Consider the following 277,337-nt stretch of genomic DNA (forward strand, 5'->3'; position numbering starts at 1 on the left):
AAGTACTAGTTCCCCTGTACTCAGCACTGGTTAGGCCTCATCTGGAGTTCTGTGTCCAGTTCTGGGCACCACACTTTAAGAAGGATGCAGACAAACTGGAGAGGGTTCAGAGGAGGGCAACCAAGATGATCAGGGGACTGGAAACAAAGCCCTATGAAGAGAGACTGAAAGAACTGGGCATGTTTAGCCTTGAGAAGAGAAGACTGAGGGGAGATATGATAGCACTCTTCAAGTACTTGAAAGGTTGTCACAGAGAAGAAGGCCAGGATCTCTTCTTGATCATCCCAGAGTGCAGGACACGGAATCATGGGCTCAAGTGACAGGAAGCCAGATTTCGGCTGAACATCAGGAAAAACGTCCTGACTGTTAGAGCAATACGACAACGGAACCAATGACCTAGGGAGGCGGTGGGCTCTCCCACCCTGGAGGCCTTTAAGACGAGGCTGGACAGCCATCTGTCAGGGATGCTCTGACTTGGATTCCTGCATTGAGCAGGGGGTTGGACTCGATGGCCTTGTAGGCCCCTTCCAACCCTACTATTCTATGATTCTATGATTCAGCAGGAGTTCCAAAGTGAACGGAAGAGGCGGGGTGGGAGCGGGGGAGGTTCTTCCAGCTGTACCAGCTGAGCCTCTGGCCCCCTTCAGTAGCATGGCAGGTCCAGGCCAGGATCACGCCTCTGGCCTGAAACCTGCATCAGACCAGGAACAAGACAACTCAAAGCAACCCCTAGCTTCTCTGCAGGCTGTCTCTTGGCCCCTTCCCAATGGAGCTCAGCCAGGGGCTTAGGCTCCCTCCGCTGGTCAAAGCTCCCCCTTGGCTTGTGCTGGCCAAGGGTTCCTTGCCTGCCTGCTGGCCTGCCTGTCTTCTGAAGTCTGCCTGGGTCAAGGGATGGGTGCTTGGGGTCAGCCAAGAGCTCCTGGGAGCTCGTGCATTGGAGGTCCAGGATCTCAGCCCTAATGAAATATGGCGGAAATGCGCCGCAAGAAGAGACCCGGCCGCTCGTGTGACCGGTACGAGGTGAAACACACAGGGAAAGCAAAGAAGGCCCATCACTGCAGACGCAGAAGGCCGGGAGCCAGATTTCTCTACCCGGCAAGGTGAAATGACCACGGAAGAGCATCTTTAGAAAGCAGCCTCAAGTGGCCTTGCTTTGGGATGTCTGTGACAACCTTTGGTTCGTCCCCGGCTTTACCTCTGCTGAAAGCAGGAGAAGAAGCCCCCCATCCTGCCCCCGAGGCCGGCCTTGCTTGGCTACCAAATGTGTCGATTCTGGCAGAATCCTCGCAGGTCTCCGGGGAACCAGGAGTGCAGGATTCCGTGGTCAGTTGTGAGGTCAGAGCCACGCAGGAGGCCCCCCTGGGGGGGGCTGCCCACATGCAGATGCAGGGCCGGCACCTGCAGCTGGCGACAGTGGGCTGCTGCCAGCTCACCTGATGCCTGCCCTGCGCCCCCCCCCTTCTTTTGGCCTGGCACTCCGAGCTGCTGAGACAGCTTGATCTAGTGACCCATTTACTTTCCCACAATGCCCCTGCCCAAAGTTATTCAGGGGCATTGTGGGAAGCTGAAAGGATGGCTAGAGACAGTTGCCCAGAGCCGCTTGGAGTGCTGTCACTGCGGCCACAGAAGCCCACTGGGGGCCACGGGCAGAAGAGGGGGCCACCAGAGAACATTTGCTCAGGGCCCCCTCGGACCTGGAGATGGTCATGTGTAAATGCACCACTGTGGCAGATGCACCTGTATCCCCTGTCTTGCACCAGTTCCCTTCATGCTTTCCAGGGCAATTGCTTGTCCAGACCTCGTCCTGACAACCCCAAGTGGTGAATCCCCTGTTTCCTTCTCCAGTTCCGTCTTCATGAACTGGAAGAACGGATAAAACAGAGGACTGTCGGGGGGGGGCACCCCGATTCTTCTAGCAGGCAGCTCTCGGCCCCTTTGCTTGGTTCCGGGCAATCTCCCTCAGGGGAGATCAGAGCTAGGCGGCAGAAATCCCACCGACTGCTGCCACCCCCGCCCCACCCCCCGCATGCTCCACCGCGTGGCTTTTCTTGTGCTGTCTGAGGTGGCTGCTTCTGTGCGGGCGCGCGGGCGGGGCGCTTTCCTGGAGAGGTGGTTGGCCTTGGGGCTTGTCGGTCACCACCTTTGGCCGTGCCACTTCTTTAAAGAAACCGACAAAGTGGTATTATTTAGGGGCCTCTGAGCACGTACAGAAAGGGTGTCTAACTTCTTTCAGCCGAGGGCCAAATTCCATTTCGGAGAAGCTCTGGGAGCAGCCCGATTCCACCGGCGTCAGGGCCAACATCCAGCACACTGTAGCTTAGGGGTCTTACTGCCGGGCGCCAGGCCGCAGGAGAGGCATGTCAGCCTTTTAGAGGGGGGGCCTGCAGTGGCCAGGAAACCCCCAAATGACTGGGGGCTGGGGGAAAGAGGGCCGGGCTTGGCCGTCTGGGGATCTCCGGGGCCGAGGGGGCCTCAGGCGCTGCGCCCCCGTTGTGCCCCGAGCCTGCCCTGCCCCACTCAGCACGGCCGCCCGGCCCGGCCCGGCGGAACCAGGCAGGAGGCGCCCGCCCGCCGCGCCACTGCGCCGCGCCGCCAGGCTCCGGCGCGGGCCGCCTTCCCGGCTGGGCGCCGGGCTCAGCCCCGTCCTCCGCGGCAGAGGCGGCGGGGAAAGCCCCGGGCAGGAGAGCCTGAGGGGCCGCGTGGGCGCCCGGGGCCGCGGGGCTGGGCCTGCCGGGCCACCGAGTCCGCCCCGGCTCGCGCGGGATGCGGGCCGAGCCGCCCCGGCGGGTGGCTGTCGGCCTCGTCTCGACGCCTGCAGCCTGGGGGCCCCGCCCGGGCACCTGGCCCTCGAGCCTCGGCTCCCCGCCGAAGGCCCAGCCCGCGGAGCCGGCGCGCAGGGCGGATGGGGCTGCAGTCCAACGCCTCCGGGGGGCCGGGAAGGCGGGGCGCGCCGGGCGCAGTCCGAGCAGGCCGCGCTGCTGCTGTCGCCGCGGCCAGGAGAAGCGCCCGCGATATCCCCGCTGGCGACGGGGAAGAGGCCCCCGCAGCAGCCCAGCGGGGACCCCGGGCGGGGCGGCGCGCGAACGGGACTAGCCGCGTCGCCGGGAGCTGCAGGAAAGCGGAGTGTGGCCGAACGTTAGGAGAAGCTTCCGAACGGTGCGGGCTGGTTGGCCGCGGAGGGCTGGTTCCCGTTCGCTGGAAGCACCCACGAGGCTGGGCGGCCGCCTGCCAGGGGTGCTGTGGCTGCGCTGAGCGGGGCGTGTGCCGCAGACCAGATAACTGCCAGAGCCCCTTCCAGCGTCATGATTCCCTGGCCCCTGGGGCTTTGCGGGGGCCGGGAAGCGCCCCGTCGCACGCCGAAGCATTTGCTCACCGGTGTACTCTGGAGCCTCTTCCGTACAAGATAGCACCACACACAAGAACCGGACATGCAGTGTAGTACTTTGGAATCAATTACAATGTTTTATTGCCTTGTGGAATAGGAAGCATCTATCAGGCACCCCCTCTTGCCCTCCCCCTCAGTGCAACCCTGACTGAAAGCCAATTCCAATAACAGCCTTCTCGAGGACCCAGCCTCAGAAGGCAGCTTTGGCTGCTCTGCAGCATGGATGTGTCCTTCACTCCTCTTCGCCAGTTCCTGTTCCTCTGCTACATCACACATTTTAATAGGACTGCAACACATAGCAAAAGAAGAGGGCTAGAAATTTCAGCCAGTGAGAGAAAGACAGAAATAAATATTTAAATATAGGTTGTTGTCGTTCAGTTGTGTCTGACTGTTCGTGACCCCATGGACTGTAGCACGCCAGGCCTTCCTGTCCTGCGCTCTCTCCCGGAGCGTGCTCAAGTCCATATTCATTGCATCGGTGATGCTATCTAGCCATCTCATCCTCTGCCGTCCCCTTCTCCTTTTGCCTTCAGTCTTTCCCAGCATCAGCGTCTTTTCCAGGGAGTTTTCTCTTCGCATTAGGTGGCCAAAATATCTGAGCTTCAGCTTCAGTATCTGTCCTTCCAATGAGCACTCAGGGTTGATTTCCTTTAGGATGGACTGATTTGACCTCCTTGCTGTCCAAAGGACTCATAAGAGTCTTCTCTAACACCACAGTTCGAAAGCATCAGTTCTTCAGTACCCAGCCTTCCTTATAGTCCAGCTCTCACAGCCATACGTTGCTACTGGGAAAACCATAGCTTTGATTATACGGACGTTTGTCGGCAAGGTGATGTCTCTGCTTCTTACTATGCTGTCTAGGTTTGCCAAAGCTTTCCTCCCAAGGAGCAAGCGTCTTTTAATTTCATGGCTACAGTCACCGTCTGCGGTGATCTTGGAGCCCAAGAAAATAAAATCTGTCACTGCTTCCATTTCTTCCCCTTCTATATGCCAGGAAGCGATGGGGCCAGATGCCATGATCTTCGTTTTTTTAATGTTGAGTTTCAAACCAGCTTTTGCACTCTCTACTTTCACCCTCAACAAGAGGCTCTTTAGAGCCCCTTTGCTTTCTGCCATTAGGGTGGTATCATCTGCGTGTCTGAGGTTGTAGATAATTCTCCTGGCAATCTTAATTCCGACCTGTGCTTCATCCAACCCGGGGTTTCTCATGATGTACTCTGCATATAAGTTAAATAAGCAGGGCAACAATATGCAGCCTTGTCATACTCCTTTCCCAATTTTGAACCAATCGGTTGTTCCATGTCTGGTTCTTATTGTTGCTTCTTGACCCTCGTACAGGTTTCTCAGGAGACAGGTAAGGTGGTCTGGTACTCCCATCTCTTTAAGAATTTGCCACAGTTTGTTGTGATCCAACAACAAAGGACAACAACAGAGGACTGGAAACAAAGCCCTATGAAGAGAGACTGAAAGAACTGGGCATGTTTAGCCTTGAGAAGAGAAGACTGAGGGGAGATATGATAGCGCTCTTCAAGTCCATGAAAGGTTGTCACAGAGAGGAAGGCCAGGATCTCTTCTCCATCACCCCAGAGTGCAGGACACGGAATCATGGGCTCAAGTTACAGGAAGCCAGATTCCAGCTGAACATCAGGAAAAACTTCCTGACTGTTAGAGCAATACGACAATGGAACCAATTACCTAGGGAAGTGGTGGGCTCTCCCACACTGGAGGCCTTCAAGACAAGGCTGGACAGCCATCTGTCAGGGATGCTCTGACTTGGCTTCCTGCATTGAGCAGGGGGTTGGACTCGATGGCCTTGTAGGCCCCTTCCAACCTTACTATTCTATGATCCACACAACCAAAGGCTTTAGCGTAGTCAATGAAGCAGAAATAGACTTTTTCTGGAATTCTCTTGCTTTCTCCATGATCCAGCGAATGTCGGTGATTTGATCTCTAGTTCCTCTGCCTCTTCGAAACCCAGCTTGTACTTCCGGTAGTTCTCGGTTCACATACTGCTGAAGCCTAGCTTGTAGGATTTTGAGCATAACCTTGCTGGCATGTGAAATGAGCGCAATTATACGGTAGTTTGAACACTCTCTGGCATTGCCCTTCTTTGGAATTGGAATGTAAACTGACCTTTTCCAGTCTTGTGGCCACTGTTGAGTGTTCCAAATTTGTTGGCATATTGAGTGCAGCACTTTAACAGCATCATCTTTTAGGATCTTAAATAGCTCAGCTGGAATACTGTCATCTCCGCTAGCTTTGTTGTTAGTAATGCTTCCTAAGGCCCACTTGACTTCACTCTCTAGGATGTCTGGCTCAAGTTCAGTGACCACACTATCATGGCTATCAGGGACATTAAGATCTTTCCTGTATAGTTCTTCTGTGTATTCTTTCCACCTGTCAGGGTGGACACTGAGCCCATAGAATCCCAGAGTAGTTCTGATTCTGAGGTGGAGCAGCCACTCCTGGGAGAGGAGTGCGCTCATCCTTCCCAGGGCCAACAGCTGGCAGAGATTCCTCCCACCGGCATTCCTGACATAGATAGCGGTCCCGGGAGTGAGTGAGCGCGGGAAGAGGGCTTGCTGGACGCGCAACGCCGACATAGGGAGCAGCGCCAAATGGAGGGCATGGAAAGGTGGTGTAGTGCCCGGTTGGCGCACAAGCAACAGTTGTGCCCAGAGGATCCAAGGGAAAAGGGGAGGGACTCTCCCTACCCCATAAGTTCAGTTCCAAAAGTTCAGTTTGATTCTCCTTCAAACGAGGACCAACTGTTCCAACTGAGGGCATAGGTATTCTGCTGCTCATAGCTAGTCGCTAATAGTAAAGTTGTTAAGTTGTAAAAAATGAATAAAGCTTTGAAAAGAATCCCTTTGTCTCTGTCTGGACTTGGCTACTGGATTAGACTGAAAGAGGCCGCCAAGGAGCCCTTGACACCACCTCTTCTTGATCTCATCTGCTTCTGTTAGGCCCCTGCCTTCTTTGACCTTTATCATGCCCGTCTTTGCACAAAATGTTCCCTTGATATCTCCAATTTTCTTGAAGAGATCTCTAGTCTTTCCCATTCTGTTGTTTTCCTCGATTTCTTTGCATTCTTCATTTGAAGAAGGCCTTCTTGTCTCTCCTTGCTATCCTCTGGAACTCTGCATTCAGTTGGGTATATCTTCCCCTTTCTCCCTTGCTTTTCGCTTCCCTTCTTTCCTCAGCTACTTGTAAAGCCTCCTCAGACAGTCACTATGCTTTCTTGCATTTCTTTTTCTTTGGGATGGATTGAGTTGTTCCCTCCTGAACAATGTTACGGACCTCCGTCCATAGTTCCTCAGGCACTCTGTCTATCAGGTCTAATCCCTGAAATCTATTCCTCACCTCCACTGTATATTCATAAGGGATATGATTGAGGTCATACCTGAATGGTTTAGTGGTTTTCCCTACGTTCTTCAATTTCAGCCGAAATTTTGCAATAAGAAGCTCATGATCTGAGCCACAGTCAGCTCCAGGTCTTGTTTTTACTGACTGTATAGAGCTTCTCCATCTTTGGCTGCAAAGGACATAATCAATCTGATTTCGATATTGACCATCTGGTGATGTCCATGTGCCTCTTGTGCTGTTGGAAAAGCGTGTTTGCTATGATCAGCGTGTTCTCTTGGCAAAACTCTATTAGCCTTTGTCTTGCTTCATTTTGTACACCAAGGCCATGCTTGCCTGTTATCCCGGTGATTTCTTGACTTCCTACTTTAGCATTCCAATCCCCTATGATGAAGAGGACATCTTTTTTGGGTGTTAGTTCTAGAAGGTGTTGTAGGTCTTCATAGAACCGATCAACCTCAGCTTCTTCAGCCTCAGTGGTTGGGGCATAGACTTGAATTACTGTGATGTTGAATGGTTTGCCTTGGATTCATACTGAGATCATTCTGTCGTTTTTGAGATTGTACCCCAGTACTGCTTTTCCCACCCTTTGGTTGACTATGAGTGCTACTCCATTTCTTCTAAGGGATTCTTGCCCACAGTAGTAGATATGATGGTCACCTGAATTAAATTCGCCCATGCTTGTCCATTTTAGTTCTCTGATTCCCAAGATGTCAATGTTCAATCTTGCCATCTCATGTTTGACCACCTCCAGCTTACCTTGATTCATTGATCTTACATTCCAGATTCCTAAACAATATTGTTCTTTGCAGCATCGGTTCACTTCTTTACAGTTCTTTTCACCACCAGACACATCCACAGCTGAGTGTCCTTTTGGCTTTGGCCCAGCCGCTTCACTCTTTCTGGCACTACTTGGAAATTCCCTCTGCTCTTCCCCAATAGTATATTGGACACCTTCCGACCTGAGGGTCTCATCTTCCGGCGTCATCTCTTTTAGCCTTGTGATACGTTCCATGGGGTTTTCTTGGCAGGAATACTGAAGTGGGTTGCCATTTCCTTCTCCAGTGGGCCACATTTTGTCAGAACTCTCCGCCATGACCTGTCCGTCTTGGGTGGCCCTATACGGCATAGCTTATGGTTTCACTGAGTTACGCAAGCCCCTTCGCCACAACAAGGCAGTGATCCATGAAGGGGTCAAATATAGTCCAAAACCATAGAAAGCGATTTTTACCTAAAAGTTATTTTTCTAGCAAGTTCAAATGTAAGACTCCTGTTCACACACAAAAGAAGCCCTGCCCCCTATTTTTAAAAAATATTTAAATATTCCAGAGAAACAGAAATCAAGAGTTTCTTGACATCATCATGAAGGATCCATATTCCCTCTCGCCAGGAGTGTTTGCAAGGTCCCGCCAATGTTACTCAGACAGCATAACAGTTTAAAAACTAAACCGCGGTCCTCAAACCATATCGTAGTAGCCACCTCCTCCCTCCTAAGCCTAGAAAATTAATTTTGGTCTCTCCAAGGGCAACTAAAACTCAAGACTGATGGGTCTTGCGGCCCCTTGTTTCTTGCAGACAATTGCAAAGCAGAAGCCCCACCCCCGCCAGTGCAGGATTGGCTGGCAGGAGGTGGGGGCGTGGCCTTCTGAGTTAAGGTGGGCGGGCAGCGGGAAGTGGAGCAGGGCAAGTTAGCGCTTCCCTTCCGGTGCGCAGCTCACGCTTGTAGCGCGCAGCTCAACTCAGTGTAGCTGTTTCCCCCAGTCTCCGCTTCAGCGGGGCCCCTCCACCCTGCACCGTCAGGGAAGCTAGCATGCAAGGGGGCGGCCGCCTGCCTGACCTCCGCAGCGCCACCGCCGTGGTAGGGGAGAGAGCTTTGCAGCCCTCAGCCCAGCAGGATCAGGTGATTGGAGTTGTCAGTATTGTTCTACCCGGTCCAGTTCCTCAGTCTGATCTAGCAACTGGCTGATCTAGCAGAAAGCCTGACCCAAAGCGGCTGGACACTAACCCGCCCCCCACCGCCCCTCGCCAACACCTGCCTGCCTTGCAGGAGGTGCCAAACTGACAGCCTGTTGAGCGAGGGCTGCATGGATCAGACTGGCCTGCTTGTTGTGCGACCATTGCTCATGTGTACTCACAGCGGCTGCCACAGGGGGCTACAGTTATCGGGGTCTTATGCCCGCGAGAGCTGCACTGGGGTGATTGTTTCCACAGCCTAGCCAGGGCCTCATGAAGGAACCCCATTTCATAAAAAGCCATGGGTTTGGCCGAGATTGACATTCCCTCGCCGCACAGAGATTTCAAATGTGTGCTTAGCAGAGAAGAAAACGGAGGGGTAGGTGAGGGAGCCCCAGGCGTTGGTCTGTTGTTGTCAGGAGATGGCACCTCCTTTATGGGAACCCGCACCCTACCCTGGGGGGCGTGTACTGAGATTGTGTCATTCATCCACTTAACTGGCCACTCACAAGTGCCACCGAACAATGATTTAATGGATTTAAAAGATCCATCAGCAAAGGCTTGTCTGCCAAGGGCCAGGAGATGCTTTTGGCACGGATGCTTTGGCAGGCAACAGCAACCCGCATCGAGAAGCAGTCCAATTCGAGGCGATCCGTGTTGGGGCCCCCTCCCACCCCCCAATCTCAGGACAGGAATGGAGCACGCCAACCCTGTGGGAGCGAAGGCGTGAGCAGGGGTATATTTAGAACGAGTGCTCAGCCAGGCACACATCCTGGCACCAAGGCTTCGGCTGACCTGGGGGGCCTCCTCCCACTTTTGCTTGCTGGCTTGAGAAGCTGCCTCCAAGCCTGCGTAGCTCAAGGGGCACTTCCCCCTAGAAGCGCTTGTGCTGACGTCCTCCTCGGGAGCCAAAACAGTTCACTCCAGCTCTGCATTCTTCAGTTCTACTACGTGCGACTGAGGGCCAGAGTCTCCGACTGACAGCAGTTAAAGAGGCTGACAGTGTCTGCCAGAGGATTCAGCACCCAGACTTGATAAAGGGCTACTCGCCACCGCCCGGCTGGGGCTCCACCAGCGTTTTGCATCGCCGACAACCAACTGACCCGCCAGGGGCTGGTGATTAGGGTCCATCCGGCAACTGGTGTGCGTGAGCCTGTGTGGGAAACGGGATCCATCACTGGAAAACGTGTGTGCAGCAGAGCAAGCACAGCTCTGTCCTGCAAAGCCTGCTCCAGGGCGGTTTCTGAGACAACAGCGCCACCCCGCGTGACGCCAGGGGCCTGCCACGCTCTCGCCAAGCTGTTGCACTGACAGGCTGCTCTGAGGGTGGCTGGTTCTGGAACATGCTCAAGGCCTTGGAACTGGAAGCTGGAACTGGGACCCCCGCCCCCAAGAGGTCCGGTTTTAAAAATGTTGGGTGGGGTGGGGGCAGGCAGAACAAAGAGGGCAGTGAAGTTCACGCATGATCCTCCCACAAACAGCAAAGCAAAGGAGGCCCCTAAGATATATAAGGCAGCCATCTGTGCACGCAGTTTGTTTTTACATTGACCCCCCCTGCATGCGCACCCCCCCCCAGTAATCCTGGGTAATGCAATTCTGTGACGAGGCAGAGGAGCTCCAAGAGAATCATCACAAAAGCACAATGCCCAGATTCCTTTCTTTTGGAGCATGGACGGAGGCTGTACAATTAGTTTGGAACCAATTTGTCAGGTAGATGCAGCTTCTGCTGTGTGGAGTGCCTTCTGAGCAGTCCACCAATGTTGGGGGGCAAGGAGGGGAGGGAGCACAGCCAGAGGGGCCTCTAGCTCTCATGTAATGGGGGAGACACTTTGGGCATCACAAATCTTTATATGAGCAGAAGACCCTTTTCTAAGTGCCTTCAAGTGGGCAGGAAAAAGCAGCAGGATTTCAGCACAGAACAGACAGTGGCAGCAAGCGATCGGAAACATTTTTTTAAAAAGGCATTCAACTGCTTTTATTTCAAAGGGGCTGATCAGCGCTCCCACCCCCCAGAAATTACTAACTCAAAGCACAGGGCCAGCAAAACGGCTGGCCAGGAGAGATGCGGGTTGGCCGGGCAGGACAATTTCCTTTTGCTTCTGTAGAAAGGTTGATCTTGACTCCCTTCCCCCTGAGCGGTGGAGACGGCAAGCCAAGGACGACAAAATCTGGTTCTTAGCACCCAGGGAAACCAGCAGGTCGGGATCGGGCCGAAAGAGCAGACTGGGTCGGCCAGCTACAGGCTAGGAGAGCAAGCAGAGGAAAAAGACAGCTGTCAGTGTCAGAAAGGAGGGCCCAGGCAGGCCGGCCCAGAGCAGTGGGCCAAAAGCTGCCCCTAGGCGGCAGCAGCTCGGGGCGGGGGGCATTCTTCAGACAGAATTCTCTGTGGCAGGGGAGCTGATTGTGTGGAGCTGGTTCAGTAGGAGGGGCCGAGATGGACAATTCGCACTCTGAGGATGGGACTCGGGTGTATACACAAATGCTGCCAGGTCTCCCAGCAGCCCTGAGCGCAGTGAGATGTACATCTGTGCTCATGTATCTGTTTCTGCACATAGTGCCACCAGCATGGATGACTGGACTCTCCCCTGCAGGGCTGCGATCCAGCCTAGAGGTCAGCCAGGGGAAGCAACGGAGGGAGGAGCAGGCACGGCTTGCCCTCACGCTGAGTTCGGCTTCCTCACAGTAGGGAACTGGGGGCCGGGCCAAGGGGTTGTGGCAAAGACTTGGCAGGCGAGGGGCTCTGTGGGGGGACTGGGAGGGAGGGGAGCATCTGGCTCACTGGCATGTCCCCTGCAACCAAGTGCCCCTAAAAGTGTCCCTGTTGAGTCAGATGGAGGATTGACCTCGCCCACTAGCCGCTCTACAGCAGGGCACGGATGGGGCGGCAGCTCCGCCCCACTGTTTGTCCTCCAGCAGAGTGCCTCTGAACAAGGAGCGCCGTCCAGCTAAACTGGCCGAGAGACATGGATACCGCCCCCCCCCCCCCATGTCTAATCCCCATGCAAAGCCATCGTGCCCTCTGGAGGCAGCAAATCCCGTCACTCTGTACGCTGTGAAGAACTCTGTTCTTCTGTGGCTCCAGAATCTCCTGCCCATCGAGTGGTATCATGACAGCAGAGCAGGGTAGGGGGCACGTAGCCTCTCTCCACGTCCTCTGTGCCAGGCGTTATTTTGGAACCCCCCCATGTCCCCCCCAGTCATCCTCTCACCCACCACCACTTTAGCCATCCCTTGTCAGGAAGGAGCCCCACCTGGCGGCTCTGTGGTGCACCTACCTCTCCTTGTGGTCTCTGCTCTCCTCCTCCTCCTCCTCCTCCTCTTCCTCCTCCTCCTCCTCCTCCTCGGTGGTGGCTTTCTCCTTCCCCTCATCCTCTGCTCCTGGCAAGGCCGAGGGATTGGTGCTGCTGCTGTTCTTCTCCTTGTCTCCTGCCTCTGGGAGGCTGATCTTCAGCTTCTCTGCCTCCTTGGGGGCATCTTCACATCCTGGCTTCTCCCCGGCATCCTCCTGATCCTCCATTTCCTTGATGCGTTTGGGGGAAGAGTCCTACAAGGAGAGAAATGCCTGGTCAGGATGTGCGCACGAACGCACACACAGTTTAGCCTTGGAAATACGGGAATGTGAGAGGAGGAGGTTGACAGAAATGGGGTAGATCCCAAGGAGATTAAGGCAGCCGGCAAGAGACAAGCACCCTTCACTCAAATTCATTTCCCCTTGGGGGCAGGTTTTCTGCAGCCCCCACAACCCTTCCAAAGAGCACTGATGGTGGAAGACACCATGTCAGCGAGATTTGCTAAATTTTCAACGTTTAAAGGCTCTGAAGATAGCTCTTTTTAGGCCAAACATTTGCACCTGGAAACACAACACAAAGAGCTCTGATATGCGCTGCAGAAGGTAACCTTGAGACTCCAAAATTTAAATATGAAATGCAAAATTTGGGCTTCAGCCTTTGATTGCCAAAGTTGAAGATCTGAAGTGCTTAAAAGAGGCCGGTGCCCGATTTTTAAAATCCTGCTCGCCCCAGATAGGCCATAGCTGAGGGCTGTGGGAATGAGCTGGTGGGGAAGGGCCCTGCTCCCTACCTCCAGGCCACCCTCTGCTTTCCTCTTGTTCCCAGCCTTCTCATTCTTCTCCTTGGACTGCTCGTCAATCACCAGGTTGCCTTCCTCATCGCTGCTTCCCTCTGGGCTGCCTTTCTTCTCACTTTCCGGCTCCCGTTCAGCTTTGGCATCCTCCGTGGAGCCCTTTTTCTGGGTGGGCTGGAGGAAGGAGAGATAGCTGAATGAGAAGGAGCAGACAGCTCAAAGAAGAACTGCCAGGTGTTCAGATGCATGAGGGAGTGGAGAACGGTGCGTACTGAGTCAGGCCAGGCTCGACCTCAGCCTCCCCACTGGGACTGGAATGAGAAGGGGCTAGGCTCTGCTTTGCCTGCCAAGGACTGAGGCCTCCCACCGCAGGGGGGGAGAGCGCTGCCCCCTCCACTGGTGCCCTGGAGACTGGGACGCCGCCCCCATAGAGCGGGAGGCTGAGATGGGGACGGGGGACGAGCCTCCCAAATGCCCCCCTGGATTCCGTGGCATCAACAGAATCCAGGCCCCATGCTGTGCTGCCTAGCTAGGCATCTGCACCACCATGTGCAGGCAGGGCAAGTGTCCCAGGCGAGAGGCCCTGGGCTCTTCTGGACACTGTCATGCTGGCCCCAAGGTGAGCAGGGCGGCTGGGGGCTCCCAGATTCAGAGCAGGACATCCTTCCTTGGGCCTACAACTCCCACCAGCCCCAGCCAGCATGGTCAATGGTTGGGGATTGTGGGCTCTGTAGTTATAAACATCTGGAGGGCACCATATGCTGCTCTACACGATGTCCATGCAGAATGGGGAGGGTTTTTTTTTAAACAATACAGAAACCACAGAAGCCTGGACAAGGACCCCCATGGGGTCCTCGTTTCAAACGTGAGCTGAGATGTGCTCTGTCTCGCACTCTGGCCTCATTCCCTCCCATAAAAGGAACATAGCTGTCACCGCCTCTTGCACAGAGAGGCAGAACAAGATCACAGCCAATCGGCCTGTTCAGCCCGGCTGATGCTCCAGCCCATAACAGGCGCACCTGGTATCCAGAGGCCTTGACGGTCGGGTTGTTCTCGATCTCCCAGAGGCCTTCACTGAAGCCTTTCCGCTTGTTGGCCTTGCCAAATTTCGCCTTGCACTCTTCATATGGAAAGAGATCTTTGGGGCCCAAGAATGCCCTGAGCAGAGAAAAAGGGAGGAGAAGGTGCAGGTCACAGAACAGAGCAGGCTAGAATCTGTAACGATGCTACAATGGGCAGCGCTCTCCTTCACAGGACTAACAAGCAGGGATGAGGAAAGAACGGGACTCCCTTTCATGTGCGCATTCTGAAGGGGAAAGCATTCCGTGTACACATGCGACAGCCCCGGTGAACACCTACATGTTGTAGCCAGTTCTGGATCCCAAGCCCAAAACATCCGGGAACAACCAACCCTCAAAGCTTGGCTGTGTGGAGAGGTTTGCTACTGCATTCTACTCATTCATAAATGATCTGGAGTTAGGGGTGAGCAGACCATGTTTGTGGATGACACCAAATTATTTAGGGTTGTCAAAACAAAAATTGATAGCAAAGAGCTCCAAATAGGTCTCTGTGTAGTGTGGGAATTGGCATCAAAATGGCAAGTGCAGCTCAGTATAAGAAAGTGTAAAATGATACATGTTGGGACAAAAAGTCCCAGCTTCACAGATCTGCTGCTGATGGGGGCCGAGCTGATGGTGCCTGACAGGAAAGGGCTCCTGGGGTTGTGGCTGAGGGCAGCTTGATGAAAATGCTGGCCGTGGGTGCAGCTGCTGCGAAAGGCAAATTCCATGTTGGGGAACATTAGGAAAGGAGCTGACAATCAAACTGCCAATATCATACTGCCCTTATACAAATTGATGGTACTAGGAATATTCTGTACAGTCCCGGTCACTGCAGCTCCAAAATGGCTAGAAAAGGTACAGAAAAGGGCAACCAAAACGATCATGGGGCTGGAGCAAATCCCCTGTGAGGGAAGGTTAAAACAGCTGGGATTGTTTAGCTTGGAAAAAAGACGAGTAATGGGAGACATGACAGAGGTATATAAAATTATGCATGGAGAACCCAATAGGGGCATCCTATGAAGCTGAACGGTGGGAGATTCAGGACAGAGTAAAGGAAGCCCTTCTTCACACAGCACATACATAAACTATGGAATTTGCTACCACAAGATGTAACGATGGCCACCAATTTGGATGGCTTTAAAAGGGGATTCAGCAAATTCACGGAAGAGGAGAAGGCTATCAACAGCTACTAGTCCTGATGGCTATATGCTACCTCCAGGATCAGAGGCAGTATGCCTATGTACACCAGTTGCTGGGGACATGGGTGGGAGGGTGCTGTTGCACTCACGTGGGTTTCTCATGGGCAGCTAGTTGGCCACTGTGTGATCAGAATGCTGGGCTAGATGGACCTTGGTCTGATCCAGCATGGCTCTTTTTGTTGTTCTTATGTACTCACGTTTCATGAGTCCCAAAGAAAAAGACTTGGTATCTGTTGGAGGCTGATTTCACGGCGGATTCCGGCATCTCGTCAATCTGTATGAAAAGAGCAAGTGTTTGCTAAATGCACTATGGTGCAGAACAATTTTCTTACTACTTCTGTTTTAAGTAAGATCTCCGTATGGGACTTCTACGCACGCACTACGTGTGCACCTTAAGTTACGGCTGCTCTCATCAGATTTGGGGGCACTCGTTTTTGCAGGAGTCGGGGTAGCGCAGGAAGATGACCTCCCAAAACTAGTTTAGCTGTTCAGCTGAAGGAGACTCGGGCTCCAGGGCTGTCGTTGGATTTTGGCCCATCACAGTCGTAAGCACATCATGCACCATTGTTGCCATGGAGCTGTGAAGGCCATGTCAGCCGAGAACTGCTGCATGCCTGTGACTCGCCGCCACCTCAGACTGTAGCCATTGAGGGAGGGGGCCTAGCTTCCAACAGAGAACGGCAAGGCCATAGGGCAAATCCGTAAGGCTAGAACTCTGAGCCATCCCCAGAAATGGACGGGCAACAGATTCAGGGCAGGCAAGGACGTCTTCATGAAATGAGGAATTAATGTATAAAAATTCCCTGCCATGAAATGTGGCAATGGCTGTAAAAAGGGTATTTGGCAAATTCATGAAGGAGGAGTAGTCATCTCTTGATGGACTTTAGCTACAGTCAGGGCCAGAAATATCGGAACAAGGATAACTGTTTTGGCAGTTGGCCTCTGTACACCACCACATTGAAGTTGAAAGGAAACACACCGAGATGGGAGCGAAGTCAGGACTTTCAGCTGTCATTCAAGGGGTTTGACAAAAGTGGGGCACTAACCATTCAGGAAGGACAGCCAGTGGCAGATACACACCCCCATCGTTGGTGGCTCATAAGTAATGGAACAAACCAACATCATTTCAAACTTAAGGATCGCCTTTAATACCTGGATGTATTAAATATATTAAAAAATTAAATTAAATATATTAAATATATTAAAAATAAAGGATATATTAAATATCCTTTGCAGTCAACAACTGCCTGACGCCTGGAACCCATGGACATGACCAAATGCTACGGCCAAAGGCTCCCAACCCCTGCTCATTGCCGCCTCCCATCTCTCCCCGAGGGCGATTCAACGAGAGCCGTGGCTGGGCCCTGGCAGCTCTCCTGGCCAACCGTAAGCTCCTGTCTAGACTGTGAGACACATTTGGCTCAGCAAATTTTGCAGCTGGGTGACGACAGGCTGGCCGGCTGGCCAGGGGAGAATAATGGAACCCACAAACGCCTGCAGATCAGGACAAGCAGAGAACAGCAGCCAGGAAAGCCAGCCCCACCTCCCCAAATTCCAGCTGGATTTGCTCCTCCACCCTTTAATCATTAACAAAGGTGTGCTGTTCTGCTCCCCCCCCCCGCCCCATGCAGCCACCTCATGGAGAGGGCGTCATTCCAAAGGGCAGCGGGCTGCTAAAGCTTGCAAGAGGAAATGGTGGCTCCTGCCCCCCCTTTGTCAGCCAAGGCAGAAAGGGGGTGGCACGTGGGTGTAGTCAAGCCACCAGGGTGGACAAATGGGGGAAGAGGGCGCCTTTCTTCCCAGTCGGCGTGAGAATGGCGATGGCTGCTGGGGCTTTACAAGGGGAGATGGAGGCGGAGATTGACAGCTCAGAGCTGGGGGCGAGTCGAGCCTCCGTTGCTCAGAGCCAGCCCTACAAGGAGTTAGGGGTGCAACAGGTGAATGTGTAGAAATGGCATGTTTCCGCAAGCCTTCAACCTGCCTGCCTAGGGGGCAAAAGGGCAATGGTTCCCCTTTGCTCCACCTCACGGCCCAGCTCCGCATGTAACGTCTTGCAAGGCTCTGCCCAGGCCTTGTGTCAAGCGTGCCAGCTGGGAGGTAGCCAAAAGATATGCTCCCGTCTCTGGCCAGGAAAGGCAGAAAGAAGCCCTTGCCTTTGGGCTCAGCAGTGGCCTTTGAGCAGGGACCCTCGGCAGAAGGGATTTCACAGGAGCCTGGCTCAAGACACCGCAGAGATGGGCTCACGCTCTCACCCACCTGCCGCTTTCTCACGGAAGACCCACTGACCAGCTGGTGTTGCTTAAAAACGCTCTGGAGACATGAGCACTTACTCCTCCCAGGTCTCCCGATGCTCTGAGACAGGCAGGTGCTGCCTCTCCTGGGAGGAAGATGTGAGGGTAACACAATATTCCCAAGACACAAGAAGGAACAAAGACACCCTCACAAAGAGGAGAGCTGGGAGGCACCATGTCCGCAAAGCCCCAGTGTTCCCTTTCCCCGAGCGGGAAGCAGAATCACTGGTCACCCGCCACCAGCTCAGCAGTGCTGCCCGGGATCCATGGCCACGAAGGGCAAAGGCCCTGCACAACCCTCAGCATGGGCGCACCCCAGGGGTATCGTGCGGAGCCCTCTTGCAACAGTGAACCAACCTGCGGAGTGCCTACAGATTTCATTTATTTACTTACGTTTTCACTCCACTTTTTGACTAATGTTTCCAACATGGAGTATGAAATACGAAACACTAACCAATAAAAGCAGTATTAAATACAAACTCAAAATGGGGAACAGGGACCAAACCCAATCCTGAGAGAGAGTCCTCATTTCCAGAAGCACAACAGAAGATCTCTCTCGCTGCTTCCTGAATATCCTAAAAGTGGGGGCTTAGTGAACTGCCCTAAGCAAAGGGCATTCCTGAGCTTCGCAAGTCTAGTTTGTGGTTGTTTATTTGTTCTCACTCTTTGGTCACAACCACAGTATGTGTGGATGGCCACTAACTGAGACTGGCTTTAAAAAAGAAGGATTCTGCAAATTCACATAGGATAAACAGACCTGCCCAAAACGATTAGCCATGTACAAAGGCACACCAGCTACCCGCAAGCCCAGAGGATGCCAAACAGAAATGGCAGTGGCTTGTGCCACAGCAATGGCCAGCGTCAAAGGGGCTTGGCCACTTGGACTTGCCCTGTAGAGCCTGAGCCCAGCCCCATGTTCGGGTAGCCGTCACATAGGAAAACCGGATCCGGTGACCCCCCGCCCCGGATGGGACAGAGGACTGCTCTGCCCGCGGCTCCTCCAGACTCAGAACAGCCGACAGCTGGCGCTGCTTTCGCTGAGTCATTGCCGCTGCCGGGTCGGAGGCCTCTCCCTTGCTCACGCTTGCTCGGGTTTCCTCTCGGAAGCGGCAGGCGCCCAGTGCCACACCAGCTGGCAGAGCCAGGGCGCGGCGCTTGCAGCATGCAGGCTGCCCATGTCAACAAACAAACAGCCATGCGGAGGGCACCAGGGGCTCGGCCCAGCTGCTGCAACGGACATGGATCCAGCAGACCGGCCAGGCCGGGCTGAGAATCATAGAATAGTAGGGTTGGAAGGGGCCTACAAGGCCATTGAGTCCAACCCCCTGCTCAATGAGGCTGGCTCCTTTCATTCATTGGGGGGGAGCACAAGAGAATTTTACCTCCCCCCCCCCCCCGCCGCGAGGAAATCATCTACTCCCTCTGCACGCCCAGAGCGGGACAAAGAGCAACAGGGAGGGTCAGGGGCATGTTAAACATTAGAAAGTGCCTCCTAACTGCTACGGCGCTGAGGCAGGCGGGCACGAAGGTGGCCATGTCGGTTAGGCCTTGTGGCTGAGGACCAGAGCCAGACCACCCAGTGGCTCTTCCCACTCTTGGCGCAGGCTGCCCCAGCAAACAGGAGCATGGAAGCCTGGGAGCAGAGGGCAACCATGGCCCCCGGAGGGGGAGACAGCAAAGAAGACCGGCTGCTCTCCCTCCCCCAGCTTGGCATCGTCCCTCTCGCCACATTAACACACGCATGCCAGGACCATTGCAACAGTGCTGGCTGGGAGGGTGGGTTTTGCAAGACGGAGGCCGCCGTAGCATCTTCCCTCCCAGGCCAGTGGAAACCCCTTCAGGCGCCTTGCAGAAGGGCAGATCTCCCCCAGACAGGCTGTTTCCCTCAGCTTGTGTAGGAGTCAGCTATGCTAATCTGCATTATCTGTGACTGTGTGACACAGAAGTCTGAGAGCATTTGCCTGATGCAATTATCTCTTACTTACTGGTTGGTTCCACACACCCCCCCCCCAGCACCATTTGGGTCTTTGGCCAAGGGGACACCCTGCTATGGGGGGAAGCTGGGCAAACTGGAAAATCTGGCTCATAAACAGGTTTCCTTGGCCCCGGGTGTGTGTGCGTGTTGTCCATTGACCCCTGGTGCGAGCTTTCTCAGCTACTGTTCATCCAATATCTGCTATGCATCAGCACGTTATGGAACTGTCTGAGGTGCCACAAGACTCTTGGCTGTTTTAGCTCCATGTCCCAGTTGCTCACAAGGACCAAATGTGACCCTAATCTTGGAGCTGCTCTGCCAAGTGTATCCGTTTGGCTGGCGCTGCACTCGCTGTCCCTCGCCTCTGTGTCTCGTCATGCAGGTAGATGCACAAAGAGGATGGATGTTGAGGGCAAGGTGGCACTCTTAGGGGACAACAGAAGGGTATAAAACCAGGACCCCTGTGCCCCTTTACCCTACGTGGGCCATACCACGGAAAACTCACAGAAAAGCAGGCTTCCTCACTTGCTACCCTCCAAAGAATGTACAAAGACACCCAGCATCCTCTCCACCACTCCAGTCCTCCTCACGTAATAGCACACCGGGAGAAGAGGCAGACTTTGAACAGGTGGGGCCAGGAAGCCACCCCTACTGCAGACGCCCTCTTGCTGGAGAAGGGCGTGGGGCAGCCTAGAAAGGTTTACACAAAGAGGTGGCCAGACTGTACTCCCCATTCATGTGTCTCAACTGAGGCTAGGAGTGGGTCAGACCAAATCCAGAACCACACACCATCTACATACAGGCACACACACACCCCACGCGCACGCGCACTCACGCAGAGCAAGTGCCACTCCTAAAGTAGGCAGCCTCTGGGCAAAGGGTGTGTTTAAAGATGTTTGCACTTGTAAAGGGGCAGGCACCAAAATGGCAAAGAACAGAGCTCAACCCTGCTTGCTAGTCAAGCTGGGAGCCAACCTGGACCCAGGCAAGGAAGAGCCTGTGGCAGCTTGACTTTGAAATGTGCACGCCATAAATCGTCACACCCCTTTTCTCACAGGTCAATAGCGCAGACCTGGGATCACCTTTTCAGGGAAACAAACAAGCCTGTTTTACAAGGAAGGGGAAAATCCATCCTTTTGCTAGCTCTTCACCATCATGACTGTGTGCAGGCACAGGCAGTATATTCCAGCTCATGGATGAGTGGAGGCCTGTCAGTCACAAGCACTGCCAGTTCCAGGCTCACAACATGAAGCGGAACAGGCCCCCGCCCTGCTCCCGGAAGACTGGCGCGGGGGGACGACGACGACTCCATGGCACCTCGGTAACAAGGGCAAAAACTGCCCAAAAGTTATCTTGAAGACTTGAGCATAAATTATCTTGAATTTGTAAGTCAAATAGGAAGGTTTGTATGTGCCTAATCCATGTTAAGGGGCCGCGGTGGCTTAGTGGTTAAGATGCTGAACTGCAGACTGGAAGGCCGGCAGGTCAGCAGTTCGAGACCCGAGTGCTGTGTGACAGAGTGAGCTCCTGTCTTCAGTCCCAGCTTCTGCCAACCTAGCAGTTCGAAAGCAAGAAACTGCAAGTAGATAAATAGGTTCCGCCTTGGCGGGAAAGGTAACAGCGTTCCGTGCACCTCGGTGTTGTCATGCCGGCCACATGACCACGGAAGCGTCTTCGGACAGCGCTGGCTCTTCGGCTTAGAAACGGGGATGAGCACCGCACCCTAGAGTCGGACACGACTGGTTGGGGACACCTTTACCTTTAATCCATGTTAAGGACCACCAAGTGGCACCAACTGTATCATGCTTTAAGTGCCAATTAAAGATACATTTCTTTACCTAGGCCTTCCCTGTGTGAATGTGCTGCCCAAAGCATCACAGAATAGTAGGGTTGGAAGGGGCCAATAAGACCCTCATGTCCAACCCCCTGCTCGGTGCAGGAATCCAAGTCAGAGCATCCCTGACAGAGAGATGGCTGTCCAGCCTCGTCTTGATGCCTCCAGCGTAGGAGAGCCCACCACCTCCCTGGGTAATTGGTTCCATTGTCGTGTTGCTCTAACAGTCAGGAAGTTTTTCCTGATGTTCAGCCGGAATCTGGCTTCCTGTCACTTGAGCCCATGATTCCGTGTCCTGCACTAGGGATGATCAAGAAGAGACCCTGGCCTTTCTCTCTGTGACAGCCTTTCAAGTACTTGAAGAGCGCTATCATGTCTCCCCTCCGTCTTCTCTTCTCGGGGCTAAACACGCCCAGTTCTTTCAGTCTCTCCTCAGAGGGCTTTGTTTCCAGTCCCCTGATTATTTTTGTTTTATTTATTTATTTTATTTCTATACCGCCCAATAGCCGAAGCTCTCTGGGTGGTTCACAAAAACTTTGTTGCCCTCCTCTGAACCCTCTCCAGTTTGTCTGCATCCTTCTTAAAGTGCGGCACCCAGAACTGGACGCAGTACTCTAGATGAAGCTTAACCAGTGCTGATTAGAGAGGAACTAGTACTTCACATGATTGGGAAGCTATACATGAATGCAGCCCCAAATAGCATTTGCCTTTTTTGCAGCCACATCACATTGTTGGCTCATATTCAGCTTGTGATCGACAACAATTCCAAGATCTTTCTCGCTTGTAGTGTGGTTGAGTCACGTATCCCCCATCTTGTAACTGTGCATTTGGTTTCTTTTTCCTACGTGCAGAACTTGGCATTTATCCCTATTAAATGTCATTCTGTTGTTTTCAGCCTAGTGCTCCAGTCTATCAGGTTCCCTTTTAATTTTCTTTCTGTCTTCCAGGGTATTAGCTATCCCACCCAATTTTGTGTCATCTGCAAATCTGATCAGCATTCCCTGCACCTCCTCAATCAAGTCATTAAAAAAATGTTGAAGAGCACTGGGCCCACCTGATTGTTGTTTCATCTAGCCCACTTTGAGCTAGTTTGCTCATCAGGATTTCATGGGGCACTTTGTCGAAAGCTTTGCTGAAGTCGAGGTATATGATGTCCACAGCATTCCCACAGTCCACAAGGGAGGTTACTTGATCCAGGAATGAGATCAGATTCGTCTGGCAGGATTTGTTCTTGACAAATCCATGTTGGCTTCAAGTCATCACTGCATTGTTGTCAAGGTGCTTCCAGATGGATTGCTTTATCATCTGCTCCAGAATTTTCCGAGGGATTGATGTCGGACTGACTGGTCTGTAGTTCCCAGGGTCCCCCTTTTTGAAGATAGGGACAATATTAGCCCTCCTCCAGTCATCTGGCACTTCCCTCGTCCTCCATGACTTCTCAAAGAGAATAGACAGCGGTTCTGAGAGTTCTTCTGCCAGTTCCTTTATTCCTCTAGGATGCAGTTCATCTGGTCCTGGAGATTTGAACTCATTCAAAGTAAGCAGGTATTCCTTGGCCATATGCCTATCAATCTCAAGCTGCAATCCTGCCCCTTCAGCCTGTACTTCACCTTTGCCAGGGGGTCATAGACCCTCTTTTGGGAGAAGACTGAGCTGAAGTTGGAATTGAGCACTCCTGCCTTTTCTTTGTCATCTGTTATCATTTTGCCATCCTTATTTAATAGTTGAACCGCCATTTCTTTCCTCTTTTACTATGCACGTATCTGAAGAAAGCCTTTCTATTGCTTTTAGCATCCCTCACTAACCTTAGCTCGCCCAGTCTGTTTGTAATTATGGTGTTTTAATTGTCTTTGTTTTTCTTAATGTTTTATATAAATGTTTTAGCAATATTAATTAATTAATTTATTAATTTATTGAGCGCCCATCTGGCTGGTCACCCAGCCACATTTATGTATTTAACTGTGTTTTAATGTATAATGTATTTTGCAAACCACAGAGACATTTTTAAATATGTTCAGCAGTATATAAATCTATTTAATAAAATAAAAGACAGGATGCAAGTTCACTCCTCACACTCTGTCATATGAACCTGCCTGATCTTTAAGATCAGGCCCAGTTCCACTTCCCACCCTGGTGTCACCTGCAATCCAAAGGGTATGTACAAGAAGCAGGGCCTTCCAAGTGGTGGCAGCAGCCCTCCCTGTGCAGATCCACCAGGCTCCTTCTTTTTCTTTTAAGGTATCTACTGAGATTTAATTTCAGCTACCTTCAAATGTTCAACTATGCTGTTTTTAAGGATTTTTATGGACTTTTAATTTTAGTTCTGCTATTTTAGCTATTTATGTCTACTTTTTAATTGTATTTCATTTGATTTCAACCGTTTGGTTAATTCCTTTCTAGGCAGAGCAATCTTATGGAGTGGGAGGGAGAACTGAAGGCAGAGGAACCACCTTTTCCTATGCCCTGGGTGGAAGGTGGCGGTGGTGGATTCAGCAGCATTACAACCCCCCCTCCTATGATTCCATTGGGAAGAAAATAAATGACACCTGCTCCAGAGCTGGTTTAGTTCTACCCCCCACCCCCAATATTCCAGGATAAGTGCATGTGCGCTCACGTGAGGGCTTTGGATCCTGCTAATTTAGAGCCTCTGCAAGCACACCTCCATTTCCTCCCTCTCCGAGGTCAGAGGAATCTTTCCGCAGCCTCATGGAAGACACTTTTGAGGACGTATTTCTGTCTTCACCCTTGGAGAGGGAGATCTGAAAAATTCAATGGCCCCTGCTACACCTTCCCATGGACCTGCTACACCCTCCCAGGTACTTTAGTCATCACCGCATGTCCATTCCTCACTACCTTTCCCCTCTGCCCCAGCTCTGCCATCTTCTCTATTGTCTGTTTTAGAGTGCATGCAGTTTAAGGGCAGGAGCCTGTCTAGTGCTGAGCTATGAAACTCTGTAAACCACCATGCAAGCTAACACACAAAAATAAAAATAACAGTAGTAGTTGCAGTGGCAATAACAACAACTACAACACAAATAATAAGCGTGATGTTATGTAATCCCCTGTAGTGTTTAGCTCTATAGTGTGCGCGTCTGTGTTGGGAATAACAGCAACCACAACGTAACGAACGGTGGAGGGACACATGCACAAAGCCATACAAATGAACAGGGCCTGGGCATTAAAAGTGCTGTTTGAGCCAGCCCCAGAAATGGCCAGGTGGCTGCAGCCCTGCGAGGAGGGGAGGCCAGGCCGGTTCTGTAGACCTCCATGGAAAGCGGGGGCGGGGGCGTCAGCAGCTCTGAGGGAGCTTTGATGTGCTGAAACAGGAGACATCCCTTGGAATAAAGGGGCCATCTGGTATCCCTAGACGGACGCCGCGCACCCATAATAATCTCAGCCCTGCGGCATAAGGGGGCCTCCTCCATGTAACTGAGATCCAGGCCCTTTTATGTTGTGGCAAAACCGCAAGGCTCAGGCTGGCCTGGCTCCTTTTTCTTCCTTCTTTTCTCTCTCTCCGTCTCTCCCCCAGGAGGGAGGCCTCCTTTTTTCCTCTCTCACTTCTCCCCGCCCCACCAACGGTTGAAGGAAGGAAGGAAGCCCGGTTTTAGGGAACGAGGGTGGCAGTGGCGGCAGTGAGAAAAGGCGGCTGCCGTCGCCAGGCTGGTCCCTCCGGTCTGTGGTGCAGGTCCACACACACGGCCGGCCGTTGTGGTACGAGGACACAGACAAAAGCGGCACCACAAGGAGGCAGGGAAGGAAGGAGGCAGCAGGCCCAGGCCTCGTGCCACGAGACAAAGAAACTTCTTTTGAAAGAGAGCGCTGAGCCGGTCCGGGCAGGAAAATGAATACTTCAAGGACATGTTAAACTCAGCTTGGAGATAATAAGAACCCCCCCGCCCCCCCATATGTGGGCTTCTCAGGAGGCGCCATTTGATTTTGTTCAGGGCTAATGCCTGCCCTTAAAGAGGACGGCAAGGGGGAAAGCCGGCTTTCAACGGCTCGGCTCGGCCTGGCCCTGTGTAGTAGTAGCCCAGATTAGCTTCCTCATAATCACAGGCCCAGGGGGTGATTAAACCCAAGTCTTGCTCCCCTGTCTCCAGCCACATCCGCTCTTTCCCTCTCTCACACACAGATTTCAGGTGCTTATAACAGGGATCTGCCAACTTATAAACCGATTTTTCTATCGACCGCTTCACATCCACCTGACCTCTGCCGCAGCAAATCAAGCAAGAACGCCGCGAGGGCCTATCTGCGCACGAACAGGCCGGACAGAGGCCCTCATCACGGGGCGCCTCATGGTTTCCTCATCAGTTTGCTTGCCATGTCGGTGGGGGCTCCCACCTGCTTGCAAGTGCCACGTGGGGTGTTTATGCTCATGGGCACCACGAGGGAAACCACTGCCTCATGTAACATCTGAATGCTGTGGGGAAACCAACGGATTATGAAATATGGGAGCAAGTGCCCCAGATGGGACTCGGGAGCAGAGGGCCTGCTACATTGGTCCAAGGTGGATAAACATAAGTGACATGCTTTTTAAAATAAAATCAGGATTTCTGAGACTTAAATTGTTTTGTAAGAAAATTACGTAATATAGACGGTGGGGGAGGGGTTCCTGCCAAAACTTTGCTCAACTTGGAAGTTTCCCAAACGAGCCTCCATGCAGGAGAAGAGCCCATATGTGTGATGCACACAAACCACGAAGAACTACTCAAAAATAAGTTATTTTGGCTTCAGTGGGGTTCACTCCCAGGTAAGTGGTTAAACCACCTGGTTTAAAATATCCGAATGTGAAGGAAACGGTCTGTTCTGCATTAATTTCATGTCTCTTTTCTGTATTTTTACCATGCATATTTATTCTTTATGTAATGCATACAAGGAAAACAAACGTAGGGGCAACACTCACAAGAGCTTTTATGATGAAATCCCACTGCTAGTCTTTTTTGTAAATACGTAACAGAACAAATTAGGGGCCAACATATGGCTCTTAGTCAAGGGTTATAAATATGACACAGCCGGTGATATTATATATATTCCTGTGCAAATTATTAATATAGTGTCCTGTCCATCAAACAGCATGGGCTGTCCCCCCCCCCCCAATATTTTCTGTATTGGGGAATAAAACACTCTTCTGCCCCCATCCCTTACTTCTGAAAAGTTCTGGGCACTTAGCCTTCAAGAAAGTGATCTTGCTTAGTGTCCATATGAACAAAACTTGGTAATTTCATGATGGGCTACATAACCTGAGAGGTTCTAGATCATGTTCCTGGTGAGTATTCAAACCTCTATTCAGTTGAGAAAAGATATGTTTCATTGTATGCAAGTTCAGAAAATATGTGAACTGGAGAACTAACACATTTTCCTTATGATTCTGTGAGTGCAAACATATGTTGCATGAGGTAAAATGGCAGCCAGGACAGAGGTGCCATCAGCCATTGCAAGCAGCAGAGGAGTGATCTAGGAACAGCAGGTCTGACCTTGCTCTCCTGATGCTACCTGAAGAACAGACCCTGAACACACCTCCCGGCCCCCATAAACATCCCTTCAACTCCAGCCTGTGGCGAGAGAGCCCCGTACTGCCATTTCATTGCTTGTTTTAAGAAGACTAAGTGGATCAATACACTAACCTACTATTATTAACATCCCATGTTTCTTTAAATGAGAGTATAAGCAGCTTACAAAACACTAACTCCCCTCCCATGGGAGCAACATACAATTCCTTAAAGCAGCCTTCCCTAGTCTGGTGCCCTCCAGATGTTTTGGACTTCAACTCCCATCAGCCCCAGATGTCATGGCCAAGAATGCGGAGTTGCAGTCTGAAGTATCTCGAGGCCACCAGGGCAGGGAAGACTAAGGCCAACCATGCTGGCCTCCATCCATACCTCCTCAGCGAAGACCACCTGACACGTGACCTTTCCAGACACCTCAGCACCATCTGTGCTGGTCGGTGGTCCTCAACACTTGTTACCACCCAAGGAAATGCACTGACGGGGTCATGTCATAAAGCTTTATGAATCATCAGAAAGAGCCCATCCCTCCCCAGAGTGGTTCATTTCACTTCTTACACTGGGTCTTCCCCCTACAAATGGGGCTTACCTGCAAATAAGTTACTAGCCAACACAAAATTCTAGCAGCCTGCCGGCCCACATATGTAAGTAATGTGTTGTTCAGGGGGGTCGGGGGGAGGGAAGAGAAGGCCACCTTTGGTTAAACTCTCCTGCCTGGAGAAAGGAGGGGCAAGTGACAACTTACACACCTGGAAGGAAAGTGAAGCACAGCCGACATGCCAGGTTCAGCTGCCGTCTCCTGTTGTGGCTACAGGGCCCCAGGACAGGCAAACTTTCAGGGAGTCCTCTTGGGACACTTGCCTCCAACAAACACCTGTTTATTTAAACCCTGAACAGAAAAGGCCAGGCCATGCCATCTCCATCAGGTCACCACCAGGTCCTTAGTACCCGAGCAATGATACCTTCTGCAGAATAAAATACAAGCTCTTATCTCCACCCAGGCAGAACAAGAAAACATCCTGTAGAAGGCCCCTCCCCCACGCCACCTGCCCACCTATTATCTTCCTATTTTCCCCCCATTTGCAGTCAGGATGCGGGGAACAGCGAGGCAATTTTCAAACCCTGCATTGTGGTGATTTGAAAGAACACAAAAAATCAAGCTGTGTGTTATAACGCTATTAGAGCTGGAAAGCTTTGCTCAATCGATTAAAAAGACGCCCCCAATTAAATCAGGCAGCAGCCTTCCTCACAGCTCGTATGTTTTCAGTGCCAGTAACAAGCACCATCCATGCTGGTGAGGCTCCCACGGAGACACGCATCCTCTAAAACAGCCGTCCCCAACCTGGCTGGGAATGATGGGCGTTACAGCCCAGCACATCTGGAGGGCAGCAGCTTGGGAAAGGCTGGTCTAAAAACACAGGAAATGCCCCTCCCCCCTTTACAGCTATTGGTTTTTATTCTTGGGGTTATTTTATGCTGCATTTTGTGTTATGCTGTGTTATGGTTAAGTGGTTAAAACCTTTTTGGTTGACCAATAAACTGAACTGACTTTTTATGCAAATGGACACAGATTTCACCACTCAAAGCAATTCAAACCCATGTGGATAGATGTCTCCTTCCAAAGGGTGACTGCCATGCAGCCCAGTCCTATGCATGTTTACTCAGAAGTAAACCCCACCCACTATGTTTGATGCAGCTTACTTCTAGGCAAACATGCATAGGGTTACAACCCCAGGATCTGTGCCCTTTTGCTGTGCTCATGGCAGTGGCCCTGCTGGCTGGAAATGATGGGAGTTCAAGTCCAACACCTCTTGAAGGCACCAGTTTGGGGAAGGGGATTCGAGAACTACAAATGAGTTAAAACAGAAGTAATTGGATTCAAGAACACTGCCCCCCTGGCCTGTTCATTTATTATTACATCCCACCATTTTTTTCCTCTTGCAAGAAACCCAAGGCTGCTCACATGGTCCTTCTCCTCTCCACTGTATCCTCATAACACCCCTGTGAGGCAGGGTAGGCTGAGAGTCAGTGACTGGTTCATGGTCGAGCGCGGACTAGAGCCTGGATCTCGAATCCCAGTCCAACACTCTAATCATTATACCACACTGGCTCTTTAAATCCAAGCACAGTGGTATCGGTTTAAAAGTCAGGCTGTCTTTGTGTCCTGTACAAACAACAAGATGGTCAAACCCATATTTATTTTTTGAGAGGGTTCTACCTTTAAAGGTGGCCTAAAAATCAGGTAAAATAAATACATTTTCTTTGGGGGCAGGGGGACACACACAAAAGTTTTTAGCACTCAGGGTTACAGAACCAAGCAAAAAAGTGGTGCAGGTAAAACAGGAAGATTCAAGTACTTCTACAGTCCTCTTCCTACATGCTTAAAGTATTTGGGCATACATATAATTAATCCTCACAACATTCCTGTAAGGTATATTATGCATATACCACAGACAGGGAGTGGGTGAGGCTGATAGACCAACAGCTTATCTGAGGGTCACCCCAACTGCATAGAGATCCTCACATGATATAGTGTGACGACTCTCCCCCTCCCCCTACTGTGAACACAGATCTGTGGACTGAGACACCCTTCGAAAGGTGAATACAGTGAGACACCCACTGAAAAGCTTTGTTGGAGTAAACCAGGTTGGGATGAGGGAGCAAGTGTAAACAACCCCACCAAAAAGAAAAGAAAACAGCACAGCCAAATTAATTTTCAAAAGCGAACCAAAGCAAAAAAAGTTTGTCAAGTGTTTTTGGAAAGCTTGCAGGTAGAGATTTCCAAAGCACCAAAGCCACTAGAGAAGGCTCTCCTCCTAGTTGAGGCCAATCCAGCCTCCCTACAGGATGGAGTTTGGAAGAGAGCCTCAGAAGATCTTCGATGTGGGGTGGGCACAACCACTCAGATGCCTTGGCGGGAGGAAGCATTCAGCTGCTCCAGGAGCTGCCTCATTTCTCCTCAATTTCCACCCCATCCCCAGCATAAGAACTGTACTCTTTTCACTTGTCCACCCAACCTGGACCACCCTAAATACGTATGTTAAGACTTCCAACTCTGCACAGTCAGGTTTAACCAGGACTGTAACTCGTTTGGTGGACCAACCCACCAATGTTGATGTCTCCACCAAGTAGAATTCAATTACTCAGTAACTTACTATGATCACAAGCAATAAAATAATAATTTTAATGACAAATAAAAAACCCACTCAAGCTCTGCATAGATCTGCGGTGGGCAATGCTGATGTCTCTTGACCAACAGAGAATGCAGGGCATTGGCTGATAGGCTGCAAGGTTTACAAACCATAACAAAAAGACATCAGTTCGTCTCCTCAGTCATCAGTTTCCTTTCTCATGTGTTCAAAGGCTCTCGGGCCTCATCTTACAAACACCTGCACATGTTGAGCTTTACAAGCAGGCAATACAGTTCCCACCAACTTTTGTGAGCAGATCTGGCGTTCACTGACTAAAGGTGAAAACCTATGCATGTCTAGAGAGAAAAAGTCCAGTTTGCACGCTGGCTGGCAGGAGGGATGCTGGGAACTGCAGCACTTTTTTCTGCCTAAACATGCATAGCATTGTGCCCTAAGGCTGTAGCTTACCCCATATAGCTGGGAATAAGCCCCACTGAATTTAATGGGGCTTACTTCTGAGTAAACATGGAAAGAATTGCACTGTAAATTGCCATTTATCAGAAATCAAATGGTGTAAATTTAGTCCTCATTTCCCAAGTGCAAAAGACCTGCTGGGTTGCACACATTTATGGAATTTGGCGCAAGTCGGTTGCAGTATGGGTTCGTGTGTACGAACACGTGTACACATCCACACATGCTGGAAGAGGGCTGCCTGCACATTTGCTCCCCCCATTTCGTTTCTAACCTGCCACTTCTGTACCACAGCGAACGCTCCAGGGGGCTCGCACAAGAGACACCCACGCGACAAGGCCGTGGAGATACAAATGCGCCGTGAAAGCCGCGGGGTCCGCTTCACCCTGCGCCCCGGGCCGAACGCAACCCGAGCTCGGGTGGGAGGCAAGGGGAGCCCGCCAAGCGGAGAGGGAGGAAGGCGAGAGGCCTCGCCGCCGCAGGCCGCGGCAGCCTGGGGCTTCCGCGGGGCCGGCTCGGGGCTCGGCAGGGGCCGCCCAGCCTTAAGCCACGGGGCGGGAGCGCCACGGGGCCGGCTGGCGGGCAAGCGAGGCCCGCCTGGCTCAGCCTCCGCCAGGTCGCTTCCTGCCCCGGGAGGCCCGAGCAGGCCCGGCGCAGCGCAGCGCGGCTCCCCTCCACGGAGGCTCCTCGCACTTGGCGCGCTCGCCCGCGCCGCGCAGAGTCGCCTCGGCGCCGCCCCCGCGCGCCTCGCCGCGCCGCCGCCGAGGGGCACCTGCGCCGCCGCCGCCGCCCGGCCGCCGTTCCGCGGGAGCCGGCGCAAGCCGCGCGCACGCTCAGCCCCGCGGGAGCGGGCCCGGCGCTCCCGGCGCGCCAGCCGCCGCCGCTTACCCGGGCGGGCCAGTGCGGGTAGCCCTTCATCTTGGCGAAGACCAGGTCGCCGCACTTGTACTCGCGCTGCCGGTTGGAGCGGGACATGGCGCGGCGGCAGAGGCGCCGGGCCTGGCGGGATGGCTGCCTGGCGCCGCGCCTCCTCCGCGCGAGAGCGAGCACGAGCGCCTCGCCGCCGCGCTCTCGGCCGCCGAGCAGCAGTGGGCAGGCGCGCCGGAGGCTCCGGGGGCGCCTGTTGTTTGAAAGGCGGCTGCGGCGGCTGCTCCTGCTGGGCCCTCCCCCGCGCGCCCTCCCCTCCCCCCGCCCCTCCCCCGCGCCGGCTCGCTGCTGCTCCCGCCTGGCGGCCGCCGACGCCTCCCGCCCCTGGCCGCAGCGCAGCGCAGGCTGGCGGCGCGGAGGCCGGCCGACGGCCGAGCGCGCGCCGGCGGGAAGGCCCGTCCCGGCGGGGCGGAGCGGGGCTTGGCCGCGGCCCGCCGCCCACGGTGACTGCTCGGCGCGCGGCCTCGGCCGGGCCTGGCTCCCGAGGAAGCGGCTCCGGACAGGCGGCGCAGAGCGCGGGCGCGCCGGCAGGCACCCCCGGCTGCGCGGGACCGGGCTGCGCGGAGGCGGCCCCGGCGGAGAGGGGCTCGAAGGGGCCCCGAGCACAGCGCGGGGGGGCAGGCGCGCAGCAGCAGCGCCGTGTGTTCGAGGTCGGCGCTGCCCGGACCTCGAACGGCTTAAGGCGCCTGCATGTTGCACGTAACACCCCTTGAGTTTTGTACTCCGCCTTCCGGTATGAAACACACCCCAGCGGGCTTCAAGGTGCTCCTCGGGAAAGGCTGCCTTAAAAGAGCGGCCCCCCGCCCCGCCCCGCCCTCTAGTTTCTTCGGGCCCTCTTCGCCGCCCTCTGCATGCTCCTCGGGGCGACTTTCAAGGCCGCCGCCAAGCCCCGCCCACTCGCACAGCCATTTTGCGGCCTTCGCTGATCCTCCGGCTGAGCACACGAGCCGAGCGCGCGAAACGGCCGATGGGAGTTGTGGCATTTCCTCCCTGGAGGTCGGAGGTGGTAGGGAAGGCGGGAGCCGCCTAAGACTCTGCTTCCCGGCAAGCATCGCGCAGTAGGATACCGGCGGGCCAATGGCGGCTTTCGGCGCAGCGGCTTCTGGGAGTTGTAGTTTTCTGTCCCTGCTTTTGCGCTGAGGAGGGCGGGAGAAGGAGGAGGGAGAAGTTTCCCTTCTCCTTCCACGGTGGCCGCCATTACCCGGAGCCGAGTGCGAGCGAGGGCGGGCGGGAGCGGCCTTGCGACGACGGGTGGCAGCGACAGCCCGTCCCGCTCCGGCCTCCCTTCCGGCGGACGGCGGCGTTGCCATGACGACCGCTGCGGCCTAGCGGGGTTCACGCTCAGCGGGCGTGGCCTACTGTGGCGGGCGCAGCCTCGGCCTTGCGTAGCACCAGCCGCCGGCGTCATGTCCTTGGTGGCCTACGCCAGCAGCGAGGAGGAGGAGGCGGCAGCAAGTGACGCAGCCGAGGAGGAAGATGAGGAGGAGGAAGACGAGCCGGACGAGGACGCCGGAGGGGAGCCGGGCAAGCGCGGGGGACTCTTCTCCGCCCTGCCTCCGCCCAAGGCCGGCCTCGGCTTCGCGCTGCCGCCGCCGCTCCAGGCGGGCTTTTCTTCCTCCCTTTCCCCGTCGCCGCCGCCCCCTCCCGGCGAGGCGTCTCGACTCGGGGCCCTCCCGCCGCCTCCCCTCCTGCCTCTTCCCCCTCCTGCCCACCGGCACCCCTCGGCCGCCTTCCCGCCGGTTCCTCCGCCCGTCTCCGGTTCGTCCGAGCCCGGCCTCCCCGCCAAGCCCAAGAAGAGGACGCAGCCTGTCCGGATCGCCGCACCTCAGCTGCACTCGGGGGACGTGAGTGGCGGGCGGGCGGGCGAGCGGGCGGGATGGGGGAGCCTGGCCCCGGGCGTGTCTTCAGGGCCGCTTCTCGGCCTGGCCTGCCTTCGCCTGCCTGCCTGGCTCCATCCCCACAGGCCGCGGCCTCGGCCGGAGGAGCAAAGAAAGGCCCTTCGGTGGGGGCGGAGGAGTCGGCGGGGGGGCTGCCCCCGAACGTGGCCGCGGCCTCGCCAGCCTTATTTGATTTTTCCTGTATTGATTAGGGCGCAGTCCTCTGCGTGTTTAGACAGACAAAAGCCCTACAGCTCCCTGCATCCCTCCAGCCAGCCATGCTGGGAATTGCAGGACTTTTCTCTCTCTAAACATGCTCTCTCTAAAGTTATTTCCCACCTTTCTGTCAAAATTGGCATCCAAAGCGGCTAACAAGACTAAAACTCAAATAAAAGCGAGAAATGCAGCTAACACATTTGATACCAATTAAAGACAAATTGACAAATTCATCAGTAAAGAAAAGCAGCAGCTGCACCTAACCAATCACTGCCCTTGGACAGCAACCCCTCCTATATGCTGAAGGCCTGGCTGAATAGAAATTTGCTAGTGATTTATGTTTACTTGGGAGCAAGCCAGACGGAGTTCCGGGCTCTCTTGTATCAGCCATAAGAAAACTGTGCAGAGGTACAAAATCAATGTAATAAAGGCAACAGCTGTGCAAATGCTTATTTTAAAAAACCTAGCAGGAAGTTGATGGTTATGTTGCATACACGATCTACGGGAGGAGCGTCCAGACTTTCCTGTGGCTTTTGGCTGTGGCTGGCACTGGAGTAATTGTGGCTGTATGTGGCTGGTGATTTTGCCCCTCTAGAAACAGAAGGTGCCGCCCATCAGGCCTCCTCAGATATCAAACCTCAAAACTTAGCATAGCCTTCACTGCTTGTTCTGCTTTGTCCAGTGATAAAATAGGATTGCCCTGTAAGTGACCAATCGGCCCCCGCTGCACTGTGAGCAGCTCTTCCATAGAGAGGGTTTCCTTTCCCCTGGGCAGAGAAGATGGGCTTGTACCAGAGCCCATGGCTGGCATCTTGAGGCTGTGCCACTTGACCCTCTAGCCAGCAAACTGCATGGAAATTGTTTGCCTGCATCACTTTCCCTTCCACTCAAGGTGAGGTGCTGCAGCTTCGTGAGCATAAAGGGAGGTGGACACTTTAGCCCTGGCAAAAGTTGGTGCATATGTGTGTGTCGTGGTGGCTGCTATTGTAAGATTCAAGTCTGCCCTGTGTCCAGAAGCACTTAAAATCCATCCAGTAGTTTGTAGAACTCAAACTGATACAGCGACACACAGCACAAGAGGTGTTAGCTTGAGGTTATTGCCTGGTGGTTTTCATAGCCAGTCGTGTTTTCCAGACTTTGGGTATTTTTATCCAGATGTAGTTGACTTGTGCAGCGTAGCTTCTTGATTGCGATCTCCCCAAACTCCTGGGTAGAGGAAGATGCCTGGATGCTTACATCAGCCCATGTATAAAACACTGCGAGGTGACCTGAAGGTCAGAGTGTGGAGTTAAAAAATAAGTTGCATAGAAAATGTTTTAGTATGTAGTTAACGTGCTGTTTGGTGCATGACGTGCATGAGTGGGCAGATGAAGTAAGACTGAAAAGCAAATGAAATTATACCCCCAACCACTGGAGTACCCTCTACCTTGCTATGCTTTCTGGGTCTTCTGTGGGAACTATCCACCCATATTTAGTTTTTCTGTTGCTTTTCTAGCAACTTGGAACTTGCTCTTCTTTTGGAAGTGAAACCCAACGTGCTCAGAACTTTGCTGCACTGGAGAGTGGAATTTTGCATTTTGTGGCCTGGTTCTGAAACCTTTGGGATTGCAGGAAGTTGTGAGTGGGGTTGTGCAGAGAAGGAAGATGGTTCCGGTTGGAGGTGGAGCACTTGGGCTCCTCAGCACTCTTGTCAAGCACAGCGCAGAGGCAGTTGCACAAAGAGAGACGGTTATGACTTGCTCTTATCATCGAGTTGCAGCAGGAGGGAGTGGAGGAGTTGCCAAATGCTTCTTGCATCAAAACTGCTGGCAAGGGGAGAGAGTGAGCAAAAACCATGTCAGTGACACAGTGCCTCATAGTTCTGCATAACATGCTTAATCTTGCTGCAGAATTTGGGGCTGTTTAGGGCCTTCCCCATCTCCAGGCAATCTTAACTCCTTTGGGTCGTTTCCCATCCTGTGGCTTTAGGTACATTTCCCTGCCTGGATGCACACAAGCACTTCAGGCCTGGGTAACCATGTGAGGCTTCTTGACTTGTTCTTTCTGAGCTGCCAAGACCACGGGAGTCAAACAGGTCCCAGAGCTTCTAGCTTCAGTGTCCAGCCTTGGAAGTCACTGAGCTGGACTTACAAATAAAATCCAACATCCACCTTGGCAGAGAGATGGCTTCTGTTTAGAGCTGCCAAGTGAAAAAATGCCCTTCTTTCCCCCTTGCACTCAGTTCCGTTTCTCTCTTTTTCAGTCAGATTCAGAGGAAGATGAGCCGGCAAAGAAACAGCTTGCCTTCCAGGTGAGGACTTGTCCATGTTGTGTCCCCGTAAGGGATGAAGGCTGCCTTGTTTTGAAGGAGGAGGGCTGCCCCTTTGGTCAGGCCTGTTTGAGCTAAAAGGGTGTACAGGAGAGACCAATATCCTGGTCCCCTGGGCAATTGTTCGGGTGGTTTAATTGGCTGCATTGGGTTCTTCATAAAACCCTACTAGTCCAACTCGATGATATTTCCACTCACCAGCCCAACTGGACCTGAAAAGAGGGGAAAGGGTGCCTTGTTCTTTCCTCCTTGGAGAAATATAGTCGCTTTGCTAGGCTGGTACTTTCCATTCCTTTGTAATCTTAGACTGCTGGCTGGGGCTGATGGGAGTTGGGCCAAAACATGGGGGGGGGGCTTTTTGCAGTGGTGCTCTCTCCCTGAGGTCTGCCAGCCCACCTTTAATGCTGTACATAGCAGCCAAGCTTCTTGCTTGTAGCAGTCACAGTTGTGTCAGCTGTAACAAGGACTTTGTTGTAATGTCTGGTGTAAAGAGGCAAGGGGAAAGCCTGATACTGTTCTGTGGGTTTAGCTCCCCTCTCCTCTGAGCAGGAGCTGTTGCTGCAGTCAGCCAGAGAGCTCCTTCATGTTTGTGGTGAAGGGTGCAGGGATCGTCACTTGGATGGATATTTTGCAGGCTGCAGCCCTTGGAGTGGGCTGGCCAAGCTGTCCGTTTGTCAGCAGGATGCGCTCCAGCCAGAGGGAAGGGGCTGGGTGAAGAAAGACCCCTCTCTTCTTACCTTGTCACTTTTCGTCTTCATCACAGGGCCACAGTGAGGGATCTGGGTTGTCTGCTCTTCTTCCTCAGCCCAAAAACTTGACAGTGAAAGAGACAAACAGGCTGCTCCTGCCGTATGCTTTCTCCAGGAAAGCTGCCGAGAACTCCCTGGGGGCCAAACCCGCCCAAGGCCTGGCAGCAGCAACGGCAGCAGCCTCCAAGCCAAAACCACCGCTCAAGGCTGCCTCTGCTGTGACAACAACTCCTTCCCCGTCTGCCATCAAGGCAGCCGCCAAGAGTGCTGCCCTGCAGGTGACCAAGCAGATCACCCAGGAAGAGAACGACAGCGATGAGGAGGTGGCCCCCGAGAACTATTTCTCATTGTCCAGCCGGAGCGAGCCGCCCCCCCCAAGCCCTGAGGGTTACATGTTCTCTGGCACAGTAGTGCCAGATGACCTGCCCCCTGGAACGGAGCCGGGGCCTGAGCCTGAAGGCCAGGATGCCACCACTGCCAATGCCCCGCTGGAGTTCAAGACAGCACCAGGTTCGAGCGCTGCTCCCCATGGCTGGGCACCAAAGCCTGGTGAAGACTACAGCACCCAGCCGTACCCTCTGTATCCTGGCTACAGCAATGCGGGTGGCACCAGTGCTTATTATCAGGTGAGAGGAGAGCCCTTGGTTGTGCGGCCAGGAGCTTTGCTTTGGAGATGACCTCTTGCTGGTGGCTTTGATTTTGGGAAGCCCCGTAAGCATCTGGGTAGGAGGAGCCTGCGCAGAGGGTAGCTGCTAGGGAGGAGAGAGGATTAAAGGGAGCCTGGTATTTTGGGGGTGGGGGGAGTGCTGTGAGAAAAAGTGGTGGTGGCGGTGGCAGGCGGTGAAGCTGGCCTTGGGGTCGATGTCTCTGCTACTGAGGGGATCCCTTTGCTTTTCTGTCCCTGCAGCAGGAGTACTACAGCAGTGGCTACTACCAGGAAAATGACCCGGCACTGGGGCCGCCCCAGGAGATGAGCAGCGATGCCGCCGCCTCCTTCATGGACGATGAAGCGGTGAGCAGCTGCTTGTGGGTGACGTGTTGCCAGAGACTGCAATCTCCTAGGGGCGCAGGGGCTGGCAGCAATGGTGGGCCTCGCCAGCATTTGGGGCAGGTCTTCTGCACGTGGCGGGGTTTGTATGGCTGCAGCCACGCAACAGACCCCAGAACGTGGCTTCCACGCTGGCCGGTGGATGAGCTCGAGCAGCCCCACGCAAGGTGTGTGATCTTTGCAAAATGTGGTGGACCTGTTGGCTTTTAGCTTACGAGAACTCAGAGTACCTGAACAGGACCTTCTCCATAGAGTCCGTGGGCAGGATGGGACCCTCAGCGGTGGAGCTTTCATTCTTGTCTCATTAAATAATCACCTCTTCCCTTCCCGGCTCCTCTGTTTATGGATAGAGTAGTAAACGGTGGTGGTATTATTGTTACTATTATTACTATTCACTACATTTCTGTACCACGCAATAGTCAAAGCTCCCTGGGCGGTTTACAAAAATTAAAAACATTACAAATACAGTATGCAGAGGTTAAAAGCCATTTACATAAAAAACACAGGAACAGACAACATACAGAGGAGAACATATATCTAAAACAACTTCAAGCAAGCAATCTCAAGCAATCAACCATAACCATAAGACAATCCAGGATTGATTAAAACTCATCACATGCTGCCAAATGCCTGGTTTCGACATTTCTGGGGGTCTATTTGGGGCTCCCCGGAAGATCTGTTTGCTGTGCTTCCAGTAGGCTGGGTGTTTGTGTGTGGTTGTGCCGGCCCGGTTCCTGGAGTGGTTTCTGGATGTTTCCCTCTGGCTCAACCTCAGTGAGCCTGGAATTAATGGAATTAGGGGGGACTCTGTGCCCTCCTGTTTGCCTTCCCTGACTTCTGCTGTGTCTGGAACTGGATTATTCACTGGATTGTTGCCTTCTGGTGGCAGAGAGGAAAAGGCAGGGCCTTTTCGGGATGCAGCCTCTGGCCACCAAGAGATGTAAGGCACATATGGCACGGCTTGCCTTGGAACATGACCAGGAGAATCTCCGAGGGAGTCTCTGCGTTCGTGGGGTGTGCAGCTTAAGCCTTCACTTTCGTCTTTCTGCAGGAGCTCGTCCCTAATATTTAAGACAAATATGGAGAACTGGAGTGAGAAATGTGGAATTGCTGAAATCTCCCCAGTGGCTCGTGGGGGGCGGCAGGGCACCCTGAGAAGCATCTTCTCTCGGTCATCCCCCTGTGGCCCCCCTGCAGTCACTACCAGCCCTTCTTGTTTTATGGGCAGACAGCTAAAGAAGGGGAGCCCAAGGTTCATTCTTGTTTGCCTTCGGGTTCCAAGCCTTCATGATGCCAGATTTCTCTGCAGCGGTGAGAGCAAGAGTCAGAATGGAAAGGGAGCCGTGAGCAGTTGCCCCTGGCTCTGTGTTGTGCAGGAGGAGTCTGTGCATGTGTGCCTTAATGCTGGCTTGCCTGCTTTGCTCATTTTTCTCAGGCTCCATTTTTCCCAGATCCTGCTGATCCCCGTGGTTGTGCTGCAAGGAGAAAGTGCAGCCTTGGCTGAGTCAGGGGCCTTCCTTGGGAGGGGGTGGTGCTGCTGCATGCTGTGCGTGGTGGCAGGCTGAGAGCCGCGAGGTTGGCCCTTTGGGAATCCTGGGGGCTCTTAAGGGTCCAAGGGATGCCCGCCCTGCCGCTGCAACCTGTTTCTCCTTCAATCCCTTGCTCAGTTCAAGCGGCTCCAGGGCAAGCGGAACCGAGGACGGGAGGAGATCAACTTTGTGGAGATCAAGGGGGACGACCAGCTGAGCGGCGCACAACAATGGCTGACCAAGTCCTTGACGGAGGAGCAGAACATGAAATCGTTCAGCAAGGTCAGTGATCTTGAGGCAGGGAGTCCACGCGATCCCTCCCTCTGGGTGGTGGGCAGCTCTCCTGCGCATGGCTTGAGCCCATCCCTGGTGCTGGAGAAAAGTTACAAACAACATGCTAGGAGGTGAGTTGTCCTGGGCGTGGGTTTGGGGTGAGGAGGCTGCCCTGTGTCCTCAGAGGGAAGTGTTTCCTTTCCCCTTCTGCACAGAGGGCACCCGAAAGGGTGACTGCTTCTGACACACTGTTTTACTCCAGAAAAAGGGGGAACAGCCCACGGGGCAGCAGCGGAGGAAGCACCAGATCACGTACCTGATTCACCAGGTGAGGAGGCTCCCCACTTGGCCACGCTCTGCAGCTCCCCCCGAGGCTCTCCTGGTCCAGCCTTGCTCAGCCTCTGTCCCCTGGTCGCAGTGGCTCACAAGAGGAGCATCCCTATGCACCCCTCTTCCCCGCTGCTGCAGATGCTGCCTGGCCGCCACCCCTCCCGTTCAGCAGTAGCCCCCTTGCCGGCTGGCGTTCCCGTCAACAGCTTCTGGCCTGCCATCTGAGCTGCCCCAAGTCTCTGGTGGGGGCTCAGCGATGCTGCCCTCTTCTGGCTGAACACAGACTCCCAAGAGCTGCGGCGGAGCCACTGACGCACAGCGGTGTCTCTGCTAGTGTGGATGGCAGAGCAAGTGCAGAGCTGCTGTGGCTGGACAAACCTGCGGGGTGTTCTGGAAATGGCTGGAGGCTGAATGCAAAGGTTGGGTGCCTGAGACGCCCGCTGAGGCTCTGTTGGGCCAGAGCAGCTGCGAGCCTCTTAGCGGCATGCAGGCCAGCCTCGGTCCAGGCTTCCTCTGTCCTGTCCCAGAGCTGTCTCGCCAGTTCATGCTCAGCCTTGCCCTGCAGTGAGTGCTGCATCCTCCAGGTCGAGGCATGTGTGGCTGCAGACATTCCTGGGAAGCAGGGAGGGGGCGTTCCTGGCCTTGCTGGGGGCACGCTGGGTTTTCCACAGCAGGGCTAGGGCTGAGGGAGGAGTGGCATCCGCTGAGTCCTATGGCTTGGGCGGGTCATTGTAAAAGGAATGACTCTGCCTCTAACCTGCCACCCATTTTTCTTTCTTTTTCTGGGGCAGGCAAAAGAACGAGAGCTGGAGCTGAAGAACACCTGGGCTGAAAATAAGCTCAGCAGGCGTCAGACGCAGGCCAAGTATGGATTTTAGGGCCTCTCCTTTTCCTCCTCCTGCCCCTGTGGCTGGCCAGCCTAGGAATCTGTTGGGCCCCCAGGCAATTTGCAAGGCCTGTGGCACGCAAGGAGAGGTGGCGGCGTTGGTGCTTGGCTCAGTGCTGTGTCAACGCTGCCGGTTTGGTGAGGGATATTTGGCAGGGCTCATCTGGAGGAGGCCAAGGGACCCATCCTGCTTGAGTCTTTGAACATTCGTCCTGTGGGTCCACAGGCGGCCTGGCTCTCCGATGTCTCTCCTTTCCAGGAGCTGCCAGATCCGGATGATGCCTGACCCAGGCTTGATGCCAGCATTGCTCCCTCCCCCCCGGAACTGTCTGTCTTGGCGGGGCAGGGGGGATGCTGCTTTGTAGCCCAGGTAGTCCCAGCTTTCCTGCTCATGGCACTTCTCCCTTGGGTGGGGGCAGGCGTTGCCCCGAGTGCTCTCGCTAGTTGCTCCCCAGCCCCAGTTCTTTTGAAGTATTTGTGTCCTTGTGTTCCACCCCGTGCCCTTCTTTTCCCCCCGTTGAGGAAAGTTCTTGTTTTTGTGGATTAGCAACAGCAGCAGCTCCATTCTTGTTAAAGTTTGAAAGCTGTTTGGACCGCATCCTTGGTCTCCATTCCTAAACGACAGTGTTCAGGATTTCGGTACAAAATGCTACTGGAAACTAACATACGTGTTCCGTAACCCCCCCCCCCCGCCATAAGGACGCAGAACTGTTAGCAAGACTTGGGTTAAGTGGTCACGGAATCCATGTACTTCCAGGAGTAGCAGGGTGTTGCAGTCTACAGCAAACGGAGCATGGCCCGAGTCCGACATCCCCTTCGCTCCACACCTCCAAGCAAAAGTTGCTTCGCCTGTTAAGCTGGCTTTCCTGGCCCAAACGCGAGTGTCTCTAAAAGTGGGGGGGGTCCCCCCCTTTTAACTGTGATGTGTTTTCTCTAGCCGCTCCCCATGCTGTATGAAAGCCCTCCACAGGGGAAGCACAGGCTGAAGTTCGCAGAGCCTCTTGTGCGCCCTCTGGGCTGTGGCGCTGCCGCTGCCTCCTGCTGTGGAGTGCTCAGACAGCCCCCACCGTCTGGTCTCACGTTCTCACGTTGTTGTTATCACCATGGTTCAGATTGCAGCCGTCTCCTTTTTGGAGGATGCCATCCTTGCTGCAAAGTTGCTGGGTGACTTGTGTCTGTATTTAGGGTTGTTGTTTTTTTTTTTTTTTTTAAAAATCTAGTTTATTTCCCTGGAAATTTTAGTACTTAAGAAAGCCTTTCTTTTTCTTTTTGGAATATTCCAAAATAAAGCTCTCATTCAGTAATTTATTCGCATTTTATGAAATTGTCTGGAAAGAGATTTTATAAAGGAATAAAACTTTTAAATGAACTTGTAACCACCCATCTCCTTCCCCTCTCTCTCAGAACATTTTAGTCCTGGGGTGGGGTGCAGGGAGGGGGGCAGAGATGGCTGAGGGCTCCCTGGCTTCTCTCCTAAGCCCCGTCTCTCCTTAGACAGCCTTCTGGCTGTCATGCCTACTGGAGGGGAGCGCATTCTTTGGGCTCTGAAGACTGGGGCTTTGGGGTCTGTCCTCAAAGACCTCCTGCCTTCTGAGGCCTTCCCTGCCGCCCACCAGAGAAATGAGGGTTGGGTGGGGGGAGCTGGGCATATTTTGGGGCCACGGTAGTTGTGATGGTTGAGACTTGAACACAACACAAAATGGACCATTGGCTTTCAATTGGGGTGGGTGGTATCACTTTAAAAACAGGAGGGAAATGGCTGTATGGAATTGATGTTGTAGATAAGGGAGAGAGGCAAGCTGGCGCCCTCCAGATGTTTGGGGCATCCCTCACCATTGGCCATGTTGGCTGAGGCTGATGGGAATTGTAGTCCAAAACATCTGGTGGCCACCAGGTTGCCTCCCCGTTACAGGCCACGGCTATAGTGTAGAGGGAACATTTCCTGTATGAAGGCAGCAGGGCCTAAATGGAAAAGGGCCTCCCTCTCTCACCAAGAAACACAGGCAGCAGCTCATTCTGCCCTCCAGCCCCGTAATGCTGGTGTGGTGGCTGCTGCCCCCTAGGTGGGAGAAGGGGGGCTGAAGAGAAACCCTGGAGGTCATGACTGTGGGCTGCAGGTGCCCTTGGGATTCAGCTCTTGGGAGGCGGCGTCTTGTTCATTTTTGGTGGGCCTCCTGCTCCAGAAAGTGGTGTTCCAGAGGTGGCAAGCCAGGAGGGCCTGGAGGTGGCCATCCAACAGCAGCAGGGATGAGGGTGCAGGTGGGATCCAGAATGGCTCGGGGCGTGTGCATGCGTGCGCTTGGTCGCCTCCAGAAATGCAGGTCCGCACCTCCTTTCGGCTGAATGCTCTCTGCGCAGAGGGCCTGTCCCTGGCAAGAAGCTTGAGCGGAAGGGCGCCTTCTTGCCCGCAGCCCGCGTGTGGCTCCAAGAGCGCCTCCCGCTCTTGGCACCAGCCCGCCCTCTCGCCTACGGACGTCCTGGGAGCTTCTGTCCTTCCGGCTGGCTCTGATAAGGAGCCGAGCCGGGGGTGCGGCGGGCCCACGGCTGGCCGCCTTAGAATAGCCCCTCCGGGCCCAGCGCCAAGGCCGCCCGCCAGGCGGCAGCTGCGGGGGGCTGCCCCGCGCCCCAGCGAGCCCTTTCCTCCCGCGCCTGCCGGAAGGGGAAGCCAGCCTGGCCCGGCGCGGCTGCGGCCCTCCAGAAGGGGCGCCGTGGGCAGGGGCTGCGCCCCGCTTCCGCGAGGAGAGCAACGGGGAGGCCTTCGCGGCGCCCTCCCGCCTCGACTGCCCCTGCTGGAGCGGAGGCGGGCGCCCCTCCTTCCGGCGGCGGGTCTGCGGGGCGGCCGCGAGATTGCCGGGCCCGGCGGGGGCTTTGAAGCGGCAGGCGCCCCGCGCCCCCGCCGGGAGTCCGGGCCCCTGGCCTGAGCGGGGCGCGGCGCTCTGGGCCGCTGGCAGCGCGGGCAGGCCGCCGCTCTCCCGCCTCCTCTGCCCGCCCCGCCGTCTGGCGGCGGGGGCCGCGCAGCTGCCGGACGGTCCGTGAGCGCGCCGGCCACGCAGCCGGCCTGCTGCGGCCTGCGGAAGCGGCCGGCGCGGCCCCGCCGGAAGGGCTGCGGGTCCTGGCGGGCCCGCCGGGCGGCGCAGCTCGCGCCCCGGAGGTCGCCGCGCCTCAGCTGCGGCTGGCGGGAGTCGCGGGCCAGAACAGGCGGAGGGCCGCCCGCCCCTGCGGCGCCGGCGCCGGCTGGCCGCGAGGCCGCCCAGCAGAGCGGCCGCCGCCTCGGGCCCGCCGGCGTCCGCCGCGGCCTCCGGCAGGCCGCGCCCCCGCCGCCTGCCCGCCGTGCTCCGCAGCGCTGTCGCCCACGCAGGAGCCGCGCTCCGCGCAGCGAGAGGCGGGCGCGTGCGGGGCCGGGCGGGCGGCGCCTCCGGGCGCTCGCGTGGGCGGCGCCGCGCCCCCACCGGGGCGCGCGGGCGGGTCTCGTTGAACGGGCGCCTGGAGGCGGCGGCTGCGCTGCGCCTTCTCGCGGGAGTCCCCGGGCGAGCCGCGGGGCGCCCCCTGCCGGGGCTCCGCCGCAGTTCGCGCCCAGGGCGGAGCGGCCGAGGCTGCGCCCGGCCGCGGAGCCGGCCCGAAGCTGCCCCGCAGCGGACGTGGCCGGCTGGCCCGCCGAGGAGCTGCAGGTATCCCGGACGGCGCCCTCGGCCCGCGCGCCTGACGGGGCTCCGGCCGCCGCGCCGGCCTCGCCTCGCCTCCCCTTCCGCAAGGCGGCTCGGCTTCGCATGGGCGGCGCACAGGGCTGGTGGCCTGGACGCAGCCCCCGCTGGCCGCCGCTTCCCGAGCGCGGCCGCCCGGGAGACCCCTCGCCGCTGCTCGCGGGCGTGCGCGGGGCGCGGCGGCCCCGATCCGGGCCGACTGGCGCGATGCGGGGTCGGGCAAGGGGGCGGCGGCCGGCCGGCCACAGGCCTCGAGAGCAGGGAAGGCCCCTTCTGCGACCCGTGGGCACCGCTGGCCGTTGAGGAGCCGTCCTGGGAGGCGCGGCCGAGGGCAGGTCGCCGGGCCCAGAGAACGGCTGAGTGCAAGGCCGCGGTGGGCCCGAGCCCCGCGCCGGAAACGCCCCCTTCGAGCCGCGGTTTTCGGCACCGACAGAATCGGCTTGTTACTTGAAAGGGAGCGGGAGGGGAGGGCGCCTTGCTGGGTGCCAAGAACGGTCTCGTGGGCGCCGCGCTGCCCACCGCTGCTCTCGTGGCCCGGCGAGAAGCCCCTCTCTTCCCCTGGGGGTCTAGGGGATAAGCGTTCAGGGGCTCATCTGGAGAGCCTCGCAATGTGCGGAGGACGAAGGAAGCCGCCCTCATTCAGGGGGTTGAAATGTGGCTCAGGTTGCACACATGGTGGCAGATTGTGTTTCCCCAGCCATCAGCAGCAGCCATGACGAGATGGTGGGCCGTGGTCTCTGGACCAGATCTCTGAGGCCGAATTCTCATGTCCGGGCTCAGAGAGACGGGGGCGTTTTCCTGGCATCCGCCAAGGCGATGGGAGCCCAGTGCTGAGTGCAGGCCCCTCCATCCTCCTCTTGGCCAAGAGGCCCACTGCTCAGCGATCTTCTTTGCATGGGAGCTGCCCCCCCATGTCCTGCCACAGCTCTCAGCCTCTGCCACGCCTGTTTGTGCCCAAACCCTCTTAATGAAGCTTCAGCCTGCGTGGAACTTGAACCATGCCAGGAATCCAGCAATTGCAACATATTTTCACAGCCGTTTAAGCATCATCTCCCTCTGCTTCCCACCCCCACCCCTTCTGGCTTTAATAAGGTATTTGTTCTTTGTGTTTAGGCCTTAAAAGTCCAACTGGGAAATAATAAATGAGCCCCCAGGGCCAGCCCCCGAAGCGAGCGAGCGATGCTTCAGTTTGGGAAGGAATTTGCCTGCTGAGGCCTGACTGAGTGAGGCCATGGCTTTGGCATGGTGATGAATGTGGCGCTCCCTCCTCTCCCCCATTTTGTGTGAGTGCGTGTTCTTAAAAGAGGCCCAAGTTTCCCTTCTCCAGCTGCAGTGCTGCACAAAGTGAATCCTTTTGAGTCTCTTTCATACTTTCAGAAGAACGCTTCACTTCAAAGATCACTTCAGGAGGCTTTGCTTATCACATGGGCTTTTTCCAGGGGAATGTGGAGCCGGGCGACTCTTCATGCCTGCAAAGCCTCGGTCTCTCTCGTTCTCTCCACCCTCCCATTTCTTGCACCTTGTTCTTTTCTCTCCTGGTCTCTGCCAGCTTGTTTCTGTTGCCGTGGAGATGGCTTTTCCCATCTGCTTGCCTGGCATTTCCCTACTCAAGTCGCCCTGGAGATGGACGGGTGCTCGTCCCGCTGCCAGGCCACCCTGCCACTCCTTGGCTGACTCTCTTTCCAGCCCCCCCCCCCCCCCCGGCCATGCTGACTGCAGCCCTGGACCAAGGCACACGCCTCGCTGGCTCTTCACTTGGTGGACCACACTGCCTGTGTGACGGTGTGCCTGGTGCTGCCCACCCCTTGCATGCTCAGGCTGCCCCCAAAGGCCCCAGGGATGGGATTTGGCTCTGCCCTCTTCCCAGAGCATGCAGGAACCCCAGCCGGCCTGGCCATGTTGGCTTCCAAACAGATATTCCTGTTCGTCTGTGGAGGCTGATTCACTTTTTAGGACAGCCCCCTCTTGATAAACAGGGAACCTTTGGGGTACATGACTCACCTGGCTGTGGCAACTGCTCTTCTCATTTGGCCATGGTAACGGCTTGTGTGTGGTGCATGGCTCACCAGCCCATCACAGTGACAAGTTTCAAGATCCCTCCCCCCCAGTTCTGAGTGAAAAGGTTGGGGTCTTGTGGGAGAGAGCGCCGTGTGGCAGAGGGCAAGAGAACGGAGGCATCAGGAGGCCCTTCTCTGAATTCCATCAGTGGGAGAGAGACATTACAAAGCCACAAAGAAGAGGGCCTTCTCAGTGGTGGCTCCTCAACCCTGGAATGCTCCTCCGAAGGAGATCTAATTGGTGCCAATGTTCTTTTCTTTTCAGTGCCAAGTTAAATCATTTCTTTTTGCCCAGGTATTTTAGCATTGGTTATTTTATAATTTTAATTAAAAAAATTAAATTAGATTTTAAATTATTTTAACTTGAATTGATTGTTTGGTTTGTTGGTTGAAGAGTTGTTGTTGTTTCATTTGCTTTTTACTGTGTTATTGTATGGTTTTTATATTGAATTTGTTTTGGATGTTGTGTACACACCTTGCGTCCTAAAGGGCAGTTTGCAAATTTACATCATCGTTAGAGGACAGGTTGATGAACTGTGAGAGCTAGATGGAGCCTGCATGGCTAGAGGCAGCATACCTCATTACACCAGTTGCAGGAGGGTGTGTGTGTGCTCTTCATGTAACCTGCTTGACCACGGTGGGGTGCTGGGGGACATGGACCCACCTGGACCTGACCCGGCCTCAAGGCTCTTCTTACGCTGACCTTGTGAGAGGTGAGGTGGAAGTGATGGATCTGGCAGGGCGGAACCAGTGCATGGACCCAGCAGCCCTGTGGCTGCAGCTGGCGGGGCTCTGCTGGCGGCTTCGCATCCGCCGCGCTGAAGGGCTCTCTCCGCCCCCCAGGGCCGTCCCAGTCATCTCACCGCTTGGCCTGCCGCGCGGGGCTGCCGGGCTGAAGAGGGAAGCGGTTCTGTGTGGGGCCGGCTGTGCAGGTTGGGGAACGGGAGGGAGGGCGCACAGCGCAGGCTTCACGCCGAAGCAAACGGCCAGGGAGCGAGCGGGCGGGCGGGGCGCGCTTTCGCCTGGAGCCGGGGGGGGCAGCGAGAGGAGGCGCCTCCTTGCCCGGCCTTCAGCCGCGGTGTCCGCGCGCCCTGGTCCGGGTGCGTGATTCTGGCTTCTCGCAGGGGGCGCAAAAGCTCCCCGGCCGGCCTTGCTTGGGGGCGTCGGCCCCGCCCTAACCACGCCGCCGCGGGGCGAGGAGGCGACTGCGGAGGGGGGGCGGGGGGCGTTGCGCGCGGGGGGGCTGGAGGGCAAGAGCCGCGTCGGGGCGGGGAGGCTGCAGCGGCCGGGCTGGCTTAGCCCGGGGAGGAGGAGCGTGAGGGGAGACGCGGGAGGCCGCGGAGGCGGGCCTGGGGTGGGGCGCGCGGGGAGGGGGAGGCTGTCCTCCCGCTCTCAAGACGCGGGACCCCGGGGCCTCCCCTGAAGCTGGCGGGGGCGCGGGCGGCCTTCGCGCAGCGCGGAGTGGCGCTGTGGAGCTCGCTGCCGCGGGAAGCAGCGGCGGCCACCAGTTTGGATGGCTTTCAAAGGGGTTGGGCACATCCCGGGAGGAAGAGGCTTGCCGCGGCTCCTGGCCCGGGCGGCTCTGCGCTGCCCCCGGGCCCAGAGGCAGGGAGCCGCGCACCCGTCGCCGGGGAACCCGGGCGGGAGGCCGCTGTCGCGCTCGCGCCCTGCTTGCGGGCGCCCCGCGGGCAGCCGGCTGGCCGGCCACCGTGCGCGCGGAGCGCTGGGCCCGGGCCTGATCCAGCCTCGGGGCTCCTCCGGTGCCCGGCAGGTGCCGAGGAGCCTGCGGCCGGGCCGCCGCGGCTGCTGTTCCGCTGGCCCCGCCAGGCTCTTCCTGCCGCTCGCAGCGGCCTCCTGTGCGCGCGCGCTCTGCGTCTGCCGGGGCGCCCCGCGCCTGACTCCCCTCCCAGGCCCTGGGGCACTCGGCCGCCGCGGCCAGCGGGAGCCCCTCGCCCCCGGGAAGAGGGTGAGGCGAGGGAGGGAGGCGGCTTCCTTCCCGGCGGCCCCCCCCGGTGCCCCTCTGCCGGGCGGGGAGCCCCGCTCTTCCCCGGGGCGGGGGCTCGCTCGCTCTGACGCCCCCGGCTGCCAGGGCGCGGAGGGGCAGAGAGCCGGGCGGGGGCGGCTCCGCCTCTGTGCCTGGCGACTCCCGGGGCGGGGGGCACGTTCCGTGAGCCCGGGCGGGCCGGCCGAGGCCCCAGAGGAGGGAGTCGCTTCCCTCTCCTGGTGGGCGGCCCGCGTGTGCCTGGGGCGGGGCCGGCCGGCCTGGGGGGGCACCAGCCGCCTGGGCAGGGGAGGCAGGGCCTGGGTCGAGAGAACCGGGTGGCGGGGCCAGCGTGCCGGTGAGGAGGCCTCGCCCGCTCTGCTCCTTCGCCTGCTCATGGATGGCGGGTTGGGGGGCAATGAGCCTCAATACACTTGTCAACGGGGGGGGGGGCGAAGGGGTCCTAGAGCTGAGGCACAAATGCCCCGATGGTGGCCTGCGCGCCACTCCGTGCCCAGCCCTGCTCTGTCTCCTCTCTGCAAAGGGTCGATCTGGCTGTGAAGCCCCCCCCCCCCCCGCGCTGCCTTTGGAAGGAAGGGGAGAGGTGCAGCCGGGCCTCTCCCAGGGGCCGCCCTGCGGCGGAGGTGAGGCTTGCCCTTCCTGCAGCTGATGGCCAAGGATGGCGGAGGAGCCGAGGGCCTCCCTGGCAGCCCGGCAGGGAGCCCGACGGGAGACGCCCAGGTGAGAGGGAGGGCGCTGGGCCCCGGCTGCCTCTCCCGCGCTTGCCTGAGGGAGCCCGGCTCCGGGGCAGGCCTTGGGTCCAGTCCCAAGCCACACCTCTAGCGCAAAGGAGGAGCAGGGTGTGGGAAAGACCCTCTGTGCCTGAGACCTTGGGGGCCCCCGTCATAACGGACCTTACCGGGCACCCACAAGCCAGGCACGCAGTCACAAAGCAGAAAGGTCCCGCTGGGGGGAGATCTTTAGCCTCCGCCTCCGCCCTCCCATCCTCCATAGGGGTCACAGTGCAGCCTGGATGATGATGACGAAGTTTTTGTGAGGACAGATGGCCAAGCGCCGAGCCCCAGCGCCGCCCCTGTGGCCGCGTTCCGCCATGGCAGTGTAGAGGAGCTGTATGAGCTGCTGGAGAAGCTGGGCAGGTGAGGACCCTGGGGCGGGGGGGGGGGGGGCTGGGGCAGGGAGAAGGCCGACGGCTTGTTCTCCACTGTCTGGCTGGGAACCCCTTCTGCATCTACCCTGGCTGCGGGAGATGTCCGTGTGGCTGGAGGAGGAGCCGTCCTTCCTGCTGTGTCTGGCGGGATGCCCACCTAGCCCAGCGGCACCCCGCGCTCCTCCAGGAAGCTGCCCAGCAGCAGCCGCCGGCCACAAAGGCAAGAGCCATCCCCTGCTGTGGTGCCCCGGCAGCCAAGTGCCAGGGGTGTTATACTGCCTCTGATCCTGGGGGGCCATGCGGGGGTGGCGCTGCTGCTGCTGCTGATGATAACAACGATAAACAGACAACAGTCATCATGGCCAGTGGACTCGATCTTCCATAGTGCAGGGTTCTGTGGAGAGGGGCTGTGGCTCGGTGGCAGAGGCCCTGTTTGGCTTGCAGGTGACGCCCCCGGTTCGATCCCCAGCAGCCTTTCCAGGCAGGGCAGGGCAGGGGTCCTGCCTGTCGCCCTCGGGAGAGAGCTGCGGAGCCCGCCAGTCATAGAATCACAGAAAGGAGGGCTGGGAGGGGCCTACGAGACCATCGCGCCCAGCCCCCTGCTCAGTGCAGGAACCCAAGTCAGAGCAGTCCATGCAGGGGGTCTGGGCTGGATGGCCCCAGGGGCCCTGGCTCAGGACCAGGCCGGTCCCTCCGCTCCATTCCTTTCCGAATCCTTCGTTGGCCTGGCCATTGCCCCCTCTTGGGGCAGCAGACCCTGTGTGTCTTCCGTTCCGTGCCCTTGTGTGGACGAGGGACGCCTGGGCCCCTCGCGAGTCCCCAGCCAGGCAGCCTCTCTGGAGAACACCCCACTCCTAGCACACCGGGAGAGGGAGGGAAGTCTCCTCTCTTCGCAGCAGGTACGAGCCTCTGCGGTAAGCTGGGCACGGGGGGGGGGGGGGCTTGCCTGGTGCTCTGGGGCTGCCTCCCCTCCTCCCCAGCCCCTTGGCTCTTGTTTGCCTTTCTCCTGTCCAGTGGACACTTTGGGGTGGTGAAACGGTGCCGGGAGCGGAGCACGGGCACCTTCTATGCTGCCAAGTCGGTGAAGGTGCGGAAGCGCAAGGGCAGCCGGCTGGGCCTGGACCGGGAGCAGGTGGAGCGGGAGGTCTGCATCCTGCAGCAGCTGCGCCACCCCAACATCATGTACCTGCACGACGTCTTCTCCAGCAGGGCCGAGACGGTGCTGATCCTGGAGCTGTGAGTGCTGGGGGCGGGGGGGGCTCCCCCCGGAACACGGTTTGGGAGCCACGTCAGCCGGTTGCAGCTAAGTTGGCACAACAGGGCCTTGTGGCACCTGCAGAGAACCCTCTGTGCCTCCGGTCCACGGAAGCTTTTGCCACGACAGATCTGTTGGTCCTTGTCACAAGACCCCTTGTTGTTGATCTGCTGGAGCAGATTCAGAGGAGGAGGATCAAGACGACATGGCTGGAGCAGGCTGAAGGCGACAGAGCCAGCTGAGCTTCAGGCAGGCTCCGCGGGGCCAGGGTGGATCTACGTTCCACGCTTAAAACCGTTTCCAAGGCTGAGGGAGGGAGGGAGCTTATTTTCATTGACTTATCAAAGCAATTTGTGGCCCTGTATTTCATTTCCAAAACAGCTTTCCAATGCCTAAAAAAAAAATCAGTTGGAAGCACTTGAAACACAAAGCGTAATAATTCACAGTTCAGATTCCAAGACAGGGAGCAAAGGGTCTTAAATGACAGTGTGCTTGCTTTAGGAGAAACAGGGTGTGTGTGTGTGTGTGTGTGTGTGTGTGTGTGCTGTCTTGCTGTAGAGGGAAGGGAGTGGGCTTAGGGGTCCCCGTGTCCTCTCCAGGTGTCCCCCATGTCCTCTCAGGGTGTCTGAGCCTTGTAGCACAAGCAGGGGAAACTGAGGCATCATGGGCTGTGCCAGGCAGCATGAAGTGTGATCTTGGGAGGGGCAGAAATCTAGCTTTGTATGAGTGCCCGGCCCCCAGAGTGCTTGTCATCTAGAAGGGGGGGCAGGGTCTTGGGGTGGGGGCGGCTTCCCAAGGGCCTTGTGTCCCTGGATGCTGTGCTGGCCAGGTGCCCCATGCCCCTCTCTCTGCCTCCCTGCAGCATCCATGGGGGCGAGCTCTTTGACTTCATTGCGGAGAAGGAGATGCTGACAGAGGCAGAGGCCATCGAGTTCTTGCAGCAGATCCTGCTGGGCGTGGCCTACATGCACTCCTGCCACATCTCTCACTTCGACCTCAAGGTACTGTCCCCAGGAGCGGGCGGCTTCTCGGGCCCTGGCTCAGCCTCGCCGGGGCGCGCGCCTGCCTGGGCTAGCAGCCCTTTTCCCCTGGCGCCTGTTTGGAGCGCTGGCACCTGTCTTCCTGCATGGGCCCCCCGGGAGAAGCTGCCCCACAACAAGGCCTCCCCCAGGGAGACAGGGGGGTCTGCCTTTCCTCTGCTAGTGGCGCAGAGGAGCTGCCTCGTGGGCGCCAGAGTGCCGGCGGAGCCTGAGCTGCGGCAGGCCTGTGTTGAGTGAGGAGCTGCCTCGTGGGGCAGTTTCAGCCTCCACCTCCCGCAGAAGGCCAGCCGTTGGGTCACCGAGGCGCGTACGGCTGGCCCTCTGGATGGCCTGGACCTTTCCGCGGCCTGGCTGTGAAGGCTGGGGGCAGAGGCAGGGAGCGCTGCTGGGGGGACGGATCACTGATGTGTTGCTGCAGGCAGGGAAAGGGCCATTCCACGGAGCCTCGTGCCCAGGCAGCCTGCCTCCGAGGACGGGTTGCGGGTGGTGGTAGGGGGTGGCTGCCGCCCTCAGGCCACGCCTGGTAGCTTCCCAGAGGGGCACCTGCTGGTCCGCTGAGGGAAGCGGGGCGTGCCAGATGAGATGGAGCCAGGGCCATCGTGCGGGGCGGAGCACTTGCTTTGCATACCGACTGTCCTGGGTTCCATCTGACATGGCTCTAGCCTCCTTTGCCCCACCTCCCCCATGCTGGCTGGGAATGAGGGGACTTGCAGTCCAACACATCTGGAGGGGGCACCAGGTTCTGGGAGGCTGCTCTAGGTGGTGCAGCCCAGATGTCCCAGGTGAATTGGGGCAATTCAACCTACATTGCCTCTCCCCTCCCCAGTAGGTCAACAGCAGGGCAGCATTGGGCCTGATCTCTGAATGTCTTGCACCAAATTTGTATTGCTGCAGCTGTATGATTGACTTCTCAGGACCCCCCAAACTGGATCTGTTTATGTTGGTCCACAGAATAAGCAAGGATGGATGCATCCTGCGCGTTCCAGGGTTTGGAGATCATAGAAGATCATAGAATGATAGGGTGGGAAGGGGCCTTCAAGACCACTGAGTCCAACTCCCTGCTCAGTGCAGGAAGCCTGATTCCCAGGCGGTCTCCCATCCAAGTACTAACCAGGGCTGACCCTGCTTAGCTTCCGCGATCAGATGAGATCAGGCGCATTCAGCTGCTGTATCCACCCTCTGTCCGTCCCCATGCTGCAGGCATGTGGACCCTCCTGCCTTGCAGTGTGGGGGTGAGGATGTCCCTGGGACACTGGCGTTCTCTTGGATGCTTCCCACGCTCCCAGCTGGGAAGCAGCTTCTTGAAATGCTGCATGCAAGCTTCTGAGTTGCACAGAAGTCTTCTTTAGGCCCAGAGTGTGTGCTGGTACCACCTGAGTCCTTGCTCTCTTCTGCAGCCAGAGAACATAATGCTGTTTCAGAAGGATGTCTCCAACCCCACGATCAAGATAATTGACTTTGGCCTGGCGCAAAAGCTGGAGGAAGGGGTGACCTTCAAAAGCCTGTGCGGGACTCCGCAGTACATTGGTGAGTGCCGCACAAGGGGGTCCTCTCCCATCCCATCAGCCAGGTTCTGGAATCACACCCCCACCCATGTCCCCCTGTAATTCAGCAACGTGGCTGACTGTGGTACGGCAGAGCTGCCAAGCGTGGGCTGGGGGGGCAGGGGCCGCGCTTCCGTGTGTGGCTCTGGCGGTGGATCTCTCCCGGCGTGTCGCCACAAGGCCCTCCTCTGCACGACCAGCCACCTGCCCCCGCCAGGTGGGAGCTGCTGAGGAAATACCCAAAGCAGGTTAGGTTGGGCCGTCGGAAGTTTATGGAAGCACATCACGGCTGTGGGAGAGACAGACGGAACCGTGTCTCACCCAAATGAAAGAAGCAGGGTGCGTTATTCACACTGAAAGCTGGAGAACAAAGAAAATACAAGACGCATGCTCAGAAACCAGCGCGTCCTCAGCAACAGTCTTATCAGCACAGCTGCATGATTGCTCTCGCTTCTTATCTCTAGGGATGAGTTACTTTGGTGGATAGGAACTTCCTGCTTATGAGCAAGATGCAATTACCTTCCGTGGTCAGACACACGTGCTCGCTCTCCGTCCCCTCGGGCACCTTGGTTGGTCGCTTGAACCAAAGTACTCAAGAGGCCTGGTCAGCCTGCCTTCGCAGAGCCACGCTGCACATTCAGGCTGCACCAGTTTGGCCTGAGGGAACCAGGGAGAGGAGCGCGTGTCCTCTCCCCACCCCCGTTGTTGGTTTTTGGTTTTAAATGCCCCTGTGTGCAGAAAAATAATACATTTGGGGAGAAGGCCAGGCTAAAACTATTTCCCCTGACAGTTCTGCACTCTAACACTGTGTTAGTCAGGTTGCACTGAGGACTGTGTCCAGTTCTGGGCGCCCCATTTTAAGGAGGACACTGACACGTTGGGGTGCGTCCAGAGGAGCAGCCAGGGTGGTGAGGGGTCTGGAAACCCAGTTCCGTGAGGAACGCTTGGAAGGGCTGGGTGCCTGCAGCCTGGAGAAGAGAACACAGAGCAGGGACAGGACAGCAGTCTTCAAAGAGCCGAAGGGCTCTCATGCAGGGGGTGGACCACAGTTGCTTCCCATTGCTCCAGAGGGCAGGACAGGAGATTTTGGTTGAATATTAGGAGAAACATCCCAGCCGTGAAAGCTGTTGGTGCACCAGGCTTCCTTGGAGGTGGTGGGCCCTCCTTCGCTGGAGGGGTTAAGCAGAGGCTGGGGGGCCGTCTGCTAGGGGTGCCGGAGCTGCGCCTTGCTGCAGTTTTGTTTTCCCACTTTGCCAAATTCAAAGAATTTAGGTTAATTTGTTGCCAGGGACTATTGGATGCTGTTTGGCCATCACGGACATGGGGTTGGGCTATTTCCCCTGGCCTCCTCATGGCCCCCGAAAGGAAAGCCATGCCGGCAGCAACAGCGGAGAGCAGGAGTGGGGAGAGGATTTAACGTTACGCAGGTCCCCCACCTGCTGGCCTGGTGTGTCTTAGCTGCCCCAACACTGGGAGGCGAGCTGGAGCCACCTCCTGCCTTGCACGGCGTTTCTTGCCTGCCCTGAGCCTGCAGCCGGCCGCCTTGGAGATCAGTTGCTCTGAAGGCAGCAGGGCAGCACCTTTGACAGTGGATGAAACGTGAGTCTGGGAGGAGATCGGACGGCACCAAGACCGTGAGCCTCCTGGGCCATTTTAGCAGATATCCGCTCTACTAGGCATCCAGCCATGTCTAGGGGGAGGAGGCGCCATTTTGCTTCGGTCAAGACCCCCTGGCGTGACCCCCCTCTCGTGTGTTCCCTTTCCGCAGCTCCCGAGGTGATCAACTACGAGGCTCTGAGCTCTGCAACGGACATGTGGTAAGAGGCAGGACTTGTGTGTGTCTCTCTGTCAACATCCTCCATGCCCTTGACGGAGTGCCTGGCCCTGGACGGGCGGAGCACCAGGCCCCCGGGACCACAGTGACCACAGCCAGGCGTGCTGCACGTGCTCTCTCTCTCGGCTGATTCTGCCCCGCAGCGCACCGCAGAAAAGAAAGCTGCCGAAGCTGTCCCTTTGTTGTGTTTGGGTTTATCTATAAAACACGAAGAGACCACCACCACCCCGGGGCCGGGAGCCCTTCTTCCCCTCCCCTTTCTCCCTTGGCATGATCCGTCCAGCAGCACTTCCTTAAGCAGATCTCATGCCAAGTCGAGGAAAGCACACTGTTGTTCACCCTCCTGTCGGTCCGTCCATTTCTGTGTGGGCTTGCCCGTCTTGCACTTGATGACATGGACTCCAGGCCACGAGAGCCTGGGCCAGAATAAATCCCATGTTCGCCTTCCGGGTGCCACAAGACCTTTCGTTGTCTGCCTCTCTTCCTCTCTTAGGAGCATCGGAGTGATCACATACATCTTGTGAGTACCCAGGGCCTTTCTGTGCTTGGAGATTTGGGGCAGGCACTGGGAAGGCCCCACACCAGGCATGCCCTGCTGCATTGTTGGTAACACTTTCAGTTCATGTTCTCCTCAAAGCTCTGGAGGGGAAACAAACCAGAAAGAAAGACAGTTCACTAGATACGAGGGAGGGTGGCTGCAAAAGGGCAAGCCCTTCCCCTTCCCCATGCTGCCTTCCTTCCGGACATTGCCAGCGTTGGCGGAAGGGCGGAGTGCAGGCGAGTGGGAGATCTGGAGCTAGGGAGCTGCCACCAAGGAGGCCCCGCTCCATTTGTCAGTATTGCCCACTTCTAGTGTATCCTTTATGGATAACATCAATGTGTAATTTGGAGGCATTTGTAAAACATAGGCAGGTTCCCTTCAGGGTTTGAAATGTCTGTAAATACCCCACTGGTTTGCTTTGGAACACAGTTGACTGATTTGCGCTGAAGAAATCCCTGTCCTCCCCTGCCCCCAGGCTGAGTGGCATGTCCCCCTTCCAGGGGGAGACAGATGCAGAGACCCTCTCCAATGTCGTCTCCGGCACCTACGAGTTTGAGGAGAAGTATTTTAGCCAGACCTCTGAGATGGCTAAGGACTTCATCCAGCAACTTCTGGTGAAGGATCCCAGGTAAGGTGCCACACACCCTTCCGGCACGACAGGGCGTCGCTAGCAGCAGCCGGGCCTGGGGCTGAATGGCCATTGTGGCCTCCTCAGCTTGCCTGCCTGTGAAATGGGCAAGCCTCTCCCTGTTCTCAAGGGCTAGCGAGAGGCGGCAGGGCTCGCCCTCCTCTGCCCGGAGGGGCCGGGAGACAGTGCAGCACCCAGTGCGTTTGGAGCATGCATGTGCAGGGAACATCGCTCCCTTTTTGCGGCTGGCAGGGTGTTTGGGGGGACGTGCCTGTGCCAGCGTGGATGCTTGGCTCGTGTCACCAGCCTGGCCCTTCTCCCCTCCGTTGCTGTGCAGGCAGCGGGAGACCTGTGCAGAGAGCCCGGCGTGATCTGCAAAGGCATCTCCCTGCAGGTGACTCTCTCCTGCCGCCCCTGGGTGGAGCAACAATGGCTCTACCCACAGAGGCGGGTTCAGAGGAACGGGGAAAACATCCTTCTGTGTTTCAGGAGCCGAATGACCGCAGCCAAATGCCTCATCCACCCGTGGATCAAGGTGAGAGCCTGGGGTCAGGTGTGAAGAGAAGTCTGGCCCCCTCCCGTGGCTGCGAGGGGAGCACGGGCAGCTGTTTATACCCATGGATGTGGCTGAGGTGCATGAAAGGGGATTTCTGCCCCGGAGAAGCAGCCGTTGCTGCAGAATTTGGGCCACCGACCTCAGTAGCCTTCAGGTTGCCACATGAAACTCCATGTGGACAGCCCATTGCCACAGGTGGGGTGGTGGCAGCAGCCACACCTGGTGCTTCTGAGCATTACTGGGATAGCCTCCAAAGCACCATTCCCCACCCTGGTGCCCTCCAGATGTTTTGGAGTAGAACTCTCATCACCCTCAGTCAGCATGGCCAATGGTAAGCAGTGATGGCAGCTGTAGTCCCAACCATCTGGAGGGCGCCAGTTTGGGGAAGGCGGCACACCTCCCTCTTCAAGCCCTCCCGCTTGGCTCCTCTGCTGCCCCCTGTCCTGGCATGAGCTGATGGTGGCGGGGAGGGCAGGCAGGCATGCTTGGGGCACGGCTGGAGTTGCAGGTGCCTCCGCTTTCTCCGTCCAGCCCCTGAACCGGAAGCAAGCTGTGAACCGGAGCCGGTCCTCCATCAACATGAAGAACTTCCGCAAGTTCAACGCTCGCCGGAAGTGGAAGGTGAACAGAGCAGGGGTCCCACGGCCTCGGCCTCCCCTAAGCCAGCCAGAAAGGCCCAGCCTGGGCGGCGAGGGAGGCGGGGCTGGTGTGCGGATTTCTCCCGGCCAGAAGCTGCGGGCTGTGCACGTGCATCCGCCTGTTGCAGCGCGTCTCTGCTTTCCCCTGCAGCTCTCGTACCACATGGTGTCAGCGTGCAACCGACTGTGCCGCATGCGCCTCTTGTGCCAGCAGAGGAGAGAGGAGGAGAGCCTGGTGGGTGCCGCTTCTGGGGTGATGTCAGGCACCTTCCCTGTGGGTGGGAGAAGCGGTCACTCAGCCCTGGACGTCCTCCCAGGGACCCTGTCCCTTGCTGTGCGGCAGCCGTCTTCCCACATGTGCCGACAGGCCTTGGCCCAGCCAGCTCCTGCCCCGCTCCGCCCCTCGCTGCCCCTTCACCTGGTTTTTCCCCCCAAACAGCGCGACTGCGAGAGCGACCAGGAAGATGCCGCCGGCAGCCCCGTGGTTCTGTTGCGCAGGCGAAGAAGCATCTGCTCCTGATCCTCAAAGGCTGAAGCTTTTGCTCATCTGAACAGCAAAGGGGAGGCATGAGCTGCTCTTGAGTCACAGAAGACGAGGTCAAGGACCCCCGTAAAATATTCCAGCCTTCCAGGACCAGCATGTGGTTGTTGCATGATGACCAGGAGGTGAAAGGTGCGTGAAAGGGACGCCAGCGCTAAATTTGTTCCCTGCCCCCACCGGGCCATCCTGTGCATTGGCTGTTCTAGAGCTCAGCAGGGCTCCTTTTGAGCCCCCCCACCCCCCCACACACCAGCATAGCATGCAATGTCTGTATCCAGCACTCCTTTACTCGTGCCTGAATGGGGGGGGGGGTACACAGCCACTTGTGCCTTTTTAATGCAGCTGGGGGGGTCGTGCAGACCCTTCCCAGCCATTTCTGCTCCACTTGGGAATACACGCCCTTTCTCTAGGGGTTCAGGACCAGAAAAGGCTCGAGAGGCTGACGGACTGATTTTAATGTTTTAATATATTTTCAAAGAAATAAAATATATATGACTTCCTATCACATTGTTCGTTTTGTGTTTCACTGAATTTCATTCGAGGTAAAGTACATCAGCCCTAGACGATGGTGTGGGGAAGAGGGCGCGAGGCAAAGGGGCCCTCGGAGTCGGCGGCCTCTTCCGTCTCGGGGCTGGGCTCTAGGCGAGGCCCTCCCCGGCCCCGCGCACGCCACCGGTCTGCAGGGCGGCCGGGCCTGCCTCGCAGAGCCGCTCCAGCAGCGCGGGGGGAGGGCGGCCGGGGGACTCCGTCGGCAGCAGGACGGGCGGCGTTGCGGCCAGGGCCGGCGGCGGCGTCCCCCTTCGCGGGCGCGTCCCGCGGCCGGCCCCCCGGGATGACGCCGCGGGGAGGGCAGCGCTACTCCGGGGCTGGGCGCGGGCGCAGCCCGCGGAAGACGCCAGCCTCCGTCGCGGGCGGGGCACCCATCCGCCCGGCCGGGCCGCTGAGCCGGGCGGGCCGCGGTGCCGCGACTGGCCACCGGGGGCGCCCGCGCCGCTCTCCCCGGGCTGCGGAGAGGCGCGGGGCGCAGCGCGCGAGCCGGGCCCCGGAGGGGCGCGTCCCGAGCGCGCGGGCGGGTCGGCGGGCGGCCTCCGGGCGCCCCGTCGGAAGCGTCTCCTCCGCGGGCGGCGGAGCGGCCGGCGCCCCCGCTTCGGAAGCCGCGGGGAGCTTTGCGCGCCGCGCGGAACGGCCTCGCGGCAGGGCTCGCTCCGGCGCCACCCACGCGCGGGCGCGTCCGGGCCGGCTGGCGCGCTCGGCCGCGGGGTGACGGGCCTTTCCAGGGCACGATGGCGCGTGCCGAGGCCGCGGCTTCAGGCGCCTCCGAGGGTCGCGGCTGCTCCGGCGCAAAGTGCCGCGAGGAGGCGCGGGGCGCGCTGACTCCGGGCAGGCGGGCGGCGAGCTGCGCGCCCGCTGCTCGCCGCCCCGCCCACAGCCCCCGGAGGGCCCGGCCCGGCCCGGCCTCGCGACCGGGTTTCTTTGCCAGCCGCGCTGTTGCGCTGGAGCCGCGGGCCCGGGGCGGCTGCGCCGCTCCAGGCAGCCGCGCTCGAGGGGCCCCTCCCGCGCGTGCTGCGCCCGAAAGAGGCGCCGGCCCTCCCTGGCCTGTGGCTTCCCCCGCAATGCTTGCGAGGCGAACCGCAGGTGGGCGGGCTGGAGGGGCAGAACGGGCCCCAGAGGGTGAAGGGCCGAGGAGGAGGCCTGGGGCGCCAGACCCCAAAGGGCTCCGTGCGACCCTTGGATCAGAGGACAGGCCTCCGAGCGGGAGGGGCCCCTGGTGCTGGTCGGCCACCCCCTCGGCGCCCTGGCAGGCACACGCCAGTGCCAGGGGCTGCAGGGCTGGAGCGCAGACGCAAGTGGGGGTGCGCGGAGGCTGTGCCCCCCGTGCCACGCCGCTGCCTGGGAACGGCACGCCGGGCGTTACTGCATGGGGGGGTGTCAGCCAGGCGCCTCTCCCGCAGACCCGCCCAAGGCTTGAGCTGCAGGGCCTGATCTTCATGATCTTGAGGGAGGGGCGTCTCAGGATCGGCCCTCCCCGCAGCAGGCGCAGGAGCCTGGGCCTGGGTCAGTCAAGGCTGCAGCCAGCCTCGCCGCTGGAGGCTCCCCGCCCCGTACATGGCAGGTGAGCCTTGCATGACTTAGAGGCGATGCACGCGCTGGGAAATATTTCTACGCCACCTGATCTCCAAGGCAGCTTGCAACAAGATCAATACGTTTACAACTGAAAACATCATTTCAGTTTAACATAAAACACAAAAGAGCAGCTGATAGCTCAATAGCAATTAAAATACTTCAAATACTTTAAAAGGTGAGAGACAGATTAAAAACAGCAATCTAAAGGGACATCCCAAATGCCTTCCTAAAACCGAAGGCCATCAAGGAGCAAGCCAGACGGGCCTCTCTTGGAAAGGTGTTGTAGAGCCTGGGCGCAGCCCCCCCCAGCCCCACTAGACCTACTCCAGAGGCTGCAGGGACATGCCAGGGGGCCTCCCAAGGTATTTTGGCAGGCAGGCCGCAAGCTGGCTCATATGGGAGAAGGCAGCCCTGATGGAGGATCCTGGGCCAACTGAACCCTTTCAGGGCTTTCAAGGCCCCTGCCAGCACTTTGTGCCCCGAAACCAGGGGGAGTCGGTGCGGCTGTTTCTACAGGGGTGCCACAGCCTCTGCACCCAGCCGGGCTGCTGCGTCGCAGGCCAGCTGGCGTTCCCGAAAGGCAGCCCTGCATGGAGCACATTGCAGTCACCCAGAGGGGATGTAGCGCGAGCATGTGTCCATCTGGCCCAGCCTGTGTTCTCCAGGAAGGCGCGCCAGCCTCAGCCGGGCAACAGCACTGCTGGCCAGAGTGGAGAGCTGAGTGTCCAAGGTCCAGGTCGGTCCCTCTGTTTGTCAGCCTGTGTCCGGTCCGTTACTGGCTCCAGGCAAAGTGTCAGGACCTTGGCAGCTTTACTGGAATGAGATGGGAGAGACAGAGGGAGAGCTGGGTGTCATCTGCATGTTGGTGACACTCAGAAAACCCTGAATGCCCCCCCCCCCGGCAGTTTCATGTAGATGTTAAATAGCATGGGGACAAAACAAGGACCTGAGGGACACAGTAGGGCTGGCAACATGGTGCCCATAGGCATGACAGGGACCCCAACCCCCCTGGCCCAACGGCTCTTTGCTTCAATTAATGTTTTGAAAAACATCTCTTGCCTTAGCAGCTGGAACGCAGAATATCGACTTCCCATTGCCTCGCCCTGGTTTCCTTCGCCCCCAGGGAGTGGAGGCCAGTGGGCAGCTGGGTGGCAGAGCTCTGCCTTCTCACGCCCCCCCTGCCCGCCCCCCTCAAGGCAATGGAAGGGGCCCTGCTGCTCCGCCGCCACAGCCACTGCTTCCAAGTAAGCTTGAAGGCTGGGGAATGGGGAAGCGCGGGTGTGGGGTATTTGTGTATTTTGGAGGAAAGCCTTCCTTCTGTGAAATGGGTATTCTGTTGGACTTTGTGGGGGCAAACATGATTTGGCATTTGGGGCTCAGACCCAGCCTATGCCTTGTGCTGTTTCAGGTGAAAGAAAAATAGAGGGTGCCATTAAGCATGCACAAAGTTGACTCCACTTCTGACTGAGCGAGCAGATCCAGGATCCGTGCCTGGTTGACCAGGCTTTGAGCCCCAGAACCTTCCATTTCAGAGAGAAACCACCCCTCCGATGCGCTCAAAATGTCATTTTATATTGGAGTTTTAGGAGATGCCTCTCGTCTCCGAGGCAGCCAGTTCCTTGCTTGTGCGATGACATTTCTTGTCTCTTACTCTGTTTCAGTGTGTGGCTTTCTATACTGGAAAGGCTTGAGTGGGTAGCAGCAATCAGCCATGAAAAGATGGGGACTTCCAAGCTCAGTCAAAGAAGATGGGAGGGTGTGGCAGATGGGGAGGGGGCGAGGGATGCCTCTCCAGGTGAGGCCCACAGTGGCCCGTTTCCCCCTGCCCCCAGGTCCCAGCGCCTTGCCTGGCTCCCTGCTTGCTTCTGCCCGCACTCTGTGGAGTCAGTTTTGGGAGCAGCTCTTGTAAGTCCATCTGGGGCCAGTCCCCCTCCTCCCTCCCTCCCCCCCAGTCCACATCACTTAGGAAGGGGCACCGCAGCAGCTTTTGCGGCACCCACCGAGAGGCCTGCCCCTGGCTGCCCTCCTGCCCTGCCCTGCGGCTGCCCTTCTCCCTCTCTCCCTTATTTCCCAAACAAGAGAGGAAGCTGGTTCTTTCAGCCAACCCCATCTTGCTTCAGTTGTCAGGCTAAATATTTTGAATGTAACCATTGAAAACAACCTTTGGAACTGGTCCAGCCCTGGCCCTGCGGTCCCCGAGCAGTAGTCCAAGCCCCCCAACTTGGGAGGAGCAGGTGGGGAGGAGGTGTGTGCCTGTGTGTGTGGACGGCTGGCTCCACCCCTGGGCATGCCAGCCAGGGATGTCTTCTCCACTCTCCCACCCTTCTCAGTGCACAGGTGAGGCCTCCGTGGGGGACAGAGGCTGCTAGCCAGGCAGAGATGTGGGCCACCGGGCAGGGGCTGCCCCCTGCTCTGCAGCGGACCTGGGGGGTGCCCTCCACCTCTCCCACCTGGCAATGAACGAGAGACGGGGGCTGCTTTTGGCTGAGCGTGAGGCCCGGCCAGCTGTTCCCCAGCCAGCAGGAGGCGTTTGGCCCCTGGGGCCTGCTGTGCCCTGCCCTGCCCCCCGGAATTGGGCCCTTCACGGACTGTGGAGCTGAGCGTGAAGAGGGGGATGGGGGCCCCCTGGGAAGCACTGCTCATCTGCGGCCTCCTCTGGCTGGGCCCTCGGCCAGCCACGCCAGAAAGTAAGTTCCCCCGCGCGGGGCGGCCGCTGGCTCGTGGGGGCCCAGTGCTTGGCGCACAGGGGGTGGCTGCCTTGTCCACAGCAGAGTTTGCGTCTCAGGACGCTCCAGACAGGTCTCAGTGGGCTGGAACAGGCCCTGCGATACGATGGGAGCTCTGGGAAAACAGCAGCACCCCACCTCACCCACGTCGGTGCGTGGCGGTGGCAGAAAAGCGTCCTGGGGGTGGGAATATTAGGGATGCTTGAGGGGAAAGTTGCTGGAGGTGCCAAGAATCTGTGCTGATGAGCCCCTCGTTTGGGGGACTCCTCCAAAACCTGTTCCTCTTTGGAGAGAGAGAATTGCTGCAATAAAGGATTGGCCGAGGCAAGAGTGCCCAAGGGTGCCCATATTTAATCCTTTACTTAAATGTTCTGCAAGACAGAAAAAGAGTCAACAAAGTCCCTAATTCCAGGAAGAATTAAATCTGTAGTTATCTGTTGAAGGGATCTGCTAAGGGGGAACTTCTGAAGTGCCTGAATCTAATGGTGACATCTGCTCTTTCCATAAGATGGGGGGAAAGGAGACAAAATAAGACTCACTGGCTCCATCGTTGGAGTTTGTTTTTTTAACAGAAAACATGTCAAAACATACCGAGAGAGAGTCTCCTTTACTGAGGGCTTTATGGTTTGATTTGCCTGAAGGCGTTCCTGATGGATGTTTTCTCGTCTTTGCTTATGATCATGTGTTGCAATCTGATGATTAGTTATTTATTTCTTTGATTAGGGAAGATTCATTAAAAGAGATGATTTAAAACCAAAGCCTGTGGGGAGGGTGAAGCCTGGCAGAGATGGGAGAGGCGTTTGGGCAGCCCTGGGGCAGCAGCTCCTTCGGTGCAGTCAGCTGGCGGCAGGGAGGTGGCTGAGGGACGTGTCTCGCCTGCTGTTGCAGATGGAGGGGGGGCTGTGGGGAGCCACGGCGGAGCATATCGGCCTCCAGCCTGGTGCCCTCCGGATATTTGGGGTGACTGCACCCTGTATTCTTCACTGCTGGTTGTCCTCACTGGGGCTGGTGGGACTTGACATCGTGGGAAGCTGGTGGGCATTGTGGCCAGAGGCAAGTGAGACCCACACAGACAAACAGGCCTGTGCCGTCTTGTAACATTTTCCTTTCTTCTAAACGTTTAAATGGTTTGGGGACTTTGCAGTCAGCACCTTGAGGCAGGCTGGGAAAGATTCCTCCCTGTCTTAAGGCCTGGAGAGCCCCTGCCGGTCTGTGTAGACCTGGGGTGGAAAACCTGTGTGCCTCCGCTTAATTTCATGCAGGTAGCAAGGAGGGGGAATGGGGGGAATGGGGAGAGAGAGAGAGAGAGAAGGGGATGTCCTGCCCGAGGCTGGCACACCGCCTCCAGCAGATTATGCCCGAGGAAATGGGGCCCTTGACGGAAGAAGGCAAGATGCAACTAGATGGAGTGATGGTCTGGCGATGTGCCTGACAGGCCATGGCTGCTGTCCACGTACGTCCTTGGGCGCAAGCCCCATGGAAATCAGTGGGGCTTACTTCTGGGAAAGCATGCACAGGGTCTGGCTGAAACGGGTTCAGGGACAGGCTCCTGTCTGTTGGAGCTCGACTGGGAGTCGGCAGGAGCGGGAAGCATCCTGAGGCCAACACGGGGCTCTGTGCTTGGAGCCAAAACCAGCCTGCTCCTGTCTGGCACAGCTGGAGGGCTTGCGTCTCTCTCTGGGGGATCTCTGGATCTGTCTCAGGTCTGCCGCCTGCCCGGCCTTTGGCCTTCCCTGCATCCAGGCCGCTCGGGGACCGAAGGAGACTCAGCCAGTTTCCTCGGCTGGCTCTAGGGCGGGCCACATCAAGCCACGGACTGCCCCTGTTTCCCATAGGATGGGGAGGGACCTGGGTCTGTGGACACAAAGGACACTTGCTGGATTTACAGGCCAGGCACAAAAGAAACCTTTGTGTTGGCAAACAGAGCAGAATCGCAACACCAAGCAGCCGTGCTGGCATTGAGCTGCACTTGGTGCAGGCAAGGGGGAGTTTGCCTTGTCTACAGCCCCCCCCCCCCCCGAGCCAGTGGTGATGGCAGAAGAGTGCAGGGATGGCTGCTCTGGTGACTGAAGCAAGTTCAGGGCCAGGCTGCTGTCTCCGGGCAGGATAGGGCCTGGCGATGAAGGGCAGTGGCGGGCAGTGGCCTTGCTGGTGGGGCCCAAATGGCATCTGTAGGCCCAGGCGGGTGGAAATGGCCACTGGCAGGAAGGGACCCCGGGCAGTTGCTGCTGGGACAGGACGTGGAAGCTCAGCGAAACGTGCTGCAGTTCCACATCCCGCTTTCTGCAGCCAGATCTCCCCAGTTCCTTGTATGCTGATGGGAACAGAGGACGGAGCCAAGCAATGGCACGACCAGAGATGGTGGCCAGAGCGCCTGGGAGGGGGGTGGCGAAGGCTTTGCATGTGCTCCTTTGTTGGCTTTACAGCGTCCCAAAGGGCTGCCGGAGAGAGAGAGGTCACGGGAGGAGTCCTGGAGCCCCCCTTGGAGCAAGCCGGGCCTTCGGTCCGAGGAGAGACCCAGGCGGGGGCTGAGCCACAGAGCAGCCCAGCTGCGAGTGGGGCCGAGTTGCACAGTGGGGCCCCCCATGGCCCATGCTAGGGTTGCTGGGTGTTCCGTTCGCCACCCCAGCCGCCCACCTTCGCCGGGTCCGGAAGGTGAGGGTGACTAGGGAAATCGGGCGGCACGCGACCTGTGTGTGCAGGGTGGTTAACAAGCCCCCCTCGTGTCGTGCACACCGGCCCGTTGCGTGCAGGTAGACAGTTGCCCTCGGGCTGCCCCGTAGCTGTAGAAGCCCCTCCTGCTAAGGCAGCCTTCCCCGGCTTGGCGCTCTCCAGATGTTTGGGAATCATCTCCCATCAGCCCCAGCCAGCATGGCCCGTGGCAGGGAATTCTGGGAGTTGTAGTCTCGGGCACCAGTTTGAGGAAGGCTGGGCTACAGAGTCATCAAAGATTCACACTACAGACATAAAATGGCTTAATTTATTTATTTATTTATTTATTGCATTTATACCCCGCCTTTCTCCCTCTCGCAAGGAACTCAAGGCGGCTTACATTATCCTCCTCCTCACCGTTGTATCCTCACAACAACAACCCTGTGAGGTAGGTTGGGCTGAGAGTCTGTGACTGGCCCAAAGTCACCCAGTGAGCTTCCATGGCCAAGTGGGGACTAGAACCCGGATCTCCCGGCTCCCAGTCCGTCACTCTCACCACTACACTACACTGGCTCTTAATGGTCCGTCCGTCCGTCCTTCCTTCCTTCCTTCCTTCCTTCCTTCCTGGGGAACCTGTGGAATTGTAGTCCTGTAGGACATGGTCATGGGGTTGGTGGGGGAAGAAAAGCCATGGAAGTTGAACCGGATTTAAACCTCTGTGGACAGAACCTCTCAGGAGTGGCAGAAGACCTTTTCGCTTGGACGAGGTTGCTCTTAGGAGGAGGAGGCAAAGCAGGGCTGCAACAGCTCTCTGTATATTCCTCAGGAGGCGATCATGAGGAGTTGTGAACGTGACGCCGTCACGGTGGTCTGTGGGGGTGTCATCGCGTGGTTCTGTTTGCCCCTGGCAGGACCGCTGCCATGCTCAGGAGACAGCTGTTCCTTGGTTGGCCTTCTGCATGGTGCTTCTCCAGGGCTTGCCCTCTCCCCATTCCTGTTTAATGTGTGGTTGAGGCTGTTGGTCACCCATGATCAGCCAGGGGCCACCACTATAAAGCCGAACCCTTTTCCTCCGGCGCAGGTTTTGCAGGCCTTGTGTTTACCCTGTAACAATAGCATTTCTCAGCTCATACACTAGTTGTTTTGCAGCTTTTGTTTAAGAAGACATCATCATTAACATATTGGCATCTACTAATCTCAGGACTTCATGCAAAACATGGAATGTTTCTTTTGGAGAATGTAAAGACCGCATTTCAAATGAAGTGAGTGGGATCAAGGCCCCTGTGCTCTTGGCGCTGGCGATTTACCGGCACCTCTGACCCAGGGGAGGGCTCCTCTGCCCCCAGCTACCTGGGCAACGCCAAGGCCAAGTCGCTCGGGTGCCGGAGGCACACGCTCTGTGGCTTCCCTCCCCACTGTGCCAGCAGTCTGCGCAGTCCGCAAGCGCCAGGCTGACCTCTCCTGTTGTCAGGTGGGGTGTTTGGGGTTTGCCTGGAGTTTACAGAATTTGTCCCTGGTGTTTATAGTAAATTGCACTTCGGGCTTCAGGCAGACCGAGAAGTTGCTCTTGAGGTGATACTTTGGCTTCAGGTTTCACACACACATGCCAGGTGAGAGGCGTGTAGACAGGAGCAATGCAGCCAGGTGGGCATCGGGAGTACATGCCACATCATTTTCAGGAGGACACATATAGGCAGGTCACCACTGACAGCTGGAACCAGGGAAGAACCAAGAGATCCATTCGATGAGAGTTAGCTGATTTTCTGCGGATCCTCAGAATCTCAGCCCCATTAGAATCATAGAATAGTGGGGTTGGAAGGGGCCTACAAGGCCATCGAGTCCAACCCCCTGCTCAATGCAGGAATCCAAGTCAGAGCATCCCTGACAGATGGCTGTCCAGCCTCGCCTTGAACAACTCCAGTGTGGGAGAGCCCCCCGCCTCCCCAGGTCATTGGTTCCATTATCGTCTTGCTCTCACAGTCTGCTCTAACTTCTAACAGAAGCTTTCCCTGACGTTCAGCCGGAATCTGGCTTTCTGTAACTTGAGCCCATGATTCCGTGTCCTGCACTCTGGGATGATGGAGAAGAGATCCTGGCCTTCCTCTCTGGGACAACCTTTCAAGGACTTGAAGAGCGCTATCCTATCTCCCCTCAGTCTTCTCAAGGCTCAACATGCCCAGTTCTTTCAGCCTCTCCTCAGAGGGCTTTGTTTCCAGTCCCCTGATCATCTTGGTTGCCCTCCTCTGAACCCTCTCCAGTTTGTCTGCATCCTTCTAAAAGTGTGGTGCCCAGAACTGGACACAGTACTCCAGATGAGGCCTAACCAGTGCTGAGTAGAAAGGAACTAGTACTTCCCGGGATTTGGAAGCGATGCTTCTCTGAATGCAGCCCAAAAGAGCATTTGCCTTTTTTGCAGCCACAGCACATTGTTGGCTCAGATTCAGCTTGTGATCGACAACAATTCCAAGATCCTTCTTGCTTGTAATGTTGTTGAGCCACGTATCCCCCATCTTGTAACTGTGCCTTTGGTTTCTTTTTCCTAGGTGCAGAACTTGGCATTTATCCGTATGAAATGTCATTCTGTTGTTTTCTGCCCAGCGCTGCAGTCTATCCAGATCACTTTGAATGTTGTTTCTGTCTTCCAAAGTATTAGCTATCCCGCCCAATTTGGTGTCATCTGCAAATTTGATCAGCATTCCCTGCACCTCCTCCTCCAAGTCATTAATACAAATGTGGAAGAGCACTGGGCCCAGGACTGAGCCCTGCGGTACCCCGCTTGTTCCCTCTCCGCAGTTTGAGAAGATCCCATTGATCAGCGCTCTTTCAGTCTGATTCTGTAGCCAACTGTGGATCCACCGGATCGTTGTTTCATCTAGCCCACTTTGAGCTAGTTTGCTCATCAGGATATCATGGGACACTTTGTTGAAAGCTTTGCTGAAGTTGAGGTATATTATGTCCACAGCATTCCCACAGTCTGCAAGGGAGGTTACTTGATCAAAAAATGAGCTCAGATTTGTCTGGCAGGATTTGTTCTTGACAAATCCATGTTGGCTTCAAGTAATCACTGCATTCTTTTCAAGGTGCTTACAGACTGATTGCTTTATCATCTGCTCCGGAATTGTCCCAGGGATTGATGTCAGACTGACTGGTCTGTAGTTCCCAGGTTCCTCCTTTTTACCCTTGTTGAAGATAGGGACAACATTAGCCCTCCTCCAGTCATCTGGCACTTCCCCCGTCCTCCATGATTTCTCAAAGAGAATAGACAGCGGTTCTGGGAGCTCTTCTGCCAGTTCCTTTATTACTCGAGGATGCAGTTCATCTGGCCCTGGAGATATGAACTCATTCAAAATAATTAGGTGTTCCTTGACCATATGCCTATTAATCTCAAGCTGCAATCCTGCCCCTTCAGCCTGTACTTCACCTTTGCCAGGGGGGGTCTCCCAAGACCCTCTTTTGGGAGAAGACTGAGCCAAAGTAGGAATTGAGCAGCTCTGCCTTTTCTTTGTCATCTGTTATCGTTTTGCCATCCTTATGTAATAGCTGAACCACCATTTCTTTCCTCTGTCTCTATGCAAGCCTCTTAGGGACAGTTTTCCTTTGCATCTGCAGCTGTCGGGCGGAAAGGGGTGTCTCTGAGGATGTGCAAAGTGCCTTTCCCACCCTACTTAGAAAGTACAGCCACCCCCACCCTAGCCAGCTATGATCTTCTTCCAGAATCCAGTTCCCTAAGACCAATTACGCCGTGACGCCATGTGGTGACCTCCTACGTGTCACTTAGGTTACCAGAGAGTTTGTTAGTCTAACTTTGTTAGTCTAATCTCTGCTCATTTCCTGCCCCTCGTGGTTTCCTCTTTTCTCAGGGACTTGAGAGCAGTCTTTCTGTTCATAGAGAGGCTACATGGCGTTCTGGAGGACATCTTTCCATGAAGGGGGTGACTAGCTGGGATGAACAAGGGCAGTCTTTTGACAGCTGCCACGGGGCAGGCATCTCTGTGAACCGCCCAGAGAGCTTCAGCTATTGGGAGGTGCAGAAATGAAATGGAAAGAAAAAAAAACGAATGAATGAATGAATATCTTGCAGGGGACTTCAGGGCCTTGCTCTGTTTGGACTCTCCCGCCTCCCACAGGGCTAACTGACATCAGCTGCCCTGTGGAGAAGAAGGAGCGAGGGAGACAGGAACAGCAGGCCAAGGGGGCATCAGGGCCTCGTCCCACTTGGGCTCCCGCTAGGAGATGGGGGGTGATGCAGGGCCCTCCCGCTAGCACTGCCGAGAATCTTAGTTTTCTCCTTTTCCCTCCCCATCCCCTTTTCCTTGAGTGTCATGTCTTTTTAAATTGTAAGCTGCAAGCAGAGACTTTTACAGACTAAAGTAAAAAGTTAAGTGGCTCTGGGAGCCTTGGGGGGGCTGAGGAACAGCATAAAAATACCTTTAAAAAATCAGTGGTAGCTTTGCCACTTGCCGCAGTAAAGTGCCAGGACCCGTGTGTGGTGGTGAGTCTCATGGCAGCTCCCTTGAGATTGCTGCCTGCCTCCAAAGCACCCTCTGTCCTTGGGAGAAGCCGAACAGCGCGCTCCCTCTGCGATGGGCCTCCTTTTGTGTGTCTTCTTGTTATACTTCGCAAATACTGAGCCATCAGAACTGTAAGCAAATATTTTTAGTGGCTGTTGAGCCCCACTGGAACAGAAATGGCATTGTTTAAACAGTTGGTCAAACAGGCCTTTTCTCTGGTACATGAGCAGGGCCCGCTCCGCCTCGTGCTCCGCAGAAGCTCTGCGCCCTGGAGAGGAGGGGCCGCATCTTCTGGGGGGGTGTCTGGGTGCCTTTGCCCAGCGCAGTGGGCTCTGGTGACGGGCCAGGACAGCGCCCGCCCCCTAAAGCCGTTTGCCTTTGTGCGAAGGAAGCCAAGGCTGCTTTTGATTGGAGTCTGTGGACTGAGGTTAAGAGAAGGAAGTTTCCTCAGAGGCCGTCTCCTCCTGCAATGAAAGGTGGAAGCTGAAGCACCAGGCCGCAAAGGGCAAAGCTCCCGCATGTGCTTTGGGAGCAGCTCCCCACGCCTGCCTAGCGAAGCCCCCGCCGGGGTCACTAGCTGTGCGGCCAGTGGCTGAGCAGATGGATCGCCAAGCGGTGGCCAAGAAGGGCTCTCGCAGGAGGCCAAGTGGCCAGGGAGGCACAGGGACGTGTGCCTCTGGGTGGGCCATGGCCACGTGCTCTGGAGGGCTGCACCCTCCTGTGGCAGTTCCATGCATCGCTGTCCTCCACGGTGGCCACTCTGTATAAGCAGGGCAGAATTTCCTCTCACGCCCCTTCCGTGCCACAGAAGGTGGCACAGACCAGTCCTTGGTCGCTTCAGAGGGAGGGCGGGAGCCACCCACCAGAAACCGCGGGGAAGCCGGTGCGGCAAGCGTCGGGAGAGGCTTCCTGACAGGGAGGGCTGCTCGCAGTGGAACAGGCGGCCTCGGGAGGTGGCGGCTTCTCCTTCGCTGGAGGGAGTAAGCAGAGGCTGCAGGGCCTCTGTCGGGGGTGCTGGAGCTGCGTCCCACATTAAAGCGCCTGCACGGCGCAGGGGTGGGCTAGATGATCTCGGAGACCCCCTCCAACTCTATGCTTCTATGTCCCATTTCCTGTATCTGGCTACCTCAGGTTAGTGGTGTTTGGTTTTGTTTTAAACTGGAGTCTCTCCTCCACTTTCTTTTCTGTATTACATTTGCAAGCAATGTGTTCTAGGCCAAGGAGTGTTGTTAGCATCACCTGTGGAAATGCTGTCTGGGCTGGTGCTGTTCTGAAACAAGAGCCACAGCAACTACTGCTGCTTAGTCCTGCCATAGCACGAGTAGCTGTGTCAGTGCAGAGCGCTGCCACGCCGCAAGCGGGACAACCCTGGAGAGGCGAGGGGCATGGAGAGGAAGGGCAAGCTGGTGTGCCAGGCCCCTCCCCCCATGTGTGCGCAGGGGCTGCTGGTTTTCATGGCTGTGGAACAAGACGGTGGTGACGGTCCGCGGTTCACACGCAGACACCCCCCCCCCCATGCAGATCACGCTCTGGGAAGCAGGCAGCTGTGTCTCTTTGCCTTTCTGCGCGGGGCGAGGCACGTGCCCCCAGAGGAAGCCAGGGCAACAGCCGCTGGCTCTCAGGGCAGGTATCGGCACCCTGGAGGACAGCGATGAGCGTTGGGCGGGCAGCAGGGCAGGGCTGCGCCATCCCCAGGGCACAGGCCCGGTGCGGTGGTCCCTCTCACCACGGCCCTGCCGGAAAAGGCCACAGCTGCCCCTTCCGGGCGGCAGAGAGTGGGCTTCTGGGCTCGCTTTTCCCCTGGGGAGGCTGGTGCCTGCCACTTGAAGTGGGCCCCCCCGCTGCAGTCAGGCGCCCTGCAGTCCCGGGTGCCCAGAGCCTCACTACCAGGCGTGGGCACACGGGAGGCAAGGAGGCTGTGGGGCAGCGCTGGGCCAAGGCGGGGCTGTCTGAGGCCAAGCATCCAGCCCCCGCTCTGGCTGCAGGATGGGTCCTCCACCGCGCCTGCCTCCTGGGGCGCGCGTGGCTGCCACCACTCCCAACTAGTGCATGGTGCCTCCGGCTCCCACTGGCTTCTCTGCCTCCCCTAAGAGCTGTGGGGCGAACCAGTTGGCCGTTCTTGTGTGTTCCCAGGATCATTCCACTATAAGGTACGGATCCGGCTCTGATCCGTACGGCATAAAAGCAGAGAAAGCGACATTTGCAGGAGGGTGTCCCCCCTGGTGAGGGGCAAGCCGAGGGGGAAGGGCTGGCAGACCATGCTCAGACGGCCCCCAGCCCCCTGCCCCCAGCATCTCATTTTCCAGAGATTAGGCACTGGGCTCCAGACCACTTCTACCATTGTAGGATGCCAGTGCAACCCCTCATCGCACCAGGCCTGCTGTGAGGAAATGGTGACCGCTCACTCCGTAGGTGAAGCAGAGGGGTGAGAAATGCCAGTCCCTGAGCATTTCTGGTCATTTAGGGATTCCTAAGAGAGTGACTAGTATCCTCTGCCCCCCGCCACTGAAATCATATTTATTTGGCATTTTTCTGGTACATTTTGCGGTATTCCACTCCACCCCACTTCAGGAACTCCTGCCTCGCCTGTGTGTGAATCTGTCCAGAGAGCCTGGTCGGAGAGTCTTGTGAGACTTTGAAGGCTGTAAACGAATTTAGCAGATGAGAACTTTGGATTTAGTGTGAGAAAAGCTTTTGTGAATGGAAGCCCACTTCACTTTCCCAGATGTTGATCCACGAAAGCTTTCTTCTGCCTCTTTGTCTTGTCACCTGTGCCACTTGCCTCTTTGCTGCACTCGCTGCTGTCAAGCAATGATTCAGTTTGGCTGGATAAAAATCAAGGTTTTAAAAAACATTTAAAACCAACAGATTTTAGAAATTTAAATCAAATGTTTAAAGTTTAAATTGATTATTAATAATAATATAATAACACTATTTTTCCCAACTTAAAAAACAACATAGTTACAATTCTCACCCTTACCCTAAATCTACACTTACAGTCTCATAAAGAGGCCTTTACCTACTGTTCAAACATGGGCCCTCCTTTCAGTTTTTCACTTTTGAAAATAGCTCTGCCAGCCCAACTAGAAGCTCTTGCTTCTCGGGAGTTCTGGGCTTTCAGTTTCCCTGAGTAAAATCACATGTGCAAAGACACAAGCTAGTTCTGTGCTTACGTGGTGGTGCAGTTGGGCCAAGCAAGGCAGAGGAGTTAATTAAGACAGAAAGATAATATACCTGTACAGAACTACAGACCAGTCAGTCTGACATCAATCCCTGGGAAAATTCTGGAGCAGATTATAAAGCAATCCATCTGGAAGCACCTTGACAATAATGCCATGATTACTCGAAACCAACATGGATTTGTCAACAACAAGTCCTGCCAGACAAATCTGAGCTCATTTTTTGATCAAGTAACCTCCCTTGCGGACTGTGAGAATGCTGTGGACTTCATATACCTTGACTTCACCAAAGATTTCGACAAAGTGCCCCATGATCTCCTGATGAGCAAACTAGCTCAACGTGGGCTAGATGAAACAACAATCCGGTGGATCCACAGTTGGCTACAGAATTGGACTCAAAGAGTGCTTATCAATGGGACCTTCTCAAACTGGGGAGAGGTAACAAGTGGGGTACCGCAGGGCTCAGTCATAGAATCATAGAATAGTAGGGTTGGAAGGGGCCTACAAGGCCATCGAGTCCAACCCCCCGCTCAATGCAGGAACCCAAGTCAGAGCATCCCTGACAAATGGCTGTCCAGCCTCGTCTTGAAGGCCTCCAGTGTGGGAGAGCCCACCACCTCCCCAGGTAATTGGTTCCATTGCCGTATTGCTCTGACACTCAGGAAGTTTTTCCTGATGTTCAGTCGGAATCTGGCTTCCTGTAACTTGAGCCCATTATTCCGTGTCCTGCACTCTGGGATGATCGAGAAGAGATCCTGGCCTTCTTCTCTGTGACAACCTTTCAAGTACTTGAAGAGTGCTATCATATCTCCCCTCAGTCTTCTCTTCTCAAGGCTAAACATGCCCAGTTCTTTCAGTCTCTCTTCATAGGGCTTTGTTTCCAGTCCCCTGATCATCTTTGTTGCCCTCCTTTGAACCCTCTCCAGTTTGTCTGCATCCTTCTTAAAGTGTGGTGCCCAGAACTGGACACAGTACTCCAGATGAGGCCTAACCAGTGCTGAGTAGAGGGGAACTAGTACTTCCCGGGATTTGGAAGCGATGCTTCTATGAATGCAGCCCAAAATAGCATTTGCCTTTTTTGCAGCCACATCACATTGTTGGCTCATATTCAGCTTGTGATCGACGACAATTCCAAGATCCTTCTCGCTCGTAGTGTGGTTGAGCCACGTATCCCCCATCTTGTAACTGTGCATTTGGTTTCTTTTTCCTAGGTGCAGAACTTGGCATTTGTCCCTATTAAATGCCATTCTGTTGTTTTCTGCCCAGCACTCCAGTCTATCCAGATCACTTTGAATTTTGTTTCTGTCTTCCAAAGTATTAGCTATCCCTCCCAATTTTGTGTCATCTGCAAATTTGATCAGCATTCCCTGCACCTCCTCCTCCAAGTCATTAATAAAAATATTGAAGAGCACTGGGCCCAGGACTGAGCCCTGCGGTACCCCACTCGTTACCTCTCCCCAGCTTGAGAAGGTCCCATTGATAAGCACTCTTTGAGTCCGATTCTGTAGCCAACTGTGGATCCACCGGATCGTTGTTTCATCTAGCCCACTTCGAGCTAGTTTGCTCATCAGGATATCATGGGGCACTTTGTCGAAAGCTTTGCTGAAGTCGAGGTATATGATGTCTACAGCATTCCCACGGTCTACAAGGGAGGTGACTTGATCAAAAAATGAGATCAGATTTGTCTGGCAGGACTTGTTTTTGACAAATCCATGTTGGCTTCGAGTAATCACGGCATTGTTGATTACTCAACACAGTCCTGGGCCCAGTGCTCTTCCACATTTTTATGAATGACTTGGAGGAGGAGGTGCAGGGAATGCTGATCGAATGTGCAGATGACACAAAATTGGGCAGGATAGCTAATACTTTGGAAGACAGAAACAACATTCAAAGTGATCTGGATAGACTGCAGCGCTGGGCAGAAAACAACAGAATGACATTTCATAGGGATAAATGCCAAGTTCTGCACCTAGGACAAAGAAACCAAATGCACAGTTACAAGATGGGGGATACGTGGCTCAACAACATGACAAGCGAGAAGGATCTTGGAATTGTGATAGATCACAAGCTGAAGATGAGCCAACAATGTGATGTGGCTGCAAAAAAGGCCAATGCTCTTTTGGGCTGCATTCAGAGAAGCATCACTTCCAAATCCCGGGAAGTACTAGTTCCCCTCTACTCAGCACTGGTTAGGCCTCACCTGGAGTACTGTGTCCAGTTCTGGGCACCACACTTTAAGAAGGATGCAGACAAGCTGGAGAGGGTTCAGAGGAGGGCAACCAAGATGATCAGGGGACTGGAAACAAAGCCCTCTGAAGAGAGACTGGAAGAACTGGGCATGTTTAGCCTGGAGAAGAGAAGACTGAGGGGAGATACGACAGCACTCTTCAAGTATTTGAAAGGTTGCCCCAGAGGGGAAGGCCAGGATCTCTTCTCGATCATCGCAGAGTGCAGGACGCAGAATAATGGGCTCATGTGACAGGAAGCCAGATTCCGGCTGAACATCAGGAAAAATGTCCTGACCGTTAGAGCAACATGACAATGGAGCCAATGACCTAGGGAGGCGGTGGGCTCTCCCACACTGGAGGCGTTCAAGACGAGGCTGGACAGCCCTCTGTCAGGGATGCTCTGACTTGGCTTCCTGCATTGAGCAGGGGGTTGGACTCGATGGCCTTGTAGGCCCCTTCCAACCCCACTATTCTATGATTCTGTGATAGCAAGGTAGATAAAAAAAGAAGTACTTAAAAAAAAAATCTGCCCCTCCAAAAGGATTTTTAAAAATTTATGCTGGATTTTTTCAGTCCAGCAACTATCAACCCTTGTTTTGCCCTATCAGTCATGGGCATTTTATTTTTGTTTGCTACTTTGTTTGGGACAAGAGAGTGAGGCAGAAAGGAGCAATGCTGGAAAGAAAAAAATAGAAAATTGTCCCATTTCCCTGTGTTCTCATACTATGGCTGCAATTCTATACCCACTTTCCTGGGAGCAAGCCCCATTGAACTCAATGGAACTTATTTCTGAGGAAACATGTATAGGATTGCCTGTTAACCTCAAGCTCTCATGGATGCTGATCATAAGAGACTCTATATGGGAATATTTAAGGGCATTCCCTTAATAGGTAAAAGGGAAAGCATGCAAAATCTATACAGTGAGACAAAACAGTATAAATAACACTCTATTTGGTTGTAAATTAGCATGGCTTTGTGGTGAGGACACCATTGTTCAGCAAATATATGAAAAAGTAAGTGGGAAATTCCGTTTAAGGCAGTGATTGAAGTCACCCTCTTTTCTTGCTGATGTCAATCGCTGATGTCAGTCGCCTTGCCTTGGAATCAACCCACGCTGGCCCGGCTGCTGCTCCTGGGGATGCTGTGAGGGGGCGCAGGGGGCCGGGGCCCGGCTCTCCTGGAGAGAGGTCTGGCAGCCCTTCGGCAGTGCCAGCAGCCCGGAGAGGTCCGTGAGGGGCCCCCGCCTGCCGCCTGCATCCGAGCAGGGCCCGCCCGAGGCCTGGAGAGGAAGGACGGCAGGCGGCCTGGCACGTGTGCAGGAAATGCCTGCCTAGCTCGAGAACAGGCCTGCTTTGCCCTCACGACAACCCGGTGACGCAGGTCATAAGGAGGGGCTGTGACTGGGCCCTGAGACCAGCCAGTGAGGCTCATGGCTATGCGGAGATGAAACTGGTCGTGTCTCAGTTCTGTTTTTTTAAGGTATTTTCACCACCAAGGCAATCATTCCTCCTGGGGTGGTGCTGGCGTGTGAGGTTGCACAAACAGCCTGGACTGCACCACGCTTAAGTGAATGGACCTAATCATGCTGTGAATTATTTTTCTGGGGAACGGGAGGAAGAAATCCCAAAGGTGCGGCAAAGCGTTTACACCATCAGGCTCCCTTCCTCGGAGGTGCTGAGCTGAGGGGCTGGCAGAAACAGAGGTGGTGGCAGCCGCCTGGGCCCCCCAGCCCGGCCGTCTCCCCCTGCTGCCTTTGCTCACCCGGAGGGAGGCCGGAGGACGCTCCCTTGCTCGCGGAGGGAAGATCGCCTCGCCTGCCCTCTGCGAGGCATCTCCATGTTCCTCTCTCATGTTCCTGTCCTTCCTTCCCTCCTTTCTTCCCTCTCTCATAATTTCCCTCATCAGTCTGTTTACACTTCCCCCTTTCATGCAGACACATCCCTTTAGAAACATTTTGGGAGGTGCTCTCACGGTGGGGTTGGGGGCTGCACCGGCTTCTTGCTCAGTTGAGACCAGTCCGTAGAATAAACGCTGCCCCCCCCACGGCCCCAGGCTGTTTTCCCTCACGAAAGCCCCTCGGACTCGCTGAAACAGTGGGTGCAAGGAGCCCCGCTGGGTGGGGGTGAAAAACATGGGATTACAGAGGGCAGGAGGAACAAGACGGAGCAAGGGAGGGTGGGCAGGGGAGGGATAAAAGGTGGGGGGTCGATGCCAGTATTTGGGCATTTGCCGGAGAAATACGGCGAGATGCTGCTGCAGGGCAGCTCTCCAGGCGCAAGCCATCTTAAGCACAGCTTCACTGTGGAGTGTGGGGGGCACTTGCAGGGCGCTGTGGGCATTTCGCGAACTCTCCTCAGAAACCGCCGCTGGCTGGGCCATCACAGGGAGCCCCAGGGGCAGCCTCCCATCCTGGAGGACTTGGCCACCCCTCAGAAGGCGTCGCCTGGGCCTGCGGGGCCTGGGGCCTCCCCCTCAGGGCCGAGGGTCCCCGACTGAGCTGGGCGCAGGTGGAGCAGGGGGCCGAGGGACCCGGCCTCTAGTTGCCCCCTTTCCTCGCTGTGCCTCTTGGACTGGAGTTTGTAACGTGTTCTTGCCGCAGCGCTTGATCTGCTGGGCGCTGCAGCGCAGGCATCGGGTTCTGCGAGGCCGCCTTGGCTGCCATCTCCTGTCCCCAGTCCTGTGATGGGTGTTTCCTGCTTGGGAGCTCCGTCCATGAGGCGTGGGGCTTCCCTCAGCAGTCCCCACTGCACAGTCCACAGTGGGCCGTGAAGCTGGAGGGGATGCCCCGGGCCCTCTTGCCTGTGCTTCCAGCCACTCGGTCGGCAGCTGTGCTTGGCTGGGGGGGACCTGTGCTCCTGAGCTGTTCGCTGGAACAAGCCGTGTGGGGGGCTGGGGGCCCTGCTGCCCCTGCGGAGGTGCCTTGCACTGGCCTGTCCTTCCCTGGAACCCCGCTGTCAGCCCGGCCGGCCGGCTGCAGGAGGAGTGGAGCATGAATGACCCCTCCCTCCTCCCTTCTCCCCGTTTCCCATTTCTGCAGTCTGCGAGAGCATGGAGATCCGCAACGGCGTCTCCCAGCTGTGGAAACTGGAGAATTGCACTGTCATTGAGGGCAACCTGCAGATCCTCCTGACCTGCAGCGAGGACTTGCGGCACCTCAGTTTCCCCCGCCTGGTCATGATCACAGAATACCTGCTGCTCTTCCGTGTCGACGGGCTGGAGAGCTTGCGTGACCTCTTCCCTAACCTGTCGGTCATCCGTGGGACCAGCCTGTTCTTCAACTATGCCCTGGTCATCTTTGAAATGCCGCACCTGCGTGACATCGGCTTGTACAGCCTGACCAACATCTTGAATGGTTCAGTGCGCATTGAGCGCAACCAGGAGCTCTGTCACATCTCCACCATTGACTGGGGGCTCCTGCAGCCCCCCCACTCTCTCGAGCATAACATCATCTTGCGCAACAAGCCTGTGGAGGAGTGTGCCGATGTGTGCCCAGGCATTCTGGATGGGGAGGAGCCCTGCGTACAGACCCAAACCAGCCTCAAGGGCCCGATGGAGTACCGCTGCTGGACCTCCAGCAATTGCCAGAAAGGTTGGTTGGCCTAGGTCCATTCTGAGCATGCGGTGCTGCGCTCCGAATAGAGGGAGGCTGGGTTTCAGAGGGTGCGTGGTTGGCAAGAGAGCAGCAGGGCTTGATGGCCGCTTTTCATACACAGTGCTTCAACAGAGCCCTTGCTGCAACCCAACCCCTGGTAGTCCTATAATTCTCCCTTGTCTGCTGCTATAGCCGACAGATTCAGGTCATCTGGCACATGGTTGTGACGGGGAGGCCTGCCCCAATGGCTCTGCAGAAGCCTCAACCTTCCCACTGACTAAAACAGGCGTTCCCCTGTCCTGCCACGTCTTCTCCCACCAGATCACTGTTGGAGTAGGGGGAGCTCCCCCTCCGCCCATCCCACGTTACTAGTGGCTCTTCTCTGCCCGTGTGATTCAGCCTGAGATCTTTTACTTATGCCTTAACAGTAGTTCTCTCCCGCCTTTCTCACCTGCCAGGCAACCTCACAATGAAGCAGTAGATGAGGCAAGCGCACGTGAGGGAATGCATACAATTTCAGATCATAATAGATCATAACAAGAGACAAAGCACCATTTAACAACAACAGTACATAACTCAATGTTTTCCAGGCCCAGAAGTCTTAGGTTTGTGCCTGAACACCAACAAGGAAAAGCGAGCCTTCCCAGGGAAAGTTCCACCACCTCGGTGCCACCAGCCTGGGATGGAGGGAGAACGCACAGCAGGGCCTCCTCGAGATTTGCCGGTCCCAGACTGTGGAAGGCCTTGAAGGGGCAAACCAACATTTTGAATAAGGCCTGGGAACTTGCAGGGAGCCAGTGCTGTTGGCAAAGCATCAGTGTTATGCTCCGAGCTACCAGTCCAGGCTAGTCACCTGGCAGTCACATTCTGGATGAATTCTGGTGTCTGAGCACTTCTCACAGGCAGCCCCACGCCGATCACAATACAGGGAGCCAATCTGGGGAGTGCTAAGGCATGAATGACTGGCCAGATTCTCTTTGGTACTGCTGGTGCTAATGTCACTTCCAGGTCAGGCTAGGAGGTGGGCAAGGGTCCTGTGGGGCTCACAACCTTGCTGGTAAGCCAGTCTCCTCAAGAGTAGGTTGAATTTTCAGGAATTTTGCTGGGGGTGATGCAGATGCTGTAGCTGGCTGGCCTGGAGTGGCTTTTGAAGTCGGGCCAGCAGACTGATTGTAACATTTTGTTTTGTTGTGTGTTTCTATCTTAAGAAACACCTTAAGAATGTTTAACAGGCTGATTATCTCACATTGATTCTGGATGCCATTATTACTGAGCAGCTGCAGCTCAACACAGCCCAGTCAGCCACATCTCCTGTCAGCAACGGAAACGAGAGATTGACCCTGATAATTAGAGATGGTGGGAGCGTGCGAGAGGAGGCCCCCCAGTTCCCTTGCGGAGATCAGGGTGGAACAGATTTTAGTGGGAGATCTGAGAGGTTGGCTCCCACCAGCCCCCCCCCCCCCCCGGGCTTATCAGAATCTGTCAGCAGGTTTGGCTGCTACATACCTCTGTGTTGGGTTTCTGTGGGTGCTTCCGGACTAGGCTTTGGTGCAATTTCACTGTCTCATTCACTGAACGTTATGGGAGCGGGGGGCAGATCATGTTCTCTTCCATTTTTAGCCCTCCCATGTTTTCCCACTGCCATTTCCATCTTTTTTCTTATCAAAAACATCTGTGAGGGAGGAAAAGATGAAATAGCTGCACAGTGTCTCTTGATTGCTAGTGCTAAGAGCCCTCCGACGGGGCGCACCCCGCCTCTCTTTGGGGCACGCTGCAAAAGGCAGATGGCTGGGGGGGGGCTCTTTGGGCCTTTCTTCCCAAGTCGCTGGCATACTTGCAGCAGCCTGGCTATTTGCCTAGATGCACTTAGACACGACTGGTATGATCCAGCCTTGGAGCTTCTCTGTAAGTCTCCTCAAAACAAGAACCCAATAAACTTTGTTCTGTGCTATGTTTATACAGAGGAACTATTATTAGGAAACGGGTGTTCTCCTTTTTGATTTTGTTGTGGTCTATTTTTAGGATCCACCTGCAAGCAGTTAGCATGTCCAGGAGCAGAGTGGGGAGCAAGTTGGCTACTCTGGTGCCAGTAAGGTCCCTCCAGAGCCTCCCCACTTGGGCGCTTGTGTTTCACACCTGCTCTGCTTTGGGTCCCTCAGGGCTGGTTTCCCAAGGGCCTGGTCTTTGATTTCCCACCTCTGAATTGATCAGAAGTGGCTCTCCTCGCTCTGCATTTGGCCTGATGTTCATGGCAACCCCAAGGGATAAGTGGGCGATCCAAAGGGTCTTTCAGCGTGCCTTGGGGCAATGACCCCTGCCGCACAGTGAAGCCACTGTCTAGAGAAGTCCATTTGGCCTGGGGATTCCCAGGGAAGGAACATGTCTTCTGAAACACAGCAAGCTTAGGCCAATAAAGTATCTGATAACGGAACTGGGAGACCCAGAAGGAGGGGGTTGGTGTAGTCTAGGACAGGGCTTGGCTCCTCCAGAATCAGCCCTGTGCCCTCTTGGTCACAGGGAAGCAACCGAATCTCCTTTGTATCGCCCTTCGGGGAGGAGGGCCCCCCACCATGTACAGCTGGCTCTCTCCATTGTGCAATGCTCATAAATGTGAGTGAGTCTCTCCTGGGCTTGTTTGCTGTAAACAAAAGGCCGGCTAATGAAATATACACTGCAAACAGACAGATCTTTATCGTGTGCGTGCAGCTCTCCCTCTTGGACACGTCTCCAGTCTCCTGTCTTACTGGGCAAGGAGACCCACTGCCTCCAAGAGCTCCTGTGCAGAGATGCAGCTCCCCCCACCCTCCCACAATCAACCTACCTCTGCTGAGGTTCGGTCTTCAATATACCTGTTAAAAGTGCAGGTGTGTCTGGCCAGTCACCTCTAGGGCAACTGAGGAGGTGTAAGAGACCTTCCTGCATGGGCCAAAATGGCTGCTTTATAGCAAACTGTATAGGCTGGGATTTGGATCTAGGATTGCAGGGGGGGGGGGAAGGTTGCTTACTGACAAAATGACTTGTTGCAAGAATATAAGCTTTGTTTTGGTTAATGGATGAGACTTGCAAAGTCCACAGAACATCTGGTTCTGCGCTGGCAGTCAGTCAGCTAGAGTGGGATTCTAAGGACACTTTATTTTAAAGGCAAGAGGGGTTCAGTTTCTCTTGCAAATGTATTTATCGGGTGATCCTAATTGGCAAAATGCACTCCCCCATGTATTATTTTACTAGATGATGCCCTCCCTATCCCAAGAGCTTGAGGTTGGGTGGTTGTGTTGCCATATAATTGAGATGAGATATATTCCTAAGGTTTGGGGAAATCCCAGTTTTGCTTGCCTAACAGGTCGAAAAGCTTTCTGGCTTTGCAAATAAGCCTGCAAAAAGGCCTCATGCACAAGAGATTCTGCAAGACTGCTACATTCCCACACATACCTGTGATAGTAATTTGTGGCCCAAAAGAGGGGAATATACAGTACCAATGTTTGCCAATTAGCCTGACTTGACTCTCAGTTACCAGAGGTGACCAAGCACCTTTAGGCCTGCTTTTGCTGTATGAAAACTGAGTTTTGAAATTCCGAAAACTACAGAATTGGAGAGATTTGAGTGGCACATTGAAAAATGTAGATTTGTAGTAACCAAACAGGAAAATATACATGGTAGATGGAGAGGAATGTACATTTTGGCCTGGCAATCTCAAGAGCATTGACAAGGACACAGCAGGCAAGAGGCCAATCAGTGGAGATGAATTCCTGCTGCTCTCTGAAATAATACTTAACAGCTGTGCCAGGTTTCTTTTGACCAGTCCTTCATTTGAGGCTGTGTGCAGAGAAGGCCAAGTGAAGAACCGCTCCTGCGAGCCTGGAGCCCAGAAGGCATGCTTCTGTTTAAGGAGGGCAGCTCCAGCTGGGACCCCCCCCCCCGCCACACACACACACACACACACACACACACGCGCGCATCTCCATAAACAGATCCCCGTTCTGCCCTTTGGTAGAAGCACTTCGGGAGCAAGTAGAAACCCAGCCGCCGCAGCAGCAGCTGGGCGCGGCAGGGAACTGCGGGGCGAGGCCTGCTCCGCGCCGGCTCCTCCCGCCTGCTGTGCTTCCCCCCCCAGTGTGCCCGTGCAAAGCGGGAGGTGGCGCCGCCGCCTGCGCCGGCGCCGCGGAGTGCTGCCACCAGGAGTGCCTGGGGAGCTGCCGCCGGCCCGGGGACCACCGCGCCTGCATCGCCTGCCGCCACTTCTACTTCGACGGGCGCTGCCTGAGCGCCTGCCCGGGCCGGACCTACGAGTACGAGGGCTGGCGCTGCGTGACCGCCGAGCACTGCGCCAGCCTGCGCCAGGTCTCGGACAACCCCCGCGGCGCCTCCCGGTTCGTCCTCCACCAGCAGCAGTGCCTGTCCGAGTGCCCCTCCGGCTACAGGCGCGACGAGAGCAGGTGAGCCGCGGCGGGGCCTCTCGGGCCCGGTTCGTGCCCTCGCCCCCGGCGCGCCGGCCGTCCCGAGAGCGGCTCCCGAGGCTGGCCTGGCGCTCGGCGGAGAGCCGGCTGCTCACGCAGGAGCGCGGCCCCCGGGAGGGCTTCGCTCCCCTCGCTTTCAGGCGAGACCAGCTGCTCCGCGGGCAAAGCCCTCCTGGGTCGGCGCGCGAAGGCGCGGGTGGAACAGCCGGAGCTGCGCCTTCCGCCCCTGAGCTCTTCTGCCTCGTTCCCTGCCGTCTTGGCCGAGCGGAGCCGCCCGCGGGGCCCCCGGGGGGCTGTCGGGCCATCCGCGGCAAGTTCCAGCCCCCGGGCGCCTGGAGCGTCATGGGAGCTCTTGAGCGGCCCTGCGGGAGAGCTCGGCGAGGCTGGCCGCGGCTCAGCAGCGCGGCGAGGCTTCCCGAGGAGCTCCCGCTCGCGTGCTCAGAGACCCGCGATGGGACTTCCGCGCGGCGCGGGCTCCCGAGCGCCCGCCGCGACCTGCCGCGGGGGCCCTGCAGGGCGGCTGGTGCAGCGCCGTGAGAGGAGGAGCCGCCCGCTTGCGCCACGCGCGACGCATTCAGCTCTTGCGCGTCTTCGCGCCCCTCCTTGTCCTGGAAACCGCAGCCTCTAGAGCTTGAGTCCCTTCTGTGTGCCATCCTGGGCCAGGCACTGAGACGCGAAGGCCCTCGAAAGGGCCCCTGGCTACTCTGGGGAGTGTAGGTTGGCTACAGAGCCGCCAGTTGGGGGCTCAACCCCCCCCCCCGCACATTCAGCTCCTGCCTGTGCTAGCTGTGTGCTGACCTGGCGGCTCAGCCCGGCCCGGCCAGGTGGCCCGGCTGTCTGCAGGTGGAGCCGAGTGGTCTCAAGCTGACTGCTCATCAGCCTGCCCGGTGGGAGTTGGCAGCCTTCCGCTTCTTGCGTGCTGCCTGAGCATGAAGCTCCACGAGGGCCCCTCGCAGGGGCTCCACGCTCTGTGCGGAAGGAGTGGCACTGCTTTGTGGCCTGTGGAGGCGACGAGGCCCGAGTTCACACTCTCCTGGGAGAGCTGCCGGGGTCGGTTGCTGCTGGGTTATGGGCAAGCCGCACGGTCCTTGTGGCTCCCTCCATTCGCTAGGGCTCCTCAGCTGGGCCTGTGCAGCCCTGAACTCCAGGATCAACCAGCCACCGTTCCGACCATCAGCTCCCCAGAAATGGGATCGCAGCTGCGGGACGTCTGTGCCCGGCAGCCGAAAGCAGCAGCACAACCGCCAGCCGCTCTCCTGGTCACTCAGTGGCGCTCTGACCTGGCACTGACAGGCCCCGAAGGACCAGGGGCCTCTCAGGGGCCCAGAGCACCGCCCAGCGCTACCCGCTGGTCTGCTCTGGCTCACCGGACGGCATTCCCTTGGGAACCAGTCCGGTGGTCAGGCGGTTCAGCACTCTCAGGGGCTGGCAGGTCCCCCAGCTCCCCGCCACTCACGGAGGGCCGTGCTGGCTCCAGGGCAGGCCGAGACCATGCTTCCGGGCCCTGCCCCAAGCCTGCCAGGCCCTGTCCTGGTGCTGTTGCGGGCCAGCACCGGGCATGTCTGTGTGCTGGAGCACCATCGCTCCGAAGCCCAGCGTTGGCTTGGTGCTGCTGCTGCCCTCCAGTTCCAGCAGCCACGTTTCCGTGATGGCCCGTCTAGGCACACCTGAAGGCAGGACAAAGCCCTAGTTCTAGGTGGGCACTTGGCATCAGGGCGGTGGGTGGGCAGGCAACGGGGTTTGACCCGCCTGTCTGGAAAACACGGATTGCAACAGAGCACCAGGCTGGAATCTGAGCGGGGGGGGGGGGCTTCCCCTCTTGGCCGCCACCCAAAAGCATCCCCTGGCGCGAGAGCTGCTGTGCAGAGCAGCCCAGCGCCGGCTCCCTGGTGCTCCCGAGACCCTCCGCGCACGGCAGGGCGTCACCTCCTCTCTCCCTGTCCATCAGCATCGTGTGTCACAAGTGCGAGGGGCTCTGCCCAAAGGAGTGCAAGGTGGGCACCAAGACCATCGACTCGACGCGGGCAGCCAAGGACCTGGCCGGCTGCACGCTTCTCGAAGGCAGCCTGATTGTGAACATCCGCCGGGGCGGTGAGTGGCGCTGTCCTGGCCTGCGTGCTTGCTGGGGTGGGAGCCTGGGCCTCCGCCTGCCCACGGAAGGCAGGATGGGTGGATGCCGGGCCTGTCAGGGCAGGAGCCTTTACTGGGGAGCCTTCAGGGGGCTTCCAGACGGGGGGCTCCTCCTAGTGCTACCAGTCACAAGCCACTGTGCAGTTATTCTGTCCTTTCCTCCTTACTGGGCTGTTGTGAAAGGAAAAAAGATGGAAGCAGCAGCAGGAAAATGTGGGAGGGTTACAAATGGAAGGCCATGACCTCTGGGCCTTCCACAGAATTCTGCGAATGAGGCCATGCAGTAGCACAAGAGTAATGTTGGGTCCCACAGATTCAGCTCGGGGGAAATGTATCCTTGTGGTTGCAATAGAAGCTGGACGTGCGCCCTGTCCAGTAGGAAGCCACCCCCACCCCTCTTCTTGGATCAATTTTTAAAGAGCAGAAACAGTTACGGAAAGAAAGAATATTCAGAACCAAGCAAGCAGTGATCAGAGTCACTGGCAAGGTGGCTAGGAGAGAGCGAGAAAAGCCAAAGCAGAGTGGACACTCCTTGGGAAGCTGGGGGGATCAGCCTTCTGCAGGCTCTGTGCGGGTCACTGGAACTGCGGAGGCCGCTGGGTGGTTGTGGGAGGGGGAGCAGAGCTCACTTTGTGGCAGGTAAACCCACACAGGATCCGGTTTGCAGGGCCATTGGTAGACGGGCCACTTGAGTGCCTGTACGTGTGCCTGTAACCCACCTGAAGCCAGCCCTGGCCTAGCAAACTACTAGGACCCCCCTGTCCCACCCAGCCCATAAGCACCAGAGGTCAGTCCTGTTTAATGATCTTCTGTCTCTGCCCCATTTAAAAAGAGCGCAGCATCCCTAACGTGATGTGAGGCTGGCCCACTTTTTCTTCAGAGCAGCTGATAGATAGAGCTTTGCTATCTATCTATCTATCTATCTATCTATCTATCTATCTATCTATCTATCTATCCATCCATCCATCCATCCATCTATCTATCATCTATCTATCATCTATCTAACTGCCTCAGTCCCATGCCAGGCCCGACCCACAGCTCAGCCAGGCTCATGGGCTGCCCCTGCCCTCCTGCAGATAACCTGGCCTCTGCCCTGCAGGGCAGCCTGGGCCTCATCGAGACCATCACGGGCTTCCTGAAGATCAAGCACTCCTTTGCCCTCATCTCTCTGTCCTTCTTCAAGAACCTCAAGCTCATCCGGGGGGACTCCATGGTGGATGGGTGAGTGGTGGGCAAGGGGTCCAGCTGTGCTGGGGCAGAGGCACTGCTGGCTGGGGGCAGGAGGGCGTGGGGGCGGTGGAGGCTCTTCACCCACCACCCGAAGTGTGCCGCTCTGCAGCCCTCGCTGGCCCAGCCGGAGCCAGGCTCAGCTCCGTTCAGAGGGGCCCTCTTGGAAGAGGCTCTCCGCCCATGCTGGCATCTTCTTGGCCCCTGGAAAAGACTGTTCTTTTCTCCCAGGCATTTCAGAGACCAGCTCTAGGCTTCTATGGCCATTCCATCAATTCCTGTGCTGTTTGTTGTTTTGTATTCTTTTCAATACTTGTATACTGTATAATTTTATTCTATTTTTAAACTGTTTGTATGGCATTGTAGTCTTTTAACTGCTTGCAATCCACCCAGAGACTCTTGGTTATTGGGTGGATCAACAATATAACAGCACCTTAAAAAAAAAAAAAAAACAGCAAAAGCAAAGTGCTGATCACCATCCTGTGCTCCTCCTTGCAAGCCCAGCGGGAGGTGCTTGAATTGTGCTGGAGAAGCCATGTACAGGTTCGACCCATGTTACAGTGCAGAGTGTGGGTGCTGGACCTCCCATGGAGCTCTCGGCTGGAGGCGGAGAGCAGTCCTGTCCCAAACCCCTGACCACAGACCAGCCCCCTTTCTCCCCCTTGACCAGTTCCAGGCTGTGGCGTGGATTGGCTAGTTGGAGATGTGAGCTCTCATTGTAGCCCATGGATGCCCCTCCCAGACAGAGGCTACTGGCAGAAGGGTCTGGTGCTGCTGTGCAGGGCACAAACTGGGCTGGCTCAGAACAGCCCACCCGGGCCACTTGCGGCTCTTTCTGGCCTCTCCCAGGCCACGTTCCCCACCTCTACAGATCAGCTGTAACCCCCCCCCCCCCCGCGCACACACACACACACCCTCCACACACCCTTTCTTGATTTTGCCTTCAGGAATTACACTCTCTACGTGCTGGACAACCAGAACCTCCAGCAGCTGTGGGACTGGAGCCACCACACCCTCTCCATCCCCGTTGGGAAGATGTACTTTGCCTTCAACCCCAGGCTCTGCCTCTCAGAGATTTATCGCATGGAGGAGATCACCGGCACGAAGGGCAGGCAGAACAAAGCAGAGATCAATCCCCGGACCAACGGAGACAGAGCCTCCTGTGAGTTGCCCAGTGGGAACGGGGCACTCAGGGGCTCACCAGTGGCCGCTGCATGGCCCCCAGCACCCATTCGGTGGGCAGAAACAAGCCCAGAGTCGGAACAGGAAATCCTTTGGGAGATGGCCGTAGTGGCACTGGGGGTCCTTGCCCCACAGGGAAGGAGCCACTCGAGAGGTTGCTGCCCTCAGCTCCAACGCTTAGAGTTGCCCTCCTCCGCCAGTTAATCAAGTCAAGCTTTTGGGTTGAATGCTACTGCTCTGGAAGTTTACGTGGCTGAAATGGCAGGCAGACCAGAGTCTTCAGTCTGCAAAGGGACTTCAGTCTGTCAAGTCTTTAAAGTGCCACTGCTAAAACCTGCAGCCATTACAGCAATGACCCTAAAGCCCCACCCTCCTCTTGCAGGTATTTTCCTATGGATTCTTTTAGATGAAAATGTGATTCATAATTTACAGATTGAAAGAAATCTACATTTTCCTGCAGCCACGTGTGCCCCATCCCTTCCCACCCCTTCCACCCTTTCCGGGGCTCCTCCTGAGTTCTTCCCCCTCCTATTTCAGGCAAAACCCAAACCCTGCGCTTCGTGTCCAACACCACTGGGTCAGATCGCATCATCCTCAAGTGGGAGCGCTACCAGCCCCCAGAGTACCGCGACCTCCTGAGCTTCATCGTCTACTACAAAGAGTCGTAAGCAGCGGCTGGGTCGGGTGGGGCTTTGGCCTTCTTCATGGAGGAGGCGGCTCTTGTGGCTACTGGGCAGGGGGGCCGTTGATTACCTCCAGGAACGCCAGCTGCATGCGCAGCTGCTGGGGAAGATGAGCGCAGGGTGCTCTGGCCATTTATGTCCTGCTCATGGGCTTCCCGCGGGGCATCCGTCTAGCCGCTGTGCGAGCGGAAGGCCGGGCGAGAGAGGCCTCCATGGGCCTGACCCAGCACACACGGCTCTTCTGAGGGTCTGCTGCAGGAGACACTCGGCCCCTTCCGTGCTTGAGGCTGGAGTCTCCCATCCTGGCCACTGTGGAGCCCGGGCACAGGAGAGGAGTCCAGTGGCTTCCCTGTCGGCTCCGGCTCACGGACAGTCGGCTGCCTCTCTCCCCCAGGCCCTTCCAGAACGTCACTGAGTACGTGGGCCAGGACGCCTGTGGGGCCCACAGCTGGAATGTGGTGGATGTGGAGCTGCCCCTGAGCAATGACCAGGACCCGGGGGTGACACTGCAGAGCCTCAAGCCCTGGACCCAGTACGCCATCTTTGTGCGGGCCATCACTCTCACCACTGCCGAGGAGGGCCGCAACTACGGGGCGCAGAGTGAGGTGGTCTACATCCGCACTATGCCTGCAGGTAAGGCGAGGTGAGCCCCCCTGGACCAAGGTGAGCCCCCCAGTCATGGGCAGAAGTGACCACCTTGAAGAATTAAACGACTCCAGGCCGGGGTGGGCGATGTGCTTTGGCTTGCAGTTTCCATCATCCCTTTGCCATGAGCGCCACTGGCTAGGGCTGGCGGGAGTTGTAGGCCAAAACTTCTGGAGGGCCACATATTGCCCATCCCTGGCTCTAGGCTGACCAGATGCCAAGGGGGCGACAGGCTCTATCCCTGGAGGGGGAGGGGGGCATTTTGAGAGGCACTGCTGCTTCTCGTTCCCTTGCCTGACAGACTTATTTTATTTATTTATTTATTCATTACATTTATATCCCGCCCTTTTTCCTCCTCAAGGAACCCAAGGCGGCGTACATTGTCCTCCTCCTCCTCTCCATTTCATCCTCACAACAACAACCCTGTGAGGTGGGTTGGGCGGAGAGTCTGTGACTGGCCCAAAGTCACCCAGTGAGCTTCCATGGCCCAGTGGGGACTAGAACCCGGATCTCCCGGTTCCCAGCCCAACACTCTCGCCCCTACACCACACTGGACTTCTCCTTCCTGTTCTTAAGGCACAGGAGGGACCCCTCCGCCGCCCATTCCTGCTGCCTCGGCGAGAGGGGCAGCAGCTGCTTGCAGGGCCCGGGGACTGGCCAGTGGCTCTTCCGGCATTCCATGCTGGGCCACCTCCCACCATTCTTAGCATGACTGGCAAATACCCCCAGGGAAGAGCAGGGGAGGGGTGGCTTGGCTGCAGACGATCCCGAAGGCCTCACCAGTACAGAGGAGGGCAACAGTACAGAGCAAGGAGTTGCCCAGTCCAAGGATGCTGTTGGGGAGAAATTGCATAAACCAGTAGCCATAATCACAGGGAATGCTGGCATAGAAGCAGGCGCTGTGCTTGCTGCTCGGCCACTTACACTATTCGGCTGTGTTGCTTACTTTGCGCGCGCGTCACATTATGGTGGCCATCTCCTGGCATGGGCGTCCCAGCAGGCGGGCGAGGCCAGTCCTGGTGGGCTGCATGTGAACGAGGCGCTCACTTTCTTCAGATGGGGGTAAATGGTGGTTAAACTCTTCGGGGCACATTTGTGAGTTCTCCTGTGAGCAGCTGACACCCAGGTCAACCCTCTGCAGGACAAACATTACTTGCGATTAAAGCTTTGGAGGAGGAAGGAGCGGAGGCCTCTGGGGCTGGGCAGAAGAGGGGCGCACAGAGCCGGCCGGGGAGGCGGCCTGCACGCCCATCTGCTCTGCGCTCAGAGGCCCGCGCGCTGCCTCTCACACGTTCCCCCCGCTGTGCGTGTGCCCCCCTTGGCCGGCAGCTCCAACGGTGCCGCGGGACGTGATCTCCATGTCGAACTCCTCCTCGCACCTCATCGTGCGGTGGAAGCCGCCCAGCCAGCCCAACGGCAACATCACCTACTACCTGGTTTTGTGGCGGCAGCTGCCCGAAGACTCAGAGCTCTTCGTCAACGACTACTGCCACAAAGGTACGGCGGCTGGGCTGGGCGGCTCCGTCCGGAGCCTGTGGGCCTCCCACGGCTGTTCCAGGCTGGCCGTGGCTGACCCCGCTTCCTCTGCCTGCCAGGGCTCCGCCTGCCCACCAGCAGCGCAGACACCCGCTTCGACACTGACGACGTCGAGGGCCACGAGAGCGCGGAGGATGAGCAGTGCTGCCCGTGCCAGAGCCCCGTCGGGCAAGCCCAGCTGCAGGCAGAGGCCGTCTCTTTCCAGAAGAAGTTTGAGAACTTCCTGCGCAACTCTATCATCATCCCCAGGTGAGTGGCTTGGAGCAGCCTCGGCCGGGCTGAGGAGCAGAGCTGACGGCCCAGCCCCAAGCGGGCCAAGGGGCCGGGGGCCGCTCTGCTGTGGGGCGTGCCTGTCCCCAGGGGAGCGCCCGCTGCTGGCTTGGCCTGCCGCCGCCGCTCCCCGCGCAAGGGAGGCGGAGCAAAACACAGAGCCCTTTCTCTAGGCATGTAGGTCACAAGGGGAACTAGAACTAAGGGGACACCACCGTTGCTTCCTGCTTCCTTTTATCGGCTGCTTTCCTTTAGCTGGGTATAATACCAGCTCTTGAATGCCTACGAAATTGCCACTTGTTCCTCTACCTTCTGGAGAACCGTGTCCAGGGCCAGGACAGACATTTGTGATGGAATAGTGGTGGGGCTGTTGCACCACAAAACCCCCAAATCAGTTTATTAAACAACTTTACAACAAAACGAACGAGTATTGTACAGATTCAGGACAGAGAAGAGGGAGGACTTCTTCACACAGCGCAGACATAAACGATGGGCTTTGCTACCACAGGATGTAGCAATGGCCGCTAATTTGGATGGCTTTAAAAGGGGGTTGGACAAATTCATGCAGGAGTCTATCAATGGCTACTAGTCTGAATGGCCATATGCCCCCTCCAGTATCAGGCAGTCTGCCTGTGTACACCAGTGGCTGGGGAACGTGGGCGGGAGGGTGCTGTTGCACCCATGCCCTGCGTGTGGGTTCCCTGTTGACAGCTGGCCACTGTGTGAACAGAGTGCTGGACTAGATGGACCCTGGGTCTGATCTAGCCTCAGGGCTCTTCTGATGTCCTTACCAGATAACTGCCAGTCTGTTCTCAGGTCCAAGGAAATCCCCATCCAGCCAGCCAGAAGGGCTCATGCTCAGTGGTGGCAGTGGGGCTGCCATTCCCCTGGGCTCTCCCTCTTCCCTGCCCTTAGGAAGCTGCCCTTGGTCAGGCCAGATCGCTTGTCTGCCAGGCCTGTGGCGCCTGCTCTTTCCCAGCACCTGAGGCCTGACCTCCATCTCTCGGGAGATGCCAGGGTTTGAACCCAGTGCCTCCTGCATGCAAGGCTCTGCCACTGAGCTAGGGTCCCTTGGCAACTGGACTTAGACTTAGTTGAACAGAGTATCTTTAAGCATGTGCAGAGTGCTATGGCCTCCCTACTGAGGAAGCCCAAGCTCTGCCACTCAGCATATGCTCCTGAAACTGCAGAATTTACTTCTTGCTGGGCTTTTCTTTTGCTTTTAAAGAGGAACCCACGCACACACCTAATTGCCAACACCCTATGCATCAAGGCTTTTAAGCAGTCGCGTATGGCTCAGGCGGGAGGAGGAGGGGGCATTCCGAGGAGAGCTTCTCAGACCTGCTCTGTCTTTTTCCAGATCCCCTTGGAAAGTCACATCCATCAACAAGATCTCTTACAGGTAAATTGCCCCTGTAGACGGCAGCCGGCCAGGGCACGGCAGGGCTCTAGAGAATCATCCTGTGGCAATCCCAGGAGCCCAAGGGCCTCTGCTCACGCCTTTCCAGGCTCACTTCCAGAAGCGTGGGTGTGCACTGTGGCCCCCGGTGCAGTTTCAGAACAGAGGGGGGCCTCTCTTTCCCGAGATCAGCAGTCCAGAGCCTCTCCCTCTCCCTCCTCCCCGCTCGCCCCTGGCCTGGCCTGGCCTGCCCTGCCACAGGCGCTCCCTCGGACGTCCACCTCCTCGTGATTCACGAGTGAGGGAGATCAGCAGGCCAGCAGCAGCATGGGGTCCGGCTCCTGCCCAGCGTGCCGCCTGCCTGGGGAGTGGGCAAGCCTTCAGCCTGGCCCGTCCAAGGCCTCTGCTCCGCTGGCAGGCCCTTCCACCGCCCTCCTTTCAACCTGCGACAGGATCCCAAGGAGGCGCAGAGACACCTTGGCAGTGACTGTCGCTGGCTATGTCTCTGGCAACACGTCCTCTCCTGAGACCCTGGCAGACGGAGCAGCCCCGAGCCGCACAGAGGCTGACCCTAAAATGCGGGATCCCCGCATCTTCGAAGACAAGGTGGTTCAGGATCGCACGGCCATTTCTCACCTGCGCCATTTCACCGAATACCGCATCGACATCCATGCCTGCAACCACGCGGCACAGACCGTGGGGTGCAGTGCCTCCACCCTCGTCTTTGCCAGGACCATGCCAGGACGTAAGTGCTGGAGCCGCGGAAGGCCCTGCTGGACGTGGCAAAGTCGGGCGCAGGGGGGCCGGTCGAGGCGCTGGGAGCACCAGCTGCTGCTGTGACGCTGCATCGGCCCCCCGGCCCGCCAGCCCCGTGTCGCCGACACAGCTGCCCGCCGCGGCTCCCGGGGCGTCAGGCAAGGGGCTTTCCTCGCCTTGCCCGGAGGCGCTGCCGGGGACCCAACCTGGGACCTCCTGCACCCAGCGTGGGGGCTCTACCCCTCCCGAATGGCCAGATGGCGGGTGCCGCCCTGCGCCTTCACCCGAGAGAGCGGCTTCCACTGTAACCTCCCCCGCATTAGCTGATGAGCACGTGCTGCGCTGCCGAACCCAAGGGCAGTCGGGCAGCTCATGGGCCTCTGGCCAGCAGCTCCGTGCAAAGCATGCGAGAGAAACAAGAGGTTTGCAGAGGGGCTGCAAGGCTCCTCCCTGTTTGGCAGCCCTCGTGCCTGGGCTGAATGGAGAAGGACATTGGGGGGGCTCAGCTCTAGCTCGGGCTCTGGCACATCTTAAGCCCAGCACAGCCCGGGTCCTGAGGCGGCCTGCCGTTGCTCCCTCTCCGCCAGCTCAAGCAGACAACATTCCTGGCAACATGACCTGGGAGCCGGCCAGCAAGAACAGCGTCCTGCTCAGGTGGGAGGAACCCAAGAATCCCAACGGGCTCATCCTGAAGTACGAGATCAAGTACAGCCGGGAGAGCGAGGTGAGGAGGCCCAGGCAGGTGGGGGCAGACGCAGAGCTGCATGCGTAAAAGCATCTTCCTTGACCCACGGCCGGCTGGCGGACAGGCATCCTGTGCGCACCAGGCTCTGTCCGTGGCAACATCCGTCATTCCTCAGAGGCAACACGTGCAGGATGCCGACCTGCTCAGCCTGTCCAGCCTCCCTCCCCGCTTCTCCCTTGCTTCCCCCTAGCGAGTGATTCACAGGCCACTGAGGCTGGGGGATGCCAGGCTGGGTAACTCTCCTGCTTTGCTCCCTTTTCCTCTCATGCAGAAAGTCATTTCGGTTGTGTGTGTTTCTCGCCACCGCTATGCCAAGTACGGGGGCTACCACCTTGCTCTGCTCCAGCCAGGAAATTACTCTGCCAAGGTTCGAGCCACTTCACTGGCAGGGAATGGGTCATGGACAGGACTCATCAGGTTTTACATCCTTGGGCCGGGTAGGTGCTGGGGGCAACACATGCCTTGGTGGGACAGGAGGAATGCTGCTGGTCTCAAGGCCAAGGTGCTTGCCTTTTAGGGTGGTTCTGTGGCACGCTGGGCTTGTTTCTTCCCTGGAAATCTTATGATGGTGTGAGGAGAAAGTGAGGAAGCGTGGAGTTAGGACGTTAATTTAGCAGAGTTAATGCCTCATGAGAACATCGGCAGGCAGGCGAGAGTTGCTTGTCTTGGAATGTGTGGGAAACTACAGATCCAGAAAGAGCACACAGGGAAAGAGTTTCCATTCACACCCGCCGCCCGCAGTTACTTTTAAACTCGGGGGGGTCTGCCAGGGAATGTGACAAGAGGGACCCTCCCCAAAACCAGATTCAGCCAGGCCGTTTGGTGGGGGGGCATGGGGCGGGGGGCTTTTCCCCACCTGGCCTGTGGTCTGCTGAGAGGCCAAAGAGGCCTCCTCACCTCCTGGACCAGAAGCAGCCTGCTCTGCCCAGAGAGAGGTGGTGGCTCTGAAGTGGCCTCTGGCGGTGGCCGGGCTCCCTGAACCCTGCTGGTGAGAGGAGAAGACTCAGGCCAGGAGCGGGCCAGGAGCGGGCCAGACACAGCCAGAGGGCTCCAGTGGTGTCTTTCCCTCCTCCTGGCAACGATGTGTGAGCTTCTGGCTCTAGCTGGAGGCATATGAGTAAAGCCAAATGTAACACTGTTCACTTCCAGAAGAGACAGAAACAGTTACATGGTGGGAATATGTAGAAATGGAGGTGCATCCCTGGGACGAGAAGGGGTGCAGAGGAATTGTGGCTTTGTGGATAGCAAAGGAGCTTAGAGGGTCTTATTTTTGAGTAAACATGTTTAGGCTTGCACTGCACATGTTGTAGATCTTGTGAGAGAAAAGAGGGTTACAGACTGAGTAACGTGACAAAGAAATGAGCATTATAAGAAGGAACTGGATTTACTGCAGAAGAGAAAATAATCAAGTTTTAAAAACCAAATAGATAGGAATGTTGGAACTTAGCACGGTACGCTCATTTTCTGTAGCAGATGGAGGATACCCTCCTATGGGTTGCTCCTCCCGCTGGCTCTGACTGGCAGGACACATAGAATCATATAATGCAGCCTAACAGCCCTCTCGTGTGTGACAGCAGCCTCCTTTTTCCAGATCTGGGAAATGTCTCAGCACAGAAAAAAACAACAGAAAAAAGCAGAACAGCCAACTAGAACCAACAACCGCTAAAGCAAAGATGTTTGCCTCCCCCCAAGAGTGACCAGAACAGTCCGCCAGGGGGGCATCCTCCATCCGCTACAGAACATGAACGCCCCATGGGAAGTACCAGCATTCCTTTTTTCTGTAGTGGAGCAGGATATCCTCCTATGGGATGTAGAACAGCGGTGGCCAGAAGGGAGGGCTGGTCCCTGCCCATGTGTGCACCTAAATGGAAACCACCTTCAGGAGGCGTCACCTGAAGCCAAAAGTGTCCAGCTTGTAATGCCTTAAAAAGAAGACTTCGATTTCCATGTGGCAGCCCTGCAAATGTCAGCAAGGGGAGCACTGGTTCCAAATGCTGCAGATGTGGCTGCCCTCCTTGTAGAGTGGGCAGAAATCCCTCCAAGCAAAGCCAAACCAGAGGATCAATAGCAGAATGCAACGCAGACCTTGATCTACCTTGCCAACATTGATCTAGATACCTTCTTGGCCATGGAGACTGGCTGAAATGAAACAAACAGAGAATCAGGCACATACCATGAGGCTCTCTTAACATCCAGTGAGTGCCACTCTCTCTCAAGGGGCCAACTTGGCCACGGACAAAAGGAAGATGAGTTTCTGAGCCCTGTGGAAAACTGAAATAACTCTGGGAATGAAAGTTGGATCCAAATGAAGAACAACGGCCTGACACTGAAAAATGTAAAACTCTTTCCTCACTGACAGTGCCACGCTGTGTTGACACTTGGCGAGCTGCACGATGGCTACCAGAAAAAGGACTTTCCAAGTGAGAAATATGAGAGATACCTTGTGGAGCGGCTCTGGCAAGCACCTTAAGCACCTTGTCCAAGACAGATACCTGTGAATGGTGGGTGGCTTCAGGAGAGATGCGGCTCCGAGAAAGCACTTGATGGGGGTGGGGTGATCAAGGATTACCAGGGGGCCTTGTGGCTGCAGAGGAAATGGCTGGGACTTGCCTTTTAGGAGCATTAGGTCTCAGCCCTTGCACCGGCACCGCCCCCCCGCTCCCCCATAGAAACACCAGCACCAGCGTCACGGCAGCCTTGACAAATCTTCCCCTTTCTTCCTGCAGCACCTCCAGAAAGCTCTCCCAAGTTGTTCCATAAATTCTGTTTGTAGAAGCCCGGCGGGAAGATAAGATGGCAAATATGACTTTAGCATCGTGGCCTTTCTGTTCTAGGACTAACCTCTCAAGGTCCAAGTGTGGTGCTGTAGCCACGCTGGGTCTGGACGAAATACACCGCTCTGGTTAAGGAGACCATGATGCCGCCAGCAAGTGGAAAAGGTCTGAGTACCATGCGTGCCTGGGCCAGGTGGGTGCTGCCGGGATCACATGTGCCCGCTCTGTCCGGATCCTGCTCAGGAGCCGGGTCATCATGGGTCTGGGTAGCAAGACGTACAAGATGCCCAATGGCCTGGGAGTGCACCCGGCATCGAAGTTCTCCGCCATGCATCATGATAGGAGCCGGCTCACCTTGAGATTCACAGGAGAAGCGAACGTGGCCACAACAGAGCCCAACTCCTCCTTGGCCTGTTCCCAGTCCTGGGCGGAGGCAATGCTGTGCAACACCTGCCCTGATCCAGCTAGGCCTGCCTGCGTTAGGGAGCACAGCATCAGGATCACCCGAGGGACACGGGACTCCTGAGGAGATCAAGTCCGGGCCGACTGTGTCGCTCCTGGAGGCCCGTTGGATGGCAGCATCGGTCCCACAAGGGAGCCACACGACATGCAAGGGCTGTCCTTCTCAGACGGATTGTCAGGCAGTGCGGGCGCAGGCCTTAGCCACCTGGTTGCTTTTGTTCTCCATGGGGAAAGGTAGAAAATATTTTATTTATGTATTTTTTATGGACAGCTAAGGGAGAAGGCTGCGGAGAAAAGATGGGAGGTAATGAAAGAAGTACAGCTATGATAGAAAGGAGGCTGGAAGCCCAGCCAGCTCTCCAGCAACTGCTCGGAGCTATGGCAGAAACCAATCTGGAAAGAAGAGGTGTGCTCCCCCATGCAAAAGGGCAATTCTGCTAAGTTACGCGTCCTACCAATCAGAGCGAGTGGGAGGAGCACCCCGGACGAGGGTATCCTCCTCCACTGCAGCAAAAGAGTGCTAATCGAGCAGAAACAAGGAACTGTAGAAGACAGCAGTGTTGCTGCATGTTTAAGAAACCCAGAGCCCTTCAGAGCACCCAGCTCAAATTATCTTCTGGATACAGGCGATGTGATGATACGTGGCGGGTCAGTATTGCTGAGACAAACACTTGATGTATGAGGAAGGGGGTGCTCATGATGTCCCCAGTAACCATGGAAAAAGGCCCCCCACTCCCACCCCCTTAGTTCAGTAAGGGCACTTATAGCCTCCCTTGTCTGGTGAGTATCTTCTTCCACAGTATCTCCAAGGGAACATCCACAAATAAATAGAGCGCTCCCCCTTGCATCTGCGGGAGGCAATCCAGACACATTCCAACTGGACAGGGGCATGTTGTTTTCACATGCTGCAAGGTAGAGCGTGTCATGACATAACAGGTCCCCCAAAACCGTCTGCGCTCACCGAGGGACGAGTTTATATTTAAGGTACATGAGAAGGATTATGAATGCAGTGAGGAGAACATTCGAATGTCATTCCACAACTGCTTTAGCTTTGTTAATCCAAGAAGTAAATCCATCTTATGCAGAAATACATAGACCTCTCAGGGAAACTTTTTAAAGCGAAGCAAAAGAAGGAAGAAGGCTCAAATAAACGTTGGACCACCAACTTATTAAAGACAGAAGATGTTCTAGTCCTCGCAAGTGGGAGACGTAGCTGCTGTTTCTGAGTTACACAATGGAGCCCACCGATACACAGAAGAACCACTGGAGATGATCCTAGGCAGGGAAGGCCACCCCAGAGTGGGTCAGTACACTGGTCTGTTGACGTTTGGATCGTGCATGGGTCCTGATTCAGGTCAGGATGGCTTTGCAATTTAACACACCCATCAAACACACAGGCTGGAGTCAAAAATAAGTCCACGCAGCTTGTAGAGCATGTTGGTCAGTAAGAGAAATAGTATTTTGGTGAATTAACCCAGCAGATGATAAGAAACCTAACTGAGGTGCCCAAGAAATTTGCTGACAGTTGCACTAAGATGCAGTAGCTCTGGTGCGTAACTTTGGGAAGCCCGATCCTTCTTTAAAAATCATTTTTACATGGTGGGAAATTGCAGACCATAGAGCCCAGACCAGCCTCCTGAATATAGAGCAGCCACTGTGGTGGCCATTTCTGATGCAAAGGCAAAGGAAATGCTGGGTCTCTACAGGGCTGAAGCAAACCAGAATCCCGACAGCTCCGCACAAGGTGGGACTTGCTGCCTTTCTAGTCCTCTGTCGGCTTGTGCTCGGTAGCGGTGTGATAATCCCGTGTTTCTTTCCCTCCCTCCCCCCCTCCTTGCTCCCCCCCTTCCAAGTAGAGGAAGAGGAGCCTGGAAACTTCTACATGCTCCTGACGCTCATGCCTGTTGTGCTGATGGTGGGGATCACGTGCCTGGCTGTCGTGGTTTTTTTATACAACAAGAAGAGGTAATGTGTCTCCTGGAGCAGGCTGGAGCCCTGAGTGGTGCTGCCTGTGGGTGTGTTGCAGGGGGTGGTGGAGCTGGGGCAGGGGTCCGAGAGAGTTACAACCAGGTGCAGAACACTTGAGTGGGCCGCTGCTGCCTTCACCTGCAGCCCCCGGAGAGCTTTGGCGGGACTTGCTGAGGAAGACGGAGGGCCGTCAGGGTGGGGCTGCCATCCAGCACACTTTGCTATGCGCCCCTTGCCATGAGAACAGGGCCCCCAGGCTGCTCCAAGGAGCAGCAGCGCCGGCACACTTCAAGATGGGGAAGAGAGATTTTTAGAACCAAGAATCCTGGGCATGGTAGTTGCTGACTGGAAAACTCACCGTCATGTTCAGACAGTGAAACAAATGCTGGAAAGGAAGCCGGGCCCAGAACGGTGTTCTGGAAGGAGCGCTCTTCACGGGGCGCTCCCCCACCCTGGGCTGTCTCGACATTCTGTGTCGAGAGAGAATGGAGAAATAATACCAGGGGCTAAATAGCCAAGCGGGACCAGTATCAACTCTTTTAGGACCAGCTAAAGATCACAATGCAGTGGCCACATTTCAGGGTCCACCAGGACATTTCCTTAGGCAGGAAGAAGAGAGGGAAGACCATGGCATGCTAGAAGCCCCACCTGCAAGGTGATACACTTTCGATGAGAATTCAGGATTCTTCCTGCAGACAAATCAGGCTCACAGCAGTGCGAAGGATCACGGGTCGCCAGTGCTGGAAGGGGGTCCGGAGGGGGCCTGCCCCCCTTAGCTTCTATTTTTAGAAGGCTATAGGAGGGGCACATGATTTGGTTAAAATTGGGGGGAGCAGGGATTGGGTGTCCAGTGGCAAAGGAGGACAGCACGGCTGCTGCACTCTTAATAATTGTGTAGAAGAGGGAATTTCCGCAGGGGAACTTTGCATGAGAAGCTGCACTTGCTGAACTCCTCTGTTAAAGGGGCAGGAGCCCTGCCTTCCTTGGTTTCTGGGAACCCGGGGGGCCCTGCCTTTCATCCCGTATTTCAGGCACTGCAGGCTGCTGCACACCCGCACAAGCTGGGCTGGGGGTGGGGAGCAAGGACTCCTCCCGCTTCTCCCACGTTGAGACTCGGGAGTGGATCCCTCCTGGCTGCAGACGGAGGGGCCATCCCACCGGTTTCCAGCCGCTGGTGCTTCTGGCCCTTCGGTAGCTTTGCTGGGCTGTGAGGGCAGCGCTTACTGTTATGGACATGAGATCCTCCGCTGCTTTCAGAGGAAGCCCCAGGGGTGGCGATGCAATGGCCAGGGCAAGACGGTTCAGGCACTCCTTCTATTTGGCTCTGCATGACAGAGTCGAGGCTTTCCAGAAAGTCTCTGGAGGCGGGGGAGCAGGAGACGCAGGGGGCTTTGCATCTTAGGGGACTGGTCTCTTCAAGCTCTTAGCGCAACGGAAGGACTGGGGCATCTGAAGCTGCTGCCAAGAAAACACAGCTCACTGACAGAGGTCCTCCAGAGCCAGTGACCTCCTCACCACGGGCAGGAGCCAAAATGCTGGAAGGACCCCCAGGCTGCTCAGACTGACCGTTTAAAAGTTCGTCTGTCTAACCAGCCCTTGAGCTGTGCAGGATTTGGCAATGAATCAAGTCCCGCAAAGACAGCCCCATGCCCGTCGCTGTGCCCGCCGCGCTGTGCTCCACCCTCGCTCCACCGTCTTGAGCCCTTCTCTGCGACTCTCCCCTTCCAGGAGCACCGAGGGATTCCCCAGCGGCACACTCTACGCCTCGGTCAACCCTGAATACTTCAGCACCTCAAACAGTGAGTACAGAGCACCTTGGATGCTCACTTGCCGGGCTGCGGTGGGCAGGCCTCCCCCTTTTCGCGGTGGCGTGCCGTTTCTTCTCATGGACACGTCGCCGTGGCTGTGGTGCATGGAGATGGCTGCAGTGGCTGCTGATCCTCTCGGCTCCTACCAGGCAACTTCCCTGGGCTGCCGCTGCCATGCCGGACTGTGCCCAGGGCCGCCCTCTGGCCCTTCAGTCTGCCCCCTCCGTCTTGTCTCCTGGCCTGCCAGGTCCTCCAAGCGTCAGTCTTGTCTCCTGTGGCTTGGCTTTGCTAGTGTACATCCCAGACGAGTGGGAGGTGCCGCGGGAGAAGATCACAGTGCTTCGGGAGCTGGGCCAGGGCTCCTTTGGCATGGTCTACGAAGGGCTTGCCAAAGACATCGAGCAGGAGGGCGAGGAGACCAAAGTGGCCCTGAAGACTGTCAATGAGTTGGCCACCACCAGGGAGCGGATCGAGTTCCTGAACGAGGCCTCCGTCATGAAAGCCTTTCGGTGCCACCACGTGGTAAGGGGGCAGCGGGCAAATCCCTCGAGGGAAGACCTGGATTTCAGCAACCACAGTGGGCGGGCAAGAAAATTGGTCAAGGAGTTCCTTTGTTGGTAGACCTGTGGATGCGAGCTGGCATATGGGCCTCCCCCCACAGGGGCTCAAAGGCCAGCTGCAGGTTTCACAGGCACCCAGTCAAAATCTGCCATGTGGGAATGCCCAGGCTGGCCTGCCCGGCAGCCAGGCTGGCCTTTGGGTTCCCGACGGAACGTGTGTGGAACACTGCGAAAGCCACCTGTCAATGCCTGTTGTCCTCCTCTGTCACTGCTGGCTCTCAGGTCCGTCTCCTCGGTGTGGTGTCCCAGGGCCAGCCTGCCCTGGTCATTATGGAGCTGATGACGAGGGGGGATTTGAAAAGCTACCTCCGTTCTCTCCGGCCAGAAGCCGAGGTGGGTGATTGGCAGAGGGCTCCCTTCATGCTGGCCGAGGGCCAGGCAGCTCTGGAGTTTGTGCGCAGAGCAGCCTCGGATTAAGAACCTGAATCTGGCAAAAGCAAAATGCTGCCAGATTTGAAACCTGATCCAGATCCAAATCACTGGCCAATCTGCGTATCAACCTCTGCATCCTAGCATCCAACTGCCTGCATGCTTCAAATGCAAGTGGAATGACCTCTGTGGCCCCAGAGCGGAGTTTGCTGCCCAGGTGACCCCGGCCCCGAAGCCGCCTCCAGAGCAGCTGCACCAACCCCATTCCGGTCCCCAGTGGCCAGAGCAGCCCTGCGATGGCCACGACTGCCAGCAGCAGCTCCATGGGCCCCCCGCCCCCTGCTACCCCATTTGCTTGGGATATGCTTTTCGACCCATCTCTGCCCCTCCCTTCTGCCTTTGAGGAGATGACCGGGCAACTCAGGCTGAGTGGATTCCCTCTGTGCCCCGACCCGATTCCTGCCAGAGGGGAGGCTGCTGTCAGTCTGACATAAAAGGCCCAGAAACTGCCACGATTTCCAAACTAACTCACGAGTACAGGATTGGGCTCTTTGGTCCGTATAATGGAGCATCCCACTCAGGTTCCCTGGAGGGAGAACAGATGTAGGACTTGGGGACTTAACCCAGAGAGTCTGATTAAGAAACAAAGCTCATAATGAAGTTACTGTGGGTTGCGGGGGGGGGGAGCAGAAGGTAGCCAAGCCACCTGGCTGGGTCTGGCGAAGGGAAAGCGCAGCAAGGGTGTGTGCAGGTGGGCCGAGCTGGAAGATCCATCGGGCAGGAAGCAGGGCAGGAGGGAGGGCGCCCAGGCTTCTGGGCTGCTCACTCTCCCAAGACTCGAGAGGGCCGGTTGGGGCTCCTGCCCCGTGAGACAGGTGCCCCTGCCCCAGTGGTGTCTGCCTTTCTCTACTAGAACAACCCTGGCCTGCCTCCCCCTTTGCTGAAGGACATGATCCAGATGGCAGGTGAGATTGCTGATGGCATGGCCTACCTGAACGCCAAGAAGTTCGTCCACCGGGATCTCGCAGCCCGCAACTGCATGGTGTCGGAGGACTTCACCGTGAAGATTGGAGGTGGGGCGGGGCGGGGCGGGGCGGGGCGGGGATCCCAGTGGTGCATCCATTGCTCCCATTGACAGTCCTCCGTCATCCCTGTGCTCCAAGAGCCACCTGCAGGCGGAGTTGCCAACTTCTCTACCTGTCCCTGTGCTGGGACACCAGCATCATCTCCAGGCCTCAGCTGGCGACAGTGATTATCCTTGTGCCCTCAAAAGGGGTACGTGCTCGCTTGCGCATGTCAGGCTGTTAAAAGACACAGAAACAGGCCAGGATGGGAAAGGGGGCGCTGCCTTGCAGCAAGGCGGACCCCCGCCCCCTGGTCCTTCCTGCCCACTACTGCTGACACTGACTGGCAGCAGCGGCTCTCCAGGGTCTCAGGCAGGAGATGGTGCTGGGGATTGAACTGGGGACCTTGTGCATGCAAAGCAGGGGCTTGACCCCTGAGCCACAGCCCCTCCCCTTGGATGTCCCCCACTCAGTTGGCAACCTGAGCCCCCCTGTACACCAGCACACATCCTCGCCAGGGCGTGCAGGGACGTGGTGGGGCGGGCAGCAGAGACGCAGGAGGCCTCTGGTAGTGCCCTCTCCCACCCTCTTGGATGAGTCCCTCAAGGGGTTCAAGGCCTGGCCCTTCAGCTCCAGCAGTGGAGCTGCTCTCCAGAGTGGGCACCGGGATTTCCTGCCTGTCTGGGGCAAGCTGAGGAATAAGGCTGAAGGTGAGCCGCTCACTGCACTCTTCAGATGCCGCTGCCAGCCCCTGGTGGATGAGGCCCAGGCAGTTCGGGCACGGCCGGCCACCCCACTCAGATGGGAGAGCGCTCAAGCCCCCAGCAGAAGAGCAGGAATCCTGAGGCAGCGCCTGGGTGGGCGGAGGGCCCAGGAGGCCAGTGGGCCCAGGCTGCGGCTGTGATCAACAAGGCGGGCCTGAAGTGCTGGAACAGAGGGGCCGGACAAGTCCGGCACCTAGAGGTGTGATCCTGACAGGAATGCCCATGCCCCCACGATTACACTTCAGTGGGAAGGCTGGCGCTCAGCACCACTTATCTGCGGCACAGCGAAGCCAGGGGTGGGTGGTTACACAGCAGACCGGCGTGCCACGAGGTTTCTCTGCGACCAACATCAGAAAGGCCCTGAAGCTGGATCAGGCCACAGGCCTTTCTGAGCCAGCACCCAAGCAGATGCCTCTGGAACTGTTCCTCGCTGTTGGGAGGAGCCCCTCGGGGGGCCTGTGCGCCGCCGCTGAAGCCCAGGGGGCCCATGGGGCAAGTCTGTTGCAACACATGCCGACAGCAGCCCCTGGCAGAGCACATCTGCAGTGCCCTCAGCTTCACACACGTCTGCCACACAAAATCTGCTCATCTTTAAGGTGCCACAAGGCTCTTAGCTGCTTAAGTGTGTAGCTAAGCCAGGGGGGCTCAGCATGGGGATGTCATCCAGAGGGATGTGTCTCCCCCCCCCTCCTTTTGACAGATTTCGGCATGACCAGGGACATCTATGAGACAGACTATTACCGCAAAGGGGGGAAAGGTTTGCTGCCGGTCCGCTGGATGTCCCCGGAAGCCCTCAAGGACGGGCTCTTCAACACTCACTCGGACATCTGGTAGGTGTTGGGGGTGGGGAGGCTAGCCTCTTGTCTCAGGGATGCCCCCAGAACAGGCAGATCCACCAGATCCAACCCTCTGGTCACCATGCCAGCCCTTCCATGGCAGTCCCATGGCAGGGGTGCCCTGTCCTGGAAGCAGGTGCCCAGGAGAGCACCCAGGATCAGGTGGGAGCAGGAGGCAGCTCCCATCCACTGTCCAGTTCCTCTTCCGCATGCAACGTGAGGGTGGGAGGGAGGATCAGATCTGAGGTAAGAGCTGTACACACTGGACCCCTTGCCAAGGACCTTGGCGGGGGGCGCATCAAGGAATAATTGGTCTGCAGGTGCCAATGTGCCCCAACCCTTCCTCCAACTGTGCAGAAAGCTGACGTTTCACACGCAGAGGCTAGAGCATTTCAGGGATCAGGGTCTTCCACCAACAGCCAGGCGTGCCCTTTAAATAATTCTGCTGCATGCACTATTGCAGGCTTCTGGCTACTTTTCTTGGTTTGGGCTTTTGGGGGGCATGGGATAACCGATGACCCAGCAAAGCATGAACTCTCAGGCCTGGGGGCCTTCAGTGAATCCTGGACCGGCCAGTTTCCTGAAGTCATCAGTCAAGGATTCAACCTGTCTGCCAAAGGAGGGAACTGTGTGGGCACCCAATCCCTCCAAAAACTTTGGCTCCTGGTTTGTCTGCTGATCTGAGCAGCCAGCACCGGTCTTCATGGTGGCCCAGGGCGAGTAGGGCCCTGGGAGGTGGCTTAGGTTGCCCCCCCCCATGGCTCTGGTGCCCCCTGGCACGCGGAGGAGATGGACTCGTCTCTTGCAGGTCCTTTGGGGTGGTGCTGTGGGAGATTGCGACACTGGCGGAGCAGCCCTACCAGGGCATGTCCAACGAACAGGTGCTGCGCTTTGTGATGGACAACGGGGTGCTGGAGAAGCCGGAAAACTGTCCAGAGAAGCTGTGAGTACCTCCCCCCTCCTGCGTGCGTCCGCGCAGGCAGAATCGGGGTCTGTTCAAAGGCGAGAACTCTCTCACCTGCGAGGACTGGGCAGGAAGCTCCCTTACTGGGCAGCATCGCTTTGCTTAGCTGTCCATCAAGGAGACCCGGGACAGGGCTTGGGCGGCCTTGAGTGCGAGCTCGGCTTGGCTTCCGCTGCTTGGGAAGGGGCTCTCCAGGGGCATCCTTCACCAGCAGGCGCCTCAGCCTCTTCCTCTCCTCCCCCACAGCCATGAACTGATGATGGGGTGCTGGCAGCAGAATCCCCGGCTACGCCCCTCCTTCACGCAGATTCTGGACAGCATCAAGGACGAGATGAGCACCACCTTTCGCACTCACTCCTTTTTCTACAGCCTGGAGAACAAATGTGGCAGCTCCTTGGAGGCCTTGGACACAGAGACAGATCTGCTGCTGCGGGGGGAGACGGAGGGGCTTCTGTTGGCCCCAGCCCCCGCAGGCAGTCCCCTCCTCGCTGTGGGCCTGTGCAGGGACCTGGGCCCGCCCACGGACTGCTGCCGTTCCAATGGAAAGCCGGTCCCCTGAGGGCGGCCACCACAGCTTGGCTTGCCTCGCCTTGCCTCAGGGCAAAAGACCATTTCCCTGCTGTCCTTTCTGCCTGTTCAGAGGATACTTCCTGGTCATCTTGTCCTCTCTGGCACCTGCCAATCCCAGAACCAGGGGGATCGTAGCCTGCTCTGAGGGATGGACTGGCGGTCATTGCTGGCTGAAATGGAGAAGGGACTTCCGTGCAAGCAGGAGGGACGGTGACACTTCTCCGGGGTGGTGGAACTGACCATCTTTGGGGAGTACTTGTGCTTGCTACAGCTCTCACTTTCCTGCAGGTGACCAGGCCAAGCTCTTGTAGTACCAGCCACTCCTCAGCATGTCTGGGAGGTAGCCAGCCTGCCACCCAGATGTCAGCCTCCCTCTCTGGCTAGCTTGTGGGTCTCTTCCCTTCAGTGTTCCTCGGGTCGGCCTCTCCCACACCTGCTGTGCTCTAGATGTTTTGGATCACAGCTCCCAGGTGTCCTGGCCACCGCCCTTGCTGGCTGGAGCTGATGGGAGATGAAGTCCAAAACATCTGGAGGGCCCCAGGCCAGGGAGGCTGCTGGGAGGAGCTGAGCCGACTGCTGAGGGGCTGCCTGTGGCTTCACAATCTACCTCGGGCCAGGCTGCTGTCTTGGAACTGAAGGCTGCGCCGAAGTCAGTAGCTGCGACTTGACTAATAACGCGCTCACGGTCAGGGTTAAGAAGGGCAGCGAGTTCCTGGGAAGGGGTAGAACACTGTGGCCAAAGCAGCAGACCGCAAGCTCCCTGGCACAGGCCCAAGGTGGATGGGCGGGTGGGTAGCTCCCCGTCTCCCCAGTGCGTGCATGGGTGGGATCCACACGAGCCCCTCCCCCGTTATTGCAAGGTGCTGCAGTAGCTCTGCACTGCATGGCCGTTTTCACAAGTGGTGCCAGGGAAGCAGTGACCCACGACCTCTCAATAAACCTTGTTTCTGGCAGAGGAGCCCCCGTGAGCGTTGCACGTGCCTCTTTACTGGCGTGATTCAGCATTCGCCCTGCCAAGGTAAGCGGGGAGGCTGCAGAACAGACACTGGCCCCCCGCCTTCTCTTGCCTGGCTTCTCATGTGAGCGAGCGGGCTCTGCACATCTGGGGGTGCATCAGAGCCCTGGCTCTTGCACAGTGAGGACAGGATGTGTGGCTCTGTGCATATGCGGCAGCCGGCCCATCGCATCTGTTTCTGTGAGTGCATCTTGTGTCTGCGTGGCTTTGTCCAGCGCCCACGCTGACACACACAGACGGCGTATGTGTGCCAATCTGTGTGCATGCGCGTGTCCCCCCAGCCATCCATGACGCCATGTGCCTCTCTGCCTTGCTGTACACTGCAGCTGTCTGCATGCATGCAATGAGTCTTGACATCAACAGTGCAAATCTTTACTTACATCAAACAGCTGACACTTTGTACACAGTTGCAGAGCTCAGAAAGGTTGGCAAGAACAGGCCCTTCCCGAACATTACCTGTTAACTTTTGCCATTTCGCACCATGGTCAGCACTGACACTGATAGGTGGCCCTGGGGCTGGACGGACAGTGGTGGGCCAAACCCCAGTTGGCAAAGGGCAAGCTGCTCCTGGTGGAGACGCCGGCCATTGCTGGGGCTGCTAGCTCAACTGCCAACAGCAGCACGGGTGGGGTGCCCCACAAGCTCCGGCACACCGTAACATGCTGAAGCACAGACGCCAAAACCGCAGCAACTACTTCCCTGATCCCCATATGAATTCTAAAGAGCTCTGTGGCACACTCAACTGCCTTGAACGCAGAATGCCCCCTGCCGCCACTGCCGCCCTTTGGTCTCCGTGGGACTGGAAGCGACCCCTCTGTCGAGGCCAGCAGTGATGGCGCACGGGGAAAGCCACCTCAACGGCTGTGGGGAGGCCCCCGCCAGCTCCACGCCTCGCATGCGCCTCTGGCCGTTCATCCCTGAGAACTGGGGTGTGGCCTCCGTTGCTGAGCCCGGGCTGGAACACCGGCGACCATCCCACGTGCCAGAGCACAAGGAGGCTGGGGCGAGAGATGGGGGAGGAGGGGTCTCATCGGCCATCTCCCACCTGGGGAGCTGGCAGCTGCAGGAGTTCCTGTGGTCCAGAACAAGATGGGGCCGGTCAGACTTTGGCCCCGGGTCTTTCCCGAAGAGGCTCCACAGAGGCACAGGCAGAGAGAGGGGGCACCTTCATCTGGCTTGTCTCCGGAGCGGTGGGGAAGGCGGGTAGTGCCGGACGGGGGGCACGTCGTAGTGGCTGGGGATGTGGCTGTTCTTGGGGGAGTCGTAGTGGTTTGGGGGAACAGCAGGAGCCGCTGCCGCTGGAGACACACCGCCAGCCCCCGCCAAGCCGCTACCTGGAAGGGGAAGGAAGGAAGGGAGAAAGGTGAGCCTCGCCACAGCACACGAGGGATGTGAAGGACGGCTTGGGGCGGCTCTGCGCGTGCAAGGTGGCTGCCTCCTCCCTCCGTGCAATGCTGCTTGAGGGCTGTCCCTGGCCTCTGGAGAAATGTCCCTGAGGATGGCGCACACGCTGTGTGAACCAGGAGGCTTTGCTCTGCCAGCGTTCCCCATGCCGGTGGCCTCCAGCTGTGTTGGAGCGTAACGCAATCACAGTTGCTGGCTGGGGATGATGGGAGTCAATCTCCCACCGCCGCAGGCCCCCAGCTTGTTCTCTGTGCTCATGGCAGGGATGACTGGAAGGGGCTGTGATGAGGGCCATCCAGCAGCGCATGCTGTTACGAGGGCAAAGCAAACCCCTACGGCCTTCTGGCTGCCTTTGGGAAAGAAATGGGGAAGCTGCATGGTCTACTTTAAGAGAGCCCTGCCATGGCCAGCTTCCCCTTTCCTCTCACTTGGCCCTTGCGCTACGAGCAAGTCTCTATTCCTTCTGCGGCAGTCAAAAATCTGAGATCAGCCACCACCCTGCAGCTCGGCAGCTACCAGAAGCCCCCAGGGCTCGCTTGGCGCGAGTCTCTCACTCAAGGGAAGATGACTGGTGAGTATTAAGGCAGCAAGTTTCTTTAAATTGTAGGACCGCTCTAACACACATACTTCAGGGATATATCCAGCCACATGGGCTGGGGGTGTCACAGCTTGCTTAATTTATCCTGCACACAGACCCAAGACCCCAAAGTCGCCACCATCAGTCCTAGTCTGTGAGCAGAACTCCTGTTCTGCGCAGAGGTGGAAGTGCCCGCCCTGTCTTCCATCTGCCTGTCTCTCGGCAGCAGCGAGGTGCAGAACTCTTGACGCAAACACGGCTGCAGTGGCAGCAGCCACGAGCGAGGGAGCAGGGGCTTTGGGGCAGCCTAAACTCAGTGGGCTCCCCGCCAGCCAGTCCCCACGCACCTCCTTGCTCCTCCTCCCCCTCCCGGCTCTGGGCAGACTCTGTCAAGAGGCCGGCCGCGGCATGGGACGTCTCGCGCTTGGCGGAGGACTTCATCTCCATGTAGCTCCCCTCGGAGGGCTTGCCCGTGAGGACGGGCAGGTCCTTGATGGTGGCGTAGGGGTTCTCGCTGCTCAGGGAGCTGTCGCTGTGCCACAGCAGCTCTTCTTTGGCATAGCCTGCAAGGGGAGGAAGGTGGAGAATTAAAGGAGAACGGCAGCAGCATGGCCAGCCGCAGCACCGGAGGCAGTACCCAGTCAAGTCAGGCCGCCTCCTCTCCCTCAGCACTGCACTGGGGACTGGACTGTTCCCGCACGCTCTGGAGACTGGGAACAAAACCAGCCTCTAGTTAACGCCGCAACCGGGAGGGGCTGCATCAAGACAGCTCAGCCCTTGTGGTGTGCTGGAGGCCAGGAGGCCCTGGGCCTGCCTCCGCCTTGGCGGAGGCGGACGGCACTGACGGTGGGAGCAGACAGGCGCCCTTTTCTGCATCCGAGCCAGCAGGTTGAGGAGGAGGACTTGCTCCCTTGACTCGAGAGGATCTAATTCCAATGTCTATTGCTGTTACAGGGATCGCTGAGTTTCGTCTTTGCATCTCAAGATTGAGCAACCCATTGAAACATAAATGTTATTCAAAAATCTCATTCAGAATCTGAACTTGCACAAACCTTTGTGCTTCCTACCTTACAGAAGACGGAAAAGCTGGTTAAAACCAATTACTGGTGTCTGTCCATTACTCAAGTGTCCAATTTCAAACTTGCATGGGGTTTATTTATTTAAAAACAATTTCCCCACCTTTCTATTTAGAAAAAAATATCCAGAGTGGCTTGTGACTGAAACATTAAAACATTTTTTAAAATCCAACAAAACAGGCCCAAATAATAAATCCAGCAGCAGCAGATTTAATAGGGCCTAGGTAAATAAATGGGGTCTTCCCTTGGCACCTAAAGGTCACTGCATCTGGTGCTAGGTGAACCTCCCTGGGGCAAGGGACCAGGGAAGAGCACTCCATAAATGCGGCCCCTTTCCCAGCCCCCCTCCCCTCTGCCAGCAGGGGCCTCTGGAGAAGTGCCCAGAGGGAGGGAGCCATCGGGCAGGTTTAGCAGGGCAGAGGTGGCCACATGCAGGGCTGGGCTGGCGCCTGTGTTCGGGGAGCTTCTGCACAAGGGCGGGCCTGCCGGGAGCCAAAAGACCAAGGTGCCTGGCCTGCTTTTGCCTGCTCGCCTAAGGAGCGGCGCCCCCCTAGCAGCCAGACCCATTTCTCTGTCCAGCTGCGAGAGCTGGCCCGCCTGCCAGCCACAAGGAGCCTGGAAGGAAAGGCTTCTCTTGGGGCCAGAGCGGCTCTCCTCCTCCATCCAGGAGGGTGGGCCCTGCTGCCGGCCAACAGGCGGGCGCTTCCTGTCTACCTCCTTTCCACAGACAGAGCCAGGCCCCGCTTTGAGGCCAGTTCTGGCTCTCTCCCCCAAGGGACATAGAGCAGACCTGCAGCAGCAGCTTTCCTCACCCGGCACGGATAAGCTGCCAGGCCAACCCACACTGGATCCAGCTGCTAGCACGCTATTACAGGTTTGCAGTGAAAGCCCAGTTGCCTCAAAGCAGGTAGGGCTCAGACTGAAGCCCCCACAGAATGGGACCAAGGAACAAATCGTAGCCCCACTGCCACTGCAAGTGGGAGAAGAAACCTGCTCACCTCTGCAAAACGAGAATGAACTGGGGGCCATGGCCACGCAAGTGCTGTGCGCCCCCCCACGCCCCCCCCCCCCCCGGCGCTGATGCCTGAAGGTTCCAGAGCGCTGTCCCAGAGCAGCACTTGATGGCAACAGGCCCAGAAGTGTCCCATTGCCAAGCAGGTGTGGTCACCCTCTGCAGAGAGCCTCCAGCCATGAGCACGCCCTTCTGGAAGTGGGAGACGGCATCTCTGCAGGCCCGGTACCTTTGTATCTTCCTAGTCCGTTCGTGTAGCTGAAGCTGCGGTCCATCTGGCCTCCTCCTGAAGGAAAAGAAACCCGGGGGCAGGGGGAGAGAGAGAAGGCGCACAGCCGGGTCAGAGGACACTCCTTGCGTCCAGTGAGGGGGGGCTCTGGACTGGCGTGTAGAAGCAGGAATACAAAGGGGCCCGGAGGTCGTGCCTGCCCTGCTTTGCCCATTGACGGAAGGGGGACGCAGTCTCACGAGAGACTCCCTATAGCTCCCTTCAGCATGATGGTCATTTGGGGGTTTTACATTCGCATTTTCCTCAAATAGCTGAAGGTAGTTCTGGAACCTAGTCACTCATTTTCAGGGAGACTTCAAGGTTTGTCAGTGAGATGAAATCCTTTAGAAAGGTGTGCTGGCATGGTCAGGAGAGGGCCCATGCCTTCCATTGGGGAGGGGTCTGCACAGGTGTGACACACTGTGACGAGGAGGAGATGGGGATATTTAAAGGGCTTTAGAAGGGCAACATCCTGGTCATGGCCGAACTCCAGGCGCTTTCCCACAGCGGGGAGCCAGCCGCTTCTCTCCCGGCGGCCCCTGCTCTCTCCCGAAGCACTCAACCCTTCCCAAGGGTCTTACCCTGCCTGGTGTGGCTCCTGGCCAGGGTCTCCCCGTGGTGCTTCCAGTCAGCCGGCAGCGTGGCGTTGCAGTCTGCCCCGTACATGCCTGGCCACTCCCGCTCCGGGAGTCTGGGGCTGCTGATCAACTGAAGCGTGGGAGAAGAGACAAAGTCACCAAGAGACCCCGCACTCCCTGTCCGCAGGCCACGCACGAGCCGTGTCCCTGATCAGGGAGATCTCGGGGATAGCAATGCCACTGTCTGGCAGCTGGAAGATGTACAAAAAGGCATCTGCTGCGGCTCCTACAGGCTGCTGTCAATGCAACTCATCACTACTGACATGGGGCGAGCGCTCTAAAGCCTACACAGACACAGAAGGGGCTCCCTGAGGATGAATGCTCTTTGCAGCGACAAAGCTGTGAAGGGTGGGCTAACGACGGCCAGGCTCCTAGGGTGGCCTTCCCACTGTGGGCTGAGGCACATGTTACGGGCCACCTCTTGGCTAACCGTCATGCGAGTCATTTGGCTTCTGAACTGCAGCCACCAGCGTCTTTCCCTGCCGCAGAAACGGTCCATCTTCTGATACGCTGATGGATCCCAGACAAGCTGAGCTGAGGTGCTGCTGTTGACTCAAGAAATGCTGAACAGTTTTCTCAAAGGCAACACTGACATGTGAACTGCAGAGTGACCCAGAGAGTAAGTTTTGGAACTCCCGCTGCACTTCAGCACAAGGGGCTCAGGTTCCTCAAAGAGCATCCACCAGAAAAAGCCAAAGCATTTCGCTACGTGGGGACCTGGTTTCCAGGGACATACTATCTGGCTGCAACCAAGTGGAGCGTGCTGTGTGCTGTGAGTGAGCCACTTCCGATTTGAATGTGCAACTGCTGGCTGGCCCAATCAGAGATTGTTTTGTAGCATGCGAACCCAGGGTTGTTCATGGGTTAAACAAACCAAAGTTAACCTATGATTAGTTGTTAGGTTAATCCATGATTTGCTGCCACTATGTGCAAATGGGCCCTAAAGGAGGGCAGTGACGTTTACCACCCTTCTTCAAATAGCTGCTGGTGATAAAAGTTTTGGAGGGTGGGGGTGGGCGAGGGGAGAATAGCAGAGCTGGGGTTCTTGGACGTTCCCCAAAGCAAGCTTCCACGTTCAGTGCTCAGAAACATCTGCTGGAGCCAGAAACAAGGCTCTTCAGGGCTTGGATGTTTGGAGGAAAGCAGCTTGCTCTAAAAGACATTTTTGGAGTACATGAGAGCTAGAAATTGAGTCCCCGGCTGCTTTGCTCCACGGCATAGATCCTCAAAATGCGATTTTCTACTTCCGTCCACCTCCAAAGGCATATTGTAGAAAAAACACAAGCCCTTTAATGGACTTCCTATGCAGAGAAATCTCTTGGTGGCCTAGGTCTCAGGTTTGTACCCCTTTAAAAACAACCACCCCTCGTGTCTGGGAGCGTTATTTACATGCCTCTGGGCCAGAGAAGACTGACCGAGGGCTCAACTGCAAATTAGGCTGCTGACATCTCAGCATCTTGAGGGGCAAGAGGAAGAGATACTCTCAGGGCTCTGGATGTATGTGGTGCTCGCTGATGATACGAGGGGGAAAACATTCATTTGGGCTGTCGAAACACACTCAAAATGAAGGTGGACTTCCTCTCATGCAATTCAGACCAGCCTTCCAAGCAGCTACATCTTCAGTAGCTAAATTTTATCCTTTTTTCAGAACAATAAAGTTTATGGAAGTGAATACGGTTGACTGCAATTTATTTTATTCTTGAGGTTTTGTATATCTTAGCTCCATTAAAAAAAAATTAAAAGCTTTAATTTGTTTATTTTACTATGGTTTTATGTTGCTACTAATAAAAAGTGGGGACGCATCAACCTTGGCATGTTTTTATATTTATGTGACGGTGATGATCTGTTTGATTAAATGAGATACGGTTAATGGCTTGCCACACCCAGGACAGTGGTGGGAGGAGGTGCAGCCCCCTCCCCGCCCTGCCGGCACTTGGCCACTGCAGCTTCCCCCCACCCCCAGCTCTTTCTTTTGCCCCCATCACTGCCTTGGCCTGTCCCAGAGACCACGTGGCAGAAGGCTTGGCTGAGTGGCACAAAAGCATCACAGCCCCTTGGTGGCTTCTCAGCCCAATCCAGTCGCGTCTGCCTTGCCGAGCATCAACGGAGGATTTGCTGGGGTGGGGGTGTGCAGCAGGACGCTGGCTGGGTAAGACTTGCAAAGGAGGGGTGGGGCACACGATGAAGGGGCCAGTCTAGGCCACAGACGCATTCCTCCTCACAGCCAAGAGCCCCCTACAGACACATTTTCCACGGGGGCCTTCCACCCTGCCCCCTTTTGGAAAAGTGGGTCCTCTTGATCTCCTTCCTGGAGGCCCAAGTTCAAGGGGGGGGTCCTTACCTTGCCAGAGCCCAGGTGGTCCGGGATGCTGGGGACGTGGAGGCTTGGGGAGCAGGGCGACAGGGTGTGATAACTGGGGTTGGAGTAGTAGTGGGTGTAGCTGGGAGGGACATCTAGGGAGAAAGACACAGGCAGGTGAGCCTAGGGGGCTGCTGCTCGCAAGCTTGTCTTGGGCTGAAGCTCTCTGGAAATTCACGCTCAGACATTTTGAATGGAGAGGTGTGCTTTTTATTTCCAGGGGCTCACCTGCCTCCACACTAGCTTTTCATTCCCTTTGCTTATGGGCAGCTTGGGATGTCTCTCGACGCTTGTGGGGCTCAAGCCCCCCGACCCCTGTTGCCCTGCCCACAGCCTCACCTGGGACAGCATACTCTGAACTCTCTGGTCTGCCTGTGGTATAGGCTACAGAGAGGTGCCGGTTCTCCTTGTCCTTCTGCCACTGTCGGTAACAGAGAAAGAACACCAACAAGGCCACCAGCAAGACAGCCAAGACGATGACGCCAATCACAGCTCCGAGGGAGGGGGGGCCAGCAGGGGTGGCAGGAACCATGGCAAGGGAGTCATCGGGGCTTCCTGCGCAGGAAGGAAGGAAGACACGTGTCAGAAGCACAACCCTCTCCCAGGACAAGAGGGAGCAGACGGGGGAAAGCATCTGGTGGCTCTTCCCTGACCGGCTTTCCAGGCGTCGGTCTCCCCATGGCACCCTCCACCTCTGATGGATGCGATGGCCATGCAATGCCTCCCCTCCCCACCCCGACCCCAAACACAGGGCCTCAGCCACCCAGCTGCATGTTCTGAGCTGCACAAGCTTTAAAGGCGACCAGCCAACACAAGAGGCCTGGCACTTTCTCTGTACAGACGCAGGCCTCATCCTGCCCTGGCCCACACCCAAGTTGCCACCTCTCTCTGGTGACACGTGGAGATGGAGAGGTGAGCCCCTATTGCGGGAGGGAAGGAAGGAATAGGACAGAATGGTGCCCCACAGCCGAACCATAACGAGAAGCTTCCCTTTGGCTGCTTCTTGCAGCTAAGAGCCCATTTATTCTTTCCCTACTTCGTTTTTAAATTTGCAGTATAAGAAAAGAAACTGTGTCAGTTCAAAGTAACATAGACAAAATTTAAACACATAGATATGTACATTAGTATAAGCAGCCCATATAGCTGAATAGGTATCCAAACAAAATTGACGACTATAGAATATATGTTTACGTGCAGAGAAAGCAGTTAAGGTCTTCAGGGTGCTGAAGGACAGGTGGCGGAAGTTTGCAGTTGGTGTCTCTTTGCAACTAGAAGAGCTCTCAGAACCCACTTCTGTTCTTCATCTGCTAGTCCCTACTCCTCAGGAATATAATTTCAAAGCACATGGGCATCCCCAAATATTAAAGATTTCTCTATGACAAAATTAATACGAGGGTTAGCTTCTGACCAAAAAGGAGCCACTACAGAACACTCCCACATCCAATGCCTCCACGAGGCATTTTCTGTGGTGCGTCACCAGCACCTAGCTGTGCTGGCCGACTTCTTCTTAACAAGATGATGCAGTGTCCAATATATATGAAACATCCATTTTTTGCTTAAAGAATCACAATTTTAAATCTAAAGAAATGATACATGTTATTACTAAGGTAGCTTTCCACCGATTAGGCTGTGTTGTTGTTGTTGTTGTTCAGTCGTGTCCGACTCTTCGTGGCCCCATGGACCACAGCACGCCAGGCCTTCCTGTCCTGCGCTCTCTCCCAGAGCGTGTTCAAGTCCATATTCATTGCATCAGTGATGCTATCTAGCCATCTCATCCTCTGCCGTCCCCTCTCCTTTTGCCTTCAGTCTTTCCCAGCATCAGGGTCTTTTCCAGTGACTTTTCTCTTCGCATTTGGTGGCCAAAATATTTGAGCTTCAGCTTCAGGATCTGTCCTTCCAATGAGCACTCAGGGTTGATTTCCTTTAGGACTGTCTGATTTGACCTCCTTGCAGTCCAGGGGACTCGTAAGAGTCTTCTCCAGCACCACAGTTCGAAAGCATCAATTCTTTGGCGCTCAGCCTTCCTTATAGTCCAGCTCTCAGAGCCATACGTTACTACTGGGAAAATCATAGCTTTGATTAGACGGACCTTTGTCGGCAAGGTGATGTCTCCGCTTCTTACTATGCTGTCTAGGTTTGTCACAGCTTTCCTCCCAAGGAGCAAGCGTCTTTTAATTTCATGGCTACAGTCACCGTCTGTGGTGATCTTGGAGCCCAAGAAAATAAAATCTGTCACTGCTTCCATTTCTTCCCCTTACATATGCCAGGAAGTGATGGGGCCAGATGCCATGATCTTTTTTTTAATGTTGAGTTTCAAACCAGCTTTTGCACTCTCCTCGTTCACCCTCAACCAGAGGCTCTTTAGATCCTCTTCGCTTTCTGCCATTAGGGTGGTATCATCTGCATATCTAAGGTTGTTTGTAATTCTTCCAGCAATCTTAATTCCGACCTGTGATTCATCCAACCCGGCGTTTCTCATGATGTACTCTGCATATAAGTTAAATAAGCAGGGCGACAATATGCAGCCTTGTCGTACTCCTTTCCCAATTTTGAACCAATCAGTTGTTCCATGTCTGGTTCTTACTGTTGCTTCTTGACCCTCGTACAGGTTCCTCAGGAGACAGGTAAGGTGGTCTGGTACTCCCATCTCTTTCAGAATTTGCCACAGTTTGTTGTGATCCACACAATCAAAGGCTTTAGCGTAGTCAATGAAGCAGAAATAGACGTTTTTCTGGAATTCTCTTGCTTTCTCCATGATCCAGCGAAAGTTAGCGATTTGATCTCTAGTTCCTCTGCCTTTTCGAAACCCAGCTTGTACTTCTGGTAGTTCTCGGTTCGCATACTGCTGAAGCCTAGCTTGTAGGATTTTCAGCATCACCTTGCTGGCATGTGAAATGAGCGCAATTGTATGGTAGTTTGAACACTCTTTGGCATTGCCCTTCTTTGGAATTGGAATGTAAACTGACCTTTTCCAGTCTTGTGGCCATTGCTGAGTGTTCCAAATGTGTTGACATATTGAGTGAAGCACTTTAACAGCATCATCTTTTAGGATCTTAAATAGCTCAGCTGGAACACTGTCATCTCCGCTAGCTTTGTTGTTAGTAATGCTTCCTAAGGCCCACTTGACTTCACTCTCGAGGATGTCCGGCTCAAGTTCAGTGACCGCACTCTCACAGCTATCAGGGACATTCAGATCTTTCCTGTATAGTTCTTCTGTGTACTCTTTCCACCTCTTCTTAATCTCATCTGCTTCTGTTAGGTCCCTGCCTTCTTTGTCCTTTATCATGCCTGTCTTTGCACAAAACATTCCCTTGAGATCTCTGATTTTCTTGAAGAGATCTCTAGTCTTTCCCATTCTGTTTTTTTTCCTCGATTTCTTTGCATTCTTCATTGAAGAAGGCCTTCTTGTCTCTCCTTGCTATCCTCTGGAACTCTGCATTCAGTTGGCTATATCTTCCCCTTTCTCCCTTGCTTTTCGCTTCCCTTCTTTCCTCAGCTACTTGTAAAGCCTCATCAGACAGCCACTTTGCTTTCTTGCATTTCTTTTTCTTTGGGATGAATTTAGTTGCTGCCTCCGTCCATAGTTCCTCAGGCACTCTGTCTATCAGGTCTAATCCCTTAAATCTATTCCTCACCTCCGCTGTATATTCATAAGGGATATGATTTCGGTCATACCTGAATGGTTTAGTGGTTTTCCCTACGTTCTTCAATTTCAGCCGAAATTTTGCAAGAAGCAGCTCATGATCTGAGCCACAGTCAGCTCCAGGTCTTGTTTTTACTGACTGTATAGAGCTTCTCCATCTTTGGCTGCAAAGGACATAATCAATCTGATTTCGATATTGACCACCTGGTGATGTCCATGCGTAGAGTCGCCTCTTGTGCTGTTGGAAAAGAGTGTTTGCTATGATCAGCGTGTTCTCTTGGCAAAACTCTATTACTCTTTGCCCTGCTTCATTTTGTACACCAAGGCCATGCTTGCCTGTTATCCCAGTGATTTCTTGACTTCCTACTTTAGCATTCCAATCCCCTATGATGAAAAGGACATCTTTTTTTGGTGTTAGTTCTAGAAGGTGTTGTAGGTCTTCATAGAACCAATCAACCTCAGCTTCTTTGGCCTCAGTGGTTGGGGCATAGACTTGAATTACTGTGATGTTGAATGGTTTGCCTTGGATTCGTACTGAGATCATTCTATCGTTTTTGAGATTGTACCCCAGTACTGCTTTTCCCACCCTTTTGTTGACTATGAGTGCTACTCCATTTCTTCTAAGGGATTCTTGCCCACAGTAGTAGATATGATGGTCACCTGAATTAAATTCACCCATGCCTGTCCATTTTAGTTCGCTGATTCCCAAGATGTCGATGTTCAATCTTGCCATCTCATGTTTGACCACCTCCAGCTTACCTTGATTCATTGATCTTATATTCCAGGTTCCTAAACAATATTGTTCTTTACAGCATCGGATTTTCTTTTCACCACCAGACACATCCACAGCTGAGTGTCCTTTCGGCTTTGGCCCAGCCGCTTCACTCTTTCTGGCGCTACTTGGAAATACCCTCTGCTCTTCCCCAGTAGTATATTGGACACCTTCCGACCTGAGGGGCTCATCTTCCGGCATCATCTCTTTTAGCCTTGTGATACGTTCCATGGGGTTTTCTTGGCAAGAATACTGGAGTGGGTTGTCATTTCCTTCTCCAGTGGGCCACATTTTGTCAGAACTCTCTGCCATGACTTGTGCGTCTTGGGTGGCCCTATACGGCATAGCTTATGGCTTCACTGAGTTACGCAAGCCCCTTCGCCACAACAAGGCAATCCATGAAGGGGTTAGGCTGTGTAGGGCATTCTAATTCTTTATCCCATCCAACCTTATCATTCTGAACATTTAGTTTGCTACATTCCAATAAAGATTTATGAAGGCTCAGGTTCCAGCGGAGTTCCAATTAATTCTTCTGGCAGTTTGGGGGGCAGTGCTGGAACATTCAGCGCTGCTGGTCCGTGGACTGACACCAAGGGATGCTGTCATTGGAAACAGTGCCAAGCAGCATGCACTGGTCCATATGGAACGGGCAACAATTCTCCCTTTAGCCAAAGAGCCCCGTGGTGCCCCGGCCTCCTCCCCCCGGAGCGGAGGATGCACACGAAGCACGGAGAGCCCGGGGTGTGCCTTAACACTTACGCGTCTCACAGCGGGCCCCGGTGTAGCCTGAGGGGCACAAGCACCTCCCTGTCTCTGGGTCGCAGAGTGCCTCGTTCCAGCATTGGCACTGACGGGCACAGTTCTCCCCGAAGAACCCAGGAGGGCAGCCTGCAAAGAAACCAGGTGGAGCAGCTCTGGGATGGGGGCTTGGGTGCCTGCACCCGCCCCTGCCCCCAATTCCAAGCCGGCCTTGCACAGCTTCAGGGCACAGCCCCACCTGGCCGGGCCTTGCTCCCCATGGCCGAGGGGAGCAGCACACCCTTGGCAGATGGCAAGCAAGCCGTGGCTTGCTCAGGAAGGGCCAGCAGTGGCCTTGCTCCAACATGTCTCCACCTTACTGGGGGAAAGGCACCCTGCTGCTGCAGGCAGGGCCAGGCTAAAGAGGGCAGGGAGCGCTCCTGTGTGGGCAAGAGCCGAGTCTCGCTCCAAGGACAGGGCACCGGCAGAGCTCTGCCAGCTGCCGTCTTCTGTCCGCTCCTCCTCTGTGGGCTACTTGGTCACGGAAGACAGTTGGGAAGAGAGCTTAACAGGGGGTTGGCGGCTTTCTGCCAGTGGATGGAGGGTGTTGCAGCTGTGAGGTTTCCTGCCTGGGCCACAGAGGACAGCCCTCAGCGCTCGCTGGACTTCGAGGACAGCGTCAGGGCTCCACATCTGAGCCCAGCGCACAGGGAGCAAAGCTCATCTGTGGCGGTGCAGCTGCCCACCCCCACCCCACAGACAGGGTCTCTGGCGCATTCCCTCCCACATGGCTGTCAGCCCAGGCACAGCGGGGGAATTGTGGTGGGCAGATGCCAGCCCATCCTGTTTTGGCAGTCTCAGAGGGCAGCGCTGCCAGGAAGGAAGCTCCTGCACCCCCCAACCCTCCCGTGATCGAGCACCCAAAACTTGCTAAGGGATCCACCAGGTCATGGCTCAGGAGCTGGGCCCAGGGCAAACTCAGGCAACCAGGGCTTTGCAATATCCGAGCTGGAGATGATGGGAGAACTCACCCGGCTCCATCCCTAGCAAGGAAATGGCACAGGCTCATGGAGAGCCCCAAGGCCCCATGACAGAAAAGGCAGGAATTTCTCTCCTCCCCATAATCCAAACCCTCAGCTATCCTGGCCTCTGACAGAAAGGGGGTGTCCCTTTGGCCTTCTCACCCCCATCATGTGTCAGGCAGAGGAGGAGACGTTAGTCCAGCACAACCAAGAAGGGCTGTCTCAATCTGAGGGGGCTGGACCTGGGCCAAAAGGGAGCGGAGGTGCTTGGCAAGTCCCTTCAGACTGAATCTCAGTTCTCCTCTGGGGTTGCAGGAGATGTGGGAGGGGGAATGGCCCCCAGGCCAAATGGGCAGCAGTGGGTGCCTTCTCCAGGTCCCAAACCGCAGGCTCTGAGGCGATCTCAGATATGAGCGCAACAGCACCCTCCCACCCATGTTCCCCAGCAACTGGTGTACACAGGCTCACTGCCTCTGGTTCTGGAGGGAGCACACAGCCATCAAGACTAGTAGCTACTGATAGCCTTCTCCTCAGGAATTTTTCTAACCCCCTTTTAAAGCCATCCAAATTGGTGGCCATCACTACATCCTGCGGAAGTGAATTCCATTGTTTAACTCTGCGCTGTGTGAAGGCAGAAAACAACAGAATGACATTTTATAGGGATAAATGCCAAGTTCTGCACCTAGGAAAAAGAAACCAAAGGCACAGTTACAAGATGGGGGATACGTGGCTCAACAACACAACAAGCAAGAAGGATCTTGGAATTGTTGTCGATCACAAGCTGAATATGAGCCAACAATGTGATGCGGCTGCAAAAAAGGCCAATGCTCTTTAGGGCTGCATTCAGAGAAGCAAAGCTTCCAAATCCTGGGAAGTACTAGTTCCCCTCTACTCAGCACTGGTTAGGCCTCATCTGGAGTACTGTGTCCAGTTCTGGGCACTGCATTTTAAGAAGGATGCAGACAAGCTGGAGAGGGTTCAGAGGAGGGCAACCAAGATGATCAGGGGACTGGAAACAAAGCCCTATGAAGAGAGACTGAAAGAACTGGGCATGTTTAGCCTTGAGAAGAGAAGACTGAGGGGAGATAGGATAGCGCTCTTCAAGTCCTTGAAAGGTTGTCCCAGAGAGGAAGGCCAGGATCTCTTCTCGATCATCCCAGAGTGCAGGACACGGAATCATGGGCTCAAGTGACAGGAAGCCAGATTCCGGCTGAACATCAGGAAAAACCTCCTGACGGTTAGAGCAATACGACAATGGAACCAATTACCTAGGGAGATAGTGGGCTCTCCCACACTGGAGGCGTTCAAGACGAGGCTGGACAGCCATCTGTCAGGGATGCTCTGACTTGGATTCCTGCATTGAGCAGGGGGTTGGACTCGATGGCCTTGTAGGCCCCTTCCAACCCTACTATTCTATGATTCTATGATCAGTTAGATATGAGCTCACTAATATTCCTAATGAATATGCAGTGGAGGTGAAGAATAGATTTAAGGGACTAGATTTAGTAGATGGGGTCCCGGAAGAACTATGGACAGAAGTTCGCAACATTGTTCAGGAGGCGGCAACAAAAAACGTTCCAAAGAAAAAGAAAACCAAGAAGGCAAGATGGCTGTCTGCTGAGACATTGGAAGTAGCCCAAGAAAGAAGGAAAGCAAAAGGCAACAGTGATAGGGGGAGATATGCCCAATTAAATGCAAAATTCCAGAGGTTAGCCAGAAGAGATAAGGAATTATTTTTAAACAAGCAATGCATGGAAGTGGAAGAAGATAAAAGAATAGGAAGGACAAGAGACCTCTTCCAGAAAATTAGAAACATCGGAGGTAAATTCCAGGCAAAAATGGGTATGATGAAAAACAATGATGGCAAGGACCTAACAGAAGCAGAAGAGAGCAAGAAAAGGTGGCAAGAATATACAGAAGATCTGTATAGGAAGGATAATAATATTAGGGATAGATTTGACGGCGTGGTCAGTGAGTTAGAGCCAGACATCCTGAAGAGTGAGGTTGAATGGGCCTTAAGAAGCACTGCTAATAACAAGGCAGCAGGAGATGACGGTATCCCAGCTGAACAGTTTAAAATCTTGCAAGATGATGCTGTCAAGGTGATGCATGCCATATGCCAGCAAATTAGGAAAACACAAGAATGGCCAACAGATTGGAAAAAATCAACTTATATCCCCATACCAAAAAAGGGAAACACTAAAGAACATTCAAACTACCGAACAGTGGCACTTCTTTCACATGCCAGTAAGGTAATGCTCAAGATCTTGCAAGGTAGACTCCAGCAATTCATGGAACGAGAATTGCCAGATGTACAAGCTGGGTTTAGAAAAGGCAGAGGAACCAGAGACCAAATTGCCAATATCCAATGGATAATGGAGAAAGCCAGGGAGTTTCAGAAAAACATCTATTTCTGTTTTATTGACTATTCTAAAGCCTTTGACTGTGTGGATCATAACAAATTGTGGCAAGTTCTTGGTGGTATGGGGATACCAAGTCATCTTGTCTGCCTCCTGACGAATCTGTATAACGACCAAGTAGCAACGGTAAGAACAGACCATGGAACAACGGACTGGTTTAAGATTGGGAAAGGAGTAAGGCAGGGTTGTATACTCTCACCCTACCTATTCAACCTGCACGCAGAACACATCATGCGACGTGCTGGGCTTGATGAAGCCAAGGCTGGAGTTAAAATCGCTGGAGGAGCTGAGGAACCTCATGACGAAGGTGAAAGAAGAAAGTGCAAAAGCTGGGTTGCAGTTAAACCTAAAAAAAAACAAGATTATGGCAACCAGCTTGACTGATAACTGGCAAATAGAGGGAGAAAACATGGAGGCAGTGACAGACTTTGTCTTTCTAGGCGCAAAGATTACTGCAGACGCTGACTGCATCCAGGAAATCAGAAGATGTTTACTTCTTGGGAGGAGAGCAATGACAAATCTTGATAAAATAGTGAAGAGCAGAGACGTCACACTGTCAAAAAAGGTCCGCATAGTGAAAGCAATGGTATTCTCCATAGTAACTATGGCTGAGAGAGTTGGACCATAAGGAAGGCTGAGCGAAGGAAGATAGATGCTTTTGAACTGTGGTGCTGGAGGAAAATTCTGAGAGTGCCTTGGACTGCAAGATGATCAAACCAGTCCATACTCCAGGAAATAAAGCGAGACTGCTCACTTGAGGGAATGATATTAAAGGCAAAACGGAAGTATTTTGGCCATATAATGAGAAGACAGGACACCCTGGAGAAGATGCTGATGCTAGGGAAAGTGGAAGGCAAAAGGAAGAGAGGCCGACCAAGGGCAAGGTGGATGGATGATATTCTGGAGGTGACGGGCTCGACCTTGGGGGAGCTGGGGGTGGCGACGACCGACGGGAAGCTCTGGCGTGGGCTGGTCCATGAAGTCACAAAGAGTCAGAAGCAACTGACCGAATAAACAACAACCCATTCCCAGGTCCCTTCCATCCAGTGCAGAAAAGGAACTTGCCAGGGTACATTCAGCTCACCTTCCCCCATATCCCCCCACTGGGTAACTCACGGCTTGAGCAATTGCTGTCTGTCCATCCAGGAGGACAATCGCAGGAGCCGTCCACGGGGTGGCAGATGGAGTGGTTGGCACACTTGCAGGGCACAGAGCACTTCTTGCCGTAACGCCCTGGCTGGCAGGCTGCATACGGGGTAGGGGGAGAGAATGCTCATTGCAGCACAGGCTGAAGAGAGTTTGTTGCTGTCTCAAATCTACTTCCGAGAGGCTGCTTCCTTTTTACTATCACGTGTATTGTCTTGTGCAAGCATCAGAACACACCTGGCCCATGACAGGGTATCAGTGGAAATCAGAGGCTACTCAACTTCAATTTTGCTTGTAGCTCGTAGCTACAAGCAATTTTGCTTGTAGCTTGTAGCAATTGCTACAATTGCTTGTAGCAATTTTGCTTCCCAACAGTGATTGGGAAGCCCTCGGAACCACCCCTCTGCTCCTCTGGGAGCAGCCTGGCACTGCCTGAAATTGTTGTCCTAATTAGCGGAGGCCTTGAACAGCGATGGCGCTACACAAGCATGTTTCATACAAGTTCAACGCTCTTGGGAATCCTGCGTGTCTCCTGTGTATCTCTCCCGCCGCACTCTGCTGACACTGGGGCTTGGGGGAAGAACGTCCAGTTCACTTGAGTGGTCACCTGAAGCTAAGCACATAGTCACTGTAGCCTTTGTGGTGGGGGGTGTTTCTTAACCCCATTTTAATGTATTTTAATTGCTTTTATTTAGCACTGAGACACTTTTCTGGCTATATATATTTTAAAATAGTGAAATACTATTAAATGAAGGAATGTTATTCTGTTTGAATATTAAAATGCCAATTTTGAAAACCCTGACCAATCTCTGTCACTTCGGGCAAAGTGGTTAATGGCAGTGGGTGGGAAGGGTTTTCTAAAATCATGCTTTTAAAATTAGCCATCTAATGTTATGGCGCTATAACACTTTTAAAATGGCATTTCTCTAATATTTTAACAGTAACACTATGCTGGAAAAGTGTTTTAGGGCTAATTAAATGACTGAACAGAAACACCAAACAAGGTGATAAAACGGCTCCCGCTGCAGAATGCCAGTGCCTGCTGGGCTCCAATATGTCACTGCCCATGTCAAAACCCTGCTCTAAAGATGGAAGAGTGGCGCCGAAGGCATCTACTCCTGTGGAGATGGCAGTACCATTCATCTCAAAAGAAAAGAGAAGTCAAGCTTCCTGCAGTCTGAGAAGTGATGGAAGAATTGCATGGAGCATAAAGGAGGACAAAGCCCCATGTAGATGCCCCGTCAAAAGCGAGTGAGCAAAGTGTGGCAATTCCATGTGGAATGCCTCTTGTGGGGAAGCAGCCCAAGACACACTTATTTTAATCAGCCTTAACTCCTAGCACGGCCTCTTGTATTCCTTTTCTCTCTCTGAAGATAGGAAGGGCCTTGTCTCAAGACTGGTGCTGCTGTTATGGCGTTTGTATTAGGAAAAGCGTGTTGGAGGCTCTCTAAGAGGCCTAACTACACAAACATTTAATTCACAGGGATCCATGTGTATTAATCTGGAGGCCTGATTTCCTCAGAGTGCAGCCAGAATAGATTCTTTGGATTACCAAGATGAAACTAGACCACTTATGGAAAGAATGACAATTTATTGATAGAAAAAGATGCACAAGGGATGCTCACACATCTCTTCAGCCGATGAAGCTGGCAGCTCCATCAGCACTGGTATATGCCAGGGACCCCAATCGACAGCCTGTTAGAGAGCGTTCCTAGGACCCAAAGTTCTGCCGACTGGATGTGCCCTTTCCCCATGGAGCATGGCCAAATTGGTTAGGCCTCAGCCCAATCTTTTATACCCTTTTCTGATATTTTAGCACATGCCCAAAGCATGGCAGGTAGGTAAGGAGTTAACTTTCCCTGTGACTAAGAAGTCCCAACATTCCAACACCCAGGGGTGGGCAGGTGGGGGGCCCTCTCCATTCCTTCAGTGTGATAAAACATTAAAGCAAACAGGAAATTAAGCAGCCGCCTAACTGCTGACATGAAGATCACACACTTATCAGTGTCAGACAGCTAGCAGTTGTTAACTTGAGGACTGGTGCTTGCTTGATACCAATCTCTTCCTGTGTCAAACCCACAGAAGCTGTATGGGGCACACTCTGAGAAGAAACCAAACTGCCCTGTATTGGGCCTTTATATATTTAATAAATGGCGCACAAGACCTGTGTCAGTTCAACACCTTGCCGTTTGTCAGACTCACTATACCATGCAATGCATGGGTCAGAGGCTGGCCTCACCAATGAAATGGATCTAAGCAGGCTGACAGCAAGGCACTAGTCAGCAGGTGCTGACCCACTGGAGACGGTGCTGCCCTGAGACCAGAAACCAGACCTGCACCTCTCCCCACCCCTTCCTTCCAGAAGGTGGGATCCGGGTCTGACTGCGGGAAGAGCTGGGGCAAGCGCTGTGGGCTTGCAAGATGTGCTGCGACCCTGGGCAGGACCCGCGGGGAGCCCCAAAGCCGCCGCCGGCGCACGTGCTCCCCACTGCCCACCGGCTCTGCCGGGGGTCAGAATGCGGATGACCAGGCCGGCCAGCCCAGGCACAGCCTTCCCAGGCTTCCACGGGGAAACACGTGGGCCAGCTGAGGCCTGTCCTTGGAGCTGCTCTGGGCACTCCTGCCAAGGAGACCGACTGGCTTACTCACAGCGCTGGCAAGTGGGGCCACGGAAGCCGGGGGTGCAGTCGCAGCTCCCGTCCTTGGGGGAACAGGCAGCACCGTTCCTGCAGGAACACAGCTTGTTGCAGTGCTGCCCCCACAGGCCATCTGCACACTGCTGGCTGCACCGGAAACCTGCGGGGAGAAATGGAAAGGAAAAGCTCATCACCACATGCAGCCAGACCGGGAATACTCGGCACGGGACATGGCAGGAGCTGAGCTAAGGCTGGAGCATCCTTCGATTGGGGTTCTGAGTCTGCTGCCACATGCAGGGCTGATGACAGCCACAGAATCCTAGCTGTACATATTCCAGAAGTAGAATTGACTCGGAGTTGGCATGTTTTTGGGACACTGAAGCAAAGCTCCTACTTCCTACTGGGAGGAAACACCATTTTAATTATTTAAAGTTTATTCTTTTCCATTTCCCAATAGAATCACACACCATCTCTAGAGCAGCCCCAAAAAAGAGCAGCAGCAGCAGCAGCAGCAGCAGCAGCAGGCACTCTGCCCACAAGCCGACGAGACTTCAGCTGATTCACTTGACAGGAAACCAACTCAGGGTGGCAGCCCTTGGGGAATCCGCCCCCCATCCCAGGGCCTTGTTCCTCTGCGCCAGGCCAGCAAGACAGGTGGGGTGGGTGGCAAGGCCTGAAGCTGCCTGCAGATCTGCTCTGGCCTGAGGCGCTGACAGAGGTCCCAGTGAAGAGAAACATCCAGCAGGAGGATTCAGCAGGCTTGGTTGGTCTTGGCTCAGCTCACAGGAGGCTGAACTGTCCTTTTTCCCTGCCTGCCTCCCACCCCCAAGCCCAGGAGCCACCTCTGATGCCCCCCGCCCCAACCTGTCCATCCAGGTAGGCAGCGGCACTGTCCTGTGGCAGGGTCACAGCCATCTGCGTTCTGGCAGGAACATCTCTTGTTACAGCCGAGGCCATAGAACCAATTCTGAGAGAGAGAAAGAGGGAGGGTGGTGGTGGTGGTGAAGGAACAAAGTCTTTCCAGTGGTAGACTTACAGCCCCCCCCACTACAGACCCAGGCAAGCTCCTGACCATGGGCCCCAGCAGACTGCCTCTCCTTCTGGTCACTTGAGGACTTAGCCTGTCAGTGAGAAACTTGATGGCAGCCAAAGAGCGAGTGGGCATCACCAAGTAGGGATGGAGGGATCAACAGAGGCCTCTTGCCCGGCTCAGCTTGGCCCTGGCCACAAGGCCCCTGGCCCTGAAGCAAGCCTGGCACATGTCTCTCCACCTTTGGAGCAGGCCCGGGGGTGTTTGCCTTCGAAGGCGTTTCCCTGCTTTCAGACGCTTTCAAGATGGGTGCCCACAAAAAGAACCACCGGGCCACCCAAGGCCCTGAAGGCTGCTCTGCCTCGATAGAGCCACCCTGAGGCAGGGTGGGTGGGACACCAGCAAGCAAATCAGCACGCTGGAAAGCTCAATACTGGGTCCCAGAAAATGCAAGCCAGGCACCAACAGCGGGGACTGTGTGCACGCATCCAGCTTGGTGCTGGGACCCCCCTCCTTCTCTAAAGGCCGCTTACCGGGCATGGCTCCTGGCACTGGCTGCCGGACCAGCCTGCCGCACATGAGCACCTCCCGCTGACTGCGCTGCAGGCCGCCCCATTGGCACAGTGGCAGGTCTTGTTGCATCCAGAGCCCCAAGTGCCGGCAGGGCAGGGCAGGGCACAGTCTGCTCCTTGCCAACCTGGGGTGGGGGCAGAAGAAATTAGCAGGAGGAAGCATCCAAGGCAAACAGGCCACGCGCCGAGACGCAGGCTGGGGCAGCAGAATGAGGCAAGACGGTTTCGCAGGGGGTTGCTCCTTCTGCTCCCTCCTGCCAGGATGCCAAGTGCTTGGCACCAACAGAAATACCAGATCCAGCAATCCATCGCGTCAGCAGATCCCTAACAAGGGCTGAATGGAGACAAGGGCCCAGGGCCCCCCGCCCCCACACGTATGTGTACCTTCTTTGCAGGCACAGCTTCCATCCACAGGGGAACAGGCCAAAGCATTCTGGCAGGTGCACGGAAGTGAGCAGTTCAGGCCGTACATCTCGGCCGGGCAGAGACTGGAGCAGTGCTCGTCCTGCAGAAGGCACAAGTGCAGCAGTGGCCCCGGCACAGCTGGGAAGCCCCCCTGCCGCCCCCCGTAGAGTTTCCCGTGCAGGGTGCTCCTGCTTCCAGTGCTGGTGCATGGTATGTTTTTAACAGATGCTCCTGCACGCTTTCTACCCAGTCCATCTGCTAAGGTGCGACCAGGAGCACAGGCGCCCCAAGAGGGGCAAGAGCAACGGCCCACTGACCCCCACTTCTGAGAGCAGGTGCCAGAGGTGGACGGGGCTGTGTGTGGCTATTTGTTCTTTAGACTCCCCTTTCAAACATCTCCTCAGGGCAGCTTCCAAAAAAGCGCTGGCGTACGCCAGTTCCCCACTTCTGGCCTGCACAACAGCAGCACCGAGGGCCTGAGCGAATGCACCTCCCCCGCCGCCTCCAAGAGGGACTCACCAGGTAGCCTGCCGGGCAAAGGCAGAGCCCGGTTTCGCTGTTGCAGGTCCCCCCGTTCAAGCAGAGGCAGGGGTCCTGGCAACTGACACCGTAATACCCGGGGGGGCAGGTCTCGTTGCAGTAAAGCCCCGCCCAGCCTGGCTTGCAGGTGCATTCCCCAGAGAGCGGGTGGCAGCTGGAGAGCAAGCAAGGACACCCCCATCAGCGGACTGAGGCCAGGAGCAAAGCCAAAAGTAATTACCGTCTGAAGAAACTATACTTTTAAATTTAATATACCAAACATGATAGTTTTATGAGCAAACCGAGATATACAGAACACATTTTAGGTTCCTATCTAATTTCTGACCAGAGGGAACATCAGTAAGCCCTTCCTGAAACATCTGAAGCATCACAGAGGCCAGAAGAAGCAGGAAGAACTGGAGGCAGAGAAAGACTGGTGTACAGGATCTGTTCCTATCTGTAAGGAAGTTTAGGGAAATTCCTAAACCTGTTCCTGTTTGTGAGGTGGAGTGGAGCTTCAGGAAATCCGATCTGAAAGAAAAGCTATCAAGGTTTTATTTATCTGGGAAAGACTCAGCTTAGGAATGGTAAGCAACCATATTTAATTTAAGAACCTTTTAGTAATCTCAACTTATTATTTGAAGAGTGATATTTTATTCACTTTTGTAAATAATTTTGAGAAGCAGGATAACCAATAGTGTGTTTTTTCACGTGTGAGTTTTTTTAATAGAACAGCATTGATTGATTGCTATAGCATTTAACCAAAACATGTCCAGAAACACAGGACTCCGTAGAAAAAACTGTAAATGGTCAGGAATGCACATTTTCTTCCATATTATGATCTGATGACTCTACTCACATGTTGGGAAACTGAGCATGACTTACGAGTATCCCTAAATGTCTATCAGTACAAGAGTCGGACACGACTGAACGACTGAACAACAACAACAAGATACATTAGATCAATAATTTTAATAAGGAATGGAAGAAATAACTATGCTGGGAATCTTACAGGGAGGATTAAAAAAATATTTCCCCCAATCGCTTCATTATTTCCAGACATTTTGCATCTCAAGTCTTTCTCTAAAAGCATTAGTTTTCAGAAATCAATTTGGAGGGAGTAACAATATATAAACAACTTGTCTTTTCTAAAAAAAATAAATAAATCATAATCCAAAGCTCTCAAATTTTTCCAATTTTTCAGAGAAAAACAAAAACAGTCCTTTGAAAAACCAGAAAGAAATGTTTTTTTTCTGAATTTTTCCATTTTTTTCCCTGGGTCTTCACATTTCTATGACCCACAGAGCCCATTTGTTGGGGACGCGTGAAAGGGTTTTCTGCCATGTTGCTCCCAAACTGCAGAATGTGCTCCTTCAAGAACTATGATTGGCGACCCACTCACTCTCCGGGCTTTTAGAAAGGGGGTGAAGACGCATCTTTTTAATTTAGCCTTTTAAGCTATGAAGTATAGTTTTACTGTTTTTAATGTTCCTGTTTTTATTGCTTCAAGGTTGTTTTAGACTGCTCTGCACCGCCTTGATGGTCTTTTAGCAATTGAAGCGGTCTATAACTGTTAAGAACAAGTAATTAACTCACAAGAACGGCTCAATTTCCCTGCTCATTTTGGGGGTGGGACCTCTCCCAGGGCTGAAGAGACAGCTGCTCATGGAGCAAATGGAGGGATCCAGGGGGGCGGCGTGCTGTGATCAGGCGGCCGCTGACCTCCCCTCAAAGGCAGGGTTGCTGGAGGCGTTCGCGCTCTAATTTTTAATGGTGTGTGCCATGTTGGATTTTTCGGAGCTTGCAAACCTTTAGATGTGCAATGTGTCTTGTTTGCCACCCACAGGCCACAAGACTCCTTCGTGCAACCAAGTCCTCCGTTTAGGCTAGGAGGGGCCCTGAGGGGCAATTTAAGGAGATGGGCCTTTGCTGTGATCTGAGGTAGAATTTGAGGCTGGAAACCCAAACCAGCCTCAACCTTGCAACTGACAGTGGACCACATGGCAGCCGCTGTCAGCCTGCAATGTGGGAGACTGGACTGCATTGGCTCCGGCATGGCCACTGGTAAATGTTTAAAGGCCCAGAATCTTTTTCCACACAAACTAAGAACACGGACTCCTGTCTTTCCTGCTGGATTTTTGTTTTAATAACTTAAGAACATAAGAAGAGCCCAGCTGGATCAGACCAAAGGTCCATCTAGTCCAGCCTTCTGTTCACACAGTGGCCGACCAGCTGTCGACCAGAATCTCCAAGCAGGACACGAGTGCAATAGCACCTTCCTGCTCATGTTCCCCAGCAACTGGTGTACACAGGCATCCTGCCTCTGATACTGGAGGTAGCACATAGCCATCAGGACTAGTAGCCGTTGATAGCCTTCTCCTTCTCCATGAATTTGTCTAATCCCTTTTAAAGCCATCCAAATGGGTGGCCATCACTACACTCTGTGGTAGCAAATGCCATACTTTAACAATGCGTTGTGTACTTCCTTTCATCTGTCCTGAATCTCCCACCAATCAGCTTCATAGGATGACCCTGGGTTCTAGTATTACGTGAGAGGGAGAAAAATGTCTCCCTCTCCACATCATGCATAATTTTGACCTTCTCTATCATGTCTTATGTTACCCTCCTTTTTCCAAGCTAAATAAGCCCAGCTGTTGTAACCTTCCCTCATAGGGGAGATGCTCCTGCCCTCCTGCTCATTTTAGTTGCCTAAAATGCAACTTTTCTACCTCTACAATATCTTTTAGGTGTGGGGACCAGAACTGTACACAGTATTGTAAGTGTGGTTGCACCATAGATTTGTATAAGGGCAATATGATATTGGCAGTTTTATTCTCAATTGCCTTTTTTTTTTTTTTTACAGTGGCTGCACACTGGGTTGACATATTCATTGAGCTGTCCAGCACAACCCCAAGATCTATTTCTTGGCTGGTCACTGCTAGCTCAGATCCCATCAGGTTATACCTGAAGTTGGGATTTTTTGCCCCAACGTGCATCACTTTACACTTGCTTACACTGAACTGCATTTGCCATTTAGATGTCCATTCCCCCAGTTTGGAGAGATCCTGTTGGAGCTCCTCACAATCTCTTTTTGTTTTAACCACCCTAAATAATTTGGTGTCATCAGCAAACTTGGCCACCTCACTGCTCACTCCTAATTCCAGATCATTTATGAATACGCTGAAAAGCACTGGACCCAATACAGATCCCTGCGGTACCCCACTATTTACATCCTTCCATTGGAGAATGTACCATTTATTCCTACTCTCCGCATTCAGTTCTTTAACCAGTTACTGATTATTTATTTATTTATTTACTAAATTTATTAATCACCCATCTGGCTGGTCACCCAGCCACTCTGGGCGATGTACAGAGTGTATAATAGAACAGTTTAAAACAATAAAATGCTTCGGTAAAAACATATTTCTAAAAATACCCTAACCCACCCCAAATGCCTGCCTGAACAACCATGTTTTTAATGCGCAGTGGAAGCTCATTAAAGAGGGGGCATGGCGGAGTTCCCTAGGGAGGAGTTCCACGGAGTGGGGGCCACCACAAAGAAGGCCCTCTACCACCACCCTAGCTGTCCTGGCTGATGGGACAGAGAGGCCATCTGAGGCTGATCTTGTTGAGCAGCCTGTCTGATGTTGCTGGAGGCGCTCCTTAAGATAGGCTGGGCCGCAACCATATAGGGTTTTAAAGGTCAAAACCAACACCTTGAATTTGGCCTGGAAAACAACTGGTAACCAGTGCAAGCACTTCAGCACTGGAGTAATGTGATCTTGCTGGCGGCTGCCTTTAATCAGGCCAGCCGCCACATTCTGTACCAGCTGCAGCTTCCGAACCGTCTTCAAGGGTAACCCCACGTACAGCGCATTACAGTAGTCTAAATGCGAGGAGACCAGGGCATGTACTGCCAATGGGAGCAGATGGTCGGGAAGGTAGGGGTGCAGCCACCATATCAGATGGAGTTGGTACAGCGCTGTCCGGCTCACAGCTGACACCTGAGCCTCCATGGACAGCTGGGAGTCCAAAATGACCCCCAGGCTGTGGCCCTGGCCTTTCAAGGGTAGCCGTACCACATTGAACACCAGGTCAACATCCCCCAACCTCCTCTTGTCTCCCACCAAAAGTACCTCAGTCGTGTCAGGGTTCAGCTTCAGCTCATTCCTCCCCATCCAGCACCTCACAGTCTCCAGACATTTGGACAGGGATTCTACGGCCAACCTTGGTGAAGATTTGAATGAGAGGTAGAGCTGCGTGTCGTCTGCATATTGATGACACTGCACCCCAAACCTCCTGATGATAGCCCCCAGCGGATTCACACAGATGTTAAATAGCATCGGGGAGAGGATGGAACCCTGTGGCACCCCACAAGGGAGCGGCCACGGGTCCGAAACCTCCTCTCCCAGTGCTACCCTCTGGTACCTGCTGGTGAGGAAGGACCGGAACCACCGCAATACAGTATCTCCAATGTCCAACCCCTCCAGGACAAGGTCCAGGACGATACTGTGGTCAATGGTATCAAAAGCCGCTGAGAGGTCAAGGAGAACAAGAATCACAGAATCATAGAATAGTAGGGTTGGAAGGGGCCTACAAGGCCATTGAGTCCAACCCCCTGCTCAATGCAGGAATCCAAGTCAGAGCATCCCTGACAGAAGGCTGTCCAGCCTCATCTTGAATGTCTCCCGTGTGGGAGAGCCCACCACCTCCCTAGGGAATGGGTTCCATTGTCATATTGCTCTAACAGTCAGGACGTTTTTCCTGATGTTCAGCCGGAATCTGGCTTCCTGTCAGTTGAGCCCATTATTCCGTGTCCTGCACTCTGGGATGATCGAGAAGAGATCCTGGCCTTCCTCTCTGTGACAACCTTTCAAGGACATGAAGAGCACTATCATATCTCCCTTCAGTCTTCTTTTCTCAAGGCTAAACATGCCCAGTTCTTTCAGTCTCTCCTCAGAGGGCTTTGTTTCCAGTCCCCTGATCATCTTGGTTGCCCTCCTCTGAACCCTCTCCAGCTTGTCTGCATCCTTCTTAAAATGCAGTGCCCAGAACTGGACACAGTACTCCAGATGAGGCCTAACCAGTGCTGAGTAGAGGGGAACTAGTACTTCCCGGGATTTGGAAACTATGCTTCTATTAATGCAGCCCCAAAGAGCATTTGCCTTTTTTGCAGCCACAGCACATTGTTGGCTCAGATTCAGCTTGTGATCGACAACAATTCCAAGATCCTTCTTGCTTGTCGTGTTGTTGAGCCACGTATCCCCCATCTTGTAACTGTGCATTTGGTCTCTTTTTCCTAGGTGCAGAACTTGGCATTTATCCGTATGAAATGTCATTCTGTTGTTTTCTGCCCAGCGCTCCAGGCTATCAAGACCACTTTGAATTTTGTTTCTGTCTTCCAAAGTATTAGCTATCCTGCCCAATTCTGTGTCATCTGCAAATTTGATCAGCATTCCCTGCACCTCCTCCTCCAAGTCATTAATACAAATGTGGAAGAGCACTGGGCCCAGGACTGAGCTCTGCGGTACCCCGCTCATTACCTCTCCCCAGTTTGAGAAGGTCCCATTGATAAGCACTCTTTGAGTCCGATTCTGTAGCCAACTGTGGATCCACCGGATCGTTGTTTCATCTAGCCCGCTTTGAGCTCGTTTGCTCATCAGGAGATCATGGGGCACTTTGTTGAAAGCTTTGCTGAAGTCGAGGTATATTATGTCCACAGCATTCCCACAGTCCACAAGGGAAGTTACTTGATCCAAAAATGAGATCAGATTCGTCTGGCAGGATTTGTTCTTGACAAATCCATGTTGGCTTCGAGTAATCGAAGGCATTTGCCCCTATCCAGAGCCTTATGATCCATAACAGGACCTGTCCTCTGATTCCATGACTGCTAAGTTTGCTCAGGAGTCTTTGGTGAGGGACTTTGTCAAAAGCCTTTTGGAAGTCCAAGTAAACAATGTCTACCAGATTACCTGGTAAAACTTCCTGACTGTTAGAACAATACAACGATGGAACCAATTCCCTAGGGACCTGGTGGGCTCTCCCACAATGGAAGCATTGAAGACGAGGCTGGACAGCCATATGTCAGGGATGCTCTGACTTGGATTCCTGCATTGAGCAAGGGGTTGGACTCAATGGTCTTATAGACCCCTTCCAACCCTACTATTCTATGATTCTATGACCACTGTCTATATGTCTATTGACACTCTCAAAGAACTCTAAAAGGTTAATGAGGCAGGAGTTACCTTTGTGGAAGTCATATGGATTATTTTTCAGCAGGGCTTGTCCTTCTATATGCTTACTAATTTTATATTTAATAATGCTTTCAATCATTTTATCTGGAATAGATGTTAAACTAACTGGCCTGTAATTTCCCGGATCCCCCCATGAACCCTTTTTGAAAATTGGTGTTACACTGGTCACGTTCCAGTCCTCTGGTACAGAGGATGATCTTGGGGACATGTTGTATATTTGGATTAAAAGATCACAATTTCATATTTGAGTTCTTTGAGAAGTCTAGGATGGATACCATCTGGGCCTGATGATTTATTTCCCTTCAATTTATCAGTACAGTTGAGAACTTCATCTTTTGACACCACTATTTGCCTCAGGTCCTCAGACTCCCTTCCTGAAAGCATCAGTTCAGGCACAGGTATCTGTCCTATAACTTCTGCAGTGAAGACGAATGAAAAGAATTCATTCAGCTTCTCTGCAATCTCCTTGTCCTCCTTCAATCCTCCTTTAACTCCATTGTCATCCAATGGTCCAACTGCCTCCCTAGCTGGTTTTCTGCTTCTGATATATTTAAAGAATTCTTTACTGTTGGCCTTGATGTTGTTAGTGATATGCTCTTCAAAATGCTTTTTTGCATCTCTTATTGTCTGCTTGCATTGCCTTTGTGCAAGCTTGTGCTGCCTTTTGTTTTCCTTCCATTTTCTGAAGGAAGCTCTCTTTTGTCTAATAGCTCCCTTAACACTGCTTGTTAACCATGCTGGAGATCTCTTGGACGTGGTGTTACCTTTCCTAACCTGTGGTATACATTTTAGCTGGGCTTCTATTATTGTGGTTTTGAATAATCTCCAAGCATTTTGAAGGGATTTAATCCTCTTGACTCCCCCTTTTAACTTCCTTTTCACCAGTTCCCTCATTTTAGAGAAGTTTCCTCTTTTGAAGTCAAATGTGACTATGTTGGACTTCCTGGTTCAGCCACATTTACATCTCGTACTAGGTCCTAGGTAGGGATGTACGAAAGTCACTTACCTGGTCTCGCAGCTTGCTTCGCGGTAGGGGGGAGGCGCTTCGCTTCTCCCCCCGAAGTTCAGGCTGGGGGGGAGGCTTCCAGCCTCGCCCGGCCGAAATTCAGGCCGGGGAGAAGCACCCCGTCTCCCCGGCCGCGAACTTCAAAAGTAAAAAAAAAAAAAGCCCCGTGATAGGCTACGTAACGATTTACGTAGCCTATCACGGCTAGATCTGCAAAGTCAGCCGTGATAGGCTACGTTAATCGTCACGTAGCCTATCATGGGTGACTTAAAAAAAAAAAAAAGCGCGTACGCAAATGGCGGCCCCCATAGGGAGCCGCCATTCGCATTCCTTATTTGGTCCCTGTAGTCTACGTAAAGATTTACGTAGACTACAGTGAAAATAAGGGCAACACAAATAGCGGGGAGAATTTCTCCCCGCTATTTCTCCCCGAACAACCTTCGGAGGACCGAATGTGTTGGCACTCGGCCCCCCGATGTTTCGGGGAGAAATTCTCCCCCATCCCTACTCCTAGGTGACACCACTTCGGATTAAATCCAAGGTCGCCTCCTCCCTGGTTGGTTTCACGACCAACTGTTCTAGGGCACAATTGTTTAGGGCATCAAGAAATCTGACCTCTTTGTTGTGACTGGAACATGCATTTATCCAGTCAATGTGGGGGTAACTGAAGTCACCCATTATTACAACACTTTGTTGCTTGGAGGTCTCCCTGATTTCATTTTCCATCTCAGTTACCCTGAACATTCTGGTCTGGGGGACAATTAACACATTCCTAGCACTAAATTAGTTTTGGAGCCCGGTACACATAGCACTTGTCTGGAAGAGCCTACCCCTTGTAGGGATTCTAGTCTGCTCGTCAGACTAGCATGTGCCTCTTTGACGTAGGGAGCATCACTTCCCCCAGTTCGCCCTTCCCTGTCCTTCCTGTGGAGTTTATATCCAGAGATGACAATATCCCACTGGTTCTCTCGTTCCATCAGGTTTCTGTAACGCCCACAATTTCTCCTTGTGAAATTGGACAAGGACTTCATATTTTTCAACTCAAATATTAACTCAAATATTGAACCAAGCACTCCAACTGTCACATTTTGGCTCAGAGGCTTCTAGCATTTGCATAGGAACACTTATACTTGGTGTCCCTCCCCAGATGTCTCTGGCACGTGCATCTTTTGCTATGGCACTTAGGCCTCTTTGATTGGCTAGCATGTACTCATGGCCTATTTCCTCCCCTTCTACATTTGGGCAACTGAAAACATTTTCATCTTCATCCCCTCGGGATGATTTAACCCAAACTGGATGCTTCCCAGCTCCTGTCGGCTTTCCCCCAGGGTTTACTTTAAAAGCTGCTCTGCTACATTTTTTATTTTGGGGTGGAGAAACCTGTGTCCAGACTCCATAGTTTTCTACGGGCAGCTGTGCAGCTCTCTCTTCCGCCTGGGGGAGGGGGAAAATGAGCCAAGAAGTTCCTCCTCCAGGAAATGGAACTGTGACTCCGTAAAGGATAACGATGGAAGGTGGAACCAAACTCATCCCTCACCAGACAACCGGGCAGGGCATGCTTGGCCCCCATGTTTTGCCTCACGGCTCTTGATCCATGAGGACTAGAGACCTGCGTGGGGCCTGGGTCTGGACAAGCCCCCTGGCAGCTGCAACACAGGGGGCCCCTTTGCCCAGTGGATAAAGTGGCCCTGCTCGAGGGCACTTTTTCTAGTGCTTTGGGAAGGGGTTTTGCCTGCTCCTGCAGGCCCTGCCTTTCCTTTGCGTCTCATGGCGCAGTCCTCAGAGAAGTCTCAAGCACTGCTGCTCTCACCTCCACGGCCTGCCTCCCCAGCACAAAGGCATTGTTGTCTTCCTGCCATGCTATGCTGCTCCACTGCTGATGCTGCTGTCCCCACCTGTCTCAGGAGCTGCCGCCACCACCATGTCTACAAGCCCACATGACTCAGAGAGGTGCTGATGCGGCTGCAGAAGTGGACAGAGAGGCAGCCTACCTCTGGGTGTAGCGAGGGTCACAGAGGCACGGCAAGTGGCAGGTGAGTCCATAGAGGCCAGGCAGGCATCTGCGCTCCTCACAGTGGCTGCCCAGGAAACCTGCTTCGCACAGGCAGGCCCCGTTGATGTGGAAGCAACGGCCCCCGTTGGCGCAGTCACAGGTGTGGCTGCAGTCCTGGCCGTACTTGCCAATGGGGCATTCCTCCCGGCATCTTTATGGGGAGAGAGAGTGGAACACAAGGCAAGTGGATGAGGGAGTAAAGCAGAGTAAATGAAAAGACAGTTAAAAAAAACAAAGGGGAAAAAGTCAATTCTGGTGAACCTTGGATTCTGATTTTAACATGAACATGTAGAAGCCAATGCAGTCACTCAGAAACATGGAATCATTACCATCCAAATGAAGTGAGTTCAAAAACTGCTTTTTCGGCCTAAGAGGGAGGACCTAGGGGGGAAATGCCGGGCTTCTAAGAATTGCGTATAACACCACAAGCTCTGAGCTGTGTTTCTACCTGCATCCAGGGACAAGAAAGTCCTCAGAAGCACAAGGATCCAAGAGCGGCCAGCCTGAAGCACACCAGAATCGGCTGCAGAGCCCATGCTGGGGACACCTCAGGCTCTTATTGCAAGGCCTCCAACTCCTGGAGTTCCACAGTGTGAATATTTATGACTACTACCCAAAGCAGAGAGGAACACATGGAGTCCTAGGCACTTTGTTGCAGGGATTCACTTCCAAACAAGCATGTTCAGGATTGCAGCCTCCGGCTTCAAGGGAGCAAACTGGCTTAGTCTCCTTGCAGGAGGAGCGGGAGACTGATGGAAGTCTGGCTCTTGCCTAGGACGCTGCTGCGCAGATGGTGTGCAGGCTGCACTGTCCTCCCGAGAAGCAGCCTCCGATTTGGTCAGGCCCCTGCCGCCTCTTCCGCTTCAGTGGGCAGCAGCTCCCTGCCAGGGTCTGAGGCAAAGCACACGCTCCCCGCCCCCAACTGCCCTCAGCCTGAGACCCGTTCACTGGATTGAACCTGCAAAGCATGAGTTCCAGCCCCAAGTTGTGGCCCTCTGCTGAGGCTTTGGATTATGCTCTCAGGCCATAAATAGCTCTCATGGTTGCTGCCTGCGCAGGCATGCGCCTTTCCGATATGCAGGGGACGGAGCCTCTGGCTCCCTCCCTCAGCTCCAGGCTGGTTTCCACTGAAGGGAAGGGACTGTGCTGCACGTGGTACACGGGAAGGAAGGGAGCTGATGATCCAGGACCTGGCAGAGCCCAGCACCATGGCAGGCAAAGCCAGTGGTGCCTCTGGCCCCTCATGGGCTCAACCAAGCTCACTTGTCTGAAGTGGGGCTGAGATCCTGCTCTCTCTTGATCAGCAAGCTCTCTGCAGCCGACCCTGCCATCACCACCAGCAGATGTGTGGCCAAAAGGACCCCCAGGTGTGCCTGAAGCACCCTTCCCCACACTCCTCTGACTTAGATGGGAAAGCCATCCAGTCCTGCTCAGGCACTGGCTTTTTATTTTTGGCCTGGCCATTGTTTGCATCACTTAAAGGGGCTGGAAAACAGCACAATTTCCTTCCACTTCTAGCTGCATCCTTCCTCCTCCTAGCCAAGGCAGGAGACCTAATTTCCAACTTACTTCCTCCACTGATACTGACTGTACTTATTAATGGCCGCTGCTGTTCTTGGTGGAGATGGAGGCGACTAGTGCAGGCAGGTGCGAAGCCACGCAGGAGAGCATCCAACTGACCAACTGGTCCTGAGGGAAAGGATGGGCTAAGCATGGGCCACAAGGAAAGCGGCTGTGGGTCCCCCGCCATGGGGCCAGGCATCCCCTTGCCGTGGTGGGTGTCAAGGCAAACATGACACCTTGGTTCGAAAAGCTGCCCAGGGGATAATGACACTTGGACACTGCTGGGACTGGCAGGACTCCTGGAGGAAGCAGGCGCTCTCCTTGCAGGACCTGCTTTTTGGGGAAGGAGAACCCATCTGGGACTAGGGCAAGGGCTGCCCTGCTGGTGGAGCCCTGGGAACACAGCCCCCTTGTCCTACTCACCGCTCTCCAGTGTAGCCCGGCGCACACCAGCACTGCCCAGTCTCAGGGTCACACTGGCCTCCGTTGTGGCACCGGCACTCCCCTTGGCAGCTGGAGCCAAAGCGCCCGCCAGGGCAACGGATGGAGCAGATGGTGCCCTGCAGCGGGGAGAGCAAGGGAGAGCGGGTAGCCAGGATCGCCTGGGAGGACTGGAGGCCTTGTCGGAGCCCTGCCGTTCCTTCCCAAGAACAAAGGGGGACCAGAGTGAGCTGTCTTGGGGGACGTGGGCTCCCCTCCCCATAACTCCCAGCAACAGAGGGGGGGCGTCAAGGCGAGAACAGCCTGTTGTCAGGTAACCTCAGTCAGCGGTCACGGAGCCTCCAACATGCCAGAAGGCAGGTGTTGCTGCTGCAGACCAGGTTTCTGAATGGCAAGCCCTTCTCATGTATCACCTCAAGCATTCTTAAGCAGAGAGGGAATTCAGAAATAAACAGGAGGGAGAACTGACTACGGAGGGCCCTGTTTTCTCAGCCGGTCAGCATGAAAAGGATATTCCTGAGAACAAGTGCGGGAGGGGACATGCCTCTCCCCCTCCCACCCTGCCTCATTCAGGTGAGGAGCAGACTGAGTAGAGCCCTAAATGCTCTCACCCCGCCCCAACCCCCGCTGGCACAAGAACGCTGTGGCAGTCAGGTTACAGGCTGGAGATACAACACACCCACGCCCACCCTGTACTGCTCAGGATGGAGATCATCCTCCATCCCCCACCCCACACACGCTTTGGCCCTGCATGACTCCCCACAGGCCTCCCGTGCATTCTTCCTGTACCCAGAGATACCAGGGGGCTGTCCGGGGGATTGGGGCGGGGTGGGCCCAGCCTGAGCAATGGCCTGCCTGCTGCCCTGCACCCTCCTCTCCCCCAACGTACCATCCATCCAGGAGGGCAGGTGCACGTGCCGGTCCCGGGGGAGGTGCAGAGGCCCCCGTTCTGACAGGGGCACTGGGCCTGGCACTGGGGCTCGCTGGTATCATTGAGGCAAGGGAGCTCGCAGCTGGAAGACAACAGCAGCAGGGTGTCAATCCCACGGGAAGGGCTCCAAAGCATCCTCTCCTATTCGTGGGGCGGTCTGTCGACTGAGTGGCTTATGGAACACAGAATAAAATCCAGTGAAGCCCTCCGAGTGCCATTGTTGGGTAGATTGGCAGGGTATAAAGAAACAAACAAAGTCCAATATAATATTTAAAATATAAAACACACACAGTAAAGAAAAAAAAAACCCTTTTAGCAATGGAAATGTAAGGACCGCCAGCAAAGCTTTTTAATCAATAAGGTTAAAAGAACACAATCCTTCCCATCCCACCTGTGATGTGAAAGGCCTGGGTGAATGCAAAGGGGAGCGAGGTGGCACCAGGCAAGCCTCTCTGTGGAGCAGAACCCACTGCCAAGGCGGCCTGACGGGACCGAAATGCCCAGCCCTGGTGAAGGGACCTTGCAGCACCCAGACTGCCTCGAAAGCCAGCCCCACACACAGAGCTGGCCACCAACTCCATGGGAGGCCCCGCGGCCAGGCCAGCTCCCCACAGGTCCGGCGGCTGCTGGTGCCTCAGCTGGAGCTGAGGAAAAGCCCTCTGAGCCCCAGAGGCTGCCTGAGCTAAACCAAGAGGCGCCCCCAGACTGAAAGCCTGATCCTGCAGGTGCCACTGCTTCCACCCACCCACAGAACCTCTGTCTTGTCCAGAGGAAGTCTGTGTTTCTTCACCCTCAGCCAGTCACTGCATTCAGGGCAGGTCCCTACCCCAGCCAGCCCAGGATCCAGCCTTCCCCAGCAGATGTGCTGACCTGCAGCTCCCAGAATCGCCTGGCCAGTACATCCAGGGAAGGCTGCCATCACCCCTCATCGATCCGGACAAAGCAGTGCAAACAAGCAAGCCAAGCCAGGATATGGGGAACGCCTGAGCCACCAGGCAGAAAGCGCCACGACCCCTCCCGCCGATGAGGACCCCGAGGAAAGCATCCAGCACAAGCCAGGCCACATGCTCTCCCTCTCCAGAAACCCCTCTGACGTGTCACAGGCACAGCGCTGCGAACAGGCCTGCTGAGGCCTTGGCCCTAATCAGCAGCAGAGAATGGGCTGAAGTCACAGGGTGCCACGGACCAGTCCTGCGAAGCTGGGAGGAGCCCCCGGGAGTCGCCCAGCCCATGCCTCAGAGGAAGGGCACTGTCCGGAGAGGGAGGGCGTGCTGCTCCAGCCAGGATCCAGACCTCCCCTCACTCCTTCCTCCTGAAAGCTCCTCTCTCCCCTACTCACTGTGGCCCAGAGTAGCCCTGGGAGCAGAAGCAGGCCCCTGTCCGCCAGTCGCAGCCGGTGCTGCTGTTCCCGCAGCGGCAGTCCAGCAGGCATCCTTGGCCATAGGCTCCTGGGGCACAGGGCTCTTGGCACAGGAGGTCCCTGTAGCCTGGCGGGCAGACGCAGGCCCCAGTCAGGGGCTCACAGCTGCCTCCGTTGGCACACGCACAGGGCTTCTGGCAGTCGGGTCCCCAGAAGAGGCTGCTGCACTCTGGAGGAAGGGGAGAGCTGGTTAGGCAGGCCGGCCAGCCCAAGGGCAGCCTCTGCTCGCCAAGGGCCAAAATATGTGGGTTGCCCCACAGTGTGGGCACCGCCAGAACCATGATGCGCTCTGAGAGGTGCTTCAGCTGCTCTTGGCTGAGGAGGCTGTCCACTGTCTCCAGAGAGCCCGGGTTTCCAGCTTTTGGGCAGGGTGGATGAATCAGAGGAGGCAACGGGGATTGCTCGTGACCCTCCCGGGGGCCGAGCATGGAGCTGCAGGGATCCTTGATTCAGCCCATTCTCTGCAGAGGTAAGTCAGGAGTCCCAGCCACCTAACAGCTGCCTGCTGCACTCAACTCGGAAGGAAAACCGCAACTCCTGCCCCCTCATATTTGGAGTACCTTCTGTTTCTACCTGGAGCGGACAGCCACGATTCCAGGGGCGCCAGAAAGGGTCTGGCTCCTGTGGACCTCCTGGCTACCCAGGATTGCCCCCTTTCAGGCTGCCTGGCATGTGGCAAACCACTCTGCGGCCTCAGGCAGCACTCGCTTACTCCCTCTCCCCTGATCCTCAGAAGCATTGGGTGGTCTTACTGATATCTCATGTTGTTATTTACTGTATTGTTGGATTTGAAAAGCCAATACAAGTATTTAAAGAAGAAAGAAGAAGTGTTTATTTCCCAGCCAGTGACCAGCTGTAAACTGGAGGCCCAGAGGGACATCTCTTTGCGTGGGAACCTGCTGCCTCCTCCAGACCTTCAGTGAAAGGGAGTGGGGTGGGGGATAAGGCAGGGCAAGAACCATCACGGAAATGGCAGAGGCGTTTGGCCCTCCCCTTGCTCTGAGCACAGGGGGAGGCTACCGCTGACATCAGAGGACTGGCTCAACTACTGCCTGCTTGGCTCACAGCATGTCACCTCGACCTCCCCGTTCCGTTCTATCTCTTCACGCAAAGGTGCACTTGGCGATGGCTGGGGGGACCAGCCCACACAAATCGGAGCGTGTGTGTGGCACGCAGAGGAGGGCCGCCCCTCCTACCATCGACAGGTGACGCCTGCACAGGAGCACCTCTGGTGCCCAGCCTGAGTTGGCAATGGGAGTGGCAGGGCAAGATCCTTCATGATCTATTGTCTGCCTCTCACTCCCTCACAGGGCCTTCGCAGCAGCTCACAACCACCTTACACCAAGCTGCTTCAGGAGAGTGTGGAGGAAGATTAACCCTGAGAAAAGAGCTCAGGGGACAGAAGGGTCACCTTCTCCCTCCCCCAGCACCACAATCCCAATCCAAGGGTGTTTTTACATTTAGTAACCCCCCCCCCCCCCAAATCCACATCTTTTCCGGAGTTTCCTGCTTTCGGTTTCTTTGCAGGACTGGGAAGGGCTCCTTTATATGGCAGACACGTGGTTTGAACTGAGGGAGTGCCTGCCTGCCATGTGTGCAAAGGAGCGGGGGTGTTCTTGTTTTCATAGCTTAGCTTCTGCTGTACTCTTTTCTCGCAGCCCCCAGGAAACCTCTGACTTACTTCTGAGTAGACATAAAATGTACGATTGTGCTGTAAGTCTGCAACCCTCGGCACACTTACGTGGGAGTAAACCCCACTGATCTCAATGGGACCTACTTCTGAGTAGATATAAGATCGCCCTGTAAGTCTGCAACCTTCGGCACACTTACTTGGGAGTAAGCCCCACTGACCTTAATGGGGTACTCTGAATCAACAGAGGATGTTGCTTCTGAGCTTGGTGGGGTGGGGGATCAGAGGTGTCTCCTTTCGTTGCAGGGAGGCATTTTACCCTCTTCTCCCTCCAACAGAGAAATGTGCTCAAGCATTTACATGGCAGACACCTGGGAATCGAGGAAAGTCCTTCCTCAGCAAGACTTGAGTGGAGGCAGGAGTTGCAATTGGCGGGTGATTCTTGCCCTCACGCCTGTCAAATCTGCGCCTGCACGCCCTGCTCCCATCCACAATGCCTGCGTCATCCTGACTGTCTATTCTCTTTGAGAAATCATGGAGGACGGGGGAAGTGCCAGATGACTGGAGGAGGGCTAACGTTGTCCCTGTCTTCAAAAAGGGTAAAAAGGAGGAACCTGGGAACTACAGACCAGTCAGTCTGACATCAATCCCTGGGAAAATTCTGGAGCAGATGATAAAGGAATCCATCTGGAAGCACCTTGACAACAATGTCGTGATTACTCGAAGCCAACATGAATTTGTCAACAACAAGTCCTGCCAGACAAATCTGATCTCATTTTTGGATCAAGTAACCTCCCTTGTAGACTGTGGGAATGCTGTAGACATCATATACCTCGACTTCAGCAAAGCTTTCGACAAAGTGCCCCATGATATCCTGATGAGCAAACTAGCTCAAAGAGGGCTAGATGAAACAACGATTCGGTGGATCCACAGTTGGCTACAGAATTGGACTCAAAGAGTGCTTATCAATGGGACCTTCTCAAATTGGGGAGAGGTAACGAGTGGGGTACCGCAGGGCTCAGTCCTGGGCCCAGTGCTCTTCAACATTTGTATTAATGACTTGGAGGAGGAGATGCAGGGAATGCTGATCAAATTTGCAGATGACACCAAATTGGGAGGGATAGCTAAGACTTTGGAAGACAGAAACAAAATTCAAAGTGATCTGGATAGACTGGAGGACTGGGCAGAAAACAACATAATGACATTTAATAGGGACAAATGCCAAGTTCTGCACCTAGGAAAAAGAAACCAAATGCACAGTTACAAGATGGGGGATACGTGGCTCAACAACACGACAAGCAAGAAGGATCTTGGAATTGTTGTCGATCACAAGCTGAATATGAGCCAACAATGGGATGTGGCTGCAAAAAAGGCCAATGCTCTTTTGGGCTGCATTCATAGAAGCATCGCTTCCAAATCCCGGGAAGTACTAGTTCCCCTCTACTCAGCACTGGTTAGGCCTCATCTGGAGTACTGTGTCCAGTTCTGGGCACCACACTTTAAGAAGGATGCAGACAAACTGGAGAGGGTTCAGAGGAGGGCAACAAAGATGATCAGGGGACTGGAAACAAAGCCCTCTGAATAGAGACTGAAAGAACTGGGCATGTTTAGCCTTGAGAAGAGAAGACTGAGGGGAGATACGACAGCACTCTTCAAGTACTTGAAAGGCTGTCCCAGAGAAGAAGGCCAGGATCTCTTCTTGATCATCCCAGAGTGCAGGACACGGAATAATGGACTCAAGTGACAGGAAGCCAGATTCCGGCTGAACATCAGGAAAAACTTCCTGACTGTAAGAGCAATACGACAATGGAACCAATTACCTGGGGGTGTGGTGGGCTCTCCCACACTGGAGGCCTTCAAGACGAGGCTGGACAGCCATCTGTCAGGGATGCTCTGATTTGGATTCCTGCATTGAGCAGGGGGTTGGACTCGATGGCCTTGTAGGCCCCTTCCAACCCTACTATTCTATGATTCTATGACTGTGCGCCCCCAGCAGCAACTGAAAACGAACACCCACAGCAGGCAGACAGAGCGGTTTCTCCCGCTATTGGAGAATTTCACAGGGACGTCATGGCGCTCCTGTTCCGTGGGCTGGAAAAAATACCATATTTATTGCATTTGGGGAAAACACGGGATAGGCTGGGGGAAATTGCAGGAGACACCCTGGAGGGTAACGGCGTCATCTGAAGAGCCCGCAAATTTCTGTGACAGAGCCATCTCAACAGCAGGATAAAAGCTCCATGTGATGAACCCCCAAGATAGGGGATTTGAGACTGGAGGCCTGATCAGGGATCTCCAACTTCTCCTCTGGCTGGGCCTGCCCTGCGAGTCCTGCCCTGGACTAGGGAGCCTTCCACGACTTCCCATGCGCTGCCGTCCATCCTTTCCATTGAAGCAAGAGAGGCCAGAAGACCGGGCCCCTCTTGAGGGGAAGGAGCTGGCCCTCGCACTGTCCAGCCCTGCCTTGTTCTTTGACAAGCTCTGCCTCTCTCTCTCTTGACTTCTTTCATCCACGCTGGGGAAAGGAACATGAAGATGAACAGGAGGAGGAGGAGGCCAGCAAGCATGCACCCCTGGAGGGCCTGAGTCTTTCCTTCCACACCCTGCCCCCCCTTCCAGGTGTGTCTCCTCCTCTGCACCTTACCCATTTCCTGGCACACCTCCTCCCAGCTGTGCGGGTGTATTTGCATACCTCAGGAACTGGGGCACCAAGACCAGGAACAGTCTTTCCACAGAGCCTGGCACCTCCCCTGCTCTTAGTCTACCCCATCCCAACAGGCTTTTCCAGACCAGGGTCACTCATCAGGACTACAATCGTCAGCCCAGTTTCAGTGTCTGGTATGCTTTACTCCACTTTAGTTTTTATTCTGGGATTCTATTTCCTTTGACACATTTGTTATCTTTTTTGTCCTACGATGTCAGGAGAAGGAGCTGAAGGGATGGCCCACTCTCTGATGGAGCTCTGCTTCTCAGCCACCCTCCAGCCGCATGCCCAGCTCCTAGCAGTCCCTTGGTGGTGTACTGGGGGATGGGACAGGGGTGACTCACCGCTGGAGCAGTCGGTGCCCCTCCATCCCTGCTCACACTGGCACTGGTCGGGAGCCACACACCTCCCATGCACACACTCCTGGGTACAACGGGCTGGAATCAAGAGGGGAGAAGGAGCAGAGTCATGGAGATATCCTTCCCACTTGAGCGAGCTGCCAGCAAAGCTGGTTTCACCTGGAGGACCATGGCGTTGCCTCCAGAAACCCACAGGAGAAGCGTGGCCGAGCAGGTATCAGTGGAGAGAAGGGTGCCAGCACAATGGACCTGCAGGGGCTTCCCTCCTACTCACAAGAGGGCACTCAGAAGCGTGCGTGAGCAGGCGAAAGGGCCTCTCCCCTTCTCAAAACAGCCCTCTCGCCTCTGTCTGGGCCCTTTCTCACTGGGCTCCACAGTCTTCCTTCGTCACCTCTGGCTTCTCCTGAGCAGCATGCGCGTGTGCACACTAGGCTGCATTTGGGGGTGGGATGGTGGTGACTGTGGCAGTGAGAGAGTCCACCGCGTGTGGCACTGCTGCGGCTACAGTGGCCCTTCATGCAAACATCCAACCGCCCCGAGGAAGGGCAAGAAAGGGAGCTGCCACACCACGTCACACTGTCCTAAAGGCCGGGGCGCAAAACTTCAGGCTTCCCCAGAGAGCCATGCCCTCTCCCACTGGGTCCACCTCTTTCCCCTTAAACGCTGGCTGTGGGATGGTTTTTCTCCCCATTCTAAAAGGTTGAAATGCCTCTCCTAAGGCTTACTGATGGGAGGAAAGGGCGTGAAGTTAAAACAGGCTGGGATTTTGGGTTTTCTGACCCCACCCTGCCCACCCCGGAATGTGGCCCCCAAAAGCTTCTCCAGGATGGAATTTGGCCCTTGAGCTGAAGGAGTCCCTCCCCCGCACCTTCACAGGGCTGCCAGAGAGTGACTTACGGACACAGACGTCGCTGCTCTCGTAATAGCCCTTGCAGCAGCGGAAGCGCCTCCTGTAGTCGACCTTCACGCCTTGCCGGTAGGCCGCCTTGTACAGGACTCTATGGATGAGCAAAGGGAAACAGCGGTGGAGGCAAAGCTGCGGGAGAACCCCAGCTGCTGCCAGGGGGCCACCGGGGGAGAGGAGAGTTCAGCGTGGCTGAAGCGTAACTCTTCACTGCCAGAGATCTCAGGAAACTCAGGCGGCAGACGTTCTTCTTCAAAGCCAGACGCCCCTTGCTCCCAATTGTGCTGGAGCCACCTGGACCCATGGCTGGGGAGGACCAGGCAGGTCCACCTGCTTTCCATCTGGCCTGGAAGGGGAGGCGCCGAGAAGGCAGCACATCCCCCCCTCCCCAGCTCTTGCTCAAGGTAGCTGGAAAACGCTCTCAGGCAACAGTGGGAGCCAGAAGGTTACGAGCATGAGCTGTGAGCCAGGAACTCCTCAATGAGCTCACAGGGGTTGTCTTAGGCCAGCCACCATCTCCCAGCCCCAGGACCTGCTGCAATAGGGGGGTATTACTACTGGCTGACCTTGAAAAGGTTGTTGCTAAAAGGCGTACTGAAACAACACACGGGAAGCACTTGGAGCTCAGCAGAAAAAGCACCATGTCCTTTGGGCTAAACACTGCTCCAAGAATTGGCAGGCCACAACAAGGGAACACGGGTTGAAATGCCCAGAGGCAGGGCAGGGCAGACCAGCTGTCTTTCCCTCTCCATCCCTCACAGAATCGTGGACAGGATAAAAGGCAGAACCGGGGGGGGGGGGGGGGGGATATAAATACAAGAACGTCCGTTTTCTTTCCCTTTAAAAATACCATTTTCTTTCCCTTTAAAAATACATGTACAGGGCAGGAGAGCCAGTGAGATGCACATGGCGGCCAAGGAGCTCCCTGGGCGGTCTCAGGCAAGCTTCGCAGGGCAGCTGTTGCTGAAAGGGCAGAAAGAGAGGCTGCCCCACAGGAGCATCCCCTTGGGTGGAAGACAAGACACAAAGACAGGACAATGCAGCCGCCTCTGGAGGGCAGCAAGGGATGAGGAACAACCCCCTGGGCCTGCCAGGCGCCCTCGTCTGGGGGACGGGCGCTGTTACCTTGCGACTGGGAGGCCCAACAAACCTGTTGCGGTCGCCCTGCCAGCCCTCAAACACTGCAGAAACCCCAGTGGAGAAGAACCTGCTGCACCACCACCGCACACAGTAACAGCGCTGCCTCTGGAAGAGAACTCCATCCGGGGGGCTCTCAAAGAGTCGCCAGGGGCTTCCTGTGCAACTTAAGCTCAAGCTTAAGCCATAAAGTCGAGAAAGGAGCAGGCAGCCACAGAACATGGGGAAGGGGTCCACACCAAAGCTTTATCGCTACACAGCACTCTCCACAGACACCAACCCCCCTCCAGCCCACTGTGGAAGTACAAACTCTTCTGGCAGCTGCACACTGCAAAGGGTCCTGCTCCATCCCTCCACTCTCCTCCCCACCCACGAGAAGCTCCACAGAGCATCGCCGAGACTCCTCTGGTCCTTCAGGCAGATCCCCTCTCCTCCACTGGTGCATGGCGTCATCACTACCGGGGGGCGGGGGGTCCAGCTGCAGAATGGCTGCTCCAAGGACATGAGGAGCCAGCTCCATCCTTCCTTCCTTACCTGTGCCGAGTGCAGGTCTTTGCAAAGGGCCAGCTCCTCTCGCAGGGCCCCTGGAAAGCCTGGGCGAAGGGCTGCATGTACAACTCCTTGGAGGGGGTGGTGAAACTGGGAGGGAGCAAGAAGAGTCACCTTTAGTGGAAAGGAGCCAGAATTTACTGTTTATCAACAGCACAGTGGAACTACGTGGAAATGTGCACAGGATTTCAGGCAGAAAAATTGAAAAAACAAACACTAAAACAGACTCCTAAATTCTTGTTTAAAACTTTGGCGAGAAAAAAGGATAAATTCTTTTTATTGCAAGTGCTCTCCTGTCCTGGTTGTGGGCTTCCCATTGGGGCAGCCAGTTTGCCACTGTGCAAACGGAAGGTTAGACTATGCTCAGTTCTGATCACATTTCCATTTATGAGGGCATCAATTAAGACTGCAAAGAGGTGATACCAACTCCCTCTTCTCCCTCCCTTCTGAGAAGAATTCAGAGGAAAATGCCATCCCAGAATTCATTGCAGCTGGAATAAGAGCAGCTCTAAAACCTCTCCAGTGGGTGTGGGTGTGATGTGAGAGCCAGTGTGGTGTAGCGGCAAGAGTGTTGGACTGGGAGCTGGGAGATCCGGGTTGTAGTCCCCACTCGGCCATGGAAGCTCACTGGGTGACTTTGGGCCAGTCACAGACTCTCCGCCCAACCCACCTCACAGGGTTGTTGTTGTGAGGATGAAATGGAGAGGAGGAGGATAATGTAAGCCACCTTGGGTTCCTTGCAAGAGGAAAAAAGGCGGGGTATAAATGCAATAATAAATAAATAAATAAATAAATAAATAAATGTGAAAGCAGCTTTTAGTCTATATGATTTTGGAAGAAAAAGCGGGACTAAATCTAGACTGCCTCCCTGCTGTATGTCTGCTATGGGACAATTATACCCGGATATGGTTTCATAAAAACGTAAGAAGAGCCATGCTGGATCAGACCAAGGTCCATCTAGTCCAGCATTCTTTCCACACAGTGGCCGACCAAATATCGACCAGGAACCCACAAGCAGAGCATGAGAACAACAGCACCCTCCCGCCCATGTTCCCCAGCAACTGTACATAGACTCACTGCCTCTGGTACTGGAGGTGGCATATAGCCTTCAGGACTAGTAGCCATTGATAGCTTTCTCCTCCATGAATTTGTCTAATCCTCCTTTAAAGCCATCCAATCTGGTGGCCATCACTACATCTTCTGGTAGTGAATTTCATAGTTTAACTCTGCACTGTGTGAAGAAGGGCTTCCTTTACTCTGTCCTGAATCTCCCACCAATCAGCTTCAGGGGAGGACCCCACCGGGTTCTAGTATTTTGAGAGGGAGAAAAATGTCTCCCTCCCCACTTTCTCCACACCATGCAAAATTATAATTGTTCTTGGCTTGCTATATATGTAAAGGCAGCTATTGGGAAGTTTATGAACTGCCCCACTTTTAACAAGTCTCCACAAGCCACATTTTGACTGCAATCACGTCCTGTGCTCCTGGAGCCACCCTCCCCATATCACTACCCCTTCCTGTTCCAGACTTGGACCCCCGATCATCCTCCCTTGTTTCTCACCTTTCCCAGTAGCTGCAGACATCAGGGTTGTTAGGATTGAGCAACACGCTCCAATCCAGTTGCATCCACAGCAACAGAATGGTGTACTGGATCATCCTCCTAACAACAGAAAGAAAGGATGGTCTGATCGTGATCCAGAAGTTGCCAGGAGGGGGACCCCCCCCATTTAATTCCATACACCATCTTTCAGATGAGCCAAAAGAGATGGGCTTATGACAGAACAAGCACAACTCTCAGGCCTGGACGTAAAAGCAACAAGCAGCTGAGGCGAAAGCATCTTGGTTGCGGGATCTCTGACAAAGTGGGTATGATGCTTGAGAAGTGGGGGGTAGTTGTGTGCTGGGGCCACCATTGGCTCTCCAAATTTAGATCGAGATCTGTATGGCCCAAAAGGGCCCTGTAGGCCACACGACACTCCCCAGGAAGGATGGTGAAGATCTACCCCAAGTTCCTTGGTGTAAAAGCTATCGGTCAAAAATATCTTATCTTCAGCCAACCTGACTCTACTGAAAGGGCAGGAAACCATCATCAGAGTGCGGCTGGATGCTTAATGATTGCATGGGGTGCTCTTATAGCCCCAATAATAAAACTGAGGGTCTATTCTGTCTTGAATATGTTCCTGGCCCTTGCTAGACCAATCCAGAGGGACAGACCCTTTTCTCTGCTGAAGAACTGTCTGTTTCCCACCTCCCAGCTGAGCAGAGCAGAGCACAGCAAGCTGGTCTAGCTGGTCCAGGGCCTACAGAAGCAAGCAAGGTCCCAGAGAGCAAGCGACCACAGCGAGCAAACAGGGGGAGCAAACAGGAGTTGGCCAGGGGAGTTGCAGTGGTAGAAGAGAAAAAGGAGACAGAGGCTAAGAGTGGGACTCTGCTTTTAACCTCTAGTGAGTAGAGGAACAGGCACAGACTAGTTTAAAACAATCACAAAGCCAGACACAAAAAAGAGAAAAGAGGCTATGGAAGGACAAGACTCTCCAGTGGTGGTGACCTGCAAGGTGTGCGCAATGTTTGTTTTCTTGCCTGAGAACAACATGGCCTACACCTGCAACAAGTGCAAGTTGATCATGCTGCTGAAAGAAAAAGTAAGTGGACTGGAGTGGTGACTGTCGACCCTCCGGGGAATAAGAGAACACAAAGAGTTCTTGGACAGAATGGGGGAACTACAGCAGCAAAGTGAAGCCCAGAAGCTTGAAGAGCAACAGCAAGCTGAGGCAGAAGTGGGAAATGCTGAGGTGAAGAAAAATGGAGTAGAGGATACTCCTTGGAAAAGGGTGACAGTTAGGAGAAGAACTAGATGCCACTGTGCACCGGTGGAAGCAGTGGAGCTGTGGAACCGATTACAGGTACTTGAGGATGAGACTGGAGGACAGCCTGCAGAGGAAGAATCACAGGGGAACCTACATGAGAGGGAGCAAGAGGCTGAAGGTCAATCAAACAGAGGTGATGAAACCAAGGCCCACACGAAGAAGAAGAGTGGTAGTATTGGGAGACTCCTTGCTGTGTGGGATTGAGACCCAAGTATGTCGCGAAGACCCGTGGACTCACCAGGTATGTTGTCTCCCGGGAGGACGGATTAGAGACGTGACTGAAAGGTTGCCTGCACTCATAAAGCCCACTGACAGGGATCCCTTTCTTCTCATCCATGTGGGAACAAATGATACCGCCAAGTGGAGCTACGAAGAAATCACATCAGACTTTGAAGCTTTGGGAAGGAAACTCAAGAACTTTGGGGCCCAGATAGTTTTCTCATCCATCCTTTCAGTAGTTAGAAGACGGATAGAAAGGGAACGAAAAATACTCCAGGTGAATGACTGGCTATGAAGGTGGTGCCGACAAGAGAGATTTGGATTCTGGGACCACGGCCTATACGTCCTGGAAGATGGGCTGTTGGCAAGGGACGGGTTGCACCTCACAAAGGATGGGAAGAATGTGTTTGGCCACAGCATGAAGAACTTCATCAGGAGGGCTTTAAACTGAATCCTACGGGGAACGGAGACGTAAAGTTGGGGTAACAATGGACGAAGGCTCATGCACCGCAACGGAGAGGACAGCTCTGATAGTGCCCAGTAATAGTCTTCAGACACATGTAGGAAGAAAGCCAGACTATGAAGCACATGGTTTTCAATGTCTATATACTAATGCCCAGAGTACGGGAAACAAACAGAACAAACTTGAACTCTTAATACAGGAGAAATTATGACTTGATAGGTATAACTGAGACTTGGTGGGATGACTCTCATGACTGGAATACAGCAATTGAAGGATATAACTTGTTCAAAAAGAACAGGAGGAACAGAAAGGGAGGTGGGGTTGCACTGTATGCACTGATTTTAATAAACTCAAAACAATGATCAGTAAGGACCCATGGCAAGCAACTCTAATGAGAAAAGTAGTCCTAGATGGGTGGGAGCTTTTAAAAAAGGAAATTCTCAGAACAAATCCTGCCAGACGAATCTGATCTCATTTTTGGATCAAGTAACCTCCCTTGTGGACCGTGGGAATGCTGTAGACATAATATACCTCGATTTCAGCAAAGCTTTCGACAAAATGCCCCATGATATCCTGATGAGCAAACTAGCTCAAAGTGGGCTAGATGAAACAACGATTCGGTGGATCCACAGTTGGCTACAGAATCGGACTCAAAGAGTGCTTATCAATGGGACCTTCTCAAACTGGGGAGAGGTAACAAGTGGGGTACCGCAGGGCTCAGTCCCGGGCCCAGCGCTCTTCAACATTTTTATGGAGGAGGAGGTGCAAGGAATGCTGATCAAATTTGCAGATGACACCAAATTGGGCAGGATAGCTAAGACTTTGGAAGACAGAAACAAATTTCAAAGTGATCTCGATAGACTGGAGCGCTGGGCAAAAAACTACAGAATGACATTTAATAGGGATCAATGCCAAGTTCTGCACCTAGGAAAAAGAAACCAAATGCACAGTTACAAGATGGGGGATACGTGGCTCAACCACACGACAAGCAAGAAGGATCTTGGAATTGTTGTCGATCACAAGCTGAATATGAGCCAACAATGGGATGTGGCTGCAAAAAAGGCCAATGCTCTTTTGGGCTGCATTCAGAGAAGCATCGCTTCCAAATCCCGGGAAGTACTAGTTCCCCTCTACTCAGCACTGGTTAGGCTTCATCTGGAGCACTGTGTCCAGTTCTGGGCACCACACTTTAAGAAGGATGCAGACAAACTGGAGAGGGTTCAGAGGAGGGCAACCAAGATGATCAGGGGACTGGAAACAAAGCCCTCTGAGGAGAGACTGAAAGAACTGGGCATGTTTAGCCTTGAGAATAAAAGACTGAGGGGAGATAGGATAGCGCTCTTCAAGTACTTGAAAGGTTGTCAGAGAGAGGAAGGCCAGGATCTCTTCTCGATCATCCCAGAATGCAGGACACGGAATCATGGGCTCAAGTGACAGGAAGCCAGATTCCGGCTGAACATCAGGAACAACTTCCTGACTGTTAGAGCAATATGACAATGGAACCAATTCCCTAGGGAGGTGGTGGGCTCTCCCACACTGGAGGCGTTCAAGACAAGGCTGGACAGCCATCTGTCACGGATGCTCTGACTTGGATTCCTGCATTGAGCAGGGGGCTGGACTTGATGGTCTTGTAGGTCCCTTCCAACCTCGCTATTCTATGATTCTATGAACCAAATGCTTCCAGCTGGTCTGCCGGCTGTTGCCACCGGATGGAGGAGACCTGCAAGCGACTCCACTGTGCTCATGGTGGAATTCTGCACATGGAGAATCTAATCCAGGCAACAGCTGCACACAACTAGTCAGCTCTAGGAGCAACAACAACAACAAGGTAGTCATCTGAATGTGCTTGCATAGCTCAGAGGCCAAAACATGGGGGGGGGGGGTCATTTGTCTCGGCTGACCTTAAAGCTGAAGGCCTGACTTCTGTATAATGGGGCAAATGCATGAGTATGAAGACAATGGGATGGAATTAAGAATGGCCACATTTGAACTTTAGAAGTGAGACAGTCTGGGGAGAGTGGCACCTACAATGAGGGACCTCCACTGTTTTATGGACAAGTAAAACTGAGAAAATAAGGGGCATTTATTGTCTGGATCTGGGTTGTTTTACAAATAAAGGCCAGTCTTTGGAAAATGGATGTGAGTGAGCGATACAGAGCGATCTGGAAGTAATCAATGAAATCAGGTGTCTACAAAAGCCGCCACAGGCCCTTTTCAGATATGCATCGCTTTTCGAATGTATGCTGACATATTTTTTTTTAAAAAAAATCTAAACAAATCCTTTTTCAGAATTTCTTTAATAGCACCTGAATTCCCCTCCCGCCCAGCATGGCATCTGTCCAACTAGGACATAAACACGGGAAGTCCTGTGTGAGAACAGGAAGTGAGCAGAGTGGAGGATGTTTTCCTGCTGCTGGCAGACATTCTGATGGCAAGATGAGCCCTAGATATTCCACCATGCCATTTGTTTAAGCCATTCCTCCGCCATTAGGGAGTGGGAAATTAGTTGTCTCCAAGGACTGTAAAGGAGATTGTAAGGGATATGTAGAACTTTTATCATTCAGAAACAATGGCTCATGAAAATCCCAACACATTTTTCTCAGGGAAGTCTCTGATACCATTTGCAGCTACACATACACGAAAAACCCATTGACTCCTTAGAGATGACCTCCCATCATATGTTTGCCTGTCTGCCTGCCCAACTCCCATGCCCAGAGCCCATCAGCACCCTCCAGTGGGACACAAGAACCACTTTCCTCCCCCAGGAGAACCCAATGGACATCATCCAGTTAAGCTGAAGGGTGGGAGATTCAGGACAGACAAAATAAAGGACTTCTTCACATGGTGCACTGTTAAAACTATGGGATTTACTACCACGAGATGTAGTGGTGGCCACTGGCTTGGACAACTTTGCAAGGGGATTAGACAAATTCATAGAATATAGAGCTATCAATGGCTACTGGTCCTGAGGGCTCTCCATCACCTCAGGTATCTGAGGTAGCTGCAAGAGGATGCTTTTGCCATTCATGTCCCACTTGCGGACATCTCACTGGGGCATCTGGGTGGCTCCTTGGGTCTGATCAGGCATAGCTCATCTTATGTTCCTATTAAAGGTACATTTGAAGGCAGCTTTTAATTAATCATTCTTCATGGGGCCTATTGTCTCTCTGAGATACTGTAATATTGAATTGTTCTTAATATTCTCGTAAGTTGTCTCGGGGAGTTTTATATGGAAAGGTGGCCTATAAATATTTTAATATTAAAATATTTGAGGACAGACAACACAAAACAGGTCTGCTCCTGAAAAGAGGGCTCTTTGACTACATCCTTGATAGAACTGTCGCTCAAGCTTTTTGCTTAAGACACTGTGAATACCTGTTCTCTGAGGTGATGTGGCTTGTTCTGTGCCAGCCACACACATGATTCTGACATGCAGCTCAAAAGCTGATTCACGCAGTCTGTGCTGGAATATAAGCTGCTGCCAGAAACACTGAATATGCTGCCCTGCCTTCCCCTGCCATGCAATGCTTCAAATAAAGCCCATCAAGCTTTCTTTGAAAGACAAGAGCAGAGCTGCATCCTTCCACAGGAGGCGGTCCAGGCCCTTGGCAGTGAGAACATGTGCCTGTGTTTCCTTTCTGACAGGCCCACTTTGGGATGGAATCCATCACCAAGGGAAAGTGCATTTCCTGGGGCGGCTTCACACGAAGCCATTTTCGTTGCCAAAACAACAGCTCCAGCAGCCTCCACCCTGCTCGCACAAAGGAAAGTGTGTGTCAAGTGCATATCAATTCTGTATGTTTCTAATCAGTTACAAATGTATTAGTGGTAGCTCAATTATCAGTAGCTAAAGCTTGGGGGAGGGGGGAAAGACCTTCCACTATTAATGTCGTAGAAATTGGTCTGGTTTACATGAAATGACATTTTGTATGCATTGTTTTCAGACTACTAAAAACATGCTATCAGCTCACTGCTTTCTATCCCGACGGTAGCAGAGATGTCCCGATTGTGGCAGCGAAGGGCCGCACCTCCTTGCTGGTCTACCCATGGGGCTCCTCAGAGCCACTCCCTTTGGCGGGAGCAGCAACAGCTCCCAGCTGTTCTGGCCGTTGAGCACGCTCCTCCTTCCGCCCTCCTCTTGTCTTTCCCACTGAAGGATGGAACTCACAGGAACACCCAGGGCCGCTTTATACTGGATTGAACTACTGGGCAGAATGGAGGTGGCAGCACAACACAACACCCATCCAGCCTGTTGGTAGCAGAGAAGTTTGGTGAAAGGAAGGCCAGAGCACAGAGCAATGGACAAGGACAGAACAAAGTGCTTAAAAAAGGAGGGAGGGAGGGGAGGAGTTCCAGTGCACATGGCTCCCACTCATTTATTTCTCCCAAGACTTACACAGAGCACTTTTTCACCAGAACGCCCGGTGCTGTGATTGTTGCAAAGTTACTTTGGTAGAAACACACTGCTGATTGGGTCAGAACTGGATAATGGCTGAACGTAGGGAGCAGCTCAAGGTGCAACTATTCAGGCCCAAGAGGCACATCCAGATGGAGCTCTTCCATCATTCTCTTCTTAGCTGATTCTCTGCAGCAAGAAAAAAGAGGGCAGCAGCAGTGGGGGAAACCAGGTTTACATGTAGAAGGCCTCTGGACCCCTTGCAAAATCCAGTGAATGGGGCAGAGGAATGATGTGACAAAAAAAACCATGTCCCCAAGGGGCACATGCTACCCATGCCTACTAGTTATGATGACTGCATACCACCTCCAGATCAGAGGCAGTATGCTTCTGAATACCAGTTGCTGGAAATCATGAGCAGGAGGGTGCTATAACTGAGCTCCTGTCCTGCTTGTAGGCTCCTGTGGGCATTGGGCTGGAGCAGGGAGGACTTTGGTCTGATCCAGTACAGCTCTTCTTAGGCTTTTACAACCCCTGGCTTTTACTGACACCCCTTGAAAATGTTGCCAGCCATTAAGGATACAAGTAGAGGACTTGGGGCTGATTACACTGAAGATTATACTTGCCCCCCCCCAGCCCCTTTTGCCCATGAGACACAAATCATACCCCCACTTCCCGCCCTCGCATACAGCGACCACCCACGTGCCTGGAACATGAGGAGGAAGGGGAATGTAGCAGCAGCACTGCTGCATTCCAGCTCATCAACCCTCCGCTGTCTGCAAGGCTCGGTGAAGTCAGAGGCAGGCGGGAGAGGGCTCCCTGGAGCTCCTGAATGTTCCTGGCTGGCTGCTTGGATAAGAACCACACACGACCTTTCCAGGGGCTAAACATGGCTGCTTAGCCCCTGGAGGGAGACAGAATCCATGTGTGCAGCCCACGCTCTCTCTTCATGAGCAGAACTAGACTCCTGTGGCTACCACCACAAAGGCGTGTAGAAAGGCATTCTTGGGGGCTGCCCCACCTACTCTCTGCCCCCAGAGATCCAGCCTGCTTGAGTACCTTCTATGAGGACTGGAAAACTTTCCTGTTTCAGCTGGACTTGTGGAGGTGGAGTAATTCTACCACTCTTGTTTAACATGGCCATTCCATTCCATTCCATTCTATGTGAAAGAGAGACCGACTAAGACTGAGAGACAGCAGAGGCCCCAGCCCTTTTATAAATAAAGCCCTGGAAACAAACACACAATGGGATGACAAAGTTTTAAAGAGAGCACCAAAGCCTCTTTCTGCATTTGTGGCGAGGCTGCACTTCGGTCCTGATGCAAGCCAGCACAAGGGCTCTTTGCACATGATCCTCTTAAACTGCTGCAATCTCACTGGGGAGCCAAGGGCCACTCTGAACTCTGTGTGTGTGTCCGTGCCCATCTCTCCTTGCATCCCTCTCCAGCAGAGGAAGAGAAGTGGAGGAAATGGTCTCCTCTGGCTGTGAGGAACTGAGGGTCCCAAATCAGCCCCAGCAGCCCAAGGCAATTCAGATACTGCCTCCACCCGCCTGCCTGCACATGGATGGCACAGGTTGCTTCAAGTTCTGAAACAGACATGGCCGTGCCTTTTCCAGCTGCAACCTGGAAATCTTTTTTTAAAGCTCTGCAACAGAGCTATGCTTCGCCCTTTAAGGGATACATCTGGACTGCATCAGCCACAAATAGTGTTGTTTTTGTGTAATCAAATAAACCTCCCCATTAGTCTGCATGCTGTGTTTTTCTCTGCATTTCTTCTTTAACTGACTGGAAACAGGAAATGACCTCTGGAACTTCCCATTATCACCAGCTAGAGGCTGCGTGGGAAACAAGGCTGCCTTGCTTGCTCCCATCCAAGTCACCAACACCATTTCAGCATTCATTCAGGCTGTGAGCTACCACCAGGCAAGGTGGGCAGAAATGAGGAGATTCCTCACACCCCTCCCCCAGGGCTGGGAAATTACAACACAATATTTATTTTCTTGCCCCAAAGGGTGGAAGGGGGATAATATTAAGATGGTTTTCAACCAGGCCTATCAGTTGAGGGTTGCCATGCTGAGCTGGGCTTACTCGCCTTCAGATTATTGAAGTTAGCTGCTAAAGCAAGCGAGGTCACCTGTGAGGCAGAGAAGTTCTACACTGAGGATGGGGGCAGAACGTGGGGCACAGAGAAGCTACGGATTTGAGAATGTAGCCCTGAGATGATCCTGATCAGCTGGAGCGCTGGGCAGAAAACAACAGAATGACATTGAATAGGGATCAATGCCAAGTTCTGCACCTAGGAAAAAGAGACCAAATGCACAGTTACAAGATGGGCGATATGTGGCTCAACAACACGACAAGCAAGAAGGATCTTGGAATTGTTGTCGATCACAAGCTGAATATGAGCCAACAATGTGATGTGGCTGCAAAAAAGGCCAATGCTCTTTTGGGCTGCATTAATAGAAGCATTGCTTCCAAATCCCGGGAAGTACTAGTTCCCCTCTACTCAGCACTGGTTAGGCCTCATCTGGAGTACTGTGTCCAGTTCTGGGCGCCACACTTTAAGATGGATGCAGACAAACTGGAGAGGGTTCAGAGGAGAGCAACAAAGATGGTCAGGGGACTGGAAACAAAGCCCTCTGAGGAGAGACTGAAAGAACTGGGCATGTTTAGCCTTGAGAAGAGAAGACTGAGGGGAGATAGGATAGTGCTCTTCAAGTCCTTGAAAGGTTGTCCCCAGAAAGGAAGGCCAGGATCTCTTCTTGATCATCCCGGAGTGCAGGATAATGGGCTCAAGTGACAGGAAGCCAGATTCCGGCTGAACATCAGGAAAAACTTCTTGACTGTCAGAGCAATATGACAATGGAACCCATTCCCTAGGGAGGTGGTGGGCTCTCCCACACTGGAGGCATTCAAGATGAAGCTGGACAGCCATCTGTCAGGGATGCTTTGACTTAGATTCCTGCATTGAGCAGGGGGTTGGACTCAACAGTCTTATAGGCCCCTTCCAACCCTACTATTCTATGATTCTATGATAACCCTTCTCCATTCACCCATTTTTGTCATTAGGCAAACACCTTCATTTTATATATGGCTACAAAGCCTTAGGAAAACAACATTACACTACACCATGTTAAGAATGCTGCTAGAAGTGGACAAAAAACCTCAACTTAGATAACTGGGGTGCTGAGAACTGCCCAGGCCTCCTCCTAGCCGTCTAGGTGCTCTTCGCATTTCAGCTCTTCTCACAGCTGCTGCCTTCCTCCGTGCATCCCAGGGCCTTCACAGATCCTTGACGAGAAGTGGCAGCGAGGAGTGGGGGTGACCCTCACGGTGGCGTTAACCTGAGGTGCCCCTGCCTTCAACATGGCCTTCCTCTCCTGCAGTAGCAATTCTTAGCATTCAGGGGTCTTCCAATTCCTTCATTTTTTCTCATGAGAACTGCAGTTCCACTTCAGCACCTCCCTTCTTTTTTCAAAGCAAAGGGGGTGTGAGAGGGACAGAGCACCGGGACTGCCCCAAGAGTCTGCCCATCCTCCAGCGTCCAGACTGCCCTCCCTTCCTCCCTGCCCAGAGGAGCCCTTGGTCTGTTTCTGATGGAGTTCACCGCTGGTGCCCACCACCAGTGGGCCTGAGCACCACTTAGCTGCAGGACCAGCACCCTTTGCTGGCACAAATGGTGGCTGGGGGAAGGAGGGTTTCCTCCTCCCGGCACAGTAGGTTGCTTCTTGCCTCGCTGCTTCCAGGTGCCCAGCCATGCCCCCTCCTGGGGAGCTGGCTCATGCTTGGCAGCAGCATGAGCAACAACCTGCCAATTATCCCATGGAATGGAAGAGAGCTTCTTTCCCCTCTGACAAGCACACCCTCATCTTCAAACAGGGTGGACAAAAACAGAGTTTAAAAAAGAAAAAAATCCAGCTTTAAATAATGTGAATTGGATTTTGTTTGATTTTAAAAAATAGTACATACCAAGTTTCTCTAAAAGAATAACTTGGTTAATATTAACAAACTGAACATACGCATGGCAGGTCTACAGTTAAACTGAGTCAAGACCCTCTACCAGATCCATTGTGTTAAAGGAGGTTTTTGGTGCAAACAAAGAACCAATTGGATCCTTTCTCAGATAGGAACATTTACACTCTACTGGCCAGACACAGGCACCTCATTCTCAAGTCATGGAAGTAGCCTGCTCTCATCTGCCTGGAACGTGCAAAAACTTGCCTCGGCCTCCTGCTCATGGGAATTTCATTTTACTGAGTTACTCTTTCTGTGAGGGTGAGGCTGGATCAAGGCACAGTGAAACAGAAAGGAGCAAGAAGAGACAACAACACTATGCCTCCATCCCCACAATTGACCTCACAGACTGTCATGGCTGTTGGCCCTAAGACTGACCCTATATGGGAATATTTTAAAGACATTCCTTCTATATAAAAAGGGAAAGCAAGCAAAATGTATCCAGTGCAATGAAGAGATGCTAGTGGTCAGCTCTGCACCACTGCTTAGGATATATGAAGAAATGAGTTTAACTAGGCCCTTTTTCTTGATTTATTTCATTTCATTTCTATACCGCCCAATAGCTGAAGTTCCCTGGGCGGTTCACAAAAATTAAAACCGAGCTTGATTTAAATCCACCCATCCTGCTTGCACTTCTTCACAGGCTGTTTACCTTATGCAATGTGCAATCTAATCTGTTACTTGTACTCCAGGGCCTGTCAAAGTCACACTGCATCACAGCTTCAACACCACAGAATGCTACTCCGCCAGCAGAGTAAGTTGTGCAAAGTATAACTTTGCTTTGTTAATGGTAAGTTCTGCTTTGTGATGCTAAATAATCTGCTCAGCTCTGAAGTCTGAGAGTTTAGAAGAGCAGACAATATCCAGGGGAAAAGCATACTATGGGAATTTCCGGTGAGTGTCGAAGAGGGGCATCCTCGCTTTGTTGCAGGAGTGTGGGGTGGTGATGCTCCATCTGCCTGCTTGGCATACCTGCTTCTTGAACGCCTAGCTGCAGGGCCTCTAGTGAGCCTTGTGATGGGGGGGGGGGGATGGGAAGAGGGAGGGAGAAGCTGGTTTGAATTAAGGCTGAGGTCCCAAGGCCTTGTTGCGTGGGAAGCAAGCAAACTGCCAGGAGTCTTTCTCTCTCTCGCACATGTGTGCGCGCGCACGCGCACACACACACACACACACACACAGTCTGCTACAGACGGAACTTGGCTTGTTTGGGTAGGGTGGATCTTACTGTGAGGAGCGTTTCTCTAAAATCCTCAAAGACATCTGTTGTGCTGACAAATCATCCAACCTGCTGCCCTAGCTGGGAGATCTGGCCTATGTAATGGGAATTGCTTAACTCCTTCTTCACTCATATAATGCACAGAGCAAGAAACATGAGACGGCCTACACATGGTAAGCCATCCCAGAAGCTTTCTGGAAGATGCTTTTGCCAAGATTTAGTTATCAAGGTATGGCAGACCTGAGCAGCATCCCATTCTTCTGCCAGAGGTGGGGCAGAAGCAGATCCCAAGAGGGCAGCCATGATTTATCCCATGGAAGCCAGTCATTCCCTCAGGTAAGCCCAGCAGCCAGCCAGAGGGAGCCTGCACAGGTGATCCACAGGCCACCCAGTCCAAGGCAGCCTTTCTGCACACAGCCAGCAGACAGACCTGGGAAGCCCACAGAGTGGGCATGCCCAGCATTGTCCCTTCCATGTCATGTGCAAATGGGGAGGGGAGGAGAGCAGCACTGACGTTCGGGCCAGACACATCGTCTAAGCACCAGCACATTCCTGAAAGGGATCACTCAGTGTTCCTGAACTGAAACCTAAGAGCATCACGCCACCAGCCCTCTTGCTATCACACAGGCCCCCCCCACCCCCCATTTGCTGCCCTTATGGTGATACTCTTAATGCTGAAGAAACAAGCTCCAAGCCACAGGAGTCACATTGCCAACCCAAGCAAGGGAATGAGGCAGCTGGCTACAATTCAACATCCTCTGGGTTTTATTTAATTATTTAATTAAATTTCTTAATCGCCCATCTGGCCTGCCACCCAGCTACTCTGGGCAATGTACAACAGTACAATTTAAAACAGTAAAATCACACATTAAAACATCGTCTAAATTACCCTAACCCGCCAAATGCCTGCCTGAACAACCATGTTTTCAATGCATGGCGGAAGCTCATTAAGAGGGACATGGCGGAGTTCCCTAGGGAGGGAGTTTCACAGACTGGGGACCACCACAGTGAAGGCCCGCTCCCTCGTCCTCACCAGCCTAGCTGTCCTGGCTGATGGGACAGAGAAAAGGCCATCCGAGGCTGATCTTGTTGAGCGGCCTGTCTGGTGTTGCTGGAGGCGTTCCTTGAGATAGGCTAGGCCAGAACTGTATAGGGTTTTAAAGGTCAAAACCAACACCTTGAATTTGGCCCAGAAAACAGCTGGTAGCCAGTGCAACTCCTTCAGCACTGGAATGATGTGATCACGCCAGCGGCTACTTTTAATCAGGCAAGCCGCCGTGTTCTGCACCAGCTGCAGCTTCTGAACTGTCTTCAAGGGTAACCCCATGTAGAACACATTACACTAGTCTAGATGAGAGGAGACCAGGGCATGTACAACTGATGGGAGCAGATGGTCGGGAAGGTAGGGCACCGCTGCCATATCAGATGGAGTTGGTACAGCACCGCCTGGCTCACAGCTGGCACCTGAGCCTCCATGGACAGCTGGGAGTCCAAAATGACCCCCAGGCTGCAGACTTGGTCTCTCAAGGGTTGCCACACCCCATTCAACACCAGGTCAACATCCCCCAACCTCCTCTTATCTCCCACCAAAGTACCTTGGTCTTGTCAGGGTTCAGCTTCAGCTTATTCCTCCCCATCCAACCACTCACCATCTCCAGACATTTGGACAAGGATTCCATGACCAACCCTGGTGAAGATATGAACAAGAGGTAGAGCTGTGTGTCATCCACATATTGATGACACCGCACCCCAAACCTCCTGATGATAGCCCCCAGCTATCATCTTCACCCAGCTAACATCTTCACATAGATGTTAAATAGCATTGGGGAGAGGATGGAACCCTGTGGCGCCCCACAAGTGAGTGGTCACAGGTCCGAAACCTCTTCTCCCAGTGCTACCCTCTGGTACCTGCTGGAGAGGAAGGACCAGAACCACCGCAATACGATGTCTCCAATGCCCAACCTCTCCAGGTGATCCAGGAGGATACCATGGTCAATGGTATCAAAAGCTGCTGAGAGGTCAAGGAGAACAAGGAGCATTCACCCCTATCCAAAGCCCTCTTCATATCATCCACCAAGGCGACCAAGGCCGTTTCTGTCCCATGCCCAGGCCTGAAGCCCGATTGAAATGGATCTAGATAATCAGCTTCTTCCAAGTGTGCCTTCAACTGCATTGCTGCCACCACCTGCTCAATGACCTTGCCCCCCAAATGACAGATTCCAGACTGGGCCAGAGTTGCTCAAAACTTGGGGATCCAAGGAGGGCTTCTTTGAGAGCAGTCTTATCACTGCCTCCTTGAGGGCTGATGGCATCACTCCCTCCTCAAGGGAGGCACTCACCCCCACCATGATCCCCTCACCCAATCTCTTTCTGCATTTTAATGGGTCTTCCACCCTTGCAGAGGGGTTCTGGAACCAAGAAGTCCAACATCACCAGAAAGTGATCTGACCATGTCAAGGGGGGGTGGGTGGATGGATATTTCCCCGACTTCCAGATCACTCCCCGCTTCTCCAGAAACAAACACAAGGTCTAGCTCATGACCGGCTGCATGGGTGGGCTCAGCTGGAATAGGGTGCAGCTCCCAGGAAGCCATGAAGTCTCCATGAAGTCCCAAGATGCCCCCATGAGGATGGCCTCTGAATGTACATTGAAGTCCTCCAACACTAATAAGTTAGGGGACTGCACACACACATCAGAGACCACCTCAAGCACCTTGGTCAGGGAATCAGTCATGCAGCAGGGTGGGTGGTACATGAACAGAATCCCCAGACTGCCCTTCGGGCCCAACCTCCAGTACGTGCACTCAGCACCTTGGTCTCTTGGAAAGGGGGTCTGGTGAAGACCAAGGACTCCTGGTAGATAACAGCCACTCCCCCTCCTCAATCCCCAGCCCTCGGCTGCTGTGCATACAAAATTTGGCCAGGCACATAGCTGCAAGAGTTGGAGCAGCGACCTCAGCCAGCTAGGTCTCCATAATACATGCCATAATACACCCTCATCCTGGATCATGTCATGGATGACAGCGGTTTTCTGGGTAACAGACCTGGCATTGCAGATCAGCAAACAAAGGCCAGAAGGTGGTGTCACACCTCCCCCAGCCATCCTTTGGCTCTGGACAGGCCTGGAACAGGGGACAGATATTACACATCTTTCCCTTGTTCCCCTTACCTGGCACAGCTTGCCCCTAGCACTCCGCCAGTGCCTGCCACCCACCCTTGGTATATTCTGTCCCCCAACACTCCCCCCACTGCCTCTGTCAGGTGGACATATGCCCCTTGCTTCCGCCTATCAGGCAGGCTACCCACCCCTAAAAACACAACAACTCCCCCCCAACAGTTAAACAAAAATCAACAAAATACATCCCCTTTAGCAATACTGGCTCTCCCAGGCCACCTCAGCCAGCCAGCTTACAGTCAGGGCCAGAAATATTGAAACAAGGATAACTTTTTGGGCAGTTGGCCTCTGTACACCACCACACTGAAGTTGAAAGGAAACACACCCAGATGGGAGCGAAGTCAGGACTTTCAGCTGTCATTCAAGGGGTTTGACAAAAGTGGGGCACTAACCATTCAGGAAGGACAGCTAGTGGCATATACACACACCCATCTTGGTGGCTCATAAGTAATGGAACAAACCAACATCATTTCATACTTAAGGATCGCCTTTAATACCTGGATGAAAATCCTTTGCAGTCAATGACTGCCTGAAGTCTGGAACCCATGGGCATGACCACATGTTGAGTTTCCTCCCTCGAGATGCTTTGCAAGGCCTTTACTGCAGCTGCCTTCAGCTGCTGCTTGTTTGTGGATCTTTCTGCCTTCAGTCTTGTCTTCAGTAAGTGAAACGCATGCTCTATTGGGTTGAGATCAGGTGACTGACTTGGCCATTGAAGAACATCCCACTTCTTTGCCTGGAGAAACTCTTGGGTAGCTTTTGCTGTATGTTTTGGGTCATTATTCATCTGCAATATGAAGCGGCGTCCTATCAGTTTGGCAGCATTCGGTTGAATCTGAGCAGAAAGTCTAGCCCTATACACTTCAGAATTCATCCTGCTGCTTTAATCAGCAGTCAGGTCATCTATAAACACCAGTGACCCAGTTCCATTGGCAGCCATACATGCCCATGCCATCACACTGCCTCCACCATGTTTGACAGATGATGTGGTATGCTCTGGATCATGAGCTGTTCCTTTCCTTCTCCATACTTTTCTCTTCCCATCATTCTGGAACAAGTTAATCTTGGTTTCATCAGTCCAAAGAATCTTATTCCAGAACTGGGCAGGCTTTTTTAGGTGTTTGCTGGCAAAGGCTAATCTGGCCTTTCTGTTCTTGAGTATTACCGGTGGTTTGCACCTTGTTGTGAAGCCTCTGTATTTACATTCATAAAGCCGTCTCTTGACTGTAGATGTTGACAATGACATGCCTCCCTCCGCAAGAGCGTTCTTGACCTGGCTAGATGCTGTGAAAGGGTTCCTCTTCACCATGAGCAGAATCCTGAGGTCCTCCACTTTAGTTGTCTTCCGTGGTCTTCCAGGACTTTTGCTGTTGCTGAGCTTGCCAGTTAATTCCTTCTTTTTCAGGATGTTCCAAACTGTTGTGTTGGCCACTCCCAATGTTTTTGCTATCTCTCTGATGGGTTTATATTGTTTCCTCAGCCTAATGATGGCCTCCTTCACTCGCATGGACACCTCTTTGGACCTCATGTTGGGAGTTCCAGTGAACAGCTACCAAATGCAAATGTAACACTCAGAACCACCTCCAGGCCTTTTATCTGCTTGATTGGTCATGGGGTACCCAGGAAACAGGCCACACCTGGATATGCAGCTGCTTGTCAGCCATTCGTTCCATTACTTATGAGACACCAAGGATGTGTGTATGCGTGTGTGTGTGTATGCCACTGGCTGTACTTCCTGAATAGTTAGTGCCCCACTTTTGTCAAACCCCTTGAATGACAGCTGAAAGTCCTGACTTCGCTCCCATCTGGGTGTGTTTCCTTTCAACTTCAATGTGGTGGTGTACAGAGGCCACCTGCCAAAACAGTTATCCTTGTTCCAATATTTCTGGCCCTGACTGTATATAGTCCTTTATAGTTGAGAGTTGCAACAACCAGTTCAGGTGTTTTGCACATCGTTTCCAGTATCATATTGTGTACAGTGTGGTAATGAAGCCCATGACAGAGTTTCATCAGAGAGATTGGTCAAGATTAGCTTAAAGAAAGCACATGATAGCTGCTCAGCATAGCCAGTGAGAAATGGTCTACCATTGGCCAGGGGTTCCAGACTAATTTAGGATGGCTAGCAGGAAATGTTCTCCAATGCCAAGAAATGTTGAGCCACAGAGCAAGCTGGGCAGGAACAATTGGGGAATGGGGTGTCCCTTGGATTGGGAACATTTACAGTGTCTGAGTATAAGAACACTTTGCTGGCACATCGGCCCAAGCTGAAATTCTGTGGGCCAGTCAGGAGGGGCATCCAGGCATTCCTCCTGCCCACCTCGCTGCCCACATCTGCCAGGGCTACTGCCCTTTCCTAAATGTTGTCATGCAAGCCAGATCAGCCGACTGCTTCTAATTGCAGCTGGGGTGCATGCCATGGAGCATAGCCACACATGTTCTAGCAGCAGTGAAGTCCCCCTGCTTATGACCCTGACAATGAGCAAGAAACAATTCCAGAAGTTGAAGCAAGAGACAGACAGGATGCCCCTCTTCATTGTAGGAGGACTGTAGGGGGGAGGGAGGGGGAGAGAGAGAGAGAGAGAGAGAGAGAGAGCGGAAAGTGGGCACATAGAAAGCTGCCAGGGGCCTCTGGTCCCTCCAGCCCAGTATGGCCTGCTCTCACTGGCAGCGGGGGTCTCAGGCAGAGAAAGAGAGAACTCTTTCATGGCCTGTCAGCCCAAGACCCTTGCAAATGCTGGGGGTGGGGTTCTCCTCTGCTCCTGGGGCTGTCGTTGCCAGGAGAGGTCCCTGGCAGATGGTGACCAGCACAGCTGCCAGGGCCTCTGCTTGTTTCTCAGTCCATCTGCTGTTGACAGCTGCGGCGCTTGCTTTATACTATGACTCTATCGCAGGAAAACACCACATTTGGGACAGACTTGGACTACAAGACGACAGCCAAGGAACATGTGAAGAGAATGGCTTTCTAAGGAAGGTGTGGCTGTGAAGCACACTGGACAGCACAGGAAGGGCGAAGCAGATGGGCACTCTAGGAAAGGCGTCCCTTTCAGACAATGCAGAGTCTGCTCCAGAGGGGCTAGGGAGAAATCCTGCATGAAACCCTGGAGGGCCACTGCTGCCAGTCAGCATCAACAATGCCAAGCTAGATGAGCCAAGGGCGGTCTGACTCAGCAGAAGGCAACTTCCTGCGCGCCTATGCCCACGGAGATGCTCCCCCAAGGCAGCTACGTAACATACCCCCATCCTAGTCATTGTGAAAGGAAGCACAAAGAAGATGCATCTCCTCCCGAAACCACTAGCAAACCCAATTCAACATTTTAAGAACTGATGTAGCTTTCCATCTATGGGTTCCCAGTTCCCCATTTAATTTCAGAGCTCAGCAGCAGTTTTCTCATGATGAGAATGTATTATAGAGAGAGAGAGATCAATCTGCAGAGGAGAAGCTTGATTCTCAACCAGGGTGTTTTGGAATCCAAAAACCAAGACTGGGAGGGAAGCTCCACTGACACTGAGAGGATCCATTTCCAAAGGAAGGTGCAAACAGATGGATTCCCAGCCCATTTAATCCCAGGGGCATGTAGCACCCCATGGAGAAACAAAGGGATGACCAACAGCAGCTGGCAAGGGAGTAACCAAGGCAGCCCAAGGGTGGGCCAGTGCCCTCTAGCCCAAAAGGCGCACCCCGCACTCCAGGCCGCAAGGTGTCAGTGTGAGACAAGGGAATAAAGTGGTAGAATGTGGCAGCTTAGCAATCACACATCCCCACCCACCCAACAAAAGCCTTGTGGAAGATGTACCACCTCAGAGCCTCCAGGAGGAACCACCACTGAGGACTCTTCCAGGACCATCCAAGCTGGACATTTAGTTTGCATCACATTGTTGGAGGGGAGTGTGGATGGGTGGGATAGATGACGCGCACATATCCCCCACCCCCACAACAGCAGGCACTAAAGAAACTTTAGTTTCTGTCGCACTTGCTGCTGACAAGAGGAACTCTTGCCTGGCCTAAAATGAACACTGCCTGGGGCAGCTGGAAGCGCCAGGATCTTTTGATGGGTAAGGCTGGCTGTTCATGCTATAGTGGAGAGGGAGGGGGCACAGCTGCCTTCTTCAGTTTAGCTCCTACCCCGAGGATTAAATACACCATCAAGATGTCTCAGCTTTTCTCTCAGCTGGATCTTCAGGAGTGCAACAGGGTGGAGAGGAACCTCACAAGATTAGACTAAGCTTTTTCGTTTTCTTTTAGGGATGTATTTTAATTTTTTTCTCAACTGGTTCAAAATAACACTTCCTTCTAAGCTTTCAGAGAAAGGACACCCCTCACTACATAATCTATTGTCAACCTTAGTGACTTAGTGGATCAAGTAACAGTTATGGGAACTCTGGGGGAAAACGACCATGTTGTACTTGAGTTCTTGGTTTTAAAGGAAGCAAAAGCCAAGTGTAGCCAAACGTGTACCTTGGATTTTAGGAAAGCCGATTTTAATAAACTCAGAACAATGATAAAAGGTCCCATCATGGCAAACGACTCTAACGAGAAAAGTAGTCCAAGATGGGTGGGACTTTTTCAAAAAGGAAATTCTAAACACACAATTACAAACAATTCCAACAAGAAAAAAAAGGCAGAAGACAAGAGAAGAAGCCAATGTGGCTTCACAAAAAGATAAAGAGATGACCGGGAAAACAAAGCACATATATAGGAAGTGGAAGGAAGGCCAAGCCACAAAAGAAGAGTACAGGCAGGTAGCACAGAATTGCAGGGATGGCATCAGGAAGGCTAAAGCTGAGAACGAGCTGAGGTTAGCGAGGGATGCTAAAAGCAACAAAAAAGCTTTTTTCAGATACATGCATAGTAAAAGGCAGAGGAAAGAAATGGTGGTTCAGCTATTAAATAAGGATGGCAAAATGGTAACAGATGACAAAGAAAAGGCAGAAGTGCTCAACTCCTACTTTGGCTCAGTCTTCTCCCAAAAGAGGGTCTATGAGCCCCCTGGCAAAGGCGAAGTACAGGCTGAAGGGGCAGGATTGCAGCTTGAGATCGATAGGCATATGGTCAAGGAACACCTAATTACTTTGATGAGTTCAAATCTCCAGGGCCAGATGAACTGTATCCTAGAGTAATAAAGGAACTGGCAGAAGAACTCTCAGAACCACTGTCTATTCTCTTTGAGAAATCATGGAGGAAGGGGGAAGTGCCCAGTGACTGGAGGAGGGCTAAAGTTGTCCCTATCTTCAAAAAGGGTAAAAAGGAGGAACCTGGGAACTGCAGACCAGTCAGTCTGACATCAATCCCTGGGAAAATTCTGGAGCAGATTATAACGCAATCCATCTGTAAGCACCTTGAAAACAATGCAGTGATGACTCGAAGCCAACATGAATTTGTCAACAACAAATCCTGCCAGACAAATCTGATCTGTTTTTGATCAGGTAACCTCCCTCGCAGACTGTGGGAATGCTGTGGACATAACATACCTCGACTTCAGCAAAGCTTTCAACGAAGTGCCCCATTATCGATATCCTGATGAGCAAACTAGCTCAAAGTGGGCTAGATGAAACAACGATCTGGTGGATCCACATTTGGCTACAGAATCGGACTCAAAGAGTGCTTATCAATGGGACCTTCTCAAACTGGGGAGAGGGAACGAGTGGGGCACCGCAGGGCTCAGTCCTGGGCCCAATGCTCTTCCACATTTGTATTAATGACTTGGAGGAGGAGGTGCAGGGAATGCTGATCAAATTTGCAGATGACACCAAATTGGGCGGGATAGCTAATACTTTGGCAGACAGAAAGAAAATGCAAAGTGATCTGGATAGCCTGGAGTGCTAGGCAGAAAACAACATAATGACATTTAATAGGGATCAATGCCAAATCTGCACCTAGGAAAAAGAAACCAAAGGCACAGTTACAAGATGGGGGATACTTGGCTCAACAACACGACAAGCAAGAAGGATCTTGGAACTGTTGTCAATCACAAGCTGAATATGAGCCAACGATGGGATGTGGCTGCAAAAAAAGCCAAATGCTATTTTGGGCTGCATTAACAGAAACATAGCTTCCAAATCCCGGGAAGTACTAGTTCCCCTCTACTCAGCACTGGTTAGGCTTCATCTGGAGTACTGTGTCCAGTTCTGGGCACCACACTTTAAGAAGGATGCAGACAAACTGGAGAGGGTTCAGAGGAGAGCAACAAAGATTATCAGAGGACTGGAAACAAAGCCCTCTGAGGAGAAATTGAAAGAACTGGGCATGTTTAGCCTTGAGAAGAGAAGAGTGAGGGGAGATATGATAGCGTTCTTCAAGTACTTGAAAGGTTGTCACAGAGAGGAAGGCCAGGATCTCTTCTCAATCATCCCAGAGTGCAGGACATGGAATCATGGGCTCAAGGGACAGGAAGCCAGATTCCGGCTGAACATCAGGAAAAACTTCCTGACTGTTAGAACAATATGACAATGGAACCAATTCCCTAGGGAGGTGGTGGGCTCTCCCACACTGGAGGCATTCAAGATGAGGCTGGACAGCCTTCTGTCAGGAATGCTCTGACTTGGATTCCTGCATTGAGCAGGGGGTTGGACTTGATGGCCTTGTAGGCCCCTTCCAACCCTACTATTCTATGATTCTATGAACCTGTCTTTTTCTGATGACATCTGACTTGCAAAATCCACTGTAATGTACATCTGGGCGTCCCTTCCCTGTAATCTCAGTTGCAGCTGCAACGGAGTTGTGGCCCAAATGGACTCACTTTTCATTCACATATTTGAGCCATCATGCCCCCCCTCCAGCCCTTTCCTAACTTCACAATCACAACCATCCATCCCGCCCATAGATAGGAAGTTGCCGTTTACACCCCGAATACACATCATGTTCGTTTCCATTTTCCTGTTTATAGGAAATGAGCCAATGGATGGTGAGCAACTGACAATGTCAGTCAAACAGAGACATCTCATGAAAGGCAAAACTCTTAAAGACAACTGGTGCTAGCCACACATCTCACACACAGCCTTACATATAGCAATAACTTCCAACATTTACTGTGCTTGAAATGCCAAAGACTGAGAATACTGGGAACAGATTTGGAGCAGGGGGGCAAAGGGATGGACAGGGACAGGAGCAGGTGCTGGTGAGGGGTTCCTTTCCCCAGACCCCTCTTCTCAGCCACAATAATGGGACTGGAGTGGGCTGGGACCACCACAAGTGAGAAGAGCCAGCAGGAAATGCTCCCCCTCCCCCGGCTCTGAGGCTGTCCTCGTAAAACCAAGCATCAGCCCAGGTGTCCGGAACAACCACCTGGAAGCCTTTTCAAACCTGCCAGTGGGGAAAGGGGGTGGAGCAGGAGGGGAGGGGGTGGAAAGGGCAACACAAAGGTAAAGGAGAGCAACAGAGCAGGAAGTTACAAGGCAGAGGCTGTGCTGACTTTCCCCCAGGCTGAAGCACCAGAAAATTACGCTCTGGGCCCAGGACCCTGCAGTTTCTCCCCACACATCCAGCACGTAAGGCTTTTTCAGCAAGGCCATGCTGGGGTTGGGTGGGGCTGTTGTTCACTAGCAGGCTTTCTTGGCAGGTTTGCACATAAGCAGTAGCACATCCTGGCCAGAGATGCCGTTCCCACAAAGCATGTTCATGTACATCTTCTGTCCAATCTTGCCAGGGAAAGCAAGAGAACCTATGCTGGGAGCAAAGCAGATGCTCCCTTCACTGGCCCAAGGTCCTTTGCACAGAGGCCAAGCAGTGCCCACAGACAGTGAGCGACATACTTCCTTGGCAGGGCTGGCAAGAAGGAGAGCGAGGCAGTGTTGAAAGGATACACAGCCCCAGGGATCCCGCCTCCCCAAAAGCTACAGGGAATGAGGGGGCTGGTGGTGTGTCCAAGCAAAGGAGGGGTGGGAAGAATTCACAGACGACCCCCGCCCCCCGACATTACTTAGCGTTCACTTGGCAAACAAGGGCCTCGAGGCTGCACAGAGTAGCAGCGGCAGCTCCTTCAGTCACAAGCAGCTTGGCTCATGGGCACTGGGTGAATCTTATCCCCTCCTGCTCTCTGGTGGACCATGTGGATCAACCTGGATTTGGGGGAGGGGGGCTACAGTGTGGACAATTCATCCTACACTGGGGCTAAAGGTTGGAACTTGGCTTTTCCAGCCCTCTGTTTTCTCAGATTTTGTTCATGGACTGTCTCCAGACAGATTGTATGGGGTTCCAACTTAATGTGCGGTTTCCAAAAACAAAACAACGCCCCCCCCCCCCCCCCCCCGCTGTCTGGGAGAATTTCTTCTGGTTAAACCACTTGGGGATTTGTAGCCACTGGCTTCTACAGCTTGTGAACATGACATGATTACATGGTATGCCATAAATTAACCATTCACCATAATGAACTTCTGTCTAGGAAACACGCGTACTTGCAAAGTGATGAGTAATCACAAGCTAAAGGAAAATGAGTGAAGATATGAACTTCCTCAATCGCACCCAGCACTCATCCTGTCCTTGGTATTAATATACATATTTGTTAAAAAAATGAAACATGGGAATTGGAACGCATTTAGAAAAATAAAGACTATGGATATAGCATACAAACCCATGAGTGTCAAAGTGAGTTTTATGAACTTCCACCACCCAGACCAGTTCTAACACCACTCACCCATTGAGACTTACATACACGGCTGTGTTTGGGATTTACATGCCCATACCACTATGTACTCCCACCCAGCAGTCCTGCCACCAGTGGCAGTTGAATGAGCGGGAAACGGAGACTTGAGCTGGCATGCTTGCATGTGTGTGACCTAGGGTTGCCAGAGCAATACAATAATGGAACCCATTACCTAGGGAGGTAGTGGGGTCTCCCACACTGGAGGAATTGACGACGAGGCTGGACAGCCATCTGTCAGGGATGCTCCAACTTGGACACTGAGCAGGGGGTTGGACTCGATGGTCTTATAGGCCCCTTCCAACCCTACTATTCTATGATTCTATGAGCCAGGCCCAATAGGGCTCCTGTACTTTTGAGAACAGAAATGGCACAGCTCTCTCCCTCACAGAACCGAAATGGCAGAAGGGGCTGCACCTGGGAAGATATACTCCTTGTGGCTATGCTTAAAGAAGCAACTGCACCCTGGGCCTGCCTCAGGAGTAGCCCCATCCTCTACACCAGGGGCCTTCGGGGGGGGGGGGGCACAGCAAGCCTGTTGCCAAGTGGTCATGCTAGACCAAGTGGCAGGGCCTTCCCAACTATCCGAAGGCTTCTTTTGGCCTGGCCATTTGCCCAGTCTGGCAAGTGAGCTATGCCCTGGCAGAGACTGACCTTGGCTCACCAGGGAAAGAACCGATTAGGACCTTACCTTGTCCTTGCTGAGGGTTCACCAAGGAATCCTTCACCTCTGCGGAATGACCACCACCTTCTCCTCACTGCTTGTCATGCAGGAAAAGAGCTTGATCAATGCACGGAGAGCAAACAAAAACAAACACCAAAACCCAAGATACAGATTACACAGAATAAGATAAATGGCGTGCCACTTTACAGTTCAGTCTCTTGCTTCCCGATCTGAGCTGGGTGACTGTGGCTGAAGGAGGAGTGAAAGAAGATGAAGTGTGAAATGTGAAAGAGACGGGGGTGGGGAGGCAGGAAGGGGCTGGGATCTGCTGTCGGCCCTCAGGAAGTTTTGACAAGGAAACTCAGCAGAGGGCTTTGAGGGGAATAATAATAATGCATTTTTTCTTGGCAAGAAAATAGATTGTTTGGAACATGCAAAATATGCACTGGAAAAACAGTTCTAAAGGAAAAGCTGCTGGCCAGCTTGTCCCCAGCAGTCTGACAGTGTAACGTGGGATGGCCCAGCGGCTATTCTGGGGTAGAGGACTCCTCCCATCCCAGCTTCTTGTCCTACCTGTATCTGCCTCTTTGAACCAAACAGGCAACTGCAAGTCAAGACCTGGCTGGGAACTAACAGAAACCCTAGTTCAACCTTGTTCTGTCTTCCAGCAGGGCAGACACATGCATTCAGGCTCCACACTTGGCATTTAGGGGAAGCCTTTAAGAGTATGTCCTAAAGGATGCCACTTTGATTTCACGACTTGGTTGTTCTTGAAGTCAGTGTTTCTAAAACTTCAGCAAAACTTGGTGGGATGCAGAGGGGCCACGGAAGCTTACGGGGCTCAACCCAATGGCCAAATAGTGAAGACACCACAAAAAAAAAGGAGGGTAGAGTGGACTGCATCAGTTTGGCCAGAACCTTCATAGGATGACTTGGAGAAAAAGTTACAAATCTACAGCCAGTTTTCCCCATCTGTAAAACTGGAACAGCAGCCACTTCTTTTGTAGCGGATGAAAAATAATTTTTACCATGTATATGAAATTTTGATTCTATAGGAGGAGGGGCCCCTGCCAACACCCCTACCACCATGCAGCCCCCACCCTATGAAGATATAGACCACGAGAAGCCTTTTTGCAGGGTTCTCTGATGGGGGGTGCTGGAGAAGACTCTTACGAGTCCCCTGGACTGCAAGGAGGTCCAGTCAGTCAATCCTAAAGGAAATCAACCCTGAGTGCTCATTGGAAGGACGGATCCTGAAGCTGAAGCTCAAATATTTTGGCCACCTAATGCAAAGAGAAAACTCTCTGGAGAAGACCCTGATGCTGGGAAAGATTGAAGGCAAAAGGAGAAGGGGACGACAGAGGATGAGATGGCTAGACAGCATCACCGATGCAATGAATATGGACTTGAGCACACTCCGGGAGAGAGCGCAGGACAGGAAGGCCTGGCGTGCTATGGTCCGTGGGGTCACGAAGAGTTGGACACGACTGAACGACTGATGGGGGGGGGGTGAGCGAGAGAGAGCGGAGGAAGGCTGTGCAGCTGGGGCCCTTGGCTTTGCCCTCCACTGAGGGCTTCTTCCTTCACAGGGCACAAGGCCAGGCCTTGGCTCTGGGCTGGACGGGTGGTGCTTCAGATTGGTCCTGACCAGGAGGTGGGGCGCGTTGCAGGGGTCCCGCTTTCTAACTCAGGCATGACTTCCTGTGAGATTTACTCCTTCGTTATTCGAGGTGCTCAGAAGAGCGGTGCTGCCCGAATGCCAGTGGACCTGCAGCCCATCCTCCCCAAGTTGCGGTTCAGAGGAGCTGCGTCCAGCAGCCCTACCATTCCGTTGCTTCCTCTGCATAGCGCACGTTGGGGTGGGGGGAGCCCCACCCAGAGCGGCTCGCCACATCTGTGGGGGCGGCGGCCTGCTCCGATTACGGCCCGCTGGAGGCCTGGGCGGGGAGTCACGCTGGGAAAGAGCGGCCGACGGCAGCCCCGCTGCGCAGGCCGCTGCTGACGCCGCAGGTCGCCCGCGCCGCGCGCCGGGCCGAGGGGGCAGCGTTCGGCACCGCAGCGCTGGGCTGAGACCAGCGAGGCGGCGGCCTGTCGCGCAGCCCGCAGCCGCCAGCTCTGCGCGCCCGAGGGCGGCCTGGAGCGCGCTCTCCGGCCGCAGCGAAGGCCCGGCCCCTCATGCGGCGCGCCGGCCCGCCCAGCCGCGCGGGGAGCTCCGCGCTCGAGGCGGCGGCCCGGCGCCCGCCGGACGTTTCGGGCTCAGACTCCCGCTGGCTGTGCTGACTGGGGCCGATGGGGCTGGAGCCCAAGCAGTCTGGAGGGCGCCGCCTCCCGAGGCGCGCTGCTGGGTCTGCGCGGGGCGGGGCGGGGCTCCCCCCAGGCGCGGCCGGCCCTCCCTTCCTCGGCCTCCGCGCGACGGCGGGGCCCGGGGGCGCTCCTGCTTCCTCTGGGAAGCGTCGAAAACAAAATGGCGGCGCGCCGCAGTTTTCTCGCTCCGGAGACGAGGCGCGGAAGGGCGCAGGCGCCGAGGCAGCCAATGGCGGCGGGGGCGGCATCCCCTGTCGGGCGGGGCGCCTTCCGTGCCGGAGTTGTCGCGCGCGAGCCGGGCGCCCCCGCTGGCCGGACCCGGAATAGCAGCTGCAGCCGGCCGGGCCGCCCTGGCGAGGGCTGCGCGCACGAGAGGGCGGCGGCGGGTCAGAAGGGCCTCCTGCGCGTGGGCTCTGGGGGGCTGCGCAGTTAACAGCACTCGCCCTCAGCAACTCCCTCCCTCGCAGCCGCAGTGGTCCACCTTGCAGGGCGGCTGTGACCCGCCTGCCCCGCCCAGCCAGCAATATGGAGACGTCGCCTTTTTGAAAGCCCCTTTCCCACGTGGTTAGAAGGGGGGGCAGGAGCCCCCGCCCGCTCCTTTTGCTCTTCTATCCGGGGGGGGGCACCACACACACGGAGCTGCACCGCGCCGGGTTCTCTCGCGCTTCACAGGCGCAGCTGCTCCCTTTTCCCACGCAGGGGGGCTGACACCAGAAGACCCCCCCCTTTTGAAACAGAGGCTTCCTGGTGGGTGGGAAAGGGCGGGCCGCATTTTTTTCGCGTCTGCGCTCTTTTAAAAAACCTCGTGTAAGCTGCAGCCCGAAACACACTTGCCTGGGAATAACCCCGTTGAATTCAATGGCACGTGCTGCGGAGCGGAGACGCTTAGGACCGCGCTTAGGATGCGCGGAGGTGGGAGCCACGCTCCCCCCGCCACGTGGCAGGCCGAGGGAGGCCCTCCAGGCGGAGAGGGACCCGTCAGGCCAGCCAGGGCGCAGGGGGGTGTTCAACGACCTGCCCGGACGACCACGACAACAGCCCTGCATGTTCTGCATAGCAGCCCCCCGCGGCCCGAGCCCCCCGCCCTGCGTCGGGCCACACGCGATAGAAACAGGACGCGCGGCACGGGCCTGAGCACGCCGCAGTCCTCTGCGCGACCACCCTGTAGGGTCGGCTGGTACGATTCTCCCGCACCGCCCGCAGACGCGAGAGTGCGGCAGAGGGCGCCCGCGCGCGGCCCGGCGGAGGGGAAAGCACCGGGGCGCGGGCTGCGGCGGACAGGCCGGCGGGGGGCTCCGGGCAGCTCTTGCAGACTCCCATGAATGCGGCCGCCTTGCGCTTGGCTGGCCCCGCCGGAGGCGGGCGCCGGGGAGAGCCGCCGCGCCAGATGCGGGAGCAGCCCTTGGGCGGCCAGCGCGGCTTCGCCTCTCCTCTGAACTCTCCGCCATTTGCTCCCGGCAGAAGCTACCAGCCCCTTCCTCCCTTCCCGAGGAGGGGCACAGCCTGTTCCGACGGCCTTGGCCGCCGCGAGGCGGCCACCCGAAGCGGAGAGGGCGCGCTCCGTGGGCGCGGCTGCCCCTGCCGAAGGCGGCGCTTCCCCGGCTGGGCCGCGGGCCACAGCGGGGTCAGTGCTGCAGCCCACCCGGCGCCGCCTCCCTCGCCCACGCTGCGGCCCTGCGTCGGGCCAGCAGCGGCTGCTGCTCCCCGTGGGCAGGCAGCGGGGAGCAGGAGCCGGTCAGAGCGAGGCAGCAGCGCACAGCGCTGGAGGCGGGCGGCGGCGGCCGGAGCGCGCGGGGAGGACGCAGAACGGGGCACGAGAAGGGCGGGCGGGGAAGCCGCTGCCGCGCCGCCCCCGGGCTGTGGCAAGGGCGCCTCCTCGGAAAGGTCCTGGCGTCGGGCAGGGGCTGGCACGGGGAACCGCGCAGCCTGGCTGCGATCCTGTGCGCGGGGGGACGGGGGCGGGGAAGAGACGGGAGGCTCCTTCCTCTGAGGGAAAAGGGCGGCGGGGGGGGGGGGGGGAATTTGGAAGAAAATTAGAGAACCGCTTGATACGCCAAGATATAGCTGAGACTAGAGAGGAAGGCAAAAAAGGAGGGATGAAGGAAACCAGCTGCTGGGGATGGGAGAACAGGGCACAAGTTAAGTGTGAAGGCCGAAATGGAGAAGAAATGAAATCAGATGAGTCAAACACTTGGAGAGGCGGGTGGGGTGGGGTGGGGTGGGGTGGGGGCAGGGCAGGGCAAAATACAAAATAGAAAGTCTCCACTTTTAGCCTCTGGATCAGTAAACGTTGCCCAAGCTGGGGAGCCTGAGTCATGATACCTCCAGAGCCAATGGCAGTGCTTGAAGAAAGCTGAGCTATGGAACTCCCTGCCACAAGGAAATTGCTGTGGCAAAGAATGCGGCCATTTCCAAAGAGGGATTAGGTAGCAATAGGAAATGATATCCTGATGGTATCCAACTCTTCCTCCACCTGCTGCCATTTTGTGACTGGTGGGCCTCAGCATTTTCCAGCTCTCCCAAGTGGGCCCTGAGGATATAAAGTGAGAGAAGCCCTGTCTAGAGGCTGCAAGGAGGACTGGAGAAGGAGGATCTGGTCCTCTTCTAGGTGGTGCCTGCTGCTGCCACCAGAGGGAGACGGAGCTCCACACTGTGTGTCCCCAAGGCTTCTTAGTGCAGCTGCAGCTCCACAATCTGGGGCGGCAGCAGCAGGGGTGGGGTGGGGGGGCTTCTGGAGACGTGGGGGGGGCAGTCCCAAAGTGGCCCATGAAAGACCCATCAAGCAGCCTCCAGCAAATTGGTTGTCGGTTTTTCTGAGTGTGTCCCTTGTGTGTGTTCACATTAATTTCTTGAGGTGGTAGGATAGGTACGAAGCCGCCCCTGCTGCGCGCAGGGTTTGAGTGACGTGCCAACCTGCACTGCATTGCCACGGTGGCTTCTTCTCCCGTAGCGATCATCTGAACACACAGTCTCTCTTCTTCCCTAGGCGACAGAATCATCCATTTTTTCCAGTACTGCCAAGTTGTCATTTAACCAAAGGGCCACCACAGAAGGCAACTCTGCCCTTTGACCAAAGGGCTCTGTGGAATACCCTTGCATACCCCCCCCCCACACACACAGGGGAACACTTCCCTGTGTGCCCCCCCACTCTAATGGCCCAGGCCTCCTGCTCCAGCCACGAGGCCATCTCCACCTGCCAGGGGCCTTGAAGAGGCTGGGCCACCACATTGCTTGCAGCTCATTCCAGAGGGTGTCCCCCCCCCCCCGCACTGTCAGGCTGTCCTCAAGGGATGGCCAGAGGCCTCCATTAATTGCTTCTTTTTCTTACACTAATAACTCTGATTGCTGACAATGATTTCCACATCCCACTGTGACCTCTCACCAGAGCTCCCTCCTCCATCCCTGGCTGTCATCAGTTACAATTACCTAGGAGGAGCCCAGAGGAGAGGCCTGTTGGCCAGCCAGAGCCTGGGATGGAGGGATGGATGGAGGGGCAGAGGGAGAGAGAGATGGGCTTTCTGCACAGCAGCGGGGGATGGGGTGGCCGCAGCAGCCCCATGAGCTCTAGCTTGATCAAAGGGACGTCGTGCCTTGGGGAGCATATCCGGAGGACCCCAACCACAAAGACCACAGGCTCCCCCCATTTTAAGGGCTTTTGTCATGATGGCCCTTGCTTCACGCACCCCCTCCTCGTATGCACTCCTGAGGATCTTTCACGCGCAGCGTCGCCTTCCCGGGCCACTGGGTGAAGCAACGCGCCTCGTGAAGTCGGGGGGGGGGGGCGGTATAGAGGAAGGCAGGACTTGGTGCCCGACTGAGGCAGCCAGGCTCTTCTAAACGTGGGCCTGGGTGGCGGGGGAGCCCGTTAGGCTCTACATCAGCTGCACAGGGCCTTGGGCTGGCCTGCGCAGGCGGGCGTGAGCCCAGGCTGCCGCTGTCGGGGCCGTTCCCGTGTTTGGACAAGGCCGCTGCTGCAGCCCTCCCACCTCGCTCCTGCCGCGGCGCCCTCCGGCTGCGCGGGCGGCACCGCTGGGGCGCCCGCCGCGACCCGGCCCTGCCGTGGGGACAGGGCCGCCCAGGGCCGCCCGTGCCCCGCCCTCCTCCGCCGGGCAGCGGTGGGTGGAACGGAGGCGGCCCGGCTCGCGCGCTGCTTCTGAAAGCGAGCAGCCCCCGCCGCCTTGGCAGCCCTCTCGCCGGGCAGTGCAGCCGCAGCTCGGCCGCCCCCTCTCGCCGCCCCGCTTCCCGACCGGGCTGCTCGGCAGGAATGGCACCGGGGGGGGCTTCCCCTCGGCCCCCGGGCCAAGCCCGGAACCCGGCAGGGAGGGCGGGCGCGGGGCCCCTCCCCAAAGGTGAAGGCTGCGCAGGGGGAACAGCGGAGCTGCCAGCCCGCCCCCGGCCCGGGCCCGCCGCCTTCGCGGGGGAGGAGGCCGGCGCCCAGCCCTCCCGGGGGCCGACGCAGGCCTCGCGGCCCAGCAGGGCAGAGGCGGGCGCCTCCCGGGGCCTCCTCCGGCGGGGAAGGGCTGCTCGGAAGCGGGGCGGAAGCGGGGCAGCCAGGGCGGCGACTCCCCGCTTGCCCCTCGCGAGGCACGAGGAGGGGGAGGCAACGGCCGCGCCGCGGGTGAGGCCGGGCCGGGCCGGGCCGGGCGGGGCGGGGGAGGCGCCTCCCTCCCGCCCCGAGGGAAGCGGCGCCCCGCCCTCGCGAGGTGCCGGGGCGGAGGGGCAGGAGCCGGCCGGCGGCTGTGCGGCCTGCTCGCGGCGTCCACAGGAGCGGCAGCGCCGCGCCGCGCCCGCCAGCTTCGCGGCTCAGCAGCGGCGGGCCGGCCTCGCGCGCTCCGGGCCTCCGCCCGGGCAAGGCTGCCGGCCTCCTCCGCCCCGCTGCCGCTGCGCGAAACCGACCTGGCCTCGCCCGCCAGCGCCTTCAGCCCGGGCCTGGCCTGACGCGGAGGAAGCGGAGCTGGCGAGCGGACGGAAAGGGCGCGCCCGCCCCCTGCGCGCGCTTACCTGGGAGCAAGGTCGGCTGAGCTCCGCGGGGCTCGCTGCTGCGCGGACGGGCGCGGGGCTGCGCTGCTCGAGGGACTCGCCCGCCGCCAGGGGAAGGGGCTTCCTGGGTCGCCCTGAAGCCCTGGGCAGGCTGGGCCTTCCTTGCCGAGGGCGCGATTGCTGCCCTGTGGAGAACAATTCAGAAATTCAGGGTTTCAGCGCAGCTGCGTGTCTGCCCCCCAAAAAGGCTGCGGCAAAGAAGGAGGTTCGCGCTGGCCCCAACTCAGGACTTATTTCATATCCCCCTGTGGGGTAACTGCGGGCTTCGCTTTCAGCTGCAGGCGGAAGGAAGGCCTGGCAACGGGTCTACCCGTCGAGGAACTAGACTAGAGGGCTAGAGCTGGGATACAAGTGTTCTCGGGGCCAGGACTACCCAGTCTCACCACCACTCCTGTCACCGGACCTACCCGAAATGACACCTGTTATGTATGCATATATCATCTGCCGCCGCCACCCCAATTCCTGCAGATGCCCGTGTCTGAACCAGACATTGGGCTGGGTTTGGACTACAGGCTGCGGCTCATTGTGGGGGTTTATTTAGCCCATGACAAGCTGCAGTGCCAGAGGGCACCAGTTTGCATATACAACCCCTGCTTGGGGGTTGTCGTGTTGTGGGAACAGCCCCGTTGTATTTATCTAGTTTATCAGTCCCAGGGCCATTTTCCACCTAAAGGCTTTACAGTTTCTGCTGCTTCTGCAGCTTCTAGGACCTGCCTTTCGATTGAATTAGCGCATCGGGCAGTGATCTGAAGAACTGTCCGTACATTCATTAAGCTCCATCTCGTTGATACATGTGCCTTCACTGGTGCAGCCTTTGATTGATGGGCTCTCCTCAAAAAGGTTGGGTCTAGCAGATGAGGGAATATAGTCTCACTGTGAGGATGAAGTTCATCTTCATCTCAAAAATAAAGGCTGCCCCACCTCAGAATTACTGGAGAAAGGAAAATGTGAATGTACAGTAAATGTATGTTCTTAGGGGTTCTGGGGAAAGGCAGTTGTCCCACCCAGATTTTTAAGAAGACAGAGTTAGAGAGAGAGAGAGACCTTGACAGTCAGGGGCAGAAACATGAGACACCAGCCCCTCGTTTATGCATTTTGGTTGTCTGAATTATCAGCATCCAACAGATATTCTGAGTCCAGTGGGATCTCTTGATGTTTCTTCTTGTTTCACATTCCATTCTGGAGAATGGAAATTTACAGTAAGTTCAGTTTGTTTTATATACCAAATCAAAGGAGAATTATGTACCATTGGGGACTAAACACACACCAGTTCATTTAACCGATAGCTCACCTTTCCCCAGAAATAATGCTCAAGGTGGCTAACAATAAAATACAAAATTATAATTAAAACATACAAGCAAATCAATTAAAAAATCAATAGAAATTAAGAAATAAACAGCAGCCACCAGTTAAAACCTATTTCTGCAAATCTGAAGTCATAATGGCCCAAAGCCTGTCCAAATGAACACATCTTTGCAGAAGGACATCACATACCCTCCCTTGACAGGAGTTCCAGAGCCTGGGAGCAGGCACCAAGGGGCCCTCTCTCATGGCCCCCCCTCGAGCATGCCTCAGGATGGCAGGAGAGGCCTCCTTCAGGTTTTGAAAAGCTTCACCTACTAATTCCTGCACATCACCCTGTGAAAGGAACAGCTGTAGAGGTTGGTTGTAAAGCTGGCAACCCTGCTCTTACCCCCATGGCTTTCCTATCTTAATTAGGATGATGGTCTAAGCACAAAAGCACTAAGATGAAACTTTTGTTTCTCCATTTCAGACACCTTTCCAAACCAGAGAGGGTCAGAGGAAAGCAGCCACTCATGGTTAAAAAAAAAGAAGAGAGAGACAAAAAGTGAACACATTTTCTAAGGAAAGATCTAGTTATCTCCCCCCCCCCCTTAGTCAAGCAGAAAAGCAAACACTTTTTTTTGCAAAATGGATGTCTGGTCTCCCTACTATCCTGCTTTGGCTGGGTCAGGCTCAGCCTGGGGGCAAATTCATTTGGCAAAGGCAGTGGGCAAGCAAAAGGTTAAAAGCACAGTATTACCAGTACAGGAAAAGAGTAGTCCAAAAGCAGGGTGTTAGCAGGAGTCTAGGGGCCAGCAGCCCAAGGGATCAGTCCAAGGAAAAGCTAGGTTGCAAGCTACTGGGAGCTGAAATAAAGGCATTGTTCTAGCAGCCCTCCCTGCCTAAGGACTATAAGGTGGAGCTTCCAGAACCCCACCCAGTGCTCAGTGGCAGCACATCAGAGTAGAGGAGGAGGAATTTACTCACAAGGAGTCCTTTACCCATGAGGAGCCTGCCTTTGCAAATGGGCTCTCCTACTCACAGGGGTTGTTCTGGCCAGCCTCTTGAGACAATGATGCTGTCGGGGGGCTAGGGGGTCACTCAGCCTCTGTCTCAGAGATGGACCTGCGGCCATCTCCCCCCAGGGCCCAGGCTCCTCCTGGTTTTCTGGCATGGGCTGTTCCTGAGTGCTGTTCGTCTCTGGGAGCTCCAGCTCCTCTGAAGAGGATTCCTCCAGTGGGGTGCTTGACAACCCACTCCAGCTATGGTGATGGATGGTCCCTCCTGTAGAAAGAAGGACGAACAACAAGCAGGCAGAAAAAGAGGCTGATTTCCCTTTGCTCCTTGTTTCCATGGCCCCAGGGATTGTATTCTATTGTAGTAGTTGTTGTTTATAATAAACCTCCCTAGAAACATGTTCAAAAGCCGGGATATAAATCTAATACATAAATGTCACCTAGCAAATAGGGTTAGACAGGGCAGGGGAGATGACTTTTTCCAGAATGAACTGCTGCTGTTTGAATGCAACATCCCTGAACTAGCAGCATGGCCAGCAGCAGCGGCACGCAGACGGTGAGCAACAAATGTGCATTTATTGTGCCAAAAACTAATACAGCAGGAAGGCCCTTGTGATCTGTGGGCCACTTAATAACTAAAAATAAAACCTTCCTAAACTGTGCAGCCTTCATCAGCTTCCTGCACTCTGACTTTGGCTTTGAGCTGGGGCTTTCTGGGGCCTTCCCACAATCCTCTGAGTGTGCCTGATCATCAGGGAGTCTCCACTGGGTCTTTGTTGTTCTACCAGGCTAGATGGCATCCCATCATTTTCAATAAAAGCTCTTTTGCCTCACAGTTCCTTAATATCATTACTTGCAAACTCCTTGCAGAAAAGGTTTGGAAGCTCATCACTTTGTCCAAGGCCTTCAATCACATTTCGGAGCCCTATCAGAAATGGGCCCTCGTCTTCGCCTTTAAAAGCTCATCTGGGATGACAGGGCAAGTTATCAGCAGTCCATCCCAAGAGGCACAGAGAGCATAAAAAAGCCGCACAGGCACACACCTTCATCTAATCAAAAGGCTTATCGAATCCGCTGTAATCACATCTGCAGGATAATGGGGACGCTATCGCCAGGCTGGGCTAATGTTAGGCGCGGGACTGGGCTGTAATGGAACTGAATTGATTTCATCTGGCTAATGAATGAGTCGTGGTTGCGTTGTTGCCAGAAGCCCAAGAGAAAGGGGCACAATGCATAGGGTGGGGTGGGCGGCGGCATTTGGCCCTGGAGACAGGGCCGGCCTTGGATAGGGAGAGGGCAGTGAATCCTCACCAAGGGCTGAGGCTTGAAGACATCCAAGGGCTGTTTCACCACACACTCCTGCGGTGGAGGCCTTGGTAAGAAGCAGCCACCTGGGCCTCTGCTTCCCGCCTATAAAATGGGAATTACCGGGCCAGGCAAGCATCACGGCAAATTAACAAGCACTGCGTTAGGGATCAGTCCACACACCCGTGGCTGGTGAAATCGAGGCACAGAGAAACCAAGGAAGGGGCTGGCTGGTAGGGCCACAGTAGCACGGGTAGACTGAAAGTCAGATGTCTGCTGGCAGCTGTAGTTGGTGTTCAGAGGAGTGCTATGTGACTGAACCCACAGAACTGCTCTAAACACTCTGTTGGTCCAGTAACAGTCCCCGCTCGCTTGGTCTAAGACTCCCCTTGATTTATTATTGGTACTGCTGTGAGGTCAAATTTGCTTTTGGAAAACCAGCCCACAAACATTTAAATGAAAATCAACACAGTTCATTTCAAGTGTGGGATTTGGGGGTTTGCATGGACAGGCATGGGCGAATTTAATTCAGGTGACCATCATATCTACTACTGTGGGCAAGAATCCCTTAGAAGAAATGGAGTAGCACTCATAGTCAACCAAAGGGTGGGAAAAGCAGTACTGGGGTACAATCTTAAAAATGATAGAATGATCTCAGTACGAATCCAAGGCAAACCATTCAACATCACAGTAATTCAAGTCTATGTCCCAACCACTGAGGCTGAAGAAGCTGAGGTTGATCGGTTCTATGAAGACCTACAACACCTTCTAGAACTAACACCAAAAAAAGATGTCCTTTTCATCATAGGGGATTGGAATGCTAAAGTAGGAAGTCAAGAAATCACCAGGATAACAGGCAGGCATGGCCTTGGTGTACAAAATGAAGCAGGACAAAAGCTAATAGAGTTTTGCCAAGAGAACATGCTGATCATAGCAAACACTCTTTTCCAACAGCACAAGAGGCGACTGTACGCATGGACATCACCAGATGGTCAATATCGAAATCAGATTGATTATGTCCTTTGCAGCCAAAGATGGAGAAGCTCCATACAGTCAGTAAAAACAAGACCTGGAGCTGACTGTGGCTCAGATCATGAGCTGCTTCTTGCAAAATTTCGGCTTAAATTGAAGAACGTCGGGAAAACCACTAAACCGTTCAGGTATGACCTCAATCATATCCCTGATGAATATACAGTGGAGGTGAGGAATAGATTTCAGGGATTAGACCTGATAGACACAGTGCCTGAGGAACTATGGACGGAGGTCCGTAACATTGTTCAGGAGGCAGCAACGAAATCCGTCCCAAAGAAAAAGAAATGCAAGAAAGCCAAGTGGCTGTCTGATGAGGCTTTACAAGTAGCTCACGAAAGAAGGGAAGCGAAAAGCAAGGGAGAAAGGGGAAGATATATCCAACTGAATGCAGAGTTCCAGAGAATAGCAAGGAGAGACAAGAAGGCCTTCTTCAATGAACAATGCAAATAAATCGAGGAAAACAACAGAATGGGAAAGACTAGAGATCTCTTCAAGAAAATTGGAGATCTCAAGGGAACGTTTTGTGCAAAGACGGGCATGATAAAGGACAAAGAAGGCAGGGACCTAACAGAAGCAGATGAGATTAAGAAGAGGTGGCAAGAATACACAGAAGAACTACACAGGAAAGATCTGAATGTCCCTGATAGCCGTGATAGTGCGGTCACTGAACTTGAGCCGGACATCCTAGAGAGTGAAGTCAAGTGGGCCTTAGGAAGCATTAGTAACAACAAAGCTAGCGGAGATGACAGTATTCCAGCCGAGCTATTTAAAATCCTAAAAGATAATGCTGTTAAAGTGCTGCATTCAATATGCCAACTAATCTGGAACACTCAACAGTGGCCACAAGACTGGAAAAGGTCAGTTTACATTCCAATTCCAAAGAAGGGCAACGCCAAAGAGTGTTCAAACTACCGCACAATTGCGCTCATTTCACATGCCAGCAAGGTGATGCTCAAAATCCTACAAGCTAGGCTTCAGCAGTATGCGAACCGAGAACTACCGGAAGTACAAGCTGGGTTTCGAAGAGGCAGAGGAACTAGAGATCAAATCGCCAACATTCACTGCATCATGGAGAAAGCAAGAGAATTCCAGAAAAACGTCTATTTCCGCTTCATTGACTACGCTAAAGCCTTTGATTGTGTGGATCACAACAAACTGTGGCAAATTCTGAAAGTGATGGGAGTACCAGACCACCTTACCTGTCTCCTGAGAAACCTGTACGAGGGTCAAGAAGCAACAGTAAGAACCAGACATGGAACAACCGAGTGGTTCAGAATTGGGAAAGGAGTACGACAAGGCTGCATATTGTCACCCTGCTTATTTAACTTATATGCAGAGTACATCATGAGAAATGCCGGGTTGGATGAATCAGAGGTCGGAATTAAGATTGCCGGGAGAATTATCAACAACCTCCGATACGCAGACGATACCACCCTAATGGCAGAAAGCGAAGAGGATCTAAAGAGCCTCTTGTTGAGGGTGAAAGAGGAGAGTGCAAAAGCTGGTTTGAAACTCAACATTAAAAAAACTAAGATCATGGCATCTGGCCCTATCACTTCCTGGCATATAGAAGGGGAAGAAATGGAAGCAGTGACAGATTTTACTTTCTTGGGCTCCAAGATCACCGCAGACGGTGACTGTAGCCATGAAATTAAAAGACGCTTGCTCCTTGGGAGGAAAGCTATGGCAAACCTAGACAGCATAGTAAGAAGCAGAGACATCACCTTGCCGACAAAGGTCCGTCTAATCAAAGCTATGGTTTTCCCAGTAGTAATGTATGGCTGTGAGAGCTGGACTATAAGGAAGGCTGAGCGCCGAAGAATCGATGCTTTCGAACTGTGGTGCTGGAGAAGACTCTTACGAGTCCCCTGGACTGCAAGGAGGTCAAATCAGTCCATCCTAAAGGAAATCAACCCTGAGTGCTCATTGGAAGGACAGATAATGAAGCTGAAGCTCCAATATTTTGGCCACCTAATGCGAAGAGAAAACTCCCTGGAAAAGACCCTGATGCTGGGAAAGACTGAAGGCAAAAGGAGAAGGGGACGGCAGAGGATGAGATGGCTAGATAGCATCATGGATGCAATGAATATGAACTTGAGCATGCTCCGGGAGAGAGCGCAGGACAGGAAGGCCTGGCGTGCTGTGGTCCATGGGGTCACGAAGAGTCGGACACGACTGAACGACTGAACAACAACAACAACTTGTAGAAATGGGGTGTTTTTAGTAAAACTGGGCCTACAGTGCCACTTTAATGACAGTATTAGAGGTTAAAATCTGGCAGCGTGAGGTGAAGTGGAGGTTTTTTTTTAAAAAAACTAAAATACTGGGGGCCCTGGAGTGTGCTGCAATTGTTCTGGCCTGACCTGCCTCTCCAATCACAGGCCTTCTGACCTGTTCATCCCCCGTGAAAGCTGTCTGAAGCTCTCAGGATGGGGGTGCGTGCGCACGCGCGCATCAGGACACTTCTAGCTTACCACAGTGTAGCCGCTCAAGACGCTTCTGTTCTCTTCTGACGCAAGCATATATTTCAGGGCTGACTGAAACCTCCATGAAACTTGACTCAGCCCCTGGGAACGGCACCGCATCATCTACTCTGAGACTTCACCACCACCACCGCCAGGCAGCTCTGAGATTCATCTTCTCTCTGTTGCGCCTGCCTTGGCCATCCCCAGCCCTGGAATTGTGTGGCAGACAGGCACAGAGGCTGCCTGGGATGGAGTTAAGTTTCAAAGTGCATCTCTTCACGTTTGTGATATTGATAGATGACACTAAAACCTCCGAGGCGGCTGGAGAAGCAGAGGGGGCAGAAAAGTCTGCCATATGGGATCAAGTGGGAATAAGAACAGGATTCCCCCCCCCCCCAGCCATAAAAGCTGATATGGAAGGGCAGGCGGGATGGAGTGGGGGAGGCAATGTCTCCACTCATGGATATTGATGGGAAGGAGCAGGCTGCAGTCAGCTCCAATGAACCAAGGGAGGAAGGAGTGTGTGTGGGTGCCAGAAGAGAGACACAGCAAAGGAAGAGAGACCTCTACTTCCCCCAACCCATTCTGAAAGCCTAGAAGTGAGCGTTTAAATGATAAAGGCACCAACACTGAAAACACACATCTTGCTGGGTGATATTCCTGTGGGCGAATTGTGAAGCAGGAGCGCTGAGGTCTAGATTCCCACTTTTCTGACCTTCCTTAAGGGATCAAGTCACAGCTCCCCCAGGAAATGCATGCAGAGAGCAAGAGCATTGCGGGGGGGGGGGGGGGGGAGTAACAAGTTGTTGGGGGAATTTTCCGGCAAGGGAAACTTTTTAAAGTGGGATCTGTCCAGATCTTCCCATCTCCTGTTAGGCCAACAGTGGAGGAAGCGCTGTGCCAGGCCCTTCATGTCAAGGTTCTGCACCCCAAGTCAACAGGGGGCACCAGCCCCACAGGGTGACCCCGTCAGCAGTGATCTCCCGCCACCATCACAGGCATATCACAGAACTGTCACTTGAGGCACAGGTGAACTCAGTGGCACGGAGCACTTTTTATCAGCTGAGGCTGGTGTACCAACTACGCCCTTATCTGGACAGAGAGAGCCTAGCTACAGTTATCCATGTTCTGATAACTTCTCGTCTGGATTACTGCAATGCGTTATACGTGGGGCTGCCTTTGAAAACGGTCCGGAAACTTCAGCTGGTCCAAAATAGGGCAGCAAGATTGTTAACAGGGACTGGCCTGCGAGCTCATATTACGCCAGTACTTTTCCAGCTGCACTGGCTGCCAGTCCATTTCTGGGCCCGGTTCAAAGTGCTGGTGTTAACATTCAAAGCCCTTGACGGCTTGGGGCCAAGTTACCTGAAGGATCGCCTCCTCCCATATGTGCCTGCCTGGACCTTAAGATCATCGTCAGCGGCCCTTCTCCGTGAGCCCCTGCCAAAGGAAGTGAGGTGGGTGGCTACTAGGAGGAGGGCTTTTTCTGCTGTGGCACCCTGGCTCTGGAATGAGCTCCCTAGTGAGGTTCGCCTGGCGCCTACATTGTATTCCTTTTGGTGCCACGTGAAGACCTTTTTATTTTCCCAGGCATTTTAGCTTTCTAAATTTTTAGCTTTGCTGTTTTAAATCTGTATTTTAAACTCCTGCACTGCTGCTAGGTTTTATTGTGGTTGTATTGTTATGTTGTGGCTTTAATGTTCTATATATTTTAAAGTGTTTTATTGTGTGCCGTTTGATTTTAATTTTTGTGAACTGCCCAGAGAGCTTCAGCTATTGGGCGGTATAGAAATGAAATTAAATGAATGAATGAATAAATAAATATTGGCTGGCAGGAAGGCTCAGCATCGGCACCCACCGGGACTGATGCCCGCCCACCTCCCCCCCCCCCACAGTGTGCACCACCAATCTCCCCCCTGCCCCGTGGCCTTGCCAGGCAGCGCTGGCCAGGAACTCTCCACCCTCCCCTTCCATGTGTCTATGCTCGTGCGTATGCAGATGGTTCATGGCAGACAAGTCACCTGCCAACTCCATGAGTGGGAAGGGTGATCACTGCCATGAGTCTGGCTTGGCGGTGGGTGGCTGTCTCATAATTCCCCCTGCCCCAGCACGGCTGGGCCCCTTCTGCGCAGCACGGGCCTTGAGCCAGCCCCTCCCTGAGGCTTGGCAGAGCTTCCCTGCCTCCCACTGGAGGGACTGGCAGACCTGGGGTGTGCGTGTGATTTGCACAATGTAGAAGATGGCAGAACAGTGCTTTCAGCGGCCCTGTCAAGGGAATGCTGGAGGGGCTCAGCCACCTGTTTACTGGTCCACGCATGGAGTCCACCTAAGCAGAGCTCTTGGACTAGGTACCCTTGAGGGAAAGCTGTGCAATTCATCCCCCCCGCTCCTTCCGAGGATGGTGTAAAGGGGATTATTTCAACACACTCCCCAGGATATGTTTAGGATTGCTGAGGGCTTTTCTAAGGATTAGGTGTACTCACCTGAAGAGCAGATGAGGAAGGAAGAAAAGAGCCCTGAAACGCTGAGAGGAGTCAGGCAGAAGTTCCCGTTGCTTCTGTCCCCCGCCCCCTGAAGTAGCCCCACTTTACACTAGCTGAGGTGAGGCACCACTGGAAGCCCTCGTGGGGGAGGTCTGGCTGTTCCTCCAGAGCTCTGTGTGTGTGTGGAGCCTGAGCCGCTGGCCAAGGACTTCCTGCCAAGGTCCAGCTGAGTGGGGTGGTCTGAGCCAACCCCTTCCACCAGAAATGCTTCAAAAGGGCTTCCTCTGCAGTTTCTGTATTGCAACCCCCATTCAGTCTCTTTGGGGAATTGTAAATGGGGCTGGAGGAGGATGTGTGCAGAAGAAAGAATCCTGATCCCTGGAAGAGCTGCACCTGAGGGCCGGAGCTCAGCCTCTTTCTGTTCAGGCTGGTTCAGGAGTTCCTTCCCAGGGTTGTTGGAGGGTGAGCAACAGGGGAGGGGGAGTAGGAGACACAACGGCAGACCTCATGAGGGTTGCCCAGCTTGGGGAAAACAGCTTGCCTGTTCTTTGGCTCTTGAGCCAATTACCAGCAAAGTCAAAGGCAAAGGGAGCTCACATTTTCTTTGAATAAGATGGGGCATGACCAGGGGCTTTAAGCTGCAGGAAAGTTACGAAAACGTCCTGGCTCCTGAGAGCAGCTCCATAATGACCTCCAACCGTGGGAGATTCGAGGCAGGCGGGCAGGACGGGCACAGGATGTTGTGCAGGAAGCAAGACACTCGTCGTCCTCTTCCTTCTCCCGTAGGGAAGGGGCTGCCTCGGGCAAGAGAACGTGTGGGCTGCTTCTACTCTCAAAGGCTGGGTCCCCCTCCCCCTCCATCCCAAATCTCCGTTGGGTAGGAGGCCTTGGTAGGCCATTAAGCCAAGCCATGGCAGAGTGGATGTCAGAGGGGAGGGGAAGCCTGCGGGCTGAACGATTACTTTCAGTCATCTCAGCTCTAAGTAGAGGCCAGTTAATTAACCATCCATCTCACGTGGCCATGACTGCAACTCCCTGTGTTAAGGCTGTGAACATCTCAGGCCCTACAGGCCAGGGCAGGAGGAGATTGGGGTGTGTGGGGGAACTGAGCTTGTGGTGTTCAGACTTTCCCTGGGGAGCAAAAGGTCCAGGCAGGCAGCTCAGCATGCAAGCCATGGCAAGTACTGCCCCTTGAAGGAGAGAGCCCCACAGCTTGGGGGGGGGGGGGCGCAGTAGAGTGAGTATGGTGTGTGTATCTTGCTGGTAGGTAAAGGGACTTGAGGTGGGATCGTTTCAAAGGAGCGCACTCAGCAGATCGCAAACATACTCAACAACTAAAACAAACCAGCATAAAATGTTGGGAATTCATTGGAAATAGAGAGAATTTCATTGGAAATGGGGGGGGGGGCACGGCGATGGCATCAGCGTATTAGTCCAAAGAGGGAAAGCCTCTGAGCTTTCGGCCTTGCCAGATATTCAAGATGAGAGCATCAAGTGGCACGAAAACATTCAGTCTTCAGAGCGGCTTGCATCGTCGGTGCCAGCAGATGACACGTGTTTCCCACTGAAAGGATTCCCGTTGCATTCCTCATCCTTGGCGTGAAGCTTTGTGGTGAGCAACTGTTTTCTCAGGTTGAAAGGGGGCGGCGTCCATTCTCTTGAGTCTGCTCTTCCGCCCCTTGTGCCCGTTTTGCCCCCTTCGATCAGGATGAAGGGCTGGTGCACAAGCAGATTGCTGTGGTGAAGATGTGGCTTGAGGGAGTTGAGACTGGCCAACCTGCCTTCTCTTCATATAACCAAACCCACCTCTCAATTTTGGTTGGAGTTGTGACAGTGAGCTGGGTGTAGCCATTGCACAGCTGGCTCCCAAGTGCCTAGCTCAGCCTGGACCACCGTGGATGAACCCACGGTGCCAAGTGGTGTTTCATTCGCCTTGAGTTAGATGCAGGGCACAAGCTCTTCATTTGTATGCGGGATTGCCTCTGTCTCAGAAGGTGTTTGCTTATAGAGAACCTGTGACTAGTGTTGTGTTTTCCTCTGAGGTGCTGAAAAAACCCAAACGAAAAGGCAGTGCTGGGAAGGCTGCAGCCACGGAAGACCCTCTTTTGCCTTCTAATTCTCCACCTGTGGGTGGGTGAGGTGCAGCAGGCGTTCTCTTGCAGTTGCCATTGTGGCCAGAGCGTGGCCAAGCCAGCCATGCATCCAGCAAGGTAGCCCTTGCGGCTTAGCTTCCACTGGCGGCGCCCACATGACTGGCATCGCATCCCTCTTTCGAACCAGTGACGAGGGTCAGGAGCGGGGCTGGCTGTGCTCCTCCCCCCCCCTTCTTGATGGCTGTTTACACGTAAATCAGGCTCTTGCTTGCAATTCATGCAATATTCATAATAGCCATAAACATTTCTGCTCCAGAGGCGTCGTTAATATGCTCCAGCAGCCCCCATGCCTATTAGAATAGCTTTGCTTACTTTCAACGAATACCCGCCTTGCTTAGGGGCTCATATTAACAAAGACATCCGCCAGCTCCTGCAAGCTACGGGAGGGGTCTGCTGTACCAACAGAAGCAGGAAGGGCCGTGGGCCTGAACCGTCTGCCATGGGTGCGCCAGCGGATATGGTCATGTAGAGGCCTGATGGAGCCTGTTTCTCACCTCCAAGGGCCTCCCTTGAGATCTTCCCATCTTCCAAGAGTAGAGGGGTGGTGTAGGGTAGGATTTGCCTCCAATAACTTCTTTGGTTCTCATCCCTTCCTCAGGGCTCTTCCACCTGCTGTCCTGGGTGGCCACACTGAGGGGGGACCCTGCAGAGGGGTTCACTGACAAAATTTCCCTTGATTCTCTTCCTCCTTTCTTCAAGGGGAAGCTGGAAAGGTGTGCTATTGTTACTTGCTAGAATTAGTCTTCAGTTGGGCCATCGCCTTTTTGCTGCCCATCTTGATGCTGGACAGTTCTCGGGACATGCAGCCACAGAGATAATTTTGCAAGTCACTAAAAGTTCCTGAACCAAATGGCTATATAACTCATCCTATTTCAGCCTCTCTTGGTGAGCCAATTTCTTGTGGCAAGCTGATCTACTGGGAACTGATTTGGCCCCCTATTGCGTTTCTAGTATGTGTGCGCGCAAGAAATATGAATTTAGCATGAATTGCAGCTTCCCCCCCTCCTCCTGAATTGGATCCAGGCTGGCCTTCCTGCCCTTTTTGTAGGACATTTTGTAGGTAATTAAAAGACATTGTTCCCCCCTGCCCCTGTAAGGGTTACTCCCTTTCATCTGTGTTGTGCCCTGTCAATATCCTGTGCAGTGTGGCTCTTCCCCCATCTCCATGCCCTGTGGACAAGGGCTAATGTGCTCAGTGTGGAGGGCAAGGGATGAAGTTATTAATGTCTCCCAATATGATAGGTGGTGGTGGTGGGGGGAGTTATCGATTGTCATGTCAAGAGGAGTTGATGAAAATCCCGGTGGGAGGGAAGCCAGCAGGAGACTTGGCAAGATCATGTCAGTTTCCATTTCAGAGGCTTTCCCTCTGGTCTCCTTTGCTGCTTCCCTTTTCCACGCTGCTTCTCGGGGGTCTGCTCTGCAGAGCCAGCAGGAGCTGCAGTGCAGTGGCAACCTGGTCCCTGCACTGCTCCCTGCTACAGACCCCTGGCCACTCTCTGCTGAGGGCCACAGGGACAGTGGATGTGGGAACCTGGGTGTACAGACAGACATTCTGCCCCCACCCCAACACCATTCCTCGCATCTCAGTCAAGAACAGTGGCGTAGTGTTAAATTCTGAGGTACCCCTAGATATGTGACAACCCCTAGGGCAGCCCCCCCCCCCCCAATATACAACAGCAATGAACGTCTGACCAGCACAGACTTTATGGCTTCTAGGCCCTTCCCCACTTCCTGCTTTGCTTAAGATCCAGCTTGATGAAAACGTCAGGGGAACACACCAGCTGACTTATTATTTTGTGACATTTTGGCTGGACTTAGCAAAGGGTTTGCCTGACTCAAGTTTTGGAATGTTACAAAATAAAAGTGGCAGTCTAACCCTTAGCCATGCATGCTCATATAACCTACCTGGCCAAGCTGTTGATGGGGATGCTGTGTAGGCTGTGTTCACTCAATTAATACTTTGGAGATTAAGGGAGAACAATAGGATCAGAGGGGGCAGTGAGGAAGGAGTCCCTCCCTGGGAACTAGCTATGAAGACCCATCGATGGGTGCTTCCAGACGGCATCTTGCATCCTGACACTACCAATCAAGATGCTTTGCACAGCTGTTCTGTCTTTCCCAAATGGGCTTTTTGTGCTAAGAAAAAAGATGGAAGAAGTGGTGGGAAGACACAGGAGGGTTACATACAGACTGGAGAAGCCATTGTCTGGAAATCCCTCCCCGCTTGGTAAATTCTGCGAAGGAGGCAGGGCCATTGCAGAGTAAAAGTCTTGTCTGGAAGAACCCACAGGGTATCTCTGCGGCCTGGAGACTGCCCCATACCTAACTGGAATACCTTTCATGTTTTTTGAGATACCTGCAAATCAGTGAGATGAAGGCTTCACCCCCACTTTCCCTCCAGGTCCCCACTAGCACCCCGCTTGGAATATATATCATGCATGAGAAAGATGGTAAGCGCTAACTTGCGGCTGCCTTTAAGCTGCAGCAATCCAGGCCCCACCTGAGCCACTGTTCATCCAAGCCTGGCTGGGCGAGAAGCAAGTGGTCAACTGTGGCCGTAGCTGTTGGCTGGACTCAAAAATTCCAACCGAATTCAAAATTCTGACTTTTTTAAGGGGGCAAGTGGTGAATAATGTGGTGATAGGTTTGGGGGAGGGGAAAGAAGAGGCAGCCAGTAGGGTTGCCCCAGGCAATGCTTGGCCGGAGCCACAGACCACTACACAAAAGAAGAGTGGCTGCTGATAGCCCTGAAGAGTTTCTATGGGGACTCATTTAGAGCATTTCCCTTAAGTGTCTCTCTTCCTCTCCTCAGCTTATTTGGCATGTGGAGCCTTGGCAAAGTGCGCCAGGTGACATCATTGTCTAAAAAGTGGCAGCGCTCCGTCCCTGCTCCCCCTCTACCAGTAAGTTCACATTTTCCTTTCTGAACAAATGGTGAGGAAGATTGAGGGAACCTCTTCTCCCTAATGCAGAACTGTCAGAGACCTTCTGGTTAAAAAGAGAAAGTTAACTCTTAACCCTGGAGCCGATGTCTTCTTTCCTGTTAGGGGGTGCAGTGTGGTAGAGCTGGGATGGAGCACTTTTAAAACTCCTGGAGTCCTGGTGATGGAAGATTTTAAGGCTAGCCTTTGTTCAGACCGAGAGCACAGCAGCCAGCCCATTCTTGACTGCTGGTCCTCTCTCTAGATGCCCCCCCCCCCCCCCGCAGAGTGCCCCTTTCAGGGGGCAGTAGAATCGGATCCATCTGTGCTGGTGCTCCAGGGTTGGAGAGAACGATGCACAGCTGACTGGGGCCATTCACTCATCAACTGAATGAATGGCCCCAGCAACTTCTTCAGCAACTGCTGAAGCAGCCAGCGGCTGGTTCTTGAGGTTCTTTTCAACTCTGGTGATTGCACATGAACTGGATTCTGGCTCTTCTGTGTGGTTCATTGCACCTCTGACTGGGCCAGGATGGATGCTACTGGGAGGGTGACTAGCCAATGAAGCAAGCAAGCAACTTAAACATAAAAATGGCAGACACATCTGTCTACAAGGATCTGAGTGAACCAGACAGGTTTTATTTCATTATTCAGCATGGTCTCTTTTCAGCATTTGCTTCAAATTCTTACAGACAGCCTCCTAATAGGAAGAGCTCTAGTGGCGAATGACAGGCCACAGAAGCAGTCCCTGTGCGGCTGGCGGTGGGTTTCTCCTGCCTGTGATGGATTTACAGAAATTGGGGAGGAGAGTCTAATCCAGGAGACCGCCCCGCCCCCTGCACTTATTACACTCAGGAAGTGCTTAGAAATAACGGGTTAGAAGTATTTCTTAACCCCTCTAGGCAGTGCCTCATCCATGCTTTTGGCTTCTGGCAGGATTCATGAAGCAAGTGAAAAGTCCTACAAGTCCAGATTCCCACCAAAAGCTCAAAGGTGAGGGGAAGCCAGACTCTGTTGGTGTGAGTGACTGACTGTCCTGCATTTCATATCAGGAACGGGATGGGGCAGCCTCTGGTGAAGGCCTTGCTCATGCTACCCTCCCAGGATGACCTCAGGGCTTTTCCTCTGCTGCTTTCCTTCAGCTGTGCAACAGCAATGAATCGACTGCCTGCACATTCAGTGCAGTGACACTGTTGCACACCTGCTGAAACGTCCTGGCGGCTCATCAGCCAAGACAGAAAAGGTTCTGCTCCTCCAGAAAAAATCCCCCCTGCTTGGCTCTGGCCCCATCCTGGGGTCTGAAAGGCCATACCTGCAGCTCAGAGTTTGAGGCCTGCTTCATGTCACCCTCCTGCGCTGTCTTGTAGGGAGCACCTGGGGCTGCTGCCACTGCTGCGGAGACAAAGAAAGATGGGACTGCCTTAACGGGCCCCTCTTGTGAAGCAGGAAGGCTCCTTGTAGGTTTATGCAACTTACTATGGCTGTAGCCTACATTAGGAACAATAACTCTAGATTAATTAGAATATTGAGTAAGAAACCCACAAGCAGAACTTTGGTTTTGCCCAGTTCACACCTCACACTTGCTCATTCACTCCATAACCTGAAAGTCATGCCTCCCCTTCTGGAACATTCTCCACACACCTCTCTCACAGTCTGAACCAGCTTTTGACTGGAAATACATACCATTTTGTAAAGCCTTTTAATCCCAGCAGCCCACCCTTGGTGCCCTCCCACCCACCCTGGCAGAAACTATCTATGATAATGAATAATGAAGACCTAAAGCTTAGAACACTAAGGGCGCAATCGTATGCATGTTTAGACAGAGAAAAGGCCTACAACTCCCAGCATTCGCCAGCCAGCCTGCCTGGGGAATGCTGTGAGCTGTAGGCCTTTTTTCTGTCTAAAAATGCACAGGGTTGCGCCCTAAGTTAACATTTCTCAGCAGCAACCATTGTTCCCCTGTTCCCCATCACCACCACCTGCAAAACTCCTTTGGCTCCCACAGAGTCTGGAACACACATGGCTTGCTAGGAGTCCTCTTTGTCATTCAAGTGCAAGTGGCAAAACAGTGAAGTCACAGAAGATGGCACACAGCTGTTCTTCATTCAGCACAGAAGGGAGGAAGGCTCCTTCCAGACATCCCTCCCCTGTAGCCTGTCTCTCTTCCAGGTCAAGAGACTGAGGGACAGCTGTCCACAGGTCAATTCTTGTCTCCACATTCTTGTTTCTGGAGATGATTCAGGTTCTCCTCAAACAGCTTTTTAAAAATACTAGACTGAGAAGCTGCTTCCTTGCTTCCTTTCCTCCACCAGGTCACAGATATAAATGAGGGAAAAGTTGTGTCCAGTTTCACCAGCATCATCTGTGCTGCTTGCCAGGGTGGGATCTCTCATGTGTTCATGGAGCACAACCATTTGCTGGAGCTTGGGAGGTAGATCCGGGAGGGAGGGAGGGAGGGAGGGGCTGGTCCAAGCCTCCCTGTCCCTATTCAATCTTAGCTGAGGATAGCCAGGTAGACAGGAGGGGCCTTGACCAGGGTTTGCAGCCGGCTGTGGATATCCTTCATATTCTGCCGCTGCTGAGGCTCTCTCTGCCAGCAGCTCTGCATGATGTTGTAGACCTCCGAGGGACAGGTCCGGGGTCTCTCCAGCAAACGGCCCTGGGTGATGCATTCAATCGCCTGCGGGGAGAGAGCAAGATGCAGGAATACTTTCAACTTTAGCTGCTCGTGGGCCTCTTCAGAATTGCAGAAACATGATTTGTCTGGGGTACGATGAGCCATTCAGGGAAACCATGTTTTGATCTGACCACAGAAGGAAAACCAGCTTGCTGCAAGGGACATAGGCTGGACTCTATTTCTGTTTCCAGTTCTGATTAGTGTTTGTCCAAAATATGTGGATCTTCCCGACTAGAACAATGATGACTGCTCAGTTCATGGGCCCTTCTGTCACACCTGAGAGGATAGGCAATTTAGAATATCCCACCCAAGGCTTTTGAAATTTAGAATTGGGTGTTCACGTAAGAAAGCCTGGAACTGGCTTAAATAATGTTGCCAGTCCCAGGAAAAGAGACACTGATCATAGGTCTGGTTGCCTGGGCTGGCATGTCACTGACCACAAGAACCCACACCGTGGAACTAAGGGGCCTGACTGGCTCACTCTGGCTCAGGGGCTGTGATTCTCCTAGCCCCGTTTGCTCAAGGCTGCTGTTCCTTGCCTTTAGCAGGTGGTTAGCTCATTTCATCTGCAGCTGCTCTCTCCTTATTCTCAAAAAGATCCCCAAGTTCTCAGTAAAAGGTGTTTCAAGTTCCCTGGTTGGTTTGGCTGGGGCAAGGCCAAGTCAGGACCCAGTCCTCCACAGATACCTCTGAAAAGGCGAGCATGGATATGTGTGGACTCCCCCCTCCCAATCAATATGAGACAAGAGTGAGGTCTAATGTCTCCCAGCCCCAAGGCAAAAGGCCGGGCAAGTAGGGCTGGCTCTCTGGCCCCAAGACCGTTGCCTCCGCCACTCCAACCTTTACCTCTGTGTTGGACAGCTGGTACCACGGCTGCTTTCCATAGGTGAAAATCTCCCAGAGAACCACCCCAAAGCTCCAGATGTCACTCTCTGTGGTGAACTTCCGATACAGGATACTCTCCGGGGGCATCCAGCGGATGGGCAACATGGTCCGACCGCCAACCTGCACGGGAGGGGAAGGGGGAGAGATGAGCGGGGGAGATGGCTGGCCAGCAAGCATGAGGCGGGCTGACCAGCAAGCGGGGGGGGGGGGGGCGGGCACTGGCGTGCAGCAGAGGACCATTGCAGGCACCAGGGAGGCTTAGCCACCGGGAGCAGTCTGCACATAGTGCCAGTTGCCACACCCCCTCTGAGGCCTCTGCTGCAGAACCGAGGGAGGGGCCCCAAAGGGAGTCCAGGGCGGCCCAATGCCGCTTAAAAGCTGGAAGCCACGCTGGGAAGCGTCCAATGTGTGGAAACTCGTGGCAAAAAGGCTCTGCGCTTTAGCCAGGCATTAGGACCGGGCCTGGCTTCAGTGGAAGTCCTGTCTTACTGCAAATGCTGGATCCTGACTTCAGGAGAGTTCCTGGAAGTGCACTTAAATGCAAGACGCTAAGTACACACTTCAGAGGTCCCAAGAAGACGGCTCCTCCTCATTGGGAAGCAAGGAACTTTCCAGTCTCTTTCCTCCTCGGACCTTCCCCACCGCCTGCCTTCTTGCTTCTCTCGCTCCCCCTTTTAATTAACCATTTAATGGCAGCTCCTGCCCTCCTTCCCTGCCAGCCCTCCTGTGTTTCCACTGACTAAGTGCTTATAGGTTTTTCCACCAAGGCTCCATTAAAGATGAGCGGGGGACCAGGGCAGAAGCTAAAAGGGAAAAAGACAATCGGGGGTGGCTGCTTTGGACTCCCTGCCTGTCAGAGGGGAGAATCCCTTCAGAGCGCGTGAGGGAGAAGTGGGAAGAGTGGGCGGAGGCGCCCAGGAGCCTCGAAGGGCAGCCGCCACTGGCACACACAGCTCTACAGGGTGCTTTGGCAATTGGGGCCCCTATGTGGGGGCTGGCTGGCACCAGAAAGGACATCTTCAGGCTGGAGGCAGTGCTGGGTGGGAGCCATTCCTGAGCCTCACCTCCTAAGAACGTAAGAAGAGTCATACTGGTCAGACCATCTAAGCCGGCATTCTGATCACACAGTGGCCAACCAGCTGCCCATGGGAAACCCACAAGCAGGACACGACTGCACAGCACCCTCCTGCCCATGTTCTCCAACAATTGGTATACATAAGCATACTGCCTCTGATACTGGAGGTAGCATATAGCTGTCTGGACTAGTAGCCATTGATAGCCTGCTCCTCCAGGAATTCATCAAACTTCCCTTCAAAGCCATCCAAATTGGTGGCCATCACTACGTCTTGTGGTAGCGAGTTCCATAGCTGAATCACGCGCTGTGTGAAAAACTACTTCCTTTTATCTGTCCTGAATCTCCCATCAATCCACTTCATGGGATGACCCCAGGTTCTAGTATTTTGAGAGAGGGTGAAAAATGTCTCCCTCTCCACATTCTCTACACCATGCCTAATTTTGTACATCTCTATCATGTCTCTGCTTACCCTCCTTTTTCCGCAGCTAAACAACCCCAGCTGTTGCAACCTTCTCTCATAGGAGAGCTGCTCCATCGCCTTGATCATCTGAGTTGCCCTTTTCTGCTCCTACTCTCCCCTCACGTGTGCAAACATAGATGGCTCTTGTTGTCCCACTGCTGGGGTCAAAGCCAGAGGGATTGCATGGGGGGGCACAATCATTTAGCTTGTGCAATGATCCCCCCCCCCCCCCCAGCTCATCGGGAGAGAGGAGATTAACCATGACCAGAGGGCTGGGACTGACTTCGTCAAGACCAGCCTCCTTGCTCGAGGGGCCTGGGAAGAGAAGTCTTACAATCCGAGACAGAAGGACGAGGGGGAGGACTTGGCAAAGGGCGAGGTGGATGAATGTGAGTAGAAGGGCTAGTCTGGTGGTGGTGGCAGTCGCAGGATCGGGCACTTGGATGGAGGCTGGAGGACAACTGCAGCCTCCACCCCGCCTGGCTAAGGAGAGGGGCAGCCTGGTCAAGGCGGGGAGAACCAGGAGACTTCTAAGCAAATGAGTCGGGCACAGGCCAAGCCACGGACACTCTTATGACTCCACTTACCCGGTAGTAATCCGTGCTGTAGATGTCCCGGGACATGCCAAAGTCCCCAATCTTCACCACCAGGTTGTGTCCCACCAGGCAGTTCCGGGTCGCCAGGTCCCGGTGGACAAAGTGCAGGGAGGCAAGGTAGACCATGCCGGAGGCAATCTGGGTGGCCACCTGCAGCATTTGACTGAGGGTCAGCTGACCAAAGGGCTGGCCGTTCCCGTTGTCCAGGATCTTTGCATCTGGTCCATGGGATCTGCAGGCAATAATTACTTATTTAAATGGATCTTAACATTATTGCTGGGGCCACCTTTCAGGGTGGAGCCCTCTCAAGGCACCGCCGGCCTGCACAGGTCAGGCGGGTCAGTCAGGAGCACCTTGGGAAACAGCTGAGCCAGCCCAGAGTGCAGAGCAGCCAGAAGCACAAACACCCCCCGCCACCGCTTCTCCCTGTTCAGAACCAGGTCCATGGCGCTGGGCTGCTCGCAGATCACTTTGGTCCCCGCCAACCTCAGTCTTATCAGAGGTCTCCCTAGCAGTGAGGGGCTCGAGACTGCCTGCCTGGGGGCGGCAGCATGGGGTGTGTGCAGTTAAAAAGCGTTCCAGTGTGCTTCTATGGCACGGGCGATGGCCCTGTGTTTGGGGAGGCTGGAGGTGCGGGGGAGAAGCGCCTGAGGGGTGTACGGCCGCCTTCAGCTGACGTGTGGCTGTTGACCACGGGGCGGTGGTTGCTCCTCCTTAGCTGCTGTGCTATAAATGTACAAACAGACCTCCCAATATCCTTGGAAATGACCGGCGGTGAGCTGAGGGTGTGTGGGGGGATAGCGGTCACCCGGTGAGTGGCTGCCCCTTGGAGACTCTCCCAAGGCGCCCTCCATCGGCCTCTGGGCGAGCGTACGAGAAAGGCAGGCAAACGCGAGCCATCTCAGATGTGGCTGGAAGCAGGCGGGCAGGACAGGGAGCGCTTTCTATCCCCTGCACTTCCAAACCAAGGAAGAACTCTGCTGGGCAGATCACACCAAAAGACGGTCCACCTTCCCCGGCACCTCGTTTCTTCCCTGGAGCGGCCAGCCCCACAGCCCCAAAGGAAGCCGGGGCCAGCCCCGTTTCTCCCCAGTGCCCACTGCTCAGCCCCAGGGAGCGTATGAGCTCCAAAGAGGGATGCCACCCCTGCCCCCGGCAAGGTGGTCTTGCCCTCCCCTTGCTTGACACAAAGCGCAGCTGACAGTGGTGGGAGAGGTGGCTGCAGTACAGAGGCCGGGTCTCCGGTAAAGCACAACCATTAACGCCAACTCTCATCACCGTGATCATCAAAGCTGTGTCGTCTCTGAGCTCGTCCCAGGGATGCTAAGCAGGGCTGCTGGCAGCTCCCGTCTATTGGCAATACCTGGGGGGGCAATCGAAAGAGCCTCTGCTTATTCCAGCTGATGGCCAATCTCCCTCAATTTGAGCCTCTCAGACAGCTAATCTAATCAATATTTCAAGGGAAGATTGCATTAGCTGGGGGAGGGGGAGGGCCAGCTAAGCTGCTGCAGTAATGGAGCAGGGGAGGGGGGAAGGAGGCACGGGGGGGCAAGAGAAGAGGATCAAACTGGGACAATTCAGTCCAGCAGCAACAGGGAGAGGGCTGTGAGCAGGGGCTGCGCAGACCCTTCACGTGGGCGCTCGGAAGGAAGCAGTGGCCGTGACCTCGGCTGGGACGGCAGTGGGAGGCCTCCCCGGCCCTGTGTGGTGTTTCCTCCCCTGGGCAGTCTGCACGTGAGCAAGAGCCCTCTTTGGGATCTTCTGCTGCTGCGCACAGCAAAGCTCGGGCACTGTCAAGATGCACGGGCTGCTTTTCTTCGGGAGCTGGTGCATTAATCGTTAGCTACATAACTCTCTGCCTGTTCGTGTTTGAGAGCGCGTGCATGCGGGTGCGTGCGCAGTCCGAGAGAGAGAGAGATCTGGCCTCACCCAGGGTTGGGGCAGCCCCAGCACTCTTCTTGGCGCATGGGCTGCAGAGCCCCGAGACAGCCCCTGCTCAGGCAGGCAACGCAGCCCTTGGCCAGCTGACGCTGCCTCCCCACTCCCACATTTTGCCAGCCCCACAAATGCTCTCCTCCCTGAGCTCGCCCAGCTGACCCACCGGAGGAAGCGGTTGAGGTCTCCGTGCTTCATGTACTCAAAGAGCATGATGAGTGGCTCGCCGTCAGCGCAGACCCCGTAGAACTTGACGATGTGCTCGTGCTGCAACACCGTCAGGAGCTCTGCCTCGCGCTGGAAATCCAGCCGGGCGCTCTCGGTCGCTTCTTTCAGGGTCTGGGGAAGGAGAAAAAGGAGCCTGATGGGTTAGAGAAGCAATGGCCAAGCTGGCCAGAAACAGACTTCCGCAGGCCGGACTAGTGCCTGCCAATCCTGCGCTTTCAGCCAAAACACACAATTCTGGAAATTCTAGCAGTGGGTAGCCCAGGTGCAGCTTCTTGGGGGAAAGGGGAATGCTTTGGAAAAGTCCACCAAGAATCTGTCAGAAGAGCGCACACCCAACCGCCCCAGCCCCGGCCCCAAGCCAAGCTGTGCAAGCACAGCACTCCGGCGCAGAACGGAGGGGGTCGGGAGTTCACGCCTCGCTCACCTTGACGGCCACCAGCATCTTCTCCTGTGTGGGACTGAGGTTGTAGCACTCTGCTAGGAAGACTTTGCCAAAGGCGCCCTCCCCCAGCTCCCACTTGAGGACGATGTCCCTGCGCTTGATGTGGTGGACACCTGTGAGGGGAAAGGAGGCTCTTTGCCAAGCCTGCACACAGAGGGTGCGCCCTCAGGCTGGATCCAGGGCACCGGAGGGTCTGCCCGGGACAGAAGGCCCTGCTACAGCAGATCACGAAAGAGTGTAGGACAGGGTGGAAGGAGCAAGGCTGCAGCCAGGCGTGCTTATCCGTCCGTCCTTGGCAGAGGCAGAGGTTATCTCCACAGCACAGGGCACCTTTCAGCAGCTTAGGCTGGTGTGTCTGCTGTGACCTATCCCTGGACAGACACAGCCTTGCCTCCACAGTCCATGCCCCGCTAACCCCCAAATTAAGACTGGCGTGTCATATATGGCTTTTGTAGACTGCTCAGAAGCTGTAACTGGTGCAAACTACAGCAGCAAGGCTGTTATGCCAGGAATAGTATGGCGGGCCCTTGCTTTGCCTCCCAGAATTTACTTCTAGGTTCAGTGCGAAGTGCTGGTTTCAAGGTTGAAGGCCTTGCATAGCTTCCAATGGTGCTGTCTGCCCCCACACAGGCCTGCCCGGACACCAGGATCACCCACAGAAGCCGTTCTCTGGGTGCCCCATCATCTGAAGTGCAGAGGGGGGCTACAGGTGAAGGGCCTACTCAGCACTGGCGCCCCAGCTGTGGAATGCTTCCCAGGGGGCTCCGCTGGCACCTACCAGGATGTCATTTCAGCACCAAGCAAACAATGTTTTATTTCCCCAGACTTTCAAGTCCGCTGTACATTGCTTTCATGTGGCTTGGCTTCTGTTTCTATTTCCATTCACTGCTTTTACACTGCTCTTATATATGGCTGAGTTTCTATTTTTTTGTTTTCATTGTTTTACGGTAATTTTAACTACTTCTAAGCCAGCCCGGGAACATGTAGAAGAATGCAGTAGACTTTTGATAAGAAAATAATAATAAACAAAGGGCAGCACCTTGATGAAATCTCAGTGTTCTACTCTCAAGAACAACAGGGGGCCTCAGCATACCCATAATCGCAGAAGCTTTCATGGACGAGCGGCCACATCAGCACATGTAACTTCAGAAGAAGTCCTGCAATACCTCCCAAGACAGTGGCAGCTTTTTCTACCAGCTCTTCCACTGGCAGCTCTCCTTTGCAGGGGGAGCTTTGTGGTGCCATTGCTGGGGCTGAATTGTAGCGCCCCCCCCCCCACAGTGCAACCTGGGGCGGGTTCTACCAACCGCTTGCAGTGCTCCATCCTTCCCCAGTTCCCACCACTGTGAAATCCAGCACAGCTTTATTGCCCTCCTCACCTCACCTAGGCCTGCAATGTTTGGAACCCAGGTTCCGAGGGCCCACGGAGCAAGGCAAAGACTCACATGTATTGCAGAAGTACTGTGGGTTCTCAATGAAGTTGGTCTTCAGGGCCTCCAGCTTGCTCTCCGCGGAGGAAGGAGGGCTGCTGCCCATGTTCATGAGCTGCAGAGACATGGCTAGGTCGTCCTCTTGCGCCAGCATAGCCGACCCTGAGGGGCAAAGCGGAGAAGTGCGAGGCCTCTTTGGGGCCGGGTGCCAGATGAGCCCGGGGGAGCCTGGCTCAAACCCCACCCCAGTGCTGGGTCCTTGGGCCCATCAGCTGCCAGCGCTCCATCTGGGAAGCCTGTGCTACTCTGAGCTCCTGCAGGGTGAGGCGGAGCTGCCCAGACTCTGCAAATGCTACACAAACTGCGATGGAGCACATTTTCCAGCCGTGCTGCATGTCTCACACCGGGTGAGCTGTGAGAGTCTCATGACGAGTGGAACCGATAAGAAACACGCAGCACAGGGCAGCAAGCAGCGCGAGACTTCTGCTGGGCAGGTCAGACTGGCCGGGGGGGGGGGGATCTGCCGCTGCTGCGGCTCCCTCGCCAAAGCTCACTTGGGGAGGGGGGCACCTTACAGAAGCTCCCTGTCTGTGTGGGGGGCTGTGCTGTTGGCGGCCCAAGACTGGGCCGCTTTCCCTACCCGATGCAAAGAGGCTGTGGGTCCGCAGCGCGTGAGGGAAGCGCCCTACAGAAGGCAGAGAGTGCCGGCTTCCCAGGCCCTCCCCTGCCCTGTTCTGAGCAGGGCATTGGCAAGGGAGCAGTAACCGGAGCGTTTAAGCCTCCAGTAATTACCGTGAGAGGGTCCATAACCAGCAGGCCTCCCCACATGCGTCTTCATCAACGTCAAAGCGAGGCTGCCTGGCTGCAAGAGCCTGGCGGTGGAGAGAATGACTCCAAATCCAGGGGGCTAGTGGGGGGGGGGGTCCAAAGGGAGGGACAGAGGCAGGACGGACCCTCGCAAGCAAGGAAGTGTGGCCAGCCCCAGCCCCATAGAGGGGGAGGGGGCACCCCCCTTCCTACCAGGGAACGGGAAGCGCCTTCCGTCAAACAAAGGGCAGTCCTAGCAACCGCCAGGCCCCTGGTCCACCTGGCGCAGCAGTGCCCATGCTGGCTGGAAGCGGCTCTCCTGGGTTTCAGACAGGAGCCTTTCCTGCCCAAAGCAGCAGGGGCTGGGGCAGGGGGCCTTGTGCACAGGCAGCACTGAGCTGCAGCCCTGCCCACTAGTGCCTAGGAGGGCAAAGCGTTAAAGCCCCCGGGCCCCACACTCCGGTCAAGGTCTGGACCGGGCCCCCAGGCCCACAGTCTTTGGGGTGAGACACTTCCACTGGAGGAAATGGGAGGTCTTACCCCAATGCAAACTGCATGTGGGTGGATGCCGTGTGCACGTGCATGCGTGCGAGAAATGAATGGCGTGTGTGTGTGTGTGTCTGCCCCCCCTTTGGTTCCACCCCAGCCTGTTGCTGGCATGTGGTCCCAAACACATTTCTCCAGAGGGAATGCAGTTGGGGGGGGGTCCCCCCACCCCCCTCCAGAGCTTACCCTAGTCTGGCATGTGAATTTGTCATCCCACCCACCCATCCCTCCGCAAGTGAGAATGTCTCTTCAGGATCTGGAGTGTGAGCAAAAGCCACCCTGGGCCCATCTACACCTGGCTTTTACTCCGGGGCGGGTGCGACTTGAGGTCCCTCGTGATAAGTGACACAGTCACGACTTCGCAGCCATCCGTGGTTTTCACCCGGAAAATGCGGAGTTCCAAGGAGTTGTTTTGCTGCGACGTTCTCGTTTGCTACGGGTTTCCCCACGCTTGTGAGCCATCTGTCCCTTTCCCAAACCAACTTCGCATTTTGTGGTGGGCATGTTGTAGGCGTACGTAGTACCTGCATCCTCTGTGACACCCCTTTACTTCCCCCATCCCTTCGCAGCTGCACAGCTACAGAGGCACAGAGGGGCGTTTTAATCTATTTAATCACACTTTGCACATTTTCGCAGCTTCATATCTTCGCAACGGCTGCCTTTGGCCTCGGTGTCCAAGGGCCCCGGGGGGGGGTGTGTGTGTGTGTCTTGAGGGAGGACCAACATCGCTCCGGCCACAATTTCGGAGTGATGGCTAGGCATGTAGTGCTCACGCTTCTGAGTGCGAACCATCACAAGAGTCTCAGGCTGGGGAACTGACAAAAACTGATGGTATGGAAATGAAGGAGCACAAAACACCCACTTTTTACCTAAAAAGGGGCAGAGAGACACAGCAGAGCCCTCAAATACAAAACAGCCACTGAAGTGTCACACCCCCACACTCATGGGGCCGCACAGCTGCGCATTTCAGTACAATAGCAAAAAAAGGGCACGGCGAGTCTGTTGGGGAGGCGCGCAGTGCATCGCGAGTGTGTCGCAGGGCATGCTGACTCACAGCCACATTGCTGCCCAGTTGTGATGAGGTGGGGGGTCAAAGCGGTGCCATATAAATGGGGCCCCTGTGACTGGCTGGCACGAATCTCCATTGCTCCACCGCATGTTAGGGCAGCCCCCAATACCCCAAACAAGATGGCAGTGAGGAAAGAAACCTTCCAGCCTCCAACAGGCCACAACTAGATATTAGGGGTGGGGTGGGGTGGGGTCTCCAGCTCTGTCTTTGTTGTTCCAAACAGTCATTCCCAACCCGGTCTGCCCCCGATGGTTAGAAGAAGCCCTTTCCATGGAGGGAAAAGTGCCTTCTCGCAACGCAGGCCAAGCCCAGCTGCGTGGGGCACCACAGCATCCACGGGGAGGGGGATGAGCAGGATACAGGCCGTGTAACGCTCTGGGAGTAGGAGCCACGTGCCTGCTCCTGGTGGCCCAGGCTCCTGGTGGCGTTCTGGATGAATCACGCTGCCCCCCGCAGACCTCCCCCTATTCAGGGTCTCTTCACCTGTTACAGTGCTGCTTTTGAGCTGGCCTGGGAAAGGCTCTCCGCTTTGGAGCCGACTTGTCCATTCCTCCAGCTGCTTCCCAGATGCCTGGAGCTGTCGTCTGGTATCAGCTGGCAACTCCCTTCCCGTCTTTGCTCAGTGCCCCGGACCCTAATCCTGCTCAGACTCCGGCCCATCGCCCACTGCGTCCAGGTCGCTGGCTCAGAGTCGATTTCTATGGCCGCTCTGTCCTTTCTTGTAGAGCAGGGATGGGCAACTTGTGGCCCTCCTGATGCTTTGGCTTACCACTCCCGTGATCCTTCACCACTGGGTATGTTGGCTCGGGCTGATGGCGGTGGAAGGCCCAAACCTCGGAGGCGGGGGGCACAAGTTGCCCACTCCTGACCTAGAGAGCCATGAATGGCCCTTACTGTGAGCAGCTCTGGACGACGGTTCATAGATGGCCAGAAACAGCGGGCTGGTGGCGGGTGGGAGGGCCAGAGGAAAGGGAGCCCGGACCCCTGCCTGGCTGAAGACCCCACCGGGTGGCCCGGGCTCTGAGCAGGGTGGGGGAAGCCCCCAGGGGCAGCAGGGGCAGCCTGGGGGAGTTGCTCTCCCCGAGGGGCTTCAGCAGAAACGGGGTGGGGCCGGGCTCCGGGGCGGGGCCCTGCTTGGCCTGCGGAAAGTCCCAGTCTGATCCCCGGCAGCCCTCCAGGGCGCGCGAGGCAAGGATCCTGCCCAAAACCCTGGGGGGGGGCTGCTGCTGCCACTCTGTGGTGGCAAGGCCGGGCCGGGAGGACTAAGGCGGGCCTGACTCGGCCCAAGGAGTCTTCCTCTGTTCCTCGGCGGAACGCTGATGCTAGTTGCCTATTTGGGGACACGGCTCTCGCAACAGCGGGGCTGCTTCTTGTAGCTGAGCTTCGGTGCAGTCCTGGGGATGCCTCCACAACCACCCCGAAATATACCTGCGCGTCCATCAAAGGCCCCTGTTCTGCTGGGCTAACGGGCAAGACCTGGGAGCGGCTGCGCCCCCCCCCCCCCCAATCTGGCTTCATAGCCCTATGAGGCTGCTACAACAAGTGGTGGCTGCTGCTGCTCCCCCCCCCCCCCCGCGCCTGCCATTCCTGCCCCCTTGGGGGTGATACAGGCAGATCAAACCCATTTACAGCCTGAATCAATTCCAGCAGTGAATTAGCAGCTGATGCCTGACTAAAGGGGGAGGAAGAGAAACGCTAATGAAATGGGGAGGGGGAGGGAGGACGGGAAGGAGCGTGCTCCCTGGCACAGCCCCATCTTCCACCCACCCAGGGGCCGCATCTTCCTTGCTCCCCCACAGTTGAGATGGACGTGCCCCACTGTCTGCTGAGAGCCACACGGTAGGGAAATGGCAGGGGCAACTCTGAAAGCCAATCCGGGGTGGGGTACGCAGTCCCCCATTTGAGAAGGACGAGGGGAGGGGACGCCGGCAAGCAGGACAGGGAGCTGACTGGCGTTGCCTCTCCCCCTTTCAGAAGACTGGGGGTTGCCACAGCCAGACAGGAGGGCAGGCGGCTGGCATGGCTTTGACGGGGTTCACAGCGAATTTGGAGTGGAAGGGGGGCCCCGCCACAGGCGAGGCACCTCTGAAGGCCGACTGCAGGGGATGCGAGACCAGGCCAGCCTCCAGCTTCACCCAGCAGGGCTCTGTTCGCGGGGCTGTGGCACACTAGAGTCCACTTTGGGGAGGCCCAGGAAAGGCTCCTGCCTTCCGGCCAGGGAGCATGTGCAGAGGGGGCTCTCCCCCCACCCTGCCCCGCCAGCAGGTTGCATGAGGGGAGGGGAAGGACCTGCTGGTGCCACTGGGGCAGGAAGGAAGTCTTTCCACGCAGCTGGAAGAGCCATTTCCTCAGGTGCTGAGCAAGGCCTCGGCCGGCTGAGCAGCCAGCCAGAGGGAGGGGGGAGGGGAGGGAGGGAGGTGCACTCCGCGGGGAGGACAGAAGCCGCCCGCCACGGGCACAGCGAGGCTTACGGTTAATTCCAAACTTGGAATGCTGGCCACACTTGTTGAGGATGATCAACATGACAGTCAGAAAGATGCACGCACAGACAGCCAACACCACGGCCACAGAGATCTGAGGAGGGGCACAGAGCAGAGGCTTAGACCAGAGAAGCTGCCCGGAGGACTGCCATCGGCGGCCAGCTCTGGGAGGCATCCCAGAAGAGCAGTGGTGGCGGAGCTGACAGTCAGCCAAAGCACTGAGATGGACTCCAAGTACGGAGAAACACGTCTCCAGACTGCCTGGTGGCTCCATCCTCGCTCAGAGGCGCTCTCCTCTTTCAGCGCGGCCCCTGCTCCCCGTTGCGCCTTCGCTTTGAAGCGGACGCCAGCCTGGCTCACGCGGAGCCCTGACGGCGAGCTCCTGACTTCCCAAGTGGGGCAGAACCAGTGGGCGGCAGGCCACTCTGTGACGGCCCCGTGACTCCAGCCGCGGCAGCACCCGACGCACGCTGCGCTCTCCCGCGCAGCCGCCCCCTGCTCCTCACCCCGACAGTGCGCTCCTCTGAGGTCTCCACAGGCTCTTGCTCAGTGCTGTTCCCGTCAGCAGGTTCTGGGAACCAAAGAAGGAAAGGGGGTCACCTCACTCACTCACACTGGCCAATTCTCAAAGCTGGCAGGTCTCAGGGGGCTTCTAGGCAAGGCTTCTAGTGTGCAACGGCCCTGCCTCGCTGCCTTCCACTCGCAGCCTTTCTGTTTCCCCAACACTTCTTCCACCTTCTTCCTTTCCATTAAAAGCATCCGCCGAGGAGGAAAAGACAGAAGAGCGGCACAAGGCCTTTGGAGCGGGAGCGCTAGAAGCCCTTCAAAGCACCAGGGGATTTGACCCTCAGTCCAGCATGCGGGAACAACCCCCCTCCGCTGGGGTCTGCCTTCCACAACAGACACACAACACAACACGTCTAAGGGCTCGTTACTCTTGACTGCAAGAGCACAGCTCCGTCGGGCGTTATGCGTCTCCCCTCCTCCACCAGAGTCCAGGGATCCTACCGTTGGGCCTGACCCGACCCAACCATCCTCCCCGTCAGATTGCAAAGGGGGCTGCAGAGTCTTCCCAGATACTTACTCGGCGGTGATAACAACACTAAAAGAGAAGCGGAGAAAGAGCTCTGTTACCCTTCTTCACAAGGGCCCCTTGAGTTTCCGCTTGTGCCTGCAAGCACACGCATGCACACACCGCGTTCCACTCCCTCGCCCCCACTGCCAGTGCCGGCACAAGCGCTGGGCAATCCGTGAAAGCAAGACGACACCCTTGCTGCCACCCCTCGCTCAGCGAGGAGGAAACAGGCTCCGTGCTCCCACCCAGTGACTGCTCCCAACACCTGCCCAATTCATCCATGTGTGCGTGAGAGAGAGAGGGGAAAGCCAGTGTGGCCATGCCCAACTCCAGCACCCTGGAGAAGGTCCTGCCTTCCATCCTACCATCCAATTCCTGAAAAACTTCCAGCAAAGAGGATCCTTCACGGGGAAGCGCAGCTTAGCTGCTACAGAGCACATCGCTCTGCTTGTAGACTGGTCTGTGCTAGCATCAAAGACAGACAGCAAGAACCCAAGGGCCGCCTCTCCCTCCCTCCTCGCGTTTTAAGGAACGTGGGGGCGAGTTTGCCCCAGAGAGTCCAGTTACCATGAATGGGGTCCTCAGGACGGAAATTCTCATCAGGGGTGTCCATGAAGTGCTGGTAGGTGGTGGCCTCTGCTGCCCCCAGGGGGTTGTGCACAAGCAAGGTGTAGTTGCCGTTCATGACGTGGGTGGGCTTGTCGAGAATCAGGCAGCCGTGCAACGTGGTGGAGTTGCGAATCCCCTCTGGGAAGTACTCGGTATGGATGTAGTGTGACTCAACCAGGTCGTCATCATCAAAGCGCCATGAAATGCTGGGGCTCGGGTTGCCGTCCACCGAAAAGGGGATGCACCAGTGATGGTAATTCACAGCTTTGCCCAGTTCGTGGATCATTGCTGGAACTGCAGATTGGAAGAGCATCAAAGCCTCGACTTTAGAACACCCGCAAGCCGCCGTGCCTGAAACACCGCTGTTTCCCCCATCCTGCCGCTGCCCAGCACCGAATTTCATCTCCCACTCCTGGATGCAGAGTTCAGGCAGCAGACTATATGCTCAGGCTTGATAGAAAAAATGTGAGAGGGACATGCTACATTTTGGTTTTACGTTGCATTAGTAAAACATGCCCCAAAGTAATGTATAAAGTTATAGATTATCTAATCCAGAAACTTCAGCTGGCCCAAAATAGGGCAGCAAGATTATTGACAGAGACCAGCCAATATAATCACATTTTACCAGTGCTTTATGACCTGCATTGGCTGCCAGTCCATTCCCGAGCCAAATTCAAAGTGCTGGTATCAACTTATAAAGCCCTAAACAGCTTTGTGAACCGCCCAGGGAGCTTCGGCTATTGGGCGGTACAGAAATGAAATAAATAAATAAATAAAATTGGGGCCAGGTTACCTAAAGGATTGTCTCCTTCAGTATATACCTGCCTGGACCCGAAGATCATCCTCAGAGGCATTTTTTCTCCAGGCACCCCTGCAGAATGAAGTGAGGCGGGTGGCTACTAAGGACGAGGCCTTTTTAGTGGTGGCATCCCGGTTGTCAAATGACCTCCCCAGAGAGGCTCATCTGGTGTCTACATGATGGTCTTTCCAGCGCCAGATGACCTTTTCATTTCCCCAGGCTTTTTAGCCCTTCGGTTTTAAAAAGGACATGTGTGTGTTTTTAGATCTTTGCACTGCTAATGGCTTTTATCTTGGTTACTACCTTTGCTTTATTCTGTTTTAAATTTATGGTTTTATATTGTTATTATATTTTCTGGCTTTATGCTTTGTCTTGTAAACCTCCCAGAGTCCTTTGACTAATGGGCAGTACAGAAATGTAATTAATTAATTAATTAAAACAATAACTTATATTCAGCATGGCCCCGAGGAAGAACTCAGTTGAAATATTTGGGTCAGGAAGCTTGAAAGGAAGAGAAGTTCAGTTGAAAGAGCTAGAAAAGAGACAGGCCTGAGAGCGCCCCTCTGGAACAGGATGTGACGTTGGAGCTGGGTGCGAGGAGGGCAGGCTGTGCTGGGAGGCTGTGGCGAAGATTCAAGCAGGCAGGTGGCCAAGGCCAGCATGAGGAGGTTTCAGAGAGGACACTTTGGCAAGCAATCCCTGAAACATCTGAACCATCCTAGAAACTGGAGGCAACATAAAGAGCTGGAGGCAGAGGAGGAAGCTGTACAGCATCGGCTCCTGACTGAGAGCTAGGGGGGAGTTTAGGGAAACCTGATTTGAGGGGAAAGCTGTTGAGAGTGGATTTAGCAGGCAAAGGCTCTCTTACCTGTCTGGAACAATAATCTTAGCCTGTCATTTGAAGAATGACATTTTATTCCCTTTTGTAAATCATTCCCTTAATAAACATCTTAGTTTTGGTTCATCTTGAAAACCTGCCTCTACTGTGCTGTAGCTGTTAGTGTGGGACTTGGGAGATCTGGGTTCTAGTCCCCACTTGATCATGAAGCTCACTAGGTGACTTTGGGCCAGTCACTGCCTCTCAGCCTAACCTACCTGGGAAGAACCTGGGAACTACAGATCTGTCAGTCTGACATCAATCCCTGAGAAAATTCTAGAGCAGATTATAAAGTAATCAGTTTGCACCTTGAAAACTATGCAGTGATTACTCGAAGCCAACATGGATTTGTCAAGAACAAATCCTGCCAGACGACTCTGATCTCATTTTTTGATCAGGTGGCCTCCCTTGTGGACTGTGGAAATGCTGTGGACATCATATACCTCGACTTCAGCAAAGCTTTCGACAAAGTGCCCCATGATATCCTGATGAGCAAACTAGCTCAAAGCGGGCTAGACGAAACAACGATCCGGTGGATCCACAATTGGCTACAGGATCGGACTCAAAGAGTGCTTATCAATGGGACCTTCTCAAGCTGGGGAGAGGGAACGAGCGGGGTACCGCAGGGCCCAGTGCTCTTCAACATTTTTATGAATGACTTGGAAGAGGAGGTGCAGGGAATGCTGATCAGATTTGCAGAGGACACCAAATTGGGCGGGATAGCTAATACTTTGGAAGACAGAAACAAAATTCAAAGTGATCTGGATAGACTGGAGCGGTGGGCAGAAAACAACAGAATGAAATGTAATAGGGATCAATGCCAAGTCTGCACCTAGGAAAAAGAAAGCAAAGGCACAGTTACAAGATGGGGGATACGTGGCTCAACAACACTACAAGCGAGAAGGATCTTGGAATTGTTGTCGATTACAAGCTGAATATGAGCCAACAATGTGATGTGGCTGCAAAAAAGGCCAATGTTATTTTGGGCTACATTAATAGAAGCATAACTCCCAAATCCCAAGAAGTACTAGTTCCCCTCTACTCAACACTGGTTAGGCTTCATCTGGAGTACTGTGTCCAGTTCTGGGCACCACACTTTAAGAAGGATGCAGACAAACTGGAGAGGGTTCAGAAGAGGGCAACGAAGATGATCAGGGGACTGGAAACAAAGCCCTATAAGGAGAGACTGAAAGAACTGGGCATGTTTAGCCTTCAGAAGAGTGAGGGGAGATATGATAGCACTCTTCAAGTCCTTGAAAGTTGTCCCAGAGAGGAAGGCCAGGATCTCTTCTCCATCATCCCAGAGTGTAGGACACGGAATCATGGGCTCAAGGGACAGGAAGCCAGATTCCGGCTGAACATCAGGAAAAACGTCCTGACTGTTAGAGCAAGACGACAATGGAACCCATTACCTGGAGCGGTGGTGGGTTCTCCCAGACTGGAGGCATTCAAGATGAGGCTCGACAGCCATCTGTCGGGGATTCTCTGACTTGGATTCCTGCACTGAGCAGGGGGTTGGACTTGATGGTCTTGTAGGCCCCTTCCAGCCCTGCTATTCTATGATTCTACCTCACAGGGTTGTTATGAGTACAAAATGGAGAGGAGGGACCATGTGAGCCATCTTGAGTTCCTTGCAAGAGGGGAAATGGCAGGACATAGATGTAACACGAACTCATGTGAACAGTGATGACATCAATCCTGTGCCTCGGCCATGAGGACCAGGCTACTGAATTTCTTTTAGGTACTGAGGGTTTATTTTGGTGGCAGCGGTTAAGGAGTTTTTAGATGAGGAAGCATTCACTAATGGTGAGGTCAATTTGAGAGCTCTTATTAAAAACTGTGCCAGGGAATTCCGTGGACCCAACCCTCAAAAGTTTTTTAAAAAGGGAAACAAGTAGGTTTCCTCACATGTGGTGGTAAATGTGGGATCTTGCTGGTGTTCTCCTTGACATGGTCTAAAAAAATTCCCTGTCCAAACCCCACCCCAGACTCCAGTGCTGCCTTTCTCATTGAACATCACAGGAAAGGTTACCAGAAGAACCCCCCCTTTCCCCGCGCCCAATCCGCAGATGGCTGCCAGGAAGGGAAGCCAAACCAGCCAGGGCCGGAGACCTTCCACGGAGCTCTCCTTCGCTCTTACAAGTCACGTTCAGCTGGGCCACGTCCTCGCTGAGTCCCGCCTCATTCTCTGCTTGGCATGTGAGGTTTTGGAGGTTGAAGCCAGGAGAGACGTTCAGGATCTGCAGCGTGATTTCCCACTCCGACTTCTGCACGGGCAGAGAGCATAAGCGGCTCCAGCATGCCAGTTGCTGGGCCAACCCCGTCGCCCACCACCCTCCCCGGGCTTTGTGGCCCGCTCCTAAGCCCATCAGCTGCTTCATACACATGGGACTAAGATGGCGAAAATGGGAAGGCGAACGACTACTCTGCCCATCCCGTGCAGAATAGGAGCACTTCTCCCGAATCACATCTATTGTTATTTCTCTCTCGCTCTGCTTTAAAGGCTCAGGGTGGGGATAAGAGGTACCTCCAGCTCCTTTCCCCCTCACAGATGCTTCCTGGACCCCTACAAAAGGCGAGGTGACTGACCCCACTTGTGTTTGCTGGAGTGATGATGGGAGGATCAGACCACACGTCGGGCACATGCCACCGCACATCTGGTCGCGGCTCTCCTGTGACGTGGCACGTCAGGCTGACGTTCTCGCCCTCACCCACCGGGGCAGGGTTGTACTCAATCAAGACCGTTGGGAAGTCTGCCAAAGAGATGGGAAGGGACAGAGACGGCTGGTCATTGGGCCAGGAAGGGTCACTCGTCCTCCTCAAAGGAGCCATGTGGGGGACCCGAGGGAGCCTCAGAGCTTTTGGGGTGGGACAAGCGCTTGGACGGTGAGCATTCAGTGAGGACATACATCAAACACTGGCCACGGGCCTGGGGACTTCAAGTGGGGCAGCCCCTGAGCATCCAATGCCCACTTACTTACCACAGCCCTCAATACTCATGTCCGCCACGGGTATTGCCTTCTCGCCTTTTGCCACACAGCGCAAGGACTGGTTGCCAGACAACTCGACCTGCCTGCTCTCCTGCCACAGCTGCAGCCACCGGAGCCCACAAGAGCACTGGAGCGGGTTCCCAACAAGAACCCTGTGGGGAGGAGAGAAGCGGCAGCTGGATTGTTGAGGACCCCAGCAGACGTCGAGAGGAGCGTCACACATTTGGCCCTGCTTAGCAGATGCCCCAGTAACTCTCAGGTTGCATTTAATCAGGAATTATGAGGGATTTACGGTGTTCATTCAGGCCTAACTCAGGGTAAATTAAGTAGCGTGAGAGTACTGTGTACTCGAAGGCATCTTTTCCAGCTTCAGCAAAGTCAGTCTATGATTTAATAATATTATGCGTTGGGGAACAGAGAAATTCTGTATAGTGTCTCTGTGTGTGGAGCTGGTGCCCACAAAAAGGATGCAGTGGGGTGCTCTAAACTCCATCTCCACTCCCAGCGCTGCTCACCTGACACACCCAAGCTCCTCTTGCGCAGGGTGGTTTGGGTTTTTTTTTTTACCATCACTCAAGTGATGGTGATCTTAGCATGTATTATGCTTAAATAGCCCAGGTGGGTCTGGCCAATTAACATGACCTTCTCATTCTCTGCTTGGCATGTGAGGTTTTGGAGGTTGAAGCCAGGAGAGACGTTCAGGATCTGCAGCGTGATTTCCCACTCCGACTTCTGCACGGGCAGATAGCACGACTGACTCCCTGGCCGAGGTGCTTGAGGTGGTCTCTGATGAGCGTGTACAGTCCCCTAACTTACTGGTGTTGGGGGACTTCAACGTACATTCGGAGGCCATCCTCACAGGAGCACCTCGGGACTTCATGGAGACCATGGCCTCCTGGGAGCTGCACCATATTCTAACTGGGCCCACCCATGTAGCCGGTCATGCACTAGACCTTGTGTTTGTTTCTGGAGAAGCGGGGAGTGATCTGGAAGTCGGGGGTATATCCACCACCCCCTTGTCATGGTCAGATCACCATCTGGTGATGTTGGACTTCTCGGTTCCACAACCCCTCCGCAGGGGTGGAGGACCCATTAAAATGGTCCGCCCCAGGCGTCTTATGGATCCAAATGGATTCCTGAACGCGCTTGGGGATTCTCTGGGGCATGCCAACGGCCACTCGGTCGAGACCCTGGTGGGTGGCTGGAATGCCGCAATCACTGGGGCATTAGATCGGGTGGCTCCGAAACGCCCTCTCCCCCTGAACAGGGCTCGGACTGCACCATGGTTCAATCCGCAGTTACGAGCTCTGAAACAGGAGGTGAGACGGCTAGAGCACTGGTGGCGGAAGTCTCGCTCCAAAGACGATCAGACACGGGCTAGAGCTGTATCTTCAGCCTATCACGTGGCGGTGAAGGCAGCAAAAAAGGAATATTATGCTGCCTCCATCGCGTCTGCAGAGTGCTGCCCCAGGAGGCTGTTCCAAGTGGTCTGGAGCCTGGTCGGTCCTGTGGCTCTGGAACCACTGGAGCATTCTAAGGCCTCCTGTGAGGCTTTGGCAAGGCACTTTGCAGATAAAATTGATCAGATTAGGTGTGTTACTCTGCACACTGTGGATACAGTTAGTGAGCAAGACGCGGCCTGTGGCAAACCGGTTTTGTGGGATCGGTTCCAGCTTCTTCCTCCTGATGAAGTGGACAAGGTGCTTTCATCTGTAAGGCCGACCACCTGCTTACTTGATCCTTGCCCATCTTGGCTCATTCTGAGCTGCAGAGAGAGACTGGGTGAGGGGATCAAGGCGGTGGTGAACGCCTCCCTTAAGGAGGGACTGATGCCATCAGCCCTCAAGGAGGCAGTGATAAGACTGCTCTTAAGGAAGCCCTCCTTGGATCCTCAAGTTCTGAACAACTTTCGCCCAGTCTCAAATCTGCCATTTTTGGGCAAGGTGATTGAGCGGTGCAGTTCAATCGGTGCAGTTGAAGGCACACTTGGAAGAAACTGATTATCTAGACCCATTTCAGTCGGGCTTCAGGCCTGGGCATGGGACAGAAACGGCCTTGGTCGCCTTGGTGGATGATATGAGGAGGGCTCTGGATAGGGGTGAATGCTCCTTCCTTGTTCTCCTCGACCTCTCAGCGGCTTTTGATACCGTTGACCACGGTATCCTCCTGGACCACCTGGAGGGGTTGGGCATTGGAGACACTGTATTGCGGTGGTTCCGGTCCTTCCTCTCTGGCAGGTACCAGAGGGTAGCACTGGGAGAGGAGGTTTCGGACCCGTGGCCACTTACTTGTGGGGTGCCACAGGGTTCCATCCTCTCCACGATGCTAATTAACATCTATGTGAAGCTGCTGGGGGCTATCATTAGGAGGTTTGGGGTGCAGTGTCATCAATATGCAGATGACACGCAGCTCTACCTCTCATTCAAATCTTCACCAAGGTTGGCCGTAGAATCCCTGTCCAAATGTCTGGAGACGGTGAGTGGCTGGATGGGGAGGAATAAGCTGAAGCTGAACCCTGACAAGACCGAGGTACTTTTGGTGGGAGACAAGAGGAGGCTGGGGGATGTTGACCTGGTGTTGAATGGGGTACGGCTACACTTGAAAGACCAGGTCCGCAGCCTGGGGGTCATTTTGGACTCCCAGCTGTCCATGGAGGCTCAGGAGTCAGCTGTGAGCCGGACAGCGCTGTATCAACTCCATCTGATACGGCGGCTGCGCCCCTTCCTTCCCGACCATCTGCTCCCATCGGTAGTACATGCCCTGGTCGCCTCTCGTTTAGACTACTGTAATGCGCTCTACGTGGGGTTACCCTTGAAGACGGTTCAGAAGCTGCAGCTGGTACAGAACGCGGCGGCTCGCCTGATTAAAGGCAGCCGCCGGCGAGATCACATCACTCCAGTGCTGAAGGAGTTGCACTGGTTACCAGTTGTTTTCCGGGCCAAATTCAAGGTGTTGGTTTTGACCTTTAAAACCCTGCCCAGCCTGTCTTAAGGAGCGCCTCTAGCAACACCAGACAGGCCGCTTAACAAGATCAGCCTCAGATGGCCTTCTCTCTGTCCCATCAGCCAGGACAGCTAGACTGGTGAGGACGAGGGAGAGGGCCTTCTCTGTGGTAGCCCCCACTCTGTGGAACTCCCTCCCTAGGGAACTCCGTCATGCCCCCTCTTTAATGAGCTTCCGTCGTGCATTAAAAACATGGTTGTTCAGGCAGGCATTTGGGGTGGGTTAGGGTATTTAAAAAAAAAAAAAATTATGGTAAAATTTTGTTTTAAATTGTTTTATGGTGGGTTGTACATCGCCCAGAGTGGCTGGGTGACCAGTCAGATGGGCGATTAATAAATTTAATAAATAAATAAATAAATAAATAAATAAAATGACCTTGAGATAAAACTGAGCTTCAAGTAAATAAGCCACTAGACACACTAATGTCTGGCCGCAGCCAGGCCATTACATACATGCATACCTACAGAGAGAGCGAGAGAATGCTGCAGTTGCTACGCGGGAAAATCTCCCAGGAAAATGAAGCAATAAAAAGCCAAGTGCTCCACACAAGTCAGGTTCTGTTTAGAATCCTCTCTCTGAAGGCTGGGAGTGGTGGGAGGGCATAGAAATCATTGCAGGCAAGCAGATACAAATGGGAAAGATTTTGAAAGATTGTGCCTGCCGCTGCCCACTGTCCTTTTGCTCCCTGGAGGAGGTTGGAGTGAAAAGAAAAAGGGGGTTGGCCACTGCTGGTGAAAGGACTGGCAATGGAGGAGGGGAATCTTGCAAGCGGGAGAGCTTCCTGCGCTGGTCAGAAGAGACCCACAGCCCCAGTCCATGCACACAAGCGAGTCCCACTGAGGGTGCTTCCAGGTGAGGCTTTTTCTGTGCCACAGCCACGCCTCGTTCACTCACATCTAGGGGGCTGTCCACATGACATTGGCACCCTCCTGTGTTCGTCTAGTGTGCACTGTTTGTCTCCCCCAGAAAAGCCGACTTTGGGGGAAAGAGTGGAAGAGCAGCGCAGTGTCTCTGCAGGCGTGGCCTGGAAATGTGCGAGGAGTTGTCGCCCCTGGGGAAGGGGGATGGCCCGCTGCACTGCCCCTTGCTTCTCTGTGGCTGGCCTCGCTTGTCCCGTGACAGGCCTTCCAGGTCCTCTTGCTTTTGGCTCTCCTGGCCACCTTAACTCAATGCTCTGGGGAAACTGTTGGAGCCCCCAGAACAAGCTGACCTCAGTACCCACACTGAAATCACCCAATGACAGGACACAACTACCTGTTGCTTCTTTTTTTTTTAACTGATGAGGATGAACACCATTTTGCTCTACCATAGTTGCACAAGTTGGTGGGGGTCCTTTTTCTTATTTGGGGCTGCTTGCTTACCGCTCTGAGCGGGGCGGGCAGCTTCAAGACGTTCCATGCCGGACGGAAGAGCAGCAAGAAGCAGCTCAGTGCAAACAAGGCGAATCCCCCTCTCCTGGGTCTTGAGGTTCTGCGGAGCTGTGCAGCCAGTCAGAAAACGTGTTGCTGAGAGGAGAAAATCTCACTTGCTCGGAAAAGCAGCACAACCTCCCAGCTCACTTTTGGTGCTTGGGACAGCAGGAGGTGGGTGGGGTAATTCCTACTTGTACCACAGTGGGAGCATGAAGATGGGGCACCCCGGCCATTAAGGTTTAAGAAATTATGTACGCAGGACCAAACTGCATCACATGCTGTTCATTCGGTGAGCTGGGGAAGTAAACGGGAGGTGGTGGTGGAGGAACGGCCATTTCCCCACCACCAGGTGATGCCCTGGTCATTTGTGGAGACAGAACATAGCAAGATGGACACGCGCCCAAACCGTCAGAGCCTCAGCTGTGCAGTCCCGGTTGCACTTCATGGAGGAACAGCGATGATTTTGCCACTCCAGAAGCCTTCTGTATGGAAGCCCTTCCTGTCAGTTGCTGGGGAACACGAGTGTGAGGGTGCCATTGCACTGCTGTGCTACTCGTGGGTTTCCCACAGGCAGCCGGTTGGCCACTGGGTGAACAGGATGCTGGGAAAGATCGGCCTCTGCTCTGACCTAGCAGGGCTCTTCTTACGTCTTATGGTAAGCGTGCCTCAGTTTCTCTCCTGCCACATGATCCAAGTGGCAGAACGTCAGGCGACTGCTCTCTCCCAAATGGCAGAATTTGCCAGAAGAGAGGTGGGAAATGAACGGTACAAAGAAATGGGCTAGCCTGGCCAGAAAGGAAGGGGGCTCAATCCTAGCATGCCTATTTCAAGTGGGAACACGGCCCCTCCGAGTTCAACGAGGCTTACGCCCAGGAGCACAGCCCACGGGACATGTTTGTTTCCCACGTCCTGCCAGAGCAGAGGACCCACCAAAAGGTTCCTGAGAAATGGTTCCACATAGCAGAGATGGTGCTAGGAGTCACCTGTGGGAAACAGCCTATGTCCTGAAAGGACTGCATGACAGAAATTCAACAGGTGCAGCCCTTACCCTGTCTCTACGAAAGCAGGAGGCTGGCTTTGGAGGCACGAGACACTCCCAGTTATTTCTTTTAGCTCTACGTAGCTTCTTTTCTGCTTTTGGGGTGAGTGCGGAGGACAGGGTGCCTTAAAACGAAGGCTTTAAAATGAAGGCAGCAGGTGGAAATTCAACACGCGAAGCCTCTCTCCATCTGTTGGTCCCATTTGTCATGAGGAATTTCAAATCATGGGAGCCCTGACAAGGAAAAGGGTCACCCTTGGCCAGCTTCTTCTGTCCTTTCTGGGCAGAGGCTTGCGGGGTTCCCTCAAAGCTGTGCCAGGAACGGCAGTGGCAGGCCACACTGCTTTGGTGGCACTTTCAGGTCACTTCTCATGCATTTCCACTGCTCCTGCCCCATGCAGGGAAACGGAAGTCTGCAGCCTCAGAGGACAAGATCCACTTTGATAAACACCTTTTGTTGTGGGGGTATGGAAATGGGGACCCAGCATAGACTAAGCATCCCCCGACCCATAATTGCTTCTTTGGAACAAATCAGCAGAGTCCCATTTTCCCCTTGGGCAACAACCAAAAGCTTTATGACAAGACTGGGTGCATCCATAGAAGCATGCGAACGTAGGACTGACATTTGAGCCCCACAAGCCTCCCAAAGGACTGCCTCCCCACTCCCCGCCTCGGGCAGAAAGTGCCCCCCATCTAGAGCCTGGCTGCCGTGGTGACTTACAGCTCCTGCAGACGGAGGTGGTGGAAAACCCTCCAGGACAGGAACCGCAGCTGGTTGTAGGCAAGGTTCCTGCAAGGGAGAGAATAAGGAAGAGGAGGCACCTTGCTTGTCTGGTGCCAGGACTCCGCCTGCTTCCAGTGTTGTCGACCCTCCCAGCAGGGCAACTCTGTGGCCGTTCCTAAGGCCTGACCCTGCTTGGCTGCCCCATTCTCCCCTGTGCTGGGACCCCAATTGTGGCTCCTTTGGATGTATCAAAAAACGGGAATTCCTGGCCAGTTGGCTTTGTTTTGCTAGCCCTGGACAGACAGAAGAGGAGACGTCCAAAGGGTAGCAAGCTAGCGGCATTCCCCATGGACATGGCTGAGCTCCCAGGGCCAGCAATTCTCTCTGCACAGGAAGTCATGGGGGTGGGCGGCAAGGCCAGCAGTGTGCTACATGGGAACAAATCAATAACTCTCTGTTGCACAGGGACATTAACACTAACAATGATTAACAGTGCCCCAGCCCAGGGCTTCAATGAACCTGGGGGAGGAAGACAGGGAGAGAAGAGATGCACGGGATTCTCAGGGACGGGGATACATCTGCAGGCACAATGTCAGACGAGAGGAGAGCTGAACCTCTGGATGGTGTTTCGACTCTTGCTAAGAGACACACGGCCTTCTTAATGGCCACATACACCAAGCACTGCCCAGAAGTCCCCAAGGGGTGTTTTTTTAGGGCTCCAGAAGTGGAGCCCCAATGCAGCTCCCAAGGCCTGGGAGCAAAGGAGCCAGCCCATTGTCACTGAATGCGGAGGCGGAGTCCCTCGACCCACTCCATGGAAACGGAGTCCTTCCAGATGGACCGGAGGAAGCCTTGGCAGGAGAGAAGTGGGCTGTGGACCGGGCATGGGTCAGAGGCGACGTGGCTCCCATCATCCCACTGCATCCTGGGCACCTGCCTACGCCTTACAAAAGGGACGTGCTTCTCCCTGGGTTCTGAGTCAGCTCCGATGCCAGCAGCGTCCTGTTCACAGTGCCACAGGGAAATGCTGACCCACGTTGAGGGTGCTGTCTCACACCGCCCCCCCTCCTAACTTGCGGGGTAGAATGGGCTGAAATAGCTGCTGGAGGAGGAGGGGGGTGTCTACGTTTGGGTGGGTGGTTCCCTGCATGCATTGTGGGAGGGGGCTGGGCAGGGGCTGCTGGACACGCTGAGCAGGAGCCTAAGCCATTCAGACTCTTGGGAGGGGAGCTCAGGCAATGGGCCGCTCCCTTCTGCAGCTTAGCAGCACCATTCATCTGCTCAGCAGCCCAGCAGCTGCCACGGGACAGATTGCTGCTGCCACAACCATTTCAATGCCAGGGACAGCTGCTCCTGATCAATTCCTCCTCTGAGCTGGGGGCGGGGGAGACCCAGCACTCAGTCTGGACACTGCAAGTGGGCTGGTGGACTTCCCAGGTGGAGAGAGGGGAGAAAGAAGGGGAGGAGCCCAGCAAAGGGCCCCAGCATGGACATGGTCTCCTCCGACTCTCAACCTTATAGCAACCTGATGAATTATTATGAGCCCCATTTTGCAGCTGGGGAACTGAGGCTCCGGGATAGAAGCTATTAATCCTCCTGCAATGCCAATCTGGTGCCAAAACAAAGCAGTCCCCTGCTGGGATCTCCCCCCCACCCCCGCCCTCAAGCCCCAATCCATTCTGCACTACAGACTGAAAGAATTGGGAGTTCAGCCTTGAGAAGACTGAGGGGGGATAGGATAGTGCTCTTCAAGTCCTTGAAAGGTTGTCCCAGAGAGGAAGGCCAGGATCTCTTCTCGATCATCGCAGAGTGCAGGACACGGGATCATAGGCTCAAGTGATAGGAAGCCAGATTCCGGCTGAACATCAGGAAAAACCTCCTAACTGTTAGAGCAGTACGACAATGGGACTGATTCCCTAGGTAGGCGGTGGGCTCTTCCACACTGGAGGCATCAAGACGAGGCTGGACAGCCATCCATCAGGGAAGCTCCGATTTGGATTCCTGCACTGAGCAGGGGGTTGGACTTGATGGCTTTGTAGGTCCCTCCCAACCCTACTGTTCTATGATTCTATATGAACCAAAGACAGCTCAAGCGAGGAGGTGCTTGAGGCCGCTGCAGTTACTCACAGGTGCGTCAGGTTGGAGCTGGCTCTGAAGGCGTCTGGCGAAATGAACTGCAGCTGTGTCTTTGAGATGGTCCTGTGACGAAGGAGCAAAGTCAGCTCCCTGCAGGAAGCAGCCACATCAGGGGAGCCAGAGGGGCAGAACCCTCTCCCTTGGCCCAGGGGGCGCCGTGGTGCAGCCACTCTGGGCTAGCACCAGGAGGGCAGGAAGGGCTGTGGGGGAAGACGGCAGGTGCCCTGCCTGAACACTTGCGATGTTCGTGAGGGCTGACAAGAGGGTGGCTGGTGCCGCTTGCTCAGCATCTCCTCGGAGGCAGCGCCGGGAGTTCTCAGCCTCGGGAACGGGATGGAAGCTCCCGGGGCCTCTGGGCGGGCGGGAATGGTCAGCAGCTGCTCTTCCCAGCCCGGCCCTGCGATCGGCCTCCCCCTTCCTTAGGAATATATCGGTGTGGTGTCAGGGGCCGGTGGATCCTCTCGCCCTGCCACTTGCCCTCGAGCTGGACCATCTGCTGCCCCCGCGCTGCCAACCCCGCCCCCCCCATTGCTGCCCGGAGGAGGAAAGGCGGAGAAAGGAGGGAGCGCAGGTTGGGAGTGGGGTGGAAAGTGGCAGCAAAACCCTGTGCAGGAGACCTCAGCCAGGGGGAAAGGGCCCTCCCCCACCCGTCTCCCCAGCCTCCTCCCAGGCGGAGCGGCCAGCCCGCCCGCCGACTTACAGGTTCTTCAGGTCTCGGGGGTTCTTCATGTCATCCAGAGTGAGGTTGGTCAATGCGGTCTGGTTCTCAATGACTCTGAAAAGGAGGGGAGCGCATCAGCCCAGACTGAGAGTCTGCAATATTTCCATGCATGGGCCTGAGGAGTGACTACAGCACTGGAATGCAACGGCCCTCCACGGCATGTGCACAGCTCCCTGCAGCCGGGCAGGTGTCTGGATATTCACAAGAACAGCCTTCCCGGGGCCAGCAAGGCCAGGGCTCTGCTCCCCGCACCCGAGATGCCCCTGGACTTTCCCAGCCGGGGCACAGGGAGGACAGTGCTTCTGGGCTCCACCGCAGACGCCCGCAAAGCCCCAGGCACTCCCCTGCTGGGTGCACCTGGGGCTTGCCGAGCCGTGAACAGCTTGTGCTGAGGCAAGGGCTGCTCAGCGGTGAGACATCTGGATGTAGCCGGTGGCTGGAGAATCGCAAACAGGAATCTCAGGGAAAGGAAGGGGGAACTGTGAAACGCAAAAGCTGGCTCACGCGTTTGAGATTTGCAGTGGGCGCTAATAAAGCTAATAGGCTGAGGCTCATCAAGATTATTTTGTCATGGAGGGGGAAAGCAGCCCACACCCTCCCCTTCAGGTCCGAGCCTGTCATGAGGCATCCTAAAACAGCAGGTGAGCGAGAAGCCCGACGGTGTGGGAAGCATCTTGGCAACCCATCCAAAGATGGCACTAGCGATGCCTGCTTATGTCCTGACACAGTCTCCTCTTTGCCTCTGCCTTGGTATGAGGTGGTCTTCTCTCTAGCAGAACAGAGGAATGACTGTTCTACGCCCAGGGCCTCTCAGTGCAATTGTGTGCTATGTGGTGGAGGCTTATGCCCACTCGCCATGACTAGCCACCTCCTGCTTGCCAATGGCTGGGCAGGGGAGTGGCATCTCCCCCACTTGCCCAAGTTCCAGCAGGCATCAGTCCCTGCTAGATCCTCCTGGAACCTTTCTCGCTACCATGGGGGAGATAATGGATGGACCCCTGCTGTGCTGGAGAGAACTGCGTAATGGCCCATCAGCTGCTCTCCTTTTATAGCTCAGAAGATGGAGAAGAGCTATTGGCAAAGCCTCTGGGGCTTCAACAAGACCGGGTGCAACAGCGGGCCAGGGAGGCAAATGCACAGAGCTCCAGCAAACAAGCCATCATGGCCCTATGTCTAGAAAGGAGTTTCTTCTCTTTTAGCTCTACAACGGGAGTGGGCAGAAGGTAGATGTGGAGGCACCGGGAGATCTCTAGGGGGTCTGCAGCAGACTGGCGAGTTTCCGACTCCGTGGTTTAACAACAGCAACAACACAGTGCCTAACTCTCCTCCTAAATTAGGCTGCTGAAATCAAGGGAGCTTGGGTGGGGGTGCAGGGGGGAAACAGGAGTAGACTTGTGTGTGGAAGGACATGTGTGCGAGCTCCAGGTCTCCTACTGGAAACAGACTCCTGGCTGCTCCACATGAGCTGGGAAGAGGCACCTCATTCTGCATTTCTTTGCCCGTCTTCCTGACCAGTGACGCTGCAGTGTCTCTGTCGCTCCAAGTCAGCCCTCCAAATGTTCTTCGCTACAACCCCCATCACCTCTGGCCACTGACCGTGCTGGCCAGGGATGATGGGAGGCAGATGGTCCTGAGGGCACCGGGTGGGGGGAGGCTGCTCTAAGCCTTGGCCTTCTCAAATCAGGTGTCTCTCTACCTTGTTTCCAAGTTGGACCAAGGGCTGGTCCACACCATATACTGTTGTTGTCCATGAAAGCAGCCAAATGTTTCTAGGGCAACTCCTCAAATGGAGAAACGTAACGGGTGATCCAGCAGTTCGCAGAGACGACCGATCCCATTAAGCAGCAGACATTTCTCCAGCAGACCAGGCCTGTGCCTCTCATACTCACCATCCAAGATTACGTTTTCCACCCCAGCACATATAGGAAGGCAGGAAAGACAGGAGTTTCTCACATGGTCAAAACACACATGTGGACCAGCACCCCACAGGTGTGTGTGTGTGTGTGAGAGAGAGAGAGAGACAGAGAGAGAGAGAGAGAGAGAGAGAGGGAGAAAGAGATCTGTACGTCTGCAGAGAGTTTGGGCAAAGGCAGAAATAGCTATACAAGGTCAAACGAGGTGTGGAATCGCCAGGAGGTGCAATTTCCTCCTGACCTCCACACCATTCCCACTCAAGGGCATAGTCATCGTGGCCTTGCAAAGGTCCACCTTGCCCAGCATTCTGTCTCCAACCACGTGCAGCTGGATGTTACTGGGAAGCACAAAAGCCGAGCACAGAAGCATCTAATATTCAGCAGGATCCTGGCTCTGAATCCAGACGCTAGAACATTTAGCTGCCACGGTCAGTATCTTTCCTGCCTTTATCTAGTTTTTTTTTAAAGGTTGGAGGGTTGTGGTTCACACCTCATCTTGTTGTGCCAGGGAAGTCCAAGAGTGTGTCAGCTGGAGAAGTAGTTATTTCTACTGCCCATTATTCCACTGGGTGAGCCCCACGTTTGAGCAGGAGGGGCAGAGGAACGTCTCTCTCCATCCATTTCCTCCATGCCATGCATTAGTTTATGGGAACTGTACACAGCACTCCCAATGTAACTGCAGCACAGATTTGCAGAACGGCATGCTGACGCTTGCCACTTTCTTTCCCTCCCCGTTCCTAAACATCTGTAACGCTCCATCTGACCTTTCCACAGTCCCGTTATGCTGAGCTGATTCCCCAGGCCTCTTCCTGGGAAGTCACCGGCCAGTGCAGACAGCATCAGCATAGCAAGCACCATGCTATTAACAGAGAGGGGTGTTTGGATGCTAAGCTGGGATGAGGTGAGAGGACTGGGGAGCAATGGGAGATCTGGCGCCCCCAGGGCTCTTTTGGACTCCTCCCCCTCTGCCCGTTACAGGATCAGGCATTCTTCCAGGGCTGGTTTTTCTAGGAAACGGGCTCTCTTCCGGCAGCTCCAGAGGCAGGCTGACACACAGCTCCTCTGGCAAAGGGGGAGGACTACACCCTTCAGGGAGCCAGGCTTCCTCGCAGACACATGCTGAGCTACTGGGCCAGTTCCTGGAAATGAGTTGGCATCCCTCGGATGTCTCAGGGCAATGGATTGCTGGCCTTGAGGCCATGGCACGCTCTAAGGAGGAGCTGGCCTTGTCCAGCGGCCCCAGGAAAGAACATCATTGAGGAATATTATTTATCCCGAAGTCAAGATGGGATAAGAGAATAAATGGATGCTCATCTGCCACTCTGTCGCTCAGCTAGCTGAGAACAGAAGCATTTGGGGGGTGTTACGGCGAATTATCCCAGTGTCTTCTGCAGACGTGGCCCTGGAGATCATTCATGTCAACATCCCCCCACTTGGCCTCCTGTCCCATGCTGGACCCCTCTGCACATTCCCTGGCTACCCCCTTTTAGCCAGCCCAGAAGAGACACCCACCTGCTTGTCCCCTGACCGCAGGTGGCTCAGGAGCGAGGAGGGGCTCAGCAGCCTCTGGGGACCCCCAGCTCGCCACCCCTCTGCTGCCTGCCCCCAGGCGCCCACCGTGCAGTGATGCCTTTGCTGAAGCCAGAGGACCCTCCCTGCCCGCGGTCCTCGTCTCCGGGCTTAACAAGCCTCACCCTCTGCCAGTTTATGCAGGACAGACGCTTGGCCTACGAGCTCCTTCATCTGCAACTGGGGTTCCATGAGCCACCTTCCAAGCCATATCATAGAATCATAGAATAGTAGGGTTGGAAGGGGCCTACAAGGCCATCGAGTCCAACCCCCTGCTCAATGCAGGAATCCAAGTCAGAGCATCCCTGACAAATGGCTGTCCAGCCTCGTCTTGAAGGCCTCCAGTGTGGGAGAGCCCACCACCTCCCCAGGTAATTGCAAGGAAGTTCTTGTAAAGACTACACGCTTACACAGCAATAGGCATGCCGCTTCACCACTGAGCTCCTTAAGCACTTGTGGGCAAATGAGAGGCAGTCTCAGCAACATGCAACAGTATGCAGTCCCTCAATTTACGTCTCCAAGCACTTCTCTTTTTAGGTGCTCTCTGGCTGCAAGCAGAAGGCACCACTGGGGAGGGTGGATATTGTCCATCTCACCCCCCCATTCAACTTTCTTTGCATGCTGAGCCCTAAAACACTGACTTTTGCTACCATGTAGAAGGAAAAGCATCCAGTGCACTGAAGTTTGACAGTTGCATGTTCATGAATTTCACAGTGGTGTGAACCTTACAGACACACACACAAAGAAAAAGCTATACATGCAAGACTCCTGCGATTTCATACAAGGAAGTGTTTTCCGTGAAGGAGCAGCATATCATGCAAGCTGGAAGGAGCGGGCAGCCCCTGGAACATCTTAATCCACTTCCCCAGGCAAGTGGGAAAGAGGGGCATGCCAAAAACTTTGCCAAAGGTGGAGAAGGCAGTGGTGTGTTTGTGCAAAAGAGAGAGGCAAAGGAAAAAAGGGCAAGAAGCCTCTGCACTGGGAGATCCCACAAAACCCGTCTGAAAACAGCCTGCATCCACTTTCCCCAGCAGAAGTGCAAATTTGGGTCCAAGAGGAAGAAACATGCACCTAGTTTAACTTCCCGGGCATAAAATGACTGCTAATCACAATATGCCACCGAGTTCCTCTCAGGCAGCTCAGACAGGTTTCCTCTTCCCTCGAAGAAGGGCACAAAAGGGAGAGACCTGCCCTGAGATGGCTGAGGGGAGGGGTCCCTCCCCAGGCAGCCCCAGCAGCAGGTGGCATGCTGGCCTTCCCCAGGCCTCAGAGTTGTGCATCCGTGGGCAGAAGCTGCTTCAGACCCACCCACCTCCCCAGTGCCTTGACAGCTTGCAGCACACCTGGCTTCCCCACCCAAGGGGTGGTTGGGGCTCGTCTGGCTCTCTGGTCTGGCTTGGCAGAGCACCTCAGCAGCCGGACTGGCGCCTCCCCTCTTCCACCAAGGTCCTGCTGGCTCCCCATGACCTTCTGCCCCTGCGAGCTTGGCACCCGCTCCCCTCAGCACAACGGATGCATCAGAGCCCCAGAGGGGCGCCCCAACTCCCGCCACACCCTCCTACTGGCATCTGATGCAGAAGTTAGCCTGGACTGGCTCCCTTCCACCCCACCGGTGCAACACCCAAATGTCCTGCTTCACATAGCCCAAGGCAGACTGCCCCTGAGAGCAACACTCACATTTCGGTGAAGTTCTCCAAGCTGCGCAGCTGCGCCAGGCTCTGGATGGTGTTGGGCTCCTGGCACAGCAGCGTGTTCATGTAGCACCTGCACTGCTCCAGGCAGGGGGAGGCCGCGCTCCGAGGTAGGGACAGCCATACCAGGCAGAGCACCAGCCCGGCCCCGTCCGGGAGCATCCTTCGCGCACGGGCGCACCCTCCGCTCACCGAAGCCAGCAGCTCCCCATCTGCTGCCCCCAACGGCCCAGCGCAGCTCCCTCACTGCATCTCTTCCCTCCTTGTCAGTCAGGGAACTTGTGCATGCAAACATCTGCTCAGTTTAAAGGGCAGTGGGGGGGGCGCTCAACCTGAAAGGGGTGGAGCTTGCTTCCATTTCTCCTCCCCCACAACACACCCTCTCCCCCTTTGCAAGCAGCACACCGCCTGTCTCTGCGGACTCAGCAAGAGCAACAGCCCTGTGGATGTTCCCCTCCTGTCCTCTGAGCACAGACGAAGGGAGAGGAGATCTGGTGGCACCAGCCACATTTTGTGGAGCTTCCTAGGTAGGTGGCAGGGGCTGCTGATGCCCCGGCACCCGGTGTAAGCAGCAGCAGTGGAGAACTGAACTGGTATGGCTGGAAAAGGGCTCTACCCTTGAAGGTGGCCTAAAAATCATTTTACACAAATAGTAAAACTGGGCAAGGCCTCAAGACGGCTTCACACACGGGTAATCTTGCTTCCTAAAATGACAGCGCTGGAGCTCAAGCGGCCTTGAAGCCAGCCCAGATCTGTGATAGTAGAATGCATTAATTCCGATGAGACAGAAAGACACTGTTCACATGCCCAGAGCCACGCTCTTTGTGATATTGACCTCACCACAGTTGGAAACTAAATTGAGAGCAAGCAGATGCTGCTCTTCCCCTCCAACGCATGTGCGTGGCAATGCATGCCACCAGCCGGGCCATTTCCACCTGTAGTCCTGCATTTGGGGACAAATCCATACGAGAAGCAGGTCACAGACATGTAGGGCTAGGAGCGGCCCGGCAGGCCAACGTACCCCGGCCGGGGGCAGGAGGAAATCTGGCAAGTCTCGGGAGCACCTGAGCGGTGGACTGAACACAGCAGTGCCTGGAGGGAGCAGGAGACGCCAGGGAAGCAGCAGGGGGGTGAGCAGGAGGGCGGGTGCCCGCCCTTCGCCTGCCAGGTCCCGGGGCCTCGGGCGGCTGAGCTGAAGAGGGCCAGGCCAAGGCAGTGGGCACCTCCCCGTCGCATTGCTGGGGGGCACGAGTGTTTCACAGCCGAGCTGAGCTGCGAGGGCGGAACGTGCTCTCCGTGCCCATTCCAGCTTCCCTGCGCCGCCCTTTGCCCTCGGCAGCAGGTGAGTCAACACAATAGAAACGCCCCGCGCCACCTGATCTCCAGGCCTCTGGACGGAGGGCCCAGCTAGCGCTCGCCCCCCTTCTCCTCCTGGGTCGACTGCGGCCTCCCCTTCCGCAGGCCAGGGCCGCTGGGTCAGACGGCTGCTCTCCTGTCCCCGAGGAATTGCTGAGCGCCCGGGAAACGAGCCCCGGCCGCCCAGCTAAGCAAGCGGCTTCCCCGTGGGGGCCTTCCGTGGCCAAGGCCCCGCCGCCCGCCCCGCCCCAGCCCTCTAGCCCCGCGCTGCTTCCAGACGAACTTCAGCCCAGAAGCGTTTTCTGAAGAGCGGCGAAGAGCGGGCAGGCGAGTCCAGAGGGCGGCTTCGGCCCGGGCGGCCGCCCCCCGCTCGGCCTGATGCCCGCCTGCCCGGCCCCGCGCGGGAGCCCTGGCGCGCCAGCAAGAGCGAAGGGGGAGGCCCCGGCGGGCGGGCTGGCGACAGCCTTGCTCGGCCCCAGGGAGCCCGCGGCCCCCTGAAGAGGAAGGCCTGCATTCGCCGAGGGCTCTCCCGGAGGGGGGCGGCGGGGCACAGCTTGAAGCCGAAGCCCCCTCGAGGGGAACGGGCCGGACCCCCCACGCCGCGCCGGCGCGAATGACGCCGAGCTCGGAAAGGCCCGGGACGGGCTGCGGGGCAGCCCTGCGAAGCCGCGCTTTCGGCCCCCGCCACACCCGGCTCCGCGCACCATCCCGCGGGCGGGGCCAGGCGAGCGGCTGCGCGGCTTCCCTTCCCGGCCGGCAGAGTCAACACAATAGAAACGCCCCGCGCCGCCTGATCTCCACGAACGCCTGATCGCGGGGGCGCGCGGGCCGGGGCTTCGCGGCGGACGGCCCTGCGAGCCCTTTGCCGCGAGCGCTGCGCTGCCGCGCCAAGAAAGCGGCGGCGGCCGGAAAATCGCCCCCCGGGAGTGCACCTGCGCCCCGGGAAAGGGCTCCGCAGGCCGCCGCCGCCGGCCTCGGGGAGCCTGCCTGGGGCCGGCGGCAGCCCCGGCAGGGAGGCGGAGGGGCCGGCTGGGCGCCGAGGCCGCGAAGCATCCCACGGAAAGGCCCCGCCAGCCCCTCCGGCGGGCCCCGGCGGCGGAGAACGCGGGCCCCGAAGGCGGGCGAGGCGCGAGGGCTGCGCTCCGCGGGGGCCCGCGAGCAGAGGAGGGCGCAGCCCTCTCGGGGCAACGTCGCCCGCAGGCTCCGGGGAAGTGGGCTCCGGCGGGGCGGGCTCCCCTCCCGTCGGAAGCCGCCCCTGCACCGCCCAGCTCGGCGGCTCCTCGGGCCGGGAGGGCGCCAGCAGCAGCAGGGAGGGCGGCGGGGGCGAGGCCCCCTGCGAGGGCTGGTGGGCGCGACCACCACGGCGGCGCAGGCCCGCCCGTCCGCCGCCGCCACGCGGCCTCTGCCGCTCCCGCGCCGGCAGGGCTGGGGGGCCCCTGCGCACGCGCGGCCTGTCCGGAGGGCGCCGGGCGGGGGCCCCCTCCCCGCGGCCGGCGACGGGGGTGAGGCGCCGCGGGCAGGGGCCGCCCGCCCTGGCGACGCGTCGGCTGGCGACGGGGCGCCGCGCCCGAGGCAGCCGGCCGGCTCGGGGCGCAGGAGGGAGGCGGCCGCGGGGCGCCTGCCGCGCCGCCGCCGAGGCCGGGAGGGGCGCGGCGCGGGGGCTGCCGCCTCTCGGGAGGCGCACAGCAGCCCCGCAGCGGGGGTCCAGGGCCGGCGCGAAGCGGGGCGGGGCCGGGCCGCGGGCTTCCGAGGGCAGCCCGCGCGGCCTTTGGCCAAGGCCCCTTCCTGGGCGGGGAGACGCGCGGCTGCTGGGGCCGAGCGGCGCGGCGCCCCGCCGGGTCGCTGCCGGGCGTGACGTTGCGCAAGCCGCGCTGCGCCCTCGCTGCCCGGCTGCTGGGAGCTGCCGCTGCCCGGCCGGAGAAGGGCCTGCGCGTGCCCCGAGAACGCCTCTGGCGCGCGCGGGCCGGCCGGTGCAAGTGCCCAGCGCGCTCGGCGGAGAGCGGCAGCCCGAGCAGGGCGAGGAGGCTCGTCCCTGTTTCGGCAGAGCCGTTGGCAAGAGCCCCGCGGACGGGCCCCGCGGAGTGGTGGGGCAGCGTCTTCGTCCAGGGTCGCCTCTCCTTCAGGTTCTGCCGGGACCAGAGAAGGAGCCCCACGCTTGCCCCGCTTGTGCTCGCCAGGCTGCCCCGGAGCAAGCCGCCTGCTCTTGGACTCGGCTCCTCCATCTGCGATATGAGGAGGATAGGATTAGCCTACACTGTAGTGCTGTTGTGCTGAGTATGGAGATCATGTTCATAAACTTCTTGGGGCTTCCCTCAGGTACGATGGAAATGGCAAATGTTTTACTGTGAGCTGTGTGGGGAAGAGGCCCATCTTGTTGCTCTGCAAAGCTGTGTGCACTGATGGTGTGATCTAAGGATTGCATTCAGAAGTTACTTTGAATTGGAAGGCAGTTGCCAAAAGTGTTGTACATGGGTACAACACGTAAAAACGCTTCATATGCAAACAAGGCAATCTGAATGAAGTGTCCAAATGTTTAAAGGGGTAAAATGTTTTATGAATGGATTTCTTTCCATTGCCCCCACCTCCCAAACTTCTGAATGGCTCGTAGCTGCTTGGAAGCTCTCACACAACACCAGCTGAAGTGAAGCTGTCTTTTTCTTACTGGTGTTGAAAATCCACTCTATACATGCTCAGAGGTGCTATCATATATTCTTTGGTTAATGGATGGAACCAGTTTCACTCATTTTCCATTCCCCTCCACCCTGACACATTCAGAGGAGATTTGAAGTCTAGGCCCAATAACAGCTCTTTCCTCCCATTTCCCAAGGGCATTTCTCCTTGACTCTAGTTGTCCATGCTTGTGTGTCCTTGTGGCACTGGCCCATTAGAACTGAGTGTTATGGATTTGGTCTTTGCTAGCTGTTTTCAGTCTATAGTTCAAATATTTAGGAAGCCTTTGGCTGCCAGTTAACTACCTACAGCTGACCAATATAATCAGTCGTGTCCGACTCTAGGGTGCGGTGCTCATCCCCGTTCCTAAGCCGAAGAGCCAGCGCTGTCTGAAAACGCTTCCGTGGTCATGTGGCCGGCATGACTGAACACCGAGGTGCACGGAATGCTGTTACCTTTCCCGCCGAGGCGGAACCTATTTATCTACTTGCATTTTCTTGTTTTCAAACTGCTAGGTTGGCAGAAGCTGGGACTGAAGACGGGAGCTCACTCCGTCACGCAGCACTTGGGTCTCAAACTGCTGACCTGCCGACCTTCCAGTCTGCAGTTCAGCGTCTTTACCACTAAGCCACTGCGGCAAAAATTGTTTTAGGTGGATTCAATTTATTAGAAATATATTTGTTACATCACATCAAAACATAACATGCATAAAATGGCATAATTTTTTTTTTACACTTAAAAGTCCTAATAGCTTAAAAAGGAGAGATTTCCTGTTAAGTACCACGTTCCCGATTCAGCACTGGTGAATGTCTAATAAGAAGCTCCTGCATTCTATAATCAGCACATATTTATACGTTTTGTGTAGAAATTGTTGCTGTTGTTGTTGTTCAGTCGTGTCCAACTCTTCGTGACCCCATGGACCATAGCACGCCAGGCTTTCCTGTTCTGCGCTCTCTCCCGGAGTGTGCTCAAGTCCATATTCATTGCATCGGTGATGCTATCTAGCCATCTCATCCTCTGCTGTCCCCTTCTCCTTTTGCCTTGGTGGCCAAAATATTTGAGCTTCAGCTTCAGTATCTGTCCTTCCAATGAGCAGTCAGGGCTGATTTCCTTTAGGGTGGACTGATTTGACCTCCTTGCAGTCCAGGGGACTCGTAAGAGTCTTCTCCAGCACCACAGTTCGAAAGCATCGATTCTTCGGCGCTCAGCCTTCCTTATAGTCCAGCTCTCACAGCCATACGTTACTGCTGGGAAAACCATAGCTTTGATTAGACGGACCTTTGTCGGCAAGGTGATGTCTCTGCTTCTTACTATGCTGTCTAGGTTTGCCATAGCTTTCCTCCGAAGGAGCAAGCGTCTTTTAATTTCATGGCTACAGTCACTGTCTGCGGTGATCTTGGAGCCCAAGAAAATAAAATCTGGCACTGCTTCCATTTCTTCCCCTCCTATATGCCAGGAAGTGATGGGGCCAGATGCCATGACCTTTGTTTTTTTAATGTTGAGTTTCAAACCAGCTTTTGCACTCTCCTCTTTCACCCTCAACAAGAGGCTCTTTAGATCCTCTTCGCTTTCTGCCATTAGGGTGGTATCATCTGCGTATCTGAGGTTGTTGATAATTCTCCCAGCAATCTTAATTCCGACCTCTGATTCATCCAGCCCAGCATTTCTCATGATGTACTCTGCATATAAGTTAATAAGCAGGGCGACAATATACAGCCTTGTCGTAATCCTTTCCCAATTCTGAACCAATCGGTTGTTCCATGTCCGGTTCTTACTGTTGCTTCTTGACCCTCGTACAGGTTTCTCAGGAGACAGGTAAGGTGGTCTGGTACTCCCATCTCTTTCAGAATTTGCCACAGTTTGTTGTGATCCATACAATCAAAAGCTTTAGCGTAGTCAGTGAAGCAGAAAAGACGTTTTTCTGGAGTTCTCTTGCTTTCTCCATGATCTAGCAAAAGTTGGCAATTTGATCTCTAGTTCCTCTGCCACCCAGCTTGTACTTCCGGTAGTTCTTGGTTCACATACTGCTGAAGCTTTGCTTGTAGGATTTTGAGCATCACCTTGCTGGCGTGTGAAATGAGCACAATTGTATGGTAGTTTGAACACTCTTTGGCATTGCCCTTCTTTGGGATTGGAATGTAAACTGACCTTTTCCAGTCTTGTGGCCACCGTTGAGTGTTCCAAATGTGTTGGCATATTGCGTGCAGCACTTTAACAGCATCATCTTTTAGGATTTTAAATAGCTCAGCTGGAAGACTGTCATCTCCTCTAGCTTTGTTGTTAGTAATGCTTCGTAAGGCCCACTTGACTTCACTCTCTAGGGTGTCCGGCTCCAGTTCAGTGACCACACCATCATGGCTATCGGGGACATTAGGATCTTTCCTGTATAGTGCTTCTGTGTATTCTTTCCACCTCTTCTTAATCTCATCTGCTTCTGTTAGGTCCCTGCCTTCTTTGTCCTTTATCATGCCTGTCTTTGCACAAAACATTCCCTTGATATCTCCGATTTTCTTGAAGAGATCTCTAGTCTTTCCCATTCTGTTGTTTTCCTCGATTTCTTTGCATTGTTCATTGAAGAAGGCCTTCTTGTCTCTCCTTGCTATTCTCTGGAACTCTGCATTCAGTTGGATATATCTTCCCCTTTCTCCCTTGCTTTTCGCTTCCCTTCTTTCCTCAGCTACTTGTAAAGCCTCATCAGACAGCCACTTTGCTTTCTTGCACTTCTTTTTCTTTGGGTTGGATTGAGTTGCTGCCTCCTGAACAATGTTACGGACCTCTGTCCATAGTTCCTCAGGCACTCTGTCTATCAGGTCTAATCCCTGAAATCTATTCCTCACCTCCACTGTATATTCATCAGGGATATGATTGAGGTCATACCTGAATGGTTTAGTGGTTTTCCCGACGTTCTTCAAGCCGAAATTTTGCGATAAGAAGCTCATGATCTGAGCCACAGTCAACTCCAGGTCTTGTTTTTACTGACTGTATAGAGCTTCTCCATCTTTGGCTGCAAAGGACATAATCAATCTGATTTCGATATTGACCATCTGGTGATGTCCATGTGTAGAGTCGCCTCTTGTGCTGTTGGAAAAGAGTGTTTGCTATGATCAGCGTGTTCTCTTGGCAAAACTCTATTAGCCTTTGTCCTGCTTCATTTTGTACACCAAAGGCCATGCTTGCCTGTTATCCCGGTGATTTCTTGACTTCCTACTTCAGCATTCCAATCCCCTATGATGAAGAGGACATCTGTTTTTGGTGTTAGTTCTAGAAGGTGTTGTAGGTCTTCATAGAACAGATAAACCTCAGCTTCTTCAGCCTCAGTGGTTGGGGCGTAGACTTCAATTACTGTGATGTTGAATGGTTTGCCTTGGATTCGTACTGAGATCATTCTATCGTTTTTAAGATTGTACCCCAGTACTGCTTTTCCCACCCTTTTGTTGACTATGAGTGCTACTCCATTTCTTCTAAGGGATTCTTGCCCACAGTGGTAGATATGATGGTCACCTGAATTAAATTCGCCCATGCCTGTCCATTTTAGTTCGCTGATTCCCAAGATGTCGATGTTCAATCTTGCCATCTCATGTTTGACCACCTCCAGCTTACCTTGATTCATTGATCTGACATTCGAGGTTCCTAAACAATATTGTTCTTTACAGCATCGGATTTTCTTTTCACCACCAGACACATCCACAGCTGAGTGTCCTTTCGGCTTTGGCCCAGCCGCTTCACTCTTTCTGGTGCTACTTGGAAATTCCCTCTGCTCTTCCCCAGTAGTATATTGGACACCTTCCGACCTGAGGGGCTCATCTTCCGGCGTCATCTCTTTTAGCCTTGTGATACGTTCCATGGGGTTTTGTTGGCAGGAATACTGAAGTGGGTTGCCATTTCCTTCGCCAGTGGGCCACATTTTGTCAGAACTCTCCGCCATGACCTGTCCATCTTGGGTGGCCCTGCACGGCATAGCTTATGGCTTCACTGAGTTACGCAAGCCCCTTTGCCACAACAAGGCAGTGATCCATGAAGGAGTGTGTAGAAATTACCTCATAGCTAGTACTATCTACTGTCCCATACATTAGGCTCAGTCTTAATTATCTTATTTTTATTAACCATTCTGAAGAATAGATCCTATTAAAAAAGGCTTACATGTACACCTATTTTATCAAATAGATAAAATCAAATTTGAATTATAGCTTTGAGAAGATAACTCCTTACTCAAGATTTGCCAATTAAACTTAAGTGTATAATTTTTTCTAGATACTGTATATCAAGCTTTTCGATGTGTATACTTTACACAATATTTTTTGCTCATTAATTGATAAGCGAAAACTTAAAGTACACTTTTGACCTGAAATGATACAGTTTCACACCTGTTCATTAGTCAAATAACTTTTTGGCCCAACTGATAGGACTTTAACTCAGTATTTTCTCTTTTGGTACCATCCAGGTGAACTTAACCATCATTTTTTTATGCTAGTTACCCAGAATTGATTGTGAACCTGCTTCTTCCCTTTAATACAATTACTACTTCTTACTCATTCACTTTTTCAAATTCTTTGTTATTTATCACTAACATTAGGCATTTGCATCTCATACCAAGACATTGTTTTAAGAGAGGCGTGTTAGCATTTTCTCATTAGTCTTCCCAGCAAGTCCAATAAAACAAACTCGGCTGTTTCCTAAATCCAGCCTGACATGAGGGCGGGTGCTCCGGGCATGCTGCTGTTCTCTGGGGAGGAAGCAGGACGCCTGACTCTGCCCGAGGGGGGTCACAGCCACTGAACCTACTGGCGTGGCGGCCAGCATCCAAGGCTTCTCTCTGCTGCCACCTGGTGGATGAATTATGCAATTACACCATCTTTACTGGCACCGTTGTGCTCTCCAGAGATCTCACAAATGCTCTGAGCGCAAAATGCACATCCTGCCATGGCTGGCCAAAGGTAATGCTCCACTATGAACTCTTTTTGGGAATCTGAAATAAAGTTTGTGTAGTAACTTTGGGTTTTGGCCATCTTTGCTGCTATTTAGCATTTTCAGTGTCTTTTATTAGTTATACGATGTTGCAGAGAGAAGTCATAAAGCTAGAAACATTCTCCCTGGGAGAATTTCATTCCAGAGCATCCACTTTGCACATGCACAGAGAATAGGCTCAGGCAGCTGGCAGAAATGTTCTTGGAATTTTCAGTAGCGCTAGCCTTTCTGCTGATTGGCAAGAGCTCTGTGGTGCCAGCCAGTAGGAAGCCTAGAAAGGCCAGGGCTTCATGGTCCCATTCAGCCTCTGCAAGACTGGCATGGAAAGAGGAGCTGTGCAGTAGTTGGACCTCCCCGGCATACAGGAAACCTGCAAAGGCTCCAGGTTGCTCCTTGCCCAGGATGGATGGGCCTCGTTCTTGGGCTTCTGCCAAAAGCCAAGCGAGGAGGAGTTTGGCAGGTCTGGCAAATCTCAAGTCTTTGACAGAAAGTTCACAAAAGGGAATTCAACGCAAACCTGTAAGAACCAGAATGCTCTTGAAAATTCTGTCAGAAGTGATTGTGTGCCTTTTTAAACTGTACTTGGTAAGCTTGCTCTGGATCAGCACAGCATTCTTGAAGAATCATGTGGTGGATTTATTTATTTGAAGAATTTTTACACATCTGCTGAAAGTCTCCTAGAGCAGCTTACAATCAAAGCTCATTCTTGGCACACCTTTGGCAGGCCCTACTGAGCTCTCACCATTGGGAAGAAAAACTCACATTGACTTGACCAACGAAGTGCAAGGCCTGGAAGATCTGAAAATTCAAACTGGAAACATTGAGCATGTGCAAAAAGCCTTTTCAGAGGTGGCTCTGGCACAATACTTTTCCAAATCCTACTGGATAGTGGGAGAGAAGATGAGTGAAAGGTTTCAATTATATTTATTGGTGTATTATTTAAGACTGTGACCCGGTTTGCATGATCAAACAAGCCACGGTGGCTTGTTTTAATAGCCAGCGCATTCCGGGCACCATCTCCCTAATTAACCATGCAGGCGTAGCTAGTCATGTCATATGATCCTGGGTGGTATGCCTTGTTTGAGGGGAAAATAACCCAGCAACAGCCCATGGGTTATTTGAAGGTTGTTTCCCCCTCAAACAAGCCATGCCATCTGGGTTTGAACAACATGACAAGTTGTGCCTGGACAGGTAATTAGGGAAATGGTGCCTGGCATGTGCTGGGGGTTAAAACAAGCCACCCTGGCTGTGACAAACCCCTGCTTCTGATTTAGATCCATAGTGCCCGCTAGAGCATCTGATCAGTTGCCTCCCTGCTGAGCAAGCTGAATAGTTTTACTTATCCTTGTCTCACTTCTTTCCTATATACCATCTCACTGGAAGCCAGATGTGCATGGTCCCTCTCTGTCCCTCTCCAAGACCATCTTCTCTGCAATGAACTCAGCATATCATAGAATCATAGAACAGTAGGGTTGGAAGGGGCCTATAAGGCCATCAAGGCCAACCCCCTGTTCAGTGCAGGAATCCAAGTCAGAGCATCCCCGACAGATGGCTGTCCAGCCTCGTCTTGAATGCCTCCAGCGTGGGAGAGCCCCCCACCTCCCTGGGTAATTGGTTCCATTGTTGTATTGCTCTAACAGTCAGGAAGTTTTTCCTGATGTTCAGCCGGAATCTGGCTTCCTGTCTCTTGAGCCCATGATTCCGTGTCTTGCACTCTGGGATGATCGAGAAGAGATCCTGGCCTTCCTCTCTGGGGCAACGTTTCAAGGACCTGAAGAGCGCTATCATATCTCCCCCTCAGTCTTCTCTTCTCAAGGCTAAACATGCCCAGTTCTTTCAGTCTCTCCTCAGACGGCTTTGTTTCCAGTCCCCTGATCATCTTTGTTGCCCTCCTCTGAACTCTCTCCAGCTTGTCTGCATCCTTCTTAAAATGTGGTGCCCAGAACTGGACGCAGTACTCCAGATGAGGTCTAACCAGTGCTGAGTAGAGGGGAACTAGTACTTCTTGGGATTTGGAAGCGATGCTTCTCTTAATGTAGCCCAAAATAGCATTTGCCTTTTTTGCAGCCACATCACATTGTTGGCTCATACTCAGCTTGTGATCTACAACAATTCCAAGATCCTTCTTGCTTGTAATGTTGTTGAGCCACGTATCCCCCATCTTGTAACTGTGCCTTTGGTTTCTTTTTCCTAGTTGCAGAACTTGGCATTTATCGCTATTAAATGTCATTCTGTTGTTTTCTGCCCAGCGCTCCAGTCTATCAAGATCGCTTTGAATTTAGTTTCTGTCTTCCAAAGTATTAGCTATCCCGTCCAATTTTGTGTCATCTGCAAATTTGATCAGCATTCCCTGTACCTCCTCCTCCAAGTCATTAATACAAATGTTGAAGAGCACTGGGCCCAGGACTGAGCCCTGTGGTACCCCACTCGTTACCTCTCCCCAGTTGGAGAAGGTCCCATTGATACGGTCTGGGACCCAAGGCTCTATTCCAGTAGGTAATGTGACTAGATAAGCTAGACTGACTTTTAGATTTTTATTTGGAATTCTGTGTGTCTGTGATAGTTGCCCTCCATCGTTTCCTCCCTGTGTTTCTCCCCCTCCCCCAAACAAACTCCTTTTTATATTTGGACATTTGGCTGTGCTGTTTTAAAAGGGGTTTCTCACTGTTCCCTTCCCCATGTGAAAGACTGCATGGTTACAAAGCTACCACTTGTGTTTTAGGAGTTTTAAAGGGTTCTGGTAAACTCTCTGTTTTTGGGCTTTGAGAAGAAAAGTCCAAAGTACATTTTCTTTCTTCCCTAGGACTGGGCTGAAGGGAGGGGCCCTTGGCAATAGGGCTTAGAATCATAGAATAGTAGGGTTGGAGGGGGCCTATAAGACCATCAGGTCCAACCCCCTGCTCAATGTAGGAATCCAAGTCGGAGCATCCCTGACAGATGGCTTAGAGATTCCACAAGCAGCTGAACAGACTAGGCTATGTCAGGAGGTTCATCCTGACTGGTGGCAGCCAGTCAGAAATTTTTTTCCTGGGGAGCCCATGTAAAGAAGAGATCCACCAGGAGGAAAAGTTATCCCCCCTTCCAGTCTGGGAGCAGTAGCTTATTTATTGAAGACATAGTGGCTTGTCCGAGCAAACTGGCCCAGTATTACAAGACAGATGTTTGCTCAGTCTGCCAAACATGCTTTGTGCCTCTCAATAGTAATTTAGAATAATAGTAATCCAGAAGGACATCCCTCCAGGGCATTTTGCAGGATGGAAACTCAATGTATTGCAATAGCCCACTCATCACCCCCTTTAGCGACACCTAAAACTCTTTCCAAATGGCTACGGCAGCACATTGAGGTAACCTGGATTTTGTAAAATGTTTTCGTGGGCTGCTGAACTCTGTGGCCCCCTGAAGGCTGCAGCGATCACATGGGAGCTCCCTCTAGTGGCCCAAAGGTAGCACTGCAGCCTGCTGACCCCTGGTGGCCAAAGCGTGGCCCTGCTTCGTAGTGGTCCTTCAGGGGGAGGGGTCCTTGGCCCAAAGTGATGGGTGCGGGTGGGGTCTGCTGGCGCTGCCACTCTCCTTGCGGGTCCCACCTGCCGTGCCCTCCCCACTGCCTGGAAAACCCCTTGGGGGGGGCGCTGCCCAGACCCTGAACGCCCTCCCCGCTCTGCCCGCGGTGCCACCCAGTGGGCGAGCGGAAGGGATGGCAGGATGAGGCTGCCTCTGCTGCTCCTCCCACCCCCCCAGATGCCCAGGGGTAGATCTGGAGTCCAAGGACACCCCCCTCCCTGTGGAGCAAATGATGATGATGCATGCGGGAGGGCTGGGGAGCCTCCAGCCAGAGTGGAGGAGCTGTGAGCATGATGGGGCAATGGTGTTGGCAGAGGGGTGTCTTTAGGGGCCACCCCCAGGTAGTGGTTGGGAGGGCTGGGGGGGAGAGAGACTGAACAGGAACCATCCCATCTCCCACCAGGATAATTACTGTCCCCCTGCCACCATAGATGTGAATGCACAGTCACGTCATGCGCTTCATAAGTATTAGTCCAATAGCCCTTACAACAACCTTATGAGGTAGTCCAATGTCACCCTGTTCTCTCATTATAATGATGGGGTGGGGGTGGGGGGCTGAACTCAGGAAAACTGCATTTGGCACTTTCACCGATGGCAGATGTTGGGGAAATGGTGCCTTGGAGGGAGGGGGCTTTCTATGGCTCTGTTCTGCCAAACGTGTTGTGACTCTGCAGCCTCTGAATAAACTGACCCAAAGGGGCTTTCTATGTTTCTGCAAACATGTCACGACTCTGCCTCAGAATAAAGCCTGGTGTGTCCATTTTTTTCTCCTTCTGAGGCTGGACAGCCACCCGTCAGGGATGCTCTGACTTGGATTCCTGCATTGAGCAGGGGGTTGGACTCGATGGTCTTACAGGCCCCTTCCAACCCTACCATTCTATGATTCTATGATCAGCTGTTGCAAAGCATTGGTAGAGGGCTGCATCCTGCAAAATTATCTCCCCCCCCCGCCTTAAAATCCATTGTGCTGTTTCCAAGTGCCGCCCTTCCAAAGGGCTCTGCAAGGCAGAGGGAGGGGAACATGGAGAAGAGAGAGGTGTGTTTGTGTGGTTTTATTCTCACACTGCATTACTGCTCATTTGTGTGGTTTTCTCGCACTTTCGTTCATCCACGTGATCACGGAAGGCCTTCCTGTCCATCTCCTCAGTTTCTTCTGGAAAAGCCCCCACTGCCCACGTGCTCAGGACACAGCCCCGTGGCTTAGGTCCTTGTTTTCCTGCTTCAATGTGGGCCCCCACTCCCGCTTGACCAGTTCAAGCCAAGGGCCCTCCCCTCACATGGGTAGTTTGGGCAAGAAGCTCTTTTGCCTGTCATTGTGGGCACGGCCACTTGCAGGGGTCGAGCACAGGGTCTCCCCCCTCCTGCCATGCTGCTGAGCCAGGTGAGGGCAGGCAGCTCCCTTGCCTGCCTTTCCTCCCCCCTTGCTGTCCCGCAGAGAGCCAGCGAAGGGCACTCCTGTCTCACCCTGGTTTGCCCGTTGTGACAGCCTGAGCAGCCCCGCAAGCAGCTGCTCCCTCTGAGGAGGGAGCCCCACCCTGCTCTTTCTGGGGGGAGTGCACTGCAGTAGTGCCTCAGGGAACAGCGTGGCCCCCCATGTGCTTTTGCAAAAAATTTTTTAAAGGGGGGGGGTAAGGCCTTTTTGACCACCACATGATCCTACTTCTGGTCATCAGGTCAGGTGCTTTGGGCAGTGTCTCCCCTCACACTGCCACTTTTAGGCTCTCACCCACAATGCTCTGTTTCTTTCTTTCTTTCAAGTTTTCTTTCTCATTTTCAGTTTGAGTCAAAGCATATTCTTCAGAAGGGTCTGGGCAAATATGTATCTGGGTTCCTCGCCCCATCACATTTTTCCTATCACCGCTTCTGTTTGCTCAGAATTTGCAGCCATCTCATATTTTCCTTTTCTACACCTCCATTGTAGATATACACTGGCAACTGGAGCTTCCCTGTGGGTGCCATTAATCTCTTTTATATAACATGCCTTTCCAGGGATTGTGCCTTTTCCTCCATCAGATCTGCTCTAATTAGTGAAATCTTAGCCCCTGTATCCAGCATACCCAAATATTTTTTATCTCAGTGAAGCCATCAGCTATGCCGTGCAGGGCCACCCAAGACGGACAGGTCATGGTGGAGAGTTCTGACAAAATGTGGCCCACTGGAGAAGGAAATGGCAACCCACTCCAGTATTCTTGCCAAGAAAACCCCATGGAACGTATCACAAGGCTAAAAGAGATGACGCCGGAAGATGAGCCCCTCAGGTCGGAAGGTGTCCAATATACTACTGGGGAAGAGCAGAGGGAATTTCCGAGTAGCGCCAGAAAGAGTGAAGCGGCTGGGCCAAAGCCGAAAGGACACTCAGCTGTGGATGTGTCTGGTGGTGAAAAGAAAGTCCGATGCTGTAAAGGACAATATTGTCTAGGAACCTGGAATGTCAGATCAATGAATCAAGGTAAGCTGGAGGTGGTCAAACATGAGATGGCAAGATTGAACATCCGTCTTGGGAATCGGTGAACTAAAATGGACAGGCATGGGTGAATTTAAGCATGGGTGACCTATGGGCAAGAATCCCTTAGAAGAAATGGAGTAGCACTCAAAGTCAACCAAAGGGTGGGAAAAGCAGTACTGGGGTACCATCTCTAAAACGATAGAATGATCTTAGTATGAATCCAAGGCAAACCATTCAACATCACAGTAATTCAAGTCTATGCCCCAACCACTGAGGCCGAAGAATCTAAGGTTTATCTGTTCTATGAAGACCTACAACACCTTCTAGAACTAACACCAAAAACAGATGTCCTCTTCATCATAGGGGATTGGAATGCTGAAGTAGGAAGTCAAGAAATCACCGGGATAACAGGCAAGCATGGCTTTTGGCGTACAAAATGAAGCAGGACAAAGGCTAATAGAGTTTTGCCAAGAGAACACGCTGATCATAGCAAACACTCTTTTCCAACAGCACAAGAGGCGACTCTACACATGGACATCACCAGATGGTCAATATCGAAATCAGATTGATTATGTCCTTTGCAGCCAAAGATGGAGAAGCTCTATACAGTCAGTAAAAACAAGACCTGGAGCTGACTGTGGCTGAGATCATGAGCTGCTTCTTGCAAAATTTCGGCTGAAATTGAAGAACGTCGGGAAAACCACTAAACCGTTCAGGTATGACCTCAATCATATCCCTGATGAATATATAGTGGAGGTGAGGAATAGATTTCAGGGATTAGACCTGTTAGACAGAGTGCCTGAGGAACTATGGACGGAGGTCCGTAACATTGTTCAGGAGGGAACAACTCAATCCATCCCAAAGAAAAAGAAGTGCAAGAAAGCAAAGTGGCTGTCTGATGAGGCTTTACAAGTAGCTGAGGAAAGAAGGGAAGCGAAAAGCAAGGGAGAAAGGGGAAGATATATCCAACTGAATGCAGAGTTCCAGAGAATAGCAAGGAGAGACAAGAAGGCCTTCTTCAATGAACAATGCAAAGAACTCGAAGAAAACAATAGAATGGGAAAGACTAGAGATCTCTTCAAGAAAATCGGAGATCTCAAGGGAATGTTTTGTGCAAAGATGGGCATGATAAAGGACAAAGAAGGCAGGGACCTAACAGAAGCAGATGAGATTAAGAAGAGGTGGAAAGAATATACATAAGAACTATACAGGAAAGATCCTAATGTCCCCGATAGCCATGATGGTGCGGTCACTGAACATGAGCCGGACATCCTCGAGAGTGAAGTCAAGTGGGCCTTACGAAGCATTACTAACAACAAAGCTAGCGGAGATGACAGTGTTCCAGCTGAGCTATTTAAAATCCTAAAAGATGATGCTGTTAAAGTGCTGCAATATGCCAACACATTTGGAACACTCAGCAATGGCCACAAGACTGGAATAGGTCAGTTTACTTTCCAATCCCAAAGAAGGGCAACGCCAAAGAGTGTTCAAACTACCATACAATTGCGCTCATTTCAGATGCCAGTAAGGTGATGCTCAAAATCCTACAAGCAAGGCTTCAGCAGTATGTGAACCACCCTAATGGCAGAAAGCGAAGAGAATCTAAGGAGCCTCTTGTTGAGGGTGAAAGTGGAGAGTGCAAAAGCTGGGTTGAAACTCAACATTAACAAAACTAAGATCATGGCATCTGGCCCCATCACTTCCTGGCATATGGAAGGGGAAGAAATGGAAGCAGTGCCAGATTTTATTTTCTTGGGCTCCAGGATCACCGCAGACGGTGACTGTAGCCATGAAATTAAAAGACGCTTGCACCTTGGGAGGAAAGCTATGGCAAACCTAGACAGCACAGTAAGAAGCAGAGACATCACCTTGCCGACAAAGGTTCATATAATCAAAGCTATGGTTTTCCCAGTAGCAACGTATGGCTGTGAGAGCTGGACTATAAGGAAGGCTGAGCGCCGAAGAATTGATGCTTTCGAACTGTGGTGCTGGAGAAGACTCTTACGAGTCCCCTGGACTGCAAGGAGGTCCAATCAGTCAATCCTAAAGGAAATCAACCCTGAGTGTTCATTGGAAGGACAGATCCTGAAGCTGAAGCTCAAATATTTTGGCCACCTAATGCGAAGAGAAAACTCCCTGGAAAAGACCCTGATACTGGGAAAGACTGAAGGCAAAAGGAGAAGGGGACGGCAGAGGATGAGATGGCTAGATAGCATCACCGATGCAATGAATATGGACTTGAGCACACTCCGGGAGAGAGCGGAGGACAGGAAGGCCTGGCGTGCTATGGTCCATGGGGTCACGAAGAGTCGGACACGACTGAACGACTGAACAACAGAGTACCATTTCTGTGAGCTCATCATCCAGCTGTGGCAGATGTGACCCCTTTAAACCACGCAACATAACCTTTTCAGGTAATATTTCTAGATCTTCTAGAAGAAAAGGTGGAAGACAACAGAAGAAGCCAATGTGGCTTCACAGAAAGCTTAGAGATGACCTGAAAACAAAAAAGGACACATATAGGAAGTGGAAAGAAGGCCAAGCAACAAAAGAAGAGTACAGGCAGGTAGCACAGAATTGCAGGGATGGCGTCAGGAAGGCTAAAGCTGAGAATGAGCTGAGCTTAGCAAGGGATGCTAAATGCAACAAAAAGGCTTTCCTCAGCTATGTGTATAGTAAAAGGCAGAGGAAAGAAATGGTTGTTCAGCTAATAAATAAGGATGGCAAAATTATAACAGATGACAAGGAAAAGGCAGAAGTGCTCAGTTCCTACTTTGGCTCAGTTTTCTCCCAAAAGATGGTCTATGACCCCCCTGGCAAAGGCGAAGTACAGGCTGAAGGGGCAGGATTGCAGCTTGAGATCGATAGGCATATGGTCAAGGAACACCTAATTACTTTGAATGAGTTCAAATCTCCAGGGCCAGATAAACTGCACCCTAGAGTAATAAAGGAACTGGCAGAAGAACTCTCAGAACCACTGTCTATTCTCTTTGAGAAATCATGGAGGACGGGGGAAGTGCTGGATGGCTGGAGGAGGGCTAATGTTGTCCCTATCTTCAAAAAGGGCAAAAGGAAGAACCTGAGAACTACAGACCAGTCAGTCTGACATCAATCCCTGGGAAAATTCTGGAGCAGATGATAAAGCAATCCATCTGGAAGCACCTTGAAAAGAATGCAGTGATGACTCGAAGCCAACATGGATTTGTCAAGAACAAATCCTGCCAGATGAATCTGATCTCATTTTTTGATCAAGTCACCTCCCTTGTGGACTGTGGGAATGCTGTGGACATAATATACCTCGACTTCAGCAAAGCTTTTGACAAAGTGCCCCATGATATCCTGATGAGCAAACTAAAGATGGTCCTGGGGGATCTCAACTTCCATGCCGAGGCCGCTGTATCCGGGGCGGCTCAGGACTTCATGGCCGCCATGACAACCATGGGGCTGTCCCAACATGTCATCGGCCCAACACATATAAAAGGACACACGCTTGATCTGGTTTTCTCGACTGGGCAGGAGGATGGTGATCTGAAAGTGGAGGAATTAACATCTGTTTCTTTGTCATGGACAGATCACTTCCTGTTGAGGTTTAGACTCCTGGCAGCCTTCCCCCTCTGCAAGGGTGGGGGACCTATTAAAATTGTCCACCCCTGGCGATTAATGGATTCTGATGGATTCCAGAGGGCTCTGGGGGATTTTCCTGCTGGTATGGCTGGTGCTCCTGTCGAAGCCCAGGTCGCTCTGTGGAATGCAGAGATGACTCGGGCGGTTGACACGATCATGCCCAAGCGCCCTCTCCCTCTGAGCAGAGCCTGGCCAGCTCCTTGGTACACACCTGTGCTAAGGGCAATGAAGCAAGAGGGGAGTCGGCTAGAACGCAGGTGGAGGAAAACTCGTGCTGAGTCTGACCGAACACAGGTGAGAGCCCACTGTCAAGCCTACTCTGTGGCGGTGAGGGTGGAAAAGAGACAGTTCTTTTCCACCAGCATTGCATTTTCTCAGTGTCGTCCAGCGGAGATTTTCCGAGTGGTTCGCGGCCTGTTACATTCTGGGCCAGGGAGAGAGACGGTGGAACCCACGGCACGCTGTGACAAGTTTGCATGGCACTTTGAAGATAAAATCGCTCAGATTCGTCATGAATTGGACACCACGATTAATGCAGTTCCATTGGTAGAGGCGTTCAGAGAACTGTCTGGTCCAGTTTTATTGGATGAGTTTCAGTTACTGAGGCCTGAGGATGCGGACAAGGTGCTTGGCCAAGTCCGATCGACCACTTGTGTGCTTGACCCTTGCCCTTCATGGCTTATTAAATCAAACAAGGAGGGGATGTCTGGCTGGGTCCAGGAGGTTGTAAATTCCTCCTTGAGTGAAGGAGTGGTGCCTGCTGCTTTAAAAGAGGCAGTAATTAGACCACTCCTGAAAAAGCCTAACCTGGACCCAGAGGATGTTAACAATTATAGGCCAGTGGCCAACTTCCCCTTCCTGGGCAAAGTGCTTGAGCGGGTGGTTGCAGGACAGCTCCAGGCACTCTTGAATGAAACGGATTATCTAGATCCATTTCAATCGGGCTTCAGGCCTGGTTTTGGAACGGAAACTGCCTTGGTCGCCCTGTGGGATGACCTCTGCCGGGAGAGGGACAGGGGGAGTGTGACCCTGTTGATTCTCCTGGACCTCTCGGCGGCTTTCAATACCATCGACCATGGTATCCTTCTGGATAGGTTGTCTGGGTTGGGAGTAGGAGGCACTGCACTACAGTGGTTCCGCTCCTACTTGGATGGCCGATTCCAGAAGGTGGTGCTGGGGGATTACTGCTCTGTGCCATGGCAATTGTGCCATGTGGTTCCACAGGGCTCTATTTTATCCCCCATGCTGTTTAACATCTACATGAAACCGCTGGGGGAGGTTATCCGGAGGTGTGGGCTGAGGTGCTATCAATATGTGGATGACACCCAGCTCTACCTCTCTTTCTCATCAAACCCAGGTGAGGCAGAGGCTGTTCTGAATCAGGGCCTGGGCACAGTAATGGACTGGATGAGGGCTAATAAACTGAAACTCAATCCAGACAAGACGGAGGTACTGTTAGTGGGTGGTTCGTCTGCCTGGCTAGGTGATATTCAACCTGTTCTGGAGGGGGTTGCACTCCCCCTAAAGGATCAGGTTCGTCATTTGGGGGTGCTCTTGGATCCAGAACTGTCACTTGAGGCATAGGTGAACTCAGTGGCACGGAGCACTTTTTATCAGCTGAGGCTGGTATACCAACTCCGCCCTTATCTGGACAGACAGAGCCTAGCTACGGTTATCCACGCTCTGATAACTTCTCGTCTGGATTACTGCAATGCGTTATACGTGGGGCTGCCTTTGAAAATGGTCCGGAAACTTCAGCTGGTCCAAAATAGGGCAGCAAGATTGTTAACAGGGACTGGCCTGCGAGCTCATATTACGCCAGTACTTTTCCAGCTGCACTGGCTGCCAGTCCATTTCCGGGCCCGATTCAAAGTGCTGGTGTTAACATTCAAAGTCCTTAACGGCTTGGGGCCAGGTTACCTGAAGGATCGCCTCCTCCCATATGTGCCTGCCCGGACCTTAAGATCATCGTCAGCGGCCCTTCTCCGTGAGCCCCTGCCAAAGGAAGTGAGGCGGGTGGCTACTAGGAGGAGGGCTTTTTCTGCTGTGGCACCCCGGCACTGGAATGAGCTCCCTAGTGAGGTTCGCCTGGCACCTACATTGTATTCTTTTCGGCGCCAGGTGAAGACCTTTTTATTTTCCCAGGCATTTTAGCATTTTAGCTTTCTAAATTTTTAGCTTTGCTGTTTTAAATCTGTATTTTAAACTCCTGCACTGCTGCTAGGTTTTATTGTGGTTGTATTGTTATATTGTGGCTTTAATGTTCTATGTATTTTAAATTGTTTTATTGTGTGCTGTTTGGTTTTAATTTTTGTGAACCGCCCAGAGAGCTTCGGCTATTGGGCGGTATAGAAATAAATAAATAAAACTAAGCTCAAAGTGGGCTAGATGATCTTTTTGATCATCCCAGAGTGCAGGACACGGAATCATGGGCTCAAGTGACAGGAAGCCAGATTCTGGCTGAACGTCAGGAAAAACTTCTGTTAGAAGTTAGAGCAGACTGTTAGAGCAAGACGACAGTGGAACCCATTACCTAGGGAGGTGGTGGGCTCTCCCACGCTGGAGGTGTTCAAGATGAGGCTGGACAGTCATCTGTCAAGGGTGCTCTGACCTGGATTCCTGCACTGAGCTGGGGGTTGGACTCGATGGCCTTGTTGGCCCCCTCCAACCCTACTATTCTATGATTCTATAATCTTTAATATTACCCTGAGGTATCATCTATGGTATGTCACTGCTTTCTGCTAAACGTTGGGTAGGTGTTTCAATGCATTTAACTAACTTCACAGCATGACTAGATATATTTGCTTTAGGTTGTGGACTTGGACATTGCAACTTATAATGGCCAGTCTTCCCACAATTGAAACGTGTTCTCTCCCTGCTATTTGTTACTTGGCTGTGGTAATCTTCTCTTGGTCTGGACAATCTGAGACCTCCTTCTTGTCCAGTTGAATACCCTCTCTTAACTTCTTCCTTCTGAGGTAAAGTTTTAAAAACAGGCTTAAATTCACCCTTCCTGAGGTTCTTTTGTTGCAGCCACCTCTATTCAGCAGGTCAGCAGTTTCAGCAGCACTCTGAACATCTTTGGGGAAATGGTCTTTCACCAACAGCTTTATTTCTCCTGGGAGTTGGAATAAAAATTGATCTAAAATCATTAAATCTTTTGTCTTTTGTGTTCGCTTTGGCTCCTGTCATCCATTTCTCAAACAGATCACTCACCCTGGAACTGTACTCAGTGAAAGATCTGTCAAGATGGGATTGTAGAGTCCTTCTTTCTGAAAAAGTCAGGCCCTAGTTTAAAACGTACAAACACAGCATTCTTAAAGTCTTCATAGGGAACTTCTTTATCTGAGGGAAATGTATACTTCTGCTAATTCCCCTTTCACCAGGCTTGGAATAAATTTCATAAAGTCTGCCTGCCCCAATTAAATGCTGCTTTCTCAAGTGTGGATAGAAAGATTTGAGGATCTTGCCCTGGTATGTACAAGGCAAAGCCCCTTGGGGTTAATCTGGGGCTTTTATGTAAGGCTTTTTCATGTTCCCTCTATTTGGCTCCCTCACTAGACTGTTATTTTATTCTCATAATTTCTATTTCAATTTCTTTCTCCCTCAAAGTCCTATTTATTTCTCTGTCTCTCTCCTCCTCAAGTTCTTTTTGTCTCAATACCATTTCCATACGTTTTATTTCCAATTGCATTTTGGCAATCTCAGACTGTGAGGAATCAGTAGCTTTTAACACACTTATGATTGGAACTGTTTGTCTAATCCCTTCTTCTCCTATAAGTTCTGCACTTTCAATATCTTCTATATTGTCACTAACTTCCTCCTCGACCTCAGGAATTTCTCCTGACAAAATGGCTTCTTCATCTTCTACCCTGTCAGTACTCACAACAGGAATTCTTTTTGTTTTCTTTGGAGGGATTTTGTTTGAGGTTGTTGTTGTTTTCTTCCCTCACTTGAGAGAGCTTATTTTCTAAAGAGTGTTTTGCTTATGTTCTTTTAAGATCAGTGAGAGCTTCTCTACTTATTTTTTCTTCTTTTCTGATTCTGTTCTGTGAAAGTTGCTTTCTGTTCAGCTTCCGCTCCTTAACACACACATGTACACACGGCTGCTCTCTGGGTTCTCAAAGGGCTCCACACACACATTTTTACTTCGTGTGGGGTAATTTTATTTTGTGATCCCAACAACTTGGGCAACATGCTGTTTTTCCACAGGTTTTCCTTCCTTTCAACAGCACACACGTAAGATTTCTTTCTCTTTCTCTAAAAGGGTTTCTCTTTCGAAATCCCACCGCCTGACACCACTTCTGAGGACCTGAGCCCTTTTTGACCACCACAGGATCCCACGTCTAGTCACCAGGTGAGGTGCTTTGGTCACTGTCTCTCCTCACACTGCCACTTTTAGGCTCACCCACAACCCTTTGTTTGCGTATTGTGATGGGTCGCCACTCTCTCAGTTGCTGCCACCAGTAGCCCCTTTTTTGAGCGGCTTTCTTCCTTTTTGGTAGCACAGACCAAGCAGCCAGCACGTGGGGGTTATTCCACAAAACCGTTCCTAATAACTAAAAAGGAAACTGTCTTTTAAAATCGAAAACAAAGGTTTATTTGGTACAACAGGGTTGGGATGAGGAAAGGATATTGGGGATGATGACTAAAATAAGGCAACACTATAAGCAGCACTAAAAGCAAGTTGTTCTATTGTGCAATGTTCAACCCCCCCCCCCCCCCCGCTATCTGACACACTCTCTGTCCTGCAGACTCTGGCTGGCTGCCCCCCCCACCCGTCTCCGGCTTCTCCGGCTGTTCCCAATCTGCCTTCCTCTTGGAAGCCCCCCCGCCTTCTGCACAAGCGCTCCTCCAATCACTCCGCGCTCCCTCAGCCACGCCCCCACTCTTCTGCTGGCCCACCCTCTGCCAAGCCCCGCCTCACACTTGCCTGTCAATCATTCCAGAGACATATATACAGACCTTTGCCATTTACATAGTGTGCATGTGGAGTTGCCACATCCGAGCACTGGGGCTGTGAGAAGGGGGGCGGAGCAGCTCTCTGAAACGGCCCCTTGCCAGCAAGGCAAGGGAGTCAACCTGCACCAGCAGTTGTGTGCCACAGAGAGTGGGTGGACTGTTCAGACGTGCCCGTAGATCATGCACAATGCTGAAGGAGCCAAGGCCTTTGCTAGAGGGGGGTGTTTTCTGATCGGCAAAGGGTGAACATTCCCTCCTGGCCCTGACATTGTGCCTGAGAGGTGGCCCAGAGGAAAGGAGCATGGGTGGGCCGGCTCTGCAGCTGAAGCAGTGCTTGCCTGGGGCGGGCGAGGAGGGCAGCGTGTGGGATAAGATGGTGAAAGTGACTGGTACTTCCCTTTGCTTGTAACGGGATGAGCGTAGGCAGGAAGAATGTCTGACTTCAGATCACGTGATGTGCTGGCTACATGACCCAGAGTGGTGAGAGAATTTCAGCATGGTCTGTTGCTCCAGTAGCAGTAGCTGTCAGCACTTGGAAAGAGATATACTCGTGTTCATTGCTTCACTTAGAAGCAGAGACCCAAGGCCAGATCTGGGGACCATACTCTGCATAACTGCAGAGGTCTAGTAAGGCTGGCTGTTTCTGTGGTTCTTTTCTGTGCAATCGGAGCCATTTGCACATAGCCAGGAGTACTGTTACTTTGCGTAATGTTAGGGTGAACCTTAGTGTTCAAAATAGGCTTCTGCAGCTAGGTTTGCCCTACCTCCAATTTATTTATGGCATATTTCTATGCCACTTTCTGTGTGCACCTCCGAAACTGGTTTTCATAAAAATCTAGAACACAAACATAAAATATACTAATAAGAAAAATGCTCCCCAGTGACAAGTTATCAATAATCCATAATAAAACATACTAGTCCCTGATTGTGTTCCAGTCTAGTGAAATGGGGGCTGCAGAATGAGTAATCCAGTCCATTAGAGGTGACCTAGTTTCGTATTTGTGACTATTTTTGTTGTGGCAGAATGTTCAGAAAGCAGGCCTTACGAGCAAGATTGTAGGAGCCAATACCCAAATGTTGTGTCTGTGCAGATAGATGTATGCTGTAGTCAGGTGGGTGCAGATTTAGAGTCTACCCTGGAGCTGTGCATCTTGGCCTCATGGCTGCATTACAAAACGACTTGCAGTGAAAGATGCCCCCCGTCGTGCAGCACAACCCTAAGTAAACGCCCCTTGGTTCAGTGGGCTTACTCCGTATTAAGTACACAAAGGATTGCAGCGTAAGTGGCTGTAGTTCAAATCTCGCCTCTGCCACCAGCTCCCTAGACGTCCTTGAGTCTTCCATCTGCAAATTGCAATATGGGGATAATAACGCTGGTCCACTTCACAGGGTTGTTACTTCAACACCAGGCAAAACAATGTTTAGCAAGCGTGTCTCTTTCCTGTCTCTGAATCCTATGGAACCTGGAGCAGGTAGTGGTTCTGCTAGCCTTCACTGTGCTATCTCTAGCTGTGTCTCTCACACACCATCCAGTCTAGAGGGAGGAAAGTGAAGCACTGTTAGGGACCTCCATAAAAGTTACATGCGAACATTATTTTAGGGATGTAAGAGAATGAAATTATATATATATGATTCTGTCAATGAGCAGATAATTTTGCGAACTACCCAGAGAGCTTCTCCTTGGCCTCTTCTTGGAGCACTTGGCCTTCTTGTCCTCCTGTCCCCTTCTTCATCATCTCCCCTCCTCTCCCCTTCCCTTCTCTTCTCAGGCTATTGGCTGTTCTGTGGGTCCTTTCCCCAGCCACCTTGTCTCTGGGATCCATCCTTGCCCACCCCCCACCCCCCACCCACAACCTCATGAACATTCCATGTCATCACCACCAGTTTGGCCAATCAGGTTTAGGGGCTTCACCACACACCCAGTACAATAGCGCAGGGGTCCCCAACCCCCGGGCCGCGGACCGGTAATGGTCCGTGGCCTGTTAGGGACTGGGCCGCAGTAGGGGTGTGGGAACCCACCTTTACCTTGGGTCCTCCGGGGGGGGGAGGTGATCCACCCTTCCCCCACTCCCCGGAATCCTCGCTGGCTCCAGCCCTGTTCTTTGCAGTAATAGCCTATTACTGCAAAGAACAGGGAGGCAAATGGTGTCTGCTACGCCAACACCATTTCCGTCGCAGCAGCCGGAAGTCCGCCCCTGGCTGGAGCCGGCCGGCAGCTCCGCAGACGTGCTGCGGAGCGGAGCTGGCCAGAGCCAGCAAGGATTCCGGGGGGAGGGACGGATCACCTCCCCCCCCATGGACCCAAGGTAAGGGGGGTTCCCACGCTTCTACTGCGGCCCGGTCCCATCCCACCCCCAGTCCGTGGAAAAATTTGTCTTCCGTGGGACTGGTCCCTGGTCCCAAAAAGGTTGGGGACTGCTGCAATAGAGGATTCGTTCCCTACTTAGATGGTATGAATTGCAAGAGAAAAAGAAAAATGGGGGTTGTGCCTTCCCAATCCCCTGCACTGAAAAAAATTAGCATTAGAATCACACAGCTCTTGAGAACAGTATTTCCTTCTGAATTTTTAACTACCAGCTTCTGTAACAGAACAGGAGCAAGTTGTTGATTTAGAAAGCTTGAACTACATCTGCTGCTTAAATAGTAAACTTCACAAGAGTTTGGATAACATCTAGCTAAAAAAGTAATTTTCAGTGGTGAGAGACGGGAAACGTCAGCATCAAGGGGCACCTTAGAAATACATCCACAGCCAATCTGTGGTATTACCACCACCCCTTTAGTGCTCAAATAATTTCACATATATTATTGGCTGCCTTTGGATGATCAAAACCTGGCTTATGGATGAGTTTTGTGCACCAGCATGCAGCCCCTTTGCTCCACCCTACACAAAGTGATGGAGTTGTTTGTTACATCCAAACAAGCCAGGATTCAGAAGCCAACTTTAAATTATGGCTTCATATCCTGGCTTGTTTGGAAGCTATTAACCATAGCTTCACAGTCTGGCCATAATGGGAAACTATGGTTAACTGCAGCTTCCGGGTTTATTTTGCTGTTTGCGTGAAAGGAGGAACGAAGTGGCAGCAAATGGGCTGTGCAGAGGTGCATGAATGCCGTGCATATCCTAGCTAATTAACTGCATCTCAGTAATTACTACAAGGTAAGTTACAGATGGGTAGGGGACGAGTCTAAGACAGGGTGGGCAAGTTGTGGTCCTCCAGATATTTTGGCCTATAACTCCCATGATCCCTCACCATTTAATTAATTAATGTATTAATCGCCCATCTGGCTGGTCACTCAGCCACTCTGGGTGATGTACAATAATAAAAACAGTTTAAAACAGTAAAATTCTACATTAAAAATGTAGTATTTCTAAAATTACCCTAACCCACCCCAAATGCCTACCTGAACAACCACGTTCTCAATGCGTGGCGGAAGCTTATTAAAGAGGGGGCATGGTGGAGTTCCCTAGGGAGGGAGTTTCACAGAGTGGGGGCCACCACAGAGAAGGCCCTCTCCCTCGTCCTCACCAGTCTAGCTGTCCTGCCTGATGGGACAGAGAGAAGACCATCCAAGGCTGATCCTGTTAAGTGGCCTGTCTGGTGTTGCTGGAGGCGCTCCTTGAGATAGGCTGGGCCAGAACTGTATAGGGTTTTAAAGGTCAAAACCAACACCTTGAATTTGGCCCGGAAAACAACTGGTAACCAGTGCAACTCCTTCAAGGTGGGCTGCTGCGTTCTGCACCAGGTGCAACTTCTCAACCATCTTCAAGGGTAACCCCACGTAGAGTGCATTACAGTAGTCTAAACGAGAGGAGACTAGGGCATGTACTACCAATGGGAGCAGATTGTCGGGAAGGTAGGGGCGCAGCCGCCATATCAGATGGAATTGGTACAGCACCGTCCGGCTCACAGCTGACACCTGAGCCTCCATGGACAGCTGGGAATATAAAATGACCCCCAGGCTGCGGACCTGGTCTCTCAAGGGTAGCTGTACCCCATTCAACACCAGGTCAACATCCCTCAACCTCTTCTTGTCTCCCAGCAAAAGTACCTCAGTCTTGTCAGGGGTACTACAGTCTTGTCTTGTCAGCTTCAGCTTATTCCTCCCCATCCAGCCACTCTCCGTCTCCAGACATTTGGACAGGGATTCCACAGCCAACCTTGGTGAAGATTTGAATGAGAGGTAGAGCTGCGTGTCATCCGCATATCGATGACACCGCACCTCAGACCTCCTGATGATAGCCCCCAGCGGCTTCACACAGATGTTAACTAGCATCGGGGAGAGGATGGAACCCTGTGGCACCCCACAAGGGAGTGGCCACAGGTCCGAAACCACCTCTCCCAGTGCTACCCCCTGGTACCTGCCAGAGAGGAAGGACCGGAACCACCGTAATACGGTGTCTCCAGTGCCCAACCCCTCCAGGCGGTCCAGGAGGATACCGTGGTCAATGGTATCAAAAGCCACTGAGAGGTCGAGGAGAACAAGGAAGGAGCATTCGCCCCTATCCAGAGCCCTTCTCATATCATCCACCAAGGTAGTGTCTGCCCCATGCCCAGGCCTGAAGCCTGACTGAAATGGATCTAGATAATCGGCTTCTTCCAAGTGTGCCTTCAACTGCATCGCCATCACCGGCTCAATCACCTTGCCCCAAAATGGCAGATTCGAGACTGGGTGAAAGTTGTTCAGAACTTGGGGATCCAAGGAGGGCTTCTTTAAGAGCAGTCTTATCGTTGCCTCCTTGAGGGCTGATGGCATCACTCCTTCCTCCAGGGAGGCGTTCACCACGGCCCTGATCCCCTCACCCAGCCTCTCTCTGCAGCTCAGAATGAGCCAAGATGGGCAAGGATCAAGTAAGCAGGTGGTCGGCCTTACAGATGAATGCACCTTGTCCGCTTCATCAGAAGGAAGAAGCTGGAACTGATACCACAAAACTGGTTTGCCACAGACTGCCTCTTGCTCGCTAACTGTATCCACAGCACATGGAATAACACTCCTGATCCGATCAATTTTATCCGCAAAGTGCTTTGCCAAGACCATGTTGGCTCAGACTGATGGGAGTTGTAGGTCAAAACATCTGGAGGGCCACAAGTTGCCCACCCTTGGTTAACATGGCTTGCCAGACAGTAATTTCATGGCAAAAGATTTCTATGATCTGAAGAGAAACCAGGGTATCAGTAACTAGTAACCTGCAGGGGCCCCTTCATGGATCACTGCCTTGTTGTGGCGAAGGGGCTTGCATAACTCAGTGAAGCCATAAGCTATGCCGTGCAGGGCCACCCAAGACGGACAGGTCATGGCAGAGAGTTCTGACAAAATGTGGCCCACTGGAGAAGGAAATGGCAACCCACTCCAGTATTCTTGCCAAGAAAACCCCATGGAACGTATCACAAGGCTAAAAGAGATGACACCGGAAGATGAGCCCCTCAGGTCGAAAGGTGTCCAATATACTACTGGGGAAGAGCAGAGGGTATTTCCGAGTAGCGCCAGAAAGAGTGAAGCGGCTGGGCCAAAGCCGAAAGGACACTCAGCTGTGGATGTGTCCGGTGGTGAAAAGAAAATCCGATGCTGTAAAGAACAATATTGTTTTGTTGTTGTTGTTCAGTCGTGTCCGACTCTTCGTGACCCCATGGATCATAGCACGCCAGGCCTTCCTGTCCTGCGCTCTCTCCCGGAGCGTGCTCAAGTTCATATTCATTGCATCCGTGATGCTATCTAGCCATCTCATCCTCTGCCGTCCCCTTCTCCTTTTGCCTTCAGTCTTTCCCAGCATCAGGGTCTTTTCCAGAGTTTTCTCTTCGCATTAGGTGGCCAAAATATTTGAGCTTCAGCTTCAGGATCTGTCCTTCCAATGAGCACTCAGGGTTGATTTCCTTTAGGATTGACTGATTGGACCTCTTTGCAGTCCAGGGCACTCGTAAGAGTCTTCTCCAGCACCACAGTTCGAAAGCATCAATTCTTCGGCGCTCAGCCTTCCTTATAGTCCAGCTCTCACAGCCATACGTTACTACTGGGAAAACCATAGCTTTGATTACATGGACCTTTGTCGGCAAGGTGATGTCTCTGCTTCTTACTGTGCTGTCTAGGTTTGCCATAGCTTTCCTCCCAAGGAGCAAGCGTCTTTTAATTTCATGGCTGCAGTCACCGTCTGCGGTGATCTTGGAGCCCAAGAAAATAAAATCTGTCACTGCTTCCGTTTCTTCCCCTCCTATATGCCAGGAAGTGATGGGGCCAGATGCCATGATCTTCGTTTTTTTAATGTTGAGTTTCAAACCAGCTTTTGCACTCTTCCACCCTCAACAAGAGGCTCTTTAGATCCTCTTCGCTTTCTGCCATTAGGGTGGTATCATCTGCGTATCTGAGGTTGTTGATAATTCTCCCAGCAATCTCAATTCCGACCTCTGATTCATCCAGCCCAGCATTTCTCATGATGTACTCTGCATATAAGTTAATAAGCAGGACGACAACATGCAGCCTTGTCGTAATCCTTTCCCAATTCTGAACCAATCGGTTGTTCCATGTCCGGTTCTTACTGTTGCTTCTTGACCCTCGTACAGGTTTCTCAGGAGACAGGTAAGGTGGTCTGGTCCTCCCATCTCTTTCAGAATTTGCCACAGTTTGTTGTGATCCACACAATCAAAGGCTTTAGCATAGTCAATGAAGCAGAAATAGACGTTTTTCTGGAATTCTCTTGCTTTCTCCATCATCCAGCGAATGTTGGCAATTTGATCTCTAGTTCCTCGGCCTCTTCAAAACCCAGCTTGTACTTCTGGTAGCTCTCGGTTCGCATATTGCTGAAGCCTAGCTTGTAGGATTTTGAGCATAACCTTGCTGGCATGTGAAATGAGCGCAATTGTACGGTAGTCTGAACACTCGTTGGCGTTGCCCTTCTTTGGGACTGGAATGTAAACTGACCTTTACATTCTTTGGGACTGGAATGTAAACTGACCTACAGGAAAGATCTTAATGTCCCTGATAGCCATGGTAGTGTGGTCACTGAACTTGAGCCAGACATCCTAGAGAGTGAAGTCAAGTGGGCCTTAGGAAGCATTACTAACAACAAAGCTAGAGGAGATGACAGTCTTCCAGCTGAGCTATTTAAAATCCTAAAAGATGATGCTGTTAAAGTGCTGCACTCAATATGCCAACGAATTTGGAACACTCAACAGTGGCCACAAGACTGGAAAAGGTCAGTTTACATTCCAGTCCCAAAGAAGGGCAATGCCAACGAGTGTTCAAACTACCGTACAATTGCGCTCATTTCACATGCCAGCAAGGTTATGCTCAAAATCCTACAAGCTAGGCTTCAGCAATATGCGAACCAAGAGCTACCGGAAGTACAAGCTGGGTTTTGAAGAGGCAGAGGAACTAGATATCAAATTGCCAACATTCGCTGGATGATGGAGAAAGCAAGAGAATTCCAGAAAAACGTCTATTTCTGCTTCATTGACTATGCTAAAGCCTTTGATTGTGTGGATCACAACAAACTGTGGCAAATTCTGAAAGAGATGGGAGGACCAGACCACCTTACCTGTCTCCTGAGAAACCTGTACGAGGGTCAAGAAGCAACAGTAAGAACCGGACATGGAACAACCGATTGGTTCAGAATTGGGAAAGGATTACGACAAGGCTGCATGTTGTCGCCCTGCTTATTAACTTATATGCTGAGTACATCATGAGAAATGCTGGGCTGGATGAATCAGAGGTCGGAATTGAGATTGCTGGGAGAATTATCAACAACCTCAGATACGCAGATGATACCACCCTAATGGCAGAAAGCGAAGAGGATCTAAAGAGCCTCTTGTTGAGGGTGGAAGAGTGCAAAAGCTGGTTTGAAACTCAACATTAAAAAAACGAAGATCATGGCATCTGGCCCCATCACTTCCTGGCATATAGGAGGGGAAGAAACGGAAGCAGTGACAGATTTTATTTTCTTGGGCTCCAAGATCACCGCAGACGGTGACTGCAGCCATGAAATTAAAAGACGCTTGCTCCTTGGGAGGAAAGCTATGGCCAACCTAGACAGCATAGTAAGAAGCAGAGACATCACCTTGCCAACAAAGGTCCGTGTAATCAAAGCTATGGTTTTCTCAGTAGTAACGTATGGCTGTGAGAGCTGGACTATAAGGAAGGCTGAGCGCCAAAGAATTGATGCTTTCGAACTGTGGTGCTGGAGAAGACTCTTACGAGTCCCCTGGACTGCAAGGAGGTCCAATCAGTCAATCCTAAATGAAATCAACCCTGAGTGCTCATTGGAAGGACAGATCCTGAAGCTGAAGCTCAAATATTTTGGCCACCTAATGCGAAAACTCTCTGGAAAAGACCCTGATGCTGGGAAAGACTGAAGGCAAAAGGAGAAGGGGACGGCAGAGGATGAGATGGCTGGATAGCATCACTGATGCAATGAATATGGACTTGAGCATGCTCCGGGAGAGAGCGCAGGACAGGAAGGCCTGGCGTGCTGTGGTCCATGGGGTCACGAAGTCAGACACAACTGAACAACAACAACAACCTGCAGGGGCCTATGGGTGCCATGTTGGGGACCCATTCGCTCACCTCCCCAAGCTTGCTGGAGAAGGGACAGGATGAGCCTAGGACTGCAGTCCGCCAGTTCTCTTCTGCCCCTTTGTTGTGGCGTTTGCAGGACACTGCTACAAGAACTACTGCATCCCTTCCCTCCACATTGGCAGGCGAAGTCACTTGCAGGCATGCAGAATTTGCCTGGCACTGTCCCCAGGGTGGGCGCTGTGCGTCGCACTCTCCTTCCCTCCCTCTTGGCGATTGCTGCCCTTCGGCACAGGAGCCCTTCCCCTGCTCTCCTGTGGGGAAGGCTGCAGGCAGAATCAAGCACGAGGCAGAGGCTTTCCCTCCCTCCCGACAGCTGCCTTTTGAGGGATCAACTCCTGTCTGACCAGAGAGGATCAGTGGAGGAGAGGGAAGGGGATTAGTGCTCCCAAGTCTTAGTGCCAGCAGCAGATTGAGAACAGATGGGGGGATCTTAGTAGCCACACCTGTGCCACATAAACAGCGGTTGTGAGATTAGGCCTGCAGGCAACTGGGGACTAAAAATGCAGGTGGCCAGCTTGCCACTCCTAGACTTCCTCAGCCAACCTAGGTGGTTCGACATTTGCGCAACTTGAAACTAGCATGGTCTTGCTTCCACTCAGGTAAGTCCCTTCTCCAATTGCCATCTTGGGAATAAAGAAGGCTGCAGAAACATCATTGGCAAAGGAAATAATCATGTCCTGGCACAAGATTTGTTTTTCTTTTGTTTTTTGAAAAAAATCCAACATGAAAGCGGAAGCGAAGCGGGGTCAGCCCTGGGGAGTACTTGGATGGGAGACTGCCTGGGAATAAGGCTTCCTGCACTGAGCAGGGGGTTGGACTCTATGGTCTTGTAGGCTCTCTCCAATCCTATGATTCCATGAAATGGGGTCCTGTGTGACTAGAAAACTTGGAACCCACTTTCTAAACACTCATTGATCCAATCACAGGCATAAACAAGAGTTTTGTGGCACCTTGAAAACTCAGACATTTATTATGGCAGAAATTCAGGACTCTGGTTGTTTTTTCTGCAGCAAACACAGCTACCACTCTGGAAATCACAGGCACAGCCTCACTTGCTCTGTTTCTTCTGAATAATCTCACTGCACAATTTAAGAGGCTCAAAGCAGGCAGCCTCTGCTGCTGAGGGAGAAGCACCCTCTCCTCCGGGGCTCACCAATAACACAGACCTACACCCAGCTCGGTGCCATTTTCACTGTATATGAAGTGTCCATAAAACACAAGCGTGCGCACACACGTCACCTGCAGTTGCACTCCGCACCCCAGGGCAGCAAATCTCCGTTCATCTCTGCAATGGAGGCCTTTTCCGTTGGCCTCAAGGAGACAGGCCCACAGGCCTGGGTGTCAGCTGCTGACACTTGAATCCTCAAAGGCCCATAGGGAATGAGACAGAGTCAACCCCATTCCTTGCCAGCAGCCAGGATCATGCCTCCTTTGCCCCAATCAATCCAGACCACAGAGGACGCTGCCTTATACCGAGTAGGGGCAGTGGTCCATCTAGCCCAGTGCTGCCAACACGGGCTGACAGTGGGTTTCAGGCAGAGGTTTTCCCAGCCCTACCGGGAGATGCTGCTGGGGATGGAACCAGGCAGCTTCGGCCTGCTAAGCAGGGCCTCTGCCCCTGAGCTACAGACCCTCCTGCAATGGGTCACCGTGAAACACAAGCAGGTAGCCAGCTCATAAGAACGCAAGAAGCATCACACTAGATCAAAGTGCAGCATCTTGTTCCCACAGTGGCTGCCCACATGGCCCCATGTGAAGCCCACACTCAAAACACGGGTGCAGCAGCACGCTCCTGCGCATGCTCCCCAGCAGCAGGCTTTGAGGCAGAACAGCGAGAATATGGCAAGAGCTGAGCTGCATGGAATCCTAGCTGAAGAAGCAGGGACACACAGGAACAAATGATGGCACTGGCCCACAGGGAAGCCCCGGATGCCCATAGGGCGACACAGGCTTCTACCTGCCCATAGGGTGACCTAGTTTAGTGCAGAGGCCTCTGCAACCTTGGCAAGGAAACTTTTGTCATAAAAACTCTTTGCAGATTGGGCATAGTAAATCCACTTCAGTTGCTTGTTTTAGACATAATGTATCTTATATAAAATAATTATTTATTTCCAGAAAACATCAGACCTTTATTTCCTCTCCAATGCGTCATTTAAAATTGATATCCAGAAGAATGGAGTCTGCCTCCTTCAAAGGGCAGCGGTTTCACAATTCTAATTTCCTCAGCAAAAAGGCGGCAGTTTAAAGAAAGGCAGACAGGCAGTTCAGGGAAAAACCATGATGATGTAAGGAGAGAAGTCAGAGTGGAGATTTTTACCCCTGGAGAATCTATGCTCGTCATTATGACTGGGCATAGACAACCATTATGTCATGTAATGTTTCATCTGTTTCCTGTGTATCAAGCACAGTAGTAGACCAGACCAGGTTTTTTTTTTACCAGACAGTTGGCAATCCAAGGTATTGCAAGGAGTCTAACAGGGCCCACCTGAGTCTTTCACAGTGAGAGAAACCAACTAGAGGACTCATTGCCATTTTTGTTTTTAAACTGGTCTTGTTTTAGTGGCATTTAAAGGCAAGTGGACAAAGTGCAGAAAAGGGCAACTAAAATGATCAAGGGACTGGAGCATCTCCCCTATGAGGGAAGGGTACAACAGCTGAGATGGTTTTAGCTTGGAAAAAAGGAGGGTGAGGGGAGACATGATAGAGGTGGAAAAATTATACATGGTGTGGAGAGAGGGAGACTTTTTTCTCCCTCTCTCATAATATGAGAACCCAAAGGAGTCATCTCATGAAGGTGACTGGTGGGAGAGTCAGGTCAGAGAAAAGGAAGTCCTTCACACAACTCATAGTCAAACTATGGAATTCGCTACCACAAGACATAGTGATGGCCACCAATTTGGGTGGCTTTAAAAGGGGGTTGGACAAATTCCTGGAGAAGGCTTTCAATGGCTACTAGTCCTGATGGCTATGTGCTACCTCCAGTAGCACAGGCAGTGACACCAGTTGCTGGGGAACACGGGCAGGAAGGTGCTGTTGCGCTCGTGTCCTGCTTGCGCGTTCCCGGTTGACAGCTGGTTGGCCACTGTGTGAACAGAATGCTGGACTAGCTGGACCCTCGGTCTGACTCAGCATGGCTCTTCTTATGTTCTTACATGCAGAACTCAAAAGAAGCTGGGCCCTGGCTGGGAAAGATGTGACCCCTTGCCTAATTTCTGTATCCCAAGCTCACGTCCAAGGCCTTAAGAGTCAGGGTGATATTTTAAAAATACGAAAGCTACTCAAAAAGAGCTCACATGTTAAAAATAGGGCTCTCCCCCCACTCTTTATTTTCAGCAGGGCTCCTGCACCCTTAACAGCTGCATGACCTGTAAAAAAAAATCAACATTTCCAGCATGGAAATGTAGCAATCGAGAAAAGATTTAAACCTACCTAAAATTTAGACCACATTGTATCTGTAAATGCATCCCCTTTACACAGGTTGTGTTTAGCCTTACGGCTGCTGGAGAGGCTTTCACAGTTGTGGCTGGCCCCTGCTGATGCTACAGCTGCGGCAGGCAACTCTGGCCTTATCTTCATTTCGGGTGGGGGTGTAGCGCCTGCAGGGCAAAGAATGTGAACGCCTTCTTGGCTGCAACATCTTTAAAAGAAACCACCCAGGCTTTCAAAAGTGTCCTGGTAAAAGCAACAAACAGGCCGCAGTGCCAGGCCAGGACTGCTAAAGGCCAAGGACTCAATGAACCTGCTCCTTGAAGAGGGGACTGTTCCATCAGGGGCATTTAAAATAAGCAGGGGGGCGGGGGGCTGCATCTGTTTGAACAAAGGTTGTGATGCTAGAGCCCGTAACGACTCCCTGGGTCCAATTCCGCTGCCTTCCAGCTTCCATCCTCGTTCCAAGCAAAGGACGCACACCTCACGCCCGGTCCGCCTTCAGCCACCGCAGGAGCTGAGGCACATAGTATGTAATGATGATGTCTGCCCCTGCAAGGGAATTATTTCTTTTTTTAAAAAAACACCCCAAAACATACATTTCTTTTATTAGCGTCCCAACCTTTATTTGCATATGCCTCCTCTGGCTTAAAAAAAACTGTTCCTTGCCTCCTGGTTTTTTAAATTTTATATTTTTAGACTCTTGCCTTCTTTCTCCTGCTTTAAACCGCACCTTCACTTCTGGGCAGGTCGTCTTTTTATTGCCCATACAGGGCTGAGCATGTCTGATCCGAACTCAGAGGCGACCACCCATCCAGAACAAGGCAGGAGTGGCATGGGAGGGATTGTTCCCTCTGGGCCAATCCTGCCCTGCTGCTGGCCAGCTGTTTCCGGGGGGGCTGACCGGGAGAGGAGGCTGCTGTATGACACACTGGATGTGTCGTACACGCAGCTCTGCTCTCCCCGTCCTGGAACACCCCTGCCCCGCCCCCTTTCCATCACTCCGTGCTCCTCCTTGGGGTTTCTCTGTGCTGCCGCCGAGGCAGCGCGGATGTGGGGGGAGGTCAGTGTTCCGGGAAAAGACCTTGGAGCATGGGGTCTGAGGTCAGTTCCTGGAAAACAGCATATCCTACGGCCCTCTAGACGGTGTCCAGTGGCCGTAGGATCGCTCCCTTAGTCACTCAAGTATGATCGCAGAAAGCGCTGAAGGTGCCGAGTGCTGCAAGGCCCATGCTAGCACCTGTGAAGAAGAGGGATGCAGCAGCCCAGATGGGAGCAGCCCTTTGGCATCAGGGTCACTTTATTTTTATTTATTTATTGCATTTATATCCTGCCTTTTTTCCTTTTGCAAGGAACCCGAGGTGGCTTACGTCCTCCTCCTCTCCATTTTATCCTCGCAACAACAACCCCGTGAGGTGGGTTGGGCTGAGAGTCTGTGACTGGCCCAAAGTCACCCAGTGGGCTTCCATGGTTGAGTGGGGACTAGAACCCGGATCTCAGTCCTGTGCTCTCACCACTCCATCACACTGGCAGCCCCCCCACCCCCCCGTCCCACTCCACCTGTACTCCTGCCTTACTCACCCGCTCGCCTGAACCCAGCCATGGCCTCCATCACCACAGCCTTCAGGTCAAAGGCCCCGGCCTGTGCTCCATGCCACAACATGGCAAACTCCCCCGAGACGTGGTAGACGGCCAGCGGGTGGTTGGGATGCTGGAAAACAGACACCCCCATGTGCACCTCGGCCAGGGCACCTTCCGCAGTGCTGCTGCTGCGAGGCTGCAGAGGCCAGACGGTGTCCCTGCCCACCCCAGCGCGTGGCACAGCCACAGGGGCCGACCAGCTCCATCCCAGCTCCGGTGGCTTACTTTGTCCTTCACTTCCCGCACAAGGTCAAGGTAGGGCATCCCTGGCTTCACCATCAGCACGTCTGCTCCCTCCCGCACGTCCCGCTCCTGGGGAGGGCGGGAGAGAAAACATACAACAAAAAGAGGGGCAGGCTATTGCAAGAGGAACGGAAGCAAGTGCCCTGCTCACCCGGCCCAGCACTGGTCTCCACGTGGTTCCTTGGGGTCTCCGCAGAGTGGGGCGGGGGTCTTTCCCATCCCGCTCTGCCATTAATGGCTCCCTGGTCCTTTGAATGGAGACGCTGCCGGGGGCCGAGCTGGGGGCCCTCCGCATGCCAAGCAGGGGCTGCACCTCCCCGCCCCGGGCCCTGCCCCAGAAGTCCAGCAACAGCACCGGGGCAGGAGGGGGACTTTGCTGGGGCAGGAGGGGGACTTTGCTGGGGCAAGAGGGGGAGCGCCCACCCCGAACGCCTGTGTCTGGCCCCAGGCAGGCACGTCCCTGGCAGTGCTCCCACAGCAGCTGCTTGGCCCTGCAGACCTGGCTCCCTGCAGCCGCCTGCTGGCTGCTCAAACTCTGGGGAGACTCTGACTTCTTCACCCGCCCTGCTCGGGGTATCGAGGCCTGCCCACGGACAGCGTCTTGGGGGCGCGGAGTTGCAACCAGCAACATTTCCTTGTTACTGGGTAACAGGAAGGGGACCCAGCGAAAGGCTTCCCCATGTCTGGAAAACGCCACAGCACCTCAGAGCCTCACCAGCCACGGCTGAAGCCCCTGCTCAGTCAGGCACAGCCTCTTTTAAGCATCTCCCTCTCTCGGTGTGATGCGGCAGCCATTCACCTGGTCACCAAGAATCGCCTGCGGGTGACCAGGCAGGATCCCACCCTCCCAGAGCCTTGCAGAGCAGACCAAAGGCAGGCAGTCTGCTGCCCGGCTGCCCTCTGTGGTGGCCAGCCAGGTGCCTCCGGGGAGACCATCTGCAAGCCGTCTCCCCCTGTTGCTGTGCACACCCCCCCCTCAGAGTATCTGGTATTCAGTGGTATCCTGCTCCTGGACTTGGAAGCTCCAACTTGCCATTGCTGATCTAACTGTTTTTATGCCGCCCAGGGCCTATTCTTTTACCATTTAATCCTCGCAGACAACTTCCTACTGTTGGGCAGACTAAAAATATAACAAAATAAAGGCAGTTTTCAGAGTTGTAAAATAAAGTATCACAAAACAAAAACTGCAGCATATAGCAACTCAAACCCAGACCAACCATACACAGGAAGCATCCTACAATGTCACCAGCAGCGGCAGTTTAAGAACCCAGCCCAACGGCTATCAGAGACTCTCGTCTCTCTCAGGCCCTCTGGCTGTGGGCAGGTCAGGCTAGGAGGTCTTGGGGAGAGTTGCTGGCTTTGGCAAATGCCTCCTGAGCTGCCGTACGGGGAAATCCCACAGAGCTTAGCAGGTGAGCCTCCACCCACGACAGCAAGCTTAGCAAGCCTCCACCCACGACAGGGTTCCGCGCTCCCGCTGGCCCTGCCGCCACAGCACTGGCTTCTCGAGGAACTGGGGCAGGGCACAGAGAGACACAGCCCTCGCAAGGCTGCAGGGGGGTTGGGCGCAACGGTCCTGCAGGCCCCTTCCAACCCTACTGTCCTATGATTCTGACCAGCAGGCTCAGCCCTGACCCCCAATCCCCAGCACGCTGAGTCCACTAAGAGCGCCTCTGTCTTGTGCCACAGGGTGTGGGATTCCCACGGGCCCCCTGGCACCCCAGGCCTTCCCCGCTGGTGGCTCCCACAGCGGCAAGCGGAATGGAACGGGGGCAAACAGGGAGCGGCCTTGCAGCTAAAACAGTGCCTGGCAGGACTCACCGCTGCCCGCAGAGCCAGCCCCCGAGACCCTGGAGGTAGCTGGTAACACCGCCGGTCCCCAAACGCAGGCTTGGACAAGGCTGCATCTCTATGGACACCAGGGAGACAGACGAAGAGGAGAGGAAGGCGAGCCTGGCTTCCGTGCGCCATCCCCACAGGCTCGCCTCCCACTCGGGCCGTAGCGGGGAGACCCAGGCGCTGCCGCAGCCCTCGAGATGCTGCATTTGTCCCGGCTGGGGAGAGCCAAAGGCCCTCATCTCCTGACCACTGCCACCCACCCCTCCCAAGGCTGGCCAGCCAAGGTCAGCGCCCTGAGCCAGGGCTTGGGCCACTCCCCGGCTCACACAGGGAACCTCCCGGCCCAGAGGCCTGAAAGAGCCGCCTGGACCCTCCTCACCTGAAAGGGCCGTAGAAGCAGGAAGCAAACTTTGCACTGTAGCTCATGACCGACACCTGCGGATGCAGCAGAGAGGTGAGGGGCCCCAGGCCCTGCTGAGGCCTGCAAAGGACTACCAGGTCCTGGGGCGGGCTTCTTAAAAATCCAGAAATGGGCTCGGGGGGGGGGGGCGGTGCAATCCCTCCCTCAAGGCTGAGAAGGCCACATCATGTGGCCACAGCACAGCCCACCGAGGCAAGCGGAAGCAGGCGCCACAGCAGCCTCCGCCCCGAGGGTTCCCTGGCTCACCACAGAATGGCTGGCAGGAGAGGGAGCCGCCAGCTGGCCTGGGAATGACGCCGCGGCCGGCTGTGGAAGGGCGGTGAGGCCATTCTCACAGACTCCCCTGCAGAGCCGGAGATGCCAGGCGACGAGGGTCTGGCGTGAAGCTCGGGGAGCTTGTTCGGTGCCTCAGAAGGCTTCCTCACCCACCTTGTTGCCCATGTCGCTGGAGACGAGGGCCTCTTTAATCGCACGGACGCGCCCGTCCATCATATCCGAGGGGGCCACGATGTGGCAGCCTGGAGGAAGGCAACACCGGAGGGTCGCGTCATGTGGCAGAGGACAGCGGAGGGTGGCCAACCATTTGCTGCCTCAAGGCCGGCAGGCCTTTTCAAAACCCCACGGAAGCTGCCCAGTCCAACGCACGGGGCTAAGCAACGTGATCCGCCCACAGCCGAGCCCCTGCAGCCCAGCATCCTGCCTCCACCGGTGGCTGGCCACAGGCAGAGCCCCCACACCGCTGCCGCCAGCCACAGCTCTTCAGAGGCGGGCTGCCTCTGCACCTGGCTGAAGGGCCACAACTGGCAGCCGCTGGGAGACGCTTTGCTGCCTTCACGGGATGCAGGATGGCGGCACAGCAAGATTCCCCTCTCACCTGCCTTGGCGTAGGCCAGCGCCACCTCAGCGAGCCTCTGGCAGCTGGCCTCGTTCCGGAGGGTCCCGTCTTGCCGCAGGAGGCCTGGAAGGGAAGGAGCACGGACAAAATACAAGGGCCGCTGACACATCGCCAGCCTCACCCTGCTTGCCCCTCCCGCCGCAGACCCAAGCCCAGGGCTTCAATCAAGCCTCTCTGAACCAAATGCAAGGACCAGGCAACCCCTCCTGCCCGTGCAGTACCCAGGGCCGCTACTGTGCCACTTCCACGTACTAGAAAAAATAAACACAAGCTTCTAGTCCTTAAGAATGAAAGAACAGCCATGCCAAAGCAGACCAAACGCCTATCCAGCCCAGGATCCTGTTTGCGCAGTGGCCAACCAGCTGCCTGAGGGAAGCCCACAAGCAGGACAGGAGCACAGGGGCATCTTCCCGGTCGTGGTTCCCAGGCAGCGCTATACAAAAGCTGCCTGCCTCCGATACTGGAGATGACATACAGCCATCTGGACTAGCAGGCGTTGGCAGCCTCATCAAAAGGTGTGCAGCCCGCACCCCGGAAGCCAGGTGTGAAGCCAGACCAGGAATGCCGGGAGCAGGAGCCTGGACACGCCTTGGGCCCTCCCCAGGCCCAGCAGAAGCTTGTTTCCGCAGAGCCGTGGTATCTGCATCGCCCAGCACACCTGCGGAATCGGGGGGGGGGGTGCAGAGCCCCTGCGTTCCAAGTGCTCCTGCCCGGTCCCACTCACCACAGTGTCCGTGGGAGGTGTACGGGCAGAGGCAAACGTCGCAGGCGAGCAGCAGCTCAGGGAACACGGCGCGGATTGTCCGGATGGCCTGGATCACTGGTGCGTCCTTGGCATCAGCAGCAGAGCCGCGTTCGTCCTGAGGAGCAGGCGGAGGAAGGCACTAGCCGCCAGCACGCCACGTGGTGCGCGCTAGGAGAAGGCTGCAGCTCAGCCGCAGAAAGCACGCTTTGTCCACGGGAAGCCCCAGGGCCTACCCGTGGCTGCACCAGCCACCCTGCCTGTTCCGCACCTTGACAGCGCTGCTTGGGACCCCAAACATCAGCACGCACTTCAGCCCATCGGCCACCAGGGGGCGGAGCATCTCCTCCAGCTTGTTGATGCCATACCTGGGGGGGGGGGGGGGGAGGTCCGTGAGCAACGCAACCCAGGGGTGGGGTGGGGGGTGTCTCAGGAGGCATTGGGCCGGCCACAGCCACAAACCCAATGGAATGCCTACGATTCACTGGGTGGCCTGCATCAAACCTGCAGCCAATAAGAGCAGCTGGATCGGACCGAGCGGGGAGGGCATCCAGAGCCACCTCCCCAACCTGGTGCCTTCCATGTGTTTTAGACTTCAACTCCCATCCGCCCCAGCCAGCATGTACAACGGTCAGGAGTGCTGGGAGCTGTAGTCCAACATGCCTGGAGGGCACCAGACTGGGGGCTGCTCGAGTCCATCACCCTATTTCCCACAGAAGCCAGAGACCCCTGGGAGGCCCATGAGAGGACAGGTGAGTAACACGCCTCCCCTGTTCTTCCCCACCAGTGCCCGGTGCGCAGAGGAGCGCTGCCTCCGAGCAACGGGGTTTCTCCTTTGCCCTGATTGGCCATGATAGCTCTTCAGAAGTCCGCCCAGTCAGCAGATCTGACCTGCTGCGTGGGCCACTGGTTGCTTCCAGGGAAACCAAATCCCCTCTGTTTGTTAGGAAGAGGGCCACAGAAGCATTTCCAACCTCCTCTGCGCTCGCTGCACAGCCAGGCGCAAGGAGGGGCCCATCCAAACCGCCACGGAAGGGCTAGGACCCTGCCACACACCTTATCTCCCATCTCCATGATGCAGCCCACAACACCACGGTCTTTATCGCGGGGACGTCTTGCAGGGAGGAGAGCACCAGCTCCACCCTTGAGGAATCCATTATCTTGCAGGCCCCAGGGGAAAAGCCCTGGGCAGAACCCAGAGGAATGGCAACTGGCAACCTTTGGGCATCCCCCCCCCCCCCCGGTTCAAGCATCTCACGATGCTCAACACGTCTTTGCACCCCACGTGGCGGGGATTCTCATGCTCCTAAAAAACAGCAGAACACTAAGAGCGCTCTTGGAGGGTGGGATCCAGATCAGGACTGCGGTATGGGGGAAAAGGGATCCTAACCCTTTCCCAATGAAAACCCCACCTACCTTGGAAGCTGCGATCAGCAGCTTTATGAAGCAATTTTCAGTGGGGAAAACAGTGTGGGAGGAAACAGTGACCTGCCCCCCATACTGCATTCCTGATCTAGATCCCTCCATGCTGCTGAACAAAGGCTGCTGCTAGTTTAAAAAGAGAGAGAGAGAATATGAATCCCAAGCACACGATTCAGAGACATGTTCAGCATCGCTTTCACGATGTGGTCGGGCCCTGGGGAAGCAAGGCCATTTCACCTCCACCACTCAACACACCCCTCCATAGATTTGGAAAACGAAAACAAATTCCTAACTCTATCTTTACCTCTCCATTCTTCTTCTACCCAAAACAAAGCCCCCCCCCCAGTTCTCTGGCTCACGCCACAATCCCATCAGGTCCCCCCATCCTGAGCAGACTCGCCCCAGATCTACCCGTTCCCCAACCAATCTTAAAAGCCCGAGGAGCGGGAAGGGCTTCGCGAAGGCTTGAAGGCAGGAGGCCGGTCAGGGGGGCTGCCACGGGCCCCCACGGGGGCTGGCTGGGGTCGCTTGCCCCCTCCTCGCGCCGTCTGGTGGACGTCCCTTGGAGGGGCACTGATAGCTAGAACATGCCCGCGTGCTCTGTGGCTCCTACCTCCCCGCCCAGACGGGGCTGAAGCCGCGCGGGGGCGGAGAGGGGCCCCGCTGAACTGGGCTAGGGCCGGCGGGAGCGGCGGAGGCCTCCGCCTGGCAGCTCGCTGCGTCGGCCGGCCTGGCCCGCGTGGCCGGGAGCGGGCGGGCCGGCGCGCCTTCCTGCTCCGGCAGCTTCGTGAGCGAGATGCCCGCACCACGGACGCCCGGGCGAGGCCGGGGCCCCGCCGAAGGGCGCCCCGCGGGGCTCCCCGTGGCTCGAGGGGCGCGCTGAGCGTGGCGCCGGGGCGCGGCAGGGGGCGGCGGAGCCCTGGGCCAGGGCCGGCGCGGAGCGCCACAGCGGGCCGCCCGCGGAAGGCCCGCCAGCCCCCGGCGGCGTCCCCGGGCGCAGGCTCCCGCAGGCGCAGGCCGCAGGCGCGGCGCCGCCGGCATCGGGCGGCCCGTCTCCGCAGCGCGGGCTGGCGCCGGCTTACCGGGCTTGGCCGGGGAGGCTGGCGATGGGCTCCGCGGCGTCCGGGCTGTCCCTGGAAGTCAAGCGGGGAGACGAGGGCAGCGTCAGGCGCGCCGCGGGCGGAGGCGGCGGGGCCGCGGAGGGGCCCGCGGGGGCGGGCAGGCCGCCGCCCGCCCGCCCGCGGGAGCCGGGCCCGGGCCCCTGCGGCGGGGCGCGGCGGGGGCCCCGGACGCGCCGGCGGCGGGGACTCACGTGACGAAGACCGGGTAGACGAGGCGGCCCGGGTCCCAGGCGGCGCCCGCCGCCTGCCACGCGCGAAGCACCGGGTGGAAGTAGCCG

The 277,337-nt window shown here is 54.3% G+C and overlaps 9 protein-coding genes across 23 annotated transcripts in view; 5 read left to right on the forward strand and 4 right to left on the reverse strand.

The window, feature by feature from the left end:
• Positions 1–10,649: 10,649 nt before the first annotated feature.
• Positions 10,650–31,971, reverse strand: HDGF (heparin binding growth factor). 3 transcript variants are annotated; one of them, XM_084824528.1, is made up of 6 exons: positions 31,924–31,971; positions 15,242–15,318; positions 13,804–13,942; positions 12,782–12,958; positions 11,977–12,245; positions 10,650–10,944 (listed from the first exon to the last, which is right to left on the reverse strand). In XM_084824528.1, the coding sequence occupies exons 2-6, from the start codon at positions 15,307–15,309 to the stop codon at positions 10,938–10,940; spliced, it is 660 nt and encodes a 219-aa protein (XP_084680654.1). In that variant the 5' UTR covers positions 15,310–15,318; positions 31,924–31,971; the 3' UTR covers positions 10,650–10,937. The 3 variants fall into 3 exon arrangements, with proteins under 3 accessions (XP_084680654.1, XP_084680655.1, XP_084680656.1); XM_084824529.1 differs by lacking the exon at positions 31,924–31,971 and adding an exon at positions 31,139–31,337; XM_084824530.1 differs by lacking the exon at positions 31,924–31,971 and adding an exon at positions 30,525–30,967.
• A 339-nt stretch (positions 31,972–32,310) lies between these two features.
• PRCC (proline rich mitotic checkpoint control factor) lies at positions 32,311–41,769 on the forward strand. Of its 6 annotated transcripts, none has more exons than XM_084824522.1 (7): positions 32,311–33,021; positions 35,513–35,560; positions 36,342–36,953; positions 37,235–37,339; positions 39,043–39,186; positions 39,440–39,505; positions 40,299–41,769. In XM_084824522.1, exons 1-7 carry the CDS (start codon positions 32,584–32,586, stop codon positions 40,383–40,385), a joined length of 1,500 nt encoding a protein of 499 aa, XP_084680648.1. In that variant the 5' UTR covers positions 32,311–32,583; the 3' UTR covers positions 40,386–41,769. The 6 variants fall into 6 exon arrangements, with proteins under 6 accessions (XP_084680648.1, XP_084680650.1, XP_084680649.1 ...); XM_084824524.1 differs by having other exon boundaries at positions 32,322–33,021; positions 37,238–37,339; XM_084824523.1 differs by having other exon boundaries at positions 32,361–33,021; positions 39,646–41,769.
• A 2,199-nt stretch (positions 41,770–43,968) lies between these two features.
• LOC146334749 (death-associated protein kinase 2-like) lies at positions 43,969–58,382 on the forward strand. The gene is made up of 13 exons (XM_084824527.1): positions 43,969–44,061; positions 48,677–48,873; positions 49,147–49,289; positions 50,315–50,536; positions 51,418–51,556; positions 52,993–53,122; positions 54,908–54,956; positions 55,467–55,493; positions 55,990–56,142; positions 56,632–56,677; positions 57,230–57,319; positions 57,488–57,571; positions 57,776–58,382. Exons 2-13 carry the CDS (start codon positions 48,802–48,804, stop codon positions 57,854–57,856), a joined length of 1,236 nt encoding a protein of 411 aa, XP_084680653.1. The 5' UTR covers positions 43,969–44,061; positions 48,677–48,801; the 3' UTR covers positions 57,857–58,382.
• Positions 58,383–76,408: 18,026 nt separating this feature from the next.
• On the forward strand, positions 76,409–107,073 carry INSRR (insulin receptor related receptor). Its single transcript, XM_084824532.1, has 22 exons — positions 76,409–76,776; positions 78,335–78,886; positions 83,001–83,322; positions 85,292–85,434; positions 86,550–86,694; positions 87,648–87,862; positions 88,420–88,546; positions 88,960–89,198; positions 90,540–90,707; positions 90,806–90,995; positions 92,377–92,418; positions 92,868–93,160; positions 93,759–93,895; positions 94,188–94,353; positions 99,006–99,117; positions 100,849–100,919; positions 101,221–101,450; positions 101,771–101,881; positions 102,831–102,990; positions 104,446–104,575; positions 105,390–105,524; positions 105,792–107,073. The coding sequence occupies exons 2-22, from the start codon at positions 78,346–78,348 to the stop codon at positions 106,102–106,104; spliced, it is 3,990 nt and encodes a 1,329-aa protein (XP_084680658.1). The 5' UTR covers positions 76,409–76,776; positions 78,335–78,345; the 3' UTR covers positions 106,105–107,073.
• Positions 107,074–107,486: 413 nt separating this feature from the next.
• PEAR1 (platelet endothelial aggregation receptor 1) lies at positions 107,487–179,915 on the reverse strand. Of its 2 annotated transcripts, none has more exons than XM_084824534.1 (23): positions 175,997–179,915; positions 158,264–158,452; positions 151,880–151,978; positions 150,304–150,408; positions 148,626–148,726; positions 147,714–147,806; positions 142,955–143,204; positions 141,574–141,697; positions 140,667–140,803; positions 138,619–138,831; positions 129,368–129,542; positions 128,828–128,948; positions 128,405–128,568; positions 127,706–127,808; positions 126,855–127,001; positions 124,176–124,304; positions 119,639–119,767; positions 114,804–115,019; positions 114,447–114,559; positions 112,049–112,175; positions 111,429–111,485; positions 109,459–109,674; positions 107,487–108,464 (listed from the first exon to the last, which is right to left on the reverse strand). In XM_084824534.1, exons 3-23 carry the CDS (start codon positions 151,972–151,974, stop codon positions 108,298–108,300), a joined length of 2,982 nt encoding a protein of 993 aa, XP_084680660.1. In that variant the 5' UTR covers positions 151,975–151,978; positions 158,264–158,452; positions 175,997–179,915; the 3' UTR covers positions 107,487–108,297. The 2 variants fall into 2 exon arrangements, with proteins under 2 accessions (XP_084680660.1, XP_084680659.1); XM_084824533.1 differs by having other exon boundaries at positions 158,264–165,182.
• Positions 179,916–181,766: 1,851 nt separating this feature from the next.
• LOC146334752 (uncharacterized) lies at positions 181,767–187,979 on the forward strand. Its single transcript, XM_084824536.1, has 2 exons — positions 181,767–186,169; positions 187,873–187,979. The coding sequence occupies exon 1, from the start codon at positions 182,538–182,540 to the stop codon at positions 183,567–183,569; it is 1,032 nt and encodes a 343-aa protein (XP_084680662.1). The 5' UTR covers positions 181,767–182,537; the 3' UTR covers positions 183,570–186,169; positions 187,873–187,979.
• Positions 187,980–194,289: 6,310 nt separating this feature from the next.
• NTRK1 (neurotrophic receptor tyrosine kinase 1) lies at positions 194,290–234,754 on the reverse strand. Of its 2 annotated transcripts, none has more exons than XM_084823555.1 (17): positions 233,147–234,754; positions 227,967–228,041; positions 227,258–227,329; positions 225,128–225,196; positions 218,944–219,104; positions 218,552–218,715; positions 218,103–218,229; positions 214,245–214,580; positions 213,687–213,704; positions 213,109–213,173; positions 212,594–212,696; positions 207,716–207,862; positions 206,253–206,383; positions 205,767–205,939; positions 203,657–203,897; positions 201,496–201,654; positions 194,290–200,925 (listed from the first exon to the last, which is right to left on the reverse strand). In XM_084823555.1, exons 1-17 carry the CDS (start codon positions 233,320–233,322, stop codon positions 200,920–200,922), a joined length of 2,223 nt encoding a protein of 740 aa, XP_084679681.1. In that variant the 5' UTR covers positions 233,323–234,754; the 3' UTR covers positions 194,290–200,919. The 2 variants fall into 2 exon arrangements, with proteins under 2 accessions (XP_084679681.1, XP_084679680.1); XM_084823554.1 differs by having other exon boundaries at positions 194,292–200,652; positions 233,147–234,750.
• Positions 234,755–251,383: 16,629 nt separating this feature from the next.
• On the forward strand, positions 251,384–259,632 carry LOC146334754 (uncharacterized). The gene is made up of 2 exons (XM_084823634.1): positions 251,384–253,903; positions 256,050–259,632. Exon 1 carries the CDS (start codon positions 251,384–251,386, stop codon positions 253,364–253,366), a length of 1,983 nt encoding a protein of 660 aa, XP_084679760.1. The 3' UTR covers positions 253,367–253,903; positions 256,050–259,632.
• Positions 259,633–267,393: 7,761 nt separating this feature from the next.
• Positions 267,394–277,337, reverse strand: part of ALAD (aminolevulinate dehydratase) — a 10,056-nt gene continuing 112 nt past the window's right edge. Inside the window, exons 1-11 of one of the 6 annotated variants that reach the window (XM_084823558.1) lie at positions 277,251–277,337; positions 277,021–277,071; positions 274,788–274,884; positions 274,499–274,634; positions 273,754–273,837; positions 273,309–273,397; positions 272,838–272,893; positions 272,441–272,528; positions 270,602–270,688; positions 270,317–270,446; positions 267,394–269,287 (exon numbers count right to left, since the gene is read on the reverse strand). The exon at positions 277,251–277,337 is cut by the window's right edge and continues 112 nt beyond it. In XM_084823558.1, the coding sequence (XP_084679684.1) occupies positions 269,220–269,287; positions 270,317–270,446; positions 270,602–270,688; positions 272,441–272,528; positions 272,838–272,893; positions 273,309–273,397; positions 273,754–273,837; positions 274,499–274,634; positions 274,788–274,884; positions 277,021–277,071; positions 277,251–277,337 (973 nt within the window). In that variant the 3' untranslated portion in view covers positions 267,394–269,219. Of the gene's footprint in view, positions 269,288–270,316; positions 270,447–270,601; positions 272,529–272,837; positions 272,894–273,308; positions 273,398–273,753; positions 273,838–274,498; positions 274,635–274,787; positions 274,885–275,932; positions 276,546–277,020; positions 277,072–277,250 lie in introns of those variants that run through there. The other 5 variants (XM_084823559.1, XM_084823561.1, XM_084823556.1 and 2 more) reach the window with 5 other exon arrangements.

The sequence above is a fragment of the Heloderma suspectum genome, chromosome 17 (assembly GCF_057233095.1).
Source record: "Heloderma suspectum isolate Gila_16-S chromosome 17, 16-S_ref, whole genome shotgun sequence".
Classification (NCBI taxonomy): Eukaryota; Metazoa; Chordata; class Lepidosauria; order Squamata; family Helodermatidae; genus Heloderma; species Heloderma suspectum.

What these genes read in the sequence shown, in the direction of transcription:
- PRCC (XM_084824520.1), top strand. Translation starts at nt 32,584, where the DNA reads ATGTCCTTGGTGGCCTACGCCAGCAGCGAGGAGGAGGAGGCGGCAGCA. An exon ending in CTCAGCTGCACTCGGGGGAC is followed by an intron (nt 33,022 to 35,512) that starts GTGAGTGGCGGG and finishes TCTCTTTTTCAG; the next exon opens with TCAGATTCAGAGGAAGATGA. An exon ending in GCACCAGTGCTTATTATCAG is followed by an intron (nt 36,954 to 37,234) that starts GTGAGAGGAGAG and finishes CTGTCCCTGCAG; the next exon opens with CAGGAGTACTACAGCAGTGG.
- NTRK1 (XM_084823554.1), bottom strand. Translation starts at nt 233,322, where the DNA reads ATGCTCCCGGACGGGGCCGGGCTGGTGCTCTGCCTGGTATGGCTGTCC. An exon ending in CACCTCCGTCTGCAGGAGCT is followed by an intron (nt 219,105 to 225,127) that starts GTAAGTCACCAC and finishes TCCTCCCCACAG; the next exon opens with GGTTCTTGTTGGGAACCCGC. An exon ending in CTCCAGCAAACACAAGTGGG is followed by an intron (nt 218,230 to 218,551) that starts GTCAGTCACCTC and finishes CTGCCCGTGCAG; the next exon opens with AAGTCGGAGTGGGAAATCAC.
- HDGF (XM_084824529.1), bottom strand. Translation starts at nt 31,225, where the DNA reads ATGTCCCGCTCCAACCGGCAGCGCGAGTACAAGTGCGGCGACCTGGTC. An exon ending in ACCCGCACTGGCCCGCCCGG is followed by an intron (nt 15,319 to 31,138) that starts GTAAGCGGCGGC and finishes CTTTTCATACAG; the next exon opens with ATTGACGAGATGCCGGAATC. An exon ending in TTCTTTGGGACTCATGAAAC is followed by an intron (nt 13,943 to 15,241) that starts GTGAGTACATAA and finishes TTCTCTGCTCAG; the next exon opens with GGCATTCTTGGGCCCCAAAG.
- INSRR (XM_084824532.1), top strand. Translation starts at nt 78,346, where the DNA reads ATGGAGATCCGCAACGGCGTCTCCCAGCTGTGGAAACTGGAGAATTGC. An exon ending in CAACGGAGACAGAGCCTCCT is followed by an intron (nt 87,863 to 88,419) that starts GTGAGTTGCCCA and finishes CTCCTATTTCAG; the next exon opens with GCAAAACCCAAACCCTGCGC. An exon ending in AGTACAGCCGGGAGAGCGAG is followed by an intron (nt 93,896 to 94,187) that starts GTGAGGAGGCCC and finishes CCTCTCATGCAG; the next exon opens with AAAGTCATTTCGGTTGTGTG.
- LOC146334752 (XM_084824536.1), top strand. Translation starts at nt 182,538, where the DNA reads ATGGCACCGGGGGGGGCTTCCCCTCGGCCCCCGGGCCAAGCCCGGAAC.
- PEAR1 (XM_084824534.1), bottom strand. Translation starts at nt 151,974, where the DNA reads ATGATCCAGTACACCATTCTGTTGCTGTGGATGCAACTGGATTGGAGC. An exon ending in TGGCCCCACTTGCCAGCGCT is followed by an intron (nt 124,305 to 126,854) that starts GTGAGTAAGCCA and finishes CCCCGTATGCAG; the next exon opens with CCTGCCAGCCAGGGCGTTAC. An exon ending in AGACAGCAATTGCTCAAGCC is followed by an intron (nt 119,768 to 124,175) that starts GTGAGTTACCCA and finishes GTTTCTTTGCAG; the next exon opens with GCTGCCCTCCTGGGTTCTTC.
- LOC146334749 (XM_084824527.1), top strand. Translation starts at nt 48,802, where the DNA reads ATGGCCAAGGATGGCGGAGGAGCCGAGGGCCTCCCTGGCAGCCCGGCA. An exon ending in CTGCTGGAGAAGCTGGGCAG is followed by an intron (nt 49,290 to 50,314) that starts GTGAGGACCCTG and finishes TCTCCTGTCCAG; the next exon opens with TGGACACTTTGGGGTGGTGA. An exon ending in TCATCCACCCGTGGATCAAG is followed by an intron (nt 56,678 to 57,229) that starts GTGAGAGCCTGG and finishes TTCTCCGTCCAG; the next exon opens with CCCCTGAACCGGAAGCAAGC.
- LOC146334754 (XM_084823634.1), top strand. Translation starts at nt 251,384, where the DNA reads ATGAATCTGATCTCATTTTTTGATCAAGTCACCTCCCTTGTGGACTGT.